At 41.0% G+C, this 288,358-nt stretch overlaps 1 protein-coding gene across 1 annotated transcript; it reads right to left on the bottom strand.

Annotated features, from left to right (window-relative positions):
- Positions 1-173,069: 173,069 nt before the first annotated feature.
- Positions 173,070-284,206, bottom strand: wdr11 (WD repeat domain 11). The gene is made up of 29 exons (XM_072557461.1): positions 284,019-284,206; positions 270,793-270,904; positions 265,114-265,267; positions 259,666-259,839; positions 256,362-256,545; positions 253,986-254,151; positions 253,186-253,300; positions 250,263-250,461; positions 244,715-244,824; positions 241,274-241,450; positions 239,639-239,723; positions 231,314-231,420; positions 223,991-224,066; positions 223,346-223,454; positions 213,693-213,817; positions 213,101-213,248; positions 212,357-212,463; positions 211,929-212,043; positions 211,508-211,679; positions 202,855-202,963; positions 202,494-202,556; positions 201,983-202,048; positions 196,846-197,011; positions 191,371-191,466; positions 190,381-190,546; positions 184,709-184,806; positions 180,191-180,336; positions 176,096-176,175; positions 173,070-174,132 (listed from the first exon to the last, which is right to left on the bottom strand). The coding sequence occupies exons 1-29, from the start codon at positions 284,099-284,101 to the stop codon at positions 173,975-173,977; spliced, it is 3,666 nt and encodes a 1,221-aa protein (XP_072413562.1). The 5' UTR covers positions 284,102-284,206; the 3' UTR covers positions 173,070-173,974.
- Positions 284,207-288,358: the final 4,152 nt, after the last annotated feature.

Below are 288,358 nucleotides of genomic sequence, written 5' to 3'. Positions count from 1 at the left end.
CAAAATAGCGCCGATTCATGGTGACAAACGAACGTTTTTCACTCTATTTTGTTGCATTCTTACTGTAAATACACACAACAATCAATCATTCATTCTTTCAAATTCCTCTTTTCACTCTGAGGTTGGAGTAACACAAGTTTGAAGCTATAAAAAGCTGGAATTTAGAAAAAAAAAGATTTAAAATTCAATATATATTTGACAATGAGTAATGGAGAACAAACCCAATCTTCTGAGTTAGAAAGTAAATGGTTTTATCTTTAAAATTCATTCAGTTCAAAGCATAAACATCATTAATAAGGAAAGCCTTTCCTGAATTCTACAATTTAAACACATAGAATAAGTTATGGAGACAGGTGGAATTTAAAATGAACATAAACATATGCTCCTTTGGTGGTCCTGAGGTGGAATGACCAATGCAAGCTTATAGTTTTTTTGAAGACTACCTCTTCTAAGTTGTAACTCATCCTTCTCTTTGAATGAATGCTGTAGAATTTGAAGTTCCTTTTATTTTTTGCAACTGAGATAGGGCTCAGACTTGAACAAGGTCAGAACAAGGTCTTGTTATTCCATCCTGCTGTTTGTTGCTGCCCTCAATAACAAATAGACAAGATGATAATGTGAGGTTGTGGTTATGTGACCACAGGCTAATGCATTGGAGGCAATCCATAATAACAAAAGAATTTTCATCTCACAGTGTTAAATTTCACAAGATGCTAGTAAAACAAATGGGGAGTCTTCTGTTCAGCCCCTACATGACGAATTTCAGTAGGCCTCCTTTGTTTCTTGCCATTCCTGAAGACAAGAGGAATATTACTTATCATGAATTTCAACTATTTTAAAGCAAATCAGTACTTCACAATGATTTTTAGTCATCTATTTTGTAATTCCCTTTTGATTTTGGCCAGCTTGTTACTCAGGTGATTCCCACAGCCATTTTAAAATACATGCCCTGGTTCATTTAAAGATGGCTACTTCAAATGAACATCCAAGGTATTACATCAGTCAATGGAATTAAACATTAATGCACTATATTTTACAACTTCATGGCAATCCTCCTAATGGCAGACATTTTAAGGAGTAATTCATGACTCTCAAAAAATTACATCTCAGTAAAGAGGGAAGATTCTAAGAGATGAGCTAACTATGGCTATCCAAGGAAGTTAAGGAGAGTATTAAGTTGAAATAAAAAGTGATAAGACAAAAGTGGTAGCCCCAAAGACTGGGATAAATTCAGAATCCTGCAAGGAAAGACGAGTAAATAAAGATAGAGAAAATAAACTATGAAGGCAAACTAGCAAGAAATGTAAAAACTGACAGTAAGAGCTTCTTTGAATATATAAAAAGGAAGAGAGAGGTCAAAGTGAACATAGGCCCCTGGAAAATGATTCTGGCAGTTTGGGGAGCAAGGAAATGGCAGAGGAGCTAAACAGATATTTTGCATCAGTCTTTACAGTGGAAGATACTTTTAATATTCCATTGACACAAAAGAATATGGGAAAGGAATTAAGCAATATCACTCTCATTGAAGAAGTAGTATTAAACAAACTAATGGAGCTAAAGACAGATAGGTCCCTTGGCTCTAATAGCTTGCATCCTAGGATTCTAAAAGAAATAATTACACAGAAAGTGGATACTTTGTTGTAATTTTCCAAAAATCCTTTGATTCTGGAGAAGTTTCAGAGGATTGGAAAACTGCCAATGTGACCCATCCCCACCCCATTCAAAAAAAGGAGGGAGATAAAAAAACAGGGAACTATAGACTGATTGGCCAAACATCTATTATTAAGGAAATAATAGCAAAAAGTTTGGAAAATCATAATCTTATCAAACAAAGTCAGTATAGCTTCCTAAAAGAAAATCGCGTTTGACTAATTTACTAGAGTTTTGCAAGGAAGACTCAACCAGAGTGAATAGAGGGAAATCAGTAGATGTGTTATAATTGAATTTTCAGAAGACATTCAACAAGGTATGTCACAAAAGGTTAAGTCATAAGTCCCACTGTGTTGGAGGGAGTAGAGTGGCATGGATAGAGAATTGGTACATGAAAAGCAAGCAATGGGTTGGGATATGGGGTTCTTTTTCAGTTTGGCAACCTGTGAGCTGTTGGGTTCCACAGGGATTCAGCGATGTGACTGCATGTATCTACAATATATATTAATGACTTGCAGGAAGAAAGTGAAGATGCTGTACCCAAATTTACAGACAACACAAACATAGGTGGACAGGCAAATTGTTTGAGAGATATGCATAGTTTACAGACATAGTTTCTTTAAAAGATGCACAAAATTGCTGATCTCATAAAATGACTAATGCTGATCACATGATTGAACTTCCAGAAGCTTCTGAGCGCCCCTGCATTTTATTGCCACTGCAGCTTCAGCTGACATGAATGATTTTAGAAACAAACTGTGGGCTTCCAGCTGGGTCTTGGTGAAGGAAAACATCTAAACCCATTCTGCTAAAGTAGACATTAATACTTTGGCAGATACCTTATCATCATGCCATGGAAACTCTGATGGGGGCGGTAAAGCTATACTGTTAGCTTAACAATCTTCCAATCAGCCCACTGAAATAGGCTCAGAGCAACTGAAACGCCTGTCTTTGTCATGCGACCGAAATCTGAGTTTTTTGAATCACCTTAATTACACAATCAAGTAACTTTCCCAATGCAATTGTTCAGCTATAACTTGTCTATAATAGAACGTAGAACGTAGACCGTAGAACAGTACAGCACAGTACAGGCCCCTCAGCCCTTGATGCTGTGCCAACCATTTATCCTACTCTAAGATCAAAATATCTCACTTACCCTTCATTTTACTATCTTCCATGTGCCTATCCAAGAGTCGCTTAAATGTCCCTAATGTATCTGACTCCATTACCACCACTGGCAGTGCCATTCCACAAACCTACCACTCTCTGTGTATAGAAACTACCTCTGACATCTCCCCTAAACCTTCTTCCAATCAGCTTAAAATTATGCCCCTTCGTGATAGCCATTCCTGCGCTGGGAAAAAGTCTCTGGCTATCCACTCTATCTTAGATTTAGATACTTATAGTGTGGAAGCAGGCCCTTCAGCCCAACAAATCCACACTGACCCTCCGAAGAGCAACCCACCCAGACCCATTCCCCTACATTTACCCTTTCACCTAACACTACGGGCAATTTAGCATGGCCAATTCACCTGACCTGCACACCTTTGGACCGTGCGAGGAAACCAGAGCACCCGGAGGAAACCCACGCAGACACTGGGAGAACGTGCAAACTCCACACAGGCAGTTGCCTGAGGCGGGAATTTAACCCAGGTCTCTGGCACTATGAGGCAGCAGTGCTAACCACTGTGCCACCTTGCTACCCCCTTTTCTTTAAAACTGCACCCCAAGCCCATTCAACAGACCCCTCTCACCTCAGTCTTTTTTTATGCCTTTGAACATCTTGTACACCTTTATCAAGTCACCTCTCATCCTTCTTTTCTTCGTTGAGAAAAGCCTTAGCTCCCTCAACCTTTCATTATAAGTCATTCTCTCCAGTCCAGGCAGTATCATAGTAAATCTCTGCTGCATCCTCTCTAGAGCTTCCACATCTTCCTATTATGTTGCGACCATAACTGAATGCATTATTCTAAGTGTGGTCTAACCAGAGCTTTATACAGCTGTAGCAAAACCTCATGGCTCTTAAAATCAATTCCCCTGCAAATGAAAGCAAACACACCATATACCTTCTTACCAACCCTATCAACTTGGTAGCAACTTTGAGGGATGTATGGACGTGGACGCCAAGATCCCTCTGTTACTCCACGCTGCCAAGAATTCTGCCTTTAACCCTGTAATCTGCATTCAAATTCGACCTTCCAAAATGAATCACTTCACACTTTTCCAGGTTGAACTCCATCCGCCACTTATTAGCCCAGCTCTGCATCCTGTCAATGTCCCGTTGCAACCTACAACACCCTCCACACTATCCACAACTTCACCAACCTTCATGTCATTGGCAAACTTACTAACCCATCCTTTCACTTCCTCATCTAGGTCATCTATAACAATTACAAGGAGCAGAGGTCCCAGAACTGATCCCTGTGGAATACCACTGACCATTGAGCTCCGGGCTGAATACATTCCATCTACTACTCTGTCTTCTATGGGCCAGCCAATTCTGTATCTAGACAGCCAAATTTCTCTGCATCCCATGCCTCCTTAGATTCTGAATGAGCCTACTGTGGGGAACCTTATCAAAGGCCTTGCTAAAATCCATGTACACCACATCTACTGCTCTACCTTCATCAATATGGTTTGTCACATTCTCAAAGAATTCAGTAAGGCTTGTGAGGCCACACAAAGCCATGCTGACTATCTCTAATCCAGCCGAGCTTTTCCAAATACTTATAAATCCTGTCTCTCAGGATTACAGACTAACTGGTCTGTAATTCCCAGGGTTATCCCTATTCCCTTTCTTGAACAAGGGAATAACATTTGCCACCCTCCAATCATCTGGCACTCCTCCAGTGGACAGTGAGGATGCAAAGATCATCGCCAAAGGCACAGCAATCTCTTCCCTCACTTCCTGTAGTAACCTTGGGTGTATCCCATCTGGCCCAAGGGCCTTGTCTATCCTCAGGTTATTCAAGATTTCCTGCACATCCTCCTTTTTAACATCAACCTGTTCGAGCGTATCAGTCTGCTTCATGCTGTCCTCACAAATGACAGGGTCCCTCTGGTTTTCTTCTGCTTATTTTTTAATAGTGTGTGACTTGCACAAATCGAGAAAACTTTGGGAAGTTAGGGTAATAGTTGTTCTCATCTGTCTTTCAAAAGGCATGGTGGGTGGCACGGTGGTACAGTGGTTAGCAGTGCTGCCTCACAGCACCAGAGACCCAGGTTCAATTCCCGCCTCAGGTGAGACTGTCTATGTGGAGTTTGCACATTCTCCCTGTGTTTGCGTGGGTTTGCTCCAGTTTCCTCCCATGTTCCAAAAATGTGCAGGTCAGATGAATTGGCCATGCTAAATTGCCCGTAGTGTTAGGTGAATGGGTTGTGGGTCGGTGTGGACTTGAAGGGCCTGTTTCCACACTGTAAGTTATCTATCTATCTAAAACCCTGGGATGGAAATCACCCGGTCCTGTGCATTCATTGTGTTTCACTCTCATTACTGTTACTTTTCATTTGTTAATTTTGGTGATTCTCTATTCTCTATTTAATATTATTTCTTGGATGCTTGGAATGCTGATATTCTCTAATGTGGAAGGTGAGTAGTTATTCAACGTGTTTTCCATCTCCTTATTTTCATTTGTTTTAATAATGTGATCAGGGCCATACCCTTTTTCTAATGTCACTGTTAAATTGCTTTGTTGAGCTTGACATGCCTTAAATGTTTCTTTTCTTATTCCATTTCATAGTTTGACTTACTGTTTTGTCACTCTTTGTTATTCTTTGTGCATGTCTCTCTTGATAAGATCTGAGCTTTTTTTTTGACATATGCTATTTTATTTTAGATATCTATTGCTTCTTACCTCTTTAGTTTCTTGGGGCTGGTTTTTATTGGCAAGTTCTCAGACATATGATGGGTTTCAGCATTACATATTTTAAAAAGATGAACACCATATGTTTATCTTCAGTCTTTTTATCTGTTTTGACCATTTACTATAAGCTGACTCTTATTGCATCGAAGACATCCTTACATAAATTTAGAATCTGCAGTTATCATTTTGCCCCTTAAAACATTATGTTCAACTGTATCATATTATGATTATGAACGATAAAGGTTCTCTCAACAACAGCTCTAATTCCATGCAATTTTGTTTTTGCTCGCATGTTTTTATATAGAACCTTACTGAATGCTGTTTTCATGCAAAAAATATCTATCGATATTCCTTACCTACCACATCAGTGCAATCCTCAAAAAATTCAATTGGGTTAATATGAATTACCCATTAGAACTTAATGCTGACTCTCCTTGATTAGGTTACATTTGTCCAAGTGTTTTGAGCACTCTGTCCTTAATACCAGGTCCTGGGATAAATTCATTCATCATTTCATTTCTGATATGTCAACAAATATGGCAATGGGAAGTGGTGAGAAATATAATGTAGTTAAATCGGGTTTTATGTGTCTTTCACAGTCATTAAACTTTTATTTACTTTTATATGCCTGTTGCAGAAGACCATTCTGTTGAATCCCCATCTTCGAGTGAGGTACCCAAGCTGGACTCCCACAGTGCTTCAGTGAATGCCAAGTTTTTTATTGACTGTTCCCATAAACAATTTCACTACTGCAATGTTGTCATCCAAGGCTTGATTTGATCATAAAGAACTTGGAAGTTAGATGCCAAATATCCATATGTTTGATATAGAGAAACAGAAGGAGAAAATCCAGTTGTAAATAGTTAAAGAAGCATTGGAGAAATTCTAACTCACTTTAATTCCTGGGGGAATTTAAGTGGACTCGATACAAGCCAAGAAGTAAATCACATGATGAGGTCAGTGCAAAACTGGGTCTGTTTAGACCAGCGGCTGTCATTTTCATTTCAGGCCATTGACTCCAGACTGAATCTGGCATCATTTACATCACTGCACTGACCAAGATCACAAACATACACCCATAGAAGTGGTCCATAACAAGGCACGGGATGAAGAGAAGCGTTTTCTTGGAAAGGCCTGTGATTGCCAGGATAGGCAGATGTCTGGAGTAGGGGAAGCTCAAGGTGATTTCATGAAATCATTGGAGAAAGGGTGAAAAAGAAAAGGAGACAGCCTTAGAGGTCCACACAGTGTGAGGTTTTATCCTCTGGAGACAGAAAAGGGGTTGGCACAAAGGGAAAATAATTGGGCAAGTTGGCCCTGAAGAGATACCTTCTTGCCACCTTACCAAATGAGTTCTGTGTGAGAAGGACCATGGACAACCTTCTCAATCTGCCATCCATTAAAGCTTTAATTACTGGCCACTTAAAAGCCTCAACACACCTCGCAGTGAGGCATGAAAAGTGTCCACTTTCCCAACTGGGAAACCATGGTGATCTATGTGATGATGAGCCCCTAATTGCCCCAATCTGGGTGAGATACTTGGATGAGGCAAGAGGATAGCCCCTGAAAGCCTGATTCCTGTCTCTCTACCCCCCCAATCCTGTGAGAAGGATACAAGAAGTACTTCCCATCTTGTCACTGGATCTCCTGAGGTGTAGGCCTCGGCTTGTGAAATTTAGGACCCAGAAGCTGCTGGCCTTTGATTTGCCAGCAGCTTCTGGCAACCTTACCTGTATCCATTCCTGTGATTCACTGAGAAATGTATGCACGCCTACCTTTTGGAACTTACTTAGCTTGGACAAATTTTGTGCGTTGGTTGATACCTAACATACTTGCCCTCACAGTTTGTTTGTTAAAGATGGCCACTTTACCCACGGACGGCCAACTGTTTCTTATTTTATCGCACCTTGTTTTCACTGTTTTGTCTTTGTCTCCTAAAGGGGGTGCCTTTGTGGCAGAGTAAACCTGAAGAGTGTCAGTTGAGTGATTTTCACAGGACTGTGGTTCCACAAGCTGAGAGATGACAATGCTGAAACTCCATGAGGTTAGTTGTACATTTTAGTTGTGTTAAACCAAACCAGCGCCTCCCTTAACAGTTCTCATGGTCTGCTACCCTTACCCTCCTGGTTCCACAGTTGAAGTGCTCCCTTATTATATTTGAAAAGAGTAGCTCAACCTGCAAGGTCACCAGAGACAATGGGAGAGCATGGCACCAAATTTATTGTAAGCAACACCAGAGAAGATTCACTAGTGATGTGGCAACAGTCTTAGTTTGCTCTTCCTGTTTGTCTCACTTCCAGTAACATTACATTCATTTGCTGACTGTTGACTTAGCTCAGTTGACTTAATAAGAAGCAGCAACAAGTTGTAACTGAAAAAGTGGGAAATAAACAAGCTAAAGCAACTGCAGAAAAATCTATGAGAAGCTTGGGGCTTAGAAAATAATAATTCTCCAACAATCAGCATTCATGCACAATTTCTTCTCTGCAGGTAAAGAAGGGAACTTCAAGGCTATATGGTGAATCTTACAGGCCACTGAGGCAACTTGTTCTGGCTAAAATGTCAGTGGGAAGCCCACCCAATGATGAGTGGCTACCCCAAAGACAATTACAGCTGATTAGCCAGTGATGGACTGGAAGTCCTATTTCAGCCAGCTGCCAGCCAATTAGTGACCAGCAGCCCTCCAGTAACTGACAGCAATACCAGGAGCGATGGCCACTGCCAGTACAACATTTGGAGCTTGAAGAGGTGAGCTGTGCTAGATCTTGGAATTGTACAAGAGTCAGAAGTCTCAATGGAACAATACTGCCTGGCCCCAGCAAGGGGTTTCAGGGGGAGGTGTTGGGGTAGGAATGTGGAGAGGAACCTGGGGTGAGGGATGCAGAAGGTAACAGCTTGTGACAGATTCTCCAGTGGACCCAGAGGATCTTCTCCCTCTGCTGTTTAAATCCTGGTGGTGGCAAATTGGGGCCTTAAGTTGCCATTAATTGCCCACTTAGTGGCTGCAATTGACTGACTGATGGGTGAGTCACCTGGTGTTACCCCTGCCATTGGTAAAACAGGGTGCAGGGCTAGGCAGATAGGGACTGGATTTAGTATGTCCTCTACCTTTCAAGCCCACTAACCCCATGAAGAGAAGGATTACACTTTATGTGCAGGAAGAGGTTTGATGAGAGATGGATAACCTTTCATTGTCCTGACATAATTTCTTCTATTGATCTACATCTAGCAGCAATGTTTTCTGAATCATATGCAAACTTGTACTGCATCATACCAGCCAGCAAGTGCCAGAATTTTCAGTTAGCATGGATGCATTCCCATCGGGCAATCAGTAACAGATCGCAAGTAGACGACTAGGAGCCAGACACACCCAATAAACCACCAGAGGCTTAGAAAAGGGGATCAAATGCCTGCTTATTATAGACTGCTGGGAATCAGAAACAGACTGCCAATAATTCAATGTTCTTCCCTGGAATATTAAGACGGGTTTCTACTAAAATAAAATTGGAGGAGCAACAAGCTTATTTTCTTCGCTCTGAAGTGCAGGTGGCAACTGCTTTCCACTTACCACAAAAATGTGAAACAATTCTAAATTGTCCCATTTACTGAAGAACACCTTTGTCGACCTTGTATTCCATTTCATTAAAAGGAACAAGGCCGTCAGATTCCAAACTAACAAACTCAGCCATTTGATAAATGAATAGGAACTGATTTAAATGTGGACTATTCCTTGCTGCACACTTTAAAACAATGAATGCTGTGTTATGCTAACTCAAACATGCAATAAAATGCATGCTGTACTAAAGCCATAAAATGGTTATGTTATATCCTAAGATACAGTAAAATAGGAGCTACATAAGTACTTGAGGATACTGTTCTGATAAGTTATAAAATTGGTAAGCACACTGAACGTACAAATGGTGCAATCACCCCAGTAAGCTTCACGAGCTTAATCTTTATATTTATTATTGTTTTGTGGAGATTTTATTAAGTGCATACAATGTGGCCTCCAACACAGGCCATTAACTATACTGCTAAATAAAAAGCACTATGTAACTTTCACCTCATGTTTTTGAATACAATGAAGAATATTATTGTAAATTAGACCTCTTGTGTCAGTCAATCAGAAGACGTTTCAATACATTTTTGTCCATAGCTAACCATGAAACCTTGACTGAGGTCATCTTGGAGCTGCTCATCTGTCTTTTTTGCTCAAGTGCCAATTTGCATTTTGAAGGGTTTTTGCAAGGCGGAATATCTCTTTCATGATTTGAAATTTTTGACATGAATTGACTTCTATTTCCCCACAGTTACTTTTTAATCTACAAACTTGAAAGATGATGGCAATAGTTCAAACTGTTGCAAAGTAAATAATCGCCATGTATATTATTAAAATATTTGTTTATAAGGATGATTTTGTTTGATTTGAACTAAAAGAGATATACTTTTACAAATGTATCTAATTATGGGTCGTTGACATAAAGACTGACCTAATTGGAACTGTTCATTATGGTCATGATGTTCCCTGGAAAATGTAATACACACTTGAGCAAGATGCTTCATTTGTCACATGGTCTATTCACTCCCTCTGATTATCATCAGTTAAAGAGAGCAGTCTGGATCAAAAGCTATTCCATTCACTTATCACAATGCTGTCAGACTGCAGTGGTATCTTGTTGACCTATCTTTACATTGTCAGTTGAAACTAATCTCCAGAAGAAAAGGAACTCATCTGGAACACATAAATATTATTGGATATAATCCTTTTAGATTTTAAGATAAGGTATTTCTAGTGGTACTTATTAATGGTTGTTCTTGTTAGTGAGCACAGCAGTTAGTGGGAGCTTTCTTTTCTGTCTATTCTTTTCTGTACAGTGCTGGCGGTTGTTGTAACTGAGAGGCTCAAGAGGCAAGCCAATCTAATCGGTTGTTGATCAGCAAAACTACTGAGTCCATCTGTGACATTGTTAGAATTACAGCAGGTATATTCAGTTCATACTTGCATCATTAAGTGGCTGGATATTTACCCACACGTGATGAGTTGAAATTTTGCCTCTTGACTTTAACGTTACAGGAATCTGAAAGAAAGTGATAAAAAGAAACTGATTCATAAATAGAAGTGAGGGAAAAAAAATCTGGGTTGCATCATGAGTCTGGACACGATCCGTACATCTCTTGGACCTGGGATTAAATCCAGCCCAAAGTGATTGGATCATATTCCTGCTGCCTGAAAGCATCCTAATTAAATTCAAACTTGCTAGTTTTAGCCTAGTTCATCTCAGGCACAAATCCAATCTGGGCTCAGAACTGTCCATGTCAGCACAAAATGTGGATAATTTGGCTGCTCTGCGTGAGAAAGTAATAAGGATGGCTGGTGTGAGGATTGAACCTGCTGCACTGATACAGTGGGAGGGGTTTCTCTGATCTAGTCAGAAACTGCCTTAACTTGCTCTCGATCAGCAAACCAAACGCTTTCATTTGCAGGGGGGACACTTGCAGCACATTGGCAGTGTTGTAAAAGGTCTCAGTTGTTATGCCTGCAGCTCAATCCCCTGGAAGGAATATGAGTGTATCCTGAAATGCTGGGCTGTAGGTATGCATGAAACATAATGAAAAAGCTGTAAGTTTGTGTTAAGATGGAGCCCGAGGAAGTAACAACTATAAAACAGCTTGAGAGACTATATCTTGCAACATGAATGTGGGCAGCAATTGCTGGTACTGATTCCGTTTTTGCAACTCATCTAGATCCATCTTTGGTTTCTTTTACTGTCCTATTGGCACTTCCTTTGGTTTCACATGATCATTCCATTTGTCATTTCATCTTTCCTGCCTTTGGCCCTCCTGCAGATTGTTGTAGAAGCTAACAGTCTGGAAAGGATTAATACAGAAGGCTGCATTAAAATCCATTTTGATGATGGCATGAGGATCTTTGAGAGGGGGAGGGGGTGGGGTGGAAAGGCAGAACAGTTCTGGAATTGGAGGAAGACAGACCAACATCCTGGATTCCCTTGAATTTTTAGGAACAGTGAGCTAAATCCGATGATCTTATTGGCTTGGATTTCATGGGATTTTTGCCATGAGGACAAGCAAAGTTTCTCATGGTATCAGCCCAAATCAGCTCATTAACTACCTACCTTACCTCTACGGCATCCTTCTTGTCTGATTCTAGCTTAGCTTACTCCACATCATTGCTAGAATAACTCACTACTCAGCAGATGGTGGCCCGAAGCCTGGCATCCTCAGTGTCCCTGTGATCTTTAAAAGGCTGTTGTGCACCTAGACAGCATTAGCAATCCTGCATTGTCACTCACCAGTTCAGGAGCCACCAAACTACATTGCTCAGGGCACGCAGCCCTCACTTATATAACCACGACCTCTCACCCTTGTCATTGTTCAACCACCAGGCCACACAGTTTACCTGTCCTCAGCTACTTCTGGCAGAAACACCCTCTCTAAGTCACTGCTGCTCAGTTCCCTTGCCACACCTGGTGACCCACACATGGTCCTTGTCCAGTGGGGAACATCATATACAGGCAATCAATTGGACAATTTCAAATGTGAGCTTTTATGGACAACCAGGAAAAGAGAACACGTACAAAATGAATAAAGGCTACAGTTTGTCCCTACAATGCAAACCAAATGCTGGTATCATGACCAACATATTCTACAATAGTCTGCTACACCAAGCTCTCCTTGACTGGATCAGGGGTTTGGTTTGACTTGATGCAGTTGAGCTCTGTCATGGAAAAGAAAGCTTTGTTCTCCTGAATGTTCTCACCCTTTTCCTCAGAAGCCTACCCTCACTCCCAGTTCCTCAGTTTCCACATATCACCTCATTGCCTGCTCCAGTTGGGCTGAGGATGGCCCACCAGGTTGATATGGCACACTCTGTCTGGTGTATTCAAAAGGAAGATGGACAGGTAGTACAAATCCAACCCAACTGCCCTGTGGCCGAACACTTCAACTCCCACTCCCACTCCACCAAGGACATGCAAGTCCTGGGCCTCCTCCATTGCCACACCCTCACCACTCAACGCCTGGAGGAAGAACGCCTCATCTTCCGCCTCAGAACCCTTCAATCCCAGGGCATCAATGTGGACTTCACCAGTTTCTTCATTTCCCCTCCCAACCCCATCTTATCCCAGATCCAACCTTCCAATTCAGCCCTGCCCTCATGACCTGTCCTTCCTGTCCATCTTTCTTCCCACCTATCCGCTCCACCTTCCTCTCTGACTATCACCATCACACACACCTCTATCGATCGCACTCTCAGCTACCTACCCACCCCCCCCCCCACCCCCCTCCCCCCCCCAGCATTCCCCCCCACCCCCTCCACCTCCCATTTATCTCTCCACCCCCTTGGCTCACAAGCCTCATTCCTGATGAAGGATTCTTGCCCAAAATGTCGATACTCCTGCTCCTCAGATGCTGCCTGACCTGCTGTGCTTTTCCAGCATCATCTCTCTTTCAACCTCTCTTCATAAAAATACCAGGACAAAATGAACCCTGTAAAGCCATAGTGTCAGCACACTACCCCTTTTACTACTGCAAAAGTGGGAAAGTTGGTTGCAATATGAATTGGGATGGGTAGGGAGATGGCATTGTCTTTCCTGTGGTCAATTTTCCTTTTACCCCTCAAGGGGGTGACTCCTGTGCCTTCGTTGAGACCTCTGTGGCTTCCTTTGTGCTTATTTTCTCTCTAATAGATTCTTTAAACTTTTTTGCCTCAATTTCACATAGCAAAGACTTGCACCCTGTCTTTTCCCACTGCAGAAACAGCCTTTCCACAAACCTGACCTCTCCAGACCTTTGGTTTATTCCTGTACCATCATTAAGAATGTGTTACAGCTACTTAAATCCAGAATGAAAGCTTCAATCTCCTGATGTTCCTGAATTATCAAACCGTTTAGTTGTTTCTGAGGAAGAGCTGATTGTTGAGGGATGGATGGGACTGGTTTTGTGCTTAGCTGTTTCAAGGTGTGATTGGGAAGAAGTTTGCCTGTCGCAAATTTCCTTCCACACAGATCTTCAATGTTTCTGAGAAATACTGGAGAGTCATCTCTACTACTTGTTTCTCAAAATCCCTGAGATTAGAAGGGTTAATTGATAGAAAGCATTATATTGAGTTGTGGAACTTGGATAGAGAATGGATTCTGGTCTCCAACTCATTTTAATTCAGCCAAATTCTGACAGAGGAGGGGAAATTTTGCCATCTGATATCATTACAGTTCTGAGATTAATGAAATTGTTCGTTGAAAAGTGTGGTGCTGGAAAAGCACAGCTAGTCAGGCAGCAGCCAAGGAGCAGGAGAATCAACGTGTTGGGCGTAAGCCCTTCATCAGGAAGCCTTTCTCATTAATGGCGAGGGGCTTAAGCCTGAAACATAGATTCTCCTGCTCCTCAGATGCTGTTTGACCTGCTGTGTTTTTCCAGCGCCACACATTTTGACTCTGACCTCCAGAATCTGCAGTCCTCACTTTCTCCCAATTAACTTGTTACTTTTTTTGGGAATGTGTCATTAATTTAAGGTGAAGTGGTGGAGGTCATGTGAACTGTTCTGAACTGCCTGAAAGCAAATGTGGATGATTTGATTGTTAGAGATCAAAGCAAGATCCAGATTATTTTATTGGGAAAAAGGTGCAAGAGGTTCAAACTTGTTGAGAATGTCAGGTTGTGAACAGTTGTGCTTTAAATTGTCCATTAAGTTTCAAGATGGATGAGAGTCAGGTTCTGAAGAATAGCTAGGCAGTATTTCTATCTGGATCCAAGGCCCCTGTGATTAATGTTGCCATGGTGATGGACTTGAAGCTGGAAAGCTGCAGAAGAAGCCATTGTGAATTGGGGATATAGCCTTTCCCAAAATATCACTGAATATCACCAACAGAATAGACTACTTGAGTCAGGCGGAGAGAGAGAGAGAGAAAACGAGACAGTGCACAACTAGAAGCCTCAAAATCTTGATATTCCGTAGTGCAGGAATGCAGGAGGGAGCTTGTGTTTAGGTTGAAAATATCAAATTTGTGAGGAAGCTGGAAGATTTGTCTAGCTTTAGCTGGAGGAAGAACTTTGACTTCTCTGGGTGTACTGCTTGTTGAAAACTGGACCAACGAAACCTAGAAACAATGTACACCAGAAATTTGTCTACTTCTATTGAAGGTGATAATTATTCAAAAAGAAGGATAAGAACTCAATCATTACACAGTTGTTGAAGAAAAAAGAAATCATGACGTTTGCTCCAAATTTCATTGGAAGTTGAGGATTGGGCATATTTGTGATCACCTAATAGTTTACACAATCATCATCCTAAGGGTAGCTATCTCGATGCTAACTGAGAATTTCACAATAACTCATAAGGAGAAAGTTAATAATGTTGTCTTGATATAAAAGTAGTTGCTGTTATTAGGTTTTCCACTATCCTCTAGAGGATTGATAACACTCATTGTTTGAAACATTCAGCGATGCAGTTTTAGTTCTTCATTTATCAGTGATTGTTGCTATATTCAAAGTTATGCCTCCTAAATCAAGTTGCTATTAATAAATAATGTTCTTGAGAGGGTTCCACAGTGAAATAAAAACAAACAGAATTCATTTAGCTAATCTATTAATTATTAATCCATGAGCATGTCTGTGTCAGAGCTCCAGTGACTAAACTGTATGGAATATTTGAAGATTTTAACATAATAACATTACAATGTATGTGGAAACCATTACAAAGTAATTGACATTGGGCAATTGGGCATCTTCACAGAATCTGTGCCATCTACTTCTTGGTTAAATGAGCTTTTAACACGGCTGTATAAAGCTAACTCAATCTGTGGTTTAAAGTAAATGAGAGTTAAGAAAGAGATAAAGAAGCCTTTCTGCAGATGCAGGACATACGTACTTTGAAGTCATTGGGCTGAATCTTATATTTTTGGCAATGATAGTTTAGTTGAGCTTTTTGGAGGGTTTTTTGCTGTGAGACCTAGCAAAATCTTTCACTGTATTTTACTCAACTCACCACATCACCTTACCATTCTCAAATGAAATCACCATTGCAGGGGTATCCCAAAACTGACCAGTATCCCTGGCACTGTTGCCATCTTTAACAGAACATTGTGTATCCAGACAAGGACTGCTAGTCCATGGTTCATGACATTTCCCCTGGACATGGCAGCCAAGAGAGATTTGGTATTCTGCTTTGTGGCCTACTGGATGGGGTGGTGCAGATGCAGAATGTCCTCTTCCTGGAGGATTGGCTTTTGAGGCCACAAAACCAGACCATGCCAGCCTGGTCTGGGTTTCCACTTGGGGCAGTTCAGTCTCAGCTGCCTGGAAGAATATCCGGGATTGTACGAAGCAGTTACATAGGAACATACGAACTAGGAGCAGGAGTAGTCCATCTGGCCCTTCGAGTCTGCTCCGCCATTCAATAAGATCATGGCTGATCTCTTCGTGGCCTCAGATCCACCTACCCACCCTCTCACCATAACTTTTAATTCCTTTATTGTTCAAAACAAATCTACCTGAGCTTTAAAAATGTTTACTGAAGTCATGTCAACTGCTTCACTGGGCAGGGAATTCCATAGATTTACAACTCTCTGGGTGAAGAAGTTCCTTTCCAATTCAGTCCTAAATCTGCTTCCTCTAATCTTGAGGCTATGCCCTCTTGTCCTAGCTTCACCTGTCAGTGGAAACATCCTCTCCACTTCCATCTTATCCATTCCCTTCATCATTTTATATGTTTCTATAAGATCCCCCCCCCTCATTCTTCTGAATTCCAATGAATATAATCCCAGTCTACTCAGCCTCTCCTCCTAAACCAACACACTCTCAACTCTGGAATCAGCCAAATGAACCTCCTCTACACCCCCTCTAGTGTCAGTACACCCTTTCTCAAGTAAGGAGACCAAAACTGCACATAATACTCCAGGTTTGGCCTCACCAGCACCTTGTACAGCTGTAACATAACCTCTCTGCTTTTAATCTCAATCTCTTCAGCAATGGAGGACAAAATGGTTAGGGCGGCACAGTGGTTAGGGTGGCACGGTGGCACAGTGGTTAGCACTGCTGCCTCACAGTGCCAGAGACCTGGGTTCAATTCCCGCCTCAGGCGACTGACTGTGAGGAGTTTGCACGTTCTCCCAGTGTCTGTGTGGGTTTCCTCCGGGTGCTCCGGTTTCCTCCCACAGTCCAAAGATGTGCAGGTCAGGTGAATTGGCCATGCTAAATTGCCCGTAGTGTTAGGTAAGGGGTAGATGTAGGGGTATGGGTGGGTTGCGCTTCGGCGGGGCGGTGTGGACTTGTTGGGCCGAAGGGCCTGTTTCCACACTGTAAGTAATCTAATCTAATCTAAAAAAAAATTCCATTTGCCTTCCTAATTACTTGTTGTACCTGCAGACCAACACTCTGTGATTCATGCACAAGCACACCCAGGACCCTCTCCGTGACAGCATGCTTCAACTATTTACCATTCAAGTGATAATCCTTTTTACTATTACTCCCACCAAATAGTATGACTTCACATTTATTAACATTGTATTCCATCTGCCAGACCTTTGCCCACTCGTTTTAAGTATCTATTTTCTTCTGGAAAGTTTCACTGTCCCTCTGAACACTTTGCTCTGCCACTCATCTTACTGTTATCTGCAAACTTTCACACTTTACACGTGGTCCCCAACTCCAAATCGTAACAATATATTGTAAATAATTGTGGTTCCAACACTGATCCCTGAGACACACCACTCGTTACAAATTGCCAACCAGAATAGCACTCATTTATCCCCATTTTTGCTTCCTGTCAGTCAACCAACCCTCTACCCACTTTACCCTTAATACCATGCATCCTTATCTTATGCAGAAACCTCTTCTGTGGCACCTTGTCGAAGGCCTTTCGGAAATCTAGGTGCACCTCATCCACTGGATTCCCGTTTGTCCACCTTGCTTGTAATGTCTTCATAGAATTTCAAAAAGTTTGTTAAGCATGACCTGCCCTTCATGAACCCATGCTGCGTCTGTCCAACAAGACAATTTCTATCTGGGTGCCTTGCTATTTCTTCCTTGATAATAAACTCAAGCATCTTCCCCATGTTAGAAGTTAAGGTAACCTGTCTATAATTCCCCATCTTTTGTCTACCTCTACCTCCCTTTTTAAATAGTGGCATCACATTTGCTGTTTTTCCAATCTACTGGAAATGCCCCAGAATCCAGTGAATTTTAGAAAATTACCACAAGTGCCCTTGCTATTTACATTCCATCAGGGCCAGGAGACTTGTCTATCCTTAGCTCTATTAGCTTGCCCAACACTACCTCTTCCGTAATAATGATTATTTCTAGATCCTCACCTACTCTCTGTCAATTACTGACATGTTATTAGTGTCGTCCACTGTGAAGACACTAAATACCTATTCAATGCCTCGGCCATTTCATCATATCCTATAACTAAATGCCCCTTCTCATCCTCTAAGGGACCAATGTTTACTTTAGCCACTCTTTTTTGTTTAATATATTTATAGAAACTTTTGTGATCTGTCTTTATATTCTGTGCTAATTTTCTCGCATGTTCTATCTTAGTTTTCTTTATAGCTCTTTTTGTGGTTTTCTGTTGACCTTTAAAGTTTTCCCAATCTTCTAGCTTCAAGCTGTTTTTGGCCACTTTTTATGCTCTCTCTGTCAATTTGATGGCCTCCCTTATTTCCTTAGACACCCATGGTAGATTACCCCTTTTCCCACAGTCCTTTCTTTTCACTGGGATATACTTTTGCTGAGCACTTTGAAAAATTGCTTTGAAAGTTCTCCACAGCTCGTCAACTGTCCCACTATAAAATCTTTGTTTTCAGTCTACTTTAGCCAAGCCCTCCCTCACCCTATTGTAGTCTCCCTTGTTTAAGCAGAGGACACTGGTATTGGATTTTATTTTCACACTCTCAATCTATATTCTAAATTCAACCACACTGTGATCGCTCCTTCCAAGACGATCCCTAACTATGAGGTAATTAATTATTCCTGTCTCTTTAGATTAGATTAGATTAGATTAGATTACTTACAGTGTGGAAACAGTCCCTTCGGCCCAACAAGTCCACACCGACCCGCCGAAGCGCAACCCACCCATACCCCTTACCTAACACTACGGGCAATTTAGCATGGCCAATTCACCTGACCTGCACATCTTTGGACTGTGGGAGGAAACGGAGCACCCGGAGGAAACCCACGCAGACACGGGGAGAACGTGCAAACACAGGGCCAGATCTAGGATAGCTATCTAGGATAGTTTGCTCCCTCATCGGTTCTATTGCATACTTTTCAAGAAAACTATCGTGGATACACTCAACGAACTCCTCCTCAAGGCTATGCTGACTGAAGATACATGACTCTAACCCTGCACAGTTTTGCACTTGATCAGGACCCCTCTCCACAAGCACCAAATGTAACAGCTGTGCCACCCACACGCATCTCCCTTCATACCTGCCTCTCTCTCATTCCAACAGGAAAACAGCTCAGAATACAGCCAAAAGAGTCAAGGTGGGTGGTAGGCTGCTCACAATCACCTTCTCATCCTTGATGAGGAGAGGATCCTGACTGTGACCATTCCAATTGAACTGGTATTAGAGACTGTCCTTGTCTTACTGTGCTGGGGCTTTCTGACCAAAGACTACTTCCCTTGACTTGACTGAGGATTGCTGAAAACCAGGCCAAGCTTCCTGCCTCTTTATCTGTGCTAAACAGCACAGAAGGACAGCAATAGAATCAGCTTGGATTCTCTGGCTGAAAGGGCAAAGCAAAGCAATGCAGGTCCAGGATGCTGAGAACACCCAGGTGAGTGAGCGCAATGAGAGCAAGTGAGCAGGCTGGAGGTACAGCCTGGTCCTATCCATGAGCTGGGTGCATGCCCCTGAGTGCACAGTGTCCCTGCTGCAGTATTACAACTGTAGTGGCTGTTGTACACGAAGGTGCAGCATTGAGGTGTGTTGTAAGTAACCAAGGATATGCCTGACTGGTCTTATAGGTTAGCACATGTCTCAAGCCATTGTCCAGTAGCCATGGGTTGCATGGGGTTGCCCATGGGGCCTGCCCTGAGATGTTGATGCCCGGGTATCCAGCACTGAGGCTGTTTGCAGCTAAAGACAAGCTGAAGCCACCAGTTAGCCACTCTGAGTCGACGGTGAGAATTCTCAGTGGATGGCAGTCACATAATAATGAGGTGAGATGTGCAGCCACTAAGGATTGTTAATGAGTAATAATCACCTTTAAGTGTATGCTGTCTAGTGACAATCTCACCTCAGAATCTGCTTAAAAGATGTGGCTCTTGACATTGATCGCGGTCTCGTCAGATTCCTCACACAATTCCACTGCAGTTCTCACTAAGAAGATTCCCCCCCCCCATCATGATATATATGTTTATTACATGACAAAGCATGTACATTGAGTTTAACACTAATCACGACATAGAGAACAGAATAAATGCCCCTGCAAAAATAAACAGCACGGGAAATGGTTAAATATACTACTGTAAGTACTGCCTGTCATTGCTGATGTTGATCCAAGTGTTGTATTCTGTTTTAATAGAACTTCAGGGCACTAAGCAAAGCTATCTGTCACATTTGACTCAGCTAATAAGGCGGTGGGAGTGCAGATTCTTGCACAATCACATACCCCAGGGTCTGATAAGATGAAGGGTCATTCTTCTTCCCGTATGTCAATTGGCCCTGGTTTAATTGAAACTCTTTTTAACTTTGTCTACTGAAGTGAATCAAGTTTAGCAGTTAACAATTTGTTTTTTGTTTGTTGAAAATGTTTATTATTGCTAAGAATTACACTCGTCTGAATGACTCAACAGCCAACTAGGAAGAAAAGTCTCGATACCTTGTGTATTTTTTGGAAGAGTACAAGACTGTGTTTGTTCCAATTTGTTTTACTCAAAGCATCTGTAACCTCATTTTTTCAGAGCTGTGTTATTGTGGGACGTTAATGGAGTTTACTGCTGCGGTAATGTTATTAGCTTTGGAATATTGCACTGATATTATGCTTTCAGAAGCAGGCAACAGACAAGCAGAAACTAGCACATAGGTTTTGACATGAACACGGAGATGTTGTAATTGAATATTGCAGAGGTGCAGAGTTGCATATTACTGAGTGTTTGTTCACCCACCCTTGCACAGAAGCTGTGCTTTCTTCAGACAATGAGATACAAAGCACAGCATAGTTGCCCTGCATGGTGATCTGAATTTGTTCCTTCCAATTTTTCCAAAAGTTGCTAAATATTGTGAACAGAGAATCTTTAGCACTTGCCTAATATTTACAGCAACTCATCCCTTAATGTTGTCAATGTGTTCTTGAAAAATGCAACTTTAAATAACACAATGTTAAGTGAATCACATTTTCCCTTCAAATCCAATGTATGATCTGTAGATAGATTCTTTGAGAGCTTTCCCATCAGAAAAATTACATGAAACCATTTTTGCGTATAGGCTGAAATACATTGCATCATTGACACATGCACTATCTGACTGTTCTGCTCATTGACACTCTCAATGACACATCCTCCACTGACCCTCCCTCTCAGTGGCCCTCTCTCTCGCTGACCAACCCTCTCACTGACCTTCCCTCTCACTAACCTTCCATCTCACTGACCCTCCCTTACTTACTCTCCTTCTCACTGATCCGCCGTCTTACTGACCTTCCCTCACTGATCTGCCTTCTCACTGACCCTCCCTCTCACTGACCCTCCCTCACTGACCCTCCCTCTCACTGACTCTCCCTCTCACTGACCCTCCCTCACTGACCCTCCCTCTCGCTGACCCTTCCTCTTACTGACCCTCCCTTACTTACTCTCCTTCTCAGTGATCCGCCCTCTTACTGACCTTCCCTCACTGATCCGCCTTCTCACTGACTCTCCCTCTTACCGACCCTCCCTCTCACTGACCCTCCCTCTCTCTGACCCTCTCTCTCAGTAATCCGCCTTCTCACTCACCCTCCCTCACTGACCCTCCTTCTTGCTTACCCTCCCTCTCACTGACACTCCCTCATTGACCCACCCTCTCACTGACCCTCCCTCTCACTGACCCTCCTTCTCACTGACCCTCCATCTCACTGACCCTCCCTCTTTGACCCTTCCTCTCACTGACCCTCCTTCATTGACCCTCCCTCTCACTGACCCTCCTTCACACTGACCCTCCTTCTCACTGATCCTCCCTCATTGTCCCTCCCTCTCACTGATCCTCCCTCACAGACCCTCCCTCACTGACCTTCCCTCACTGACTGTCTCGCTCACTGACCCTCCCTCTTTGACCCTTCCTCTCACTGACCCTCCTTCATTGACCCTCCCTCTCACTGACCCTCCTTCACACTGACCCTCCTTCTCACTGATCCTCCCTCATTGTCCCTCCCTCTCACTGACCCTCCCTCACTGACCCTCCCTCACTGACCCACCCTCACTGACCCTCCCTCACTGACCCTCCCTCTCACTGACCCTCACTCTCACTGACCCTCCCTCACTGACCCACCCTCACTGACCCTCCCTCACTGACTGTCTCTCTCACTGACCCTCACTCTCACTGACCCTCCCTCACTGACCCACCCTCACTGACCCTCCCTCACTGACTGTCTCTCTCACTGACCCTCACTCTCACTGACCCTCCCTCACTGACCCACCCTCACTGACCCTCCCTCACTGACTGTCTCTCTCACTGACCCTCACTCTCGCTGACGTTTCTTCACTAACTTTTTCTCTCTTGCTGACCTTCCCTCACTGAACCTCTCTCATTGACCCCCCCCTTTCGCTGACCATTGCTTTCGCTGACCCTCCCACTCTCTGACTCTCCTTCTCAGTGACCATCCCTCACACACTCTCCCTCTCACTGACCCTCCCTCACACACTCTCCCTCTCACTGACCGTTTCTCTTGCTGACTCTCCTTCTCAGTGACCCTCCCTCACACACCCTCCCTCTCACTGACCCTCCCTCACACACCCTCCCTCTCACTGACCCTCCCTCATACACCCTCCCTCTCACAGACCATCCCTCACACACTCTCCCTCTCACTGACCCTCCCTCACACACTCTCCCTCTCACTGACTGTTTCTCTTGCTGACCCTCCCTCTCGCTGATCTTCCCTCTCAGTAGCCCTCCCTGTCGCTGACCCTCCCTCTCACTGACCCTCCCTCATTGACCGTTCCTCTCGCTGACCCTCCCTCTCACTGACCCTCCCTCATTGACCGTTCCTCTCGCTGACCCACCCTTTTGCTGACTTCCATCATTGACCTTCCCTCTCACTGACACTCCCTCACTGACCCTCCCTCTCATTAACCCTCCCACTCACTGACCCTCCCTCACTGACCCTCTCTCTCACTGACCCTCCCTCTCACTGACCCTCTTTCTCACTGACCCTCCCTCATTGACCCTCCCTCTTACGGACCCTCACTCTCACTGACCCTCCTTCTCGCTGACCCTATCTCATTGACCCTCCCTCTCACTAACCCTCCCACTCACTGACCCTCCTTCTCGCTGACCCTCCCTCACTGACTCTCCCTCTTACGAGCCCTCACTCTCACTGACCCTCCCTCTCACTGACCCTTCTTCTTGCTGACCCTCCCTCTCAATGACCCTCCCGGTCACTGACCCTTCCTCTTACGGACCCTCCCTCTCACTGACCCTCCCCCTCACTTACCCTCCCTCACTGACCCTCCCTCTCTCTGACCTTCACTCAGTGACCCTCTTCTCACTGACCCTCCCTCATTGACCCTCCCTCTCTCCAACCATCCCTCTCGCTGACCCTTCCTCTCACTGACCCTCCCTCTCACTGACCCTCCCTCTTGCTGACCCCCCCTCTCGCTGACCCTTCTTCTCACTGACCCTCCCTCTCACTGACCCTCCCTCTTGCTGACCCCCCTCTCGCTGGCCCTTCTTCTCACTGTCCCTCCCTCTCACTGTCCCTCCCTCTCACTGTCCCTCCCTCTCACTGACCATCCCTCTCACTGACCCTCCCTCTCACTGTCCCTCCCTCTCACTGACCATCCCTCTCACTGTCCCTCCCTCTCACTGTCCCTCCCTCTCACTGACCATCCCTCTCACTGACCCTCCCTCTCACTGACCCTCCCTCTCAGTGATCCTCCCTCTTGCTAATCCTATCTCATTGTTACACCCTCTCATCAGCAGTCACATTCATTGATCCTCCTTAATTTAAGCGTTTTGAATTTAAATTTTATGTGCTGATATTATGGATATCGACCTCTATCTAACTGATTATTAGTACAGAATTATTACGATTACACCACCATCTCTCCAGGTGAATTCGAATATGGCCTTCATAAAACACCCAAGACCATTTTTAGCTCTTGTCATTGCTAATTATTCCCTTTCTTCTCATTTTCGTGCAAAGATGTCCAAGAAACTATCCAAATATACATTTTATTAACTAGCACCTATGGGACTGGGAATGTACTGGTTGGTCAAGAGATCCACATAGTCAATGTAAAACACATACTAAGGAATAAGAACAGCATTAGTCACTTAAGTAATAATCCAACTTCATCTTAAATAAACTTACCAGCAGAAAGCCTTCTCTCTCACACCTTCCACTAATCACTTGGACATTGTGGAGATAGCCATCACATTTCAGTATTATCTGATATTTCAGGTATATAATCTTTGCTGGTTTATTCACAGCGCTGGTTCATAAGGCTTTGGTTAAAACAAAGTCTGTGTAGTTCATCAGAGGAACATAAAAGACCTTTTTCTCTCAATTTCTATGATCACTTCCTTTTCTGAGGACTTGAAATGTCACGGCTTTATCTGTGGTGACACATGGAACCAGCAGAATAGGGGCACTGCCACTGGTTCGAAATAGTGTGTGGTTTGCCATTATATGCAGGAACTACCAGACAACCATCGAAAATAGGAGCAGGAGTAGGTATTCAGTTCTTCCAGCCTGCTCACCATTCAGCATAATCATGATGTATATGTTTCAAGTGGGTGAAACGATACTGTTAAAAGTTTTGTTACTCAGTGACAGATCATCACAATTTCCAACAGCTTCGGCCTTGCAGTTTGGTACATTCTGCAATACTAGCCCTGCGCTTTTCTCATGGGGCTCTGGAATTTAAAGGTTACCGTCTCACCTTTGCAGTATTTTATAATTTCCATTGCCAGAATAACCCAATGCACATATGCCTGAAATGGATGCCATGATGTTGAGGGACCTTGCTGTTTGAAGAATTTTCTCATACTGAACCCAGTCTCAACCCCATGTTCAAATTCCTCCATTGCCATCCCCCTCTCCTGAAACTTCCTCCAGCTGTACAATTCTTTCAGAATTCTGTACCTCCAGTCTTTCCTTTGGCATCACCAACTTCCTTCACTTTCACTATTGGCAGCTGTACCTTTTACCATTTAGATCCTAAAATCTTCCTTAAATTTATTTCCCTTTCGACCACTCTCATTTGTTTACGATATTGCTTTGAGCAAACATATGGCTAGTTAAATGTTTTGCTCATCAATTTTTGTCTAGTCACACTGCCTGTGAAGTGATATGGGTGCTTTGACCATATTAAAGGTGCTATTGAGATGCAAGTTTTTGTTGATATAAACCAGAGCCAATTCTGATGAGTCTTCAATTACTGAGACTAGTTTTCTACATAGGGATAAAGAAAATGCCATTTGTAACTCAACATGCATTAACTGATGTGAACAGCTAGTTTGCTACTGACCTACAATATAACTATTGCTGAAGAGCTGAGTTTGATGACTCTCCCTCTCAGTGACCCTCCCTCTTGCTGACCCTCCCTCTCGCTGACCCTTCTTCTCACTGACCCTCCCTCTCACTGACCATCCCTCTCACTGACCCTCCCTCTTGCTGACCCTCCCTCTCGCTGACATTCACTGATTCTTGATTTCTATGTTCAACTGTTTAGCTATTTGCTTATTTTCCTAAAACCATTTTAGTATATCTTAGCCTCTTTTTCTTCCATTTCTAGTCTCTCCTGTTTCATTCACCTTGTAGTATTAAGAGGACAAGGTAGTTAATAATGGTATTTTTGCTCCAGAAACACCTTTACAACTAAACAGATGAATTGCAGATTAATTTGCACAAAAACAAAACACAAACAGGTTGAACAATCAAGCAAAGAATATGAAAAGATATAGCAATTTCTTTTTTATTCACAGAATGTGGGCACACCTGTCCAGACCAGCATTCACTGCCCATCCCTAATTGTCCAGAGGGAATTTGAGAGTCATAGAGTCATAGAGATGTACAGCACGGAAACAGCCCCTTCGGTCCAACTCGTCCATGCCAACCAGATATCCCAACCCAATCTAGTTCCACCTGCCAGCACCTGGCCCATATCCCTCCAAACCCTTCCTATTCATATACTCATCCAGATGCCTTTTAAATGTTGCAATTGACGCTCCAGGGAAACAGCCCCAGCCTATGTAACCTCTCCCTATAGCTCAAATTCTCCAACCCTGGCAACATCCTTGTAACTATTTTCTGAATCCTTTCAAGTTTCACAATATCCTTCCAATTGGAAGGAGACCAGAATTTCACGAAATATTCCAAGCTGTGGCCTAACCAATGTCCAGTACAGCTGCAACATGACCTCCCAACTCCTATACTCAATACTCTGACCAATAAAGGAAAACATACAAAATACCTTCTTCACTATCCTATCTACCTGCGACTCCACTTTCAAGGAGCTATGAACCTGCACTCCACGGTCTTTTTGTTCAGCAACACTCCCTAGGACCTTACCATTAAGGGTATAGGTCCTGCTGAGATTTGCTTTCCCAAAAGGCAATACCTCACATTTATCTAAATTAAACTCCATCTGCCACTTCTCAGTCCATTGGGCCATCTGATCAAGAACCCGTTGTAAACCTGAGGTAACCTTCTTCACTATCCACTACACCTCCAATTTTGGTGTCATCTGCAAATTTACCAACTATACCTCTTATGCTCACACCCAAATCATATTGTCAAACATATTGCTGTGGGTCTGGAGTCACAAGTCAGCCAGATCAGGTAAGGATGGCAGATTTCCTTCCCTGAAAGACATCAGCGAATTAGATGGGTTTCTGCTGACAGTGGTATCATGATCATTGTTAGACTTTTAATTCCAGATTTTTAAAAAGATCACATTCAAATGTCACCAGCTGCCATGGCAGGATTCAACCCAGGTCTCCAGAACATTACCTGGGTCTCTGGAATAATAGTCTAGCCATAATACCACTAAGCCATCACCTCTCCTATACGTAATCTTAAAAATGGGCAAACAAATTCAGCAGGTAATGGCATTGGTGGATGGGATATTAAAAGACAGAATGCTGATTGAAAATAATATTAAAGTTACAAAGCGCCATTCCTACATAGAGGCACTGAAATGCAAAATATTTCATCAGTATAGAAATTCATTAAGGACTCAAACCATGTAAGTAAGGAGGTCACAATTGTTCTTTCTGACCTGTGTCTTATCATGATGAATTTAGTTGAACCTCTGAGTTGGTTGATTGAAATGACCAGTTCTGCGACTGTGCAGGTTCTATAAGATGAGCTCAGAAGTTCATCACTTCCACTTTTGGTTGGTGGCTAGGAGTTGGAAGGTTGCCTGGTGATAATCTTTCCTCTAATTTATTTTCCTTGGCATGAACATAAGTATATAAGAAACAATATCATCAGTAGGCCAATTGGACCCTTAGATCTGTCCCACTATCCAATATGAACATGATTATGGTCTTAGTTTCACTATGAATACTCTTTATAATCCTTGACTCCATTATAGGTCAAAAATCATGGGGATTTCCTTGGTCTTCACTTGATGTCCCCTGAAAGGTAAGACACAGATTGAAACATTAGCAGGGTGGGATTTGATCGTATACCCCTCCACATCTCCTTTTGACTAAATGCAAAACAATGTATTGGAAAGCTCTTGTCTCAGAATCATAAAATAGTGAAACGAGCCTGAAACAATTGAGCTCAATGGTAATATTCAGTCAGAGGCTTGGAAAAGAAGTTGGAATCTGTTTTTGTGCAAACGTACAGACCCTCATTAGAATTCCATGTCCTCAGTGGACTGCAATGTCTCTTTGTTAACTACCAGCACTGTTAGCTGGTAAATGCAAAGCAAATGCAGAAGGTGTTTAGGAACAAATTATTTGATGTGTTCTAAAGGCATCAGTAATCAGGTCAAATGTTGGTCAAATGATGGCCTGGGACACTATTCTGGATCCTGACTAAGTGGCTTCCACCTCATAGCAACATCATCCATTGTGGCAGGTCCTTATTTGGCACTATTCGAACATCCAAAACTTGCTCTATTCATATTTTCAGTGCAACTGTTCTCAATAAAGAAACATGTGACTCAATCAGAGTTGTGGTTTCAGTAAAGAATCTTGATAAACTATTCAAAGTTCTGGTACTCCCCCTAGCTTAGTTGTTGCAGTTAGTTCTCCGTAAGATAGCATGACTATGAGTTTGTTCCTTGCAATCTCAGTTCTTGGCCATTAGGCGACAGCTGATTGTTTTATCTGCATTAGACAGAAACAAATATTGTGGATGACCTTCTATGTGGTAATCACAGACATCAACTATGAAGGAAATCAATCTCTAACAGCTCCATTCTCTCCATTGAAAGGCTGACAAGAGAGAGTTTAAAAATGATAAGGTGAAATAGAACAATTGAAATGTTGACAGTGTAAACATTATGATGTTGACATTTGAAATGACAATGCTTAATGCATCGTACTCATCTTGGGAGTTAGACCGATCTTTACATTTGTTGCTATTTCCTGTTGTATGCATGCATAGATGTTTTTTTTAAAACCTGTGTTTTGTGTGTGCAATATTGTGATGTAGAAACTGACAAGTGTGTGCAGTTCGTCTTCCTTAGATAAATTGTAATGTCTGGGTCAGTGGTTTTTAATCTGTGAATCGCATATTTGCTAACAAAGGCAGGATGCGTTTTGGCACAGTTTTTCTTTATAATTTTAGCACTGCATTGTTTCAATAAATGGCACTTCACCAAACATTTCCACTAGGAAAACATTGCATCTTTCTTGACTGAATAGTAGAAGCGTAGGTAATTTCTTCACCCAGAGAATAGTGGCAATCTGAAACTTCATCTGAAAGGATTGGAGAGGCAGAAAGTCTCATCATGTTAAAAATGACAGATGTGCACTTAAGATGCCATAACTTAAAGGGCTGCAGGTAAGAGTTGGATGTTGGAATTAACATCCTGTCAAGCTCTTTCTTGACAGGACACTTCTACAGTGCAGATTTTTGTGTTGTTTTAAGAATTGTCTCATCCAAATTAAGATAGACAATAAGATTGAAGGCAGTGTACATAATACCTTTAAACAAAACTGTAAATTTTAGGTCATAGAGACACACAGCACAGAAGCACACCCTTCAGCCCAATTTGTCTATGTCGACCCGATACCCTTACATAACCTAGTCCCATTTGCCAGCACTTGGCCCATTTTTCTCTAAACCTTTCCTATTCATATATCCATCGTCCAGATTCCTTCTAAATGTTGTATTGTACCAGCCTTTGCTTCTCAAGTTGTTAAACTTCCTTGAGATGAGGGGAAGAGTTTTAATGAAGTACCTGGGATGGAGGAAAGACACAACAACATATTTCAGTGGAAGTAGGTGATCCAATGTATTCTGTATTTAGCCTGGTGTTGCACTGAAGAGTTGAGTATATATTGTGCACAACGATTTCAAAGCTATGCTTCAATCTTTACATTGGTAACATCCACTGACATAAGAAGGTCAGATTTTCAAAATGGGCTTCACACTTTAATCTTTAAAATAAGGCAAATGTTCTCCTTAACACTGGAGTGAAATTGGGTTCTATATTATTCATGCTTTGTTGAGCCATTTACAGCATGTTGCTTTTATAAAATTCTGGCAAGCATTTGTATCAATGTGCTGGAAACACTTTCAGATTGCTTCATGAATACTTATTACTGGCGTGAAGCAATGATTTCAATGCCAATTAAAGTGGATAAATCAATGCCTTAAGGCAGTGGAAGGTACAGTAAATTGATATGGCTGCTGATGCACTGATAGAAAATAAAATGTATCTTTTTGTGTTCTTTACGCTTCACCAATTTTTCACTAAAGACATTTATAAAAAGATAAGCCCTGGAAATTGTTGTCCACATTATCAATAAATGACAATGCTTAGTAAAATTCCAAAGTCTCCTTTTTTTGATAAATGTTTAACCCATTCAACTATCTTAACTGGGTTAGACGTTTAGACATTTAAACTTGTTCATATTTTAATAGAGTGAAGTGCTCTGATTTTCAAACAGCCCATGCCTGTGTTAATTGTGGCATAATTGCAGCATTATAGCTTTACTCCATTCCCTTAACTAAACCTCTAGAGATGCAATAGGAGAGTGACATTAAGTTGCAACTGTTTAGATGTCAGCCCAAGCCAGGATGCTCTTCAGATAAACATATTTTTGGAGAAGAATTGTTCAACAGTCATCAGTGACAAACTCATTAATCTGACATCTCAACCAGGAGCATCCACAGTTCACCAGAGCAGTTTTGTTGATTAACCTGCCAGCACAGTTCAATAATGTGACCTTAAAGGATATACTTTTCACTGCAATGGCAGAAGCGTTGACCTTTCCTGCTCAGTGTCACATCACTCTGCAAGATACTATCTCAGTATGTAGGGGGTTCCTCGTCTCTCCAGTCGTTTCAAGCTTGATTTTCATACGATGTCACTGGGACAGGCAAGTCCAGCACTTATTGTCCATGTAATTGCCCTTGAGCAGGTGATGTTGAGCCATCTTCTTGAACAGTCAGGATGATGAGTGACTTTGAGGGGAATTTGTATGAGGTGATGTTGCCTTTATCCTTCTAAGTGGCAGAGATGGCAGATTTGAAAGATCCTGTCCAAGGAATCTTGACCATTTGCTCCATCTTGTAGATGGTACACATTGCTGCTACAATGCATCAGTGACAGAAGAAGCGATTGTTTTAGGAGGTGGATAGCAAATTGAGCAGGCATCTTTGTCTTGGATAATGCTGGAGCTTTTTAAGTGTTGCTGGATTTACACCAGGCAAGTGAAGAGCTTTCCATCATATTTTGGATTTGTCCCTTAATGGTGGACAAGCTTGAATCAGGAGGCTAGTTACTCGTGACAGAGTTCCCAGCCTCTGACCTGCTCTTGAATTTGTATAGTTGGTCCAGTTCAGCTTCTGGTCAATGGGAACTCCCAGGATATGACTACTAGGGGATTCAATTATGGTAATGCCATTGGATGTCAAGGGGCTATAGTTGCATTTTCTCTTGTTGGAATGATCATTGCCTAGCACTTGTGAAGCACAAATGTTACCTGTCACTTATCAGGCCAAGCCTGAAGTTTGTCCACATCATCATAGAATCATCATGGAATCCCTACAGTGTGGAAACAGGCCCTTTGGCACAACAGGTCCACACTGACCCTCCGAAGAATATCTCACCCAGAGTCATTCCCCTACCCTATTACTCTACATTTGCCACTGACTAATGCACCTAACCTAAACATCCCTGAACTCCATAGGCAGTTTATCACGGCCAGTTCACCTGTACCTGCACATCTTTTGAGGGAGGAAAAGAGAGTACCCGGAGGAAACCCTCGCAGACACGGAGAGATTGTGCAAACTCCACACAGACAGTTGCCTGAGTCTGGATTCAAACCCAGGTCCCTGGTACTGTGAGGCAGCAGTGCTAACCACCGAGCCACCATGCCACCCTAATCTCATCCATGCAGGCACAGAAATGGCTCATGAAATTCAATGTGAGCAAATGCGAGGTTTTGCACTTTGGAGAAAAGAATACAAGCATGGACTATTTTCTAAACGGTGAGAAAATTCATAAAGCCAAAGTACAAAGGGATCCGGGAGTGCTAGATGAGGATACTCTAAAGTTGACTTGCAGGTTGAGTCAGTAGTTAAGAAAGCAAATGTAATGTTGTCATTTATCTCAAGAGGGTTGGAATGTAAAAGCAGCGATGTGCTACTGAGACTTTATAAAGTCTGGTTAGGCCCCATTTGGAGTACTGGGTCCAGTTTTGGGCACCACACCTCAGGAAGGACACAAGGTTTGTGAAGGTTTGTAGCTCAGGTTGAGGTTTAGGGTGTAGGTTTGCTCACTGAGCTGGAGGTTTGATATCCAGACGTATCATTACCTGGCTGGGTAACATCATCAGTGGCAACCTCCAAGTGAAGTGAAGCTATTGTCTCCTGCTTTCGATTTATATCTTTCTCTTGGATGGGGTTCCTGGGGTTTGTGGTGATGTCATTTCCTGTTCATTTTCTGAGGGGTTGATAGATGGCATCTAGATTTATGTGCTTGTTTATGGCATTGTGGTTGGAGTGCCAGGCCTCTAGGAATTCTCTGGCATGTCTTTGCTTAGCCTGTCCAGGAAGGACATACTGGCACTGGAGCGTGTCCAGCAGAGATTCACACGGATGATCCCTGGAATGGTAGGTCTAACATATGATGAACAGTTGAGGATCCTGGGATTGTATTCATTAGAGTTTAGAAGGTTGAAGGGTGATCTAATAGAAATTTACAAGATAGTGCATGGCTAAGAAAAGGTGGATGCTGGGAATTTGGTTCCATCAGGCGGGGATACTAGGACCCGTGGACACAGCCTTAGAATTAGAGGGGGTCAATTTTAAATGGAAATGGCGGCATTTCTTCAGCCAGAGAGTGGTGGGCCTGTGGAATTACCATGGAGCACAGTGGAGGCCAGAATGTTAAATGTCTTCAAGGCAGAGATTGATAAATTCTTAATCTTGCAAGGAGGTAAGGGATATGGGAAGAGTGTGGGCAAGTGGCTTTGAAATGCCCATCAGCCATGATTGAATGGTGGAGTGGACTTGATGGGCTGAATGGCTTTACTTCTACTCCTAGGCCTTATGGTCTTATGATGGAGGGAAAGTTATTGCTGACATGAGTGGAAATGGTTTGGCTGTGGACACTAAGCTTAGGGGCAACTAATGTGCTGTCCTGGGACTGAGATAATTGGCTTGCAATACTTCCCTGATAATTGAGAGGAGATAGTTAAGTTGCAATTGACTAGAATACACATGTCCTGCTTTTCTTAAAAAGGATATATCTGAGCAATTTTGCAATGATTTTTTTCAATGATTTATCCATTCCCTTTTGAAGACCGCTATTGAGCTTTTGGGTGGATGTCAGTGTTTTAGCTAGAACAGCCCAGGTTGGAGTGTCATTAGGTCTTTCCAGGTTGTCAGCATTACTGCTGAGATGGTGTCAGGACATTGCTGCATTGCTGAATAGCTTTTTTCTCCGATATCATATGGAGTGATTTGAATTGCCTTTGGAGTATTTTCTGTGAAATTGAGGACCTCAGGAAGAGACTGAGATAGATCACCCACTCACAGCTTCTCATTGAGGATAGCTGGAGATACTCTTTCCTTGTATTTTGCACTGAGGTGCTGAGGATGAGGCAAACTATGGAGTCTCCTCTTCCATTTAGTTGCTTAATTGTCCATCATTGTTTACAACTGAATGCACAAGGACCACAGAGCTTTAATCCAGTCTGTGGAATGTGGACTGCTTAGTTCTGCAAGTTTGTTCTGCTGTTTAGCATGCAAGTGATCCTGCATTTTAACTTTTTAGATATGCCCTATCCAGTTCCTGGCAGCAGAAGCAACACGTATCACTAACAGCATGAAAGCTGCTATTCACGTTGGAAACCTTGAAATCTTGATTTTTAAGCTCTCCGAAGTAACATCAATGTCTCGTTGTGATGCTGGTCATGGCAGAGATGAAAAGTCCTAAGAGGATCGAGTCTGCACTCTGCTTTGGAGAAAGAGATACGTCCTTGCAAAGATTTTATTAAGATTTGGTTTGGAGACTGTTACAAAAGCAGTTGATGTCTTTAGGTGTGAAACACCCACTTAACTAAAAACAATGTTTTCCTGCAGTTTTCAAAATAATGCAATTTGATGATAGTTTGGTTGTAAATAAGTCCCATAGTAGGTTTTTGCAATAGAGGTAAAAGGAAATAACTTCTTAACTTGTATACATAATAAGCTATACGCTCTCTATTTGCTCAGTTTACTAAATTATATTCTGGGTAAAAACAACTATTCTGTCTAAACATTCTGCAGCAGGATCTAACTTTTTGCAACCAAAACCAATGTTGAATCTATTTCTGATATCTGTTTATGCTAACCATCTGTCAAATATAGTTGAAGATAATATTTATTTGGGAGATTATTGTTTATTTACATTCAGAATTCCATCATTTCTCATCTGCCTTCTCTGTATTTATTAAGTTAATTGTCTCATTTACCATATGCTTTTTATAAGTTAGCCATGCAGAGTGGCCCACAATTGATACTGTCCTTACCTTCAGTAAGCCCTTTCCCTATTATCCGCATTGGCTTCTCAAATTTAAGAAAACCCAGCAGGAGAAAGACTGTTTCTCTGCCTCAGGGTGAAAAATAGTTGTGGGGCCTTACTAAAGCTTCACGTTCAGCCCTTTTTTCAGGACTGCAGTCTGTGAATCTTGTCAAAGTGATATACTAGATGTGTCTGTTAGGCAGGTCAAATTTCATTTGGGAAAAAAAGTAATGAAAACTATTTTCATTCACAATATGGAGCAGCCAGGCCTGAAGCATGAATTAATGAACCATAGAGTTTATTAAGTCAAGGCAGGAAGCATGTCAGACTGAATGAAAACCATACAGAGTGAGCAAGACGACCCTCACTTCTCAGTGGGCGCTGTGCTTGACTAGATGTGAGATATACATGAAGGACAAGAAAGTCAAAGAAAAATCACTGTGTAAACTTTAATTGTGCTCAAGCACCCTCAGACCATTTAAAACAAGCTTTGGATATGAATGTTAAGTGATTAACATGTCATGTTAACTTACACATACAATGTGGAGAATATCAGATGGCTGAGATGTTTTTACAGTCGACTGTCTTTCAGAGACAGCATTCGACGAACATCAACACACACGTCACCTGACCGCTGTAAATGTGGTACATGTTTAAACAAACCCCAAATATTATATATGAGTTTGTATGGCCGTTCAATTCTCTTTCTGCCGCTACCATTGTAGTCAGTCACATTCATTTCTCATTTTACAATGGGTTTCAATTAATGATCCACATTTAATTTTTTTTAAAAATCTTGTAACAAGAAGTGATTTTACAGAATTATGAATGTTGACCTGGACTATAATGCCTGACACAGAGCAAGAAAATTAATTGCCTGCCTTCCTATTCTTGTTTATGCTGCTGTTGTATAAGTATTAATGTGTAACAATGTTAGTTATGGAATTACTATGTGACAACAAGTACAATTAGAATTTGATTTATAATGTTGTTTCAAAGTTTTTCATTTGCAGAAGGCAGGACTCCATTGTGAGGTGTGCTATAGTTGTGAGGTGCATTGTTACTTTATCATTTAATGGCTATTTGAACTGAAATTAAAGTATTCTTCATATGTTCTTAGATTCCTGGTGTGAGTGCTATTGGGTGCATAACGTTGTATTGTAAGAATGCCAAGGAAGGGCACATGCAATCACATTAAAGTTAAATTGCGATAAGTTCTTGATTAGCGAGCACGAATCTTACATTTGAAGTGCCTACAGATAGTAAGATGCCAGGCCAAATAAAATTCTTATCTGAGTATATAACTTCTGCCTCATTTGGTTTATACCAGATTCTCTTTATATAGGTTTCAATCCTCATAAAATAATTTGCATTTTGTTGCTCAATCGCCTGGTGTTCATCTGCCATCTGTCAGTCATTTCTCACATTCACACCCTTTTGGATAAGATCAACATTTATATCATGAAGTTGATGATTTAGACTCATGCAAAGCATAATCTTCTGTTTCATTATTGATTCATTAGATTAGATTCCCTACAGTGTGGAAACAGGCCCTTCGGCCCAACAAGTCCACACCAACCCTCCAAAGAGTGACCCACCCAGAACCATTTCCTTCTGACTACTGCACTTAACACTATGGGCAATTTAACATGGCCAATTCACCTAACCTGCACATCTTTGGATTGTGAGAGGAAACCCACGCAGACACAGGGAGTATGTGCAAACTCCAAACAGACAGTCGCCCAAGACTGGAATCAAACCCGGGTCCCTGGTGCAGTGAGGCAGCAATGCTAACCACTGAGGGTGTAAATTGCATGGCCAGCAATTTTTACCCTTGAGAAGGTGGTGGTCAGCTGCCTTCTTGAACCACTGCAGTCCACGTGCTGTAGATAGACCCATAAGACCGTTAGGAGGAAGTTCCAGGTTTTTGACCCAGTAACTGTGATGGAACCAGTCATATATTTCTATCTATCATATAATCAGTGTAAATTGTCAGAGGTAGAAATATGTAACTTACATTTGTCATTCATTTCATAAGTGATCAAGAAAATAGTTCTGAGCTCCTCACAATGGTGACCTAATAATACCACTTCTTCACAAATTAGTCATGCCTTGATTAAGATTTGGCTGGACTTGATCTTGGCAAAGGGTGTCAAGCGTGGATTGCCCTTTGTTAAATAAACCTGTTTCAAAGTGTTTGCGATCTGTCCAACAGCTGGTTTCCTATTCTAGCGCACAAAGGTGCCTGTTATCAGATTTGAACAGTGTGAAAATGAGCTTCATGGAACAATTACTAAATGAGGTAATGTGAATTATAGTAAGTTGACAAGTAGGGACACCAAAAGAACTTCTGGCAATTCAAACACTTCAAAATTGATCCGCAGTGAAGTTATTCATACTCAAGCTTTTTGGAAAGGCAAATCAGAGCAGGACTTATACACTTAACGGTAAGGTCCTGGGGAGTGTTGCTGAACAAAGAGACCTTGGAGTTCAGGTTCATAGTTCCTTGAAAGTGGAGTCGCAGTTAGATAGGATAGTGAAGAAGGCATTTGGTTTGCTTGCCTTTATTGGTCAGTGCATTGAGCATAAGAGTTGGGAGGTCATATTGCAGCTGTACGGGATATTATTTAGACCACTATTGGAATACCGCATGTAATTCTGGTCTCCCTGCTATAGGAAGAACGCTGTGAAATTGAAAGGGATGAGAAAAAATTTACAAGAATATTGCCAGAGTTGGAGGGTTTGAGCTATAGGAGAGACTCAACAGGCTGGGGCCATTTTCCTTGAAGTGTCAGAAGCTGAGAGGTGACCTTATGGGGGTTTATAAAATAATGGATAGGGTAAATAGACATGGTCTTTTCCCTGGGGTAGGAGAGTCTAAACCTGGAGACTGAAGGTTTAGGGTGAGAGGGGAAAGATGTAAAAGGGGCAACCTTTTTATGCAGAGGGTGCTACGTGTATGGAATGAGCTGCCAGAGGAAGTGGTGGAGGCTGGTACAACGATGGCATTTAAAAGGCATCTGCATGGGTATATGGATAGGAAGGGTTTTGATGGATATGAGCCAAATGCTGGCAAATGGGACTAGATTTATTTAGGATATCTGGTCAGCATAGACAACTTGGACCAAAGGGTCTGTTTCTGTGCTGTTCATCTCTATGATTCTATTAACCCAATGATGAAGTAGCTTTTGGGGGTGAGGGTGTGAACTTTCTGTTATATCTCTTTTAAATCCCAATACATTTTCCGGGGGCAGATTTCCAGGTGGACAGCAGAATCATTGAGAAATTTGGCTCAAATGTGAAACTGAAAGAACTGTTGTCACCATAGTATTTGTTTTAGGTCAGTTTCTGGTTAATAGTAACCCCTAAGTTTTGATAACAGGGGATTAAACAATAGTAATGTTATTGATTGTCAAAGTGAGATGGTTAGATTCTCCAATTCTGTAAATGGCGTTTGCTTGGCATTTGTGTGTGCCAATGTTCCTGGCCACTTATCAGTCTAAGTCTGAATGCTGTTCAAATTCTTTCCTGCATATGGACACAAATTACTTGGTTATCTGAGGAATGGTGAATGGAGTGAATTGTTAGTGATCATCCCTCGTCTGACCTTATAACGGAGAATCAACGTTGTTGGAACAGCTGAAGATGATTGAGCCTCGGACATTAAGCCATTCAATAAGGGGCATAATCGTGTTGGGTAGTGTCCCTATTTCTGAATTAGGATGTCCAGGTTCAAATTCCACCTGCTCCCGAGGAGTGTAATCACATCTCTAAGCAGAATGAGTAGGAAAATATCTAAGCCATACCATAGCTAGGTCTCATGTATTGCAGTGGCAATGTCCTTACCTCTTAGCTGGGAGGCTCAGGATCATGTCCCACCTGCTCCGGATCGGGGCAAGATCTGTCATAAGACAGGTGTCTGTCATTACATCTCTGCGTATGTCAATGAAAACTATCTAACCCATACTATGCCTGTGATTTAGGTGTCTCTCTATATCTTCAGTTTATGCCACCTTTTCCTGCAAGAAGTGTCAATGACTGTGCAAAGTGTTTGAATATGGTGGCTGTCATGGTAGAATAAGTACCCAAAGCTGTGAGATCTAGTGGGAAACTTGCAGTAACATGTGAGTGAGCAGTGAAGCTATGAATGCTTGATAGAAATTGATGGTAAGTTAGAGATTGAACTGTGAATTAAGCAGCAAAGCTATTGCTGTAGATAGTGGAGTGTAGTATTTGAAGGTGCATTCTCTGAGCTTAATCACTTATGTGAAGTCATTAAATTTCTTTGGGCATTACAACCAGATCATCAGGATTCCAATGTGCTCCTATAACCTTCTCAGAGTTTGTCTCAAGCATTTTCCAGTTCCCTTGTGGATAGGGAACTTCTCATTTCATGCAACCTCTTCTACCAAGTCCTCCAGTGCTGCGTAGGATAGCCTTGGACCCTGCACTTTCCAATGTTATGCCAGACAAAAAAAAATCACCTGTGCTATAAATTCTAGTAGCTGCTTCAGCCCCAAAGAAATCCCTTTTAAGAGCTGCAGGTTTGATTTAAGTGAAGTAATTTAGCTTAAATCCATAGTGTCCTTCGCAATTTTGCATCCTGGGATTTTACAGTACTCTGTACATTCAGAGCTGACCTCATGTGTGATCGTATAAAAGCAAAGGCAGTATGATGTTTGCTTACTGCTTGAAGGACTGTGTGCACATCAACTGTACATCTTGATCCCTCTTCATACTTTTGGTCTTATTCAATAGTTCTGCTATAGAGACAAGATGGATGAAGTCAAGGCACATAACAACTGTAAGTGCTAGACAAAGCTCAAGGGTTGAGTTGCCTACCCCTTGTCCTTATGTTCTGCTTAGTTCGACTTATAATGTCAATGCTTTAAGTCTCAGTGGAGGAGTATATACCTAGTGTGACCTTGCTAAATATTATTGCAAATTATTTACACTTGTTGTCATGCCTACCAAAACTGTTGTTTAAACGTATTTTGTGAATGAGTTCTTTTTTTGCTACATTGTGTGAACACAATACAGAATTAGTGCAATTCTCAGTCATTTGGGTCTCTTTATATTTTGTTCAATTGAGCAAAAGAGAAACAAAAATTGAAGAATCAGCATGTCAAACTTTAGATTCTATGAGGTTATGATTGACACGAGTAACATGCCTTGGCATGGCTGTGTGCTGTTATTAAACCTCATGGCATGGTTAATGCTTTGTGGATCTGCTCGACTGCTAACTTTGGCTTTGCTCACTAAGATACACATTCATCATCAGGAAAGCTAATTCTTTGTGCTTATTTTTCCTTGAAAAGGTGAAAAAGCTGAAACCATGATAAAATAGCCCACAGTTTGCTGAACAAATTTAGTATGTGAATGACCCATAGCATTACTAATGCACAAAGTAACCAGCAACCTCTGGAGAGAAACATTATCCCATTCATTGTAAATCATCACAAACTGCTGGACAATTGTTAGCTTTGCAACTTACATTTAACCTCTCCGTGAGTTTCATGAAGATATTGCATTTGCATATTAATTGTCCGTTAAACCACTATCAAGTTTAAAGTCCAGTAGTTAGTACATAAGTATCCTTTTAACAGAGTGATCCTTGTTCATGTCTGGCAATCAGATTCTGATCCAGAAAGTCAATAACGAAGAGTCGGATTGTTAATTATGCATTTAGTGAATTGTTGTTAGAGATTTTTAAACCATAAAATTTTAAATTTTTGCATATTTTTCTTACTGATTGTGTCTCCCTTTGATCCAATCTTTATTTTTGTCTCTTACTCTCTTTAAGTGCGGTTAACTTGACATTGATTTCACCCATTCTAATCCACCTTCCTTTTCTTTTCCTAAACAACCCCCTGCATTAAGTAAACTGGATATATGATGATATGAAGGCTCAAACAGTCATGGACTTTCTTCAGCTTAAGATGGACATGATCTTATCAATTATCTGACATAAAGAAGCAACCTTCTTTAGCAACCAGTAAACCAAAAGCGAAGCATGACTTGTGAATCAGCTGCTCTTTCTGCTGGTATCTGTTTGATATAAACTTCAGCAATGGATTTCATATTAAAACTAGGAATAGAAAATCGCATCCTTTTAATATGTTTAGTCGCTGGTCCTCTTTATAGGTCTTGTGTCCAGAAATTCGGTTAAAAAAAGTCCACAGATTCATAATCCTGACAGTGAAATTCCTCCTCATCTATCTTAAATGGATGTTCCCTTAACCTGAGGTTATGCCTCTAGTCCTAGACTCTACATCCCTAAGAATCTTCTATGTATTAATAACCTTTTTTCTCATTTATCTATGTTTCAATGAGTATAGGCCCAATCCACTCAACCTCTCTTCATAAGCCAATCCCTCCACGCCTTGTGAACCTTCTCTGGACTGCCCTCAATGCAGTATGTCTATCCTTAGATAAGGAACCCAAAACTGTTCATGATAATCCAATTGTGGTCTGATAAGTGTCTTGGATAGTTTTAGCAAAACCTCCTTACATTTTTACTCCATACCTTGGAAATAAAGACCAATATTCCATGTTTATTCCCATTTACACACTAAACTTGACTGCTAGCATTTTATGATTCACCGGACTTACAATACTCTCTGTAGCTTTCCGCAGTCTTTCTCCATTTAAATAATATTCTTTGACTATAAGGACAGCCACCAATACAATTGAGTAATAAAGCACATGTGGGGACATGGCTAGATGAAACCACAGAGTTTAAGTGGTAATAAACTATCAATGAGTTTGTGATGGCGAGAATGAGAATCTTAAAGTCGAGTTGCTGGAGCATCAGGATGAGTGGAGATCAGCATGGAGAGGGCTGATCAGTCTATGCTTTGTGCACTCAGACTAAGGCCATAGGTTATTGAATTAATTCTAATTTGTGGAACCTGTTTAGTAGAGATCACTGAACTGAAACCTGGCTAGAGTTTGCATTAGAGCTTGGTAATAGAAGGTGAGATATAAAGGCAGAGGTGGACAATGTGCCAAAATCACTGCATTTTAACTCATGGCATATGCTTAGTATTTTAAAAGGCACCATCTCATTTAAAATGTTTTTGGCTAATATAATATGTTTGTTTAATAGAGAACTCCACAGGGTAAATTGTAGAAATGACTTATTTTCTCAGTTTTGCTTGATATTATTGTATGAAAATGGTGTGCTTCAATTTTTGGATATAGTTATTCCATAAAAAAAGTTTGTCAGACATGTCTTCTCAGGGAGAGAATACGCCTTTATCTTCTCAATATTTTAATATGAAATGTGTTAAGAGTCTGGCAACAATTTTTCTTTTTCTTAAAGCTGAGTTAATGGTTTACATTCTGTATTCATGGCTGTCATCTCTATAACAATCGTTTTCATAATGGTATCTCTCCTACATTTGCAATATAATGATTATTCAGTCAATGTTTGCTGTTTAATGTTTGGACATTGAATATTTTTACATAAGATGTTTGCTTCTGAAAGGATTAATGCTGAAGACAGCATTAATCTCTATTCCACACAATGAAGAATTTGGTGAAGAAAGCAGCTCTAGGTCTTGAAGGAGACAGCCCTACTATCTGAGAATTCTCACACACTTGATTGTAACGGATCTCATACTTCTTTCGAAAAACTTTCACGAGATGTGGGTGTTTCTGGCAAGGCTGGCCTTCATTGTCCCATCCTTAACTGCCCTTTAATTGAATGTCTTGCTCAGCTATTTCATAGGGCAGTTCAGAGTCAACCACATTATTATGGGTCTGAAGTTACATGTAGACCATCCTGGGCAAGACCAGTAGACTTTTTTCCCTAAAGGGCATTAGTGTACCACAACCATTACTGCGACTACCTTTTCACTTGAATTTAAATTCCACCAGCTGCTATGTTGGGATTTGAAACTGAGAACATTAACCAGAGTGTCAGAATTACTAGGCTATTGGCATTATCAACACTCCATAATCTCCCTTTACCTGACTGAACTGGTTGCTATTATGTCATAGACTACATCTTGTTTAAGACAAGAACTTTTCTCATTTGATTACCAATGGCATTGTCTACTACACTGGACAAAGTAGGCTGTGTAGATCAGAGGACCATGGTGGCACCAAATGTACCTTATGGTGCCCAAGACTAAAGCTAGCTCATATAACATGATGGACAGTGGTGAGGATCCATTACACACAATAACTGTCTTCAAAGAAAACATTTTTTTCCCCAAAATATCTCTCCTTCCTTCTGTAACTGAGCTATACAAGTGATGTGGAACCACCAGGTAAAACTTATTATTAGGAGTTAAAATGTTTCCTATCAATGCATTTTAACAGAAGCTATTTGGTAGCAATCATCAATGGGAAACTCTATCCTCTTCTCCATCCTAACCTGGGGACATAGAAAACGAGTTGTAATTCCTTCAGTGCTATTCACCTAGATCAGCAGACACAACATAAATTAGGAATCCAACATAGGTCATTCCTTGTTTCTCTGCTACAACAGATATTTACAAACTGAAACAAATATATTTACCCTATTCAGAAAATCAAACCTTGAATTTCATCCCTGAGAGCTTCAGAATTGATGGAAACAAATTGCATGGGTGTTATTGGACAGAGGATATCCTGTCACTCATTTTCCACCAACTTCAGCTCAATTCCACCACCCAACTGCTTCCACCTCCCAAATCCACACTAAGAACACTGGTTACGCTTAGCTAGTGAATTTGTACTTAATTTTCACACAGATGTATAAAATTGCTCAATAGTAAAACATTTGAGTTCTTTGTGTCTTTTGAACATTTATTATGCCAGAGTGACAATGCGAACAGATACCCAGCTTTATTGAGTGTATACAAAACTGGTGCATTTGTTAGCAGCCCATAAAATGTGAATTTATACCTACCCTTTTTCTTGGCGTTATTAGTCCAACGGTCATCCTTATGATTTTCACGGCAGTGCCAGATATTATCCCTTGTCAGCTATGTCAGCAGCACTTTGCCACAGCTGGTCAAAATCTTCACATATTACATTGTTATTACCTAAACTTTATTGAGAAACTTGGCAAATTATATTTTCTAATCCTTCAAACACACTGCTCACTTGTCAAGCTTCAGATTTACACTGAATTCTATCATACACATTTCTACAATCGAAGTTCTGCAGGTTTCAATATAGATTGTTACCATATAGAAATACAGAATTAAACAGAATTGTTGACTGTCACCCTATTGTCACTTTTACTTTTCCGACAATTTGTTTTTCTTTTATTAAATACAGTTTTTGTTTGAGGTGCTGCTGGTGGTGGTTCACTTCCCTTCTGTTTGACAGGCCTGTCTGTTTTCTTTCAAAAGCCATCATCAAAGCTGTACAGAACTCCTGTATTTTATCTGAAAAAGCAATATTGATGTGGTTTCTTGAAAAATGTCTTTTCTGACTGATCCAACGGAAATTTTACAAGCAAATAAATAAAAGATGGCAGATGATCTTTATGCTACACAACATTATCCACATTGATTAAACTTTTTAGGAAGCCTGAAAACGTAGAGAAGGTACAGAGACAAGTGCAGGAGAATGCATTCCAGATACAATTTTTGATAGTTGCTATGTACTGTGATGATCAGAGCCTGAATTGACAATCTAGCAAATGAATAAATAACTCCCAAATAAGGAAGGAAAAAAAATATCTTTTGTTTGATTCTGTAAAAGGAACCATAATTTCTTCTTTTTTATTTTTTCCCCATTAAAAGTGATAATCACAGTCTTCATTGATAGATTCTTGTTTATGTCTTTTCTTTCGTACCGTGAGATATTAGGCTACAAATCCCAACTGCACTTGTATCAAATTCTTTTAATTCCATTCTAACTGCAGTGTTAATCAATTTAAAATTAACAGTTAAAGTCTATGCATATGGTTAAAGAATGTAATTTCTATGTTTTTTTTCAATGATTCAGTATTCAGTCCATTATTATTGATCTCCTATGTATGAAGCACTTATTTTTGGCTATTAGCAATACATTGTGGAAGTCAGGATCACCAATTAAAATTGAAACAATTATTATGGAAAAAGGCACATTTTATATTGTATTGGTGCAAGAGGATGCCTTGAAAATTGAAATAAAGCACCTTGCAGATACTCAGTTGCAAGAATTCCATTATTTTAAACTGTGCTACAAGGTATACAAAATGCAAATGTACATTTCATTCCAAATTAACTTAAGTATAACCAGGTACTTTAATTTAAACCAGAATAAACTAGCAATAAGAAAAACAAATAATTGTGCTGTACCTTCAGTTTGTTTATTGTGTTTGTTAAAACTTTCCCCAAGTTGGCATCTTGTCCCTGTGAATAAGAATTGTTTACTCATTTATGCAAAATAGATGGCGTATCTGGAAGAAGCTGTGACAAATGTACGTGTATTCAGTGAAGTGAAAAACAAAATTGTTACGATTTAAACAAGCACCTTATCACCTCTTTAGCAAATGGAGGATCACGACATAGCTGAATGAGTTGCAGTATCAGGCTGAAAAGTTTTCATGAAAGTCACAAAAAGCAATTATTTTCTCTCTGTATTTTTAAAACTTGCTGTTTATTGCTTCTGAAAGCAAATTAAATCAATTATCTTTGAATGTTATTATGTGTGACACGTTGTTCATCTTTATTCCAGTTGTTCTGATACCTTTGTCATCTTTATGGGGCTAATTAAGAAGTTATTGGTGCATGTAATGCAGTTGTGTACTGAGCGGAGGTGAGCCACAGTGTTTGGCACAGATGCCTGTTGTTCTCCCGTACACAGTATGGCATAGTGCAGTGTGGAAACTCTAAGCGTGCAGGAGCCTAATTAAGGTCTCAAAAAGCATGTAAATACAGTCATTCTGTGGTCTGAAAGTCTGAACAGCATTGCTGGAGATCAGTGTCCATTTAAAATAAGTAGGACTTATTTGGCCCATCTTGCAATGTCTGTTGCCTCAGGGAAAACTTGTTTTAAAGTTGGATCATGCAATACATTTGACCTATATTAGGATCAACAACAACCATACACACTTCTTATTAGTTTATTCGTTTGTTTTCATAAAGAAGCTGTTGACGTCGTCTTGCTTTTTCTCTCTATTGTTTGTAAGGCTTCCCTCAACCTATGTCACATTGCTGTTGGACATCTGATTTTTCTTCTTCCTTGTCTGTTTTTACCCTCAACTTTGCCTTCCAGGATAGCCACAGGGTTTTTGTTTGCAATGATTATCTTTCTCTCTCCAATTGTACTTAAGAACTATTTGGATTCCTGAATTCTACGCTTGATCTAACACACTCACTTGTCTTTCTGTCTATTCAACTGATTCTGAGCATCCTCAGCTACAACCATATTTCACAAGCTGTTAGTCTCCTCTCATTCTCTTTCTCAGAGCCCAACTTTCACATTCACAGAGAATGCAACTTCCACACTAGTTTCTACACTGAAACTTTTTTTCACCTTTAGGCTGATGCTTTTGAACTTTAAGTTGCTATACAAATCACTGGCCACACCTCTGGTCTACTAATTTAACCTGGATTTCATTCTTAGATGCAAATTTGGTATTTATCATCGGGCCAAATTACTTGAAATTGTCCACTCCCTCTATTCTGATGCTTTCAATTAAGACTTGTCTATTGCCATTTGGAGGCACATTGTTGGCTTTTGGCTTTTGTATCATTTCAACAGTCTCTGTCCCTTGATTCCAGGATGACATCTACTCCACAGATGTGTCTTTCTGCCCTGGATCTTAATTTAACTGAACAGGCTGATTCTTAATCTGGAGATCTTTGACACATGAGGCAGGATGTCTTATGACTTGGTGTGATCTGGAATGCAGGATATGCTTCCTTTTCTTTCTTCCTCTTCAACTGTGCTGCTCATTACAAAGGCATTTGGGCTGAAAGCACGATGTAGCTTGATGGATGAGTATGACCATTGTGAACAATTAGGAGCATGCTCCTCCCAGTCACTTAAATTATTTCTACTGCAATTTAGGAAATACTTCAGAGTGTCTTCAAGATGCCACATTTATGTTCATTCCAAAAGACTTGCTGACCTGATTCAATGTGGCACACAGGACCTCTAGAACCATAGAATAGAGCTTCCTAGAGTGGAAGTTCTCACCCCAAGCTCTGAAACAGCAATGGCTGTCATGGAACATTGACAAAGTTGTAACAGCTGTACATTTAGGGCAGCATGGTGGCACAGTGGTTAGCACTACTGCCTCACAGCGCCAGAGACCCGGGTTCAATTCTCGCCTCAGGCGACTGTCTGTGTGGAGTTTGCGCGTTCTCCCCGTGTCTGCGTGGGTTTCCTCCGGGTGCTCCGGTTTCCTCCCACAGTCCAAAGATGTGCAGGTCAGGTGAATTGGCCATGCTAAATTGCCCGTAGTGTTAGGTAAGGGGTAGATGTAGAGGTATGGGTGGGTTGCGCTTCGGTGGGTTGGTGTGGACTTGTTGGACCGAAGGGCCTGTTTCCACACTGTAAGTAATCTAATCTAATCTAATTTGTTCTAATAAGCCACTACTCTCACAGTTCTCACTAAGTGGTCACAATAATTTACAAGCCTCAAAATGGGGAAAGGTTTGGGAGACCCTGCAGTAAATGGCAGACCCTGAAGTAAATAGCAGAAAGCTTGCTGTAGAGAAAAAGGCCATTGGCCCATAATTTCTGTGCTGGCAGAATTTGTAAGTCCCACGCCCATTTCTAAAAGATTCCATTTTCATCAGTAGGGTAAAGGGAACAGAGTCTATCTCATGCTTGAGGGAAATCCAAACCCAGTTGGACTACTTGAACTCCTTCAGTTCTATATTGATGTTACTTCAGATTGTATATCTACATTTTTAAATAGGTGTGTGAATTAATAATCCTGTAACTCAGAGGCACAAGTGTTACTGTTGAGCCTGGAGATTAGACACCAGCCACACTATGGGTTTGAGTTTCCTGTAGTAGTTCACGCGCAAGCTTAGCACAACCTACTGAACTAGTGTATACATTTGGGGACTTTTACTATAAATGAGTGATTGCCAGAACTATTTGCATTCATAGATTCAACGGTCTTTTATATTGGTTGAAGATTCAATTGACCTGGTTCAGCCGGAAAGCTGACCGTGTCCCCAAATCAGAATTCTGAGAATCCCTGACTGCCCAATTCAGGAAGTCTTGTCAAATTATCGTCATTTCTCAGGGGCACAGAGGCACATGTTAAAAGCATTGTCAAATCACAAAACTTTTAATTTACCCGAAATCAAATCCTGACTTAATGTACAGCAATCATAACATTAAAAGTTCCAGCATTTTTTAAAAGTCATTTTCAGTCAATTAAGTCAATTAAGACGGACGATCACACACTCTCGTCTCCAAGTCCATGATACACACACGTATTATTCATTAAGTATGATTAGTTGTATTGTTGAGGTTGCAAGTCAACAACCATTGAGACTGAGTGTCAGGGTGGCTTGTAATCAAGAGTAGACTTTTAGTCAGTGTACGTTAAAACTTTTTTTATATTTCAAAAATATACTTTATTCATAAAATTATTTTGATATCTTTACAATTGGTGATGCCGTACATACGTATACATTCCATTTCTTTACATACTGAGATCGGAATTAATCATTCGTATACACAGGTCTGTAGGTTTACCATCCACATATTTAGCTGAGGCTTCAGCGGAGCCCATTTACTGTGTGGGCCCCCTGTTCTTCTTTGGCAGCAGACATTATACGGTGGTTTTCCCCGTAGCTGCCCCAAGCTTCAACACGTGCCTCAACACGTAGTCCTGGACCTTGGAATGTGCCAGTCTGTAACACTCAGTCAGGGTCAGCTCCTTCAGCTGGAAGATCAACAGGTTTTGGACAGACCAAAGAGCGTCTTTGACCGAGTTGATGATCCTCCAGGCACAGTGTGCGTCCCGGGGAACAGGCCGTAGAGCATGGAGTTCCGCATCACAGAACTGCTTGGGACGAACCTTGACAAACACCACTGCATTCTTCTCCAGACTTCCTTTGCGTAGGCACATTCCAGAAGGAGGTGTAATTTCATCCTGACCAGATAAGTGTAAATTATTTACTCTCCGTTTCCTTTCTTTACAGATCTGATTATCCTCGAACAGCTTCAAAGTCCTCTTAGTGACACGCAGTGGATATAGAAACGTGGTGCCTGCTATATCCTTTTCTTTTGATTAAAGACAGTGAGGGGCACTACAGGAAAAATAATGTGAAATAAGGAGAAAAAAATGGATGTAAGAAAATTACTGCTGCACCAATGACATGTTTAATGCTAATGAGGATGGCAATGAGTAAATCAGCCATTTTTACTGTACAAGTCACACTGACACCATGTGATCAACAGTTTTAGATTAAAATTCCATCTTGCAGCTCTTGCTTATTTAAATGTTGTATAGTTCAAAAAGAATAAATTTTACTCATTTAATAAAACTATATTCATTATTTGTCATAGTGCAATTTTAGTAATGAACCATTCATTATTCACATGCTCTGAACAAAGCCAAAGTCTTTCCATTTATCACAGAGGCCTAATAGTGTTAAGAATTTACTACAGCTGAGTCCCTTAAATGAATCCCAGATCTGAACCTAATCCTGATCCAGTCAGAGAATTCCAATGCATCAAATCACTTCCTGTTCATGTACTTTATATCTAAATAGATTCTGCTAAAGTTTGAGTCATTAAATTGACTAAGTGACCAAGATTATAAATAGGTATCAAAGGAAAACGATACAGACTACTCAAATTCAAAATCAGTTAGACCTTACTGCCTGATGTTAAAGTAACATTTCCTGGCAAACAGTTATTCAGCAATCAGGATTCAGTGATGATTGTTCAAAAATCATTTTGCTGTTTTGAAGAGCCCTGGCTTGTTGAATGTTTTCACATTTTGGTTTTGCAATCAGTTAGTTCTAACAAGCTGAATCCTAAAATTAAACAGGAATGCTGGACATGTACAGAGAGTTAGTCAACACTAACGCAAGTTCTGACTAATCTACTGCTGCTGGTTTAGTCAGCCAATGGCATGGCTATTTTAAATCCCTCAGAAAGCTTAGAGAGGTAAATGGTGATAAAGCATGACTGGTTAATTGTCATTTTGATTAGCTTTTACAGATGAATAGATAGTAGAAATTTACGTAACTTGAGTAATCCACTTGACTACCGATGAATGAATAATCTGTTTTCAATAAAAATTAAATTAATTTAGCAAAATTATCCACATTAGCAATTCACAATGAGACAGTCAGAGGTTCCTTTACAAATTGAAATAGACAGGAAATGGATTACCTTGCTTTTCTTTTTCAGAGCTCTGCTGCCATACAAATAGTGTAAGTGACATTTTCAATAAGAATTAGGCAGCAGCCATTACCAGCCACTTTCCATAATTATATCAATTCTTTCATGCTCCACTGCACTTTTGGAACTTCCCTATCTCTCAGGACAGCTGCAAAGTCTCGGCTCAGAGCTTCGAAGCACACCGCCTGTGAAACATGAGAGGCAAAGTCAAGCTGCCAAGGACTAAGTCTTGGAGTTGCTGCCAGGAGTAACTTGCTGCAGGAACACAATTCTATGAGAAGAGAGTAAGGAGTCTTCATTACTTGACTGTCACATTGTTACGTTGTAAGATGCACAGCAGATTGAGGGAATCTCCAAGGTTTCCTCAACAGCAATGGCAACGCCCAGACCTTGAATGGCAAAATCATGAAGGGTACACAGACCATAACTAAACATGACAGGTGATTTGCAACACATTGCTAAACCATCTCCGCCAACTGGCCTCAACTATGATAATTTGCCTTTACTATCCTAATGACAAAGTTAACAAAAAAAACTTTCACTGAACACCAAATAAAAGAGCATAAAGTCTAATTGTGAGAAATCAAATATTAGTTTCAAGGTAGGAATGTCTTATCAACCACAGAGGGCTGTTAGCTCTAAGTGTCTGCCTATGTCAGTCAGTCTCAAATCTATCTACTACTAGATTCTCTTGAGCGAGTCTGCCACATGTCACTATTGCTCGGTCTTCTTCTGCAGCATCATCATTTGCCACCTTCAGAATCTCCTTTGGACTCCCCTTCTTGTCTGAGGAGACATGGCTGGTTCATCTCCCCCTCTGATAAGTTGTCACCTTGTCATTGAGCTGGGGTTGTACAGAAAGGAATAAACAATCACCATCCTGGAGACACATGATCCAGTGGGTACAGGAGTGCTACACCTGAGTAGTCGAAGAAACCAAAGTGCATCATCACAAGATTAATTGCCTGTTCCGTGATAGCTCTAGTGGATGTATGGGTTGCATTGTATCATAGTTCAGCATCAGTCTGGGATGGTGCAATGGGGCCTTTAGCTATGCCTGCAGGGGGTTCCCTTTGTTGTCATTTGTCAGCCTTGGAGACATTGTGGGAAGCAAATATTTGTAACATCTAAGAGTTGTATGGAATGTAAGCATCAAGGATCTAGGAATTGTTGTCTGTGGTTAAGGAGGGAGTGCCATGCAGATTTACCAGACTGAATCTTGGAGTGGCAAGACTGATGTACGAAAAGAGACTGTCAGTTAGGCTCATACATAGAACATAGAACATAGAACAATACAGCACAGAACAGGCCCTTCGGCCCACGATGTTGTGCCGAACTTCTATCCTAGATTAAGCACCCATCCATGTACCTATCCAAATGCCGCTTAAAGGTCGCCAATGAATCTGACTCTACCACTCCCACGGGCAGCGCATTCCATGCCCCCACCACTCTCTGGGTGAAGAACCCACCCCTGACATCTCCCCTATACCTTCCACCCTTCACCTTAAATTTATGTCCCCTTGTAACACTCTGTTGTACCCGGGGAAAAAGTTTCTGACTGTCTACTCTATCTATTCCTCTGATCATCTTATAAACCTCTATCAAGTCACCCCTCATCCTTCGCCGTTCCAACGAGAAAAGGCCGAGAACTCTCAACCTATCCTCGTATGACCTACTCTCCATTCCAGGCAACATCCTGGTAAATCTTCTCTGCACCCTCTCCAAAGCTTCCACATCTTTCCTAAAGTGAGGCGACCAGAACTGCACACAGTACTCCAAATGTGGCCTAACCAAAGTCCTGTACAGCTGCAACATCACCTCACGACTCTTGAATTCAATCCCTCTGCTAATGAACGATAATACTCCATAGGCCTTCTTACAAACTCTATCCACCTGAGTGGCAACCTTCAAAGATCTATGTACATAGACCCCAAGATCCCTCTGTTCCTCCACCTGACCAAGAACCCTACCATTAACCCTGTATTCCGCATTCTTATTTGTTCTTCCAAAATGGACAACTTCACACTTGGCAGGGTTGAACTCCATCTGCCACTCCTCAGCCCAGCTCGGCATCATATCTAAGTCCCTCTGCAGCCGACAACAGCCCTCCTCACTGTCCACAACTCCACCTATCTTTGTATCATCTGCAAATTTACTGACCCACCCTTCGACTCCCTCATCTAAGTCATTAATAAAAATTACAAACAGCAGAGGGCCCAGAACTGATCCCTGCGGAACTCCACTTGTAACTGGACTCCATGCTGAATATTTACCATCTACCACCACTCTCTGACTTCGACCGGTTAGCCAGTTTTCTATCCAATTGGCCAAATTTCCCTCTATCCCATGCCTCCTGACTTTCCGCATAAGCCTACCATGGGGAACCTTATCAAATGCCTTACTAAAATCCATGTACACTACATCCACTGCTCTACCCTCATCCACATGCTTGGTCACCTCCTCGAAGAATTCAATAAGACTTGTAAGGCAAGACCTACCCTTCACAAATCCGTGCTGGCTGTCCCTAATCAAGCAGTGCCGTTCCAGATACTCGTAAATCCTATCCCTCAGTACCCTTTCCATTACTTTGCCTACCACAGAAGTAAGACTAACTGGCCTGTAATTCCCGGGGTTATCCCTATTCCCTTTTTTGAACAGGGGCACAACATTCGCTACTCTCCAGTCCCCTGGTACCACCCCCGTTGCCAGTGAAGACGAGAAGATCATTGCCAACGGTACTGCAATTTCCTCTCTTGCTTCCCACATAATCCTAGGATATATCCCGTCAGGCCCGGGGGACTTGTCTATCCTCAAGTTGTTCAAAATGTCCAACACATCTTCCTTCCTAACAGATATCTCTTCTAGCTTATCAGTCCGTTTCACACTCTCCTCTTCAACAATACAGTCCCTCTCGTTCGTAAATACTGAAGAGAAGTACTTGTTCAAGACCTCTCCTATCTCTTCCGACTCAATACACAGTCTCCCACCACTGTCCTTGATCGGACCTACCCTCGTTCTCGTCATTCTCAGGTTTCTCACATACGCATAGAATGCCTTGGGGTTATCCTTGATCCTATCCGCCAGGGATTTTTCATGCCCTCTCTTAGCTCTCCTAATCCCTTTCTTCAGGTCCCTTCTGGCTATCCTGTATCCCTCCACTGCTCTGTCTGAACCTTGTTTCCTCAACCTTATGTAAGCCTCCTTCTTCCTCTTTACTAGACATTCAACCTCCCTCGTCAACCAAGGCTCCCTCACACGACCATTTCTTTCCTGCCTGATCGGTACATACATATCAAGGACACGTCGTATCTGCTCCTTGAAAAAGTCCCACATTTCCACCACATCCTTCCCTGACAGCCTATGCTCCCAACGTATGCTCCTCAAATCCTGTCTTACAGCATCGTAATTTCCCTTCCCCCAATTGTAAAAACTTCCTTGTTGTGTGCACCTATCCCTCTCCATAACCAAGGTGAAAGTGACAGAATTGTGGTCGCCATCACCAAAATGTTCACCCACTAACAAGCCCACCACTTGTCCCGGTTCGTTACCGAGTACCAAATCCAATATGGCCTCCCCTCTGGTTGGACAATCTACATACTGCGTTAGAAAAGCTTCCTGGACACACTGCACAAACACCGCCCCATCCAATCTACTTGATCTAAAGAGCTTCCAATCAATATTTGGGAAGTTGAAGTCGCCCATGACTACGACCCTGTGGCTTCTGCACCTTTCCAAAATCTGTTTCCCAATCTGTTTCTCCACATCTTTGCTGCTATTGGGGGGCCTATAATAAACACCCAACAAGGTGACTGCACCTTTCCTATTTCTGACTTCAGCCCATACTACCTCCAGAGGCAGATCTCCCTCAAACTTCCTTTCTGCAGCCGTTATACCATTTCTAATTAGCAATGCCACCCCCCCTCCTTTTTTACCACCCTCCCTAATCTTACTGAAACATCTGTAACCAGGAACCTCCAACAGCCATTCCTGTCCCTCATCTATCCATGTTTCCGTGATGGCTACAACATCGTAGTCCCAGGTACCGATCCATGCCTTAAGTTCACCCACCTTATTTCTGATACTCCTTGCATTGAAGTATACGCACTTGAGCCCATCTCTGTGTCCGTAAGTAGTCCCTGTCAGTGCTACCTTCTCCACAGCCTCCCTACAGTCTTGGACATCCTGACACACAGCTAGCTTACTTGCTGGACTACAAGTCCGGATCCCATCCCCCTGCCAAATTAGTTTAAACCCCCCCGAAGAGTGCTAGCAAACCTACCCCCCAGGATATTGGTGCCCTTCTGGTTCAGGTGCAACCCGTCCTGTTTATACAGGTCCCACCTTCCCCAGAATGCAGTCCAATTGTCCAAATATCTGAAGCCCTCCCTCCTACACCATCCTTGCAGCCACGTGTTCAACTGCACTCTCTCCCTATTCTTTGCCTCTCTGTCACGTGGCACCGGCAACAACCCAGAGATGACGACTCTGTCTGTCCTAGCTTTTAGCTTCCAGCCTAACTCCTTGAGCTCTTGAATGACCTCCCCGCCCCTCTTCCTACCTATGTCGTTGGTGCCAATGTGTACCACGACTTCTGGCTGCACACCCTCCCCCTTAAGGATTCTGAAGACACGGTCCGAGACGTCTCGGACCCTAGCACCCGGGAGGCAACAAACCATCCGAGAGTCTCGCCCATGTCCACAGAACCGCCTGTCCGTCCCTCTAACTAGAGAGTCCCCTATAACTAGCGCTCTCTTCTTCTCCCCCTTTCCCTTCTGAATCTCAGAGCCACAGACCCCTTCACTGCAGCTTACACCTGCAAGGCTGTCCCCCCCAACAGTTTCCAAAGCTGCATACTTATTTTTTAGGGGAACGACTACAGGGGAACCCTGCACTGCCTGTTTCTTCCCCTTCCCACCTCTAACTGTTACCCAGCTACCTCTGTTCTCTGGCGTAACTATGTCCCTGTAGCTTCTATCGATCACCCTCTCAGCCTCTCTAATAATCCTCAGCTCATCCAGTTCCAGTTCCAGTTCCCTAACTCGTTCGGTGAGGATCAGGATCTGACTGCATTTCCTGCACACGAAGTCGGCAGGAGTATCGGTGGTCACCCCTACCTCAAACATCCTGCAGGAGGAACATTCCACCGCCTGTGCTGCCATGACTGTACACTGTCTCCAAAAACAAGAACACTGAGTCAATAACCTGTGGACTTTAAAGTTAGGTTAGAGGAGGAGGGTGGAATTTAGAAGAATGAGGGGAGGATCTCACAGAAACTTACAAAATCCAAACAGGATGAATCAGAATATGTACAGCAACGACATTCCCGATTACCAAGAAGTCCAGAATCAGGGAGCACAGTCTAAGGATACTGGGTAAGCTGTTAAGGATTGAGATGAGGAGAACATTCTTCACCCAGCGAGTGGGGAGCCTGTGGAATTCTCTGCCACAGAAATTGGTTGAGGCCAAAACAATTAATTTTTCAAGAGGGAATTGGATATGGTTCTGATGGCGAAAGGAATCAAAGGGTATGGGGAACAGCAGGAGCAGGGTACTCAGTAGATGATCAGCCATGATGATATTGAATAGCAAAACAGGATTGAAGGAAAGAAAAGTCCACTCCTGCTCCTATTTCATTATGTTCTTGTGGTCACAAATGAGTTGAACATTGAGGGACTGAAATCTCTCTCTGTTCAGGAACCTTCCTGAATTTTGTCATGGAGATGTGAGTGCCACATTCATCCAACCAATAGCCCCTTGTACCTGAGAGAGCACATCAATGGAGGCTAATCCAGCATCTCAGGCAGTTTGGCTCTCATGGTCAAGGATAAACTGCATTGTTTTTCTGTAAAGGGCGTTGGTAAACTAATAAATGCACATGTGGGTGATGGAGATGTGACACAAGTCCTCAGTGCTGTTTGAAAGGAATCTGTGGTGAGAAAGTTTAATTCCACTGTGATCTGCAGTGCCACATCCACTGCACTTCAGCTACACAGCTGTACACCACCCTGAAAGAGGTGGAAGGTGTAGATAATACATCTCCAGTCATGTAAAGATAAAATTGGTACTCCCTCATTTGGAGGTAGTTGCCACATCCTTTAGGACTCCCACTCTGAGTTGCACTGGCACTGAAGACCCAATGCTGCCTGATACTCCACAGCTGGATCCCCCTGAACCTTGGGTCTCTGGCGTTGTTAGCACTGCATTTACTTCATCTTCTCCTCATCCTTCTCCATGGGAATACCAAAGACACAGTTACTGGATTTAGCTGGCCAAATATTTTGCATTGAGGGAAGGACCTGTGAACAAGAAGCAGGAAAGAGATGTTTGGTTTTGACTTGAGAATTTGACCATGTCAATGGGTCATTGTCAGGCTGCTCCTGTTATAAGTACAATCCCACCTTGCAGCCACCTCAACACGGTGAGGCCCATTCTGCAGGATACATTTGAGATTATCTTCTTCCTCATTTCGATATGTGCAATGAATCTATAGCTTTGACCATTTCATCCATGGGGCACATGATTTATACTAATTCTCGGTGACCTGCACTATCCCCAATAACAATTTTTCCTGAGCTTCCCCAAGCTCACATACATCCGGGTCATGATGCCCAGCCTTAGCTTTGCACAGCATCTTATTCAATTCACCTGTTCCTTCTCTAACCAGTACAACTCATGACCCCATTGTTTTGCCCACTCTGGACATGCAGTTCCCATACTTACATATACCCCCTGCCCAATGACTGTGACTGACCCTCTGCCTCCCAACCTTTTTGGCTATCTTGCTTCGATATTCTGTTGGGCTATTGTCTGTATCTCTAACATTGTTAGTGATAAACAACAACAGATTGCAAGACTAGTTATGTAAGACTCCCCTCAGGAGCTGGGTGGACCAGACAGGCAGTTTGTACTCTTATGATGTAAAGTTTTTAGTAAAGAAATGCCTTAGTTACGAACAACCCTAGCTTCTGAAGAAGAAAGTTTTTACTGGAGCTCAGTGGAAGATGTTTTCTCTGCCAAGTACAGGCCTCATATATAACATTTTTGCCTAAAGTTTGCTTCCGTAAACATAATTCCAGCTGGGTGGGGCATCAATGAATATCGTGACGTGCTAATGAATGTAGATGAGATTTCCAGCTATCACCAAAGGCTGACTGAGCTGAAAATTTCCAAAACCTAATCTAAAATGTTAATTGATGTCCAGATTCTGAATGTTGGTCTCCCGCTCCATTATGCATCCCATCAGAGTTTTCTAAATGCTCCACTTTCTAAGTGCCTGGAAGATTCCACTCCAGGAATGACCTGTTGAATTGAATTGCTTTCCTGAGGAGGTCAAGGTGGATGGAGCTGTACAATTTGAAATGGCAACTTCTTTAATATCAGGTTTTGATAAATAGGGTCGTTGAGATGTTAAGGATTACAATCTGCACATTGAAGGATGGGAAGCCACTTGTGTAGTTGAGAGTTTCGCTTTAGGAACTCCAAATGCAATCCAAAATCAATGGCACTGCAACCCTTGGGGAAGCCTGCAACCTCTTTTAAATAAATACTTCCATCTTGCTGTTGCATGGCTGTCATGGTGAATGTTACCAGCCCACTCGTCTCACTGTGAATTGCATCTGTAACCTGATGAACACCTGACAGTACTATAACTTGACTGATTTTGCAAGATTGAAAACATGAAATGGTCCTGGATCATAAAGGTTTGAGGATGTTATGATGCTGGTTTGAATAGAATAGAACTGAATTAGTTTTACTGTCATATGTACTCACATCAGTACAGTGAAAAGTTGACATGTTGCCACTTAAGGTACCACCTTAGGTACCAAGGTACCTAGGTGCAGATTCTTCAGTACAAATGCTTAGGAAAAAATATTGAAAATAATCCAGTAATAAATTAGAGAAAATAAAGAAATGAGGATTCTGAATAACAGCCATTCTGACTCAGATCTCACCAGGAGTCAAGTCCGCACTGAGGCCGAGAGTCTGTGATAGCTTTCACCTCGGACATTGCAGTGTCCCCAGAGGATGGGAGGTAAAAGAAAATGCGAAAAAATAAGAGATAAAAAAGAAACGGTTAGAGCAGATGAGCTCTAGTTCCAGAGTCCTACTGCATCACCATCTTGGACTCTAAAACTAGACTCTTGTCTAGTTTACTAAACAATTCAGATCCCGGACTGAAATCTGGTTCAATCATACTTTGTTTTAGTTTTAGTAAGGTGATCTCTCACAGAAACATAAGCACACAGGGTTACAGATTTTGAATTAACAATCAATTAAAAGATTATTAGCCCTAATAAATTATATAATAGAATAACCATACAGTTCATATATAACAAATACAAAAACTCTTAAATATGCATGTAAAAATATAAGCCTATTAATCCCAAAATGTTACTTCACAAATTCCAAAAAAAAACTCTCTCGTACATTATGCAAGAATACCTCTTGTACATTACTCACACCAGAGAAAAAAAATCTTTTCCTAATATCCCGATGGACTCAAGATAACTAGGACTTGAATTTCTAGACCAAGCTTTCATACAGCTGAGCTTAAACATGCTCAGATTCAAGTAACTTCTGTCCTAGATCTTATCCTAACATTTCTGATTTGGGAGCATCACTAGCTCCTTGTTCTAAGGTAACCTATTATACTACATTCTTCTCTTCGTAAGAGCACTGCTCAATACAACCATCTCCATCTAAGGTCACAGAACTGAATAAAACAAAGCAAAACTAAAAACCAATTCTCTCCCTCTAAGCTATGGATATTTCCCCTCAGCTTAAAATAAAACCTGAAACCAAGACTTTTCTCACAGACCTTAAAGTTTCATGGTCTACCTTGCGAAGTTGTAAAACATCCTAAGGTAAACAAAAACCCATGAGTAGCTCTTACACACTGTTTAAAAATAAATCACCATGTCTACATAAATACTTACAAGATAGTCATTAACTTCAGACACACAAAAAATCATGTATAACTGACTGAGTTGCTGCCTGTACTTTTTATACAGCGTTAGGAACAACTTGGGCTACATCCTTCCTAAGCATTGTCTAAACTTCCTCTGTTCCATTTATGTAGTTACTCATGTTCTTTCTCCATGGTTGCAAGAAGTAACCCCAGTTGATCTGTTGAAAATACAAAATTCATTTTGTGTTTCCTTTACATCATATTAAAAATATATTTTTTGCAAAATATAGATATGCTTAAACTGAAGCAGAATACACAACTTTCAGTTGGGAAAAGGCAGAAGTTTTCTGACAGTAGCCCTTGAGAAATTCCTCCTTAGGCTTTCACATGCTTTCGGTTAATTTAGAAATGTAGAAACTAGGAGCAAGACTAGGCCATTCAGCCCATTGAGCCTGCTCCACCATTCATTATGATCATGGCTGATACGCCAACTCAGTAGCCTATTCCTGCTTTTGCCCAGATTCTTTGATTCGGTAAGACCCAAATGCTACATCTAACTCCTTAAACTCATACAATGCTTTAGCCTTGAATGGTTTCTGCAGTAGTGAATTCCACAGACTCACCATTCTGTGGGTGAAAAATTTCTCCTCATCTTGGTCTTAAATGGTTTAGAATTGAATTGAATTTATTGTCACGTGTACCGAGGCACAGTGAAAAGCTTTGTCTTGTGAGCAATACAGGCAGATCACAGAGTTAAGTAGCAAAGATAGTAAATAATAGGTAAACAGCAGCAAAAACAAAAACATAGGTACAGGTGAATGTTAAGACTTTGTGAGTCCATTCAGTATTCTAACAACAGTGATGGAAAAGATCTAAAAGCTCTAAAAGTTGAAGTTCTAAATTGGAGACATTGATGGTATTAGGCAAGAACATTCAAAAGCTGACTGGGGCAGATGTTCGCAGGTAAAGGGACGGCTGGAAAATGTCAAGCCTTCAGAAATGAGATAACGAGAATCTAGAGACAGTATATTCCTGTTAGGGTGAAAGGGAAGGCTGGTAGGTGTAGGGAAAGCTGGATGACTCAAGAAATTGCAGTTTTGGTTAAGGAAAAGAAGGAAGCATATGTAAGGTACAGGCAGGAGAGATTGAGTGAATCCTCAAAAGAGTATAAAGGAAGTAGGAGTATAATTAAGAGGGAAATCAGGAGGGCAAAAAGGGGACATGAGATAGCTTTGGCAAATAGACTTAAGGAGAATCCAAAGAGTTTTTACAAATACATTAAGGACAAAAGGGTAACTAGGGAGAGAATAGGGCCCCTCGAACATCAGCAAGGCGGCCTTTGTGAGGAGCCGCAGAAAATGGGGGAGCGTCGCTCCGAAAGCTAGTGTGCTTCCAATTAAACCTGTTGGACTATAACCTGGTGTTGTGTGATTTTTAACTTTGTACACCCCAGTCCAACACCGGCATCTCGAAATCATTGAAACGGGTAAAGGTGGATAGATCTCCAGGACCTGATCAGGTGTACCCTAGAACTCTGTGGGAAGCTAGGGAATTGATTGCTGGGCCTCTTGCTGAGATATTTGGATCATTGATAGTCACAGGTGAGGTGCCGGAAGACTGGAGGTTGTACTTACGTGGTGCCGCTGTTTAAGAATGGTGGTAAGGACAAGCCAGGGAACTATAGACCAGTGAGCCTGATGTTGGGGGTGGGCAAGTTGTTGGAAGGAATCCTGAGGGACAGAACGTACATGTATTTGGAAAGGCAATGACTGATTAGGGAGAGTCAACATGGCTTTGTGCGTGGGTAATCATGTCTCACAAACTTGATTGAGTATTTTGAGGAAGTAAAGAGGATTGATGAAGACGGGTGGTCGATGTGATCTATTTGAACTTCAGTAAGGCATTTGACAAGGTTCCCCATAGGAGGTTGATTAGCAAGGTTAGATCTCATGGAATATAGGGAGAACTGGCCATTTGGACACAGAACTGGCTCAAAGGTAGAAGACCGAGGGTGGTGGTGGAGGGTTGTTTTTCAGACTGGAGGCCTGTGACCAGTGGAGTGCCACAAGGATCGGTGCTGGGTCCTCTACCTTTTGTCATTTACATAAATGATTTGGATGCGAGCATAAGAGGTATAGTTAGTAAGTTTGCAGATGACACCAAAATTGGAGGTATTGTGGACAGCGAAGAGAGTTACCTCCGAGTACAACAGGATCTTGATCAGATGGGCCAATGAGCTAAGAAGTGGCAGATGGAGTTTAATTCACATAAATGCGAGGTGCTGCATTTTGGGAAAGCAAATCTTAGCAGGACTTATACACTTAATGGTAAAGTCCTTGGGAGTGTTGCTGAACAAAGAGACCTTGGAGTGCAGGTTCATAGCTCCTTGAAAGTGGAGTCGCAGGTAGATAGGATAGTGAAGAAGGCCTTTGGTATGCTTTCCTTTATTGGTCAAAGTATTGAGTACAGGAGTTGGGAGGTCATGTTGCAGCTGTACAGGACATTGGTTAGGTCACTGTTGGAATATTGCGTGCAATTCTGGTCTCCTTCCTATCGGAAGGATGTTGTGAAACTTGGAAGGTTTCAGAAAAGATTTACAAGGATGTTGCCAGGGTTGGAGGATTTGAGTTCTAGGGAGAGGCTGAACGGGCTGAGTTTGTTTTCCCTGGAGTGTTGGAGGCTGAGGGGTGACATTATAGAGGTTTACAAAATTATGAGGGGCATTGATAGGGTAAATAGGCAAAGTCTTTTCCCTGGTGTCAGGGAGTCCAGGGTAAATAGGCAAAGTCTTTTCCCTGGTGTCAGGGAGTCCAGAACTAGAGGCCATAGGTTTAGGCTGAGAGGGGAAAGATTTAAAAGATACCTAAGGGGCAACGTTTTCACACAGAGGGTGGTACGTGTGTGGAATGAGCTGCCAGAGGAAGTATTGGAGGCTGGTACAATTGCAACATTTAAGAGGCATTTGGATGGGTGTATGAATAGCAAGGTTTGGAGGGACATGGGCTGGGTGCTGGAAGATGGGACTAGATTTGGTTGGGATATCTGGTCGGCATGGACGGGTTGGACTGAAGGGTCTGTTTCCATGCTGTACATCTCTATGACTCTATGAGTAGGATAGAAACTGTTGCGAAACCGGCTGGTGCGTGTGTTCAGGCTTCTTTACCTTCTCCCTGATGGTAAAGGTTGTAGAAAAACATTGCCAGGGTAGGATAGATCTTTAAGACTGCTGGCGGCCTTTCCTTGACAGTGGGCCTGGTAGATGGATGCTCTAGTTGGGAGGTTGGCCTTTGTGATTGTCCGGGCTGAGTTCACCACTCTCTGTAATCATCTCCCATCTTGGATGGTACAGTTGCCATACCAGGTAGAGATACATCCAGGCAGAATGCTCTCGATGGCACACCTATGAAAGTTGGCAAATGTATTCAATGCCATGCCAAATTTCCTCAGCTGCCTGAGAAAGAAGAGATGTTGTTGGGCCTTTGTAACCAGTGCATCCACATTAAGAGTCCAAGGAAGCTTGTTTTTGATGACCACACCCAGGAGCTTGACACTTTCCAGTCATTCCACCTCTGTGCTGTGAATGTGTAGGGGGGCATGAGTAACATTCCACCGAAAGTCAATAATGAGTTCCTTGGTTTTGCTGGCATTGAGAGCTATGTTGTTCTCAGTGCACCATTTTTCCAGGTTTTCCACCTTCCCTCTGCAGTCTGTTTCGTCGCCATCTGAGATTCGACCGACTATGGTGTTGTCATCAGCAAACTTGTAAATGGCATTAGTCTGGTATCTTTAGACTGTTTTCTCTGCTTCTGGACTCCCCCACCATCAGGAGTATCCTTCCTGCATCTAACATGTCTCACCCTGTTAGAATTTTACAGGTTTCAATGAGATCTCCCTCATTCTTCTAAACCCCAGTGAATACAATCTTGACTGATTAAATGTCTCCTCATACATCAGTCCTGCCCTCCAAGGAATCAATTTGGTCACTCTTTGCTGCACTCCCTCTGGAGCAAGGACATCCTTCCTCAGAGAGGAAGATCAAACCTGACGCAATATTCCAGGTGTGCTCTTACCGAGGCCCTGTATAAATGCAGCAATCTATCCCTGCTCCTGTATTTTATTCCACCCATACAAGTGAAGTAGTCTTATCCGTACCTTTGTGATCCTATTAGGGATCATTAAAGTTTTAAAAATTAATCCGAACACCCAGTAATTAACTGACAGAGCTACATTGCAAGATTTCACATTTTTAAAAATGACAAACTTCATTGGACAAAAGTAATTAAATAAAACACCTCTACTACATTAACAATATATTGTGAAGACATATGCAATTTTTTTCAGCTCTACTTGTTCCTTCCCCTCAGAATTGCCTTTGCTTATGAAATCTTGAAGTGTGACTCACTTCTTTAGTTACCAACCCAAAGCATGTCACAGCCCTCAGAAATCACTTTGATTCCTTTTCAGTGCTGCAGCTATTTTTCAGGATAAGATTTTATGAAATTACATCCAATAGCTTTATGGACACATGAATTTCCTGTACACAGCTCACGATGGTGGATGCCTTAGCACTTTGTTTGGGTATCGACAGATACCCATAAGGACTGTTACCAACTTTTATAGATACACCATAGAAAGCATTCTGTCTGGATGCATCATGGCTTGGTACAGCAACTGCTCTACCCAGGACCATAAGAAACTACAGAAAGTTACGAACATAACCCAGACCATTATGCAAGCCAACCTTCCATCCATTGACTCCATCTACATTTCTTGATGCCTCAGAAAGGCAGCCAACATCATCAAAGACCCCTCCTACCCTGATTATAATCTCTCCCAATCTCTTCCATCAGCCAGAAGATACAAAAAGCTTAAACACACATACCAACAGCTTCTTCCCTGCTTATAAATGGACCTCTCACATTTCAAATCTAATAATGATCTTGCTTCCTTTGCGGCTTCTTTGCAGCTTAACTTTGTATTCCTCGCTCTGTTCAATCACCCTATGATCTCTGTACGTTATGATGTGCTTGTACAGCAAGCAAAATAAAACTTTTCACAATACTTAGGTGCATGTGACAACAATAAACAAATCACATCAAATTGTCTTTTCACATTTAACTGTGCAGAGTGTTTTCAGCAATATGGCTCTATGAGAACAGTGTAGCTCTCTTCTATTGACAGCAGGTTACAGCACATTTTCTGGCTGATTTTCCTACCTGAAATCCAAACACAGATAGAATCCCACTCTTATTTCACAAAATGAAAGATGAAGTTAGTGCTTCCTCCACTTCAAGTGCAAGGTTAGTTGACTATCACCTCCTGTGGTGCTTTCATTCTAGTGAGGTAAAGGGTATATTAAAATAAAGCTGCACTTCCTCTGTCTGTTCCCTAAGATGAGCTGCTTGCTTCTGTCAACAAATATACAAAGACAAATTAAACAAAGGAACCTTCTAACCAAGAATCCAGTCTGAATCACTATGGCAACCTAATATGCTTTAGATTGTTTAAAGAGAATTAAAAATGAATTATTATACCCTCAACACCACTGTTTGATTTTGTAAACCGTATTAACAATTTCTATCTTTAATTAAGCATGACAATCATCTTCCCCAGAATTTCTTTTAGATTTTTTTACAGGCATAACAATAGACACCTTTTTTCTATGAAGAAGTCCAACACTTGTTTAAGCCTTTAGTATTGCTGAATAAAGTCATATTTTGTCAAAACTTTTCAATTTGAACTCATCAGGACAAATTAACTAGAATATCGATAAAGGTGAAAATCAACATCTATACTGTATGAGACTGCAAATAGAATTGACAAATGGACTCTGATTGGTGGAGGTCCTGAGGAAGGGTCACTGAACCTGAAATATTAACTCTGATCTCTTTTCACAGATGCTGCCAGACCTGCTGAGTTTTTCCAGCAACTTCTGTTTTTGTTTCTAATTGGTGAAGTGTTGTTGGACAATGCAGCAATTAATAATGATTGACTGTTAACTGTCAGGCTTTGTTCAAATGAGGCTGATTGATTCTGTTTGGTCAGGGCAATGAATAACTGGCACATATTTTGTTAAGTTGAAACAGGTGCACAGTGTGTACAAGCACTTTCTGTTTGTAAAGAACAGAGCCCTGTGAATTTATAGATGTAAACAGGTATTGCTAAAGGTGCAGTCATCAACTGAAGCACTATAGTGTCATAAACAGATCAAGTTAACAAATGTACAAAGTTTACATCTTTATGTCCAAGCACAACATAAGGCACAATGTAAAGCAGTAACCCTATTACCAATCTGTCCAAGTTCATCTCTCATAAATGCCTGTAAAATCATGGGATTGTATCTCATTTTCACCCCATGAAAACATTTAGAGAAGCAGAAACTTGCTCATACAGTCTTGATGAGATTCAATATTTAAAACGCATCTGGATGGGTACACAAATAGGAAGGGTTTAGAGGGATATGGGCCAAGTGCTAGCAAATGGGACTAGATTAGATTGGGATATCTGGTCGGTGTGGACGAGAAGGGTCTGTTTGCGTGCTGTACATCTCCATGACTCTATGACTCTAATAATGTGCTGACCAGAGCCTGATTGCTCTTGAATGATTAACTTTATGGGGATGTATGTTTTCAAAGCTGCTCCTCAGTTTCTGCTGGTCTTCCAGATTACATGAAAATATGGTGAAAATAACATTCACTGTCCCAGTTTTAAGACACAAGTAATTCTCTGCATGTGGAACAATTTCAACTCTATTCTTCACACACAACAGCAGGATCTGTAAACTGATAGTTTGCGTTTATCAGATTGTCTTTTTATACTTAAAACTGGTAAACAAACATTAAAGACTTTTATATTGATAACAATCTGAAATACAGAATCAGTTTAAAATAATTTCCCTATCTTCATCTCTAGTTAGATAATACTTGTCATTTTTAGAGCAATTGGAATATCCAACAAAGAGCATCACTGACTGAATATTAATCTTTGCCTTTCTGGACAATTTCCAAGAAAATGGGGTCATGCTGTCCCAGGAATAGTTTCGTAGGTTGTTTGGTCTCCTCGGTGCACTCATCTGATTGGAAAACGAGAGACAATAATTAATCAGCAGTGAAATGCTGGAAAGGGCAGGAACAGCACTCCTAAATCTACAAAGATTATTACATTTTGCAGGACAAAGCTTTTGAAGTAGGACGCGGTAAACTTACAAAAGCTTTGGACTTGTAAAGTACATTCAATAGCTTTATTATTGTATTAACATCCAAAATAGCTGCACTCTCTTTGCCAGCATAACCAAACCATCCCTACCCTGGCTTTAGGACCAGTGACACTCTGAAGTGCCAATTACTGAGTTAGACAAGAAGGAGAGATATGTCCTTTTGGAGGCTAGGAGTTCCCCTGGGGCTGGTGGAAGCACAGCCTTAAGATCCATTCCCCCACTTTAACCCTTTCTCCTGGCCTCTCTAATTCAGCTGTTAACCTCTTTGTTAGAGTGTTCCAGCCAGGCTCATCCAAAGCCCAGACTTACCTCAGAGCCTGGGTTCCATGACTCTTCTTCAGTGACTAGCTCTCAATTCAGCAATGATCACCATCAAATGCTGGCACTGCTGGGACTACAGAGATACCAGCCAGTCTCTAGGTGGGACTGACTTCCTCATAATAGAAGTCCCATTCTGAATCAATGAAGGCTGTTCCCAATGTAATACATTCTGAGGTGTCTGGTTTCTGGTTTCTGGTTTCTGGGCTCTCACCTGTCTTAGGGAACGTATTTCCATGTAAAATTCATCACTAGGATAACTTGATCTACATAAAATTTGGAAACAACTTTAACCTTGAAGCTGGTGAGAACTGAACAGTTTACTCTCCTCAGCCACGTTTCATGTGAATGAACGATTTAACTTCTTTTCCAGATTGTCATGGGAAACAATGATTTGTTTGCAAAAAGAAATCATTATTTTGTTCCTGAATTTTGGATGAAATTTTAAGATCTTTGTCCTGCAGTGCCACTTATTTGATGAAAACATTTTGTGGCATTTTCACAAATAAGTAAGAACTATATTTTCTTTACTGCATATACTTACATTTACAGAGATGCAGAAGAAATAACTCAAGAGAAGAGTCTTTAGGACACCTTTGGTAATAGGATGGGAAATGTCAAAGCAGATGATTTGAGGGTAAAACAATCAAGTGGACAGAGGAACAATGAATTAGGTATGATTATCAGAGTTGAAGTAATTAAGCAGATGAGCAAGAAACAGTAGAGAAGGATGTCATTGATCAGAGTGAGGTGAAATCTTGCTAAGAATAAGGAAAATCCTTATTTTCTGGAACATAAGGAGTGAGTGGAGCTTGAAGAGATTGAGGTCTTGGAAATGAAAGCTGGGTTCATGTTTCTGTTGATCTCTTAACAAAGTTACAGTGGCCAATCAAGTAAACTCGAGCAAATTCTCAACTATAACTGCAATTTTGTAGAATGATGACACAAACAAGTGAAGAAGGCAGTCTAATACTATTTTCAAGACATTCACTGGCAGCATAGCTGCTGGTATCAGACCTCAATTTGAAGAGTGTATGGAAATGTCTGGTGGTATACAAAAGGCAGGTAATAGTTGATACCATCTGATTTACCTGGTATGACGTCCTTGCCTCACATGTGAAATCCTCAAGGAAATAATTGAAAACCAATCCTAAGTCTTAAGTTTAATAATAGGAAGGGGGTGAGTTTTGGTCTGATGTCTGTTTCACGTTTCATTGATGTTTGTGGTGAAGTAAATCAGATGATGTGTAGATTAGTGTCTAACCCTGAACCTGCCCTGCTCCATTTCTGCCAAGTTTTGTGGGTTAGAGTCATAACTTGCACTGGAACGATGGAACATTCCTTACAAAGTGACAACACTTCTGGCCTTTTAATTCCATTTTAAAAGGACGAGAAAGAATAATTTAAACTGAATGAATTTAAAAGAATGGTATAAAGAAAATACTAGGAAATCATAAATGGTCTCACTATATCTTCATTTGAATGAAATTTGCTGTCTGAAAGCTTTTATGCTTCCCTTGCTAAAGGTTAGCTGATATTTTGATCCCTGCTTATCACAGAGGCTGGTAGGTATCTTTGCTTTACATGCACCTAAGAAAAGTAATGTGTAAAATAGTGATTCATTCTGGTGTCATTATGTAGCATGTCTGAATTTTGTATCAACTACTGGCACCGAAATATGCAAATCTCAATGACAGTATTAGAAATGATAACTACAGGGCTTTCTGATTCTGGCATTTTACTGAAAAAGATAAAGGTTTGCATCTTTGAGTCTTCAGTCACCCCAGCCCATCCCAGTAATTTTAAAATTGAGATGTTGCCAATTTGACTATAAAGGCTCATCTTTTCCACAGGAAGCCAACAGTGAAGCTGTTTGCAGAAAATATCAATTGTGTTGAATGTCTCAAAGATTTGTCCTCCCAGAGGCAGAAATTTAAAGTAAGGAGTGTTCTAGTTGTATAGACTCAGTAATTCCTGACTTGAGGGCTTTGGGTATATGTTCGATGTTTGCTTGTCACGCAGATCCCTGATTAGGCAAAACTCTTTTTTTTCTGAGGATGGAAGTGAGGTAGCACACACAATGAAAGCAATGTGTGTGTGTGTGTATGTCTGTTTATGAGTATGTGTGTGCATGTCTGTTGGTGAGTGTGTGTGTGTCTGTGAGTCTGTTTTTGTGTGTGTGTCTGAGTATATGTGTGCGTGCATGCCTGTGTGTGTGTATGTCTGTGTGTGTGTCTGTGTATGTGTATGTCTGTTTGTGTGTGTGTGTTGTGTGTGCATGTGTCTGTTTGTAAGTGTGTGTGTGAGTCTGTGTGTGTGTGCGTGCATGCATTTGTGTGCGTTTGTGTGTAACCCACCTGTGTGTGTGTCTGTTTGTGCGTGTCTGTGTGTGTGTATGTCTGTTTGTGAGTCTGTTTGTGAGTGTGTGTGTGTGTGTGCATCTGTTTGTGAGCGTGTGTGTGTGTGTGAGTGTGAGTTTGAATGTGTCTGTTCATGTCTGTGCATGTGTCTGTTTGTAAGTGTGTGTGTGTGTGTGTGTGAGAGAGAGAGAGAGAGAGAGAGAGACTGTGTAAAATGGCAAAGATCCAGAACAGATTGAGTAGCTCAAAACTGAGAGGCATGGATAGGATGAATGTACTCAGTTTTTTTTCCCAGCGTTGGGGAATCGAGGACTAGGGGGCATCTGTTTAAGGTTAGCAGGGAAAGAATAAAAGGGAGTCTCAGGGGCAACTTTTTTACAGAGGGTGGATATGCAAATGGAATGAGCTGCCAGTGGATACTCTAACAACATTTGAAAGGCATTTGGGCAAATACATAGATGGGAAAGGATTAGAAGGATATGGGCCAAGTGCAGGGAAATGGGGTCAGCGTGGACGAACATTTTGGTTGGTATGGACCAGTTTGGGCCAGAGGGCCTGTCTCCATGTTGTAGGACTATATGATTCTATGAGCATCCATGAAGTGCTTTGGACTATCAGCAGCAGAATTGTATTCCAACTTCACTTATGACCTAATGACCCAGCATATCCCCCACTCTACAAGCATGGGATCAGCACTGGTTCAATAATGAGTATAGAAAAGGTGCACCATCTAAAAACGAGGTGCTAATAAGTTGAAAATATAGCATAGGACCAGTGCAAGCTAAACAGTGGAAGCAGCATGTTATGCTTTGAAAAGCTCTCCCAGACTGGACTGGACAGCTGGATGGGGTGGATAGCGAGTGAATGTGTGAAATTGGTGGGTGAAGTGAGTAGTTTTGTACAGTGGGTGAGTGATAGTTGGGAGGGTGGGTAGTCAGTTTGAGAGGATGGTCAGAGAGGTAGTTTTATTGGGAATGTGGTCGTGTGGTCAGGGATAGTTAGATCTGTCCTGGGAGTAGTCTGGGTCTGGTTGAGAACAGAGGTAACTATAAGGCTGTACATTAAGTTGGGGAAGTCTTAAAGTCAGACATGGTCATGTCTTATTCAGATGCTGGTCAGGTGTTTAGGAATAGTGGAACTGTTGGTAGTTAAGTTAGGACAAGGGTATTGGGTCAGGTCAGGTAAATAGTAGGTCTGACTAGGGGCAATCTGGTCCAATCATGGGGGTAGTTAGGTTGGAGTAGTAGTTTAGGTTTGGTTAGGGAGGTAGTCTGGTTGTTGGGGTGCAGTAGCCTCTGGTCAAAGTGTCGTCAGGTCAGGTTGAAGTCATCAGATGTGGTTAGGAGAACTCTGGTTAGGTCAGGAGGTAGTAGGATAGGACCTGTGGGGTAATTCGGAAGTCAGGGGTTAGTCAGGTCACGGAGTGAATTGGTTGTTTGGAGAGGTAGTCAGGTGGTCAGGTGGTAGGCGGATTAGGGGAAGTTAAGACATCTGTATGGACAGTTAAGTGGTCAAGAGGGGAGACCGATGATTGGGATGGGCAAGTTAGGAGAGTTTAGGGGATTATCAGATCTGGTTGGGGACTAGTTGGGTTATCTATGGTATTGTAAGTAAGTATGTTGCAGGGTAGTCAGAAAACTGGGGTGAGGGTGTTAGCAGGATGGTAGTTGGTCAAGGATATTGGATTTATCCAGATAATAGAGTAGTTTTTAATTTATAGCTGTGTAATCACCTAACTGACAAGGTACTTTATGCAGATCCATTCCAAGTCTACGACTTAATCTTAGAATTTGAGATGCCATTGATTGGAAAGTTTGGAAACCTTTTTTGCCACCGAGCCAGAGAAAACCCACTCACACTCGGGTCTACTGGGAGTATGTATGTAAAGATATGCACCAGATTTTAGAGTCAGTTTCTTTACAGAATCCTTCCAGAACACTGCATGTACTTTTCACCAGATTCAATGTGATCTTCATAAATAGGAAATGGACTCTTATGGTAACTCTAGTCAGAACGGTTCTGTTTTGTGTGTTTTATGATTTTAAAAATATTTTAAAAGATGCCAACACTTCGGTTGTTCACTTTTTTTTAAAGAAACCAAAAATGCCTAAATTTAAGTCATAAGTATATATCATCAAAATCCTGCATTTCAAGACTTATTATTACAGTTTTTTTCAAGTATGAAAATTAATAGGTTTCTGACAAAGCCACCACCCAAGTAGTCAATGTGCTAGCTTGAATTTTCTGGCTTTGTGGAAAGGACACCGTTGTTTGACACACAATTCTCAGATACTGTACATAGTCAGCCCTTGCACAAAAACAAATGACCAGGTTATATTCAATTACCAGAAATTAAATGAAAAATATTTAGTTCTGAGGCACAAAATTGGTTCCAGGCCTGGGAAACCTGACTGCCTGTGGTTTAAAATAGGAGACTGTAAAATGAATACTGTAGCTCCTGCTGCTGACCAGAAAGTTGCTGGGGACAGTTGTGCCTATGTGTCTGACACGCTTTCAGCCATTGGCTCATGCACAAGTGTTCCTAACAGCTTTGCAGTTAGTGGCAGGAGTTCAGAACATGGAGACTGCAGCAAGTTTATTTTGTTACAGCATTAAGTCTACACACAATGTCAAATTTCCACAGACCCTTGTCATTGAATCTGCATTGGTCCCTGTGCCAGATGCCTGCCAAGGAAAGAATTGCACTCCGTCTTTTCCCATAAGTTCCATTGCTGAGATGCCCACAGGCCTGTCCTTCCCCAGTTATACACACCGGGCAACAATGGCAGACATTGTGCACATTACCATAGGTTTTTTTGTGCAAGAGAATAAACTGTTTCTATTTATGTTCCATCTTAATGCAGAAAGTTCCTATGACTCCAGTTAGCTTGGTTGATAGATTATGTCACTTCCTATCTAAGAGTCGTAGCTTCAACCCCACACTGGGTAAGGGAATTTGAAATGTGATTTTTACCAAAAAAGGTGTCTTACACTAAGTATTGCAATCATTCCTCATCTGAGGTCATTGGAAGCTGGGAATCTCAATTACTGAACTTTGCTGATTGAGTATTTTCATAATTTTCTCAATTATTAGAAATATGTTTCACGTTTGGGACAATTGATACATGATACAAGAGCATGCACTCTCCACCCCCGAGGCTCCCAGCCTCATTCCTGATGAAGGGCTGTTGCCCGAAACATCAATTTTCCTGCTCCTCGGATGCTGCCTGACCTGCTGTGCTTTTCCAGCACCACACTCTCGACTCTAATTTCCAGCATCTGCAGTCCTCAGTTTCATCTATAAGAACACGCAGTTGACTGAGAAGTTTGTAGGCCTAAAAAATGGTTTCTGTCCAGTCAACTTGTTCACTTTAATTGAAGAAGCTGACTCGGACACAGAGAGAGAGAGAGAGAGACAACTGCACATGTGCAGGAAGAGTTACCCTTAGTGTTGTGACTCAGACAAACACAGTGTAAATTGAAGGCAAGCAGCCTTATTATAATATTTAAATTATAAATGCACTTCCCATGAGCAGGTCACCTTCCTCCCCCTGACTTAGAATTCCCTCTCCTGAGTGGGTTCAGCTCCTACTGCAGATTTTAGATATTTTAATCGCTGAGGTGAAACGAACCCACCATTTTCATCAACTGCAAATGAGCTCAGTGTTTCTGACTGCACAGCTATTTATTCAAACATGTTTGAAACCTTTTTGCATTTCATCTGCTGCCACAAGGGACTGCAGGGGTCTTTACAAAATGATCAGTCATTTGAATTTTTATAATTTACCAGCTCGAGCAGTCTAAAAGAAGCCTCACATTTACTAACCACTCACCAGTGGTGGTTCATACTTTCAATATGAAAGTCATTGCTAGAGAGACTCCAGAGACCACAGTCTCTATGTTCTTTAGCAACGTCTGAATATGTTGCCAAACAGATTATTACTGTTTTGTTTTCGCTGCTGCCAAACATCAAAGATGTCTGCTAGGCATTCCAAATAATAGTTTTCTTTGTGATGAAATTTAACTCTGGGAAAGGGACCGAGGAATTGAAATTGTTTAGAAGGAGGAAGGTCATAAATGGTTTTAAAAATATTTTCCCATTGCTCTATAAGCCTTCCTGAACATCCTTCCTACCACCTCACCAATGCACCCACCACACCTCCACATACCACCCCTGATCTGCCCCACCAGAATTCCAAACTGGATTTTCAGTTCCTGGGTGTGTAGAGGAATGGGGTTAATTGCAGGTTGGATTTGAAAATTCACTTCCTGGAGTGGGACACTGGAAATTGCAGTCTTGAGGGCAATGTTAAATTTTCAAAGGACCTGGAATGGGGAGGGAACTTTAGCTCTTTGAGCATATTGTTAAGGGGCTTGTCTGGAGCAGAATGGGATTCTCCACATATTGATCTTAACAGCATAGTAAACTTTCAGATGCAACTGTTGGGGGCACTGCGGAGCAAAAGAAAGTTTATTTCTATCAGTGTCTTTTTTAAATGAAACTTGAAGGGTCACCCAGCACCAGGTCAAGCACTGTAGCTCGATTTGTTGTCCAAGTCCACTTTGTATGGTTTTTATCTGCCTGGTCCTTTCATAAGTTGGTTACTGTCCCCTGGGAACATAGCTGCCATCTTTTTTTTCCATTGGTGCCACTTGGGCAACATCAACATCCAGAATATGCTCAGTCCTGTGACATGTGACAATTCCATTTCCTACACAATCCATTTACATTTCAAAACAGTATTGCAAGAGTGACACTCTTCATCTTGTGTGGGGATTTCTCCAAGATCCAGGTTCCCAACTCCAGCCCACCGTAAATATACCTCAGTTCTCTGTCTGTGGTGACTAACTCTGCACGTTGCTATTGTTAGTGTTTTGTTGCATTGCTATGAAAGACATTGTGCCACTTGCGTAGTACATCATTCAGCCGACTAGCAAAATTTCATTAAAGGAATTAAGATGCGGGTGCAGGCTGCAAACTTCAGATCAGTACCACCACTGAGGACAAGTCTTCGGAAAACTGGACATCCTCTGAGTGAGGTAGATGGTACTCGTGGTCTTTTCTCAATGTCACATGTTATGAAAGGGCTCTAATGCTGGCGTATTGTGTGTGCTGCATAACCTTCCCAACTCGCCAGATTATTGTTGTTATCATTGATCATCCCTGAGAAGGTGGTTGGGAGCTGTCTTTTGAACTACTGCTGTTCATTTAGGTAGGTCCACAATGCCATCAAAGAGTCAGTTCCAGAATTTCGATGCAGTGACAGTGAAGGAACAGTGAAATATTTCCAAGTTATGATGGTGAATGACTTGGAGAGGAACTTGCAGGTGGTGTTGTTCCTATGTATCTGCTGCCTTGTCATGGTAATGTGTGTTCGGATGGTGCTGTTTAAGGAATTTTGGTGAATTTCTGCAGTGCATCTTGTAGATAGTAAACGCTGCTATTACTGAGTGTCGGTGGTGGAAGGAGTGGATGTTTGCGTATGTGGTGCCAATCAAGAAGGCTGCTTTGTCCAGGATGGTATCAAGCTTCTTGAGTGTTGTTGGATCTGCACTCACCCAGTGAAGTGGAGCGTATTCCATCACACCTCTTACTTGTGCCTTGTAGATAGTGGACAGACTTTTGGGAGTCAGGAGTGAGTTATTTGCTGCAATATTCTTAGCCTCTGGCCTGCTCCTGTCAACACTATAATTATGTGGTGAGTCCAGTTCAGTTTGTTTCAAATATTCTGGAGATCAGAACCAGGAGTCACAGTATCAGGATATGAGGTAAACTATTTAGGAATGACATGAAGAGAAATATCTCTACTAGAGAATGGTGAGCCTGTGAAATTCATGACCACAGAAAGCAGTCAAGGACAAAACATTGTCTGAATTCAAGAAGGAGTTGGACATAGCACTTGGAGCTATAGGGATCAAAGTATTTGGAGGATAACCTGGAACAGATTATTGAGTTGGATGATCAGCTATGATCATAGTGAATGGTACAGCAGGCTCAAAGGGCCAAATGGCCTACTCCTTCCCTCATTTTCTACGTTTTTATGTTTCTGGTCAGATAACCTCCAGGATGTTGATGGAGGGAAATTCAAAGATGGTGATGCTAGTGAATGCCAAGTCATGATAGTTATATTCTCTCTTGTTGGAGATAGTTATTGCTTGGCATTTGTGTGACATGAATGTTACTTGCTACTTGTCGACACAAACCTGGACATTGTTTAGATTTGCTTTATTTGGATATAGACTGCTTGAGTCTCTGAGCAGTCACAAACATTGCTAAACTTAGTGGAATATTCAGCAAATATCCCCACTTCTGGTCTTATGATGGAGGGAAGGGCTTTGGTGAAGCAGATGAAGATGGTTGGGCCTACGACACTATTCTGAGGAACTCCTGAAAAGATCTCTTAGAGCTGGCATGACTGACTGACAACAAGCATCACCATCTTCCTATGTACCAGGTTTGATTCTAACCAGTAGTCAGATCAACCCTGTCCCTCCCTAGATTCCCATTGATTAGTTTTCCTTTGATGCCACACTCAGTCCAATATGGACTTTAAATAAAAGGTGTTCTCATGTCTCTTCTGGAATTTTTTGTCCATATTTGAATCAAGGAAGTCAAGAGCTGAGTGGTCCTGGCAGAACCTAAATTGGACGTCACTGAGCAGGCTATTGCTGCGCAGATGCTGTTTGATAGCACAGTTGATGACATCTCCCATCATTTTGCTGGTGATCGAGAGTAGATTGATGGGGCAGTAAATAGGTGGGTTGAATTTGTCCTTCTTTTTGTGTACAGGACATTGGGTAAATGTCAGTGTTGTAACTGTACTGGAACAGCTTGGCTAGGGTTGCAGCTATTTGTGGAGCACAAGTCTTCAGTTCTATTGCTGGTGGGTTGTCAGGGCCCATAGCCTTTGCAGGAACCAGTGCTTTCAGCTGTTCCTTGATACTATGTTCGGTGAATTAAATTGGCTGGAGGCTGGCATCTGTGATTCTGGGACCTCTGGAAGAGGATGAGATGGATCATCCACTCAGCACTTCTGGCTGGAAAGTCTTACAAGTGCTTTATTTTTTCAACAAATGTGCGAGGCTCATTCGTCATTAAGAATGGGGATATTTGCAAAGCCTCCTCCCAGTGAGTTGTTTAATTGTCCACCACCATTCATGACCAGATGGCAAGATTGCAGAACTTAGATCTGATCCACACTTTCTGTTTTTATGATGGTCAGTTTGCTGAGCAAACTGTGGAGGGATTGGTTCATTAAAACGTCACAAGAGGCTGGTGCTCCATTTGTACATGTACTAATACATGAAAACAACATTAGTACAGGTAAGCTCCATCTGTTCCCTTTCATTATTTTACCTCAATATTAGGAGAAGCGCTAAATGAATATTTTTTGTCTGTAATTCACACTGGAAAAAGTCAATGTTATTGAGGAGAATACAAAACTGAAATACAGGCTACTAGACTAAGCTACTAGACTAGGTGGGATTGAGGTTCTCCAAGAGGAGGTATCAGCAATTCTGAAAAGTGCAAAAATATAAGTCCCCTGGAATGGATGGGATTTATCCTAGGATTCTGTGGGAAGCCAGGGAGGAGATTGCAGAGCCTTAGGCTTTGATCTTTATATCGTCATTGTCTACAGGAATAGTACCAGAAGACTGGAGGATAGCAAATGTTGTCCCCTTGTTCAAGCAGGGGAGTAGAGACAACCCTGGTAATTATGTACCAGTGAGCCTTACCTTGGTTATGGGGAAAGTGTTGGAAAAGGTTATAAGAGATAGGATTCATAATCATCTGGAAAGGAATAAATTGATTAGGAATAGTCAACATGGTTTTGTGAAGAGTAGGTCATGCCTCACAAACCTTACTGAGTTCTTTGAGAAGATGACCAAACAGGTGGATGAGGGTAAAGCACTTGATGTGGTGTATATGGATTTCAGTAAGGCATTTGATAAGGTCCCCCACGGTAGGCTATTGAGGGTGATTTGGCTGTTTGGATCAGAAATTGACTTGCTGAAAGAAGACAGAGGGTGGTGGTTGATGGGAAATGTTCAACCTGGAGTTCAGTTACTAGTGGTGTACCACAAGAATCTGTTTGGGGTCCACTGCTGTTTGTTATTTTTATAAATGACCTGGATGAGGGCATAGAAGGATGGGTTAGTTAGTAAATTTGCAGATGACACTAAGGTCGATGAAGTTGTGGACAGTGCTGAAGATATTGCATGTTACAGAGTGACATAAATAAGCTGCAGAGCTGGGCTGAGAGGAGGCAAATGGTGTTTAATGTGGAAAAGTGTGAGGTGATTCACTTTGGAATAAAGAGTACTGGGCTAATGGTAAGATTCTTGGCACTGTAGATGAGCAGAGAGATCTCAGTGTCCATGGACATAGATCCCTGAAAATTGCCACCCAGGTTGATAGAGTTATTAAGAAGGCATATAGTGTGTTAGCTTTTATTGGTAGAGGGATTGAGTTTCAGAGCCATGAGGTTATGCTGCAGCTATACAAAACTCTGATGCGGTTACACTTGGAGTATTGCGTATAGTTTTGATCACCGCATTATATGAATGATGTGGAAGCTTTGGAAAGGGTTCAGAGGAGATTTGCTAGGATGTAGCCTGTTATTGAGGGAAGGTCTTATAAAGAAAGGCTGAGGGACTTGAGTCTGTTTTCATTTGAGAGAAAAAGGCTGAGAAGTGACTTAACTGAGACTTATAAGATAATCAGAGAGTTAGATAGGGTGGACAGTGAGAGCATTTTTCCTCGGATGATGCTAGCTAGCACAAGGACTCATAGTTTTAAATTGAGGGGTGAAAGATTTTGGACAGATGTCAGAGTGATTTTCTTTACTTAGGGCAATAGGACTGTGGAATACCCTGCCTGCAACAGTAGACATGCCAACTTTAAGGACATTTAATTGGCCATTGACTAAACATATGGATTAAAATGGAATAGTGTGGGATAGATAGGCTTCAGACTGGTTCCACAGATTGGCACAACATTGAGGGCCGAACGGCCTGTACTGCGTTGTCATGTTCTATGTTTTATGTTAAGAATGGCAGACTGCCTTTAAGAGGAGCAGTTTGGCTGCACTTAGAAATGAGTAAAAACTGCTTGGCGCAGGAGATCGGTGAGGCAGCTAGCAGGACGTACACCATTCAGACTGACATTACCATTAGGTCAAACATGAGGCACCACTAAATTTACATTTTGCCTAACTCAATGGCAATAGGCAGTCTGCCATCCAGAATCCTCACACTCTAAAACTAGCCATAACCAGCTTTTAGTGTGACCACCAGTTATAGCTTAATTTATAGTTTAAACTGTTACACAGAGTGAAACATTTCCCCTGTTAAATTTTAGTAAAAAGATGGGGTTACCAGTGCAGTAGTAGGAGGTTCCACAAATCATGGTGTATAAATTAACCTGGCATTTAAGATGGCCCCATTTTTACAGCCCAAACATGCTTTGCATATACACAGCCTATAAGCCCATAGCTAAATTGCCGATAGTTTTATGGGATGTGTAGGTTCAGTGGATTAGTCATGGGAAATACAGGGATGTAGACATAGAGTAGGAGGTGTGTCTGGGTGGGATGCTCTTTGGCAGGTCAGTATGGACTCAATGGGCCAAATGTCCTGCTTCCACACTCTAGGGATTCTATGAAATCATGTAGGCACTCACAGAATGAGCAGTCATCAATTCAAAGTTACATTAAGCCACCACTAAACTGCCGATAGAATTACCAACAGGGAGGATTTCTCAGCTGCCCAGTGTGGCTACAGTGCCCATTTCTGTCATGTGATTATAAATTTGTTAGCCACTTAAGAAGTGAAAACTTATGAAAACTCACCGAATGATGAGCCATTGTTGATATTCTCAATGATGAATGGCGTCCAGAAAAACAGTTATCTAGATTGATATATTTACAAAGACACAAGGTCACTGGCCCTTTCCTTGAGACAGTGGGAGAAAGAATATAACTCTCATGTTATCTGTGCTGGTTAAGCTATTAAAAATGATACATCCCAGTCACAAGCAAAGTTCAGTTTTGACATTTCCCCTTTATTGGTAATAAACTTCTTCCGCTGTTTGTTGCAATTATTTGTAGATAATGCTATTTTTAACTGAAGTCTTTCTATTTCTCAGCTTTTAAGAGCATGTTTTATCTCTTTATATGAAAATTAACCACACTTTTGTGAAGCAATCAAGGAAGTCATTTCGACCTAACCCAACTCATGGAAAGCTGATGTGATGAGATTGACCATGATCCTTTACATAATGCTGGGACTGAGTTGGATGATGAGCTACAATCAAACAAATTGGCAGGGCAGGTTTGAAGGGCCAAATGGCCTACTCCTGCTCCTGTTTTTTATGCTTCTATGCTATTTTCCCAAGAGTGCGAGGTGATTCTGTTTGCCCCACTTGCCCAGCAGGATCTTTGCATGAAGATTATTCACAATATAGAAGAAGCTGTAAAAGGTAAAATCCTGTTATATCTCAACTTTTGATGAGGGGTGCTGCTGGCGCATAATTATACCCTTCCTGTTCCTTCTGAGGCCATTTTGTGTCTGCCTTGCAAAGCCCTTTAGCTTCTATTGCCTTTGCCCTCAGAAATGAGCTGAAAAATATTTACATCCCACTGTGTTTATTGTTGTATCAATCATGTTTTTTGTTTATTTTTCATTTCAAGAACACTCATAAAAAAATCAAAAGTGTACTTGCAGCTCAACTTCAGAATTGGTTGGCTGACAGAAGGCCTACTCCTGGTTGTAGATGGAAAGCATTCTGCCTGGTGGTCAGTGTTGAGTGGTGTCCCACAGGGCTCTATTCTTGGGCCTCTGCTCTTCGTAGTTTTTATAAATGACTTGGATGAGGAGGTTGAGGGGTGGGTTAGTAAATTTGCAGATGACACAAAGGTTAGAGGTGCCATTGATAGTATCAAGGGCTGTTGCGGGCTGCAGTGTGACATTGACAGGATGCAGAGCTGGGCTGAGAAATGGCAAATGGAGTTCAACCTGGATAAGTGCGAAGTGATGCATTTTGGAAGGTCAAACTTGAATGCTGAATATAGGATTAGAGACAGGATTCTTGGCAGTGTGGAGGAACAGAGGGATTTTGGTGTTCAAGTGCATCGATCCCTCAAAGTTGCCATCCAAGTGGATAGGGTTGTAAAGAAAGCATATGACGTTTTGGCTTTCATTAACAGGAGGATCGAGTTTAAGAGCTGCGAGGTTTTGCTACAGCTCTACGAGTCCTTGATGAGACCACACTTGGAATATTGTGTCCAGTTCTGATTGCCCTACTATAGGAAAGATACAGAGGCTTTGGAAAGGGTGCAAAGAAGGTTTACCAGGATGCTGCCTGGACTGGAGGAAAGGCTGACTAAGCTTGGACCTTTCTCTCTGGAGAGAAGGAGGAAGAGAGGTGACCTGATCGAAGGTTTACCAGGATGATGCCTGAACCGGAGGGCTTGCCTTATGAAGAGAGGTTGACTAAGCTCGGACTTTTCTCTTGGTAGGTGACCTGATCGAGGTATACATGATAATGAGAGGCATGGATAGAATCAATAGCCAGAGACTTCCAGGACAGGATTGATTGGCACAAGGGGTCATAGTTTTAAGATATTAGGAGAAAGGTATAGATGGGGCGTCAGAGGGAGGTTCTTTATGCTGTGAACGCATGGAATGCGTTGCCAGCGGTGGTGGTGGAAGCAGAGTTATTAGGAGATCTAAGCGATTGCTGGACATGCACATGCAGTGAATTGAGGGGTGCGTAGGTTAAGTTATTTTATTTTATGTTAGGATTAATCCTCGGCAAAACATCGTGGGCCAAAGGGCCTGTTCTGTGCTGTACTTTTCTATATTCTATATTCTAACTTGTCGGTTATCTGCTTTAGAGAGAAAAACAAAATGACCATTCACCCAGCTTCTACTTTGTAGTTGAGGTTCACATTGAACTAAGGTTGATCTAAAATTAACCTGAATGTTCCCTGCATAGACAAGGTCTTTTTCCTTGGGTGGGGGAATCCAGAACTAGGTTTAAGGTGAGGGGAAAGATTTAAAAGAGACCCAAGGGGCAACTTTTTCACACAGAGGGGGGTGCGTGTATGGAATGAGCTGCCAGAGGAAGTGGTGGAGGCTGGTACAATTACAGCATTTAAAAGGCATCTGGATGGGTATATGAACAGGAAGGGTTTGGAGGGATGTGGGCCAACTGGTGGAATATGGGACTAGAGTAGTTTAGGATATCTGGTCAGAACAAATGAGTTGGACTGAGAGGTCTGTTTCTGTGTAGTACATCTTAATGACTCCATACCTTGAATTCTCAGGCTGTGTTGAAGGTTGGTGAGGATTTGAATCAGAATATTATATTCACTTGATTTCAGTAAGCCTTTCTAGGCTTTCTTGCAAAGTTATATACTATTCATTTTCTAGATGAAGTAAGAGGGTAGATCATATTACATGCTGCTGTATTTCAACTTTCTTGGATAGACATCAGTGTTTTCAATCATTTTGATAACTGGTAGCTGTATCCACCCCAATAAGATGAACAACTGTCATTCTGAATGGCGTTGATCTTAATTCATACATGTTGTAAAGATTCTGAGACCACGCAAAACGATTGTCAAACCGAGGCAAACCTGATTTCCCTGGTGCTTTTGCTGATAGATTCAAACCGAACGCTTATCCTTGGCAGCTGTATTTGTCAGAAAGTTTCAATGCACCTCAGAAAAGAACATATTCTGCCTGAGGAACTTCAAAGGGAAACCGGAGATGAGATGGGCACAGTCCATCATTCTGCACCACCCGTCTCTCTCTCTAATTAATTTAACATCTTACACCCGCAGTGCTTATTTCTTGCTTCACCTTTCAAGACTGTCACTCATGAAAATGTGATTTGAGACATCAGACTTCAGAAGCGTCATTTGTCCACGATATCTCACATCTATAACGTAAAATATTGTGACTGGGAATGTTGAAATATAAGACATGGTGTGGAGGTGCCAATGTTGGGGTGGACAAAGTTAAAAATCACACACACCAGGTTATAGTCCCAACAACTCGTTCTCCTGTAGTGCAGTTGTATTGTCCTTACCTCTGGGCCAGAAGATTCAGGTTCAAGTCCCACCTGCTCCAAAAGTGTGTTATAAAATCCCTGTGCAGGTTGATTAAAAATTTTTTTAAAATCCCAGTGACTAAATATGCATGAAGTGAAGACAGCAAAAACTGTCAATCGGAAACATTGTAAGAAAATTAAGCAGTCAAAAAGCACAATAGCTTTCAAAGACACAATCAACAAGAACCATAGAACTGACCAATGAAAATATGATTGAATCCCTCAAGGAATGTTCATCTTACCAGTTCAAGGAGCTTAAGAAAGCTCGGCTACCTTCTCGCATAGGAGCTGAAGAAGGATGTGAAAACAAGCAGCAACACAGAAAAATTGAAAATAGGTCAGCATTGTTAACTAAATATAATGCAAGCAATCTAAAATGCCAGAATAAATTCCAAGCTTTCAGTCATTTCTAAAACAAGTCAAGCAAAGTCACTCTCCATGGTTGGAAGTTGGAGTTAAAAATGCAGCAAGTTATTACTTGCATTGCTATGACATGTTTCTGGGTCTAACCAGATAAAATGAAAGGCACTGGAGTCCTACCATCATCTGTATAATGTCGAGTGTACCATTGGAAATATGCAGTCAAAGTAGTGTAGGTATGTTCAATCCACCTGTTCAGGTAGCTAATGCTATATTGGGGTAGATAGCACTTAAACCCAGACATTCTGGCCCAGAGGAGGGGATATTACCACTTGGCTACCAAGCACTCTTAATTGAAAGTTGACCTCCCCAACATCATGACAGCATTTGAACCTACCTTACCAGCCATTAACCAGGATCTGAGGAGGCCTAGCCGAGTGACATTAGCTAAGTGCCACCACATCCCCCTATCAAAGTAGCAGACCCTGATCATTAAATGCTGGCACAGTTCCTGGTTAAAATCCTTGGGTTTTCCAATTGCCTGCTCCATGCAGTGTTAACCAAGGCATTACTCTTAAATCTTTTCCATAGACAAACAATGTAATAAAGGCATAGAAGTGATCAAATTTAAATTCAGTTGCCTTTTACTGTTAGAGATCTCTTTACCAATGCTTTCCACTGAAAACCTGACCCTTTCAAAGATTTTGAGATGATGGGCCTTCAGTCTCCCAGTTGAATGAAAGACTACAACTCCTGGCATACACTAGTCTAACTTCATGCAAACAATCTGTACATTATAAACCCAAAAGTACAATTATAGTTGCTTTCCTGCTTGTTTAGTAATAGCCATCATATTTTGGATGTGGGAATACCATTGGGAGCAAGATTCACCATTCAGTGAACTGTTTTCACACTTCTCCACTCACTCCTCCTGCTTTAGTATGGAAAAATCCAGAAAATACATTATCAAGGTCAGTGAACACTTGGTAAGCAATTGTGACATTTTTTTGAAACGCGTAAAACTTCAAAACAAAATAAAGCAGATGATTGGAATTTTACCTGAGGTAACTTTGACACGACCAGACCAGGAATATCCTCACAGGACGACATGAACTATGAGATTTTTATAGCTCATCTGGTCCTCTTCCATTTTATTTTTAGCTCCAATTTAAAAATAACCAGCAGCAAAGTTTTAGACTTAAATTTGATGAATGTTAGTTTATTACTCAATGATTGCTACATATGACAAAATAAGAAAAGGATAGTTATCAGATAAAATATTGACATAAGGCTCAAAAGTATATAAGAAAAACTAATAGAATGTTATTATCTATCTCAAAGAGAATTGAATGCAAAAGTAGGGAAGTTAATATTCAGTTATAAAGGACAGGTTCTGGGGTACTGTGCACAGTATTGGTAATCATATTTAAGGATTGATGTAAATTCACTGGACGAAAGTGCATGCTGCAGATGCTGGAGATCTGAGTTAAGATTAGGGTGGTGCTGGAAAAGCACAGCAGGTCAGGCAGCATCCGAGGAGCAGGAAAATTGACGTTTCGGGCTTCCTGATGAAGGGCTATTGCCCGAAACATCAATTTTCCTGCTCCTCGGATACTGTCTGACCCGTTGTGCTTTTCTAGCACCACTCTAATCATAAATTCCCTGAAGGCAGTTCAGAGAAGATTAACTTGACTAATGCCTAGAATGAGTGAGTTGAGTTCTGAGGAAAGGTAGGAGAGACCACACTTATATCCATTGGGGTTTGGAAGAGTAAGAGGTAATCTATTTGAAAAATAGGAGATTCTGAGCAGTGTCGAAAGGATAGATGTGGAGAGAATGTTAACACGATGAGAAGAATCAAGAACAAGAGATCACTGCTTAAGAATTAGGTGTTGCTCATTTAGAACAGAGATGACCAACCTTTTTCCCTCAGAGGGTGGTGAGATTTTGGAATTATGTTCCTGAAATGGTGGTGGAAGTAGAATTCCTTGATTACTTTTAAAGCAGAGGTAAACAGAATCTTATTAAGCGAGGGGGTGAAAGGTTATTGGGGTAGAAAGAAAGGTGGATTTGAAGTTAAAATCAGATCAGCCATAATCTTATCGATTCATGGAACAGAATTGAGAGGCTGAATGACCGTCTCTTGCTCCCTGTCCATATGTTGGGTAAAAGTTACTTATAAAGATGCAAGTAAGATCAGTTAAGTATTGTTACAGACCTGTTAATTGCTTTAGGATTTTGTTTTCTGAAACTGAACTGATTGGAAAACTTGAAGTCAAGTTCAGAAAGGTGTGACGGCTCCTGTGGTTGAATGGCTGGAGGTTGTTTAAACAGGTGGTATGGTAGGCTTTGAGAAAAACAGAAGTTTCTTGACCTTCACCAGTTTGTGGTTAGGCACTTACAAATTGCCTGGACTTGTTCCCATGAACTGTATTAAATTTCTGCAACATTTTCCCCTGAGCTCTCTTTCGATTAGAAATCTCTTCCTGATGTTGTCTCAGAATCCTTCTTGGTGTTCTGTTTTAAAATGGTGTCTTCTACTGTAGTGATTGGAACCAGGTGGAGTTCATTGACTATGAGATTCTTGATTGGTAAAAACATACAACACAGAACAGTACAACACAGTACAGGCCCTTTGGTCCTCGATGTTGTGCAGATCTTTTATCCTACTCTAAGAACAAACTAACCTATGTAGCCTTCATTTTATTATTATCCACGTGCCTATCTAAGAGTCACTTAAATGTCCTTAATGTTTGAATCTACTACCATTGCTGGCAGTGCATTCCATGCACCCACCACTCTTTTAGTAAAGAACTAACCTCTCACATCTCCCATAAACCTTCCTCCAATCACCTTAAGATTATGCCCCCTTGTGATAGCTACTTCCACTATGGGAAAAAGTCTCTGGTTATCCACTCTAAAATGCCTCTCATCATCTTGTATACCTCGATCAAGTCACCTCTCATCCTTTTTCACTCCAGTGAGAAAAGCTGTAGCTCCTTCAACCTTTCCTCATAAGACATGTCCTCCAGTCCAGATGACATCCTGGTAAATCTCCTCTGCACCCTCTCTAGAGTTTCCACATCCTTACTATAATGAGGTGACCAGAACTGAACACAATATTCCAAGTCTAATCTAACCAGATCTCTGTAGAGCTGTAGCATAACCCTTGCGGTGCTTAAACTCAAGCCCCTGCTAATGAAAGTTAACACACCATATGCCTTCTTAACAACCCTATCAACTTGGGTGGCAACTTTGAGGGATCTATAGATATAGATCCCAAGATCCCTCTGTTCCTTCACATTACCAAGAATCTTGCCTTTAACCCTGTACTCTGCATTCAATTGACCTTCCAGAGTGAATCACTTCACACTTTTCCAGGTTGAACTCCATCCGAAACTTCTTAGCCTAGCTCTGCATCCCGTCAATGTCCCATTGCAACCTACAACAGCCCTCCACACTATCCATAACTTCACCAACCTTCGTGTCATTGGCAAACTTACTAACCTACCCTTCCACTTCTTCATCCAACTCATTTATAAAAATCACAAACAGCAGAAGTCCCAGAACAGATCCTTGCGGAACACCACTGGTCACTGAGCTCCAGGCTGAATACTTTCTGACTACTACCACCTCTATCTTCTATGGGCCAGCAAATTCTATATCCAGACAAATTTCTCTGTATCCTATGCTTCCTTACTTTCTGAATGAGCCTACCACGGGGAACCTTATCAAACCTTGATAAAATCCAAATACGCCATATCCATTGCTCTCCCTTCATCAATATGTTTTCTCACATCCTCAAATAATTTAATAAAATTTGTGAGGCATAACCTGCCGCTCACAAAGCCATACTGACCATCTTTAATCAAACTATGTTTTTCCAAATAATCATAAATCCTGTCTCTCAGAATCCTCTCCAATAATTTGCCCACCACCAACGTAAGACTAACTGATCTGTAATTCCCAGGGTTATCCCTATTCCCTTTCTTGAACAAAGGAATAACATTTGCCACCCTCCAATCATCTGGCATTACACCGGTGGACAGTGTGGATGCAAAGATCATTGCCAAAGGCACAGCAATCTCTTCCCTCGCTTCCTTTAGTAGCCTTGGGTATATCCCATCTGGCCCAAGGGACTTGTCGATCCTCAGGTTATTAAAAATTTCCTGCACATCCTCCTTCTTACTATCAACCTGTTTGAGTGTATCAGACTGTTTCACACTGTCCTCACAAACGTCAATATCCCTCTCACTAGTGAATACTGAAGCAGAGTATTCATTAAGGACCTCCCCTTCATCCTCCGACTCCAGGCATAAGTTCCCTCCACTATCCCTGATAATGGCCATAACCTCATTCTGACCATCCTCTTGTTTCTTACATAAGTGTAGAACGCCTTGGAGGTTTTCTTAATCCAATCTGCCAAGTTTTTTTTCATGCCCCCTTCTAGCTCTTCTATGTCCATTCTTCGGTTCCTTTCTGGCTACCTTGTAACCCTCTGGAGCCCTGTCTGACCCCTGCTTCCTCTCCCTTATGTCAGCTTCCTTCTTCCTCTTGACTAGGTGTTCTACAACTCTTGCCATCCAAGGTTCCTTCACCCTACTATCCCTTCCTTGCCTCAGACAAACCTATCCAGCACTCATAGCAAGAGCTCCCCAAACAACCTCTACATTTCCCTGAGAATATCTGTTCCCAAATATGCTGCACAGTTAAGCTGGGCCAATTAGGGAGCCCTGGCCAACAAACCTAAACAGGAGAGTCAGAGAGTCTCCGAACTACCAAGACTGACTCTGAGCTGGCTGGCTACAGCCAGTGTACTGTGAACACTCAAATAAAAGATGACTTGGTGATAGGACACCAGTCTCTGTGCAGTTATTTCAGTGACAATGGGAGAAAACAGTACATGCCTGAAGAACGTTCACTTGCAACAGTCATCTTATAGTTGGGGTAAGCATTTCTGGCATCATGTTGTTATTTAGGAAGCTTGACTCACTCAATCCTGCCATCAAAGTACGGGCCGACTATGTGGAAACAACGTGATATCTTTTTCAGGCAAATGACATTGGGGCGGATGAAAAGCAATGAGTAATCCTTCTGACTGTTTGTGGACCCACAGCATTTTCAGTTATTAGGTGCTTAACTTTTCCAGATATAACAACCTTCCAACAGTTGACAGATTTGGTTAACCAATATTACGACCCCAAACCTCCTCCAATTCTAAGACACTATCAATTTTCTTTGTTTGAGAATCCGGGAAATCCATATCAGCTGGAGTCAGCTATTACGAGGGGGCATAGCTTTAAATTAAGGGGTGGTAGGTATAGGACAGATGTTAGGGGTAGATTCTTTATTCAGCGAGTCGTGAGTTCATGGAATGCCCTGCCAGTAGCAGTGGTGGACTCTCCCTCTTTATGGGCATTTAAACGGGCATTGGATAGGCATATGAGGGATAGTGGGCTAGTGTAGGTTAGGTGGGCTTGGATCGGCGCAACATCGAGGGCCAAAGGGCCTGTACTGCGCTGTATTTTTCTATGTTTTATGTTCTATGTTCTATATTTTCGACAAGGTTGAGACAACTGGCAGAGGCATGTGATTTTGGGTTAACTTTGAATGAGATGCTGAGAGACCATACGTGGGATCAATGACATAACTGGATCTGGGTGGGAGAGGATGAATCGGAAGCAGGAACGTTGATGCCGGCCAAATGTTTCCTCTGGGCGAGAGAGAGAGTTTACTTCAGGTGACAAAGTTTGGTGCCAGAACTATGGGAATGGCCTGCATGGGCACAAGGTGAGGTCAACGCGAGATCAGGTCCTATGACTTCCACAGTTCAGGTCGGTGAGGTGGTCCTGAACAAACATGTGGATCACCCGAAAGCTGTTACCTCGCAAACAGGCAGGAGCAAAACGGACCTGGCCCCTCAGAACAGCCAGAAGGCCTGTCAGAAGCCATGGGTTCTTCCCCTCCATCTAGTGTCGAGGAAACCTCAGAGTCTTAGATAGATGCAGTCTCAATACCACTGCCGCTGGAATAAAAGGAGGAAACTCTCCCGAGATGCTCCAAACACAAGAGACAGGTATGGTCCAGTACACACTGCCTTGTTTGAGTCCAGTCAGAGGAGCCGGACCTGGAGCGAAAATGTCCCAGGAGAAACTACCAGAGAAAGACCCCGTACGTAAGAAAGAAGGGATGTTATGGTTGGAACCAGGTGGACTTCATTGACTATGAGATCCTTGATTGCAGTTGTTAACCAGGCTATTCAGGGAGCTGTGGCTGACAGAGGACTGTCTCCAAGCTGGCTGGTCACAGCCACTGTCCTGTGCACATGTCAATAAAAAGTGACTGGTTGACAGGACACCGGCCTCTGTGCACTTATTTCATCTCCAGATCAAACATGAATACAGCTATCTTAAAAGTTGATGAAGTACTCTTCTACAAAACAGTCATTTATGTTGGAATTCACTGCAGACATCCTTCAAATCTCATGATTTTTGTTCAGCAGCCTTGAAGTTACACAGAAATAAAAGATCCATGGGACTAAGTCTTATATTTTTTGGCTATGTGCAGGTTGCATTGAGCTTTTTTGGAGGGATCCTGCAGTGGGGCCTGGTGAGATTTCTTATCCCACCTTACAAAGCATACTTCATTAACTGCCTACCTGCCCATATGGTGTCTCTCATGTCTGATTCTGTGCCCATCATACCACGCACTGTTCTCAGAACAACATACCGGGCATCCCATGAAAGACCAGCATCCCTTGCACCAATGCCTTTGGCATGGCCACTGTACCTAGACAAGCATTGGCAAACTGGCCCTCCCCTCACTGGCACCCCAGCTGTGATGCCATGCTGTCCATGACATGGCAGTTGGCATGACTGACATTCTCACACATACAATGCCATTTTCTCACCGTGGTCATCATTTAACTCACTTAACCTCTCTTTACATACAGCCTGCCTGAAGATCCTCTCTGAGTCGCTGCTACTCTTTCCCCAGTGCCCAACACCACCCACAACTTTCCATTGTTCAGTAGGGAATATCAAACACAGGCAAATATTTGGACAAGTTCAAACATGAGCTTTTGCTGACAGCTAACAAAGGAGAATACAATGGAAATGAATACAGGCTGCACTTACTTGGAACATGGAAACATAGCACAAATCTAGGCAACATCGTGGGATCTTTTGCACCATCTCTAAAGACTCCACATCCTTCTTATAGTGTGGTGACCAGAACTATACACAATGCTCCAAATGTGGCCTATCCAACGTTTAATACAGCTGCCCGTGACTTGCCAACTTGTTTTCTCAGTGCCCCAACTGTTGAAGGTAAGCATGTTGTTTGCCTTCTTCACTACCGTATGCATTTGTGTTGCCTCTTTCAGGAAGCTATGGACTTACACCACTAATCCTTCTGCATCCCTCACTGCTCCTAAGGCTCCTGCCATTTACTGTACACTTTCTTCTTGCATCTATGATTTGGAGATGCCGGTGTTGGACTTGGGTGTACAAAGTCAAAAATCACACAACACCAGGTTATAGTCCAACAGGTTTAATTGGAAGCACACTAGCTTTCGGAGCGACGCTCCTTCATCAGGTGATTGTCACCTGATGAAGGAGCTTCGCTCCAAAAGCTAGTGTGCTTCCAATTAAACCTGTTGGACTATAACCTGGTGTTGTGTGATTTTTAACTTCTTGCATCTAACCTTCCAAAATGTCTCACTTCGCACTTGCCCAGATTAAACTCCACCTGCCATTTCTCCACCATCTTTCCCATTGTAAACCAAGGGCTGCCATCTTGATCTTGACAATTCACGATGGGTCTTCTGCATCTAGCTAGCACCTACTGGAACTGGGTGTCAATCAGGTCCAGCCTGCTTTGTAGGTGCCAATGCTGAGCTGTGTCATCCACAAGGAGGGCTTCCTCCAGTTCAATGTCCTTCTCCGTCTTCTGAGATGACTGTTCCCTTTCCCCTGACATCTTAGTAATTATCACATCACCTTGTTGCCTGCTCCAAATGTGCAGAGCACAGTGCACCAGGATGGTACAGCATACTCTGTCTAGATGATCTGGAGGGTAGTGTTCCCTCTACAGTGTGTTCAGCACTCCAAGGTTCAGCAAATGGTAATTGGGTCATTGCATTGGAAGTTCTGGTTCTGGAAGTCACTGCTGTCCATGGCTCTCAGACGCCTGCACAGCTGGGAAGAAAATTTGAGGAAAAGCATTTCCGTGCACCACCCCCCCCCACCACCCCACCACCACCACCCAACCCCAAGTCACTGCATGCTGTGGGACTTGATCTCAGGAGCCCAACCTTTCCCCACATCCACTTCAGCCCTGGACACCAACTTGGTGAAGGTGCCACACAAGTTGAGGACCAAAAGGAAGTGCTTGCTGTGCTCCAATCCTCTTCCGATCCCAAACCTACATCAACTATTCCATTTTCCATTGCATTCATCAAAGTCCAACATCATAAAAATATGACTCATGATGCTGTGATATTCCCATCATCCCACAGTGCCCTTGGAGGTTTCACAAATGATGGGGTGTTTTTGCCCAGCCTTCACCTCCTGTTAAGTTATTGTTGCTCATTCCTGCATCACTGAATGGCAATGTTAGTTTAGCCAGCATCAATGGCATGGTGTAATCAGTTTTTGAGCAACACTTGAAGTTTATCACATTCCAGGCTCCCTTTTACCTCACTTTACCCTGATAGCCCATTTCCATCCAGTCCCCCAATATCGAGACACACCACATTGAACATTGCCTCTAAACTGTCCTTCCTGCCCCCAAGCCCGGACATTACACATTAATGATGCCCACCCTGCTCGTCTTTGCTCCCCTTGTCGAAGCCATTGTAATGTTCACTGCCAATAACAGTCTACCTTGCCTTCTGATGCTGCTGCTTTTACAGGAAAGATCAGATCCAGAGTGAGGCATAGCCAGAGAGTGTATATATCTTAGGGATTTTGGAACAGCATGGGAATTCAATACAGAGGGCAAAAGATGCTGTTTGCTTGATTTATTTTTGGTTCATTGTTGATAAGGCCTTTTCAACAGAATAAATGAAGCCCAGGATTGGGTATCCAGCATAAATCAAGAAGTGACTTCGCAGGAAAACTGTAAGCCATTGGTTTGGTAATAGCTCCTAATTTGACTATTATAAGTTACTTTCTGATTAATGGTAAATAGCAGAATTATTTCGCATTCATAAAGCTAAAAGACCAACAGGAAGTTTACAATAAAAAGTGAAGAACTAAGTACAAAGACTAGACATGCAGGGTCAGATGAAATTTTGTAACTACATAATGTGGAAGTTGGTAGACCTCATTGCTGTTCATAGTGATCACTGCTGTAGGAAGTGTTGGTTGTTTGAGGAGCTCCAGCTCAGAGCTGATAAAGACAGGGAAGGGGAAGAGTTACTTGGATGCTGTGTTTCAGGAAGCAGTTATACCCCTCGGATTTGGTCAGTGGTCGGTGGTCAGTGGGGTGTGATAACAGGTGAGGCAGATAGAGGGACCCAGGAGGTAGTGCTGAAAGAGCCTCAGCCCTTGAGTATAAAAGATAAGAGCATAAAAGATACCCCTGATGTTGAGACAGGCTCCGCTGAACATCTTGTCTGGTTCTGCCACATATCTCAACAGAAGCTATGTTGCTCACACCCCTATAAGATTCCGTCCATTGTGTTTGTCCAAGTGTTAATCTAAATCTAAATACCTTCCTTTGTGGATGATCATATATCAACCTGTCTGCCTTTATAGCTGAAGTGCATCAATGATGGGCAGTAATATGCCTCTTGGGAACTATCTTTTAAATTGTTGTGTCCTTTTAAATGTGTCAGTTTAGCCTTGTTTATAAAATATATGTCACAATTACATGGTGTGATGATACTTGTTTCTCCTATTTCAGCATTTTGTAAGCAATTTTATTTATTTACGTAACTATGACTTATAAAATGAATACATTTCCTCTTTATTTATCTTTTGTGGTGGAAGAAAAATGCTTTGGCTAAGTGTTTGTGGCACCTTCCCACTGTTTTTCCAGTGGTTTTAGATTTAGAGATTGTGTTTCAGACATTTTGAGCTTCTGCAGCCGTTTTCAATCTATGGTCATTTACAGACTCCAGGAGGAGGACACAAAATATTTAAGTGCTTTGAGAAGTCCTGCTTCTTATCATGAAGCCCGGACCTGGTGTACTGAATCTGTGACCTGAGCTCAGCATGAATTCCATACAAAGGTCTGGGAGCTCCACCTGCAGTGGGGTCCAAAGTTGACCATAGTGAGGGACACATCTTCATGTGGCAGCTGAAATAATGACCCACTAGAGATGTGGCCCAATCAAAATAATTTCCATAATCACTGATTTAATATATTTTAAATCATGTACAATGCCATGTGCAATGTAAGACACATCAATGGGCTATCATGTTTTGGAAATTGCATGATTGTGATGCACCATATTGTGGGTTTACTGGATTTTCATATTTTATAGCAGAAAACCCTTGGGGTTTTCCACTCAGGAGCAGGCATTGCTCTGAGTGCCTCACATATGCCTGATAGTTATTGTAAAACATGCTTGAATTTACTCCATTCAACTCCTCAAGCTTGCTCTATGATTCAGTAAGATCATGGCTGATCCAATAGTCATCTCAAACCTGCATTCCTGCCTCAAACAAAAGATAGCCTTATCAAGAATCTGCCTGCTGACCTCACTACAGTAGATCTAATTGTGTCTAGACATAATATATTAGAAGCAATTTTCTCTTGTGAAAATACAAAATACTACAGTTAAGAAAATACCTTTTTAAAAAAGCTTCATGAGATTGCCTGACCTAATTATAGTTGAATTCTTGAGTCAACTGAACTTGCATTTGCTTAGCAATGATAGCAATTCATTCTTTAAGGATTCATGGTCCCAATTTAGTAAAGTGATATAATATATTTAATACAGTGAATAAAATCACGCTTCTGATAAAACAGTGCATCCTTACAATAAAAAGCGCCTAAGGAAAATTCATCCATAATGTCAAAAAAAAGCTGAGATTTCTTTACACTTTAGATGTCATGATACCTGCGCATTTTTCTTTGCTAATCAATCTTATAAACAAAATTTTTAAAAGGCAATTATTTATTATTGTTTTCTTGCTTTTGTGAAGAAACTGAAGACTGGTATATTGTTGGCAATCAACAACTGAATGTTGCCACTACTAGCCTCTAAATGACTTCAAGATCTGCAATTTTGGAATAATTACATCATGAATTCTCAAATGAACACTGTAGATTATACACACCTCAGCTCAGTACACTGTAAAGATCCCCTTATTATAAAATACCATGGGCTAGAGCTTCCACAAGGCTATCCTGTGCATTTATTGCAAGGTAATTTGCTTAAGATTGACATTGCCTATGGAAATATAAGCTCAAGTTACATTCAACACAAATCAAGTTAGTCCGAATACTTTGCTTGTTCATGAAATATTACACTAGGAGCAGGGCCTACCCAGAAAACATGTTACTCCAGCTCAAATCAATCACCACTGGAGGTTTTTGCGAATTGGGAGCATTTGCCAGGTGTTTGAGGGGGCTTTAAAACTTAAGCTGGATGTTTTGAGCGCAGAGGCACCAAGAAGAATGTTTTACAACATTTTGAAGACTTGGTTTTTTAAGCTTACCAGAAACTGATCACTGTACCACTGAATTGTGAAGAAATTGTTGTACATAATAAAAGCAAAATACGGCAGGAGCTGAAGATCTGAAATACAAATGGAAAGTGACAATAAGACTCAGCAGGTCTGGCAGCAGCAATGGAGAAAGAAACAAAGTTAATGTTTTGAGTCCAAAATGATCTTCTTTTCTGATATAAAGTCATATTGGACTAGAAGTGTTAACTGTGTAAATAGTTCTGCTTATCTTTTAAAAGTTACTTTCAGTTATTTAAAATCAGGTTACTTACTCTTGGTGGATTTTCACTGGGACCAAGCATGCTTCTTTGTGAGATAAGCCCATTTTTAACTGTAGTAATAAATGCACACCATGAAACTATTATTAAATATATGAAGTTGATTTTAAGTAAGGTATTTAAAATTATATTTTCAAACTCTACTTGATGGTACAAGTTCATAGTGAGTTTTGCATTTACAATAAGCAAGTGAGTCTAAGTAGAAACTTGAGAGGAAAAGGACTTTTCAGATTGAGTATAATTTTGGATGCAGTTGGTTCCTGGGCCACTGAATGCACAAACTTTTGAACTTTTAACACCTTCAGGAGGATGTCAGAGAATGACCTGCACATATGAATTATGAAAGGAAATTGTGAAATTACAATATAGTTGAAACAAAGACCAATTTTATCTTAATATTGATGGCAAAACACATCTGAAAAAGTGAGAAGAAGTCAAATCTACTAACAAAAGTTAAAGTTGCTATAAATGATCTTTTATGCTTCAGTATGAAAGGATAATAAGATTAGCTATGGATCAGTTCCATTAACCACAATATAGTTTACCATACGTAGAACAGATGTTTTACATTTACAGACTTTAGAATAAAGACAGCTGATAATTTATTAACTTACAGCTAACTAACAGGAAACAAGGGACTATTGCAAATTTATGTTATAAACTTTTTATAAAACAATCATATAAAGAAATACTTTGACATTGTTTGTATAGCAACTGGTATTTTGGTGAGTCACTGTTTCTTGGTAATGATGGAAATATCAGCTAAATAAATCTAATTCTAGACCAAAGTCATAAAACATCAAGGGTTTTGAACATACAGAATCAGGTCAATATAAGTAGATAAACATGATGGGGAAGAAGTATATGTCAAAAAGCATTAGTGAACATGAAAGTGTGAGTTTATGGTGGTTATCACTCTTTTAATAAGACTCCCTTTGATTAGCACAAATTACTTAGGCGACGCTCCTATGCTTGCTAAAATGATAATATTGAAGCCAGTGACTGTAGTATGTACTTTCAAAATTCGGTTGATAACTGGTTCTGAGTGTGCATCAGAAGAGAAAAACCTGAAAATGTACAGTAGGCCAGTCACAAACGTAAACAGAAAGATAGAACCAGACATTTTGGGAGTGGGGTGAAATCTTTTATCATAAAGTATTTTGTTTTATAAGACTAAATCAATGGAATACTTGTTGCTTCAAATGATCCTACGTTCCTAATAAGTAAATGACCTGAAGCCAAAGATTAGGAGTAAAAGTGAGAGTAAATGGAGTTCTGAGGCCACAATTCAGCGAAATGTACTTTGTTATCCAGGGACCAAAGTAAAGGACAGCTCTGAGACCATTTTTGCAGTCATACTTCATTTACATCTGTAATCCAATACCATTGGCAGTGGAAATTCAATAGCACAAGTGTGGAACAAAGATGTCAAAACAGTTATGCTGCCTGGAGAAATGGAAGGAGATTAAAGGTTCCCTCCAGAATTCCAGAGGGCCTGATTTTTTACCCTTCCATAATAGTCATGTCATATTGGTATGAAAGCCAGAGCCAATGGTGATATTCATATTTATAATATCATCATGAGACATTACCCTGGACTCAAATGCTCAAATTTGAGGATTTAAATGGAATAGTACATAATGAGGTTTCAAAGAATGTAATACTTTTATCTCTTTTATGCTGGTATTTGATGTGGTACAGATGCAAAGCCTTCTATAAGTTCTACATGTGCTGTCCAGTTGTGCATCATTTCATCACTCTTGACCTCATTAGCTTTACACTTTGCAGTAGCAGATGAGAATGTGTCCCTTATGTATCATCTTTGCACCTGTATCATATTATTCCCAGTCAAATGTGTACAAGAGCACTTTCAACATAATTTAATTCCTTTTTAAAAGCCTTAATGTTAATGTCAATGATTTCTTTGGATATATTTTATACTTTACATAAGAGGTAAAGAAAATGGACGATCAAATCTTAACTTCCATCATCTGATCATTATGCCTGAGACCTCTCATGAAATTAGAGGGCAAATGGTGAACTAAAATAATCACCTGACCGCAGATTGAGGCAAGTCAGGTGACCCAAGTGAAATAAGTAAAACCATCTGCACTGAAAGTAACATTTTATCTAAAGACATCAGGAAACTGAGTCAACGTGAAGGAATTTACACCTCCTGTTTTAATTCAGACTTCGATGATAATTTCACATGTTGGGAAATGTAAGGCTCACTGGCAACTCAGTCAGTTTGGAAAGACAATAGAGCCAAGTTTGGGAGCAATAACAAGCAGGTACAGGAATGAGAATCAATTTCCATTTCATTTAACCCCTTCTTGGCCAGTGTGACAAATATTTACAGTCATAGAGTCATTGAGATGTACAGCACAGAAACAGACCCTTCGGTCCAACTCGCCCATGCTGATCAGATATCCCAACCTGATCAAGTCCCATTTGCCAGCACTTGGCCCATATCTCTCTAAGCCCCTCCTATTCATGTACCCACTCAAGTGCCTTTTAAATGCTGTAATTGTACCAGCCTCCACCACTTCCTCTGGTAGCTCATTCTATTCACCCTCTGTGTGAAAAAGTTGCCCCTTAGGTCCCTTTTAAATCTTTCCCCCTCGCCCTAAACAAATATTTTTTATCTCTTTCTTAGTACGTATTCATCACATGTCAACTAAACTTAATTAACCACATCAAAAAATAAAGGATGGCAAATTACTGAAGGTTTCTTGAGCGAAAAGAAGTAAAGATTTTTTAACTTATTAAATCTGAGAAAAATAGAAAACCTATAATCAAACCAATGTACACAAACATGGGGAATAACATTTTAAAGAAGAGGTGGGGATTCAGAGAGACAGGTGAGAACCCTGATGTTTTAGAGTCCCTGAGTTAGCAGAATGAACCCAGCAGTACAGCTCTGACCCTGTTTCCTCACCAGAGGTGACATTCACAAATACTTTGATTTCTCAGCAAACAGTGGATTTCTCAAGTTGCTCTTTACTGATCTCTGAGGTTGCGAGAGAGAGGCAGACAGAGAGCCAGTGAATGGAACCTTATCGAGGCCTGAGTCATGTGAGTTTTGCTGGGATTTATTGTATGGGAATTGTATGGGAAGTCCAGTGAGACCAATCTGAATGTTGGGAGCATCTCGTTCTATCTTTTATGCCTTTGCCAAATAGCAAAGCATGTTTTATACCAAATAACAACAAGCCATCAATTCAGGGGGATTTAACTTGTTGACTGCCTCATTAACAGCAAAACCTGACTCATTAATACAAAGGAACCTCAACTGCCCCAATATCAATTGTCCGAATTTCAGATTATCCAAACTAGATCTCAAGGTCCCGCAAAAACGTGACATCAAAGAGGTAAGTGAATTCGGATTACCTGTACCGAAGAAGATGTGAAAACGAGAGCAAAAACAAAGAAACACAAGCAGCTCAAGCATCAGTGACTGGATTTTTTTATGTATGAGTTAGTTACACAGACCTTTGCAAACGTCACTTTACCGGGCCGTTCATGAAAACAATGGCGGAAAACGTAAATGCATGCGGGAGGCTGTGCTTCTGTCTTTCTATCGTGACACTGAGCTCAGCAGAAACTGACAAATGTTCTTGTGATTGTAGGATTGTGATTGTGAATGTTCTTGTTTAATACTGGGATTTCATATATTTATGTGATCGCAAGGGTTTAGTCCAACTCAGTTTAACCTGCAATTTGCAAAATGCAAAGGTTAGTTTGTTTAAATAGCAGATTCATCAAAATTAAAGATGTAAACAAACTCTCTGGTAGAGCACAGCATTAGATCAGTATGGCTTCCCTTGTTTAAGGTCAAATCGATTGCCCAAATAATCAATTATCTAAATGAAATATGGCCCACCCTCATCTCATCTCATTCGGATAATCAAGATTCCTCTGTATTCAGCTTTCCAGCTCATGTTGAGTCACTTGGTAGTGTGCTTAAAAATGTGTTGCTGGAAAAGCGCAGCAGGTCAGGCAGCATCAAAGGAGAAGGAGAATCGACGTTTTGGGCATAAGCCCTTCTTCAGGAATGAGGAGGGTGTGCCAAGCAGGCTAAGATAAAAGGGAGGGAGGAGGGACTTGGGGGAGGGGCGTTGGGAATGCGATAGGTGGAAGGAGGTTAAGGTGAGGGTGATAGGCCGGAGAGGGGGTGGGGACGGAGTGTGGCCAAGTGGTCTAAAGTGCTGATTCAAATTCCAGTCACTACGAAGGCCTGGGCTTGAATCCCACTGTTGCCAGTTTTATCGGCATGTGCTGTGTTTAAGTCCAACACAACAAAGTGAGTTTCCTTCTTGGGAATTGGTTTAGTTCAGTTGGCTGGATCATTGGTTTACAGAGTAGTGTGATGCTATCAGTGTGGGTTTAATTCCCATCACCAGTTTGAGGTTACCGTGAAGGACTCTCCACCTCAACTTCTTCCCTCACCTGAGGTCTAGTGGGCCTCAGGTTAAATCCCCATTAGCCGATTCCACTATGGTCTGGTAAGGCCATGGTGACACAACAAATATTCCAGCTCATGCTGAGAATTTTCAACCAAAATTCAGAGCAGGAATCTGTTGCCTTCAGCTTGCTGGTTGCACCAAAGCTCCTGTACATTGCACACCAGGTACCAACATCTCATGAACACTGGCCACCCATGGACCCCATGTCCATGGACATTGGCATCCAACATCGGCCAGCCTTTAACAACTTACATGGCACATCTTCAATCCACTTAGAGTGTGCATCTACACTTTGATGCTACACCTCGGGCTGCACCTGCAGATAGAGTTGTAACACTGCTGGAAGGACAATGTTCACTTAGGAGCTGGACCTGGCTGCATCTCCAGGCACTTGGTGGTCTCTGTCATAGTGACGACTCATTCTGAGCCTACCTGCTCACAGCATCCCTGACTTTCGATTGCTTTGCCTTCCCTTTGTGTGCTTTGCTCCCTCAGCCAGAGCTAACAGGCTGATATTACTTATTTCTTGCCTTGCTTTAAATCACAGGCACCAAGGCAGGAAGCTTGTCATGGTGGTCAGAAGCCCTCAGTCATGTCAAAGGGGATAGCCTTTGCTCAGGGGTCCTAGCATCTGATCCCAGTCCAAGGGCTTGGACACTGTCAGTGGGCTGCTCAGGGCTGTCTGAGTCAGAACCCTCACCAGGTAAGGGGTGACGAGTCAAATGCTGATCAGTCCCCCACCTGCCTCGACCCTTTCTGCCCTATTAACCATTGCTTTCCTCCTGTAATGAGAAAGAGGCAGGAATTAAGAGAGATGTAGTTGGGTGGCATTGCCGTGACTTTTGGTACAGGTGAGAAGCTGTCCCAAGTGAGTGAGTGTGTGAGTAAGCAGTACGCAGGGCTGGCAGGGTTAGCGGTGTTGGGGGCTGTGTGGGGAACAGTGAGAGTGGTACAGCAGGAAGGGAGGTGGGAGGATTGGGTGGGAGGTGAATGCAGATACAGAGATGGAGTGAGTGGTAGGTATTGGAGAGACAAGACTACAATGACCCCAGGTGGCAACCTCAGACCAGTCTGGAGGGTCTGGTGCTGTGGCTCGCTCTGCTGGTCCTGAAGGAAGAAGACATTCCATGTCTACACTCCACTTGCCAAGATCTCCATGTCCCTTCTTGCAAAGTAGGATGAAAATTTCCCCCGTCTGCCACGTCTGGGGCAAAGTTCAGGAACCATGCAGGGCAGCTCCAAATCAACAGAAGTCGTCTGGGTACACAATGGCCTTTCAAAGATAGTGCTAAGGCAATACATACTGGTCTTTCAGTGGATATCTATGAGTGATAAGTTATTTTAGGACTGATACATGATAAAATGGAGATAGTGTTGGATGGACATTCCTTGTGTGAGGGACTCAAAAGGTAGGTAATTCACAGAATCATCACAGAATCCCTACAGTGTGTAAATAGGTGATTTGGCCCATCCAAGTCCACTCTGACCCTCTGAAGAGTATCTTACTAGAACCAACACACCCTCCTATCCTTTCCCAGTAACTCTGCATTTCCCATGGCTAACCTGCACATCCTTGGTTACAATGGGCAATTTAGCATGGCCAGTCCACCTAACCTGCACATCTTTGGATTGTGGGAGACAATCAGAGTGCCCCGAGAAAACCCAGGCAGTCATGGGGAGAATTGCAAACTCCACATAGACTGTGACCCGAGGGTCCCTGACACTGTGAGGCAGCAGTGCTAACCACTGAGCCACTGTGTTGTCTGGTAATTAGTCAGTCACATTTGACAGGATACAGCAAGGAACCTCGATTGGCTTCATGGCAAGAGTCCCTCCAAAAACGCAACATAACTCACACTTAAGCCAAAAAAAAATAAGATTCAGCCCAGTATCATTAAATCTTTGCTGATAAATCTGTTTTTCATTGTCTGTGCTCTGTTGCTCAGAAATAACTGTTGGTAAAGATCCATTTGTGTATTCCTGAGTCTGTTCATTGTTTTTGCAAGATGAATACTTTACAGAAAACCTTTAATCCCAACGTATAACTTCCAAAAAAGGTGAGAACCAACTGCGAAATACAAATTTGAGTTTCAGTCCCCTTTCATTGCAACCTTAATTTCAGCTCAGATGGATTCTTGTTTACTAATGGCTTCACAAATTTTTTAAGACAGTATTTTTTAAAAGTTATTTTTAGACCATGAATGGTTCCAGATATTAAAATCAAATGAAATTGACTATTGATAGTTTATGTTTGCCATTATCATAATGAAAGTACAAACCAACCATATTTCAAAAGCTGTATTTAAGCTACAGGGAAAAAGAAAGAAACATACATTCATAACAGATAGATCTGGAAACCTCACTTCCTGTTTCACTCAACCTCTTGAAAATAACACACAGAGAAAAAACAAATTTGGGAATTAAACGTTCGCTGAGAACTGAAAGATATCTAGAAATTTCATCACTGCTGAGGATATCAGTCAAAAATTAAACAGCTGTGATCTCAGGTTAAAAATCTAACAACTCAAGGACTGTAAGAACTTTCAAACTGGATAGCTTTTATTACACCTGCTGAGTTTTTCTAGCAATTTCTGTTCTTGTAGCTTTTATTAGGCCCATTTGTACTGTGCAGTCACTCCTTTTCAAAGCTGTTGTATGGTGCCCTTGTGTGTACTGGAAGCTGCATTTATTAATAGATACAGCCCAGTTTTTTGCAGAGAGAAAAGAAAATGAGCTCATTGTTGCACTTGACAGATTCACATACTGAGGAAGGAGCATTTTAAGCAGAACTATCTACTCAACTCTCTGGGCTGAGGTACAATCTTCTCAATGGTAACCTCACTACCTTTAAAAATTACTTGGACGAACACTTCTCATGTCATAACATTCACGTCTATGGGCCTGGTGCCTGGAAAGTGGGACTATTGTTGGTAGTATTCTATTATTGGTGGTGGAAAAGGCCGAAGGGCTGTTTCTGTACTCTGTGATTCTCTGATCATATGGTAGTGCTGTCTATTTTATACAAAGTAATGTTGGAAATCATGCTGGGACCATTGTTCTGTCCGCTGTCATTAAACTAGGGTCATAGAGATAGTAGGGGTGAGTGTTCACGTTTGAGAAGATGTGCTGAGTTAAACAGACAAGCCAAGGCAAGGTAGCAATGAAGTAATAAAGGAAATGGTGATCAGAGCATGGCAGTAAGATGGAGAACACACCAAACCAAAGACCGCACAAGCTGATATGGCTAGAGTTTACAAATGTAGTAAAAGGACAGAACTAAGGCCTCTGTATCTGAATGTGCACAGCATTCATAACACAATAACACAGATGGAAGTGAATGTTATGAAATGGTAGCCATTACAGAGACCTGGCTTCAGGGTGACAAAGACTGGAATCTGAATATCGAGGGTTACCAGCTATTGAGGAAGAATGGAGAGGAGCACACCATGCAAAATGTCTATCCTTCATAGGTTTTTTGCTGTTTCCTCCTGTAATGTGCTACATTGTGAGATTGAAGAAACATAATGTGCAAGGCTATGAGAAAAAAGCAAGAGATTGGCACGAGGCGTTGGTGATCATGTAATGATACGATAAGTTGTGTAGCCTCTGCTGCGCAGTAGCACTTCTATTATTCTGGTCTTATCTAATAAAAAGCTCGGAAAAGATGGAAAGGCAACTCTGTTAATTATGGCCAACATGGTACAATGTAGAGAGATCTTTATTTTAGAAATGAAGATGGAGAATCAGTCAACAAATAGTCAAGATAAGAAGGTGCTTTTGAAAGTGTAGTGCCCACTAATTGTAATCTCACTGTAGGATACGGTATATCGGAAGAAATAATGAGGGTTTATGAGAAAGGTACTACATCAACCATGATTGATTTTAATCTACATTTAGATTAGATGAATCAAGTTAGCAAAGAAAGGCTAGATAATGAAGTCATATAGTCTTACAGAACTGTTTCTTAGAGCAGCATGTTTTAGATCTACACAGACAGCAAGCTGCACTAGATATTGTATTCTAACAGATGAAAGGCTTAACAGACAATCAATTTTTCAATGTATATTTTCAGTTACATCTCACTGTAAATTTTTTGCTATAAATTCTGTGTTACGATTGAGCCCTCCACTATCACCTGATGAAGGAGCATCGCTCCGAAAGCTAGTGTGCTTCCAATTAAACCTGTTGGACTATAACCTGGTGTTGTGTGATTTTTAACTAGATATTGTAATGTACAATAAGACAGGATTTATGAATGATTCACAGTACAGGTACATCTAGGTAGCAGTGCTCATTATATAGGGTCAAAGAGTTGTGGAGATGTACAGTACAGAAACAGACCCTTCAGCTCAATCGTCCATGCTGACGAGGTATTTGAAATTAATCTAGTCCCATTTGCCAGCACTTGGCTCATAACCCTCTAAACCCTTCCCCTATTCGTATACCATCCAGATGCCTTTTAAATGTTGTAATTGTACCAGCCTCCACCACTGCCTCTGGCAGCTCATTCCACACATTCACCACCCTCTGCATGAAAAGGTTGCTCCTTAGATCTCTTTTATATCCTTCCCCTCTCACCCTAAACCCATGCCCTCTAGTTCTGGGCTCCCCCATCCCAAGGAAAAGACCTTGTCTATTTATCCTCTCCATGTCCCTCATGATTTTATAAACCTCTATAACGTCACCCCTCAGCTTCTGATGCTCCAGGGAAAACAACCCAGCCGTTTCAGCCTCTCCCTATAGCTCAAACTCTCCAACCCTGGCAACATCCTTGTAAATGTTTTCTGAACCCTTTCAAGTTTCACAACATCTTTCCTGCACAAACTATTCCAAAAGTGGTCTAACCAATGTCCTATATAGCCCCAACATGAGCTCCAACTCCTATACTCAATGCTTTGACCAATAAATGAAGGCACTCTAAACACCTTCTTCACTGATTGAATATTGTGTTAAATTTGAGGGAGAACTGTGAGTCTAAAACCAGTGTTTTAAATTTAAATAAGGACAATTATGAGGTATGAAGACAAAGTTAGAAAAAGTAAACTGAGAAATCAGATTACGAGAAAGAGTAGAGATACAGTGGCAGATGTTCCAGGAGATACATCAGAATACTGAGAAAAAGTACATTCCAGAGAGAGAGAAAGATTCCAAGATAGGGCATATCTTCAATGGCTGACTAAGAAAGTTACAAATTATACCAAATTAAGAATATGCATTAAATTATATAAAAATAATTGGCAATCAGAAGACTGACAGAATATAAACTACTGAAATGAATGACTAAAAAATGATCAAGGAGTGAGAAATTTGAATATGAGAGAAAGCTAGCTAATAATTTGAAAACAGGTAATCAGAGTTCCTGTAGATATTTAGAAGAGGAAAGGAAAGTGATTGTTAATCCTGAGTCAGGAAAATGAACGTTGGAAATTAAAGAATTGCCAGATTGCCAACAGATATTTTGCATCGGTCTTCTCTTAGACGAAACAAGTAACATCCCAGAACAAATGGTGAATTAGGTGGTGAAAGTAAGGGGAGGAAATTAAAGTGTTATATACACCAGGAAAATGTACTGAAAACATTATTAGAACATATAATTCCAGCAGTCAGATAGCATTGCAGCAATCTTGATAGCGTCGTAACAGACTGACAGGCTCACTGCACTCCAGTTGAAGGACCAAGAAATGAATCTCTTCGATGAGACTATTTGGAGAGTTTATTGAGCCAATGGATAGGTAGGATTGGGCAGGTGTGGAAGATTATCAAAGACAACTGAATTATCTTCATTTTGATGAAAATGAAGACTATGAACTCCTTGGCTTTATTGTTACAGTGAAGGTGCAGGGGAGGAGTTTAAGGAGGTAGCTAATCGTGAAGAAGAGACATTAGGTTATCTGTGGAGAAACCAACTATAGCAGATTTCTTTTTCTGAAGAGTGTGACTCTGTGCAACTGCATGTGGTTCATCCAGCACTGTAACAGATGGCCACACTGAGAGATAATGATTTGAACCTATCATGCAACAGGATGAAGATGAAAATTTGGATGGAGGAGAATCCAAGACTGAACACGATGAAGCATTTGTTGGGGATGTGAGTATCAGAAATGCATGTGCAAGAATAATTCCATAAATCCACAGTTTCTGGTGCATACAAGACCATAGTTAGAAGCTGAAATACAGTTGTAATTGGTATGAAATTTATTTGGGGAGGGCATAGAAGAAAGCAGAATGACAAACAAATAGAAAAATGTAGATGGGGAGGGATAAATTGTTGGTGATCGCATGCCAGTGATCATGAATGAGGGAATACAAATATAGAATTAGAGGGGAGACATGAGTTCTATGAAAATGTAGGAATGCAATTATCATTTACCAATATCCATCTTTGTATTGCATTGAAAATGTAGTAAAACAAATAATAAAATAAAATATATGTTAATGTTATTATTGTGATCAGCTGAATAATTCAACATAATTTTTGACTCAGACTAAAAATTAGGTTAAAGATGTCAAGCTGTGGACTTAAAACATTCATGTGGCAAAAGCAAATCTATATTTAACATTGAGACATTAAATGAATACAGATTGAATCATGCCACGTTATAGCTAAGATAACAAAAATGTAATTTGTCAGACCCACAATAAAAATGTGGCAGAGCTGAATTGCTGCTGTGCCACTAATAAGTTGCGAACTGTCTTTGGATTAACACATTAGAGTTCAATATGAGCTTGACATGGTTCCAGCTGTGATGTGTTAGTCATTGACTTGCCTACAGGATAATGTGGTGGCATGCAGGTCCTTGGACTTCAAGGCTACACTGTGTTAAGAAAAGCAAGGCAGAGAAGTAAATTCTTGTCAGCACTTAAAGAAAAGGCGGTTCGATAAAAAGCTGACAAGTAATTACTTCTATATTTTATGCTGATTTGAACCTTGAACTAATGGTATGTGTTTCCGCTCCTGTAACCCAATGGGTGAGCTGCTCGCTAACATGTCACAGCTGTAGCTGAGGTAAACTAAAAAGCTGATTAACCCCCTGAGGATTGAGATATGCTGTTAGTCACCACATACAAACATCAACTTTTAACAGTTTGTTCTGGAAAAAAAAGTGTCAAAACTAGGAATGAATCCTCCATGCATTTTTCTTTGATCATATCAACTGTTTCAGATATTTGAAATGATAGATAACAAGAAAATATTTGTATAAAGAGGCAGAGAATACTAAGCAGCCAAAATGACTGCTCACGGGGTATTTTACTTGTATTTCCGCCATGGTTGTGATCATATTCAATGGAAAGTTTAAAATAGATAATTAGAGTGATAATACTGAAGTTTCTTCAGATGCAACTGAAGAATAAATTGTCAGTTTATGTACAGCAACAACTGTTCAGGAGAGTTAGTAAAGGATTGTTAGCATTGTAACTCCACTGACAGGACTCAAGACTGATAGTGCTCGAATTTAATTTAGAGTCTCAGTCCAGCTGCACTCAAACATATTATCTGCAGCATCTGCAGTTCCTGAGCATCTGACCAAGTGTCCTGTGATAACAGGATGGCCTATTACAGAAGAAAACAAATCACTTTGGGAATCTATCTTGACAAAATAACGCATTTCCTGTTGTTTGAAACAAAGTAGCATTTATGATTGGGTGGAAAGGTAGCTCAGGTACAGATGCTGCTGTCTGGAATGCATATAACTTGTGAGAAGGCTTAGAGGCTGGAAATCCTGAGTCTAAATACAATTAGAAAAACTAGTGAGCAGAAAAGATTTCATGAGAAATGGGCATATAGCTTATCATTTCAGGAAAACATCTTACATTTCCTCCACACCATGGCATCTTGAGCAAAAGCAAAATTCTGCATCTTGATTACATTACCAGAAGTACTGCAAACTGTGTGTGAAGAACTGTTTCCTGAATTTGGCACTTCACCAGCTTTAAACTGTGGCCCCTTGTTCTAGTGTTTTGGATTGTTTTGAACTGCTCCAGGTTTACCTTAATGATAAAACGTAATACTTTCATCTCTTAATTACTTTCTATTCATCGGCCACCACCTTTGCTCCAAAATTTCGCTGGCCTTTGATCCCAGAGATAACCCTACCCTGACTGGTATACTCTTCGGTATCACTTATCTTCTCCCTAAAACAGAGGAAAACAGCAGACAGAGAAAAGGAGCAGCAAGGCAAGAAAAAACAGGAGTCTTCAGGGAGAAGGAATTTAAAAATAAATCAAGAAAAGAGAAGACGAGTCAATTAGCCAGAGAAAGAATTGCAGTAAAAGAAAGATCACAAAAATAATTAAGAATAAACTTATTGTTGCACTCATAGTGAGCAATCCAGCATCTGTTCCACACTGAACACAAGGTTCGATTTGATGTTTTGAATAGTTTGTATTTTGTCTCCAAATCTCCTTAAACATCTGAGTTTTGAGTTTGGAAATTACAAACAATATTTCCCAAAGATGCACTTTGATACAGTCCATCTGTAACTCCTAATCCACTTCCAATATTCCAGGGGAGCTAAATTGAATGTATGATCAACCTCAGCCTATTAACTGTAACGGAGGCAATATACAAACATCATGCTACATATTGATTGCAATAACTTCAGCATCTATCCAACACAAATCAAAAAGTAAATAGTTAACAAGGTGAGTATTGCTCTTATAGATAGTGAGTCTAGAGAATTAACAAAGGAAAGCAAGAAGATGAAAGATGTACTGAACAGGTATGCTGACTTAGTCGTCACCATTTCATAGGGCAGTTAGGATTTTACCACATTAAGTGGATTTGGAGTCACATGTGGCTCTGAAGTTACCTCAACTGTTTACAATTTACATAAATGTAAGATGGTGGGTTGGAAGGTATCATTGCCAAATTTGCTGACAACACAAAAATAGCTAGGTAAATAAACTGTGAAGAGGGCATGAGGCTACAGAAACATATAGATGGGTTATGTGAGTGAACAAATATGTGGCAAAATGAGGACAATGAGGAAAGATTGCCTGTTTTGGCAGAAAGAATTTAAAAAGGCACATTATCTAAATGATGAGAAATTACAGAGCTTTGAGATGTAGAGGGATTCGAGTGTCCTTTTATCATAAGAGATTATTATGAGGGTTGAGCAAATAATGGGGAAAACCCAAGAGAATACAATTTATCATGAGAGGAACTGAACACATAATCAGGGAAGTTATTCTTCAGAAATACAGGGTTCTGGTGAGACTATATCCTGATAGTATTGGTCACATATTTTTAAAAATTATGTAAATGCATTGGAAGTGGTTTCAAGAAGGTTTACAAGACTAATACCTGGAATAAGTGAATTGGTTGATAAGGAAGGGTTAGATAGGCTAGGTTTGTACCACTGGATTTTAGCAGAGTAAGAGATGGCTTAGTTGAAACTTATAAGATCCTGAAGTGTCTTGACAGGGTAGATGAGGAGAGGGAGTTTCCTCTTCGAGAATTTAGAACCAGGAGTCACTGTTTAAAAATCAGGAGTCACCCATTTAAAACAGAGATGAGGCAAAAACATTTCCCTCAGTTGTGTGGAATTCTTTTCTAAAGAAGATGTTGGATGCTGGGTCCTTGACTATTTTTGAGGCTGAGGAAGATAAATTCTTGCTAAGCAAAGGGATCAAGGTCTATCAGGGTGGGTGGAAATGTGGTTTGAGGTTAAAATCAGATGGGCCATGATCTTATTGAATGGCTTGAGTGGCTGAATGGATCACTTGCACTTTTTATTTTTGGAACATTTCACAAGAGGATGATACACTGGCAATTATTCTCCCCTTTGGCATTCCTGGTGGGAAATCTTATTCATTGGAATTGTAAACTGGAAACATGGGCACACTCTGATGTGATTTCTGACCATTAAATGAAATAATTGGAAAATCATTGCAGCAAATAATTGAAAGCACAAGGCTGGTCCATTCCCATTTAAATCATATGTCAAGAGATTTGTCTATAGTTCCATCATAGAAAAATCAGAATGAATCATCAGCAGCATCTGCAAATCGATAGATAAAACGAATATTATGCAGGAGATTCGGAAGAGGCAACCCATCTGTACCTTGATAGTTGTTCTCATAAGGTTGTTGCGGAGGTGGAGAAGGGTGTCTGTTGATAAATCAACCACTCAAAAAAATTGAGAGGATTTTTCAATATTTCCAACTGAATGGAGAACAGATTGCACCAGGAGATTCACAAGAAATGCATTACTGCTGCCTTTTACTCACTTCAAACACAATCAGCAAAGCCAGGTTTTATAACTAAAACAATATTCCTGAATGTGTTGTAGACTTCAGATTAATCTGCCCTTTAACTGCCAGCTCCACATTTTGAGACAAATAGCAAGCGTGGAGGCCAGTTTCCGAGACAAGTTCCAATTCAGTTGAAATAAGGCCATCAATATTGAATCACTATTATAATATGAAACAGGTGCTGACAGTAGTCTGCTATTGCCCATACGCAGTGCGTATTAAATAGCACATACCTGAGAATAAGTCACAAGAGTATCACTTGATGAACAGGTTTAGTTGATGTCAAGAAACCATTCAAATACGATTATAGTTAAGTCTTAAATTTGAAAAAGGAGGAGGGAAGTGTGGGGAACAATGGATAGAACATAAGGATTTACCTGAAAAGATTGATGATTATGTTAGAAAACAATTTAAGTTGAATAAAATAGAAGTTAGTATCATCTTCCATTTCCTCAAATGATACTCCCACCACATAAGGGCATAGCTGAAAAGATTTAACAATGTTTGGACACCAAGATACATATTTTGTTTATCATATTGCTGCAGATTGTTGACCAGTTTTGAATAAATTCCTAGGTTTCTTGCTCTTCCTGGAAACATCCTATTATCTCATCCAATTTTGCCCCTTTGTGAATCATTTTCCTGCAGGTCTACTAGGAAATAACTTGCAGTAGACTTTGACATAAAAAGGATTATATGCGCAGGAGAAAGTTATTTAATGTATGGCGTAAATGTTTTGGGAACATTCCAAGGAGCCTGTCTGCTTGTGATCATTTGCAGGAACTGAAATGTTGGAATTGGATCATGTTTTACGTTGCTGCAGCTGTTATCGAAACAATATTTCTACTCAGCAAAATAAATTTGAACAAAAATTTGGAGTGAATTTCCCAAGTTATTTCTGAAATGAAAGAGACCTTAGGCTTGCTCTTTAAGTGTTTAATTGTCCCCGTGTGTCTCATTTATTGTCAGCAGGCTTGCTGTTCTGACTGATAGAAAGTCTGTGCGGTAAATTGCACAGCTCATTTAGAAAATAATGGAAAAGCGACCCCAATTTATGAAATTCCACTGCAACGTTTCTCCACATGGTGGAGACCAATTGCACCCATTACATGAATGAATTTCAGGATATACCACAGCCACTTATTAAAATAACTTGGTAGTGATTATAACACACTCAGCTAGATGGAACTCATAGGATGAGTTCCCTGATTGGGGCTGTTAATCTGTTCCAGTCAGGGAGCCCTGGCTGACAGGAATGTCAGAAATCCTGTTCCCTCTGAGCGCTGGCTCTAAGGGAGCTGGATCAGTGTAAGGACGCTCCACATGTAAATAAAGGGTGACTTGGTGACGGGTAACCAGCCTCTGTGGAGTTATTTAATCTTAAATAATTGGAATTATTTTAAATCAAACTGTACTCTATTGAAAATAATGTTTGGCATCTGTATAAGTTTGTACTGTCATATTATGTTGTCGTGTTTCTTGTCAAATTTCTCAGAGGTCATTTTTGTGTCAGAAGTGGGAAATAAGCTCTGAAATACAAATCATTTAAAAAGTACTAAAGAGAAGAAATCTAAAGGATTTTAAAATGTGGTAGATCAAATGTATTGGTTGGTTAGCCATGTTTCTAACAAGGATGCTTAAGGATCTTCAATTCAATGACAGAATATTTTAAAACCATTTTGCAAGAGCTTCTTTCAGCAACAATTCAACAAAATCATAACCAACTCTTCAAATCCTATTTTTCAGCTAACGTCTCTGGTTGCTTTATCACTGTTCCTGGGATGTTCCATTCCACTACAAAGATAAGCAACCATAAATGCCGGACTAGTCATTTCCCAGAAGTTAGCATGACCCTGGGAATCCTGAATATTTATACCAGATCTTTACAAAGTTGTATGATGTGAGGTCAAACAAGGCCAACAAAGCTGACTGCTGATCACCAGCTATTTTGATCCCTTGACTGACAAATAAATTGTTATTCATGTAAAATCATTTAGAGTAAGTATTGAGGAAAAAAGAACTGAATGGTCTGTACCTTTAATATATGCCAATAAGAGGTCATGCTATTAAAGCAGACTTGCGTCAGATGGCAAAGGAGCCAACATTAGGCTCTAACCTATTTGGCTTAAACCATCTGTTGCTGACCTGTGTCCCCTTGGTAGCACTGGTGAGAGTGACCACCATAAGGTCCTTTTGAAGACAATGTTTTATGCCTCAAAATCAAGTTCAGTGAGAAAAGTCCACTTTAGATCTCATCAAAGTCTCAGTCTAAGGCAGATCAACAAATAGCCTCAAAGGATAACCAGGGAACTAAGCTGTATGGAGGAACCCTTTAAATAGATGAAGAGCTCTTCCTGCCTATCATCATCATCGGTGTTCCCTTGCAGACTAAGATGACTCTCTTCCACTCTCTGGGTGAGACTGTAGGTAACCGTACAGATCAATGCAGCTACTACAGGCTCTGTTACACTTGGGGCAGGTGGTGGTCACGGGAAGGTGTGGGTGTAGCAACCTGCTTCTTTTTCTGTTTCTCCTGTGTCCATTTTTTTCCCAATAGCAAATCTCAATGTGCTCAATGCCTTCCCAGAAGCTCCTCCTTCACTTTGGATTTCCAGGTGTTGGTGGGAATGCCGCGCTTTGTCAGTGAGGTCTTGATGGTATCCCTGAAGCATTTGTTCTGTCCACCTGGGGCTGGCTTGCCGTTTCGGAGCAGGGAATGGAGCACTTGCCTGGGGAGTCTCTTGCTGCTCATGTGGATGATGTGCCCAGTCCATCATAACCAAAGAGGTCAGTGCCATGGTGCTGTAGATGTTGGCCTGGTCAAGGACATTGGTGTTAGCGTGTCTTTATTCCCAGCGGATTTGCAGGATCTTGTGGAGGTAATGCTGGTGGTACTACTCCAGCATCTTGAGGTGTCCACTGTAGTCCATGCCTCAGAGCCATATAGGAGGGTTGGAACCACCACAGCTCTGTAAACCATGATCTTGGTGTTGGATCTGATGTTGTTGTCCTCGAACATCCTTTTCCTCAGGCAAGCATAGTCTGCACTAGCACACTGGAGACAGTGCTGGATCTCTTCATCAATTGGTGTTTTGGCTGACAGGACACTCTGGAGATACTGAAAATGCTCAACGTTCTCCAAGCTCTCCTGTGAATTTCCTGCCTGTGTATCATGTGTAGCTGGATGAGTTTATTCTGTGACAATGCAGGTGTTAAGGCAGACCGATATCACAAAGTGAAGTTATATATTTAAATAATTATTTAACATGCATCTGCATGTCCCCTGGATGCTTACATAGTGCCTGATCAATATGACAGAAAACCCAGTCAAAGTACAGAATGAGCACACATGTGGTGTATAACATATCTGATGCTATTACCGTTTTGGATCTGGCACCAGCCAATTTCTAAGCCAATGTTTCCACAAGAAGGCAAGAGAAATTCACTATACACTAAATGCTCATTTATGAAATAGAAACAGCTGTTTAGATTACACAGCACATCCATTCAATAGCTGCCTAAATACTTTGGGTCATTATATTTTCTGTCACATAATTCATCAATTCAATCGTACTTTGGAAAGAAAGAAGAAACAAAAATGTTAATGAAAGACATTCAACATTCTTCATGACGATTACAAATCTTGCTGCTTACCAGCCATCCTGCAGATCTTCAATCTTAAACTTCCTGATTAATTGGAATGAACATGGATGGCTGTGGTTGGAGAGGTTGAAACATATTTGATTTATAGCAACAACTAATGTATCACACATCAGCCGAATACTTTTGTGTTCAATACAGAAGCGCAGATATAATTGATGTAGCCTTCGTTATTGTGAAAGCTATACAGAATACAATTCTATGTTCTCTTCTGGGTAAACTGGTTTCCAATTATGTGTGCAACTGAATAAAAACTAATAATGCTATCAATTGATGGTGCGAGATAAACTGATCAATAGGCGATGGTTGGATACACAAATATTGGTTGACAGTTATAACTTTTCAATGGATTTTTGCAATATGTTTTCAATGCTGCAAAGTTCTGCTGTTAAAAAGTTATTTTGGAGAAAATAAAAGCACTTCTTTTGTGAACTAATTAGTGCTTTATCCTTACTAGTTTAATTTACTGCATCCATCAGTAAGGTTCATATTACTGAACCACCTCATAAACCACTTATTACAGAGCGAGCACAAATGTTGTAAATTATTAATTGTCACTTGGAAAGTAACAGCCAAAGACTGCTTTCCCAAATTGACTATCAATATTCCAATTGTCCTCCAGTTTATCTATTTTCCAGTTATATTAGTTAAGAATGATGAGCAATTTAGTGTTAGGTACTTATGACATAGGAGCAGGACTAGGTCATTCAGCCTGAGGAGCTTATATCAGCATTTAATACGATCATGTCTGATTAAACACTTCAATGTGTTTTACCTACACTATCCCCTTACACCAGGGGTAATCCGAAATCTAACATTTTCAACTTTAACACACATAGACCAAGCTTTCACAGACCCTCTGGATTAGAGAATTCTAAAAACTCACAGCCTTCTGAGTAAAATACATTCTCCTCATCTCGGTCCTAAGTGGAAGCCCCTTTTTTTTTTAAATGTGTGTCTCCTGGTTCTATATTCCGAAATCAGAGAATGTACTTACCTGCACTACACTGTCTATCCCTTTAAATATTTTGTCGGTATCAATAAGATCACCTCTCATTCTCTGACACTTTAGAGAATACAGACCTAGGTTGCCAATCTCTATGTAAGACAGACTTACCATCTCAGGAAGAAATCTGATGACCCTTTATTGTACTTCCTCCATGACAACAACATCCTTTCTGAGGTAAAGAGACCAAAACAGCGCAGTCTTTCAATGTAGTCTAATCTAGTAAATTCTATACAACTGAAGAAAGACTTCACAACTACTATGCTCAAATTTTCTTGCAATGAAGCTAACATTCCATTAGCCTTCCTAATAGTTTGCTGCACCTGTATATTAGCCTTCTGTGACTTATTGATAAGAATACCTAAGTCCCTCTGCACATCTCCACTCTCCACCTTATTATCATTTAAGAAATATGCTGCATATCTGTTCCTCCTAACAAAATGGATGAACTCACAAAAGCATTGATCAAAAGCTTTCACAAAACCTAAGTATATTACGACATTGACTCCCTTTATCAATTTTGTTACTAACATCCTCAAAAAACTCCAAGTTCAGCAAACACAATTCCCCATTTACAAATCCATACTGATTCTACTCACTTAGGTCACTATTACCAAATCTCCATCCATCACATCCTTTATAAAAGATTCTAGCATTTTCCCTACTCCTGATGTAAGGCTAACAGATCCCTTCTTAAGCAATGGAGTGACACCTGCTAGCTTCCAATCTACAGAAAACATTATAGAATCAACAAAACGTTTGGAAGATGGTCACCGATGAAAATCATTCTTTTTCCTCAGAAGAGCTTTATTCAATCCACTAGTGGGCAGACAATCACCCAATCAGCAAGAGAGGCAAACATTTCTGAAGCAAGGGCTGCATTGAAAACTACATGGCTTTTTTCATTCACTCATTATTCATTATCCAGCATTCATTGCCTGTTCCTAGTTGTCCTTGAGAAGGTGGTAGTGAGCTGCCTTCCTGAACTGCTACAGTCCATGTGCTGTAGGTTGACCCACAATGCCCTTAGGGAGGGAATTCCAGGATTTTGACCCAGCAGCAGTGAAAGAATAGCAATATATTCCCAAGTCAGGATGGTGAGCGGCTTCGAGGGGAACTTGCAGGTGCTGGTGTTCCCATATATCTGCTGCTCTTGTCCATCAAATGAAACTAGTCACAGGCTTGAAAGCTCCTCTCAAATGATCTTTGGTGAATTTCTACAGTGCATCTTGTAGATGGTAAACACTGCTGCTACTTAGCATCAGCGGTGGTGGGAGTCGATGCGTATGTGCGCCATGCCAACCAACTAGGCTGCTTTACCCTTGATCATGTCAAGCTCCTTAAGTGTTGATGGAGTTGCACCCATCCAGGCAAGTGGTGAGCATTCCATCATACTCCTGACTTGTGCTATATAAATAGTGGACAGACTTTATGGAGTCAGGAGGTGAATTATTTGTTACGGTTCTGGCTGAAGATTGTTGCAAGTGCTTCAGCTTTACATTTTGCACTGATGTGCTAGGTTATTCCATCATTGAGGATGGGGATATTTTGGAGACTCCTCCTCCAATGAATAGTTTGATTGTCCACCACTAATCACAACTGGATGTGGCAGGACCACAAAGTTTAGATCTCATCCATTGGTTGTAGAATCATTTAGCTCTAATTGTCACTGGCTGCTTGAACTGTTTTGCATGCAAACTGCCCAGATTTACAACTTCTCCGGGCTAATACCTCTTTTTTTAGGTATACCTGGTGTTGCTTCTGGCATCCTGTACTTTTATTGAACCATGGTTTACCCTCTGGCTTGATGGTAATAGTTGAGCGGTATACACTGGGCTGTGAGGTTACAGATTGTGGTCAAATACAGATCTGCTGCTGTTGATGGCCTGCAGCACCTCACGGATGCCCAGTCTCGAGTTGCTCAATCTGTTTGAAGTCTGTTCCATTTAGTATGGTGACAGTGTCATATAATGGAAGGTATTTTTTCAATGTAAAGGCAGAATTCATGTGCAGGGGTCACTGTTACCAATACTGTCATGGACAGATGCATCTGTAGCTGGCAGATCAGTAAGGATGAGGTTAAGGATGTTTATCCCTCTTGTTCTCCTCCCCACCTGCCACAACCTAGTCCAGCAGTTATGTCCTTTCGGACTCGACCAGCTCGATCATCAGTGCTGCTGCCAAATTCTCTTGGTGGTGGACGCTAAAATTCCCACCCAGAGTACATTTTGTCCCTTTGCTACTCTCAGTGCTTCCTCCAAGTGTTGTTCAACATGAAGGAGTACAGAGTCATTAGCTGAGGCAGGATAGAAAGTGGTAATCAGCAGGAGGTTTCCTTGTCCATGCTTAACCTGGGGCTGAGGTCAGGAATCGATGTTGAAGATTCCCAGATTCCTGACTGTTTACTACTGTACGTCCACATCTACCAGTGGGGAAGGACATATCCAGGGATGGTGATGATGGCTCCTGGGAATATTTTCTGTAAGGTTTGATTCTGTGAGTATGACTATGTCAGGCTGTTGCTTGAGTAGTCTGTAAGACTACTCTCCCAATGTTGGCACTACCCCTCAGATGGTAGTAAGAGGAACATTGCACAATCGACAGGGCTGGTTTTACTGTTGTGGTTTTCAGTGCCTAGGTCAATGCCAGGTGGTCTGTCATTTCTTTGTTGAGACTTTGTAGCAATTGATACAACTGGGTGGCTCAGTAGGCTATTTCAGAGGGCAATTAAGAACCAACCATATTGCTGTGGGTCTGGAGTTACATGTAGGCCAAGTCAGGTGAGGATGGGAAATTCTTTTCTCTGAAGGACATTAGTGAGCCAGAACACACTGAACGTTATGAAATTTACTTGTGAAATTCTAATAGAAGCCAAGTATTGCTGTCACTGGAGATCTGCAATTAAAAACAGAAAATATTGGAGAAACTCAGCAGGTCTGGCAGCATCTGTGGAGAGAGAAAAACAGTTAAAGATTCAAGCCCAATATGACTTTTCTTTTGAATTAGAAAGGACTGGGAAAGGATGATTTTTATGCTGTTGACAAAGAGGAAGGAGAGATAAGTGGAACAGATGGTGAGAGTGCACAGAGCAAAACAGGAAGGGAGTTAATAATGGAAAAAAGACATATACAGTACGTCAAACATCGGTGTTAATAATAGATGTTAGCAGCAGAAAATATTAATAAATATCATTAACAGCTATATAAGGTGGTAAGATTATGTCCACATTAAATGTGCTGGTTCTTATTTTTTTAGATCTATGCTATCTCATTTCACTGTTACACTTTTACCTTAAGCATTTACTTCAGTTGGAGGCAATAATCTTTGCTGATGGGGCAACAAGAAGTGCCACACTCTAGGGTACACGTAATGCACAGTTCCAGAGTTGAATTTATCATTCATCACAAAGTGGTGCTGGGCAAGAAACTGCAGATTTTAATTCCACAGTAGCCTTGGAGTTCGAGTGGCAAATAATAAGTGTAGCCTTGATCTTGAGACTGTTGGTCCCTCATAAAAAAGCAAAGAGAGTGCAAAATAAAGTGTTGGGGATAAAATGAAGGAAAACACAAAGGGTTATTTTTAAATATATATCATACAAGAGAATAATCAGTGAATGAATAGTGCTCATCAGGGATCATAGAGGCAATCTGTGTTGGAACCCATTGAACCCATGGAAAAGGATATAGGGATACTCAGCATGGATTGTTAAGGGAAGGTTGGATTTGACAAAGCCAATCGATTTCTTTTGGGGATGTCATCAGGTGTGTTGATCAGGATTTGATGTGGTCTACACAGAATTTAGCAAAGCTTTTGATAAGGTCCGTCATGACAGACTGGTCAAGAATGTAAGAGCCCTTTGGATCCAAGACAAAATGAGGCATTTTATCCAAAATTTGGCAGAGAAGCATTAAGCAGAAGGTGTTGGTGGGGGAATGTTTGTGTGAGTGGAAGACTCTGATACAGTGTGCAATTCTGGTAGGAAGGATTGGATTGCACTAGAAATAATACAGAGGAGATTAGCCAAGATGCTGCCTGAGCTGGAGGGTGCATGATATGAGGAAAGATTGGAAAGGCTGGGGTCGTTTTCCTTGGAATAGTGAAGATTGAGTGAGGATCTAGTAGAGGTGTATAAGATTGTGAGAGGCATAGGTGGAGTGGATAGGAAACCACTTTTTCCCTTAATAGGGGAGACCAATAACTGGAAGAGACATGGATTTAAGATAAGAGATACAGAGTAGTTCAAAATCAATCCAACCCATTGTTAGAAAGTTGAAATATGATTAGAAAAAGTATATTTAGCATTCAGCCTGAATTAGGTCAAGGACTAGGTTTGTACTGTTAATTGTGTTTTCCTGGACATTTTTCTAAAAAGGATGAGGGGAATGATCTGTGTTAGAGGGTGGAAGCTAGCCTGAGCAGGGACCCCTCCCCCAACCCCCTTCCAAGGCGAGTGGTGCCTTCTGCTACTGGGGCAGAACAACGGAAAAGAAAACCAAATCAAATAACCATATTATAAAACTGTTTCGGCTTTACACTTAACCATGGTAATTAATGTGCTTCCTGAAGTGACAAGTTTAAATAATGTGTGGAAGTAATGGATGAATTTCAGTATTTTAGTGTGGAACATATTGAGTAGGCTCATGTACCCTCTCTGATGGTGAGTTGGGTGGCAGGGGTCATTTAACTGGGCAAAGGTTGGCAGGTGGGATAATTGTCACTTTTCTGCATCATCCTGATTATGTGTAATATCAGGGAGAGTGTTACTGCTCTGCTGCTAATTGATGACCTTAAGTGGCTAATTGATGCCAACTCAGGGTCCTATCTTACCACTGCTGGCACTAACTCAGTGGTGAGCAGGGATTTGCCATGTTGGAGCATGACAGGCAAATCCTGGAACCTTACAGATTCAATAAACTTTGTCTATTTTGGCCTTTAAATTGAGCCAGGTTTACTTTAATAATCATTTTGCAACATTCCCACTGCTGCATCCTGATTTCTAAATTACCTTTGAGTTCCTTACTGTAGACGTACCTCACAGCACCTGCTCACCGTGGTAGTGAACTTCTCACTGAGTTGTGAGTGCTTAGTTTGCTTCTAGCTTTCTCAACATGCAATTGTAATTTTTAAAGGATGTTCCCTTGCTCAATAAGGCTTCCAACTTTATTCACAAAGCCTCCAATGTCTGTTCGTTCTCAAGGCTGACCTTAGGCGCTAGACTGCTCCGAAGGCAACCAGCACCTGAAGCAATTTGCAACTGCCAGGTGAAACTAATGTTTCCGCTCTGTGTAACTTCTAACTCCCACTTATTTCTGTGCTTCTGTTACCAGGTCTTAGTATGAAGGGACTTGAAGGGTGTTTGAAGAGAGTTGGAGGATAAGAATAGGGAGGTCATACTGGAACCATACAAGGTGCTGGTGATCGCACATCTAGAGACTGCATGCAGTTTTGGTCCCCTGAAGGAAAGATATCATTTCACTGGAGGCAGTTCAGAGAAGGGTCACAAGGATAATCCCTGGTATGGAGTGATTGTCTTAAGAGCTAAGGTTAATGGGGCAGCATGATGGCTCAGTGGTTAGCACTGCTGCCTCACAGTGCCAGGGACCCCAGGTTCGATTCCAGCCTCGGGCTGTGTAGTGTTTGCACATTCTCCTTGTCTCTGCGTGGGTTTCCTACAGGTGCTCCAGTTTCCTCCCACAATCCAAAGATGCGCAGGTTAGATGAATTGGCCATGCTAAATTGCCCATAACGTTCAGCGATGTGTAGGTCAGATTTAATAGTCAAGGGTAAATATAGAATAATAGTTTAGGGGAATGGGTCTGAGTGGGTTACTCTTCGGAGTATTGGTGTGGACTTGTTGGGCTGAAGGGCCTGATTCCACACTGTAGGGATTCTATGATTCTATTAAACAGGTTGGCACTCTATACACTACAGGTTAGAAGAATGAGAGGTGATCTCATTGAAACACATAGAATTCTTAAGGGGCTTCAGAGGGTAAATACTGAGAAGATGTTTCCCCTTATGGGAGAGAATAGGACCAGACAACAAAGCCTGGGAATAAAAGGGCGCCAGTAGAAGACTGAGATGAAGAGGAATTTCTTTTCTCGGGGGTTGAGATTCTTTGGAATTCCTTGACACAGAGAGCTGTGGGGTAGAATCTTTGTATATATTTAAGGCTGAGGTAGATAGATTCTTGATCAGACAGAAGATCATGGGTAATGGGGAAAGGTAAAGAAAGCAGATATAAGTAATGTCAGATCAGCCATGATCCTAGTGAATGGTGTAATTCCTGTTCCTATTTCTTATGGTTTTAAGTTTGAAGTGTTTCCTCCCTTGTCTGTTAAATCTTACCCTGAATTGCTCTTCTGCAGGCTCTGGGAATGTTGAGTTCCCTCAATTGCTGATCATCTGCACTGGCAGCTCTTAAAGCTGTATCTGGAAAAGTCTTCTTAGTTCCCTGGAATCCACACTGCTGCTCACCATGTTACATCACATTAACGTCACTGTTGATCCTTGCCCCGCAGCTGCTATACCGTGACCCCACTCCTAGGATCTGAGTGTGAGACTGGCAGCCAGGAAGCTGAGGGGTGGGGAGAAGTGAGACTGCAAAATGGAGAGAGAAGGGGCTGTGGGGAAGGGGGGGGGGGTGCAGGAGAGGGACTGCTGTCACTCACTTTGCTCCTCCAACGCTGGATCTCACTTGTGATTATCGCTCATGGTTTCAGATAGTGCCTTTTACTATCATAAAATATCCCAGAATTTTTCAAAACAGCCAGTGCTCAATTAAGCTACCAAATTCCCTACATCGCAACCATAAGTAGCTTAATTGTGTATAGCAAACGTCAAAAAACAAAATGAGATGAAGACCTGCTGTGACATTAAATTCAGAATTAATATGAGTAAGAACTCTGGACAGCTCCCCTTCATTTCTTTAGGACAATGCCATGGTACCTTTTTCACCCATCCAAGAGTGGACAGGACCTTGGGGTGACATCTCAGCCAAAAGAGAGCACTGCATTCCATCGACCCTGCATTGGAATAACAGCCAGGCCCTTGTACTAAATTCCTAGAGTGCAACTTGAACCCCTAGAATCTTATAATCCAGGGGGGAGTGTGCTACTAACAGAACTAACGTTATTATTACTTATAAAAGCTAACAGGGAGTCATAGAGATGTACAGGGAGTCATAGGGAGGTACAGCACGGAAGCAGACCCTTCAGTCCAACTTATCCATGCCGACCAGATATCGTAACCTAATTTAGTCCCATTTGCCAGCACTTGGCCCATATCCCTCTAAACTCTTCCTATTGATATACCCATCCAGATGCCTTTTAAATGCTGTAATTGTACCAGCCTCCACCACTTCCTCTGGCAGCTCATTTCATTCACCCACCACCCTCTGCATGAAAAAATTGCTCCTTAGGTCCCTTTTATATCTTTCCCCTCTCACCCTGAACCTATGCCCTCGAGTTCTCGACTCCCCACCTCAGGGAAGAGACCTTGTCTATTTACCATACTCATGCCCCTCATGATTTTATAAACCTCTATAAGGTCACCCTCAGCAGCTGAACGCTCCAGGAGAAACAGCCCCAGCCTATTCAGCCTCTCCCTATAGCTCAACTCGTCCAACCCTGGCAACATCCTTGTAAATCTTTTCTGAACTCTTTCAAGTTTCACAGCATCCTTCCAATAGGAAGGAAATCAGAATTGCACACAATATTCCAAACAGTGTCTGAACAGCCGCAAAATGACCTCCCGACTCCTATACTCAATACTCTGACCAATAAAGTATATCAAATACCTTCTTCACTATCCTATCTACCTGTGACTCTATTTTCAAGGAGCTATGAACCTGCACTCCAAGGTTTCTTTGTTCAGCAACACTCCCTTGGACCTTACCATTAAGTGTATAAGTCCTGCTCTGATTTGTTTTTCCAAAATGCAGCACCTCACAATTATCTAAATTAAACTCTATCTGCCAGTTCTCAGCCCATTGGCCCAACTGATCAAGATCTCGTTGTAATCTGAGGTAACCTTCTTCACTGTCCACTGCACCTCCAATTTTGGTGTCATCTTCATACTTACTAACTATATCTCCTATATTTATATCCAAATCATTTTATAAATGATGAAAAATAGTGGACCCAGCATCGATCCTTGTGGTACTCCAATAGTCACAGGCCTCTGTCTGAAAAGCAATCCTCCACCACCACCCTCTGTCTTCTAACTTCGAGCCAGTCGGCATCTCCCTGTATTCCATGAGATCTAACCTTGCTAACCAGTCTCCCAATAGGAACCTTATTGAACGCCTTACTGAAGTCCATACAGATTATGTATACCAATCTGCCCTCATCAATCTTCTTCATTACTTCTTCAAAAAACTGAATCAAGATTGTGAGACATGATTTCCCACGCACAAAGCCATGTTGAGTATCCCTCATCAGTCCTTGCTTTTCCAAATACATTAAATCCTGTCCTTCAGGATTCCTTCCAACAACCTGCCCACCACCAATATCAGGCTCACTGGTCTATAGTTCCCTGACTTTTACTTACCACCATTCTTAAATAGTGGCACCACATTAGCCAACCTCCCAGTCTTCTGGCACCTCATCTGTGACTATCGATGATACAATTATCTCAGCAAGGAGCCCAGCAATCACTTCTGTAGCTTCCCACAGAGTTCTAGGGTACACCTGATCAGGTCCTAGGGTCCACCTTTATGCTTTTCAAGGCATGCAGCACTTCCTCCTCTGTAATATGGACATTCTATCTCAGATTTCCTGATGGCCAGATAGCCATTTCTGCAGCATAGATGGGAGGAGTGAAAGGGACCTGCAGAATCCACAGTGAGAGAATTTCCTGGGAAATTGGGCAATTCCCCTACGTCTGGCATCCTTTGAAAATATCCATTTCAATTAGAAAGGTTCCACTGTAGTTAAATAAATGGTAACTCAGAAAAAGTCATTGAAAACCTAACTCTTGAGTGACTATTAAACTGCCCATCCAAATTAATACACAAACACACATACCACCAGCTTCACCACCCCCCCTGCAGCACTCTACATTCTGCTCTCCACCCAGGACCGGATGACACCAGCCTCCTGCCAGAGACTCAACTTCCCTTCAACTCTCTGTTGGATCTAACAACCCATCTCCACTCTGCCACTCTCTCCCTCAGGATCTAAAAGCCCCTCACTAGGGCCCAAAAACACTCTCACCCCATCAGACCCAAGAGCCCTTCCAAGAGACCTTGGCGTGCAGGTTCATAGCTCCTTGAAAATAGAGTCACTGGTAGATAGGATAGTGAAGAAGGTATTTGGTATATTTTATTGGTCAGAGTATTGAATATAGGAGTCAGGAGGTCATTTTGCGGCTGTTCAGACTTTGTTTGGAATATTGTGTGTAATTCTGATCTCCTTCCTATTGGAAGCCCTTCCAGGCCCAACAACCTCTACCTACCCTGATCCCAATCTACCCTAAACAGTCCATCATTTACCTGGTGGTACTGTACCTGCTTGGCACCCTATACTACCTACCAGGCACCCTAGCACTCAGCATCCTGTGCCAGGTACCTAATCTCACATGTAATTTAAGTAGTTACCTCTCACAGGGGCTGTGAAAGTGTCTGCCTGTGATCCTCGACATTTAAATCACAAAATAAGGCAACTACATGCTGTGAGAAAGGGCGTGTGCTTTGACTTCACCTGACTACCCTGCAACATGAGGGATTGGTCAGATTTAAAGTACTCTCTGCATTTCTGAAACACCTTGATTTGAATCTGCCGTGTGATATGCAGAGCTCTTTCCTCCATGTGTAAAATGAAGCACAATGGCATCTCTGAGTGCGATTACCACTCCTTGGAAAATCGACCCTATCACAGTCAACCTCTTGTATGTTGGTATGTAATTCACTATCTTACCAAGAATGCAAAGTGGCTGCTTCTTGTTTGGTTAGCCTTGAGCGCTAAATATGCCTCCAGGGATGAGAGATGATCTCTGTACAGATTCCAGCAACTGCAGTAATTTGCTCCTGATAAACTCATGCCTACACAGAAAATACTTCAGCAACATGCACAGGAATAGGTGGGTGTCTGGCAATTTATTGCAGACTTTATTACATGGCTAGGTACCTTTTTGTTCGTTATTGGCATTAAGTTGTGGTTATTAATTTTAATTTGCAGGGTGAAATTATTTTCTGAGATCCACCTAATCCCATAAGAGCATCTGTGATGCAGTACAATGAAACACTATATGTGGATCAGTAAAACCACCCAGGTATTTTGTCTGAGAATTTTTTTTTTTGCTACTCTCCTCATACCAATTTACAATCTGTTAAACATGAGAACAACATTATATAGTCCCCCTACAAATTCCAATTTCTTGATACCTCGGCATCACAGAAATTACAGTAATTATCAACTACCTAGCCTCTGCAGGTACTGGTGGTGTGTAAGATTTAATTTACTGTAGGTTAGATCACATACAAGCCTCAGGGACGTCTTCCTATTGTTCCACGGTGCATGAGTCATGAAGGATTTAGCTCAGCATTCAGCTTGTATCGTAAGTGCAGAGTTTTTTTTGGTGGACAACAAAGAAACTTGTGTGGAGCTTCATTCAAAAACAGGATTGACTAGCACCAGCTGAGGTCAATCTTGTCAGTTAGCATTTAGTCATCTATGAATAAGACATGTTCATTCAAAGTCATGCTGCCATATTTCCATCTGCCTGCCACACACATTGATCACTTTTTGACTGGAATTTATAGTGTGATTTATCACGGGCATGACATAAGGTTCATAAAAGTACATTGTCATACAAGGAGGCCCTCAATATAATTCTAGCGCTGCTTCAAAAATTGAATATATTTGAAGAGACATTTAAGTAGAACAAAAACCATATTATAAACAGTTTACTTCACATCTCTGGTTGCAGCTTGAATGCCCTACCTAATCTCATAGCTTGCTTGGCATGTAATTTGAATAGACTGCAAAGCCAAGTCTTACCTCTGTAAGTATACTGTTGGAGCCCAGGTAGGAAATTACCAGTAAGAAGCAAAATACATAAACGCCATGAAAAAAACAATATTTTTAGAAAAGTCATGAGATATTTCATTATTTCTGAGATGACAAAGATTTTCAGCATGCTAGCCTTGTAAGACAGAAGTTCAATTATTTAGGATGGTTGACGTTCAACAGTATTATGGCAGTCGGATTAAAATTTCTCTTCAAACAATAAAATTCTAAATAATTCTGTTATATTTTTGAAGCTGTGACTGAATGTTGCTAAAATAAAATGACTTCAGTCTCCATGGCCATGCTGATTTAGCATGGCCAATTCATCTGACCTGCACATGTTTAGACTGTGGATCCAATTTAAAACTGGAATAGAAATATTTTGTAGTTGAAAGGTTAATAAAGTTAGGAAAAGCCAGACAAATTCACATAGATGAAAACTACAAAGAGGGTTATAAGTTAAAAGATAGAATTTGACAGAAGGCTGTAATGACAATAAAACAGTAATCAATAGCTGTGTTAGTTGTAATAGGCACCTAGTATTACAGCTGAAGGATAATGATGGGAAGCTTGCAATGGAGAGTGAGATAATGATCAAGAGTTAAATGATTATTTTTCATCACTTCCCACAGTGAATATAGATATTGACATTGTAGAAACAACTAAAGGTACATAGAGAATGACTAGTGGAAATTGTAATTCCAAGTTGATGCTACATAAATGATTTCAATCTGCCAATAATTGGGACCATAATAATTATCACAACTCTTGTGGGAGTAATGTACTTCAAATCACCCCCATTATTCCACATCTCATCACATATGTTAAATATGATCAAATCAATCTCTGAGTAGGTTAATGTCTGACTGTGACCCCTCTCTGAGTTAAACAAAATGCACAGGATAGTCATAAATGAACAAGCAAACAAAAACTTATCTATCAGAAAAAACATATCCTCTAGCCTGTAGCAAAACATATTATTGATTATTAATAAGAAAACATAAAATATACCCTCTTTAAATCCAAACATTCACACATATGTGAAACTAGACAAATGAGACAAACAAATTTGAGGAAGATTGTGAGTGAAAAATTTAAGTAAGAAAGAATAAATTCAGTAGATCAGAATCCAAATGAAAAAGGATGGAATGAAGGGAATTTTTTCATAGCTTATTTTAATTTTTGGCGATAATACTGCATTGTCATTCACAGGAGAAATTCTCAAACTGGTATCTAGTCAGCTGACCTAGGTCTTGGCTTAATTCAGTCGTTCATACGTTTTCACAAAACTTTTCTGTTGTTTCTTTTGACAAAGATAGTGGAGAGAGAAACAGAAAGGGCACAAACTTGCATGTTGGCAGGCTTTTGGAGGTTTGAGTCCCATTGATCTATCTGTGTGAGCTCTGTGTCAAATTACCAGTTACAACCAATCCACAAGACGTTGCTGGGCAGTTACTTTTTATTTACCAAAGGCACACGATGCCAGTGTATCAGACAATATATCCAGTGAATAAAAACCACACAATTATACTTTCCTATCATGTTGCAATCCAAACTTTTATTTTCCAATCTATTTCCCAAATAAAAGATGTAGTCTGCATCTTTTTCCTCAAATCTGGATAGGATCTATAAAAAGTTATACACATTTTTAAACATTAAATATCTCCTTACTGGACCTTAAACTATGGTAGAATTTTACTCACCAGAATCTTCTTCTACATTTGAGACCTTTTTCTTTTAAACTGCAGACTTCAAAGCCAGAATTCTTTATTTTTCTCTTGCCTCCCTTCTCTTTCCCATTATAATTCAAGATGCAGCCTCTCAAATTCTCTCTCTTCATCTTTCTCTTCTTTCTGAAGTTCAATTTCAATTTTTTTTAAAGTCCCAATTCCCTTTTAAGCTTTTAATTTCCTTTCAGGTTTCAAGCAGTTTTAACTGTAATAGAATTTTCACTAATTCAAACAACTCACCACTCAGTGTACCATGCTTTTTGTGTTTGCAGCAGTCCCAAATGCTGGGAAACTATGTTGCAGGAAATCCACATCCAATTCCATGGACTTAGATGTCACTAAGTCTTGTAAATCAGTCCAGGATATTTCATCTATCTGCAGCATAGTTTTCAGTACACTCAATGTCATCTTATGTTGTATTATATTATGTGACAGTAAAGTTAATTCAATTCAATGTTACAGTATGAAAAACCTGATATGTGTCCTTTTATTGTTCGTCAATTAGTCTTTTTGCAGCAGAGAGCGGCAGGAGCTGGGCAGAAGTGAAGCCGGAGCACAAAGTCGGTCGGGAAGGTAAGTGATTGTTATTCGAGTGGGTGTGTTCTAGACCCAGCTCCTACAAAGTAGGGCCTCCCTCCCACCCTCCCTCCTCCTCTAACCTAAATTAAAGGTCCACAGACTTGCCCCAGAAAGAGGGTCCAAGGAAGTTCCTGTGGATTGAAGAGTGAGGCTTTAGCTCAGGAGTCTTTGACAAGGAGGTTGAGTGAAGTGATTATGCCACAGTTGAAGAGGGTGAAGACATGACTGCCAAGCTGGTTCAGTGTGCTACGTGCTTGATGTGGGAGGTCAACGACTCCGGTGTGTCTGGTTTGTATAAGTGTGGAAAGTGTGTGCACGTTCAGCTACTGACAGAGCATACTGCAGCCCTGATGAAAGAACTCGAGGACCTTAGGCTCATTCGAGAGAACGAGATCTTTCTGGACAAGACCTTCAGCGAGGTTATTATACCAATCATACCAGAAGAGAGCAGAAGAGAACAGACAATGAGGAAGGCAGAGAGGAGACAGGTGCAAGAGACCCCGGGGGAAGTACCTGTCAGGAACAAGTTGAATCTTTTGGAAACACTAGAGGCAGATGACCCTGCCAGTCCGCGAGGCGGCCAGATCTGTCAATCAAACGTTGGCGTGGAGACAGAGTGGAAGAGTCGGACATCGCACAGAGCCGTGGTAATAGGGGACTCCATAGTGAGAGGAACTGACCGGGCTTTTTGTGGCAGCAGGTGGGACTTAAGGATGGTGTGTTGCCTTCCTGGCACCAGGGTTAAAGATATCACAGAGAGTGCAGGAAATCCTCAAGGACGAAGGTGAAAAGCCAGAGGTGGTGGTACATGTCGGCACAAATGATGTCGGGAAGAAGAGGAGGAACATACTACAGCGGGACTTCGGAGAACTAGGAAGAAGGCTGAAAAGCAGGGCGTCCAAGGTGGTTATCTCCGGTTTGCTTCCAGTTCCTCGGGCTGGTGAGGCCAGAAACAGGGAGATAATGGACTTGAACGTGTGGCTGGGGAACTGGTGCAGGAAGCAAGGATTTAAATTCTTGGATCACTGGGGTATGTTTTGTGGTAAGCATAAATTCTACAAGAGAGACGGTTTGCACCTTAATAGGTTAGGGACCAGCATTCTGGCAGGCAGATTTGCTACTGCAACACAGCTACATTTAAAGTAAGTAGTGGGGGGGGGGGGGGGGGGGGGAGGGGGTGAAGAGACGAACTGGATGTTTAAGAAGGAAATTGGAGGGAAAGTTAGAACAAGGGAAGTCAAGAAAGACAACTGTATCAATGAGGCAGAAAACTCAAAACAGGATCATGCTGTAAGGTTGAGTGAAATAGGAGTTGATGGGAAGGGTGAGGGCAGTAACAAATTAAAAATACTATACATGAATGCACGAAGCATTAGAAATAAGATGGCTGAGCTTGAGGCTCTTTTGGAAATTGGCAGATACGATATTGTGGGGATAACTGAGACGTGGCTTCAAGTGGACAGAGCCTGGGAAATGAATATTCAAGGCTATACGTGCTATCGTAAGGACAGACTGATGGGCAGAGGGGGTGGGGTGGCCATGTTGGTAAGGGATGATATTCAGTCCCTTGCACGGGGGGGGACCTAGAATCAGGGGATGTAGAGTCAGTATGGATAGAGCTGAGAAATTCTAAGGGTAAAAAGACCCGCTTGGGAGTTATCTACAGGCCCCCAAACAGTAGTCTGGATGTCGGATGTAAGTTGAATCAGGAGCTGAAATTGGCCTGTCGCGAAGATGTTATTACAGTTGTTATGGGGGATTTCAACATGCAGGTAGATTGGGAGAATCAGGGTGGTATTGGACTGCAAGAAAGAGACTTTGTGGAGTGCCTTCGAGATGGTTTCATAGAACAGCTGGTGCTGGAGCCTACCAGGGAGAAGGCAATTCTGGATCTGGTATTGTGCAATGAACCAGAATTGATCAGGGACCTCGAAGTGAAGGAGCCATTGGGAAGTAGTGACATAATACAGTAAGCTTCAATCTGCAATTTGAGAGGGAGAGGATACAATCGGAAGTGACAATATTTCTGTTGAATAAAGGGAACTATGGAGCTATGAGGGAGGAGCTGGCCAAAGTTCAATGGTGCAACACCTTAGCAGGGATGACAGTGGAGGAACAATGGCAGATATTTCTGTGTATAATGCAGAAGATGCAGGATCAGTTCATTCCAAAAAGGAAGAAAGATCCTAGGAGGAGACATGAGTGGTTGTGGCTGAGGCTGATGAGGGAAGTTAAGAAACATATAAAGTTTAAAGAGAAAAAGTATAACATAGCAAAGATAAGTGGGAAAACGGGGACTGGGAAGCTTTTAAAGAACAACAGAGGATTACCAAGAAGGAAATACACAGAGAAAAAATGAGGTACGACGGTAAACTGGCCAAAAATATAAAGGAGGATAGTAAAAGCTTTTTAGGTATGTGAAAGGCAAAAAAATGGTTAAGACAAAAATTGGGCCCTTGAAGACAGAAACAGGGGAATATATTACGGGGAACAAAGAAATGGCAGAAGAATTGAATTGGTACTTCAGATCTGTGTTCACTGGGGAAGACACAAGCAATCTGCCTGAGGTAACAGTGGCTGAAGGACCTGAACTTTAGGGAATTTATATTTGCCAGGAATTGGTGTTGGAGAGACTGTTAGGTCTGAAGGTTGATAAGTCCCCGGGGCCTGATGGTCTACATCCCAGGGTACTGAAGGAGGTGGCTCGAGAAATCGTGGATGCGTTGGTAATTATTTTCCAGAGTTCGATAGATTCGGGATCAGTTCCTGCGGATTGGAGGGTGGCTAATGTTGTACCACTTTTTAAGAAAGGAGCGAGAGAGAAAGCAGGAAATTATAGACTCAGTGGTCTGACCTCAATGATAAGAAAGATGCTGGAGTCTATTATAAAGGATGAAATTACGACACATCTGGATAGTAGTAACAGGATAGGTCAGAGTCAGTATGGATTTATGAAGGGGAAATCATGCTTGACTAATCTTCTGGAATTTTCTGAGGATGTAACTCTGAAGATGGACGAGGGAGATCCAGTAGATGTAGTGTACCTGAACTTGCAGAAAGCTTTTGATAAAGTCCCACATAGGAGGTTAGTGAGCAAGATTAGGGCGCATAGTATTGGGGGCAAAATACTAACTTGGATTAAAAGTTGGTTGGCTGACAGGAAACAAAGAGTAGTGAAAAACGGCTCCATTTCGGAATGGCAGGCAATGATCAGTGGGGTACCGCAGGGATCAGTGCTGGGACTTCAGCTTTTTACAATATATATTAATGATATAGAAGATGGTATTAGTAATAACATTAGCAAATTTGCTGATGATACTAAGCAGATGGCAGGGTGAAATGTGAGGAGGATAGTAGGAGATTACAGGGTAACCTGGACAGGTTAGGTGAGTGGTCAGATGCATGGCAGATGCAGTTTAATGTGGATAAATGTATGGTTATCCACTTTGGTGGCAAGAACAGGAAAGCAGATTACTACCTAAATGGAATCAATTTAGGTAAAGGGGCAGCACAAAGAGATCTGGGTGTTCTTGTACACCAGTCAATGAAGGTAAGCATGCAGGTACAGCAGGTAGTGAAGAAGGCTAATAGCATGTTGGCCTTCATAACAAGAGGGATTGAGTATAGAAGCAAAGAGGTTCTTCTGCAGCTGTACAGGGCCCTGGCGAGACCACACCTGGAGTATTGTGTGCAGTTCTGGTCTCCAAATTTGAGGAAAGACATTCTGGCTATTGAGGGAGTGCAGCGTAGGTTCATGAGGTCAATTCCTGGAATGGCAGGACTACCTTATGCTGAAAGACTGGAGCAACTGGACTTGTATACCCTTGAGTTTAGAAGACTGAGAGGGGATCTGATTGAGACATATAAGATTTTTAAAGGATTGGACACTCTGGAGGCAGGAAACATGTTTCCGCTGATGGGTGAGTGCCAAACCAGAGGACACAGCTTAAAAATACGGGGTAGACCATTTAGGACAGAGATGAGGAGAAACCTCTTCACCCAGAGAGTGGTGGCTGTGTGGAATGCTCTTCCTCAGAGGGCAATGGAGGCCCAGTCTCTGGATTCATTTAAGAAAGAGTTGGATAGAGCTCTCAAGGATAGTGGAATCAAGGGTTATGGAGATAAGGCAGGAACAGGATATTGACTAAGGATGATCAGCCATGATCATAATAAATGGTGGTGCAGGCTCGAAGGGCAGAATGGCCTACTCCTGCACCTATGGTCTATTGTCTATTGTCTTTCTCCATGTCCAATCGCAGGTTGCTCATCTTCAAGATCCCACACAGAGCCCCCAAACACTTGTCACAACTCTGGTAGGAATTATGAATAAGAAATCAAACTTTCACAAGTCAGCATAAATGCAAAATATGGCCAAATTTAATCTCAAAGATGATTAATGCCTTACTTTGACCACTGTCTGAGATTAAAGAAACTCTCGCCAGATTTCATCAATGATAAAGCAAACAAAACCTTGTTTATTATTTCAATAGCATCCTCTAACCGACATAACATTATTAATGAATAATAAATTAAATCCAAGCACACAGATTCATTCATACACAGGATGGAACATCAGAAAAAGACATATCGTAGGTGAAAGTTGTCAGCAAAAAGATGCAAATTCTGATCTGAGTCCAGGTCAAAAGACATGGATTGAAGCACATTTCTCACAATTCGTTTTGGTGTCTGATGATGATATGACATTGTTTACAAAGGTAATTCTTATTTTAGTGTCTGATTATTTTGACCTAGGTCTTAGCTTGAGTTGGCAGTTCTTCCTTTTTGCAAAATCTTTTGAGTGCTGTTTCTTTTCCATTCAGAGAGTGTGTTATTTCATTTGCTGGAGGGTTTTTGGAAGATAGATTCCCAGTTCTTTTTCCTCAGTTCCGTGACAAACAGCCAGTTACAAGTGATTCACAACCTGTTGCTAGGCAGCTACATTTTTTTTTACAAGGACTCTTGGTGTCCCCATGTATCACAAAAGTATCAAATCCAGTTTCGGCAAAAGAACACCTCACAGTTCGGCTTTCCTTGTGAGTTGTAAAAATAAACTACTTATAATCAAAACTTACATTTCCAGTCTATTTTCCAAATAAAGTGTGTGTACTCCTTACTTAGGTCATGCTCAAATATCCTATAGCAGGCAAAACTGTGTCGCAGGACTAATTGGTGGCAGAACTGAAAATAGTAATAAATGATGAATAAATGATAATTTAATTTAGATTAATTTCAGATTACTGTTTCAGATTCAGATTATAATGAAGAACTGATGAGCTCAGTTTCTAAAAGTGTGGTGCTGGAAAAGCACAGCTAGTCAGGCAGCATCCGAGGGGCAGGAGAGTCAACGTTTCAAGCATAAGCTCTTCATCAGGAATGTCTCGTAGAGGGAGGAGGAGAACTTCTTCAAGGGGGGGCATCTTTGGAAGAGGTTTCGTAGTAAGGTTATAATCAACCGGGAGAAAGTGAGGACTGCAGATGCTGGAGACCAGAGTCAAAAGGTGAGGTGCTGGAAAAGCACAGCAGGTCAGGCAGCATCCTAGGGGCAGGTGCATAAACTGAATTCATTTCTGATGAAGAGCTTATGCTCAAAATGTGGACTTTCCTGCTCATCGAGTGTGGTGTGACTGGCTATGCTTTTTCAGCACCACATTTTTTTGATTAGCTCAGTTAGCGAGCGAGTGAGCACACAGATCAGATTAAGGCTGTGACAGACTCAGGCCTGTCTCCTTACCCTACCCATAACAAAACAAAATCATAGCATTTTGCAGTGGAAATGCTTTCTATGGATTTCCAATGAACATTTTACAATGTACCGGTTATGGTATAGAAAGTAGTCCATGAAATTAAAAGAAATCTGGCCAGACAGGTGCTTGAAAATGAGAAGACCATTTTTAGAAGTCTCAGAAAGGGAAGTTGTGTTGAGCAACATTCTTTATGATCTGCATTGATAAGTCTTATATTTTATACATAATCCTGGACTTTGAAGTTAAGATAATAATATTTAAAACAAACCAAGGTCTGGCAGCATCGGTGGAGAGAATTAGATTAACATTTTATGTCTGGAATGACTCAATGCTACTAGACCTGGTGAGTTTCACCATCATTCTCCAAAGTTTGCAGTATTTGGGCTTTTATTCAAGAAAATAATATCTATATTTGAGTATAGAATTGGAAGGTCTTGCAAATTGTGATGAAGATAAGTCAGAATAGCAAAAGGTCATGTAGGCATGCAGAATGGGTAAATAATGGGCATTTTAATGTAGGGATAAAGCACTATTGCATGCAAGTTAAAATATTTATTTTTCAAATATTTCTCCACTTATAACAGTTATTTTAGTTCCCTCTTATGCCAATTTTTCTGTCTGGCACTCATTAATCAATTTTCTTCTGACCCATGACCATCTGCGCAACTTCTGTTAAATCCTCTAACTCTATAACTCTCCATAGACTCTGCAGTGGCCTTTTGTTCATCCCAAACCTTACTCACTTAATTTGTCTGTTGTGCTTTCAGCTGTCAAGGCCTGGCGCTCTGGCACCATCTCCTTAAACCTCTCCTCTTTTCTGTATCCTGCCAATAAGACACTCTTTAAAACCTACCTGTAATAATATCACCTTAAGTGGAGAAGAATCCAAACTGCTTTTATTGATAGTGCTTTCTAAGAGTCTTGGGATTGATTACTGTATTAAAGGTGCAAATAGATGCAAGATGTTATATTACAAGCTATAGTTGCAGTTTCAATGCAGCTTCGTTGGACCAAAAACATTGTTTCTGTTGATTGCTCTGAGCCTCCTAATTGCTGTATTTTCATTTGTGTGCCTCTGTGTGTCCGTAGCCTGGAACAACACAGTTTGTTACCATAGCAACACATAGGCACACGGTGATTGTGATATGAGACATTAACATGGTGTTTCTCTGAATCATGATGACCAAGATATTAAAGAAAAGAACTAACAAAATTACCATCACAATTTGGAAGACAAAGCCCATTCCTGCAGCTTTAGCACTTTGCATTTTGTTGTACAGGTGAAAAACAAAACCCAGGAACTGAAGATTGCCAATGAGACAGAAAAGCATTGATGATTACAATAGCAGGTTTAGATGACACAGTTTCTTAAATGTACCTGTATGTTATAGACCTGGATAGCAAGTACAGGGGCCTGACAGGAGGGCAGCAGCAAGAGATTTGCTGTTTTTAAAAAAATATCTGAAGGTGTAATTTTTCTTTCGCTTTATGCTGGGTATCATTTTCACTGCTATTCTTAGCAGTTTATGCTCAGGAGCCTTGTTTACCAAGTTTTCAGTTGCTGTCCTCACAGGAATCTCTCTGCTGCAGGAATCTTTGACACAAATAGAGGACAGGTCCCTCCCCTGTCACTTTTCTTCCTTCATGTCCAACGCCAAATGATGATGGCCACTCAGGATCATCTGCAGCCTTTAAAAGCTGTAGTTTGACGCAGTGTTTTATTTCTGTCATCTTTCGAGCAGGTTAAATGCCCATTACATATTGAGAATGAGATTGATCTTAAGGAATGTCACAAGATCCGTCACCTGTCTGTCACCACGTTCCTGTGAACTGATCAGGGAATGGTAGATATTTGGTTTAAATAAAATATTAGATTAGATTACTTACAGTGTGGAAACAGGCCCTTCGGCCCAACAAGTCCACACCGCCCCGCCGAAGCGCAACCCACCCATACCCCTACATCTACCCCTTACCTAACACTACGGGCAATTTAGCATGGCCAATTCACCTGATAGGCACATCTTTGGACTGTGGGAGGAAACCGGAGCACCCGGAGGAAACCCACGCAGACACGGGGAGAATGTGCAAACTCCACACAGTCAGTCGCCTGAGGCAGGAATTGAACCCAGGTCTCTGGCGCTGTGAGGCAGCAGTGCTAACCACCGTGCCTGCCCATATATGGCAGAGTAACTGGCCATTCAGCCAAACCAGTCTGTGCTTCAGTTAAGCCTCCTGTCATTTCTCCTCATCTAAATCTGCTATCGTAATCACCAATTCCTTTCTCGCTCTCTGGCATTCTTCAGTTCCTGTGTTTTGCTTTTTACTTGTCCGTCAAAATACTAATTGTTAAAGCTGGACCAAGCTTCCACAGAATCTGCAGAAATGAGCTTTTTTTTAAACAAAATTAAAATGGCAATGTTATGATTTCTTCTCTTTAACATCTTAGTCACTATGATTCAGAGAAACACCACGTCAGTATCCCATGTTGTAATAGCCAATGTGCAACAAGTGGGTAACAAACACTGGCATTGTCACTGACACTCACAAAAAGAAAAATACGTACAATGGACTCAACTACAGTCTCTCTGTAGTAATAGTAGATTGGAATAATTAACCCAGCTTCTGATGAGACAAAAATTGTTCACAATTCTACACGTATTGACTCATGGTCAGAGATCATAAAAATGGTTGATTTGTGAAATGAAAGAATTCAATGGATTTTCCTCTAAAGTTGGTCTTGGGGCTGAGGAGATAGCCTTTATTGTGTATTTGGTTGTACTCCAAGCAGTTTGAGTTGTTAATGTAACACCTCGTTGGGGTGATAGTGAATTGGCAGCCCATTTTACACCTCCTCCAATGTTTTTATTTTCAATGCAAATATAAAACGAACAATTCACCATCATCCATTTTATAACGTCGCACAAAGTCAACGTTACTCACTTTGTGTCCAAAGTAGCAGTGTTGTATTCCTTAGGAATGAGAACATATACTGTCAATTTAAAGTCATGCTGCAGTTCTAGAATCAACGATGCAAGAATGTAATGTTAAGACAGGGAAATATAACTGTTCTTTTATTTATCTTGTTCAGATTTTCGCCTGTTGACTCAAGGTCAGAATGTCACAACTTCTATCAGGAAACCCTTTTTTTTATTATGGCAAATAAGAATGGAGTTTGTGGTAGTTTTGAGTTCCATGATTCTGTTGCCTGTTTCAGTGAAACAATGGACTTTTAAAACAGAGTAGTCTCATTTGTGCCTCTATTCTTATAGTGTTGTAGAAAGATGAGTTTTTGATCATTGGACAATGCGAACAGAAGCACTCTGAGGTCCCTCATGCACAAACCAAATGCTGAATCTTCCCATGTTTTGGTGGTGTCAATTTCATGGCGTTTCCTGGTATGTTTCCATTGGTGAGTCTTGTCCAGTTTCCGGGTAATTCTCTGCTGCTCACTTCATTAACTATACCTCCAGCCTCCAGGGCGCCACTCTCGCACAATCTTGCTCTCAGTAGCAGTGTAAGAGTACATCGTTCACAATTCACATCACAGGTGCCACATGTAACCCCCGGCTATCCACCAATTCAAACTCTGCCAGCCTGGTCTGAAGTAGTCACCAGGGTCAGTACAGTGACCCTTTTTTGGAGAATGCACAGCAATCCTATGGCATGGTCAATTACTTTCTCTGCTCCACTGGGGTAAGTGCCCTATCTCTCCTGTCATATCTAATACCCATTCAACTCTGCCACTACACCCACCTCCCACCAAGACTCATGCTACTGTATGCAGAATCTTCCAACAGTCTCCGTCACACACCATCCTCCCCAAATTACCATCCCTGCTTGCTCTCTGGACTTTTTACTCACTCACTCGGAATACCTTGTCACCCTTCCTGCCAGATGATCAACCAGTCCACGGACTAAACACAGTCCCCGTGGACTGGACTGAGGACCACACATGGCCATTTAGTTGAGGCACATACAGTGGGTTTGCCACATCAGCTGCCTCCACATGCTACCATTGTGACATTGGCATAGCACAATGCCTTACATCAACATGCCCCTTGACTGTACATTGCTTGCAAACATGACAATCCCCACTTGGCTTTCCACCTGCACATTAAATGCAAAGTGAGGCAAAGCAGAGAGGCTGGCACATTGCTGATGCCAGCCTCCCTGGATGGAGGCAGTTGGCTGTCGCTGCCCATACTGTGTACCCTGAGATGTTGGGGAATGTTGGTCCACATGGAGGAGATGCCAAGTCTTCACTTGACCTTAAGTCTAGTTTCTCACCTACTGGGAGAATATCAACCTGCATAAAAATAAACTGAGGTTAACTAATAATAATAACAATAATAATTGCATACAAATCGAGCACTCACTACTTACCCGCAAAATTCTCAACTAACCCATAAAACCTTAAGAAGACAATTGAACTATATTACCTTGGCTTTGGGATTCCATTTTTTTGATTCTCACTGGACGCTCTCAACTTTCTGGCCATTGTACACATAGTTTTCTCATAACTGAGAACATTTTGAACCCATTATATGACAGAGCTTTATATTACATGAGGACACATGAAAGTTTGAAGGAAAATTAGAAAAACGCAAAGCATTCCTACTTTGCACATTAAGGATACCTGAGCACTTATCAGATATGGCTTAGGGTGGGGACAGAGAAGTGATCTTGTTTCATTACCTTGATATTGGGTCTTGATTTCTGTTCAAAGCAAAAAAAAAACCCACACCGAATGAATCAGAATGCACTGTGTCCAACTCTGTATGAGACAGCAGGTGTAGTGACAATTTAGGGTAAATTGTACCACAGACTGATTTCTACTGAGAATGAAATTGATATTATCAATGACAATTTTTCAGATCATTATGAGAAAATGATGGAATCAAGATTCAAGCCCAGCATAATTTTTTTTATAGGTTAGTTTAAGAATAAAAGTGCCTTTAGCAATCTTCAGATCGCTCAAATCAATTTATAGCCAATAAGGTACTTTTGAAGTATGGTCACTGTTGGAAAATATGAAACACAGTCACCAATTTGCACAGAATAGGCTCTCTTAGAAAACAAGTGACACTGGCTAGTTGATCAGATTTGTTTTGTAATTCTGGGTTATATATTGATGAGTTTACTGACTGCTGATGTCTTTGAAATTTTGAGCTGAATCTTATGTTTTTGTGGCTAAAACCGTGTTGCACTGAGCTTTTGAAGGGCTTGTCATCACAGGGCCTATGGGGTTTTCTTACCACATCCCACTAAATTTGCCTTAATTACCTACTGTGTTGCTGCAGTGTGTGTCACATCCAATTTCCGCTCCAACTCATGACATGCCATTCCCAAAACAACTCAACACTTCTAACATGGCATACAGGGGGATATATCTGTGTTAGAGACAAAAGAACTGCAGATACTGGAATCCAAAGTAGACAGACAGGAGGTTGGAAGAACACAGCAAGTCTCCTGATGCTGCCTGGCTTGCTGTGTTCTTCCAGCTTCTGGCCTGTCCACAGGTGGAAATCTGTGAGCAGGGATCTGGAGGTTCTGCTGGTGGTGTGGTCATGGGACTTCCTCCTCCCTCAGGGTCAAAGATGGAGACCACAACATGAAGCCCTCGTCTGAGGAAGCCATCCAGGTTAAAACAGTCTCTCCCACTCTGCACAAGGCACTGAAGGAAGAAGGTCAATGATCTTCTGCACTCCATCAGTTTAAGATTTACTATCTTCTCTGCAGTCCCATTTACTCTCAGCTACTCCATCCATTTTCCCGAAGGGTTATGCTCTAAAACACTCACTACAGCTTCTAACATCTTCCCTCATTTGTTGTCCCCACCCCAGCTCTAACACCTCTAATACTGCAAGCCCTCAATGCTGCCTACTTACTTGCTCAGATTACCTACCCACCTATAACAAAGGTAATGTCTATGCCAGCCACTTAATCTCCCTCAATACCATCCTCCCTCTCATTCCAGGAGGAAAACAGCCCACAACAGGGCAATGTTGAGGTTGTACAGGACATTGGCAAGGCCACTTTTGCAGTACTGTGTACCGTTCGGGTCACCATGTTGTAGGAAGGATATTATTAAATTGGAGAGGGTTCAGAAAAAAATTACCAGGATGTTTCTAGGAATGGAGGATTTGAGCTATAAGGATAGGCTGGATAGGCTAGGACTTTTTTCACGGGAGCATAGGAGGTTGAGGGGTGATCTTATAGAGGTTTATAAAATCATGAGGGGCATAAATAAGGTGAATAGCAAAGGTGCTTTCTCTAGGGTGTACAGTTCAAAACTCAGGCACATATTTTTAGGGTGAGAAGACGAAGATTTAAAAAGTGCTTGAGAGGCAACTTGTTCACACACACGGTGGTTCATACATGGAATGGAATGCCAGAGGAAATGGTAGACACAGGTACAGTTGCAATATTTACAAGACATTTGGAAGGTACAGGAATAGGAAAGGTTTAGAGAGATATGGGCAAAACACAGGCAAGTGGAAGCAGTTTAGTTTGGGAAATATAGTCAGCATGGACGAGTTGGACTGAAGGGTTTGTTTCCCTGCTGCATAGATTCTAGTTTTAGGTTTAAATTTAGATTTTATTATCACGTGTACAGAAGTACAGGAGTACAGTGAAAAGTGCAAAATGTGGCCACAAAGGTACTTAGGTACAAAAATTTAGGAACAATGTAAAAAAAGAAACAAAGTTTAAAAAGTTAATAACTACCTTCATAGAATAAGTAGAAAGTAAATAAATAAGGTAATAGTTGACATTAAAGTCCTTCTTAATACAAACGAGAAAAACAAAGGAATAAAGTTAAAAGTTCAACAGTCATTGATGAATCCTTCATTTAGCTCGTTTTCTGCAAGACCCCAGCTGCCTGTTCCAACACAGATACCATGGGAACATCCTAACTGCTCGCACTACCCACATTGGGTTACGACACCATCGCTGCAACTGATGCTGAGTCATTGATAAACTTAAGATGGATGGTAGCTGCCAGACTTTCAACTCCTTATCTGATATCTGGAGAGACCCTGACTCTGGGCACCTCAAGCTGGGCCTGAAGTGGTATCGGAGGCTGCCCTTGACTTACTGTGGCTGCACTCCCTGACCAAAGACTATCTCCCGGGACTTGACTGAGATCTGCTGACATCTTTGAGAAGGTTCCTGGTTTCATGTCCGTGCTATAAGGCATGGTGAGACAGCAGTAAAGTAAGCCTGGTGTCTCAGGCTGAGGGCCTAGTGGAGGGGGCAATAATGTAGAAAATGTAAGGCCTGGCAAGGGTACTGTGAGCATCAAAGAGAGTGAGCACTCTAACTAACGAGAAGAGCCCAGAGATACTGCCTGGCCTAATCCATGAGCATGCCTCTGAATACCCACTGGCCTTGCTGCAGCATTAATATGTAATCTGTCATAGAATTGTAGCAATCCAATAGAATGGAAGCAGGCCATTTAACTCATTAAGTCCACATTGACCCTCCAAAGAACATCTCACTCAGACCTACCCTACAATCCTGCAATTCTAAGGTTAATCCATCTAATCTACACATCTTTGGAGGAAACTTTAATACCCAAGGGAAACCCCCGCCGATATGGGAAGAATGTGCAAACTCCACACAGACAGTCACCCGAGGCTAGAATTGAACCTGGGTCCATGGCACTGTGAGGCAGCAGCACTAACCACTGAGCCATTGTGCCACCCCATCGGTTCAGGAGCACCCTGTAAGTGGATTGGAGATATTTCATGAGGGTTCTTAACGGCTGGCATATATCCAATGTCAATGTCCATGGTTGTGTGGCATGTGAGACCAGTACCCATGAATCTTGCCATGAAATGTTGATGCCAGTGTCTGGCATGAAGGTCATTTGTAGCAAGCAGTGGGCAGAATCTGCTGAGTAATCGCTTTGGTTTCCTTGGTGGGTTTTCCTGATGTTCATTGCGTTTGGTACGTTTGCTAAGGTGGGAGGCTGAATAATAAATGGGTGAGTTGCAACATTAACAAGGCTTTTAGCAACCAAAAATCACTGTCAATTGGCAACTTGCCGCTGCCTGGTGAGAATCTCACCATGTTGCTTGTTAAAAGCATAAAACATGGTGCACGTTGCTCCAAACATCAAGATGAACTTCACCAGACTTGCTGCCCAGTTCTGCCACACACCTTGCCCTCAGATCCTAATAAGATTCAGCCCTGAGGTATAATTTTAACATCACACTGCATCTGTATGGGGAAAATGGGCTACTTAACATGTTGCACTAATCAGAAGCACTGATTTGAAGAGAAATTTACAGATTGTCATCGCTGCTGTATTTTTCTGGATCTTACATCGAGTGTAAAATTTGAAGCTATGCTGGCCTGATGTCACAGGTGTGATTGTGCATGTACAGATGGAGCACAGTGGCCATTTTCTGAGTTGGGAACAGGCATTCCCTGATAACAGTTTATATATTAGGTAGTGTTGCATGAAATAAAAGGAGAAACAGTTAATAGGAGGAAAAAGCATACCACAACCAGAATTTAAAAGTATCTACATTTTGCATGAGAAGCTAACGTTTATTCAAAACTGAACATTTGTTTTCAAGAGGACAATCAAAATTCATGAGATTATTATCAAGGAAAAAAAATTACTATTATTACCCCTAATCTTATCAACATGTATTTTTCTGCTCCAGAATGTAATGGGTCATGTAGATAGGAATTCTGAGACATTTGCCTTGATTTTAGATGAACTTGAATGTTGGCAGTTGCTATTAAAAGAGTAGAATTTTCCAACTACAGAGTAAATTCTAATTCAGTGGTGAAGTTCACCAAGATTATAGGGGATAAAGCAATGAATAGCAACTGAAATGATACAAACGATAGTTATCAATAGAGGTTCTGATGTCAAATGGATAGCATTTGCATGTTCTGACCCGTACATTATCAACATGGTTCTGTCACTGTCAACAACTTTTGATTTGAATAAATGGCACCATTTAAAACTGATCTGAAAGTCATAATTTTGTGAAACGAAGAAATTTTAACCATTTACCAAATAAATAGTCGATCCTCTTTAAACAAATACTAAGATGAATGGGAAGAAAGTGGAATCCAAAAGAGAGAGCTTCAGGCACAGATGCAAAACTTAAAGAAATCAATAGTTAAAGGTGTTGAAAGTCATTCAGAAAAGAAATGTGCGAGCTAAGGTAGGAATGATTACTGACAGCCCATGTCTTTGTCTCGAGTGCATACCATGAGAGATTGCTGATATTTGACACACATTTTGAGTTAATCTTAAATATTTCAGCAAAACTGGAACAAAGAGCTCAATGTATTTAAGAAGGAATTAAAAACATTTCATTTTGGACAAGGGCCACTGATTTTTATAGCTTGCTTTAACTTACTCCTTCATTAGGTTGCTATTTCTGTAAAAAACATAACTTCAAGTCAAAGCTTGGCCTCACACAGGATATTTGTTACAGAATCTTGCATTTAATGCAGAAATTGAGTCCAGACATGATAGAGTTCAATCAATCAAAGAAAATGACATTTTTATGTTGTTATTTGGAGTAAACTGCATGTGGACAAAATGGACATCTTTGTTGCATATGTCTAATTTATTCACAATAATATGTTTACTTTAAAGCAATGAAATATATAGTACTAATGCAGGCATAGTCGATATATTTCTACAATCTGAACTGTTTCACAGAATTATTCAGGAGAGAAATTAATAAAATAGGATTTGGAAGTAGCAGCATCCGATATTTTTGTATGCACTGGTTGTTCGTTGCTTCATCAAACAATGTTTGGAGGAAAAATAATTCAGGAACCATCTCGTTCCTCTCACCAGCTCTTACAGGAGCTTTCAACAGAATTAATTCCTTTCGAAAAAACAAATTGTGTTGTGAACATAAGTTGATGTGATTAGCGTTATCTTGATCTCATGAGTACTTTGTTTATAATCAATTCTCACCCACATTTGCGCCTTATGTTTATATCTTATGCCATTATTGAGTAGGGTATTTTATATACTGCCCATGTAAAAACACCCTTACTTAATAAACCGGATATAATTATGATTATTACTTGTTCATTAACAATGTTATAATTGTCATTCACCACTCATGGATCACTTTGGCCTCTATTAACCAGCAGGACACTGATATAAATGAAGTTAATTGTGTGAATTGAAGCAAACACTCCTACTAATTTTGTCACATATTGTAATATATCTTGGAAGTCCAGTTTTCTCTTGACAATTATAACATCAGCTAAATTGCCAGCAGGATGAGATTACTACCTGATAATTATGGTATAAAAGATAATGTTCAACAGAAATTGTTGTTTGCTTCTTGTTGCAAGTTGTAGAGTGACTTAAACAGGGACAAAGGACCATACTTTCACTAAATGAGGGATCCTCTGTGTATTTTTAAAACTGGCAGGCAGGAGCCAAAAGTCCTGTCTCCATTTTGGACAGATTCCATTTTAGCAGTTTCAGCAGAAAAGAGTGGGGCAGGTCTCAACACAGTAAACGTGAACTCAGCAAGATCATTTGGACTCAATGCTGAATTTAAACAGAATCCACTCTCATAGAAACAAAGTCTTTATCCTGTGCTGTAGGCAAGGTAAAAATAATGGGTAAAAGCTTGAGAAGATTAGTTAGGGTATGCAGAATTGTCAAGATGTCAAGTTAAATCCCATGCCCCTTAAAAAGTTGAAAGCAACCTGCCCACGCCAGTGAGAATTGAAAACAAAATCTGTTCTGGCAATTATAACAGTTATTTGTTGGCACTAACCCAAGGACTATAATTATATCATTACTAATGGTTGGCTACTTTCCACAACTTACAAATACCATGCTTGGAGAATTGCAAGTTCACAGTTTGATTGACAGCTCAAAAAATTTATTGAAGGATTAGCTGTCTTTGATGCAGGGCTACGAATACAAGTCTGTTTGCTCAGGTAAAGGATTAAGTACTTGAGGGGATTTTGGACTTTTCAATGGGCATTCATAAGTTTTAAAAATCATAATGAAAGCCACAATGGGTAGATATTTATTTCATTTCATCTCAACATGGCTCCTGAAGTCTGCCCATGGCGGACACTGATGAGCTGGCATAGAGGGTATTAGGCCAAAAGGTGATGTGTCAGGAGGCATGGGTGGACATGAGTTGGCATAATTTTAGCATGAGACTATAAGGAGCCATATGAATTTTGAATGCAATGAGTTGGCATTGATGTTGTTTGGAATCTGAAAGGGTGGCTGAGATGGAGGGATAGGAAGGCTAGCAGACAATAGACAATAGGTGCAGGAGTAGGCCATTCTGCCCTTCGAGCCTGCACCACCATTCATAATGATCATGGCTGATCATCCTTAATCAGTATCCTGTTCCTGCCTTATCTCCATAACCCTTGATTCCACTATCCTTGAGAGCTCTATCCAACTCTTTCTTAAATGAATCCAGAGACTGGGCTTCTACTGCCCTCTGGGGAAGAGCATTCCACACAGCCACCACTCTCTGGGTGAAGAAGGTTCTCCTCATCTCTGTCCTAATGGTCTGCCCCATATTTTTAAGCTGTGTCCTCTGGTTCGGCACACACCTATCAGCGGAAACATGTTTCCTGCCTCCAGAGTGTCCAATCCTTTAAAAGTCTTATATGTCTCAATCAGATCCCCTCTCAGTCTTCTAAACTCAAGGGTATACAAGCCCAGTCGCTCCAGTCTTTCAGCGTAAGAGAGTCCCGCCATTCCAGGAATTGACCTCGTGAACCTACGCTGCATTCCCTCAATAGCCAGAATGTCTTTCCTCAAATTTGGAGACCCAGAACTGCACACAATACTCCAGGTGTGGTCTCACCAGGGCCCTGTACAGCTGCAGAAGCACCTCTTTGCTTCTATACTCAATCCCTCTTGTCATGAAGGTAAAAACAATGACTGCAGATGCTGAAAACCAAATACTGGATTAGTGGTGCTGGAAGAGCACAGCAGTTCAGGCAGCATCCAACGAGCAGCGAAATCGACGTTTCGGGCAAAAGCCCTTCATCAGGAATAAAGGTAGTGAGCCTGAAGTGTGGAGAGATAAGCTAGAGGAGGGTGGGGGTGGGGAGACTCTCTCCCCACCCCCACCCTCCTCTAGCTTATCTCTCCACGCTTCAGGCTCACTGCCTTTATTCCTGATGAAGGGCTTTTGCTCGAAACGTCGATTTCACTGCTCGTTGGATGCTGCCTGAACTGCTGTGCTCTTCCAGCACCACTAATCCAGTCCCTCTTTTATGAAGGCCAGCATGCTATTAGCCTTCTTCACTACCTGCTGTACTTGCATGCTTACCTTCATTGGCTGGTGTACAAGAACACCCAGATCTCTTTGTACTGCCCCTTTACCTAAATTGATGCCATTTAGCTGGTAATCTGCCTTCCTGTTCTTGCCACCAAAGTGGATAACCATACATTTATTCACATTAAACTGCGTCTGACCACTCACCTAACCTGTCCAGGTCACCCTGTAATCTCCTAACATCCTCCTCACATTTCACCCTGCCACCCAGCTTAGTATCATCAGCAAATTTGCTAATGTTATTACTAATACCATCTTCTATATCATTAATATATATTGTAAAAAGCTGAAGTCCCAGCACTGATCCCTGCGGTACCCACTGGCCACTGCCTGCCATTCCGAAATGGGGCCGTTTATCACTACTCTTTGTTTCCTATTAGCCAACCAACTTTCAATCCAAGTTAGTATTTTGCCCCCAATACCATGTGCCCTAATTTTACTCACTAACCTCCTATGTGGGACTTTATCAAAAGCATTCTGAAAGTCCAGGTACACTACATCTACTGGATCTCCCTCGTCCATCTTCAGAGTTACATCCTCAAAAAACTCCACAAGATTAGTCAAGCATGATTTCCCCTTCATAAATCCATGCTGACTCTGACCTATCCTATTACTACTATCCAGATGTGTCGTAATTTCATCCTTTATAATTGACTCCAGCATCTTTCCCACCACTGAGGTCAGACCACTGAGTCTATAATTTCCTGCTTTCTCTCTCGCTCCTTTCTTAAAAAGTGGTACAACATTAGCCACCCTCCAATCCGCAGGAACTGATCCCAAATCTATCGAACTCTGGAAAATAATCACCAACGCATCCACGATTTCTCGAGCCACCTCCTTCAGTACCCTGGGATGTAGACCATCAGGCCCCGGGGACTTATCAACCTTCAGACCTAACAGTCTCTCCAACACCAATTCCTGGCAAATATAAATTCCCTAAAGTTCAGGTCCTTCAGCCACTGTTACCTCAGGGAGATTGCTTGTGTCTTCCCCAGTGAACACAGATCTGAAGTACCAATTCAATTCTTCTGCCATTTCTTTGTTCCCCGTAATATATTCCCCTGTTTCTGTCTTCAAGGGCCCAATTTTTGTCTTAACCATTTTTTTGCCTTTCACATACCTAAAAAGCTTTTACTATCCTCCTTTATATTTTTGGCCAGTTTACCTTCGTACCTCATTTTTTTTCTCTGCGTATTTCCTTCTTAGTAATCCTCTGTTGTTCTTTAAAAGCTTCCCAGTCCTCCGTTTTCCCACTTATCTTTGCTATGTTATACTTTTTCTCTTTAAAGTTTATATGTTTCTTAACTTTCTTCGTCAGCCATGGCCACCCATGCTTCCTCCTAGGATCTTTTTTCTTTTTTAGAATGAACTGATTCTGCATCTTCTGCATTATACACAGAAATATCTGCCATTGTTCCTCCACTGTCATCCTTGCTAAGGTATTGCACCATTGAACTTTGGCCAGCTCCTCCCTCATAGCTCCATAGTTCCCTTTATTCAACAGAAATATTGTCACTTCCAATTGTACCCTCTCCCTCTCAAATTGCAGATTGAAGCTTATTGTATTATGGTCACTACTTCCCAATGGCTCCTTCACTTCGAGGTCTCTGATCAATTCTGGTTTGTTGCACAATACCAGATCCAGAATTGCCTTCTCCCTGGTAGGCTCCAGCACCAGCAGGGTTTCTAGTATTTAACATATCATCTGGGACAAAGACCCAGTGGCATCTGGACCTTTTCAGTCATTTTTTCAAGGCAGGTATATTGAGGCGGGAGATTTCCCAAATCAAGTTACTCATCTCAGCAGCAACAGATTCACCCCACAGAAACGATCAGTACAAAGAGAAACTCTGAAAGTAGCCAGCATGCCAGGCAGTGTCTAAGGAGAGATAAATGGAATTTTACAGGGAGGGAAGTTTTTTTTCCCAGGCAAGAGGAGACAGGCTTGTCTTGTGCATGGAAATAAACCCACTACAGGTGACACTAGATCATGATCTTGACATCCTCCTGCTCTCTTTTAGGTTTCACCCAGTTGTGTTCAGAAGGGAACTGGAAACTCATGTACAGCTGTAAGTAATTCCACTAGTTAAAGGTAATTATGGGACGTTTTAACCAAGGTCCTGGTTTTATAAGCTAGTGGTCCTTTACCCAGCGGTTGTCAGCAACTTGCGAACTTGGAAAACGTGAGGACTGCAGACACTGGAGATCAGAGTCAAGAGTGTGGTGCTGGAAAAGCACAGCAGGTCAGGCAGCATCCCAGGAGCAGGAGGAGCAACATTTTGAGCATTGGGGGTGTGGGGATGGAGGGGGGGGGGGCACAGCAAGTTAGCAACTTACTAACGTCAACCAAGTGGGTGCTTCTTTGGTGAAGCTGACAAGATGGGAAGCCATGGGTTCAGTAAAGCTGAAGAGCTCCAGCCATTGCTAGGTAAGAGGGTATTACTCACAGTACTCTTTCCCAAACAACTGTTTGTATTTGAAAGGCTTTTGTGAACTTCTTGGCAAACACAGCAACTGTTTAGCACTTCACTTACCTTCCATTGCACTTCCCTGATGTCAGCCTTAAGCACAGCATGGCAAAAGCTAATGGAATTGTCCTTTATCTCTTTAATAATTTCTACTCCAGCATGAGCACAGATCCTGCCTGCTCATCAGTCACATATTCTCCACAGGGCCGAGGAGGTGAATACACTGATAATGTTCGAAGGAGGTGAGATCCCCAACACACAGACTAGAGAAGATCAGCCCTTTTGACACATGAGCTGCATTGTCTCAGGAGACCCAGCCTTCCTCAGAGCAGGTCATTGCTGATATCTGCAGACTGCATGAACAAGACTTCCTTCCAAATGGACCAGTTGGACGTACGTCACTGCTGGCTGTCAAAGTTCCTGTTACTGGAGAGCCATCCTGACACCCACATGGATGCATCTCCCTGGGATTGTGTTCACTCTTCAGCTGGAGGAGAATGCAAAGGCTTATGACAGTCAGAAAGGTATTTGGTAACTAGGAGGGAAGGTGATTCTGAGGAACGTGTATGAAACCTTAATAGACAGAGGGTGTGTGTAGCTGGTAGCTGGTCAGATGGAGCTATCTGGAGAGGGAGGAATGAATTCTGTTTCTGATCCTGGGAGTTATCATTGACAAGAAGCTGAACTCCACTGGCTATATTAATACCTTGATTGCAAGAGTGGATCAGAGGTTAGCAAGTAACTCCCGAAGCCTGATCACCATCTACAAAGCACAAATCAGGATTGTAATGGAATAGTCTCTACTTGCCTGAACAAATATGGCTCTGACAAGACTCAAGATGCTCAACACAAGTCAGGACAAAGCAGTGGCTCAGTGGTTAGCACTGCTGCCTCACAGCACTAGGGACCCAGGTTCGATTCCAGCCTTGGGTGTCTGTGTGGAGTTTGTGCATTCTTCCTGTGTCTGCGGGTGTTTCCTTCAAGTGTCCTGGTTTCCTCCCACAGTCTAAAGATACGCAAGTCAGTTGAATTGGCCATTCTAAATTGCCCATAGTGTTAGGTGCATTAGTCAGAGGGAAATGGGTCTGGGTGGGTTACTCTTCGAAGGGTCAGTGTGGACCTGTTGGGCTGAAGGGCCTGTTTCCACACTGTAGGGAATCCAATTGATCAGTCCCCAGATCTACAGCTTAAACAGTCAGTTCCTTAACTACTGATGCACAGTGGCAGCAGTATGGACCATCTACAAGATGCAACGCACCAAGGTTCCTTTGGCAACACCTTACAAACTCAACACCTCTACTACTTAGACAACAGAAAGTAACAGATTCATGGGAGAACACCCAGTGTAAGGTCTCTACTCAGCCACTCAATATTCTGACTTGGACCTATATCACTATTTGCTCAGTGTCGCTGGGTTAAAATCTTGGAACTCTCTTCCTTACATTAGTGGGGGGGGGGGGGGGGGGGGGGGGGGGTTTACCTAGCCCATGTAAATTGCTGCAGTTAAGGGCAGTTATGGATGGATGTAAACGTTGGCCTTGCTTGTGACGTCCTCATCACATAAGATTATGTTAGAAATAGAACTGCAGGGTATGTTGTTCTGAGCAATCCTAGGAAGGTAAAGGCCTGGAGACGCAGTATATGAGGTTTGGCACATGTAATAGTTATGCTGTTCACCTTTCACACTCACAGGAGATCCTGGGTCCACTTGTTCACATTTCCAGGTTAGAGGTTAGATTCCTGCTGACTTACTTGGCCATTTTCAGAGTTGCCCGCTTGGTTGAAGAGATTGTCCTGTCATTGTGAACTCTCACTTCACTGCAGCTCCTCAGATTAAAGAACAGGATCTTCCTGTAAGTGACAGTGAGATCCCGGGAGCAGCCTTCCCCGGTCTCCTCCGTTTCCTGGAGTTTGTTGAAGCCTCAGATATTCCATTTTCATTTCCCAATAGGATCTGAGCCACTGAAGGATTCAATAGGATCCCCAGGCACTGGAGGAATCAATAGGATCCCCGTCCACTGGAGGATTCAACAGGATCCCCAGGCACTGGAGGATTCAATATGATCCCTAGGCACTGGGGGATTCAATAGGATTGTAGCCACTGGAGGAATCAATAGGATCCCCAAGGCACTGGAGGATTCAATATGATTCCGAGGCACTGGAGGAATCAATAGGATCCCCATCCATTCATGTCTTGCTGTGTTGGCAGAAAGTAAGTTCTTTCCTCCTCTCTCTCCACACATGCTGCCTAATCTGTTAAGTATTTCTAGCATTTCCTGTATCTATTCCAGATTTACAGCATCTGCAATATTTAAGTCAGTACTTTCCATCCATTTAAGTGTTAACAAATTAATTTAAAAATGCAAGAAACTAAAAAAGGTATTTCAACTCTTATTGCTCAATAAGCAGAGATAAAAGCAACTTGCAATAAAAACAAACTCATTATAAAATAATTGGGGCCAGTTCAATGTACACTCTCTGATATAAAGGCTGATGGAGAAGCATTCAAAACAGGTCTTGTCAGGTAATGCAGCTACGGTGTTTCTCACTCAACGTGAGAACCTCATTGTTATGGAGTTGCAACAAGAACTAAAGCTGCTTCTAAGTAACCAGCTGCATAAAACTGAAGGAATAATTTGTGTAACCTCACTTTTGCATGGGTCAAGTTAACAATGGTGAATTTTCCACCTTTAAGCTACTGGTGGAAAGCCCCGCCTGGTGGACTGTGCATTGGAAAACCAGGAGCACGCTGTGCAGGCATTTCCAATGGGTTAAATACATGTTTGATATATGTTAGCTTGTGACAGGCAAGGTTCCCCATGAGTGGAATAAAGTCACTAAATTACACCTACATCCTGGCTTTCTCATTTTTGACATTATTAAAAAGGCAACCAATTTGACATACAATACTGTTATTCACCTTAAACAGGCTCTGTACTGTCTGCTGGTCCAGGACCATTTTTGGATTAAGGTAGTGCAATGGGAATTCAAGCAGAGATTGATTTGTCAAGAAAAAGAAATGCATTGCAGTTCACTATACACTGGCATTTGCTGCCCCCTACTGGAAAACATTCTATTAACAACCTCCTCAACCATAAGTAACATGTAATTGGTAATCATAAGTGCTAATTATTAATAAGCAAACAGTGGTTTTATGCATTTAATTTTTGCATTATCACACTAAAAAATCATAACCCTCCTTTGCATATCAACTTGCGACTGTTGTATTGACAAAACTAATACGAACCTATATTTAAAAAGTATTCTTGTCCCTTACTCTGTACCTAATAGCATTGGAATATTTAAAAAATCTATTGGGAAATAAAGCCATTTTCAATAACACCACTTTTTTTTTGTTTGTATTGTTTTCTCTGCAAATACTGAATAGAACTGATTTAGAACATTTGTGTGTACTTATATGATTTTTATGAATAAATATTATTTTTGAAATGAATAACTAATTTTCTGACACCACAAAATTGGAAGTGTTCCTGTAGAGTCAGAAGTTACCATTATCAACATCATGATGCTCCACATTTACATTAACACAGTTTAATGACAACAATAATGGACTTAGGATGAATCATTGTTCAAGGATTTGTGAAACAACTAATTATGGTATCTGTTGAGAAAATCCATAGCCACAGAATCAGTTTGATGCAATCAAAGAAGTTGGTAAAAAGGTAAAACACTGTATGAATTGTTCAAACTGTTCAAAATTGCCTTTAGTTGAAACTCCAAACGGTTTATCACCTTTATTAAGTAGCATTAGTTTTAACCAGGTATAGAACAAAGGTTTATTGCAATTATGTCATATATGTGCTCTGCTTGAGACCTCAATTTACACACACAGGTAACAGTAAACACTTCAAAGTGAACCAGTGAAAGTCTTTGGGATTGGCAAATTAGTTAGAATAGGTGTTAGCAAATTGCAAACATATAACGCGCATTAAGGAATGGATCTTAGAGAAGCCTGGATACACGACATACAAGTTGAAAGACATTGCCAAATAAATATAAATAAATCCAGGTGGAGGAAGCTGGTAGGAGAGGCAAAGGAACCCCTGGCAAGGGGCCTCCCTGCTGTGTCAGTGATTCCTAAGAGGAAGCAGACTGGCAGAAAAAAGATTTTTGGCAACCACAAAAGGGACTCCGGCAACAGGGTGATGTCAAATGCAATATAATTGGGTGGGACATGCTGTGGTAGCCTGATGTGTGTGAGCATTTTTCCTTGAAACTTGGAGTAATTTTTATGTTACTTCTTTAAATACCCACAGATACATGAAAAATAGTTGCTGAAAAGAAATTTCCAAGTCTGTACAACCTCCTTCTTTGTATTTAATTTTCCATAAGGAAATGTGGCCCTCATGTATAATTCAAGCATATGTTTTGATGGTTACAAGGACATTGAGTTCACCCAAAAATCTGTATTACAGAGATATGTTTAGTTCAGGAATCATCCCAACACTCACTGAAAGCCAATCACTGTTTGAGTGTCACTGAGCCAAACTACAGCTTTATTTAAAATGTATTTATAGTTTAAAGGCACTATCTGTCTACAGCATGTACTTTTGTCTAAGATCTTAGATACCTGTTCAAACATCGAGAAGAACCTCAGTGAAATTTAACTAAGTGATCAAACTAGTTTAAAAGGCAGGCAAGGCACTGATGCAGTTGTTTCAAAAGGGTGCTAGATATTTAAGTTAAAGTCAGTCAAGACAATACAAGTTATTGTAAATTTTGAGTTTCACTGCATTACTGCACCTCCTCATTTAGTGTCATCTGTAAAACAGAATATCCAAGTCATTAACATTTATGATAGAAGGCCTCGGTATCCTGATAAACATCATATTGTGACCTGGCCATCAGAAAACAAACACATTGTCCACACTCCCTGCACCCTGCACCTCAAACAACTTTCAACCCACGCAAAAGTATTGCAGATGCTGGAAATCTGAGATAAAAACAGTAGGTGCTGCAGAAATTCAGCATCCATGGAGAGAGAAACAGATTTCTATTTCTCGAGTGTGGTATGACTCTACTTTGAACTCTAACCCAAACTCTAAGTTCTGCAACATCTCCATCTGCTTATTTGATTCTCACAAGGTAAAAACTGTCAAATCCCAGAGATATCTTAAATCTTGCTATTTTCTCCATCACTACGTTTCTAACTTGAAACAATTTGAATACGTTTTGCCTCCTGACCAAAAGGAGAAACACATCGAGATGCTCAATCTTCTTTGAAAACATGTAATTACGTTGAGGTTAACATACAATGTTTGCATCTCAGGGACTGGTCCTAATAAATCTAACAGCTGTCTTTGATAATTTTATAAACATCAGTTGACTGAAATGAAAGCTTGCAAAGCATAAGATATGTATTGTTTTTGTGTCCTCTTCCCTGACTTGGATGAATGCGTGAAGCTAGTGCTGTTTCACTAATTAGGATCATAAACAACAGATAATTTTCCTGGATAAGCTCTTTTTCCAATACCTTTCTTGTTAAAATCTGTTAGCAAATGTTGTTATTGGCTATGACTTGTAATAGACTAATCTCCAAAAAATATTGCTCCATGCCAACAACAAAAAAAAAGAATGTTTGTTCAGTAAAATACCAACCATATTTGTTTAAGTTCTCTGATTACAGTTCTACACCACTGACGTCCCATGCCTGTTTAGGTTACATAGAAAGCAAAACAAAGACATTGTACTGTGCAGGAATTTAAAACAAAACATATTATGAGTGCAGGTAAAATAGACAAAGATCCTTTAAGATATCTTATATCTGCAGCAGTAAATATAACCCAATGGCTTTGCCTGTCTCCTTAGTGGTTCCACATCCAAGGAAGCAGTATCAGAGACAGGCCAGACTGCCCCCAGACTGTCACCCAACCCAGTGACACAGACAAACGCAATATAAACCCTCAGAATGAATATGTATTGATTGGAATTTATAGATCTCAGTTATAATTGGATATAATTTGCCTTGCCTTGAGGGGGTTGACCACACAGAATTAAAAGGTTGTTAGCACAGCTGTTACACAGTAAAATATTTCCACCAGTCCATGTGGGATGCAATACAGTTTGGTGCATAATTGTGTTTGAAAACAGTATCCCCAAATGTTCTAAAATTACTTTTCATTGATGCCAGGGTGCCAATATCATATTCGTTCCTTTCTTTGAAATTTAATAATCACTTTCTCCTAAGGGGACAATGGAAAGGAGCAGATCTGAAGCACGTTCTTAACCATTAGTAGTGAATCTATTTTGGTCAAAAAAAACTGCCAAAGGCAAGAGGTTGGAAGGGAGGACATTAATTACTTTTCATTAAACTGACAAATTGTCAAACATTGATCATAATTTTATAAGTGCTGTCGTAAAACCATTTTGAGAAGCATTGAAGAAGTGACAATAGTCAATTGTGTGCTTTGGGGAAATTAGGTTGTGAAAGCTTTGCATGACCGTTTCAGTGTATCCAATTAAAGACAGTGATCTAACCGTGAGCATTTGGATGTGCGCAGAAATGAAAATCCTGAATGTTTCTGAAATGTTAAAAGTATAAATATAAGATATTTACTGGATCAGTTTGTATTTTGTGTGTGGGTAAATGATATCCACCAGAAGGTTTCAATTAATGAAAACTGTGAATGTTTATGCAGCTGCTTTCAATCCAGTGCACAAGAAAAGTAACACACAAATATTAACTGCTGAGACTACGCATTTCACCACCTGCAAATTATTCCAAAAACTGTTGTGCATCTGAATTTAGAAAAACAAACCTTGTGAAAATAGATCAGAATTGCATTGAGAATCCGACAGAGCAGGTAAATGCTATACAGATATTGTATATCGGTATCTGAAGAAAAGTTAATGATTTCATCTCACACTTCACAAAAACCCCAAAATGGGCAGAAACAAACAAGTTTTATTGCTAGACCAGTGTTTGGAGCTGCACTTAACTGTTTAGGGAAGATCCTGTTCCTCTGCTGCCCTTCCCACACAATTAAAGGGGCATTGAAAGGGAATCTTTCAAAACACCTAATTTCTAGTCAGGATTTTAGTTAATTTCGCTGAAATGATACAGAGCCATTCTTGACTATTTAATAGCATTCACATGCTTGTGTGCAGTCTGTGTAGAGGTAAAAGCTCACAAAGGGACCAGTTAACATCATTTTTTTCTAGAGCATCTACTCTGTTAGTACTAAATGTGCACCAGAGTTTACTTTATGCCTTCTGGTAGAATCAACTGACTGTTCATTTGTTCAAACAGATGATCTGGTCATAAAATGATTTGTCGGGTTCAGAACAGCAAAAGGTACAGGGAATGAGAGTTTCTTTGGGATAAGAGTCTTCCTACGTCCTCATGTTCAGGACATTGTGTCACATGTTATCCATGGGAATACAAAGACTCAGACTTTTTCACTAGTATTGACAGTGAAAGTTGAGCATTCACCAATGCTCCACCTCTGAATGTGACAGCGAGTTCTGGAGTCTGCATTTGTGAAGTTAAACATGGAAGTCTAGACGTAGCTGTTAATGATTTCACAAATCTCTAAAGGATACGTTTATGAAATACCCTCAAACTGTAATTAATTGGAAGTCACTGAAATGACAAGACTTGCAATTTAACATTTAGTCTTTCTGTAAGAAGTCTGAAAAGGTTACATTTTGCTTTGTGGACTTTTGAGCAGAAAAGTAAAAAATGAGGACTGCAGATGCTGGAGATCAGAGCTGAAAAATGTTTTGCTGGAAAAGCGCAGCAGGTCAGGCAGCATCAAAGGAGCAAGAGATTCCTGAAGAAGGGCTTATGCCCGAAACATCGATTCTCCTGCTCCTTTGATGCTGCCTGACCTTTTGAGCAGAATACCAAAACATCCTATTTGCATCTGCTCCATGAACCCATGTAGTGCTGCCAACGTTCAAGGCTTTGATTTAGACAGGATATAATTTGGGGTGAGATCCTTGTTATGGAATGTACTGTCAAAAAATGTGGTGCAAGAAGATTCAACTTTCCAAAAAGAATTAGGTAAATACTTTAAAGGGTCACTTTTTTTGAGGGCTATGGAGTAAAAGCTGATTGTGATCTATCAGACAATTAGTCCTAGAGTCATACAGCACGGAAACAGAACCCTCAGTGCAATCAGTCCATGCTGACCATAAACCCGAACTAAACTAGTCCCACCCACCTGCACTTGGCCCATATCCCTCCAAACATATCCTATTAATGTCCTTATCCAAATGCCTTTGAAATGTTGTAACTGTACCTGCATCCATCACTCCCTCTAGAAGTTCATTCCACACACGGACCACTCTCTACAAAATGTAATAACTATAAGAAATCTAGAAGTAAGCCTGCAATCTCAGGAACAGCTACAAGATCCACACTACTCTCAGTCCACCATTTTAGAATTTCCCAATGGGTTATAGAAAGGAGGTATGCAGGTAGCACATGAATCATGGTCATTTGGGAGTAAGGAAAACTCAAGCCAAAATAAAACAAAACACATTTTTATTGATGTGAACTGCATAAGGATGTGGTTGAAAATTCTTCAAAAGACTGGTACAATGATTTGATTGTGTTTTATCCACGTCAAATCAAATATCAGATAAAATAGATAAAAATAAATAGGAAATATTTTGAGATTTAAGATAAAGAGGTTCTATAATAACTGAGCCTTAAGGCTTGAAGGTATTGGAGTGATGTTGATCAATGCTTTTCATTCACCATCTTCATAACAGTAAACAATATGGTTCTGGATCCATTCAGCAGTCAAAAGGGTTAGATATTTGTGATCAATGCACAGTACAAGTATCAGGATGGAAACTAAACAAAAGCAATGTTAAAAAGTCTCTCACAAAAGCAACCCGAGTGGGCTACGAGGAATGAATACACAGTGAAATGGATGCTATCACTAGTGAGAAATGTCAATACAAAATGCGAGGGGTTCACAGCATGACTAAGATTATCAGTGTACATCAAGTAGCAGTTCTCAATTTTTTCCAGCTTTTTGATGCTTTTCTGACTGCACAAAAGATTTTCACCATAAATCATTCTGCTCTGTTATAAATTTTACCGGTATGTTTTTAGTAATAAAGCAATAGACTGGATTTCATTGGTTTTTCAACTGACATGAGGGTTATATTCCAGAGCTCTCAATGTACCCTTCAACTAACTTCTGACGGTCTGGTCTGCCTTGGGGTCATTTTGCTGCTTTACACATTAATCACATGCCTAACATTTAGTTTATGACCAGAAGATTTATGTTAGCAAGTGGCACTCATTATTAATACAAACATCCAACCTAGGAGGCCATTTGGCCCTTATAAACCTGCTCAGTCGCTCAACCAAATCACAGCTGATTTGTTTGCGTTTTGAATTCCACATTCCCAACCAACCAAGAATCTATCTACCTCTGCTTAAAAAATATTCAATGATCCCGCCTCCACTGCATTCTGAAGCAGAGATTTCAAAAACTGCACATAAATTCACATCATCATTATTAAAAGGGAAGACCCTAATTTTTAAACAGTGCCCTCGAGTTCCAGTCTTAGCCACAAGAATCAACATCTTTTCATGTCAAATCCATTCAGTATCTTACATACTTCAATCAATTCATTCTTCACTTTTCTGAACTCCAGTACAAACAAGCCCAGCCCGTCCAACCTTTCCTCACAAGAAATTCCACTGAATTCAGATATTCATCAAGCAAATGTAATTTGAGTTGCCTCCAATGCATTTGTGTGCATCCTTAAATAAGGAGACCAAATCTTTACACAACATGCTAGACCTACTTTTTGTCATTTACATAAGTGATTTGGATGTGAGCATAAGAGGTACAGTTAGTAAGTTTGCAGATGACACCAAAGTTGGAGGTGCAGTGGACAGCGAAGAGGGTTACCTCTGATTACAACAGGATCTTGACCAGATGGGCCAATGGTCTGAGAAGTGGCAGATGGAGTTTAATTCAGATAAATGCGAGATGCTGCATTTCGGGAAAGCAAATCTTAGCAGGACTTATACGCTTAATGGTAAGGTCCTAGGGAGTGTTGCTGAACAAAGAGACCTTGGAGTGCAGGTTCATAGCTCCTTGAAAGTGGAGTCACAGGTAAATAGGATAGTGAAGGAGATGTTTGTTATGCTTTCCTCTATGGTCGGAGTATTAAGTATAGGGGTTGGGACTGTACAGGACGTTGATTACACCACTATTGGAATATTGTGTACAATTCTGGTCTCCTTCCTATCAGATGGATGTTGTGAAAGTTGAATGAGTTCAGAAAAAACTTACAAGGATATTGCCAGGGTTGGAGGATTTGAGCTATAGGGAGAGGTTGAATAGGCTGGGGCTGTTTTCCCTGGAGCATCAGAGGATATGGGGTGACTTTATAGAGGTTTATAAAATCATGAGGGGCATGGATAGGATAAATAGACAAAGTCTCTTCCCTGGGTTGGGGCAGTCCAGAACGAGAGGGCATAGGTTTAGAATGAGAGGGGAAAGATATAAAAGAGAACTAAGGGGCAACTTTTTCATGCAGAGGGTGGTACGTGTATGGAATGAGCTGCCAGATGATGTGGTGGAGGCTGGTACAATTGCAACATTTAAGAGGCATCTGGATGGGTATATGAATAGGAAGGGTTTGGAGGGATATGGGCCGGGTGCTGGCAGGTGGGACTAGATTGAGTTGGGATATCTGGTCGGCATGGATGGGTTGGACCGAAGGGTCTGTTTCCGTGCAGTACATCTCTGACTCTATGACTGTATGTGGTTTCACCTATGCCCTGTATAAGTGAAGTAAAACATCTCTCTTTAATGTTTAACTCCTCTCATAATATAGTATTGTCTTAGATTTCTTAATAACTTGCTGTTCTTGCAAGTAACCTTGAGTAACCTGTTTTGTTTTTTGTAATTCACTGGTGGAACATGGGCATAAGTGGCTGAGCCAGCATTTATTGCCTGTTCAATACGTACCCTTGACAAGGAGGTGGTGAGCTGCCATTTTGAAATGCTGTTGTCCATATGCTGTAGGTAGACCCACAATACCATTATGGAGGGAATTCCAGGATTTTGACCCAGCGACAGTGAAAGAGTGGTGATATATTTCCAAGTCAGGATGCTGCAGGTGCGGTGGTGTGTCCACGTATCTGCTGCCATTGTTTTTCTAGAAGAAAGTGGTCGTGGGTTTGGAAGGTGCTGTCTAAGGATCAGTTCCAGGACATCTCTGCAGGAGTTCCTTATGGTATTGTCCTAGGCCCAACCATCTTCAGCTGCTTCATCAATGACCTTCCCTCCATTAAAAGGTCAGAAGTGGGAATGTTCGCTAATGATTGCACAATGTTCAGCATCATTCACAACTCCTCAGGTACCGAAGCAGTCCATGATCAAATGTAACAAGACCTGGATAATATTGAGGCTAGAGAGACTAGTGACAATTAACATTTGCACCACACGAATGCCAGACAATGATTATTTCCAATCAAAGATAATTCAGTGGTGTTACCATCACTGAATCCCCTCCTATCAACATCCTGAGAGTTTATCATTGACTAGAAGCTCAGCTATAAATACATTGGCAACAAGAGCAGGTCAGTGGTAATAAATAATATGGTGAATAACTCACCCCCTGACTCTCAAAAGCCTGTCCCCCACTATCTTCAAGGCACAGATCAGGAGTGTGATGGAATAGTCCCCACTTGCCTGGATGGGTGTAGCTCCAACAACACTCAAGAGGCTTGACACCATCCAGGACAAAGCAGCCATTTGATTGGCACCACATCCATCAACATTCACTCCCTCCACCACTAACGCTCAGTAGCAACAGTGTGTTTCATTTACAATTTGAATTGCAGAAATTCAACAAAGATCCTTATACAGTGCCTTCCTAACCCATAACCATTACCATCTAGAAAGACAAGGGCAGCTGATACATGGGAACACAACCACCTGTAAGTTCCCCTCCAAGCCTCCCACTATCCTGACTTGGACATTAAATGCTGGTCAGCCAGCAGCCCACGCCCCACAAGTGAATAAAATCAATTATTTTTGAATGACATAAACCCCTCAATATTCAGGACACAATAAGAGCAATATCTTTGTAATAGCTGACTGATCCTATTTGTTTACTTCTATGGGAGATATCAATATATTTGCTTTGTTATAAAATGCTTCATGCATTCAGACAATTTTAATTTTGTCATTTTGTTATCTTTGTAGCATCTAGTCTCAATTATTGGTCTATTCTCTCTTTCTCTTCCTGCCATTCTCTGTTCTTCATTTTCCATAATATTGTTTTGCTCTCCTGTCTTCACTCAATTGGTTACACCTCCCCAAGCTTGATCCCTCACTCTCATTCGTTAGTTTTGCCTGAAAAGCATCTCAAAGGTGTCCTGGTCAGTCCACCCTTCCTGTCTGCAGACTTTGCTTTCATCCACACAGGTGAGCACTTCAAAGTTCGATCGGTGCATGGGCAGAGGCTCCTGCACTGAAATATTCTGTGTGCTACTTTACCTGCCTCAGTCTTGCTTACACCCTTCTGTCTTTTCCTGCAGTTGGAATCAGGCTGGCCTATCCTAAAAAGGTGCAACTTCCATCTAGAGCAGAGTGTTGAGTTATCTCCGCGCCCCTCCTTGATGTGTCACAATGTCTTCAACTCATTCTCTATTTCAATAATTGGAATTGTTGTAGATTTAAACATTGACTACAGATGTAGTTGCACTGTATTTCTTCCAGGACAGGAACCTCCCTTATTTCACAGTTACAACTCAATGCCGCTTCTAAATCATCTGTGTGCTAATTAGTTAAATATAATTTGTTAATGTGATCTGTCATGTGAAGCTAATAATTATTCTTTACCACATGTTTCCTGCATTTATTAAATGCTGAAATTATTTATAACTGAAAATTATATGTTCTATAATTTAATAGAGTTCAATATCACACAACACCAGGTCCAACAGGTTAATCAGGAAGCACTCGCTTTTGGAGAGGTACTCCTTTATCAGCTACCTGATGAAGGAGCAGTGTTCCGAAAGCGAGTGCTTCATTAAAAAAGGCTCTTATTGTACAGGGGGTAGTGTCCCTACCCCTGAGATGGGAGGCCTGGGCTCAAGTCCTACCTGCTCCAGAGGTGTGTAATAACATCTCTGAACAGGTTCATTAGGAGAAAGAAATATCAACAATCCCTTACACTGATCATTTATCAGACTCCCCTGAGGTCACTCCTGTTTTTTGCTCTGTTTCAAATATACGAAACTGAATACATGTGGGTTCCTCCCAGCAGCTGATGTGGTACACTCTTAATAGGTGACAAAATTATAAAACACATCACTTACCCCACTACAACAAACTCCAATTCTAAGCGAGTTGGATAAACAAGTCTGCTCAAAAATGAAAGAAACATTGTGTCCAAGTCAACTTAGTGCCATCAGCTTAGGCTCAGCAGAGTTCCAGGGATGTGGAGGAGAGGATCGGCCAAACGATTCTGGGTAGGAGTGAAAGGTACAGGGTGGTCATTATGGGGGACGTTAACTTCCCCGTAATTGACTGGAAATGCGATAACTCTAATACATTGGATGGATCCATTTTTGACCAATGTGTACAGGAGGGTTTCCTGACACAGTATGTCGAAGGATCGACAAGAGGGGAGACCACACTGGATCTGGTACTTGATAATGAACCAGGCCAGGTGTTTGATTTAGTGGTAGGTGAGTACTTTGGAGAAAGTGACCATAATTCAGTTACGTTTAGTTTAGCGACAGTAAGAGACAGGTACACGCCACAGGTCAAGATTTATCAATGGGGGAAGGGCAATTATAATGTGATTAGGCAAAACTTGGGTTGTATAGAATGGTGTAGCAAAATGCAGGTGATGGGGACAATCAAAATGTGGAGCTGGTTTCAGGAACAGACATTGCATGCCCTTGATCGGTATGTCCCTGTCAGGCGGGAAGGAAGTGCTAAGGTAAGGGAACCGTGGTTTACTACAGAAATTGCATCTCTTTTTAAGCAGAAGGCGGCGGCTTATGTGATGAAGAGATGAGATGGTTCAGATAAGTCGATGGAGAGTTGCAGATTAGCGAGGAAAAATTTAAAGAGAGAGAGTTAAGAAGAGCAAAGAGAGGACATGAGCAGTCTAGCAAATAGAATAAAGGAGGACCCTAAAGCTTTCTATAGGTATGTGAGGAACAAAAGGATGACTAGAGTAGGAGTAGGGCCAGTCAAAGACAGAAAGTGGGAAGTTGTGTGTGGACCCTGTGCAGATTAGAGAGTTGCTAAATGAATATTTCTCATTGGTTTTCACTCAGGAAAGGGAGAATATTGGAGAGGAGAATATTAGACTAGAAAGGATAAAAGGTTAATAAGGAAGAGGTATTATCAATTCTAGAAGGAGTGAAAGTAGGCAAGTCTCCTGGGCCAAATGGAATTTATCCAAGGATTCTCAGGGAAGCTAGGGAGGTGGTGTTGGAGCCTTTGGCTTTGATCTTTGAGTCATCATTGTCTGCAGGTTTAGTACCAGATGCCTAGAGGATTGAAAATGTTGTGCCCTTGTTCAAGAAAGGTAGTAGAGATGACCCAGGTAATTATAGACCAGTGAGCCTTATGTCTGTGGTAGTAGTAGTTTTGGAAAGGATTATGAGAGATAGGATTTATAATCATCTAGCAAGCAATAATTTGATTGTAGGTAGTCAACATGGTTTCGTCAAGGGCAGGTCATGTCTCACAAACCTCATTGAGGTTTTTGAGAAAGTGACCAAGCATGTGGATGAGGGTAGGGCAGTTGACGTGGTGTACATGGACTTCAGTAATGCCTTTGATAAGGTTCCACATGATAGGTTGTTGGAGAAAATGCAGAGGCATGGGATTGAGGGTGACTTAGCAGTTTGGATTAGAAACTGGCTTTCTGTAAGAAGGTAGCTAGTGGTGGTTGATGGAAAATATTCAGCCTGGAGTCCGAGTTACTAGTGGTGTGCCACAAGGGTCTGTTTTGGGACCACTGCTGTTTGTCATTTTTATAAATGACTTAGACACAGCCATAGGTGATGGGTTAGCAAGTTTACAAAGGACACTAAAGTCGGTGGAGCAGTGGACAGTGTGGAAGGATGTTGCAGGTAACAGGGGGACTTGGATAAACTGCAAAATTGGGCTGAGAGGTGGCAAATGGAGTTCAATGCAGCTAAATGTGAGGTGATTCTCTTTAGGAAGAATAAAAGGAACGCCAAATACTGGGTCAATGAAAAGATTCTTGGTAGTGTGGATGTGCAGAAAGATCTTGGAGTCCATGTACATGGATCCCTGAAAGTTGCCACCCAGGTGGATTGTGCTGTTAAGAAGGCATACGGCGTGTTAGGTTTCATTGGGAGAGGGATTGAGTTCCAGAGCCGAAATATCATGCTGCAACTATACAAAACACTGGTGTGGCCACACTTGGAATATTGTAAACAGTTCTGGTCACCCCCCATTACAGGAAGGATATGGAAGCACTGGAAAAGGTGCAGAGGAGATTTACCAGGATGTTGCTTGGTCTGGAGGGAAAGGTCTTATGAGAAAAGGCTGAGGGACTTGGGTCTGTTCTCATTGGAGAGAAGAAGGCTCAGAGGGGATTTGATAGAGACATACAAGATGATCAGAGGATTAGACAGGGTAGACAGTGAATGTCTTTTTCCTGGGATGATGACGTCAGCTTGTACGAGGGGGCACAGCTGCAAATTGAGGGGTGATCGATTTAAGACAGATGTCAGAGGCAGGTTCTTTACTCAGAGAGTGGTATAGGCATCGAATGCCCTGCCTACCAATATACCTGTAGTTAACTCAGCCACATTAGGGAGATTTAGACAATCCTTAGATAAGCACAAGGATGATGAATGAATATTGTAGGGTATGGGCTTAGATTATTTCACATGTCAGTGCAACACTGAGGGCTGAAGGGCGTGTTCTACACTATATTGTTCTATGTTTTATGCAGTAATCAGTGATCAGGGTAATAAAAAAGGGTAGTGTTTTATCAGGCAGTCCGTATGCAAAAGGGTTAATTGACACCTGAGATGACCTCCTCCCATCAGGATATAAAGTCCTATTCTAAAATAAGAACTACCGCAGTTAGGCGGTAGTGTGGGGTAAAGGAAAAAAAAATAAAGTCCTATTCTCAGGAAAACCTAACAGGTGTCCTAACCAGGTCTGCATCTTGCTCTGTATTTGTTACCAACACTGTGAGAGAATATTTTAGTAGCAGTAATACAAACTTACTCTTAAAGGCTTCATAAGAGACAATCATGGTATCTCAAATGTAATGTAACTACCTGTTAAGTAATATGTAATAAACGTATTCTGTTTAATGAAGACCAAAGCTAAGCGTCCTGCCTAAGACTCTGTGTGGGCATCCTTTCCCACATGGTATCAATGGCTTAAACCAATATTCACCCGAATGAAGCCAATCTACCCAAGAATCCCAGCTGGTTCACATGGGTGACCACCACATATTAGAGGCTGGCAATTTCCAGGGTTGGTAATGTGGCAGCTCTGAGGTCAGATCTGGAAGATTAATGAAAAATTAATTAATAGAGAGTAATTAAGAGTACCAGCCCCACAAATAAAGTATTAAGTAACAAAGTGTGCAATGAATAATAAAAAGAGGAAAAAAGAAAGTGGGAGGTGAATGTCAGAGAAGAACTTAAGGCTCATAAGTGGAAAAGCATATTTGCAACTTTATCCAGAATTCATGCATGCTCAAAAACGGGGAATTATTTATCTTTAATCGGTTCCATCAAAAAGGCAGATAACTGGCAAATTTTGAGATTTCAAATAGTGCCAATAATGGTAATAAGAAATGTTGCCAATAATTGATATGAAATGTGATAAATGTATCAATACATGGTTTATTTTCCTTTGATGGATATAGTCTTCACTGAAAAGTGGCAAGCCTTTGCAACCACAAGGTGTGATGACATTCAAAATTTCAGGGAAAAGATTTTGCAAGTGAAAACATTGAAAATATTTCAAAAATAGAAATACAAACAATGCTAGTGAGTCACAAATCCAAATTACTTCATGTCAGATTAAGATGGGCAGCTTTCAGAATTCTAAAATTTAGAATGATGGTTAAACCGTTTTACTGTCATCGCACAGAGATTTCATTGAATCTCATGAGAAACAATTAAAACACAAACAGTGCTATGAAGAATGTAATTTAGAAAAAGCAAAGCCCACTGTTTTTCCACTAAGTTTGCAGCTACTCCTGCTCTCACCTTGCTATTGATCTTTTTCAGGTTGGAAATCCTTTGACTTCCGCCCAGTCCTTTGTCATTCCTGATCTATTTTCTTGGGCAACTACCCTTCAATTAATTTCGTCGAAGACAGTATAAAACACAAAATTAACAGGCAATCTGATAGAACTCTTCAAAATTATGAAGGTGATAAATAGCATGAATAGGTTTAACAATAATGGCATATGCCAGCTCCTTGTGCGACAAACACACTGCACACGTACGCAACAAATAGCGATGGAAGAAACTGCATGGGGGCTAGTCTTCAATTCAGTTCGAAGGAATACTGTCGCTCATCAGGTGACAGTACCATCAGTCATGGCCACAGTCTGCACATGGTGTGGGAGTCTGGCTACAGTCAGTGGTCGCACTGTCTGGAGATCTGTCCCAGTACAGCCTGGGAGTGAGCACTGTCAGGGACCTGTCCCAATGCAGTCTGGGGAGTGAGCATTGTCAGGGCCCTGTCCCAGTACAGTCTGGGAGCAAACATTGTCAGGGCCCTGTCCCAGTACAGTCTGGGGATTGAGCATTGTCAAGGACCTGTCCCAGTACAGTCTGGGGAGTGAGAACAGTGAGGGACCCTGTCCCAGTACAGTCTGGGGAGTGAGCATTGTCGGGGACCTGTCCCAGTACAGTCTGGAGAGCGAGCATTGTCAGGGACCTGTCCCAGTACAGTCTGTGTGTGACCATTGTCAGGGACCTGTCCCACTACAGTCTGGGGATTGAGCATTGTCAAGGACCTGTCCCAGTACAGTCTGGGGAGTGAGAACAGTGAGGGACCCTGTCCCAGTACAGTCTGGGGAGTGAGCATTGTCAGGGACCTGTCCCAGTACAGTCTGGAGAGCGAGCATTGTCAGGGACCTGTCCCAGTACAGTCTGTGTGTGACCATTGTCAGGGACCTGTCCCACTACAGTCTGGGGATTGAGCATTGTCAAGGACCTGTCCCAGTACAGTCTGGGGAGTGAGAACAGTGAGGGACCCTGTCCCAGTACAGTCTGGGGAGTGAGCATTGTCAGGGACCTGTCCCAGTACAGTCTGGAGAGCGAGCATTGTCAGGGACCTGTCCCAGTACAGTCTGTGTGTGACCATTGTCAGGGACCTGTCCCAGTACAGTCTGGGGAGCGAACATTGTCAGTGTTCTATCCCAGTATAGTCTGGGAGTGAGCATTGTCAGGGTCCTGTCCGAGTACAGTCTGGGAGTGAGCATTGTCAGGGATCTGTCCGAGTACAGTCTGGAGAGTGAGCATTGTCAGGGATCTGTCCCAGTACAGTCTGGGAATGAGCATTGTCAGGGACCTGTCCCAGTACAGTCTGGGAATGAGCATTGTCAGGGACCTGTCCCAGTACAGTCTGGGAATGAGCATTGTCAGGGACCTGTCCCAGTACAGTCTGGGAGTGAGCATTGTCAGGGTCCTGTCCGAGTACAGTCTGGGAGTGAGCATTGTCAGGGACCTGTCCGAGTACAGTCTGGGGAGTGAGCATTGTCAGGGACCAGTCCCAGTACAGTCTGGGGAGCGAACATTGTCAGTGTTCTATCCCAGTATAGTCTGGGAGTGAGCATTGTCAGGGTCCTGTCCGAGTACAGTCTGGGAGTGAGCATTCTCAGGGATCTGTCCCAGTACAGTCTGGGAGTGAGCACTGTCAGGGACCTGCCCCAGTACAGTCTGTGTGTGACCATTGTCAGGGACCAGTCCCACTACAGTCTGGGGAGCGAACATTGTCAGGGTTCTATCCCAGTATAGTCTGGGAGTGAGCATTGTCAGGGAACAGTCCCAATACAGTCTGGGAATGAGCATTCTCAGGGACCTGTCCCAGTACAGTCTGGGAGCGAGCACTGTCAGGGACCTGTCCCAGTACAGTCTGGGAGCGAGCACTGTCAGGGACCTGCCCCAGTACAGTCTGTGTGTGACCATTGTCAGGGACCAGTCCCACTACAGTCTGGGGAGCGAACATTGTCAGGGTTCTATCCCAGTATAGTCTGGGAGTGAGCATTGTCAGGGAACAGTCCCAATACAGTCTGGGAATGAGCATTCTCAGGGACCTGTCCCAGTACAGTCTGTGAGTGAGCATTGTCAGGGATCTGTCCCAGTACAGTCTGGGGAGTGAGCATTGTCAGGGATCTGTCCCAGCACAGTCTGGGAGCAAATATTGTCAGGGATCTGTCCCAGTACACAGTCTGGGGAGCGAGCATTGTCAGGGATCTGTCCCAGCACAGTCTGTGTGTTACCATTGTCAGGGACCTGTCCCAGTACAGTCTCGGGAGTGAGCATTGTCAGGGACCTGTCCCAATACAGTCTGGGGTTTGAGCATTGACAGGGATCTGTCCCAGTACTGTCTGGAAGTGAGCAGTGAGAGACCTGTCCCAGTACAGTCTGGGGAGTCAGCATTGTCAGGGACCTGTCCCAATACAGTCTGGGGTTTGAGCATTGACAGGGATCTGTCCCAGTACTGTCTGGAAGTGAGCATTGACAGCAACCTGTCCCAGTACAGTCTGGGGAGTGAGTGTTGTCAGGGTTCTGTCCCAGTACAGTCTGGGGAGAGAGCGTTGTCAGGGACCTGTCCCAGCACAGTCTGGGGAGCGAAAATTGTCAGGGTTCTATCCCAGTATAGTCTGGGAGTGAGCATTATCTGGGAACTGTCCCAGTACAGTCTGGGAATGAGCATTCTCAGGGCCCTGTCCCAGTACAGTCTGGGAGTGAGCATTCTCAGGGACCTGTCCCAGTACAGTCTGGGAGTGAGCATTGTCAGGGACCTGTCCCAGTACAGTCTGGGAGTGAGCATTGTCAGGGACCAGTCCCAGTACAGTCTGGGAGCAAACATTGTCAGAGATCTGTCCCAGTACAGTCTGGGGAGTGAGCATTGTCAGGGATCTGTCCCAGCACAGTCTGGGAGCAAACATTGTCAGAGATCTGTCCCAGTACACAGTCTGGGGAGTGAGCATTGTCAGGGACCTCTCCCAGTACAGTCTGGGAGTGAGCATTGTCAGGGACCTGTCCCAATACAGTCTGGGGAGTGAGTGTTGTCAGGGATCTATCCCAGTACAGTCTGGGGAGTGACCATTGTCAGGGACCTGTCCCAGTACAGTCTGGGGAGCGAACATTGTCAGGGTTCTATCCCAGTATAGTCTGGGAGTGAGCATTGTCAGGGTCCTGTCCGAGTACAGTCTGGGAGTGAGCATTGTCAGGGATCTGTCCCAGTACAGTCTGGAGAGTGAGCATTGTCAGGGATCTGTCCCAGTACAGTCTGGGAGTGAGCATTGTCAGGGACCTGTCCCAGTACAGTCTGGGAGTGAGCATTGTCAGGGACCTGTCCCAGTACAGTCTGGGGTGTGAGCACTATCAGGGACATGGCCCAGTAGCAGCTGTCAGGTGGATTCACATGTCCTCAGTCAGTAACGGCTCGGCCAGTGTTAAGGCTCTGGGCAGATATGTCTAGGGGCTGTTCATCAAAGTCAGTCCAACGTCTAGGTGAATACAGTTCTGTATGAGTGTGAGAGAGGGTGCAAGGAGGACTCTTGGAATAAGGGGAGATTCACTGTCAAAAGGGGTGGGTGAATGAAGGTTGGTGGGGGAGAAGCAGAGGATTTTGTGGAGGTGGGAACAAGGATGGTGATGGGAGAGAGCTCAAGGTGCTATGCAGTATAGATAATCGGGCACAATAGGCTATGGGAGGTGGGAATTTGACATAATCATGGCTTCCACAGGTTAAGCATAGAAGAGCAGAGTGGGCATCGTTATGACATGATGTCTGTGTTTGGCAGCACAGAGGATGGTTGTAATCAAAGTTCAATGTGGTGCATCTCTACATTTGGACTGTCAGGATAGTGGGAGGTAAAAATGCACATGGAATTTGTGGGTGTGCCTAGTGATCATTCAGAGCCCACTGCTGACAGTATCCACCATGAGCTGTGGCCCCTGCCATCCTTTGGTTGTGCAATGTAATTAAGAAATGGCTCAGACAATATCCAGGCTGGGCAGGGCACTTCCTTTAGGTGAAATCATGGATTCATGTATCCTGGACTTTAGGACATCTTTTATGGACCAGGCCAGACCGCTCAAAACATTTCAGGAAAGTAGCCACACACTAACTTTGCGAGTTGTTTTAAGCAGGTGTATAGTGGATGTTCCTAGTTTTAAACAAAACAGAATTTATTTGCAAGATTACTGAATGAAACATAAACAGAAAATAGAATATTGAATAACTTAACATCTCCGAAAACCCAACAGATCATCCCAAAATACTAATGCTACTCCAAATCCTTGTAACAATCCCCACAAACACTCCTTTGGTAAAATCAAACACAGGATCTGAAGGATAAAAGTCAGTGAGTGAGAGAGAGAGAGAGAGAGAGAGAGAATCAGCCTGGACCAGTTTCTTTGAGTCCAGCAGCTTTTCCACACTACTGCTACAAACCAAATCAAATCTAAATCTCATTGTAAAGTTTGTTGTATTGCGATGTTAATATAAGTCGTTAGAAAAGTTTAAAGATGTGATAAACTGATTACTCTAGATGGCAACGTAAGATTCTTTAAGCCCAGAAATCTGCACTGAGCAATTATGTATCTATGTGGGTCAATGTTTCTTAATTTTGTAAAAATCAGCTTGCTGATTATATCCACTGAGCGGACAAGGTCCTACTGAATCTGTGGTCAAAGATCTGGTGTAGTGTGAGAATAAAGACACCACCTTTTGGTGAAAAATTATCAAATCAATGAGATTCTAAATCAAAGAGATTCTAAATCACATTTTAAAATGATGGTCAAGGAATTTGCATCCTAAATATTAAGCTTGAATCTCAAACTTGCATCCAAGTGGAACAGTGGGGGTAAAATCAATCTTTGCAAGGAAATGTGGAGTACACTTCCTTACAAAGCACTCAAACAATTTCATTTTGTGACATAATCCAAAAAATGTTGGCTAATCTGGAATATCACATTTTCTGCAATTTGCTTGGGATTTCCTATATTTTGAAATAGTTTTATCTTTAATGAAATTTGAAAAGTTCGTACTAGCAATCACCATTAAGAGTTTGACACCATGGTACAAACATCTGGCATGGTTACTATACCTCACCTGTGAATCAGTCTGCAAACGGTAAAACAATGTATAACTGCCCAGTGTCGATTAATGGAAAGTATAGGGCAGGGATTCCCAAGGTGGGAGCCTGTACACCAGCTGAAACTTTGAGGGTGTAAGCTCTGAGCGTGTTTTAACAGTCCCCTACTCTCACAGCCACCCCCAACACCCTATGTGAGATTTCTTACAGATCACAATTTTTAAACTTCAAATTAGGATCACGGTCAGAAAGGTTTGGAAAGATCTGCTGCAGGGTGTGAGCAATCAAAAGAAATTAGAAAAAACAATTCCATGAGCTGAAGTGGTGTTCTCTGCACAGTTTGTGCTGTGAATGCATATAGCACAATAAATTATGAGAGAATAAAAGAAACACTGAACAACTTCCATGTAGCTCACCTGTCATTGGTTAAGATGGTCACCCAGCCCAACATTCTCCATAAACATATTTTGAATTACTTAACCAATCAAAAAAATTAGGTCTGATCATTACTGTGTGGGAAATGGGGATTTAACAAACTAGCTGAAAAATCACATTATTGTTGAAGATCTTTACTTCAGCTGTACAGTTTCTAACTTTCTGATCCCACATTTTAACCAGTTTACCAAATGCTCAGCAGCATTATCAGAAGCTTATCCTGGAAGTGTAGTCAGAATCATTATGGCTCATTGGTTTACTTTATAGAGTGCTAACACTGATTCAATCAGACACATTGCCTTGCTCTGTCTCTGTGGCCCACAAATTCATTTACTTGAAGTGCCCATCCAATTTCTTTCTGCAATCTTGCAGTTCCAGATCATAACTAATGACTGAATAAAATGTTGTCCTTCCATTCCCCCTCACACATGGATCTGTTACATATAATTAAGAAGCATGCTGAAAAGCACAACAATGGATAATGGTCACAAAATGCAAACGGCAATCACAATATACTGAGAGTGCTGTGACTTTTATTTTCAACATATCTTTACATTTTCTATCTCTTCTGCTCTCAAACTCAATTACTGTTTTGCGGCATTTCACCTTGTTTCAGACAAGGCAAGATTAAACTCTTTCAGTAAGATATTAGATGGTGGCTCAAAATAAATCACACTAACATTTCACTAAGTATACAGCATACAACAAGGATGGCATTAGTACAGCAATCAATCCTGACAGAGATAATAACGATGTCATAGTTAGACTGACATATGCCCTGACAGTAACTTCCGAATTATATGATGAGCAAATTACAGAAAAGCTGAGGTTCAAGCCTGAAGTAACTGAGTGAAATCATTCAGGGTTTACCAAAATACACGAGTTAATTTTCAAGGGGTATTGTGATGATAATTAAATATGTTTACTCTGGTTCCTTGCTTTTAATGCTGCCTTGGTTAAATTCTTTACAGACATGTGAAATTGGTGATAGTGAACACAGTATTCCAATAAACCTCCAATAGATTATATAGCAATTTATGGTGAAATCCAAGATTTACTTGGGAACATATTGATCAATTGCCCCTGCTGCACTACAAACCAGTTACCACAAAGAACAGAAAGGTCTACTCACAGAGACATTATTTTTGGTTCAATAAGCACAGTATTGAAGAAGTCAGGAGATTTCAAGCAAATCCTGTGATCTTGATGAAATATTTTGTTGAGCAGATGATTTTTGAAAAGCAGGCCAGTAATGATTTAGCATAGATTGTCTCCCAAATGCATAAGTGTCATCTCAGTTCAGTTTTTAATTAAACAGCTTGGAGGAAAAGTCAATAATGAAGTGTGGAAAAAAAGTCAATGACAACATACCAAGCACAACAATGCATTTGCATTGAGACCATTGTTTACTTGGTATTATGTCATTGCAATTCATTCTTTACATATGGCAGAATTGACAAGAGTTCATTTGGAACAAAAGGTTCAGTGTTGTCAACCTTTCCATTTGTCAGACTGGTTCAAATTTAAAGATTCATTTCCTATTGATGGGGTGCAGTGAATAGAATTAGGGTTGCTGGCCCTACCTGCTGCTGGTAAAATGCCACAGGCAGCAGAACAAGTCCATAATGAGCCACCTACAAAGTCATAGAGGTGCACAGCATGGAAACAGATTGCAGATGATGCCAAAATTGGTGGTGTAGTGGACAATGAAGAAGGTTACCTCAGACGACAATGGGATCTTGATCAGATGGGCTAATAGGTGAGGAGTGGCAGATGGAATTTAATTTAGATAAATGCGAGGTGCTGCATTTTGGAAAGGCAAATCATTGCAGGACTTATACACTTAATGGTAAGGTCCTGGGGAGTGTTGCTGAACAAGGACACCTTGGAATCTAGGTTCATAGCTCCTTGAAAGTAGAGTTGCAGTTAGATAGGATAGTGAAGAACACATTTGGTATGCTTTCCTTTATTAGTCAGAGCATTGAGTATAGGAGTTGGGAGGTCATGTTGCAGCTGTACAGCACATTGGTTAGGCTACTTTTGGAAATTTACAAGGATATTGCCAGGATTGGAAGGTTTGAGTTAGAGGGAGAGGCTGAATAGGCTCGGGCTGTTTTTCTTGGAGCATCAGAGGTTATGGGGTGACCTTATAGAGGTTTATAAAATCATGAGGGGCATGGATAGGGTAAATAGACAAGGTCTTTTCCCCTGGGATGGGCGAGTCCAGGACTAGAGGGTATAGGATCAGGGTGAAAGAGGAAAGATACTAAAGGGAGCCAAGGGGCAACATTTTCACACAGAGGGTGGTGCATGTATGGAATGAGCTGCCTGAGGAAGTGGAGGAGGCTGGTACAATTACAGCATTTAAAAAGGGGTCCAATTTTGTTGTCTGGGCAGAAGGGCTGTCCTCCACAACTGGAAAAACACCACTGAGACAGAAAGATAATGAAAACTCCAACCTCCAATTATATATCACCTGACCCCATTCAGTGTGTACACTCAGGGATATTTGTACAATTAAACTCCTTGTGTGCAATGTAGCAGCCACACCTATGTGTGTTCCACATATATTTGCCAATTAAAGTACCATTGTCAATGATCGTTTTGATAGATTTTTCCAGTCAATTTGCTCAGACATCCTATGACACACTGCTGGAGCAGGTTGGACATGAACCTAGGGCTCCCAGCTACTCCCACCACATGGTTCTCTCAATGATTCGTCTAAAACTAAAAGAAAAGTCACATGTTCACCCTTATTATCACTTAACAAGGCAGTAAAGGGAAAGAACATGTGACAATGTATCATTGATTAAAATAAATTGCTAAAGGACAAACACTTTGACCTGAAAAAGAATAGGTAAAACAGTACAAAGGTGTTAGCGATTGAAAACTGCTGTACTTTACATTTCACTCATGATGGAGCAGATACAGTGAGATAGGTGCATATACTGACCAAGGACATGATATGTATTACCTAAATAAATGTCAACATTGTTTAAAATGGGCATAAAGAGAGGTTTATAATGTGCCAGCAAAGGAAGATACAGCAAATTGCAAATTAAGAGGGTAGGGGCGTTAGTCTTCCCTCATAGATGAGACTTGCATTATAGGTTTAGTGTAACACTGATGGCAGCTGTACTATTGGAGGATTGAGCTTTTAGATTTTAAAACAAAGTCCCATCTGTCTTCTTAGATGGACATAAGATTTCAAGTCATTTTCCAAACTGTGCACACGCGCGCACACACACAGATTCCCTACTAATGCATCACATTGCTGTTTGTGGGATCTTCTCATGTGCATCCTGGCTGCCACATTTACCTGCATTGTAATTTGAGACTCAGAAGTAATGTATTGGCTGTGCAAATGCTTTGTGATATTCACGTTTACAAAAGTGCTTTTACTAGTCAATTTTATTCCTCTCCAGTAAAAATAGAGAATCAAAATGGGCACCTCGGGATACTTGTGTGGGACATAAATTGCACAAGACGGGAGGGATCGTGCAGTTTCACATTAAATAGGTGTCCTGGTCTTTCCCATTTGTAGGAATGACCTGTAACAGCAACAAAAAGGAAAATATTTAAACCGTTTATGATCTGTATTAATGTATATCATGTATAACATAGGAGTGGATAGACTATCTGTAGACAAAGTTGAACACAATTAATTAATCAACACTGCAGACTAAAAGTATTTTATTCAATGTTGAGTACAATATGGGGTAATGTTAATATAATTTCCCAGCATCCTCCTTCCCTCACTATCTTATCTTGAGATGAGATGTTCAAGGTGTGTCCTGGTCAATGTCACCTATATCACACTGTTTTAGAACAGTTTTCTCATACCTGACTGTTTCATCCACCACCATCCCACTCTCCTGCTTATTTCATTTCTGTGATACTGTCACCGTCTGCTTCTGTGTCCACCCCGTTTGAATGTGCAATCTTCACATCGTAGCTCTGTTTCATGTCTTTAGTACATTTTAGAATCAGCATTTTATTGCAAACTAAACACTTAATTATATACAAGAGATACTTTATACCTCATTTTATAAATTGCTTATACACATTTCACATTTGAATAAATCTAGTTTTTCAAGCAACAAACAAAAATTATTTGTATATCCTTAAACAATATGACTTAAGTGCAATTCTGATCACATAGGCTGTTCACATCTCTTGTCTAATTACAGAAATGAACTTCTGCATCTAACACAAGTCCTGACAATTACTGGACAATTTCCTTCTCTGTGGTTGTCCATGGGGTGCTTAAAAATAATACAGCCAAGGTAATATTAGACAGAGGAATTTATCCAAATTTTTCATTAATGTGAGAATCATACGCAAAGAAAGGCAAATCTGTATCAAAAGTCTACACATGCCAGAAAGCATTACGGTGAGATATTATTGTTGTAAGTTTGTTTTTTTGCTGATTTTCACTGTGAAGTAACAACTGGAATGTATTTTGGTCAGACTGCACAACTGGAGACAGCAACACAATATTCAAAGTGCTCTACTTTAGTTACCAACTGGTTCAATTAATCTTCGAAATTATGGAGGGCCAATTTAATTTCAAGGTAACAGTCATGAGATTGGTTTATCTTCTTTGTTGTGCTGCAAGTCCTTAAGGAGTTCAGCTCCAGCATCGCCTGCTTTTGTGGCAAACAGAATTGCCCCTTCCTGTAAATTCAGCATCTTTAAGTACCTTGCATAATCTGCATATACAGCGTTGCAAAGTTTCTGTGAACTCTTATTAAGGAAAACATTTTTAAAGCACCATCAGTATTGTGCAACACTTTTTTAGCATGGATCATCAGACATGCATTCAAGATATTATTGTAAAAATAACTATGGTGAGGAAATATTTTCTGTAGACACATTTAAATCAATACGATAATTATGAACCTATTCTATGTTTTTCTTTAAGCAGGAGTATGTAAAGATATAACCAAGTTGTGGCACTCAAAATGTTGTGATTTGGGAATCAGTTTTAAAGTTCTCAATTCACATGTAGTAATCCAATCAGCACACTACAATGTGCTATATTTTGGGCAACTCTACAAACACATTACTAAATAACCCTTTTCAGTTTAACAGTAGTTTACTGTTTACTACTTTTCATTTTATTGAATACAGAAGGAAGCTAAATATACCCGTAATGGATCTGCAACTGGGAACATTTAATCCCAATTTATCGTCTTGGCCTTTATTTCCTTCCTTTAAAAATAATAGATTGCCTAAGTATGTTATTGCCTTTCTCTGATTGGTTACTTTGGTACAGGATATCAAGCTCCAGTGACCCTTACAAATAGAACCTTCTTCCACATTAAAATGAATGCAGTTCAAAACTCACTTTTATGTAACAGGGTAAATTTGCAATACTTGGGTTTCCAGATTTATAAACAAGACATACAACAATATATTATGAGGAACAGCGTGAAGCAATTATATTCAAATCATTTTGGAACTTCACTGTGAACAAAGCCAAGTTACATGAAAGGTAGCACCTAGGAACTTAAATAAAATTAGTGGATAAGGGTGAATCTGTAACTCCAGTACAAGTTATGGGCCTTGAACATGAGTCTCCTTATGACTTGGTGCAAATTGGGCACTTAAACTTTGAGAAATATGATGGGATACGTAGATACAATACATTGTTTGAAAAATAGCAACATGCTGTAATGGGGTATGTATGCAAAGGCTGAGGTTAAACTTTTGCACTCGCCCAAACCTAAAACAAGAACACAACAAAATATACCTCACTTAGATGTAACCAATTTAAATATAACACTTTTACATTTTTGGGGATCAAATATTCTAAATAAAACTCAATGCTAATTTATTAAACATGGAAAAATCTTTATGAAAAGAAAGTTTGTGAGATAACTCACAGTAAAAATGTATTCCCACATTAACACATGTATACAGACCAACTGGTGAAAGAGTTTAAGTAAAGCCTTGGTTTTGATTTGGTTGCTTGGTGTGGAACCTATACCAGGTTTGATACAACTGCAAAGCAGAAAAGGCTTCTCTGACTAAATGCACATTGGATAAACATACAATGAATACTTTCTGAAAAAAGTATACATTTTATGCTTAGATTACGCATTTCATCTAGAGATTGCTTGCTTGAACCACCTCTGAAGAGATTGAAGGATTGAGTAAAACACAAAAATATCCAATTCAGATTATGCAATCATGAAAATAGAAGCAAGGCAGTGGCACTCAATACCCATTACAATAAAATAGACTGTTTATGATCACAAGTGACCCAAGTGAAAAAGTTGATTAATCAAAGAATATCTACAGCAGACCTGGATCTGTAATAAACAATAAAACACCGGAGAAACAAGAGATAATCCTGAAAGGAATCATCCGAGGAAACCTAACAGAATTATATAAAATAGCAAATGTTACCAAAAAGGTACATGTAATTTTAATATATAGGCAAGTCAAAACTGATGAAAATTCACGCAAAGCAGATTTTCTGTGCAGGAAATATGATGAAAAGTCTTGAAATTATTTAATATTTTGAACATTATAAGTGACTTTTCATTTGGTGATCAAGTTGGAATGAAGTCATTCTCAGTTTGCATCTTTGGTCATAAAAGACACAAACGGGTGAAGGTGTCACCATTACAACAATGAAAATATGATTTTGTGACAGAAATATTAATTTTGAACCATTCAACCTAAAAAGGATATTTGTACTTTCATTTATTTCTATAACCCCATAGTTAAGACAAGCTTCCAAGAAGAGTGCAGCTCGGTCAAAATATCGCATGCTGAAACGTAGAGGAACAATGTACATGTTTATATTTCTGGTAAATATAGCTTCTATGTTAAAATAGAAAGAATACTGAAATATTAAAAAATATAAAGAATTAATATTTAAAAATCCATTTTATAAAATCACAATTCAAAAAATCTAGTTGTAGCTCATCGATGTGCATAATCTCCTCTCTCACAAAAGCTTAAATTTTGACTCTACTAACATTCAGGAGTTTATTAAGAAGTTTCTTTCACAAAATAGACTCACGAGTTGATAGGATAGTGAAGGCGGCATTTGGTTTCCTTTATTGGTCAGAGTATTAAGTATAGGAGTTGGGAGGTCATGTTGCGGCTGTACAGGACATTGGTTAGGTCACTTTTGGAATATTGCATGCAATTCTGGTCTCCTTCCTATCGGAAGGAAGTTGCAGAACTTGAAAGGGTTCAGAAAAGATTTATAAAGGATGTTGCCAGGGTTGGCGAATTTGAGCAAAAGGGGGAGGTTGATTAGGCTGGGGCTGTTTTGCCAGGAGCTTCGGAGTTGAGGTGTGATCTGATCAAGGTTTATAAAATCATGAGGGGCATGGATAGGATAAGTCGACAATGTCTTTTCCCTGGGGTGGGGGAGTCCAGAACTAGAGGGCATAGGTTCAGGGTGAGAGGGGAAAGATATAAAAGAGACCTAAGGGGCAACTTTTTCACGCAGAATGTGGTACATGTGTGGAATGAGCTGCCAGAGGAAGTGGTGGAGGCTGGTACAATTGGAACACTTCAAAGGCATCTGGATGAGTATATGGATAGGAAGGGTTTAGAGGGATGTGGGCAGACTGCTGGCAAATGGGACTAGATTGGGTAGTGTGGTCACACAGATGACAAGCAACATGAATTCGACTGGGACACTACTATTATAGGACAAGCCAAACAGAGAACAGCCAGGGAATTCCTAGAGGCATGGCACTCATCCACAGATTCTATCAACGAACACATCGACCTGGACCCAATATACCCGCCACTACAGCAGACAGCTGGAACTGACAACCGGAAGCGGCAGAGACAAACCACTATAAATGACGGAGGAAACATCACAGAAGCGCTTCACAGGAGGCTCCCAAGCACTGAGGATGTCACCTAAACAGGGGACAAAACGTTTGCAACACAAATTCCCAGCTCGGCGAACAGAACCACAACAAGTGCAAATTTGCACAGGTCAGGCTCTGGTAATGCCTCAGAAGAGGCTTACACAGGAAATGCCTTCAAAGCCCTCCTGATCATGGCCATAAGCAATATCAGTTACATCAAGTTTAATTATTATTTTTGGATCAAGTTTTGTTTAAAATTTGTTCATCCACGGGATGTGGACATCACTGGCTAGGCCACCAACTAGTGACCATCTCTAACTGCTCTCAAGAAGATAATGGTGAGACATCTTCTTCAACTGCTGCAATCCATGGAAGTGGGTACACTCAGCATTGCTAGAAAGAGATTGGGCACACCGGTGTTGTTAGAAAGCGATTGGGCACACCCGGTATTGTTAGGGAGTAGGTATACCCGGTGTTGTTAGAAAGCGACTGGGTACACCCGGTGTTGTTAGGAAAGGAGTGGGTATACCCGACGTGGTGAGGAAAGGAGTGGGTATACCCGGTGTTGTTAGGAAAGGAGTGGGTACACCTGATGTGGTTAGGAAAGGAGTGGGTATAACGGTGTTGTTAGGAAAGGAGTGGGTATACCCGATGTTGTTAGGAAGGGAGTGGGAATACCCGGTGTTGTTAGGAAAGGAGTGGGTATACCCAGTGTTGTTAGTACAAGACTGGGTACACCTGATGTGGTTAGGAAAGGAGTGAGTACACCCGGTATTGTTAGGAAAGGACTGGGTATACCCGGTGATGTTAGGAAGGAGTGGGAATACCCAATGTGGTGAGGAAAGGAGTGGGTATACCCGGTGTTGTTAGGAAAGGAGTGGGTATACCCGATGTGGTTAGGAAAGGAGTGGGTACACTCTGTGTTGTTAGGAAGGGAGTGGGTATACCCAGTGTTGTTAGGAAAGGAATGGGTACACCCGATGTGGTTAGGAAAGGAGTGGGTATATCCGATGTGGTTAGGAAAGGAGTGGGTATATCCGGTGTGGTTAGGAAGGGAGTGGGAATACCCGATGTGGTTAGGAAGGGAGTGGGTGCCACCGATGTGGTTAAGAATGGATGGGTACACCCGGTGTTGTTAGGGAGTGGGTAAACCTGGCATAGTTAGGAAGGGAGTGGGTACACCCGGTGTTGTTAGGAAAGGAGTGGGTATACTCGATGTGGTTAGGAAAGGAGTGGGTACACCCGTTGTTGTTAGGAAGGGAGTTCCAGGATTTTGACCCAGGAACAGTGAAGGAACAATGACATCATCCCACGTCAACACTTCAACAACTATTCAATCTCCTTTAACGTTCTCTAGTCCAAGGAGATTAAAATACTTAGAGTCATAGAGATATACAGCATGGAGACAGACCCTTCGGTCCAACTCGTCTATGCTGAGCAGATATCCTAAATTAATCTAGTTCCATTTGCCAGTACTTGGCCCATCTCTCTCAAAACCCTCCCTATTCTTATACCCATCCAGATGCCTTTTCAATGTTATAATTGTATTAGCCTCCACCACTTCCTCTGGCAGCTCATTCCATACATGTACCACTTCTGCATGAAAAAATTGCCCCTGAGGTCCCATTTAAATTTTCCCCTCTGACCCTAGTTCTAATTTAGATAACTGTAAGGTTCTACATTTTTGGGAAAGACAAATCAGAGCAGGACTTATATACTTAATAGTAAGGTCCTGGAGAGTGATGCTGTACAAAGAGACCTTGGAGTGCAGGTTCTTGGTTCCTTCAAAGTGGCCTCTTAGGTAAATAGCATACTGAAGGAGGTGTTTGATATGCTTTCCTTTATTGGTCAGAGCATTGAATATAGGTGTTGGGAGGTCATGTTGCAGCTGTGCAGGACATTGGTTAAGTCATTTTTGGCTTGCTAACCACAAGGAACCTTGTTGAACACCTTACTGAAGTCCATAATGATCATATCCACCACTCTGTCCTCATCAATCGTCTTCGTTACTTCTTTAAAAAACTCAATCAAGTCAGTGAGACATGATTTCCCACGCACAAAGCTGACTATCCCTAATCAGTCCTAGCCTTTCCAAATACTTGTACATCCCGTCTCTCAGGATTCCCTACAACAACTTGCCCACCACCGACGTCAGGCTCACCGGTTATAGTTTCCTGGCTTGTCCTTATCACTTTTTAAAAATAGTAGCACCACATTAGCCAACCTCCAGTCTTCCGGCACCTCACCTGTGGCTATCGATGATACAAATATCTCAGCAAGGGGCCCAGCAATCACTTCCCTAGCTTCCCACAGTGTTCTAGGATACATCTGATCAGGTTCTGGGGATTTATCCACTTTTACGTGTTTAGGACATCCAGCACCACCCCCTCTGTAATATGGAGATTTTTAAAGATGTCACTATCTATTTATCCACATTCTATATCTTCCATTTCCTTCTCCATCGTAATCACTGATGCAAAATACTTGTTTAGTATCTCTCCCATCTCCTGTGGTTCCACACATAGGCTGCCTTGCTGATCTTTGAGGGACCCTATATTCTCCCTAGTTATCCTTTTGTCCTTAACGTATTTATAGAATCCCTTTAGATCCCATAATCCTATTTGTCAAAGCTATCTCATGTCCCCTTTCTGCCCTCCTGACTTCCTGCTTAAGTATACTTCTACTGCCTTTACACTCCAAGGATTCACTCGATCTCTGCTGTCTATATCTGACATGTGCTGCCTTCTTTTAATCACTTAAAACAAAAGCAGATATGAATCCATAAACTGTTCACAATAACTAAAATTATATTCATCTGAATTTATAGTTTAAATTCTGTTCTTAGAAACCCAAGCACCTTGTCCGTGTACAACTCCTTGATCAATCAGTTTTCTCAATAAATACACATGCACACAATCAAATTTGTTTTGATGAAAGTTACATTTCTTACCTGTATAGCATTTCTGCAACTTTGCTAAAGCAGCCCAGTGAAAGGAGGACTAAGATAGCCTTTGATTTCTGGTTTACCTGAGGTGAACACAGATGATCTACCCAGCGTTTCAGTACTTCTGCACACTCTTCAGTGTTCAGCCGGACCTTTATTAAAGACATAGAATGAATAGTAAAACTTTTCCGGTATGTATCTGAGTATCTTGACAAAAGGATGCACGTTACATTGAAAATAACTTGTATTTGTAAAGTCACGTTATCTTACCAAACCATAGCGTTTACTCTCAATAGAGATGACAAGTGATTGCTCAGCTTGAGGGTCACAATGCCCAAGGTGAGGGGAGAGGTTGAGAAGGAAATTACTTCATGATAGTCTCAGCCAGTGTGGGAAATTAACTTCCTGGCCAACTTAGCTAACCAATCTGTAAATTGTATTTAGATAGTGCCCTTCACACAAAAGCATTTCACAGGAGCAACCTAAAGCAATAGTTGACACTAAGTCACAAATATTAGACCAGATAGTGGACAGATTTCAAAAGGATGAGAAATTAAAATCTCATCGTTGGACTGGGCGACGATGTAGATTAGTGGGCACGGGGCGATAGGTGAGCAGGGTTTGGTGTAAGAACATGAATAGCAGAGATTTGGATGACCTGAAGTTTATGTAGAATATGATGTGGAGAGGTGGAATGCAGTTAGCAAGATGGGGCCAGCACATAGTTCTGAAAAACATCGACATTCTGGGGAGTCGAACCCTGCTCTGCCTGATGTTGACTCGGGGCCTGCGACTTGCTCTGTCACATAGTAAAGATCCTGGTGTCTCTTGAATAACTGAGAATGTGACCTGCAGAAGAATGCGGGAGGCCAGCCCAAAGTTAGTTGCAATAGTCAAGCCTGCAGGTGCACTTGAGCATGCAGGAGCAGTGTTGCAGAATGTTATGAAGTGTGGTGGAAAAGGTGGTTTCAGTAATATTATGATATTTAGACAGAAATTCATCTTGAGGTCAAATATGATAAAATTTCAAATAGTCTGCTCAGGTTCAGACCAGAGTAAGGGATGGAGTCTATAGCTAGGGAACAGAGTATGCTGAAGGCCATAGCTTTGACCTTCTCAATGTTTAACTCAAGATGATGACATGGCATTTACATGAATGTGGTATTTAAAAGGTTAGACAATTTTACTAAGATATGAAATTTTGGCAGATGTGAATAAAACTGAATTTATACTTAAATAGAAAATAGAATTATTTACTTACGAATAAATCAGTATTTGCAATCTGCAATAAATTCTCAGTAGTTTTCATATTGTTAAATGATTATATTTATTAAAATAATTAATATAAATAGTAATAGTAAATACACAATTATGCTTTAAAATCTGACTTTTCAAATATTAGCATGTATAGACTTAATATTTTCAAGAAAGATTTAAAGGGCCAAACATATATTTTAAAATTAATTCAAATAGTGAGATTGCTGGAGGGAGAATCCACATTAACATTCATATGGGGATTTTATATAAGCAAGCTGATATGCTAGTGTGTGAAGTATGTTAATTACAGGAAATTAATATGAAGTGCATTGTGCTGCAGTTTTCCATACAAGTTCAGGATTAGATTGCCCATTTTCCTAAAATACAAGTCATTTTCTTCATTGATTATGGCATTCAGTACTTCTCTAGACTAACTGACCAGAATAATATATAATCTTGGTCAACATATAATGCATTTAAATTTATAATAATAACAATTTTTCCACTAGCCATCATACAAGCACCAATATGAAAAAGCAGTGTTGAGAGTGTGTTGCTGGAAAAGCAGCATCCGAGGAGCAGGAAAATCGACGTTTCAGGCATAAGCCCTTCCATCAAGAATGCAGACCTCACTGACTCCAATATGAAAAAGCAGCCTTTCCACATTGACAGAATAAGCATTTGAAAATTGCATTTCAGATTTGTATAAATGTGTAACAAGCTTAATGACACTCTAATCTTAGGCAGGGCAATTTTGCTGCTTGCATACAAACATGCCCTGAAATAATTAAAAGCGCTAATAAATCTAACAGAGTGTATTTTGTTCAGTCACTGGATTCTGAATAGAACTTTAATCAAAACAAGTACCAAACAACTTTTAATCAGACATGATCAAATGCTGAAACAGACTTGATGGGCCGAACTGCCTAATTCTGCACCTGTAGCTTATGGTTTTGAAATCAGTACATTATTCAAAGCATCTGGTTTGTTCGAGTAATAAAATAAAGACAGACTTTAGTCACAAACAAAATACTGCAGCCTTGTGGAAAATATGAAAATACTGGAAATGCTCAGCTGGTCATGCTGCATCTGGTGAAGAGAGAAAAACAGATTTTGGCATAAGGTCATCAACCTGAAACGTTAACATGGATTCTGTCTTCAACAAGGTTGCCTGGCCTGCTGCGTTTTCATAACATTTCCTGTCTTTTTGTGTTGGATCGCCAGTGACACTGAGCTGACCAACAATAGTATTGAATATCTTTAATTAGATTTAGCGTTGGCTTTTATCATCAACTGCACTCGAACATAAGAATACAAGAGTAGAGTGAAAAATGTGCAGCGTCGTGATTCGCTGGTGCCACCTTAGCTACAAAACAATTATTAAAAAAAACCACCAGAAGCAAGAGAAAAAGAGCCGAATGGGAAGCAAAAAAAGAGCTTAAAGAAACAAAAACATCTAGATCTTAAAGTGCATGGCATGAAGACTCAGTCAGCTTGTGAGTCTCAATTGTTGGCCATGTGAAGCTGTGCTCTTGCTCTGCTGCGATTTCCATTGCCACCTCAAATAGAACGATTTAAATCGAAACCGTACAATCACATCTTGAGGAAGTGATTAAGCTCAGTTGACTAGACAGCTAATATGTGGAATATTAGCAGCATTGAGCAGCATTGTTTCTGTCCTGGCAAAGTAGACTTAATACCTATTTTCCTACCCTGCATCTGAGAATGAATGGTAATGCAAATCCACTGGACACAAAAGAAGTTGCCAAGCAAAAGAGTTCAGTGTGAAGCATCAGCAAACAATGAGCCACCCTTAGAATGGAGCAGAATCTTACCCATGAACAGAGCACTTCAATTATTAGAACTAAAAAGAAAAATATGGAAAAAGATAATGGTGTCAGCATCTGCAAGTGAAAAGATTGGAATGGAAGATTTGCACATGAAAGAAAAGTTACATAAAACAGAAGTTACATAAGGATTCAATCAGGGCCACCAGTTAGAATAAGCAAGCAAAGTCAAGTTTTGAGGTGATCAAGGCAAGGTCTAAGGTTTAGCAGGGAAATAAATGTGGAGGATAGGTGCTGTTTTTGAGATGGATGGAAGTAAATTTAATGAAGAAGCAGATATGAAGAATGAAGCTGAGCTTGCCATTTGGGGTCTGCAACATGCAACTTTATTTAAGGTGGCACTGGAAGGTTGAAGTGGTCAACATCATGGCATCTAGGCCTTTGTTAAGGAATTCTAAAAACGGCTTCAGTTTTGTTGATATTAAAATTGAAGAAATGATTGAAATCTGAAATATGTGAAATATTCAAACAACATTTGAACAATATCGCAACTTATCTTAGCTTGAAGGAGGATATAAATAGATAATGCAGCATATCATCAGCAGAGAAGTACAAAGTGATATATTTCATTAGAAAGAACCAGCACAGGCACCACAAAATAAAGGATGGCATTCTGAAGGGGCAATAACAAGAGATTAACCTGGAGATATACGTTACCGACAACCAAAGGGCAGGGCAGGTTAAGAAAGCAGTTAATAAGCCATATGAGATACTGTTTTATTACGAATAGAAGTACAGAGAACCAAAGCAAGTAAGTTATATTGGAACTTAATAAAACACTGGTTAAGCTTCTACTGAAGTAATGTGTCACTTCAGGGTTGCTCTTTAGGAAGAATGCAAAGCCATTAGGGTGCAGAAAACATTTATAAGAATGGTTCCAGGGATGAGGGAGTCTCAGTTACATGGATAGGTTAGAGAAGCTGGGCTGTTCTCCATCTAGAAGAGAAGCTGCAATAAAATTTGGCAGATGCGTTCAACATCATGAGGGGTTGAATAGATACTGAGAAACTGCTCCTGTTGGGGGTAGAGTCAAGAACCAGAGGACATCAATTTGTGGTGAATGGCAAAACAGCCAAAGGCGTCATAACGAACAAGCGACTGATATAATAAACAGTTAGGTCTGGAATGCAGTGCCTAAGTGTGGGGTGGAAGCAGACTCAATTGTCACTTTCAAAAAGGAACTGGATAATTATCTAAAGAGAAAGAATTTGATGGGCTGCAGTGAATAAACAGGCAAGGCACTTTAAATAACGGGGTGTCTATATATAAAAACAACCGGGTAACAGCATGGTCAAACTGGTGAAGCGACGGTCAGCGATATCGCATGCAACAGAGGGGTCAAGGAAGTTGAGGAGGAACAGAAAATGTATTGTATAAGTATTTGTTTTGCTGTATCCCAAATGAATAATAAATTATGTACCTTTGCAAGCCACGCAGCTCGATTCCATTCTCCATAGGTCTGCAAATATCGACAAGCATCTGCAGCTTTATCAATCAGGCAAAGCAGCTGGACTCCTTCTGCAAGGATTACCAGAACAGAAATACTCAGGGCACTGAAAACCCTCAAATCAGGTCAACATCATTAATTCATGAGAAAGTCTTTACAGATATGAACAATTAAAATAGATTCCCTCAAAACACTTTTAAAAAGTTACATTCAGGTCCAAAAATAAAAATTGCTGGAAAAGCTCAGCATGTCTGGCAGCTTCTGTGGAGAGACATCAGAATTTATGTTCCAGGTCAAGTGACCCTTCCTGAGAACTCTAACATCAGACCTGACGGTTCAAGATGAGCCCAATGTTTTAAGCAAAACAAAATTTAAAAATTACCTAGACCTTTCCCAGCCATGACAACAAGCAACAGTATTTATATTAATTCTGTTAACTGTCAATTACTTCACGCCAACAGCATTCTAAAAGATTAGAATTCTTTTAAAATCAAGAAATACACGATGTTTACTTTTATTGGAGGCTTTCCATTGTGCAATGCCCTGTAGAAAGCATTTGAATAGATTTGTGCACCAACTCACGCAATTCAGAAAGGACATTAAAGCCATGGAGGGTGCATGACCTAGATTCACCATGATAAGAAGATGAAGAACTACCGTAAATCCAGACCTCCAGGAGAGACTAAAAGTTAACATTTTAGGTTAATTTTAGGATGGCCTCTGGTTCATTTTAGGCCTTTCATCAGAACTGGGAAAAGTTTGAGATGTAATGGATTTAAAGCATGTAAAAGGAGTTGGAAAAAACAAAAACAAAGGTGCATGATAGTCAGAAGACAGGCAAGAATAAATGGTAAAAGTATAAATAACGCAGGGCCAAATGGAATGATGATGGTCGCAAGTTTTGAGAAGATTTGTAGCTCAGGATGAGGTTCTGGATGCAGGTTTGCTCACTGAGCTGGAGAGTTCATTTTCAGATGTTTCGTCACCATACTAGGTAACATCATCAGTGAGCCTCCAGACAAAGCACTGCTGATGATTCCTGCTTTCTATTTATATGTTTAGGTTTCTTTGGGTCGGTGATATCATTTCCTGCTCTTTTTCTCGGGGCGTGTTACCTGGTGTGGTGATGAAATGTCTGAAAATGAACCTTTCAGCTCAGCGAGCAAACCTACATCCGGAATGATGATGGGATAAGAAATAAAAGGTGTCTGGAGGAGGTGTGAAAAGTTATGAGTTATGAAAAGCTCCCAACTGAAAGCAAATTAAGAGGAATACAGAACAAACCAAAAAACCAGAAAAAAGAGAAACAAAATAGGAATGGTGGTTAATATCTGAAATTAATGAATTCAATGTGGAGCATGGAAGGGTCTGTAGTACTAATCAAAAAGTGAGATGTTGCAGCTTGAGCTTAAACTGAACTTCACCGGAACCTTGCAAGAGGCCAGGAACACAGACTCTCGGGTGGACAACCTAACAGACCAGGGTCTGCAAGCTTGGGGTGCAATATATGTGATCTGAATAGACATGTTCCACAAAGCAGTCTATCTGTATTTGGTCATCCCATCATTGGGGAGGTTGCTATATGAATAGAAAAGAAACTACATCAAACTGAAAAAACTCTTGAGTAAATTGTTGTTTCATTAAGGAGTCATCTTTGGGGACCTGTAGAGTTAGAACGGAGGAAATAATTGTACAGGAAGCGCAGAGGGAAGGGGTAGGCTATTGGGGTTACTGACGAGTGGACCTAGTATCACGGAGGGAATGGAATGTTGAAAACTGAAGGAAAGACTATTTTAAATTTTCAGCATCTGCAGTACTTCGTTTCTCTGCAAGGACAAGTGACTGAGATATTTAGATTATTTTCAAAGAAGCCAAAGTAAGTTACTCCAAAAACATAACAAAATATATATTGATGGCTTCAAATGATGCAACAGCAGTGAAGAGGTTTCTTCTCAAAGTTTAAGCACGATTGATTTGTGATTAGTAGGAAATACAGGAAGCTAATGCAAGTGGAGGGTGAGGGTGGGGGATGGTGAGTCTAGGTAGCGTAACAGGTCAATGCACAAAGGTGACCTTGGGTGTAAAAAGATTCGATGACTGGAGACGTCTCTTTTCTGCTAGCCCCAAAAACCCTAAACATGTTCTTTGATAGGATTTCAGTTGAAATGTTTAATGCATTACAATGCAAGTGTAAAACTTTTGTTTTCAACAATGCTGTTACATGCAATGTTATAATGGCAAATTCCAAACAAAACACATGCACAGAACTGATCTAGCCATTAAGTTCCCTAAGTTCCAAAGTTTCAGATTCATTCAGTTCAAATATTTCTCCTTCTTCCAACCCCACTAGCCCTTCTCATGCAGACACAGCTGAAAAAAAGCAGTAGTTCGCTTAATCATTTCCTTAGATAACATTTTAGCACATCTAATTGCTTTTTCAGCTCCCCTGAACACTTATTACATAATTCATGATTATCTAGAATATTATTGGTTCTAACATCAGATACATCCCTTTAGCATACTGCTCGATTCAATTTATCTACACAATTCTATTTTTTAATGCCCACCCTCCTCATTAAATAATAACTTTTACTTGTACTCTGGAATTCTCACATTTGGAGATCTCTCAACGTTGATTCTTTTTTGGTGTTTTTGCAAAGTTTTCTGCCTTAATTTGAGCCACATCGGAGTGATTGCAACAAAGTCAGTGAGGTGGATCTCAGAGAATGAGTTCCCTGAAATCCCAATCAGGGAGCCCTGGCTGACAGATTATAAAAAGGAATGTCAGAGATTCTGTTCACATCTGAAAGCTGGATCTAAGGAGGCCATACCAACATAAAGTACTGTGCACGTATAATTAAATGGTCACCTAATTCTAATGGAGGTTGACACCTGCACAGCTGTATCAGTGATTACAGAAACAGTCTTTAACAAAGTTCGCTCTGGAATCCAATCCTGAAGTTTGTGGAAGACCTTGGATAGACTGAGAACATATACTGGAGAACCTTTACAGATTAAGGATACAACTTCAGATCCAGTCTCTTATGAGAAGCTGCTGGTTCAGTTACCACTGACTGGAGTAAAAGGTGTGAGCCCAAGCTTGTTGGGGTGAATTTGGGTAAAAAAGATTGACCTTGATTGGCTTAACATTTTACGATTAGAAAATGGCTGAGTGAAGTCCTAATTAAATACTTATAAGTTTTTCAGGAAGGTCCAGGGAATATTAATAGAGCCAAGGCCACCTTGCATATTGACCAAAAAGCAATTCCACAATAGTGCAAAGCCTGCCCACTGCCATTTTCCTTACATGCAAAAATAAAGACAGAAATCAGGAGGCTGGAAAGGGAAGGAACAGTCCAGTTTGTGAAATGGGCAGCACCGCTCGTACCGGTTATGAAGCCCGACAGATCGGTTCATCTTTGTGAGCATTTCAAAAAAAATGGTCAACCACTTCTCACAGCTGGATAAGTATCCAATCCCTTGCATAGACCAGTTATACATAATTTGGGGGGCATCAGGAACGCCAATGCCAGATACAGCCTCCTCTAAGCAAGAGAGACTGTTTAATTCAGGGGATGACGTTTAATGCCAAAACTTGGAAATAGCCCTGCATGGGTAAGAGGCATGGTTGGCATGAGGTCAGGACCCGTGACATGCAAAAATCAGGTAGATGAGGCGGTCTTGAACAAGCACGTGGACCATATGAAAGCTGCAACCTCACAAACGGTGAGGGAGCAAAACGTGCCCAGCTCCTCAACAGTCTTCCCAACTCTTCCAGAACATATGAATTCGCCCCCCGACTGCCGCTGCCTCTTTTCCATCACCCACTGCCCGGACTCACCTGACGTGCCCATTTACCACCAGGCAGTGGGGATCCCCAGTGGAGCTCTCTCCATGTGGGGTCCTCCCCCTTTCTCTCAGGGATCTGGGGTGGAGGGTGCTGCATACAGCAGTGCCCTGCAATCGCAGATTGCGGTGGCTCCCGGACTCCCAGCACAACTGCTTGTTCTGTGGTGCTGTGGAGTCCGTGGACCATGTATATATTGGGTGTGGGCATTTGCACTCCTTTTTTGATTTTCTTAAAAACCTTACCCTCTGTTTTTGGTTGCACTTCAGTCCCACACTCCTGATCTTTGGGTACCTGCTGCGGAGGGGAGAGGGTAGATCAAAGACCTCCTTGTGGGTCTGCTCCTGGACCTGGCCAAACTGGCCATAAACGAGTCCAGGCTGTAGGCCGTGGAGGGGGTTGTTAGGGCCAATTGCCTGCCCCTTTTCCGTGGTTATGTCAGAGCCTGGATGTCTCTGGAGAAGGAGCATGTGGCGTCCACCAACACCATCGAGCTGTTGAGGGTGGAGGTGGGCACTGCAGGGAATGGAATGTTTTATTTCCTCTCCAACTCTATTTTGATTTAATCCCTGCCCTCCCCTTCACTTTTTGATCACACCGCATTACTGTCTGTGAAGGGTACTGCTTGTCACTGGCCACTTGGGTGTTCCCCTTCTTCCTAGTGGTGGAATATAAATAAAGATTTACGCACTTGCTGTTCTTCAGTGTGTCTGACACCTGCACACACAGAACATAGGTGCTGGGGAGAAACGAGCACTACTGCTGTTAGGTGGTAGTGTGGGGAAAGGGGAAAAAAAAGGAAGAAAAAATATTTAACAAAAATAAACAGGAGTGTCAAAGGTTTGGGGTTTACTCTGAGATCCAGCTCTGAGGAAACTAGAACAGTGTCAAGTCCTGTGCACATGGTAAACAAGGGTGACTTGGTGACAGGATACTTGCTTCTGTGGAGTTATTTCACACATCTCCTTGTTGAGGTTCTCCTCTTTCCAGTGCAGGATATTTTACTGACTTTTTTTTTTACCTTTTTCCATTTAACATTGAGTCTTTGGCAATAATACAAGCCAGAAACTAATGGGGCACTTTGAAGTGTGATGGATGACATAATGTTGTTTTATTTTCGATTAGAGAACAAGAAAGAAATGACATTGGCGGAAGCTCCAAAATTGTAACAGTTGGCAAAGAGATGTAGAGGTGCACTCTACTTGCCAAATCTGTTCCTGTCATTTATTTGGAGAAGAATGGTACCGAATATATTGAAAGCTCTCACTCAGTAGACAGGTGCTTGGCTTTGATATGAAAAACAGAACATTTGAAGTTTTGTTTTGAGAGAAAGTAAATTAAAATCATTCTTTGGGACTAAAATGATGAAAGAGCTTTTTCGTAAGTTGCGATTATCAATTTCAATTGTGCAGTTGTGAAATCTGAATCAAATGGTCACATGGAGAAAGTTATGACCATCTCTCGAGTAAAATCCATTGGTTGAGGTTTTACTATTTAATTTAAATTAGTAAACGTTTTGACTGACCGCTGAATACAACAGAAAGTTAGCCAAGCCCCATCTACCTATGAAAATATTTTCACTACTCATAAGGGCATGGCGGGCATCTATGAGGATTCCCAGACTTTAACTGTTTTTGGAGTTCAACCTTTTTGTATTGACCTATTGGTCAGGCGTTGCATTCCATTCAAATCTCCACAGTGAAAGCAAACATCATTAATAGTAATCTGGAGACTACCACGTATGAAAAGTACGTAAACAAAGTTTATGTAACTGAATGTGCACAACAACGTGTCTCACCTGCTAGCTTTCCATTCGCTATCATGTTAGTCGCCACCAGTTTAATGGTGCTCTGGGAAGGACCTGATGAGGTAATGGTTGTAACAAGACAAGCTTTCAGCGAGTCACAATAATAGCTGGGATTCTCGGCACTTGTTTCAAGTAAGAGTTGCACTGCCCTGTCCGTCTGTCAAACAAACGATGATATCATGAGGTAAGTCAGCATAATTCTTCATGTGAAAACTTTCTTTATTTGCCAATACAAGTATTTCCTCTTCTGTATAGGAGTCATCTTAACAGCAGGAATGCTAACTTTAATAGAATTGAATGTTTGAAATTAGCTTAAAATCTGTATTATTTGACATAGTTTGAGTTTACAACTTATTTTCCAATGACAATGCTGCTGGCTCACATCAATCAAACAACTTAAAACAAAGAAATATTATATATTAAGGAACTGAACATTTCACGCACTGACTATAGTTTACAGCTCTTTGATTCATGTACATCAAGTGTTCAAAATCTTGTAAATATTATGCATCTCCTGCAAATGTCACACTTGGTTTCTGAAAAACATTTTCATTGCCACATTTTATTAATTACACCTCCACTGTGATAAAACTGCGAGACCGCCACATGACTGTCAGCAATACCAAGGACTCTCCCAGTACCCAGTATTACTATTCGAGAAAAGGCTGGAAAGTAATATTCTGGAGTAACACTCCCTCTAATCTGCACACACCAATCAGTGCGCTAACTCATCCATTTCCAGTTTCTCCAGCTACTGCCATGCACGGACCTTGGAGCTTCACGCAGCAGCTGAAGAAATTAGAGGGAACACATTTCAAGAGCAAATTCCTACATATTTTATTGTGATTACACAAGTAGTTTCCTTAAATTCATACATTAATGCTCTCTGACTAGCAACAGAAGTTAGACATTTGCCAGTTTATTACAAAGAATAAACTAGCATTGCAGCCTCGATGGTCAAGAAAGGTGCAGTTTTCTTACCTGGCCTAGTAAGAGCAACTGGTCAGCACATTTCCTTGTGTGATCATATGTTGTTCTTTTAGCCTCTTGCAGGTTAACCCGGTCAATCTGGGATCTCTACAAATAAAATTTATTTTAAAAGAAGTTGCACAAAGATGAAAAATTACCATAATAAAACCATTTTTTCAAGAACATGTAATACTGCTTTAGAAAATGATTTTTCGAAGCAAGGTAGTCTCAGAACAGAAAATATCTTGATTATTATTTAGGTGCATAAAATTAAATGAAAATTATCAAATAATTTTATCACACAGGATGTTCCTGGATTGTCTTGCTGCACCCCATTGTAATTTAGCTACGCCATAAACAGATTGTTTCATTCATAACATTCCCTTTAAACTTCCACAGAAAACCTTCGCAATGCCTTTTAAAAATATTCCTTGTGCTCTGGTTGATTGAGCCTGCCATAAATATCTGGGAGATCAAATTTGAAAAATTTACCAAAGCTCATCTTTAGCATGACGAAAAATTCCCAGAAGAAGGTGATTATTAACCCCAGAATCTGCAGCATTTCTCAACTGTGTTAATTTGAACCTTCAAATATCATGGGTCCCCGAAACCAATTTAAGCAGAAAAAAATATTAAGAAGTAACAAAAGCAAAAATTTCAAAAAAAATCAACACTCCATGCTGCAATTTTAAAATAAACTGCTAATGCCACATTTCAATACACTACAAGTTTCTATTTTGAAACAAGAAATGATCATAATACAGGTGCACTGCTTTGGGGGTTAGTGTTCTAAATTGCAACAATTGCAAAGTCCCATCATTTGTAATATTAAATAACATTAGTCTGAAAGCCATTTAGCCAAGTTAATTCTGAACATTTCACTATTGTACTAATTGTAGACAGTGTGTGAATCATTTGATTTTGATGCACAGAACTCAGAAATGATCAATCATGACAATATAATTCCTACAATCTACACAATGGGGCACTGCAACCACTTGTTCAATGAGAGATATATTTTAATTTATCACAATGAATCATTTTCATCACTAGGTGACTGGGTTACAGTTTTCAGTTACATACTCAATTCTTCAAGCATCTTACCACATTCTCCCCATTTTACTTTCATTCCAAGTCTTGAACACCTTTTATTTTGAAAGCAAATTGTATAAACTATGTTTAAAATTACCTTTCTTTTAAATATTTGAAAAGCCTTATTAATCCTACTATTAATTCTAGAGAAAGTCCATAATGGTTAAACAGAATGAAGTCAAGAATAAAACAAATAGATGGACACATTGGAATAGACATAAGAGAATTTCAGAACAGGTTTAGGCTATTCATAACTTCATCTGTTTTGTCACCATGATCAATTTGTCACTGAACTCTATCCACTTGTCTTTAAGGATCAAAATCAGGCAAGGTGGGTATAAGTTTGGATCTCTTCTGAAGAAAGCTATATCAATCATTAATTTTAAAACTGAGATCAATAGGATTTTAGATAGCCAGAAGCATCAGGGTGAGTTAAGTTGTAGATTAGCTTGATCACCTTGAATGGCATAATAGCCCCAAGGGGGTAAGTGAACTCTCTTCTTATGGATAGCAGATTTACTTTCCGAAAGGACACTAATGAATCAGATTGTATTTATAATCAATGGTGGCTGAAATTTGAATTCCAGGTTTTATTGATGGAATTGAAATACTATGAACTGCCATGGTTGAATGTGAATCCATAACCCCTCAGCACTATGAAAGAAACAGGGAACTTCATATTAGTTAATCTAACATTAGGAAGGTGCTAGAACCTACTCTTAAGTAAGCCATAACAATGCACAGAGTAATTGGAACAAGTCAACATGGTTTAACAAAATGGGAATTCTGCTTGAGAAATTAAATGCTTTTTGAAGAACTAAAGTAGCTGAAGTAAACCAATAGATGTAACTGTTATTAAATTAGTGAGACTGAAAATTGATAAATCAATTGTATTTAATGATCTACATTCCAGAGTGTTAAGTAGACATGGATGTAGAGATAGTAGATGTGTTGGCATTCATCTTCCAAAATTCAATAGGTTCTGAAACAGTTTCTGCAGATTGGAAGGTTGCAAAGGTAACCCTACTGGTTAAGAAATGAGAGAGAGAAAATGGAGAGCTACAGACTCATTAACCTGATAGCAATAGTAGGGACAATCTAGAGAATCTATTAAAAAGGACGTAATAATTGGACAATTAGAAAATAATGATAGGATTTGGTAGAGTCAACATGAAAATGGAAATAATTTTGACAAACCTGTTGGAAGGTTTTTGAGGATATTACTAGCAGAATAGATAAGGGAGAAAACCGGTGGATGTGGTGGCATTTGGATTTTCAAAAGACTTCAGTAACCTCCCACAGGCTGTTAGTAGGTGAACACGTGACTTGGTATGAATTTAAGAACTGGTTAACAGACAGAAAATAAAGAGTCAGAATAAATGGATCATTCTCAGGCTGCAGGCTGTGACAAGAGGAATACCAGGAGAATCAGTGCTTAAGCCCCAGCTGTTTACGATCCATGTCAAAAGAAGACTCAAATGTAAAATTTCCAGGTTTGCTGATTGCACAAAACAGGAGAAGAATGTGAGGAGGATGCAAAGAGGCTTCAAGAAGATTTAGATGGATTTGAGTAGGGTCAAGATGGTAGATGGAATATAACATGAAAAATGTGAACTTATCTACTTTGGTAGGAGAAACAGAAATGCAGAGTATTTAAATGCAGAAAGATTGGAAAGTGTTCAGTATCCTTGTAAGAATATACACTCAGCTAAATGCAGGTACAGCAAGCAATTAAGGTGGCTTTTTTTGCAAGAGAATTGCAATAAAGAAATCCTGTTGCAATTGTATAAGACCATAAGACCATAAGACATAGGAGTGGAAGTAAGGCCATTCGGCCCATCGAGTCCACTCCGCCATTCAATCATGGCTGATGCGCATTTCAGCTCCACTTGCCAGCGTTCTCCCCGTAGCCCTTAATTCCTCTAGACAACAAGAACCTATCAGTCTCGGCCTTGAAGACATTTAGCGTCCCGGCTTCCACTGCACTCCGTGGCAATGAATTCCACAGGCCCACCACTCTCTGGCTGAAGAAATGTCTCCGCATTTCCGTTCTGAAATGACCCCCTCTAATTCTAAGGCTGTGTCCACGGGTCCTAGTCTCCTCGCCTAACGGAAACAATTTTCTAGCATCCACCTTTTCAAAGCCATGTATTATTTTGTACGTCTCTATTAGATCTCCCCTTAATCTTCTAAACTCCAACGAATACAATCCCAGTATCCTCAGCCGTTCCTCATATGCTAGACCTGTCATTCCAGGGATCATCCGTGTGAATCTCCGCTGGACACGTTCCAGTGCCAGTATGTCCTTCCTGAGGTGTGGGGACCAAAACTGGACACAGTACTCCAAATGGGGCCTAACCAGAGCTTTATAAAGTCTTAGTAGTACATCTCTGCTTTTATATTCCAACCCTCTTGAGATAAGAGACAACATTGCATTCGCTTTCTTAATCACAGACTCAACCTGCATGTTTACCTTTAGAGAATCCTCGACTAGCACTCCCAGATCCCTTTGTGCTTTGGCTTTATTAAGTTTCTCACCATTTAGAAAGTAGTCCATTCCTATATTCTTTTTGCCAAAGTGCAAGACCTCGCACTTGCTCACGTTAAATTCCATCAGCCATTTCCTGGACCACTCTCCCAACCTGTCTAGATCCTTCTGTAGCCTCCCCACTTCCTCAGTACTACCTGCCTGTCTACCTAACTTTGTATCATCGGCAAATTTCGCTAGAATGCCCCCGGTTCCCTCATCCAAATCATTAATATATAATGCGAACAGCTGTGGCCCCAGCACCGAACCCTGCGGGACACCGCTCGTCACCGGCTGCCATTCTGAAAAAGAACCTTTTATCCCAACTCTCTGCCTTCTGTTAGATAGCCAATCCTCAATCCATCCCAGCAGCTCACCTCGAACACCATGGGCCCTCACCTTGCTCAGCAGTCTCCCGTGTGGCACCTTATCAAAGGCCTTTTGAAAGTCCAGATAGACCACATCCACTGGGTTCCCCTGGTCTAACCTACTTGTTACCTCTTCAAAAAATTCCAACAGGTTTGTCAGGCATGACCTCCCTTTACTAAATCCATGTTGACTTGTTCTAATCAGACTCTGCTCTTCCAAGAATTTAGAAACCTCATCCTTAATGATGGATTCTAGAATTTTACCAACAACCGAGGTTAAGCTGATTGGCCTATAATTTTCCATCTTTTGCCTTGATCCTTTCTTGAACAAGGGGGTTACTACAGCCATCTTCCAATCATCCGGGACCTTTCCTGACTCCAGTGACTCTTGAAAGATCTCAACCAATGCCTCTGCTATTTCCTCAGCAACCTCTCTCAGAACTCTAGGGTGTATCCCATCGGGGCCAGGAGATTTATCAATTTTAAGACTTTTTATAGAGCTTTGATGAGGCCACATCTGAAGGATTATGTCCAGTTTTGGTCCCCTCACATGAAGAATGCACTAACCATTAAGGGATTGCCACAGAGATTCATCCTGATCCATGGAATGGCAGGATTGTCCAATGAGGAGAGACTAAGGAAACTAAGTATATATTCTGTAGTGCTTAAAAGATAGAATGGAAACCTCATCAAAACATAGACAACTCTGACAGAGTGAGACAAGATAGTTGCAGGAAACAGGTTTCCCCCTGGTCAATGGTATTTAGAATACAGTCTCAGGACATGAGATAGGGCACTTAGCTCTCAGATGAAGAGAAATTTCTTTATTTAGAAAGTGGTGATCTTTGGAATTCTACAAAGAGCCGTGGAGCTTTATATTCATGAAAGTGAGTAATAGATTTCTAAAAAGAAAAGATATTAGGGGTCATGGGAAATTTACAGGAAAATGACAGACATTTAGGTAGAGATAAAAGTTCAGCCATGATGGTGGCACAGCAGGCTTGATGAGTCAAAGGACCATCTTCTGTTCCTATTTCCAATGTTTTCTATTTCTCTTTTACCTTCTTCCACAGCTGCTAGTGACTTTGATCAAATCCACAAAAAGCTTTTGGTACTGTTAGCACTCAGGCTCTCTCCTGCTATCTCAATAAGCTTTTGTAAGAAATGGGAAATGCCCACATGAACAGTCAGCTACAGAAAGGGGGAACATGGACAGAGGTCCAGGTAATAAAATATGTTAAGAAACATCTGTAACATGACGAACTTCAGGAATGGTGTCTCGCAGGTTACTCATGTGACACAGGAAAGAGAAAATACTATCCTACCTGAAACAGTTAGCTACAATTTGTATTACCTGGAAGTAGGAAGAAGAGGCTCTTGTGGTACAGTGAAAGTGTCCACACCTCTGAGCTAGAAGGTGGGACTAGAAGGTTTAAGCCCTACCTTCTCCAGAAGTGTACCATGACAACTCTGACCAGACTGAATTAAAAATAATCTCACCTGGAAGTAGGAATTCTCACAGAGTATGTCATAGCAAATATCCAAAGGACTAGCTTGGTTCTCTTGAACGACATTGGGTGGGATTAGCTCCTTTCCTTTTGAAAAGCTGTACAAATAATGAGCTGCAACAGTCCAGAATTGCAGTTCTGACTCATCACCAAAAAGTCTAAAAGAGAGAAAAAAAGTAGAGTTCACTGGGATTGTATCAACAGAAGATTGTAACAAAGGAGACATTTTGAATAGCTTTATTAAATGTAGATTAAACAGGAGTAACAAAAATCTCTTCCTTCAGTAAAAATAATTCTTCAAAGAAGGAAAAGGTAAGGGAACAACACTACTTCCTCAAACAAGTAGGTCACATGTTCACAAGTTAAATTTGTTTTAATGATTATTACGGGGCAGCACACCGGCTCAGTGGTTAGCACTGCTGTCTCAGCGCCAGGGACAAGGGTTCGATTCCGGCCTCGGGCGACTGTCTGTCTGGAGTTTGCACATTCTCCGTGTCTGCATGGGTTTCCTCTGGGTAGAAAGTGAGGACTGTAGATGCTGGAGATCAGAGCTGAAAATGTGTTGCTGGAAAAGCGTAGCAGGTCAGGCAGCATCCAAGGAACAGGAGAATCAACGTTTCGGGCATCAGCCCTTCTTTTTCCTGAAGAAGGGCTGATGCCCGAAACGTCGATTCTCCTGTTCCTTGGATGCTGCCTGACCTGCTGCGCTTTTCCAGCAACACATTTTCAGCTTTTTCCTCCAGGTACTCCAGTTTCCTCCCACAGTCCAAAGATGTGTGGGTTGGGTGAATTGGTCATGCTAAATTGCCCATAGAGTTAAGTGCATTAGTCAGAGGGAATGGGTCTGGGTGGATTGCTCTTCGGAGGGTCAGTGTGGACTGGTTGGGCCTGTTTCCACACTGTAGGGAATCTAATCTAACCATTACATATGACACTTCCATCTTACAGGGTCTGAAAGAACTCACCAACTACTTCTCAAGGGCAACCACGGATGGGCAATTAATGCTCGTCAACCAGTGACGCCCATGACCCATGAGCGAATAAAAAAAAATGTGTCCAGGCCAAGGTGTCAAGACACCACCAGAAATATGCTTTTTCTGTTCCTGTGCATGGTCAATTTCACCATTCAAATAGGAAATTTATTCTCTACTTCAGAGTTACCTTTGCCAAAAATGAAACCATGAACCTGATTTTCCTTCAGCATATTCGGCCACTTCCCTTGGTCGGCCATGCATTTGAAGTGGGGAATACTACAGCCTGTAGGCACTTTGCAATAGTTTAAAAGCATTGCTGGAAATGCACAGGAGCCTTTAAATGAAACAGTTTGGAGCCATATGTTTCGCATTGGAATGGGTGAATTAGCACTCAGTATTAAGTGCATTGATCTGCACGTTATTGGACTTTGCTCACAGAAGGGAACAGGTGCTTAAGACAGAATCTGGGGCAATGCTGTGCATCAGTTTATTATTAAGGAGTGAGATAGTCCTTCTCAAAACAAGGACTACTGGTTAATTCATACGCGATTTTCACAACGTATTGCATGTTTAACCAAACAGGTTTCATTACTTCATAGATTTAACAATTCTCCTTTCACAATATAGATGTTGCTTCTTTATCTTCACCTGCAAAGCTTCCAAATGTATTGGTGAGAATGATGGTCCCACTGGGTGTGCAACAAGGACCCAGTTCACAGCACCACAGGCAGTGTCTGATGTATGAGGAAGCAGGAGAAAGATTGGCAAAGCAATAGTGACAGTGAATTCAATAATTAGGAGAACAGACATGCATTTCTATGGCTGCAAACGTAATTCCAGGACTGCACGGTGATTCACTTATGCCATGGTCAAAGATGTCACTGAGCAGCTGCACAGCACTGAGGGGGAGGGTGAACAAACAGTGATGGCAGTTTTATGGGTACCAACAACAAAGGCAGGAAGAAGGATGAGGTCAGGCACACAGAGTTTAAGGAGGCAGGAAAGAAACGAGCAAGCTTGACTTAAAGACCTACTGATTACTCCTAATGATATGTGCAGGGCAAATTGAAAAGACACTGAGAAAAGCATATGGTATCTCCCCTCGACTGCACATATTAAAGTAAAGTTAAAAAAAGAAATTATGATAAATCTGTGGAAAATATGGGTTCAGCCTCAATTGGTGTAACGCACCCAGTCCCTGGCACCATACTTTAGGAAAGATGCTTAAGGAAGGTATCAAAGAAGGTGCAGAAATATTCACAAGATGAGAAACTTTAGCTACATAAATGGTTTAGAGAAGTGCAGATTTAGCAGGAGATTTGACAGAGTCTTCAAAATCATGATGAGTCAGGATAGAGTAGACAGGGAGAAACTGTTTCCATTGTTGGAAAGGTTGAAAACCAGAATACACCAATTCAGTAAAAGGAAAAACAACATCATGAGGAACAACATTTTGAAGCCATGAGTAGTTAGACTCTGGGGATGCACTGCTGAGATGCTCATGAAAGTAAAAAATATTGGATAATTTTCTGAAGAGAAAATTTGCAGGGTTACAGACAATGTAGTAGAGTGCAATTAGTCAGTTACTTTTATACAGTGGCATTGACATGACAAGTCAATGGCCTTCTGTGCTGCAACCATTTCTACAATAACTCTGCCTGGGGAGAGGAGAGTATGGAATGCTTTATTATGCTTTAAGAACCTGCAATAAAACAGGTTAAGACAACCAAGCAAAATACTGTGGATAAAAGCCAAAAGAATTGCAGATGCTGTAAATCAGAAGCAAAAACAGAAGTTGCTGGAAAAGCTCAGCAGGTCTGACAGGATCTGTGAAGAGAAATCAGAGCTAACATTTCAGGTCTGGTGACCCTTCCTCAGAATGTTTTTGTTTCTGAAAATACTGTGGATGCTGGAAGTGTGAAATGAAGAGCACAAAATGTTGGAAACTTTTAGCAGATTTCTTTGACGAGTTGATGAACAGTTCTGATGAAAGGTCACTGACCTGAACTATTAACTCTGTTTCTCTCTCCCAGCTAACAAGCTGAAAGTTTCCAGATGTAGAATACAAAATACTGTTCATCACCAGCAACATGCATCATGTTAAGTATGCAAAACAATATATGATGATTGTTTAACTAAATTCTATAGAGAAGCCGCATGTATTGTACTTGGGATCTGTGAAGTTTCTGTAAAACTTCACTGGGGCCTCAGAAGCTAAAAGGTTCAGAAGCCCTGTCTTATTACGCCTTAGAGAATGGTGGATGCTGAATCATTACTCAGCAGAGGGGAGAATGGCAAGCAGAAGAGAAAATTAGGAGGTCTTGAAGGGAAAACAGTCATAAGGTCAAGAAACTATGGGAGGCAAGTTCAGATATTGCAGACATAACAGTATTCCAGTGGAGGGTTTTTGATCCTGGGATATAGGTGAGTGTTTGGTCTCCAAGTAGGGGGAGATGTTGTAACATCTGCACGTTTGAAAGAGTGCTGTGTCTGTTGGTGCCAGCTTAAATTGTATAAACAGGCGCTTGTAGTTTAAGCTGATTGGTTGCACAGCTGAAGGTGAAGGATCAATGGCTGTAGTGGGAGTTTTGTACCTTGTGATGTGCATGTAAAGGCACTGGTAGGGAAGACAATAAAATGTCCATATTGCCTGAAACCCTGATTCTTTAAGTGCTGATGGACCACTGTAGAGAAGGATAACAACATCAGATGGATCAATTGGCAATCAGCACAGTTATGAACATTGCAAAAATTAAAATATTGTCCCTCCACAGTGATGAGATTATGTCCAAATTAAAGACATGCAACATGATGATAAACTATCTCCTGCCTTCTGTGACTCCATTTGGAATCATGAAGCAAAGCCAACAGGTTCAAACTCCGTTCCAGGACATGAGCATTAATCCAAGTTGAAACTGCAGGAGTGGTACAATGGCAATACCGTTCTGGATTGGTGATGCTTAAACCAAGGTACCATTAGCCTGTTATAGTGCATTGGGCAGGTTCCACTATACAGTACCAAAGAAAGGGGGCATTTCTCCTGATTAACCAATACCATGCAAAAGGAAAATTGAACATTCATTTCATCATTACTGAACACAAAATTAATAAAGCTGGAAAAAGGGTAACAAAACACTAGGGCTCATTTCTAAATGGACAAAAATGAAAAGAGATGAAGATTTATTAAGTCATTCAATCATAAAATCCCTACAGTGATAGAATCTTACAAAGTCCTATTAAGAGTACAGTGAACGGTCTGGTCATGTTATGAAAAAAGGGATGCAGCACTGGAGCAATTGCATAAAGCTTCACAAGAATTCCAAATTAGAGAAGTGCCAGAGAGAAAGAAAGAATGTGTTGGCCCATTTGATTCAAAACTAGAGGTCATTATTAAAACAATGTCACAAATAAATGCAGTAAGGCCAGGCTTCACATATGTTCACAACTTCAGAGATGTCAGAAGATAGGCTGATGAGCTCAGACACAGCAATGATGTGGAACTCAGATTGAGTTCCCCATCCTACCAGTACCCTTTAAATTCGCACATTTTTTTGAAGGTGGGTACGGTCTAATTGACTGATCTGACAGGAGATTTTTGCTGCAAAACAAAATTCCTGCGAACAGTCAAGACTTCAACACTTCAACAGTCAACACTTCAAAATTTACAAATAAGATCGGATCTTCCAACAAAATAGCTCTCACACCCACCAAATTTCGGACTCGAAGGCCACACAAAATCTGAGGCACTAATATGGGGTCCAATGGGGAAAACGTTTGGGAAGCACTGACATGGGGAATTCAGGGAGAACTTTATTTCCTAGAGATGAATAACACTAATGCATGCAAGAGGAATCTATACAGACATGACGGAGAAAGCAATAGAGGATTATTCTGATAAAGTTAGATAAAGAGGTAACGGGGTAGTGGATTAGTATGTAACACTGGAATAGACCAGTTGCACCACTTGGACGTGTTTCTGTGCTGTTCTCAAATTCTATTCAAAGTCAAGGCGCAGGAGGAATAATAACAAGTTGTGGTCATGGTCAGCTGAGGTGCAATTGATGATCTTGACCAGTGCAGTTTTGTATGTATACAGGTTCTTTGGTGGGCAGAGCTGAAGGTGGCAGAAATCTAATGTCGCTTCGTCTTACTTACCTTGCTACAAGTGAGCATCTTTGCAGTAATTGGAACTCTGGATCTAGAAGAAGACACTGAATGTCACTGTGAAGGAAACAGTCAGCATTAATAAACATATATTACACAAGCATTTATAATTAGACTGTAGTAAGACACGCACACGTACTATCGCAAAAGACAAGGACAGATGGTGCATGACATCATCACCTAAACGTACATTATAAGTCGCTCAGCCCTAGGAAATAGGTCATAAATGTTGTTGCTAGATTTAAATTGGAACTACCAGGACAACTGTACCACAGGAGTACCTGCACCACACAGGACCCTATCAGTTCAAGAAAGTCATTTTTTTCTACCATGTTCTCAAGGGCAATTATATTTGGTCAGCCCATATCAAATAAAAGGAAAATACAAAAGGATGGAACTTCTGATGTATCAATACACACTAAGGATCACATTTTTAACAACACAGATGCACCATTTCATTTATGTTTCATGATTTTACTTTAAAAGTAAAGTTCCAACTTACTTTGATATTGAGTTCAACTGCTCTACCATAAGTAGTTTTACCTCTTCACTTTCTGAATAACGGCTGCAGAAAATAGAAAGGGTAAACATTTACCATTCAACACGATTACTACCTCTTTAGCAACAAGCAACAGCTGAACATTACTTTTATACAAAATTTAAATTTATGCAGGGAGAAATCACCACATCTTATTGACTTTAACAATAGGATTCTATATATTCAGTGAAAATTCTTAGTCATCACTAGTATGAATGCTAACAGTAATGTTCAGTGCTGCACATGCAAAGCACAACAGCAATGTCACATAAGATATTGATGTTCCAGTTTTCAAATGAAAAGGTTACTATTAGTGTGTACTTACACATTCATAATATCCAGGGAATGTTGTCCATTCCATGGCTGGTGCAACAGGAAAGCTTTCAATGCAAGACAAGATCTGGGAAGGAGGAGGTAAGGGCACCAAAGTAGATCTATGAAAAAAATTGCAAACACAGTAACTTATTTAATTCACGTTACAAACATCTCAAAATTCTCATTCAAACACAACCTTAATTAGTTGCAAAGCCCATACCCACCTAAGTATTACCTGTGAAAGTTTTGCTGGGAATTATGTCAAGTAAGGAAGACAACAGGAACCAAGTCCTGGTTGGAAGAGCAGCTTGTCACTGTGAAATATGAGAAAGAAAGCATGCAACTTCTAAAACTAACTCTAACAATCTGAGGCAGTACCAACACTGAGCAAAGGAAAGGGTAAGGCAAACATGTACACAGAAGTGATTCTGGTATAGAAAATACATGTGAAATAAAGAAATAATATCTATAAAGTGGAAATTTCAGCATGTAGTAATGGAAAAATGTGTACTCTCTTGAGCGCATTGGAAAAACAGCAAGTGACAAGTCTCAGCCAGAAGACCAAGAGTTGAGGTTTAGTAAGAATGCCTTTTGATTAAAAACATTATTTAATCAGATTTTAAAAGGATTGAATGCATATATAAAAATGGCTGCTCAAAGCATAAAGTGCAAGAAGAATGAAAGAAGTATGAGAGGAAATAGGTTGGAAATAGACAAAAAAATTACATCTCAAACCAAAGAAGTTTACCATTGAAATCATAAATTTCTAGTATGTTAAAAAATTAAAAATCTATATTTTCATGAGGAACTTTACAATACTCAAACAATACAAAAACATCTTGCAAATGCTCAAACTTCATTCATGTACCACCTGAGTCAGAGGGGAGAAAGAGAGGGTTTCTTTAATGTACTGGGAAGGTTGATAAAATCTGCAGTATAAACCTATTTCTCCCTTTTAGTGGAAGCAACTGCTTCTATCTAAACCTGAGAAAAATGAACAGAAAGATAATGGAAAATGTTTTGCTGTGGTGGTAGCGTTCCATCAGTAGATGGAGTTAAGGCTGCAGATAAGAAAAATGGATAACGTAATATGATGAGAACTAACACTCATCGGACTGCCAAACACGGGTAAAAATGGACTGCTATTTGTCTTCATAGTAATTATGGTCAAGAGCACATTATTTGCAAACAAAAGTAACAAAATTGCACTAGCGCTTTGACATTTACCAAGGATAAAAGATGGTAATTTAGTTGCTTAGTCAAAAATGTCAAGGAATAATTTATGATTGTGGACATTGCAATAACTATCAAATAAAAACCATATTTGTAAGTACATGGAAGCATGACTTTCTTTTATTCATTCTTCAGATGAAGGCGTGACTATTATGCTAGTATTAATTAACCAACCCTACAAAATTAGATTTGATTGAGTCAAAGCAAGTTGATAATGTGCAACTAACACCACTCAGGTTCAGTGTTTATATTTTGAGTACTGGCTTAGGGGAAAGTAAGTACAGATGCATTTTAAAAAATGTAGCATTAACACAATGTTCCGTTAGCTAATGTCAGAAATTTACAGCACCTTAAGACCAAGTTTTGACATCAGCTCAACTACATTCAATGCAAATCTCTGGCACTTTATATACCATATCTGCTTGAGTAATAGTTGACCCCCTATTTTTGGCCAAATAATCTGGAATTTTCCATATATCTCATGTAAAAGTCAACCCTAGTTCTTCACAGATCATAAATCAATGTTTATGAGTCAATGGGCTGGCTGTCACATCCCGCTCCAGCTTTCCAATCGGCTGGCTGTTCCGTTTCACCCCCCCACCCCCGGTCTTCCAGTCTGCTGGCTATTCTGCTCCGGTTTTCAGAATTCTCACAAGCGTTTATTTTTCTTTTTTGTTTAGAGGTCAGTTGGGCTTCTGCTAATGATACAGTATGAATTTTTACAGACATAAATTTCAGCCCCTCAAAAGTAATAGCCATGTAATAGCCGACCCCATAAATGTAAGCTTAAAAAGCAATCAAAAAATTTGACTATTACTCATGTATATATGGCAATAAATGAATCAGTGATTTACACACATCTTTGTCCTCATTTTTAAAAACAAGGTACTTACTAACTTTTCAACTATTTACATGAGAAGGGCACTCCAACTAACAAATGAAGAAAGGAAACAATGAAATCAATGCAATAATATTAGGAGCTCACTATGAGACCTGAAATAGTGTTGTTTTGCAGCAGAGGTAACATACATGTAACATTGATCCACAATCAATTAATAATAATATAGATGGATCAGGAGTACTAGGGGACGGGTTCAGGAGAGTGCAATCTGAAGAATACAGTGGTGTGCAGTTGAGGAAAGAAGAGTGAACTTTCAGGACATGTGCAGTTTTAGATTAGATTAGATTACTTACAGCGTGGAAACAGGCCCTTCGGCCCAACAAGTCCACACCGCCCCGCCGAAGCGTAACCCAACCATACCCCTACATCTACATCTACCCCTTACCTAACACTACGGGCAATTTAGCATGGCCAATTCACCTGACCTGCACATCTTTGGACTGTGGGAGGAAACCGGAGCACCCGGAGGAAACCCACGCAGACACAGGGAGAATGTGCAAACTCCACACAGTCAGTCGCCTGAGGCGGGAATTGAACCCGGGTCTCTGGCGCTGCGAGGCAGCAGTGCTAACCACTGTGCCACCGTGCCGCCCACAATTGAGGCAATCCACAATAGAACAGCTTTTTTAAGGAGTTCCAAACACAGATCTTCAAAAGTGAAGAATTGGAATCTCTTGTAAAGTTTAAATGAGATTTGATGACCCATAGAAGCATGGTGGCTCAGTGGTTAGCACTGCTGCCTCACAGTGCAAGGGACCTGGGTTCGATTCCATTCTCAGGCAACCGTGTGTGTCGAGTTTGCACACATTCTCCGTGTGTCTGTTTTTCCAACAGGTGCTCTGGTTTCCTCCCACAGTCCAAAGATGTGCAAGTTAGGTGGATTGGCAAAGTTAAACTGCCCATTGTACAGGGATGTGTAGGTTGGGTGCATCAGTCATAGGAAGTGTAGGGTTATGGGGAAAGGGTGGGGAGATCGGTCTGGGTGGGATGCTGTTCAGAGGGTTGGTATGGACTTGTTAGGCCAAATGGCTTGTTTCTACATTTGTAGGAATTCTATGAAAAAACTTTGCTTTGAAAAGAGCCATTATGAAACTTAAAGAGTTCCTTGGGAGATTTTGTGGGCCTCGAGATTTTGGAAAGGGTATATCATCTTCTCGAGGAATAAGTAGATCAGGTAGCTCTATATAGTAGAGGAAGGGAATATGGGCAGGATCTTATTCTAGACATTTCATGAAGAGGAAACAGCAAATGATAAGCCATTCGTCAGACAAAGCAGTCGGTTTTGATGTCAAGTCACTCGGGACCAATGTACTGAGTCCAGAGGTTTGTATTAATATCAAATGTTTGAAAGTTGACTTCTCCTTTCCCAAAGGAACTGCAATGATCTTCTACTGATTTGCCTACAGTCAGCATCATTCCAGTTGTAGGCCTCCTACTTCAAACGAAGAAACAGAGCTACTATGGGAACACCAGTGTAACCAATCATTATAAAGGTCTTTAGAACATAGTCATAGAGATGTACAGCATAGAAACAGAACCTTCGGTCCAACTCTCCCATGCCAAACAGATATGCTAACCTAATCTAGCCCCACTTGCCAGCATTCGACCCATATCCCTCTCAACCCTTGCTATTCACATACAATTACAGCATTTATAAGTCATCTGGATGGATATCAGCCTCCACCACTTCCTCTGGCAGCTCATTCCATACTACCACCACCCTTTGCGTGGAAAAGTTGTCCCTTAGGTCTCTTTTATATCTTTCCCCTCACCCTAAACTTATGCCCTCTAGGTCTGGACTCCTCCCATCCAAAGGAAAATACTGTGTCTGTTTACCCTATCCATGCCCCTTATGATTTTATAAACCTCTATAAGGTCACCCCTCAGTCTCCGGTGCTCGAAGGAAAACAACCCCAGCCTATTCAGCCTCTCCCTATAGCTCAAATCCTCCAACCCTGACAAAGCTTTTCTGTATATCTTTGTAAATATTTTCTGAACCCTTTCAAGTTTCACAACATTCTTCCAATGGGAAGGAGACCAGAATTGCATGCAATATTTCAAACATGGTCTAACCAATGTTCTGTACAGCCACAACATGACCTCTCAACTCCTGTACTCAATACTCTGACCAATAAAGGAAAGCATACCAAACGCCTTCTTCACGATCCTATCTACCTGCGACTCTACTTTCAAGGAGCTAAGAACCTGCACACCACGGTCTCTTTGCTCAGGAACACTCCCTAGGACCTTACCATTAAGTGTGTAAGTCTGGCTCTGATTTGCTTTTCCAAAATGCAGCACCTCGCATTTATCTAAATTAAACTCCATCTGCCACTCCTCAACCCATTGGCCCATCTGATCAAGATCACGTTGTAATCCAAGGTAACCTTCTTCACTGTCCACAACAGCTCCAATTTTGGTGTCATCTGCAAACTAAATAACTACACCTCCTACGTTCACATCCCAATCGTTTATATAAATGACAAAAATCAACGGACCGAGCACCAATCCTTGAGGCACTCCACTGGTCACTGGTTTACTGTCTGGAAAGCAACCGTCCACCATCTGTCTTCTGTCTTCTACCATCAAGCCAGTTCTGTATCCAAATGGCTAGTTCTCCCTATATTCTGTGAGATTTAACCTTGCTAACCAGTCTCCCATGAGGAACCTTGTCAGAACACCTCACTGAAGTCCATATAGATCACATCCACCACTCTGCCCTCATCAATCCTCCTTCTTACGACTTCAAAAAAACTCAATCAAGTTTATGAGACATTCTCTCCCACGCATAAAGCCATACTAACTATCCCTAATCTATCCCTTTCCAAATACATGTACATCCCGGCCCTCAGGATTCCTTCCAACAACTTGCCAATCACCATTGTCAGGCTCACCGGTCTATAGTTCCCTGGTTTTTCCTTACCGCCTTTCTTAAATAGTGGCACCATGTTAGCCAACCTCCAGTCTTCTAACACCTCACCTGTGACTATTGATGATACAAATATCTCAGCAAGGGGCCCAGCAATCACTTCCCACAAAGTTCTAAGGTACACCTAATCAGATCCTGGGGAATTATCCATTTTTATGTGTTTCAAGACATCCAGCACTTCCTCCTCTGTAATATGGACGTTTTTCGAGATGTCACCATCTATTTCCTTACAGTCTATATCTTCCATGTCCTTTTCTACAGTAAGCACTGATGCAAAATACTCATTTAGTATCTCCCTCATCTCCTGTGGCTCTACACATAGGTTGCCTTGCTGATCTTTGAGGGGCCCTATTCTCTCCATAGTTATCCTTTTCTCCATAATGTATTTATAAAAACTTTGGATTCTCCTTAATGCTATTTGCCAAAGCTATCCCATGTCCCCTTTCTGCCCTCCTGATTTCCCTCTTAATTATACTCCTACTGCCTTTATATTCTAAGGATTCACTCGATCTCTCCTGCCTGTACCTGACATATGCTTCCTTCTTTTCCTTAACCAAAACTGTAATTTTTCTCGAGTCATCCAGCTTTCCCTACACTTACCAACCTTTTCTTTCACCCTAACAGGAATACACTGTCTCTGGATTCTCGTTATCTCATTTTCCAGCCATCCCTTTATCTGCAAACATCTTTTGAAAGTTCTTGCCTAATACCGTCAAAATTAGCCTTCTTCCAATTTAGAACTTCAACTTTTAAATCTGGTCTATCCCTTTCCATCACTATTTTAAATCTAATAGAATTATGGTCGCTGGCCCCAAAGTGTTCCCCCACTAACACCTCAGTCACCTGCCCTGCATTATTTCCCAACAATAGGTCCATTTTTGCACCTTCTCTAGTAGGTACATCCGCATATTGAATCAGAAAATTTTCTTGTACACACATAGCAAATTTCTTCCCATCTAAAGCCTTAACACTATGGCAGTCCTAGTCTAGGTTTGGAAAGTTAAAATCCCCTACCATATCGGCCCTATTATTCTTACAGATAACTGAAATCTCCTTAGAAATTTGTTTCTCAATTTCCCTTTTATTAAAGGGTTTCCACAAGCAGCCCTTTAAACAGCTCGTTTTTAATCCAAAATGGGAGTCAGCTAGCTCAGTTGGTTTGTGAGACACAGAGATGCCAACACAGTGGGTTTTTATTAACATACAGACTGAGCTCACCACGAAGGCCCAGCTTCTCAATCTCACCCCTTGCCTAACGTGTAGTGACCCTCAGGTTAAACTTACCACCAGTTATCCCTCTCAAATCTCCTGGGACTATGGCAACTTTAACATTCCTTCTTTCAACCTAAACCCTGGCTTCAATACGTCAATGACACTTTTGTCGTAAGGCAACATTATAGCAAAGAACATCATAGTTTCCAACAATATGTTAACAGTCAACATTCAAATATTAATTTTACCATGGAGACAGAACAATAACTTTCTGTACTGTTTGTGAGTGTCATAATGGCACCAATGTATCAAGTCTAATGTGAGTATGGTCATATTACGGACAGCTGAAGTAACAGTCTTTCGAAAATGTCTTCACTCTCTAACCAGTTTCCAATGCCCTTATTAAAAAAGCTTACTCCATCAACGAAGAAACACATCTATAATAAGGTCATTGGTATAGTATGTCTGCCCTTCCATTCAATGGCTTCCCTTCACGTAAAATCATTGTATGCCTACTAGTTAACCACGACTTGCACAGAAACAAGTATGTCTCTCTGGAATAGCATTCCATCTTACACAGATTAGTACATAGACTCAAATTAGCCAACACAGAAGTCTAACAAATGTCACCTAAGAAGGTCTACTCCAACCTTCATAGCCACAAAAACAAGAAAACATTAAAATTGACCAGCAATCTACAGATTACAGACTCATTCACACTGGGGAAACAGGCTGCTGACTGAACATTGAACTCGAGGCACATCAAACCTGGATGTGTGTCAATTCTGTGAAGGCAAATTTGTTTTTAAAAATGGTCAGGAAGTCATTTGAACAGTGGCCTGAGTGCACTAATTTCAATCAAGCCTGTTACTGAAGTCAGATGCCTGTGAGACCCCTGTAGTGTTAATGGATGGAATATTTATATCAATAAGTTTACAACTCCACAGAATGCCATTCATTAAGTTTTGACTACAAGAGCAGACAGGTCAGGGTCTTAGTTCAGCAGAACCAGGAGTTCAGTTCAGAAGGGAGAAAATTTTTACCCATCAAGAGAAACAAGCCTCAGTTCAAGGGTTCCAATCAGCATCGCCAAAACGATTTCATTTTGGGAAGTTTCCAAGCAAGGAAAATTTGATTATAAACCTTCAAGTAGTTAGAATTGAAAATGTTTAGGACATCACAATTGTGAAAGGTTTATGCAAAAAGAGGCAGAGATAAACTATAATGTCTTCACAATGCAATGAAAAAGACTGGGAGGAGTCAGTTAGAATCAATAGAAGAGTGGAATTTCTCTCCAATTTAGTATCTGTAAAAACATAGCTTGTGGAACAGATTTTTCTGTTTTGCCTTTTTAAAATTTGATTGGAAAATTTGCATTCTGCAGTTGAAAAACATCTGCAGCCTTATCTGAACACATTCCAGTGCCTAACTACCATTGTAAAAAATTGTAAAATTTAAACATATGATTTAACAAGTTAGGCTTCCTTCTTCCTCAGAAGTTACAGATGAAGACGCATTGGAAATGTAGAGTCCACAAATGGAAAAGATATGAATAAGAGTTTTAGTAGCAATGGCATTGAGAAAGGACACAGAGGCAGAAGTGGTAAAGGTGATATAGCTTTCAAACCTTGCTCAAATTGGACCTGAATAGGCACTCAGGGTAACAGGCAGGAACAGATGCCAAGTTGCAGAGATTCTGATCCATGCTAAATACAGCAACTTCAGTTGAACTATACAAAGTTCTGGATTAACAAAGTTAAGTTGTATAGATACAACTTGTCTGTACAAAGTTCTGTAGTCTGATATTCAACAGCGTAACAAGAGTTTGTGGAATCAGGAGTGGTGAATATGATAGATGTGATGGCACGCATATGGAAGTTGATTTTACAATTAATGGCAATAATGGGCAATAAGTTGATACTGAATATAAGGGAGTCAACGATGAAATGAGACCACACTCCTTATGTCCTATCCTAAAAATTATAGATATGAGAAGTATAGGGAAAGATAAACTTGGCAAACGAAGAATGTTGCTTGTGATTTGGGCTTCGTGCTCTGCATGCAAAGCAAAACTCATGGGCCTCAAACAGCTCGAGATGACTAAGATGAGTATGGAGATGGATAACAATAATGTTCAGAACCTGAGGAAGGAAAATATGAAATTGTCGTTCACCATTTATCAGAAATTATATTTTTCTAATTGTACAATTTCCATTTACTGATTGAGCTTTCCACTAAATTCAACAAAACCTTTAGAACAAACTGTCACATGTATATATAAACCAAATGAAATTCAATCCTTTTAAAAGAAACATCTCAGCAATATTTGATCAGATCTTATGACAGCTACACACAGCACAGTAACAACTTATAGACACATATTCACACCTGTTAAGTTTTGTTCATCGATTCTGTAACTTGTTGATTTCATTGCAACTTCCAGGACCCGGATACAGCCATCATCTGATGCTAGAACCACTTTGTCAGAACTGCACCAATCGATATCAAGAATCTTGTAGTTGATATTTCGGCCAGTCCTTATGCTGCTGACCATCTGAACCTTAAAACAGAATATTCTAAATTAATTAATTATACATTTTTAAATGCAGTTAGTTATTTAATTACTTTTTACCCACAATATGTGTTTGATCAAATCAATAACGCAACAATGTGAAAAAATTAGAGATGCTTAACATAATGGCAGAACATAAAACATGGTGAGTTAGAACTTAAATGGCACAATATACGCTTAAATCATAAGATACACCTTTTAAGAAGAACGGGCGAGATTAATCTACAGCTTTATTACCTCCGTGGTCTCCCAGACTTCTGCGCCATCATTAAACATGATCAGCAGCTTTAGGTTTCCCTTTCCAGGAGCAAAGCGGATCTTCTTTACACATCCGCGATGAGTGGGAATTCCTCTGTTAAACAAACACAGCAATAAATGGAATCCTTTCCAATTCTAATGCAGACTAAGAAATTCAATAATGAGCTCATCATCTCATCTTTTTCTGAGTAGAAGGTCAACACATAGAACGACAATGATGTAGATGGGACTCATATCCAAATAGCTTGTGCCTCAAGCCAATTAAAAACTCCAAAAGAAAACTTTCAAACCTATGCTACAGAATATCAAAAATCTCAAACATTAAAATGCCAGAACACCAGATCACCTTAGGATAGTCAAAACAGTTCATTACCAAATGCAACGTTCCAGAGTTTTTAAGATTTTACCTTGAAACTCGAGCTTTTAAATCCCAGAAGTTCACATTCCCATCAACATCGCCTAGTATTAGGTAGTCTGCTTTCCAAGCAAGGGATGTAATGGTGCCCATGCTTCCCTGCAATTTGTTTGAGAGCCATTTCAACACATTAAATGGAAAACTAAAACATATTACAGCAGCATTTTGGTACACATATCTCAAACACACAATAAAAGTTAAACCATGATTTCTACTTGTTTAAATACGTTTACAGAATCCAGAGTAAATTTTGTGGAAATCAAGCGTAATATGCTGACCACATTACATCAGCACTTAATTGTGATTTTAGGTTAAAGACAGCTTTACTTAAACATACATGTGCAGTATATCTTAAAATTAAAATTAACTTTGTTTTTAACTGAAAGGATTTCTTTTGCTTCACACATATATTTTATTCCTTAGATAAGCACTTATACTATGGATATGCTCAAAGCCTCTGATAGAGACCAATACATCTTAGTCAGTTAAGATCATTGGGATTGTTACCAAAGTTACATTCAAAGACACCCTCTAAATCAATCAACAACTTCAAATTATCTACACACTGCTATTAATAACAGCAAAAAATGCCACATATACTGTATTTACACCAGGTGGTTAATTGTCACTTCCACTCATGGGTCATTTGGTAGGTTGTAGAATTTGACTGCACTTCAGCTGGTATGCAAAACAAATTCATTAGTTCACAGCAGGAACTGTCCTTCATTGTACTTACATCTGGAGGAATTCTGGCCCCGTCCTTCACCAAGTTTCCTTCTACAGTGAGATGGAAGACCTGTCCATCGTTGTCAGTGAATATAAAGTGCTCACGTGCAGAAATGTTATGGCTAATTTCAGCTTTACTTTCTGCTTCCTGCAGCAAACTGGAAAAGTAAAATACCAGATTTATTCAATTCATAATCAATACGTCTTGGGCTGTTCTTTCACATTGATATTTGATGCATTAAGTTAATTGATTTAAATGTCAAATCACTTAAAAAGGTACACATCATTCCTTATATATATGAAGAAAACTGATAAACCAGAATCAAAGGGAATTCAAAACTATTCTAATCACTTTTCATTTCTTTACCCAGCAAGATATCACTCTGCCACAAGAACAGCTTGCAAACATACTTACACGGAGAGGAGTTTTGTTCCAAACATTCACTAGTGTTGTGCACTTATATTGAATAGGCCCAGGTATGCTGGCAAAGCAGTGTCATTTTCTAGCTTTTATCTGCTGTCCACTACAAACCATACCAGCAGAGCCTTGGAATAACAAACCAACCAATGTCAGCAGTGCCCAGTCATCCTCTCTAAGTTACCTGATCATAGGTGACTCAATGTTACTGGCTTCTGCATCAGAGCCAACAGTCTGTCTGGCCATGGCTTCTCGGACTGCTAACTGTTTCTTACGCAGACTCCTCAGATTGTGAGTAGGAGACCATTCCTGTAGATAAAGAAGTACAGTGAATTTTACGGTGTTCCATTTGTCAAAAACCATCAGATTTTTCGCGCATAATATTTGCAACCAAGCCTATCAAATGACAGGAAGCAGTCTTGCATCCTTTATCATATCTGACATCACTGTCCAGTATCACACTGTTCCACAAAGTAGCCACACAAGTCTTGGTGGATGTTCTAAAACCCAGACAGAAATTTGGTGATGTTAAGTGCTTCAATTACTAGTTGATGAGGTTGAATGCATGGGTCACCAAGATCAGAATTTACAAAATTAGCCATAAAATCAGTGTGAACCCTACTATACATTTATTTGGTGAAATTTCTTATCATTTACAATGCCATAATCAATACTGAAACCATGCTGAGAGTCAGCTTGATTAGCTCAGCTGGCTGGATGGCTGGTTCATGTTGCAGAGTGGCGTGAAGAACATGGGTTCAGTGAAGAATTCTCCTTTTCAATCTCTCCCCTTGCCTGAGGCCAGTTGTTTCTCACTAATGAGAGCAGCCCTATGGCGGCCTGGTATGACTATGGTGAGATAATCACAATTCTTGCTCAGTGCCTGTTACATCAATTTTGCACAAATAAATTAAAAGCTTTTGCAACAATTCATCATATATGGCCATGTATATATGCAGTTTGACAAAGATAAATAGGGAAAAATCAGTTTTAGCTGATCCCTGTGATATCCCAGCTAAGGAAAAAAATACTTATGAGCAAATGTCAGCATTCTTTTTTGTTTCTTCCAACAATATGTTGCTTCCTCACCAATCCACCAATGTATACTTCTACAAATATCATCACTACCAAGTCTTTTATTATTATTCATGGAATGTGAGCCATACTGGTTAAGCTAGTGGGCATTTAGCATCCATCCTTAATTGCCCTACTGCTGAGATACTTTAGAAGGAAGTTAAGAGTCAACCATATTACCATGGGTCTGGAATCAAACGGAAGCCAGATGAGGTAAGAAGGATAAGTTCCTTCCCTAAAGGACATTAATGGATCAGAATTTGTTTTATTTTAAATAACAACCGACAGCGGTTACATGGTAACCATTAAGCCAGGCTTTACTTCCAGATTTTTGTTAACTTCAAATTTCACTGTCGTAATAACAGTTAGTTCTACAATAACTGCTTCTCCGATGCAAACTGCCTTTAACATGACTGAAGAATTTAGATTGTCATCTGTAGAACATGAACTTTCCTTACCTGTATTATCACAATTAGATTAAACGGTGCAGCCATTGCACAATTTTCTTATAACGCGAGATCACACAAGAACTGTACTATCAAGTTATATCAGAACGGACTGTAGAATTCAAACTCATGACCCCGAACAGGAGTCTGGAGTTCTAGTTGATTAGACCAGCAATATTATCGCTACACCTATTCCGCAGAAGTGTCACTGGGCCCAAAATGTTAACTTTGCTTTCTCTCCACAAAATACTGCCAAACCTGCTGAGTATTTCCAACGATTTTCAGCACTGGCAGTTTTTTGTTTCAATTTAGGTGTGACTTCTGTTTCATTTTTACAATTCTCATCCTTTTCTTCTTACTCTCAAGGTTTCATTGAAACAGCACATTCATTGTTGCTCGTAGTCTTTTTGGGGTTCCAGATCCTTCTTCACAGCCAATTTTGAATGTTATATTTTGAAAAAGTTTGTGAGAAGATTTATAGCTCGGGTGCTCGTTGTTGTGGTTCTGTTCGCCGAGCTGGGAATTTGTGTTGAAGACGTTTCGTCCCCTGTCTAGGTGACATCCTCAGTGCTTGGGAGCCTCCTGTGAAGCGCTTCTGTGATCTTTCCTCCACTATTTATAGTTGATACAATCAACAGATTCAATCAATAAGCACATCGACCTGGACCCAATATACCAACCACTGCAACGGACAGCTGGAACTGACAACCGGAAGTGGCAGATTCAAACCACTACAAATGGCGGAGGAAAGATCACAGAAGCGCTTCACAGGAGGCTCCCAAGCACAGAGGATGTCACCTAGACAGGGAACGAAACGTCTGCAACACAAATTCCCAGCCTGGCAAACAGAACCACAATATTTTGAAAAAAAAATGTTTTAACTCCAGCAAGCTATCAGAACAAACTCTCAAAGAATTGACAGTAGTAGCTGGGAGTGAACTCATCCTCAAACAGGTACAATTTCACAGGAATAGGAAATTCTCCAAAAATCCAAAATGTCCATGCATATAGAGGGTTTTAAATCATTTCCTGATGGCTTACCTACCAATGGAATGGTTTAGAAGCCTCCCCATACTTCCCAGTGCATTTCCTCTGTAGACATGCAAGAAAGCTTGTTAATCTTATGTGATAGGGAGAGTGGGAAGTGACTGCTATTTCTGAGTATTCTCGAGGGAGTTTTCAGATGTGATAACCAATCATAAGTGAGATTCTTAATGTAAAATATAACATATGTTACTACATTTTACGTCTGCAGCTCAATTCTACTCTGTTGTAGGCCACTTTGAAGAAGAAAGTGTATAAAAATTTGTTTCACCAGCTCGTAAACCTTCATTGCATTGCACAATTGTTAAACATTTGAGTTTAGCAGCGATACAAGCGATCCCCTTCTCTATTTCAAAGGTGAATACAATGGAGCCTGTCCTGCCCATTATAAGCAATATCATAGCAAGCCAACTTGTACATAATCATAGAAAATTCTGAACAAACATAGTTTTGCCAGAGAAGATAGGTTAATATTTTTCCTAGCATTGGCCAGAGTAGAACCGAAAGGCTTTGTGTAATTGCCAGTTTACTTTTTACTTGTAAAATGCTGAAACGCCTATTTCCAGAATTTGCTGTTTTTCCTTCTTACACTTTACAAACAAGCTTTGTAATATTTTCTACAAATCCACTGGACAAATGTTTTTGAGAGTCTGTCTCAATACATTCGTGCTCCTGCATAATGTTTCATTGGTCACTTAAGGGTGCACTCTAATTTCACTGAAGTGTAGAGAAGATTCCACTCGGAGAGAAAGTATGTGAATTACTGTGAGAATTTATTTTCTAACTAATGATCCTAAGCGTGCATCCCAGGAGATAATGGAATGTTTCTTGCTAATAGATAGCCATTGTCACCTTGTTAGCTCTTACAGTTTTAATATGCATTCCAAATTTGGATCAGCTAATGCTTACTTCCCTGTTCTTATTTTAATTGGGTCAATTTTTTTGTCTCCATTTACATTATAACATTTTTGGCATCTTCTCAGCAATTCTGAATATTATTTTCCATTTTGAAAAAGAATGTGTGGGAGGTGTCTCACTTTATCTGCTGCAGCAAATTTCAGTTCCAATGTGGGCTGAATTGTTTCGCTTATATTTTTCCTCATTGCAAATGATGCAAAGTCTCCTTTGGAATCAGTCATTGTTTGCTGAATGCAGCTCCTCTGATCAAATGAATTCAATTTGCATGGAATGAATTCTTAAACAGGTTTTCATGTTGTCTTCTGTCTCACCCAAATGGATCTGATGTCTTTGAATTAATTACAGTAAATCTTTAAATGTAGGTTCACTACAGCATTGTTAATAAAGTAGAAATGACATATCCATTTAACCTTGCCCATTTCGCTTTAACATATTTTCCACAAATTTTCTTCTCTGCATTACTTCTCAAATGACTTCTCCACCAGCACTTCTACTCTGATCCTGTCATCCAAGGGGTACATGGTGGAGGCCAAGGAGGAATAGTGGCACTAATCTTGCCCAGGGTAACACTTACAGAGTGAAAACATGCTGCAAAGTGCAAATCTCATGGGCTGAGAGTGAGTTTTTGTTTTTTTCATTTGTGGGATGGAGACATTGCTGGCTGGGCCAGCATTTAGTGCCCGACTCTAATTACCCCTTTAACTGATAGCTTGCTAGGCTTATTTCAGGGGATAGTTTTAATATTGTGGAAGAGGGAGTGTGAGAAAGAGGCATTGTGACAGAAGGTACTGACTGAGAAGGGAATAAGTGAGAGGAAGTGAGAGCGCACGAAGGAGAAGAGTGCAAGCAAAAGAGAAAGGTAAACAGGAGGTGCAAAAGGGTGAGTATCTTAGCCTCTGTCATCCAGGTCCTATGATTTTATCAGGAGAAATATGGTAGAATTGCATGAGAAGTCCAGCAAGGCCTGTTTTGAAGTAAGGAGCAACACTCTGCACCTTTTAAGCACATTCCGGAATGGAGGTGAAATTCCTGCTAGAGACTGAGCCTGCACTGAGCTGGGTGGCAACCGTGACCTCCACTGTCAGCCCTGGGGCAAAGAGAACACACCATCTCCATACCATTCCCTCCAGATCCCTTCCTGTATAGCAAGGTTTCAACTTTCCCTTGTTTGCTATGTCTGGGGCAAATGTGCAGGTCAGCTCGAGACTGAAATGCTTATCTGGGTGCACAACAGGCTTTTAAAGTTGGTTTTGGCACCAAGGATGTTGGTCAATGCAGTGATACCTCAGCAGTGGCAAGTTCATCTGGGACAGCGGGTGGTAAGTTGAAACTAGAATTTGTCAACAGGGGAGACAGAAAAGAGTGGGTGGTTAACAGGGTGAGCTTAGTAAGATATAGCGACAGATCCAGCTGGGTTTTGTGACACGGAGTTGAAAAGATGAAGAGCTCATGCTCCAAATATCATCTCCCCTGCTCCTCAGATGCTGCCTGACCAGTTGTGCTTTTCTAGCACCACACTTTTCGACACTGATCTCTAGTATCTGCAGTCCTCACTTAGAGTCATAGAGATGTACAGCACGGAAACAGACCCTTCGGTCCAACACATCCATGGTGACAGTATCCCAACCCAATCTAGTCCCACCTGCCAGCACCCGGCCCATATCCCTCCAAACCCTTCCTATTCATATGCCCATCTAGATGCCTCTTAAATGTTGCACTTGTACCAGCCTCCACCACTTCCTCTGGCAGCTCATTCCATACATGTGCCACCCTGTGTGTGAAAATGTTACCCCTTAGGTCTCTTTTATATCTTTCCCCTATCACCCTAAACCTATGCCCTCTAGTTCTGGACTCCCCAACCCCAGGGAAAAGACTTTGTCTATTTACCCTATCCATGCCCCTCATAATTTTGTAAACCTCTGTAAGGTCACCCTTCAGCCTCCGATGCTTTAGGGAAAACAGCCCCAGCCTGTTCAGCCTCTCCACAGCTCAAATCCCCCAACCCTGGCAACATCCTTGTAAATCTTTTCTGAACCCTTTCAAGTTTCACAACATGTTTCCAATAGAACAGAGAACAGAATTGCACACAACATTCCAAAAGTGGCCTAACCAATGTCCTGTACAGCCACAACATGACCTCCCAACTCCAGTACTCAATACTCTTGACCAATAAAAGAAAGCATACCAAACGCCTTCTTCACTATCCTATCTACCTGCGACTCCACTTTCAAGGAGCTATGAACCTGCACCCCAAGGTCTCTTTGTTCAGCAACACTCCTTCCCATTAAGTGTATAAGTCCTGCTAAGATTTGCTTTCCCAAAATGCAGCACCTCCCATTTATCTGAATTAAACTCCATTTGCCACTTCTCAGCCCATTGGCCCATCTGGTCAAGATCCTGTTGTAATCTGAGGTATCTGTCTTCGCTGTCCACTACACCTCCAATTTTGGTGTCATCTGCAAACTTATTAACTGTACTTATGCTCATATTCAAATCATTTACGTAAATGACAAAAGGTAGAGGACCCAGCACCGATCCTTGTGGCACTCCATTGGTCACAGGCCTCCAGTCCGGAAAAACACCCTCAACCACCACCAAATGGCTGTATCCAAATGGCTAGTTCTCTCTGTATTCCGTGCTAATCAGTCTCCTTATCAAATGCCTTACTGAAGTCCATATAGATCACATCTATTGTTCTGCCCTAATCAATCCTCTTTGTTAATTCTTCAAAAAACTCAATCAAGTTTGTGAGACATGATTTCCCATGCACAAAGCCATGTTGACTATCCCTCATCAGTCCTTGCGTTTCCAAATACATGTACATCGTGTCCCTCAGGATTCCCTCCAACAACTTGCCCACCACCAACGTCAGGCTCACCGGTCTATAGTTCCCTGGCTTGTTCTTACCACCCTTCTTAAACAGTGGCAGCACATTAGCCAACCTCCAGTCTTCCGGCACCTCACCTGTGACTATCGATGATACAAATATCTCAGCAAGAGGCCCAGCAATCACTTCTCTAACTTCCCGCAGAGTTCTAGGGTACACCTGATCAGGTCCTCAGGGTTTATCCACCTTTACGTGTTCCAAGACATCCAGCACTTCCTCCTCTGTAATATGGACATTTTGCAAGGTGTCACCATCTATCTCCCTACAGTCTATACCTTCCATATCCTTTTCCACAGTAAACACTGATGCAGAATACTCGTTTAGTAGCCCCCCCCATTTTCTGTGTCTCCACACAAAGGCCGCCTTGCTGATCTTTGAGGGGCCCTATTCTTCCCTAGTTACCCTTTGTCCTTAAGGTATTTTTAGAAACTCTTTGGATTCTCCTTAATTCTATTTGCCAAAGCTATCTCATGTCACTGTTTTTGCCCTCCTGATTTCCCTCTTAAGTATACTCCTACTTCCTTTATACTCTTCTAAGGATTCACTCGATCTATCCTGTCTACACCTTACATATGCTTCCTTCTTTTTCTTAACCAAGCCCTCAATTTCTTTAGTCATCCAGCATTCCCTATACCTACCAGCCTTTCCTTTCAACCTGACAGGAATATACTTTCTCTGGATTCTTGTTATCTCATTTCTGAAGGCTTCCCATTTTCCAGCCGTCCCTTTACCTGCGAACATCTGCTCCCTATCAGCTTTCGAAAGTTCTTGCCTAATACCGTCTCCAATTTAGAACTTCAACTTTTCAATCTGGTCTATCCTTTTCCATCATTATTTTAAATCTGATAGAATTATGATCACTGGCCCCAAAGTGCTCCCCTCACTGACACCTCAGTCACCTGCTCTGCCTTATTTCCCAAGAGTAGGTCAAGTTTTGCACCTTCTCTAGTAGGTACATCCACATACTGAATCAAAAATATTCTTGTACATTTCTCCCTTTGTGGCCTGAAACCCTCCAAAAACTGGATGACTCTTGACCAAAAACAAAACAAAAAAGATTCAACCCAAAAACAGAAATTGCTGGAAAAATTCAGTAGGTCTGGCAGCATCAGTGGAGAGAAATCAAGAGTTAACGTTTCAGGTCAAGTGACCCTTCTTTAGAACTGGGAGAAAGTGAGGACTGCAGATGCTGGAGATCAGAGCTGATGCCCGAAACATCGATTCTCCTGTTCCTTGGATGCTGCCTGACCTGCTGCGCTTTTCCAGCAACACATTTTCAGCTTCTTTAGAACTGGCCCAGCAATGTCTGTTTTTGATTGTGATTTACAGCAACTGCAGTTGTTTTTTTGGTTTTTAGATTCAGCCCAATAAGTGTCAGACAGGCGGACTGGGAGAGGGAGAGAGAGAGTGTGCCAGGGAGAGATGGAGAAGGAAAAAGAAAGAGTTAGAAGTAGGGAGGAATACACACCTCCCTTCCTCTTCCTCCTGACCACAAACCTATCAACAAAGCAGCCTATTGGGGGGGGGGGGGGGGGGGGGGGCAAGCTCAGGATGAAAGTCAATCCACTTCTGAGGTTATTGAAGCTTCTCGAACAATTAATAGGATAGAGAGTATGGAATGGGTCAAGAATCAAACTTCAGGCATGGCAATCAGGGAGACATATGAGAAGGGAGACAATCAATGCAGGACTGAGGATGTAGTACTTAAATACAGAGAGTATACAAAACTAGGTAAGTGAGCTTGTAGCACAGAATTAAATTGGCAAGTCCAATTTGTGGTTGTCAGAGAGACATGGCTGGAAGGGGATCAGACCCGGGAACTAAATACCCATTGATACACACCCTATCAAAATGACTGGCAGATGAGCAGAGGGGGCAGGATTCCCTTGTCAGTAGAAGAATCCAGCAGCATACAGAAATTTTGGTCACAGAAATTTGAGGGTGCATACATGAGGATCAGTGGTCGGCAGAACATCGTGGGCTGAAGGGCCTGGTCTGTGCTGTACTGTTCTATGTTCTATACCAGAGCTTCAAGAGAGTCAGTGGGCAGAGGTGAGAGTGTAGTGCCCATCGATAAGGAGGCGGCGATGGCAAAGCTGAATGCTCCAAAGCTGGATAAATCATCTGCACTGGATAGACGACACCCCAGAGTTCTGAAGGAGGTAGCTGAGGAGATTGTAGAAGCATTGATGGTGGTCTTTCAGGAATCACTGGGGTCAGGAAAGTTACCAGAGAACTGGAAAATGGCTAATTAACATCCCTGTTTAAGAAGGGAGGACAGCGGAAGACAGGATACTATACGCCAATTAGTAAGATTATCGATCATTGTTAATATTTTAGAGACCATTATTAAGGGTGAGACTGTAGAGTACTTGGAAGTGCATGGTAAAAAAGGGCTGAGTAATGTGGCTCTGTCAAGGGGAGGTTACGCCTGACAAATCTGCGAAAGTTTTTGAGTGGCATTGAGCAGCTTAGACAAATGAGAGCAGTGGGCATCAACTACTTGGATCATTGAAATTTACTGAATATTGACAGGCGTGGATAGTGGAGAAGAGACTAAGGTCCAAGGGCACAGCCTCAGAGACAAGGCACAATCCTTAAGAACTAAGATGAGGAGGAATTTCTTCAGCTGAGGGTGTTGGCTTTGTGGAACTCATTGCCACATAAGGCTGTGGAGACCAAGTCTCTGAGTGTATTTAAGACAGAGATAGACAGGTACGATTGGTAACGGCATGCAGGATTATGGGGAGAAGGTGGGGTTGAGAAATATATTAGTCATGATTGAATGGTGGAGACGACTGAAGGGCTCAGTGGCCTAATTCTACTCGTATATTTTATGGTCTTATGGTTATGGATTTCTTCCTGTAGTGTAATTCTGCAGACTGTCAGTTACACTCCAGTATCTTATCCAAGTGGCATTATTATATTGACAGAGCCACAGGCCCTATCAACTGGATAGGGCATCATTGGTAAGCCTGATGCCATCTGATCTAATAAATAAATATTGCCACTAGAGGGTGTTAGACAGCAATCAGGAACATAACTACATACTAATGTTCTCCTTCCTATCCCAGGAGTGTAATTGCTACAGCTTACTGTCATTTCTGCTGAAATCTGCTAACTCAGCACTAATAACAAAGTGAACCAGGGACCTTTCTGGTCTGCAAAATTAAATGACTCCCTTGACTGTTTCTTAGCAATCAGAACATTTACACTGAAGTTTAAAAAGGTAAAAATCTTATAGTTAATCCTCAGGGGGAGCAATAATATGGAGTTAAAATCTTAATAAAGTGCTCTGAGCTCCCACATATCACTTCCTTAACAATAATTAGCTTACTGAAATGTTATCTTTGGTAAGCTATTTTACATCTATTGAAATGTATTGAAACTGCAGTAATACAGACACAATCATGCAAGCAGCACAATTTACTAAGTTTTTATATTGCAGTAGGTAAATGGGATCCATACCAATGCTGTTACTGCAGGGAAGTTTTTTGTCATTTCCCGAAGGAGAGTGCAGGTTCTAATGTCCCACAGTTCTAAAGGTTTGTCTTTGAACACGACAGCCAAGAATTGCCTAAATAAAACAAACATGTTTCAGGTTGGATTGACAAAGTCTGTTTTCTGAGACATTTATCATGCATACTGCAATCATTAGTGAATGTATAAAATCAGTAATTGCTTTTGCAAAATCTATTTAATCATTTTATAATTTGATGCTGACAGCACACTTGCTTAATGTTTATCTAATCATGTCAATAAATCTGGTGCTCCGCCCTTCAATTGTTTCATCAACATACGATTAATAACAAAAGAATCGAGCTACACAAAGTACAATCATTAGCCCTTATTGCAAGACTACATGCCTAGGAGTAAACATGCACTAGACTCTGATACACTAATTAGCATGGTGGCTTTTAAACGATTCAGCTATCAATAGGTTTTGCCAACATTTCCTAGGTTAAGCACCTTTACCTCAATATATCCGATACCGCATTGTGAAGAGAATAGCAGTGGAGCAAAAGAACAGTTTTTAATTGAATTAAAAACAGAGGGTACGCAAGTTCAAGGTTAAGTGGATAAGAAAGTATCCTGGAACAAAGCCATCCTTACTTCAAATGGGATATTTTAATCATTTCTATTGGCGATTCGTCATTGCCTCGTTCACCTCTAAATGCAATGCTTCTTCCTAGGAGTAAAGTTTGTTTTTACAAAGAATCAGAAAATTAAAACTACATATAATAGACAAAACCTGAAGTAATTAATCTGCCAATTAGCTTACAAATAAACTATTATATATGTGATCAACAGTAATGGAATCAAAAAGCATTTCAGTGATCTGGTAGGATATTACAGATTAGCACCAGTTATGAAATGACAGCTCAGCTAATGTACTTGAATGGCAGTCAAATTGGAAAGGCAGCCTTTCCAATGAGGATTTTTAATTTCATATTTCAAATACATGACACTCTACTGATTATACTCATGATAGATACATAAATTTTACATTACTGCTCCTCCAATTTCTAATAACAGATTTAGCATACAAGAGAGAAAAGTAAACTCTAGCAGTAACCATTCAAATTTCTCATACAAAAATTTCAAGGAAGTTTTTCCACTTATTTAAAGTTTCTTCAAAATCTCTCTTTGAGCTTGGTGCACCAAGTTCCAACTTACATTTGTTCCCTAATATGGGGTAGTGGTGCTGTCCATCATCCTCCCTCATGCAGGGGCCATTACAACAGCAGTTAGTGGAGTGTACTGTAGAGTCATGGGTCAACGAGTTATACAGCACTGAAACTGACCCTTCTGTTAACTTGGCCACGCCAACCAGACATCTCAATCTGACCTAGTCCCATTTGCCAGTATTTGGCTCAAATCCCTTTAACCCTTTCCTATTTGTATACCCATCCAGATGCCTTTTAAATGTTACAATTGCACCAGTCTCTACCACTTCTTCTGGGGGGGATCCTCGTTCCATATACGCATCACCCTCTCAGTGAAAAGGTTACCCCTCAGGTCCATTTTAAATCTCTCCCCTATCACCTTAAATCTATGCTTTCAAGTTTTAGATTCCCCCACCCTTGGACAAAGACATTGGCTTTTCACCCTACCCATGCTCATCAGGGTTTCTAGCTCAGTACTTTCTCACGCAACTGGCCAATTGTTCATTTAAAAAGCACGCCTTCCACTTTTAACTTATTAGCTTCTTCACATTGCTTTCTACTTAACATTTCCATCCATGTCAAATTTATATTAATGAATCCTTATATTTGGAAGAATTCTCTACGACAGTCAGTGGTCCAAAAAATACCCAATTCACAGTATAGGAAAATCCTATAGCACTGACAGCTCCACAGAAAGTAAAAATCATTGAAAACCACAGCTTCCAAGAGAGTACTGTATTGAAGTTTCTGTGTAAAGTTGTCAAGCTAAAAACGCAATGCTACATCCTCAAAAATAAGAGAGCTGAACTTTGGTACCAGATAGCAAGGTGTTTATTGCACTGTTCTCCCAATGACCAGAGACCAGAACCAGGGGTCACAGTTTAAGGATGCAGGTAGACCATTTATTACTGAGTTGTGGAGAAGTTTCTTCACCCAGAGAGTGGGGAGCCTGTGGAGTTCCATGCCACAGAAAGTAGTTGAGGCCAAAACTTTGAATGTTTTTAAGTTAGATATAATTCATACAACTAAAGGAATAAAAAGATATGGAAGAAAGCAGGAACAGAGTACCGAGATGGAGGATTAGCCATGATCACATTGAATGGTGGAGTTGGATCAAAGGGCCGAATAACTTACTCCTGCACCTGTTATATATGTTTCTATGTGCTTCTCTGGAATCAGTAGTGTAACCTCTTTCAACTTAGTGTTACAACCAAGTTCAAATCTGCTGCTACCAGTGGTGCTATTAATATAAATGCAACAAACCTGTGCCCAAATTAGTCAGAAAGAATTTATATTAATATATTTTCCCTATTATTAGTGTTTAAAAAAGCAGTTTAGGGAAAGTCTAAGGCACCCTAATCATCGAAATATTGACGCTTCGATTATGTTATGGGATCAGAGTATGTCTTAACTTAAACCCATGATGAACTTCAAATATTGTGCTGCAGAACAATTTCTGTCAGAAGTATTAATTTTGGTTTATGAATCCTTAACTGCCATCCAGAACAGCTGAACATAGAACATGGCCACAGTTTGCAGCAAACTTTGCATAGAAGAGGATGTGAAATAATAGAGTTGTGTCAAGTAAATTAGAATGCAACATAATTAAATTTAAAACATCTCATTAATACTCTGGGCTAAAGAGTAACTATTTTAGAAATGTGATTTTTGAGTAAAAGCAAAACAATCTTTTTTGGAATATGAATGACGTTTTACAAATTAGAAAACCTCCCATTTTCAATCCAAATACAGAAAAAACCCATCAAGTTATAATAGCTCTATAAATCTGGAAACACTTTATAAACACTTCACAGGCAGTATGAATGATGCAATACAACAAAGCTTAATAGATCTCTATTATATTAGCCTACTGGAATTCCATTAAACTATATCTCCAACACAGTAATGCATGGAGAAGACAAGTCAGATTACTTCAAATATATTAATTTAACACAATTTTATCTCTTCTGTGGTTTTCTGCACATTAAACTCAAAAACTCATTTACAGAGTCATCGAATTATACAGCTCAGAAACAGATCCTTCATCCATGACGACCAGACATCCTAAACTGACCTCAGTCCCATTTGTCAGCATTTGGCCCATACTCCTCTAAATCAGTCCTATTCAAGTACCCAGCCAGATGCCTTTCAAATGTTATAATTGCATCCACCTCCTCTGGCAGGTCGTTCCAAAACTCGCAACACCTTCTGCATGAAAGAGTTCCTCTCAGGTCCCTTTTAAATCTTTTCCCCTCTCACCTTAAACCTATACCCTCTAATTTTGGAACTCCCTACCCTGGGGAAAATACCTTGGCTATTCACCCGAACCATGGCTCTCACAATTGTATAACCTTCTATAATGTCATCCCTCAGACATTACAATGAAAAAAAAATACTTTTATGCCTGAAAGATAAACAAACCTACAGTATGCATTTTCTTGCAACATGTTAGTATTGCATGGTTAACAAGTTTGTGGATGACACCAAAATTGATGGCATAGGACAGTGCAGGTTATCTAAGATTATAAAGTGATCTTGAAGGATTGGGTTAATGGACTGAGGATTGGCAGACTGAGTTCAATTTGGGTAAATGTTGGCACGACACTGACTACAGAGAGAGGTTGGAAGCTGAAGAGCAGGAGGAGTAGATTACTGTTCTCAGGTTTGCTACCGGTGCCATGGTGGAAAAAGAGGAGGGTGTGTAGCATTGTTAATCAGAGTGCGCATCACAGCTACAGGAATGAAGGCTGATGAGAAAGATTTGTCTACTCAGTCAGTATGGGTGGAACAGTTAGGAACAGTAAGAGAGCAGCCAACTCATTGGGGCTTTTCTACAGACCCCTAATAGCAGTAGGGAAATCGAAAAACTCATAGGCCGGCAGATTTTGGAAAAATGCAGACGTAGCAGGGCTGTTGTTATGGGGTGAAAGGAAATTATGGCGCTATCAGACAGGAGTCGGGAAGTACAGATTGGGAGCAATTGTTCCATAGAAAGGGCACAACAGACATGTGGAAACTGTTTAAGGAGCAGTTGTTGAGAGCAATGCATAAATTTGTTCCTCCGAGACAGGCAAGAATGGGTGAGATTAAGGAGTCTTGGATGACAAGAACAGAGGAGCTTCTCGCCAAAGGTAAGGAGGCAGCTTACATAAGGTGGAGGAAGCAAGGATCTAGCATAGCTTTAGAGGACTACGGGCTTACTAGAAAGGAGTTCAAAAATGGACTGAGGAGAACCAGGAGGGGGCACGAAAAAGGCTTGGCAGGAAGGATTAGGGAGAACCCAAAGGCATTTCCCTCATGTGTGAGGAATAAGAGAATGATCAGGGAGAAGATAGGGCTGGTCAGGGATAACGTAGAGAACTTGTGCGTGGAGTCTGAGCAGATTGTGGAAGCTCTAAATGAGTTTTTTGCTTTGGTTTTCATTAAGGAAAGGGACCTTGTTGTGAATAAAAACTTTAAGGAGCCGGGAAACAGGCTTGAACAGATTGGAGGAAGTTGATGTGTTGGAAATTTTGGCAAACATTACTAAGTCTCCAGGGCCAGACCAGATTTATCCTAGGTTGCTCCAGGAAATGAGAAAGGAGGTTGCTAAGCCGCTGACAAAGACCTTTGCTTCCTCATTCTCCACGGGAGTCATACCGGAGGATTGAACGGAGGCGAATGTTGTTCCTCTTTTCAAGAGGGTAATAGGGAAGGTTTTAGAAAGAATTCTAAGGGATAGGATTTATGACTATTTGGAAAAGCACAGCGTGATTAAAAGCATTCAGCATGGCTTTGTGAGGGGCAGGTCATGTCTCACAAATCTGATTGAGTTCTTTGAGGAGGTGACGGGACAGGTTGATGAAAGTTGGGCAGTGGGTGTGGGGTATATGGACTTCAGCAAGGCATTTGACAAGGTTCCCCATGGTAGGCTCATTTATAAAGTCAGGAGGTATGGGATACAGGGAGATTTGGCTCTCTGGATTCAGAATTGGTTGGCTGACAGAAGGCAGAGAGTGGTTGTAGATGGAAAGTATTCTGCTGGAGGTCAGTGTTGAGTGGTGTCCCACAGGGCTCTATTCTTGGGCCTCTGCTCTTTGTACTTTGTATAAATGACTTGGATGAGGAGGTTGAGAGGTGGGTTAGTAAATTTGCCAATGACACAAAGGTTGGAGGTGCCGTTGATAGTATCGAGGGCTGTTGCAGACTGCAGTGTGACATTGACAGGATACAGAGCTGGGCTGAGAAACGGCAGATGGAGTTCAACCTGGATAAATGTGAAGTGATGTATTTTGTAAGGTCAAATTTGAATGCTGATTATAGGATTAAAGACAGGTTTCTTGGCAGTGTGGAGGAACAGCGGGATCTTGGTGTTCAAGTGCATAGATCCCTTGAAGTTGCCTCCCAAGTGGGGGAGATAAGGTTGTTAAGAAAGCATATTGTGTTTTGGCTTTCATTAACACGGGGATCAAGTTTAAGAGCTGCAAAGTTTTGCAGCTCTACAAAACCGTGGTGAGACCACACTTGGAACATTGTGTCCAGTTCTGGTCACCCTGTTATAGGAAAGATGCGGAGGCTTTGGAGAGGATGCTGTCTGAACTGGATGGCTTGTCTTACCAGGAGAGGTTGACTAAGCTCGGACTTTTCTCTCTGGAGAGGAGGAGGAGGAGAGGTGACCTGATCGAGGTGTACAAGGTAATGAGAGGCACGGATAGAGTCGACAGCCAGAAACATTTCTCCATGGCAGGATTGACTGCCAAGAGGGGTCATGGTTTTAAGGTGTTAGGAGGAAGGTATAGAGGAGATGTCAGAGATAGGTTATTTACATAGAGAGTTGTGAGCACATGGAATGCGTTGCCAGTGGTGGTGATGGAAGCAGTCATTCGAGACATTTAAGCAAATGTTGGACACGCACATGGACAGCAGTGAATTGAGGGTGTGTAGGTTAGATTATTTTCTTTTAGATTAGGATTAATCCTCGGCACAACATCATGTTCTGTGCTGTACTTTTCTATGTTCTATGTTCTAAATAAGGGCAGGACTTATACAATTAAAAGTAGGGCCTTGGGTAATATAGAACAGACAGACCTAGTGTTTCAGGTACATAATTCTTTGAAATTTGCACCACATATAGATAGGGTAATTAAGAAGGCGTTTAGCACTCTTGCCTTCAGTACTCAGACCTTTGAGTATACGAGGTGGGACACCATGTTGAGGTTGTACAGGACATTGGTGAGACCTCTTCTGGAATACTGTAGCCAGTTCTGGTCACCCTGTTATAGGAAGGATATTATTAAACTGGCAAGGGTTCAGAAGTGATTTACCAGGATGTTGCCAGGAATGGTGGGTTTAGACTGGAAAGGCTGGAACCTTTTTCAGTGGAGCATACGAGGCTGATGGGTGACATCACAGAGGTTTATAAAATCATGAGGGGTATAGATAAGGTGAATGGCAGATGCGGGGAATTTTAAGATTAGGGGGCATATTTTTAAGGTCTGAGGAAAAGTATTTAAAAAAAATACATTGCTTTACACAGAAAGTGGTTCATGTGTGGATTGAACTTCCAAAGAAAGCGGTGGATATGGGTAGCATTACAATGTTTAAAAAAACATTTGGATAAGTGCATGAATAAGAAATGTTTGGAGGGATATGGGCCAAGCACAGGCAGGTGGGGATTAGTTTAGTTTGGGATTATGGTTGGATCAAAGGGTTTGTTTTTATATTGTATGACTCCAGGATTCTATGTAATCTCTGGCATGACTGAACAAAGCAAACTGTAAAAAAAATAATTTCAGCTCTTCAATTCTGTAGACCATGCACAACTACAAAAATGATCTGGAATTGAATATAACTTAAACAAATAAATATTTGTGTAAATCTAACTGTAGACATCATTCTTTGAACATCAACATCAAATCTTTTGGAAACTTCAATCAATGACGTTTCTGATAGTAAATTAAGGCCATTGAAGCATGTAGGTCTAGCACAGCTGAAGGGTGGGATGATAACTGGAATCAAACAGATGGCAACAGGGTAACAGAAAGCAGACAGCAAGAAGGGGGAAAGAGTAGGAAAGAACAAAAGGATGGACAGATGACAGGATGCACAAGGGAAACAGGAAATTCAGAGGGGAAGAGGAGAATATTGAGGACATGAGAGATGCTATAGAGGGATGTTGGAGGGGGAGGTAAGAGACAGGGAGAGAGAAAGACAGAGGGTGGAGAGAATGAGAATGAGACAGAAAGAAGCAAACAGAGTGAGAGAGACATGTGCACCAAGTGGAGAAAGTGCCTGTACGCCTCCATAATCTTGTCATACATCAAGGAACCACAGATACTTAATTTCAGACTGCAGACAGCTACATCCTGACGTAATTAAATTTAAATTCATACTAATAATCCCCTTCCTTTACACTTGTCAGGAGCCATCAGGCTCTGACTACGAACAAGATAATGATAAATTATCTGAGCAAGGAAGGTTTTGTGAATAGACAGACTAGACTATAAACATGAGAGTTAATCCAAATTACTCGAGAGAAACTTCAACCAACTTTGCCTAAAATTCATAACACAAGGGCAAAAAGCTGTAAAGCTTAGCTTGCACTTATAAGGAACTGATCAATAAACTGCATGTTAAGAAATGGCATTTCTACACAAGATCCTTCAATGCTGTACACTGAAGAACCGTGAAGCTTGTCGAGACTGTACATGGTTCCATAAGCAAACATTCACTCATCAACAAATCTCAGGCTTGCATGGTATAAGGAATCAAGATATTTTATACTCCTAACCTGTTGGTAGATCAACCAGCTGCAGCTCATTCCGCACTAGACCGAGGTTGTTTGGCGTTGAAGTGGCAAAGGAAAGAAAGCTGGCCAGGCTTGCCCATTCAATGCCCCTATTGATAAAAGAATAACAAACACTTAAACTGTTACCTTGAACCTGGTCTTGATTCTGACCAGAAAGTAGCATGAGAAGTACAATAATGAGCTTGGCTGTACTTCTGATACTGAAGTTAGTAGCTCATTACATCAAGCTTCTACTGTGCGACATGGATTTTGCAGTAACAATTGGCATTTACATAGTGCTTTGAAAATGACAAAACATTCCTTGGCACTTAACAGGAGCATTGTCAAATGAGGCAATTGTACTGCGTAATGCAGTTGCAATATCCAGCTAATTTCCTTTAGTGCTAAAAGCCAAAGAGCAGCTTACACGTACACTTTACAACCAACAAGAGAGTAAATTACAAGGTTTTGTAATGTTAGCGAAATTGTCAGTGTTTGTTATAATTACTGTGAAACTGACTGCTATAACTAAAGCATGCTGTTAGTGATTCCATGCTCCTCCACACGATGTTTTGGCTCAAAAATTATCTTTAAAAAAAAAATCACTGCTCTGATAGGAGCACTTTTTACACACTGAATATTGCTGTTAAAAAAAATATCTAAAAATTATATCTTTGTTAATATCTAATTGAGTTTTTGATTGCGTTTTATGTCTTAACTTATGAACAACCTCTCTGGCCCTTATTCTGGTGCAATATCAATTCTTTCCATGATAAAAAATATCAATAAGTTAATATAACATTTTTAAATTGTTACTTCAGCTTCATATACATCTGCCTCAATCTTTAAATTGCTCTTAGATTTTTAAAAGTGAAGAGAAGAAGCATGCTTTCAACACTGAAGCAGAGTAGAAGAAAAAACAGTTAATTAAAGGCTGTTGGGATAACTAGGAGAGAAATCAAACATCTCTAAATGAACAAATTATTTATTTCTATGCTTTCTCACAGGAAATATCCTCAAAGAAGGCCAGAGGTTAGCAGGTTCAGACCCCAAACTGTTCATGAGCAACATTATACAAAACCAGCTAATCACTTCAAATCTACTTTAACAGATTTAGATCAATTTTTTTCCAGTATCAATGGCTTAATAGACTGCATTCACCTAATCAATGCCTAATCGTATGTTATAAATCTTGATGAGGTTCCCCTTAATCTTAACTTTACTGGAGAGTGCAGGAGGGCATGCCAGGAGCAGCACTGGGCATACCTAAAAATGAGGTGTAAGAACAATGACTGAGAAATAAGAGGAGGGTGATCACTTTGGTGATGGGGTTGTGCTATAGGTTCCCCAATTGTCAGCGGGAAATTGAGGAGCTCTAAGAATAACAGGGTAGTAATAGTCAGGGATTTAACTTTCCAAACACATACTGGGACTGTTAAGGGTTTGGATGGGGAGGAATTTGTTAAGTGTGTTCAAGGAATCTTTCTCAATCAATATGTAGATAGATGGCCCTACAACAAAAGGAACAACATTCAACCTCTTCTTGGAAAATAAGACAGGGCATGTCACTGAGGTGTTAGTGGGAGGGGCATTTCTATTAGTGACCATAATTCTATTAGCATTAAAAAGAGTTACGGAAAAAGATAGGCCTGGTCCGCAAGTTAAAGGTTTAAATTGGGGCAAGGCCAATTTAGACGGTATTAGGTAGGAACTTTTGAAAGTTGATTTGGGGAGGCTATTCACAGGTAAAGGGACATCTGGCAAGTGGGAGACTGTCAAAAGCAAAATAAGAGTTCAGGACAAACATGCTCCTGTTAATATGAAGGGCAAGGCTGGCAGGAGTAGGGAACATTGGATGACTATAGATATTGAGGCTCTGGTCAAAAAAGAAAAAGAGGTGACATATGTCAGGTATAGACAGCTGGGATCAAGTGAACCCATTGAGGAGTATAGGGGGGTGCAGGTGTCGTCATCGTCATCATCACCATCATCGGCAGTCCCTTGCAGACAAGGATGACTCTCTTCCAGTTTCATAGTGAGTCCATAGGTGGCTTAACAGACCAATATGGCTACCACATCGTTACACTTGGGACAGCTGGTGGTCACAGGAATGGATGGGTGAGGCATTGGTGTGACAACGTGCTCTTTTCTCCGTTTTCGCCTGGCTTCTGCTTTTTCCCCGATGGCGAGTCCCAAGGTGCTCGATGCCTTCTCAGATGGTCCGCCTGAACTTTGGATGGTCTTGGACCAGTGATTTCCAGTGGCTGTGGGAATGCCACACTTCACCAGTGAGGACTTGAGGGTATCACTGAAGCACTTTCCCTAGGGCGCGCCTGCCATTTGAGAGCTGGGAGTCAAGCACCTGCTTGGGGAGTCTCATGCAGACTGCATGCCCAGCCCATTACAGCGGATGAAGGACGGTCAGTGCCTCGATGCTGCGGACGTAGGCGTGAGTCTTTCTTCCCAGCGGATTTGCAGGATCTTGAACAGGCAGTGTTGGCTTCAGATGTCCACTAAAGAAGTACACTTAAGAGGGAAATTAGGAGGACAAAATGGGAACATGAGATAGCTTTGGCAGATGTGATAAAGGAAAATCCCAGGAGATTCTACAAATACATTAAGGGCAAAAGAGTAACTAAGGAGAGAATAGCGGCCCTTAAAGATCAATGAGGCCATTTATGTATGCAACCACAGGAGATGAGTGAGATCCTAAACGAATATTTTGCATCAGTATTTACCATGGAGAAAGACATGGAAGTTAGGGAAATAAACTGTGATGTCCCGAATAATGTTGGCATTACAGAAAAAGTGGTGCTTCAACTCTTAAGATACATAAAGATGGATGAATCCCCAGGACCTGATCAAATGTATCCCAGGATAATGTGGGAAGCTGAGAAGAAATTGTGCAGGGTCCCTAGTAGAGATATTTGTATCATTGACAGCCATGAATGAGGTGTTAGAAGACTGAAGGGTGGATAATGTTGTGCCTTTATTTCAGAAAGGCTGCAATGAAAAGCCAGACTGATGAGTCTAATGTCAGTGGTGGGTAAGCTGTCAGAGGGGAGTTGGAGAGACAGCATTAACATGCATTTGGAAAGGCAAGGTCTGATTGAGGATAGTCAGCATGACTTTGTGCATGGAAAATCATGTCTCGCTAACTTGATTGAATTTTTTTGAAGAGGTGACCAAGGAGACAGGTGAAGGCAGACATTGTTTACGTGGACTTTAGTAAGGCCTTTGACAAATCTCTGCATGGTAGACTGGTTAGTAAGGTTAGATCACATGGGATCAAGGGACACCTAACCAATTGGATACAAAAGTGGCTTGATGGTAGGAAACAGTGTGTGGTGGAAGAGGCAGCATCCCAGAGTGGAGCATCTACAACAACATCCACTTGGTCCGGGATGGTGATCCATTAATCCCAGAGCGCTGGTCTGTCAAGTGGCTTTCTCTCCCTCGATCAGGAAAAGGTGTTCGTTAGACAGAATCACAAGTATCTGCTTGGACTCGGTGATCTTTCGGATTCGTGAAGCACTTTGTCACCCGGAGGTGCTCAGGTCTGGCTCTGTGCAAGCAGGGGCTGGATGTGGTTCCTTCAGCGTATGCTGATGACGTGCTCCTCATGTTCACAGACCAAACTGACCTATGGAGGGTGCACGAGTGCCTGCTCTGTGGCATCCTCTGCAACAATCAACAGGAGCAAGTGTTCAGGATTTCTGGTCGGTCAGTGGCAGATGGATCCCATGCCAGAGAAGCTGTGGTGCTTCACGTGGAGTGCCACTCCCCTTGTCTCCCTGGGAACCCACCTTTACCCTGCTGAGGAATCCTGGCAGGGGAACTGGCACAAGTTGGAAACCAAGGTGACCACTCACCTAACAAGCTGGATAGAACTGCTCCAAATAATGTCTCACAGGGCACGAGTGCTGAGGATAAACCATGGTGGTCGCCATGTTGTGGTACTGGCTGGGTTCTTTGGTCACTCTCCTTTACTTTGTCTCAACCATCCAGAAAAAGATCGCTGAGATTTTCTGGGACAAGAGGCAGCACTGGGTCACTGCTGTGGTTCTGAGTCTCCAGCTTGAGGAGGGTGGTCAGGTGTGGTGTGCCTTCACAGACAGGTAGTGACTTACCACCTTCAGAGCCTGCAATGATACCTTTACGTCGAGCATCCTCCAAGGTCGTGCACTCTGAAGACGTTTTTCTTCTGTCAGGCACACTCACTCCGTTCCATGCAGTGGTCTGGCCTCAGGTCTTCTTCCAGGAATTGCCTGTCTTTTAGTTGGACCTGATCAGAATCTGTGATACAGTCAGCTCGCGCCAGAGTGCTCCCCCATGGGAATGACAGCTCTCAGCAAGGAACATGCAGTTTGCATTGGCCAAGGGATGCAGGGCTGATCTGAGTCAGGGATATGCTGGATGATGTTGGCACAGTTGGCTGCAATGGTGTCAATCAACCTCTGGTTCATGACCCGAGCCATGCAGAGCCTGGCAAACAATGCACTTGGCCCAAATACATTGTATACACTCGAGGGGGCTCAGGCATATGGTGGACTTCGAACAAACTGGCCCCATCTTTCTGGAATTTGACGTCAGTCCCACGTTGCAAACCATCCCCTGTGGTGAGGTGCCCAACAGTCAGCCATCTCAGGGATATCCTCCCAGTGCCCTTCTGAACAGCACGGAAGAGTTACACGTATGGGTTGATGCTGCACACTCTCCAATGCCACACTTTTGTCCCCCACCTAGACATACTTGGCAAGGCATTTTGTCTTCCAGCAGCAGAAATCCCCTGTGGAGGGCTGTCTATGAAGAGGTCCTCCACTATTAAATCAGGGATCTGAGATAGAGAGTGATGCATTTAGTGTTCCTGTGTAACTGGTGACTGAGTAGATTTACAAGGTGCCACAGAACATGGGCATGTTCTGTGGGATGGAGGAAGTGGCCTTTCATATTTATGTTAAGTGTTACCATTTGCAGCCTTTTTTCAGTTATCAAAAGGGGCTGTTGTTGAAATTTTGGTTGCATTTCAGCCCCATCTTCCTGAGGTATGGACATACAGAGCAGGGAAGAGAGGAAAACTCTATGGCTTTGTTCCTGGGCCTCACCAGATGGTCATTAACAGGTCCATGAGAAAGTGCTCATCAGTTCTGAATGACTGCCCCTCTTCCATGCTTACGTCCTCGCTCGGGTGTCCCTGGAGCAGGAGCACACTGGGCACACTGGTACAGTGGAGGCCCTTCATAACCTATTCGGAGCGGTTTGGAGTGCATTATCAGCCTGGATAATAATGTTCTGATTTAGTTCATTTTTTGTTTCTGTAGTACAAGTTTCCACTTGAGTTTTGAGCTTGCATTAGTTTTTGGTTTGATGTGCCAGGAGAATGGCTGTTTTATTTTCCCTTTGTGTCGACTTTGGATCCATTCAAAGAGCCAAGGGCTCTTAGCTTAACCCCGTGTTGCACCCATCCCAGAAGTATTTGATGGGGTTGGTGCAAGGGGAATTTTATTTTCATTTGCAATGGTTAAAGGTACCTTTCCCTCTCCCTTTCAGATCATTGTTGTCTCTGTCTCAGAGACAATCCAGTTTGATTAGATTTCCCTACAATGTGGAAACAGGCTCTTCAGCCCAACCGACCCTCCGAAGAGTAACCCACCCCGACCCATTTCACTCTGACTAATGCACCTAACACTATGGGCAATTTTGCATCTTTGGACTGTGGGAGGAAACCGGAACACCCGGAGGAAACCCACACAGACACGGGGAGAACGTGCAAACTCCACACACAGTCATCTGAGGCTGGAATCGAACCTGGGACCCTGGTGCTGTGAGGCAGCAGTGCTAACCACTGAGCCACCATGCTGCCCATAATGATGGGAATGGAGCTGAGGGAGTTTGATTTTTAGTTTCCTTTGCATTTGACCGAGTCAAAGAATGCTTATTCCACATTTTGATACCTTACTCTCCCTGCCCCAAGAGGGGTTTGTGGGGATAGAATTGAGATAAACCATTTTCTTTTGCTGGTTTATTTGTTTTCTTCCCTCCATCTTCCCCCAGCCCCACTCCAAGAGTCACTAGAACTTTATTTCAATTCAATAGTTGGGGAAACTTTTACCTTTCTGTTTTAAAAGAGTAAAGGGTTGTTGTTCAGACTGGAAGCCTATGACGAGCAATGTGCAAGGATTGGTGCTGGGGGCACCACTGTTCATCACTTTGGATGAGAACAGTAATTTTTCAAAATTATTCCTTCACAGGATGTGAGCTTTACTTGCTAGACCAGCATATATTGTCCAGAGGGCAGTTAAGATTCAACCACATCATTGTGGGTCTGGAGGCTAGGAATATTGCAGTGAGTACTCACTTCCTGACTCCCCAAAACCTGTCACAATCCTTAAGGGCACATGAGGAGTGTGATGGAATACTCCCCACTTGCCTGGATGACTGCAGCTCCACCAACATTCAAACCAACTTGGCACACCCAGGACAGAGCAGCTCGCTTGAGTGGCACCACATCCACAAGCATCCATCCCTACACCACCGATGCTCGGTCATGGCAGTGCGTACTATCTATAAAATGTACTGCAGAAATGCATATTAGACTGTACTTTTCAAACCTACAATCACTTCCACTGAAGAGGCCAGAAAACCTATTCGGGGAATTACCATGCAGAATTCTGGGACAGCAGCCAAATGAAACTGTCCAGTCCAAGCCAAGAATCCAAGTGGCCAACACTGGAGTGGGTCACCATTGAAACCCCATTTTTTTTTACACTAATTACTGTATTCGAAATTCAAAAGCACTGAAGGCACTTTGACAGATATAAAAGTGTGGTTGGTAGTGATGGGTATGTATGCGTTGGAAGGGGGGGGTGAGTGGGAAAGAGTGGGAGGGTGAGGGGAGGGAGGAAGGGCGGGGTCAAGATGAAAGGTCAGGGGAGGAAGGGCAGGCACGAGGGAGAGGAAGGGCAGGCACGGGGGGAGTGGAAGGGCAGGCACGGGGGGGAGGAAGGGCAGGCACGGGGGGGAGGAAGGGCAGGCACGGGGGGAGGAAGGGCAGGCACGGGGGGAGGAAGGGCAGGCACGGGGGGAGGAAGGGCAGGCACGGGGGGGAGGAAGGGCAGGCACGGGGGGAGGAAGGGCAGGCACGGGGGGAGGAAGGGCAGGCACGGGGGGAGGAAGGGCAGGCACGGAGGGGAGGAAGGGCAGGCACGGGGGGGAGGAAGGGCAGGCACGGGGGGGAGGAAGGGCAGGCACGGGGGGGAGGAAGGGCAGGCACTGGGGAAGTGGAAGGGCAGGCACGGGGGGAGGAAGGGCAGGCACGGGGGGAGGAAGGGCAGGCACGGGGTAAGTGGAAGGGCAGGCACGGGGGGAGGAAGGGCAGGCACGGGGGGAGGAAGGGCAGGCACGGGGGGAGGAAGGGCAGGCACTGGGGAAGTGGAAGGGCAGGCGCGGGGTCGTGGAAGGGCAGGCGCGGGGTCGTGGAAGGGCAGGCGCGGGGTCGTGGAAGGGCAGGCGCGGGGTCGTGGAAGGGCAGGCGCGGGGTCGTGGAAGGGCAGGCGCGGGGTCGTGGAAGGGCAGGCCCGGGGGAAGTGGAAGGGCAGGCCCGGGGGAAGTGGAAGGGCAGGCACGGGGGAAGTGGAAGGGCAGGCCCGGGGGAAGTGGAAGGGCAGGCCCGGGGGAAGTGGAAGGGCAGGCACGGGGGAAGTGGAAGGGCAGGCACGGGGGAAGTGGAAGGGCAGGCACGGGGGAAGTGGAAGGGCAGGCCCGGGGGAAGTGGAAGGGCAGGCACGGGGGAAGTGGAAGGGCAGGCACGGGGGAAGTGGAAGGGCAGGCACGGGGGAAGTGGAAGGGCAGGCACGGGGGAAGTGGAAGGGCAGGCCCGGTGGGGGGGGGGGGAGGAAGGGCAGGCACGGGGGCTGGAAGGGCAAGCCCGGGGGAAGTGGAAGGGCAGGCCCGGGGGAAGTGGAAGGGCAGGCACTGGGGAAGTGGAAGGGCAGGCTGTGGTTAAGGATTGGCGGCGTGATATGGAGTTAGTTGGGGCAATTTGGAAAACAGATGTTACATTTTTTTTGATCGCAATTCATTGCTGCAGTATTTTATTTGCAGTCAGGCACAAAACTAGACAGATGTTTCTTGGAAAAGCTAGTAATGCAAAACAATGTCGAAGCTTCAAGGCATAAAAATGGGGTCATCTTTTAAACATGGGAAGTCAAGCTTGCTTTTTTATGCTAACCATGTTTATTTGTACTGATGCCAATTATAGCATTTGCTTTTTTTTAAACACTCCTTCAGAAAACTCAATGCAAGGAATTTGCAGATTAAAAATCTTACTTGACTTCGCAGGAATGTATACTTAATTCCTTGTGTATCAATCCACTAGTAAGATGATAAACCAACACAGATCCGTTGCTTGTACCTGAAATATATATTATTTCACCAAATTATGAACGTGTTTTTTATGCAGCTGTTAATTAAAGAAGAATTCGAATGATATTAATTTAAAATAAAAATTCTTGTCAATTAACTGATCAGAGGTAAAATGATGGGGCATGTAACTCAAATTATCAGTCAGTGATATCCACTGAAGGTCAATAGTTCATTATAATCATATGCACTGTGATTAAATTCAATTCTGTAAGGTTGCACTACTAAGCCAGACGATCTCATCAATGACTTGGCAAGTTTATCTGGTATCTAGATGAGCCATATCATATTAAACCTTGGACCTTCTCAGGTAATAACTTCCAATTTGATATCCAGTCTCTGTTACATTTATTGATCTTAATTGGAACAGTACAGAAGCGCTATAATTGGCTTCAGATCTCCCTTGGTTAGTATTGAATTCCCGCTGCTGTTTGCCACATAGCAACCCCTGCCATAAGTTTGCATGGGTATAGCATTAGCATGATTATCTTGACAGTTCCATGTCTTGCAGATATTCTCTGTCAACATGTGAATAATGGTCTGAAGCAAGCAACCACAGGGTGACAACAATTAACAAGCAGCCAAGGCCTTTAAAAAAGTCGGATAAATGAGCCACATTATAGTTTAGCAATTGAAGGTTCCAAGGTATGAAGATATTAAGAATAAATTATCGTACAATGTAAGTCTAACCAGCTTACAGTGCAACTTGTTCGTCACTTCATTGTATTAATGAGTTTGAGATGAATATTGTATGTATGCAGCAGGCAGTTCAAACATGCATTTTAAAAACACAATTATACAAAGTACTTTCACCAAATCAACATCTTTTCAAAAAAATGTTCTTAATCACACTTAACTGGTAACTTCAGTTCCTCCAAGAACACATCTTAATGACATTTCAAATAGAACTTTCTCACGTAACAAACGCAAAAGTTCATTCTTAAGATTAATCTAAAGATACATGTGATATTAGCAATAATCATCAAAGCAAGATCACTTTTGTATAATAAGCAAGACCACAAGGAGGACATCTTGGCTCAACATAATTACAATGAAATGGAAAAATTTCATGAAATAATGAAAATTTATCCAATCTTTGTTTTTACACAGCCACAGGAGTTAGGTTTATTAGATTAGATTAGATTATTTACAGTGTGGAAACAGGCCCTTCGACCCAACAAGTCCACACCAACCCGCCGAAGTGCAACCCACCCATTTCCCTACCTTTACCCATTTACCTAACACTACTGGCAATTTAGCATGGCCAATTCATCTGACCTGCACATCTTTGGACTGAGGGAGGAAACCCACGTAGACACGGGGAGAACGTGCAAACTCCACACAGTCAGTCGCCTGAGTCGGGAATTGAACTCTGGCGCTGTGAGGCAGCAGTGCTAACTGCTGTGCCACAGTGCCGCCCACAAGTTAGGTTTATGAAAAACAGAAAATTATGGATTCCTCTAAATGGACCCATTATCTTTTATTTGAAAAGAAATTGCTAAGTAATCTAATTAACATAGTAAAACCCACAGACGTACTCACCAACAGCCAACAAAGGTTGATAGTTCTTAATGTTCTTGGTAGTAAGTGGTGGACACATTCGAATGACAAAAGGTGGCAGTGGGAGACCTGACAACAAGCCAGTCAGCAGGAACTTCAGTTGAACCTCTTGTTGGTACGGAAGACTAGATTGGTCTTCACCTAAGGCCATACTTTGCCCTATTTAAGAGACAAACTGGAATAATAAAACACGTGCTACATCAAAGCAAGTCATCTAATCCTGCACAAGGTGACTCAACAGGACTGAAGATTATCAGCAGAAATGTAGACTGAGATAATCAAATGAACCGCAACCAGTTTGATCTTGAAAAGATCACACTCCAAGAGTTCAGGAATCGTGAGTGAGCTCTCAAGGTTTATTCATATTATTCCCACTTCTTTATCTGAGTGGTACAATTGCAGACTGTCTGAAAACAAGTGAGCAAGTTTGAGGACACACATTCTGTAGTGCATTGCAAGACAAGTGTGCAAGTATAAAGCTATCTAAATGTAATTGGCACAATGGTAACAAATCAGTTGAGACCCAAAGCTGTTATTATCTGCAGAAAGCAATTGGCCAGGAGTGAACAAAGAATGCAAGGTAAGCCAAAGTCTCTTCTGTTTCACGTTCATCCCCAACTGGTTAAAGCTAAAGCACATGAAAAGGTATATTGACCATCGATTGGGAAAGGGAAAGATGTGATGGAGTAATTGGCCATTTCTTACTTAATGTTTTTAAACGGTTACACTGCAGGTATATGAATCATTCTGTTACGCCTAAAAAAAACTATCAGAGTGTGCTATTGAATGTAGTAGTTAGGAAGCATGGCATTGTTAATTTATACAAGCATGCAGAGTATTTGCTATTTACTTAATGTCATTTAAGTTTGGAGCTACAAAGATCTACACAGCTACAGCACAAACTCGAATTTACTTATTTTAAAAGGTAGTTAGAGAAGAGTATAGTTTACACTTTATGATATAAAGAAAGCCTTAATGATCTTTAGTATCACATTTGGTGCATTGTTCTCTCTAGTTAACAAAAGATGAGCTAAAAAATGATGACAGATTAATAAATCACAAATTAAATGAATTTAGAGGAGATTTTTCTTTAATCAATCACAATCATTGAATCTAAAATGAATTATGTGCGCAATTACTGGCATTTTAGTCAATCACTTTGTCAAATGGCTGAAAGTATAAATTTGGCATACAACTGCACTGTATTATATCATGTGGTTTACCTCAGTGTCATTATGAATGTAAAGGTAAAGGTCTTACTAAACTTTAAGACTGCTCTCCCATTACAGAAAGAGGACTGGTGGTGGTTTAATCTGAGGGGACAGGTTGAGAAGGAGAGTTCTTTACAGTAACTCAGCCTGTGCAGGAATTGAACCAATGTTGTTGGCATCACTCTGCATCACAAACCAGCTGTCTACCTAATTGAGCTAACTTCACAATTCTGGCTACAATTCAATTATAGTAGCAATGTGGCATCAGAAACAGTGGCATCAGATAAATATGGCGAAGTCACATGCAGGTAAAATGAACAACAAGGAAAGGCTATTGAAACTAGGGATCTTCACATAGGAAAATGGCAGATCAGTAATGTATTCAAGATTCTAAGGGAAGTAAACAAACTGAATCAAATGTAGCATTTTCTTACAGTCACTGGCTACACATCAACAGGTTATAGATTAGGTTCAGCAAAAGTGGAACAAAGAGATGTAATTAATTACACAAGATGCGTGGAACAGAATATGCAGAGAGAATCTCAGAGACAAATAGTAAGCCAACTGGGAACAGGATAAATATTTTAGGTTAGGCAGCAATGCATATTACTCTTGGAAGTAACAGTGCAAAGTCACTTCCACACGTATTTTAAGGAGATGCTCATTCTGCCCAACATCTCATAACACAAAAGTATAAACCAGTTGTGTAACAACACTTATAATTTGAATGGAATACTCCTGTCCTTCTCATGGTATTTTGTGAACCTTTCCAAAGGTAGACTGAGCAAACATTTGGTGAGATGAGACCAGATATGAATCATTAAGCTGCTTTATTTCACAGCAAGTAAACACACAATGAAACAGTACGATCAGATTCCTTTTTTTTCAATCAAGTCAAATGCTTTTGAACAGCATACAAAGTATTGAAAATATAATGCTTTGCCACATCACTGGTTTGCCTTGCTCGACCTGAACAGAATTACCTCTTAAGTATTCCATTTCATTTTAATCTTATTTTCTTTAATAGGCAATTGGTAGCACAGAATTTGAGTATTGCTGGAAAAAAAAACACATTTTTGGTGAAACTTTTTGTCTTGCACTCATCAGTACAATTCACAAGAACAGCAATGTAAAGCAAATAGCTGTTAAATGAGATAAGAGGATGGTGCTACTTCATTGGAGAGTGGACTCTGATGACTGACAGTTAAAGGTGAAGGTAACTTCTTAAAGATAACTCTCCTTCAAAACCTTTCTATGGGAGGTAGTTAAAAAACCTGAGTTCCAGCAATTTTTGATACCATAGGAGGAGGGACAACTGGTTGTCACCTACACAATCTGCACAAAACCTTTTGAAATGATCGATAAGTTCATTAAATTGCATTTTAAAGTAGAAGTGGAGGAGGCAGCTAATTTCAGTATATATCTCAATATTACAATAAAAATATTGGAGGTGGCCTTGAATCATTTACTCTCACATTTCTGGACTCAATTACCAACTGCTGTGCCAAGGGAAATTTCGCACACGTAGCTCCAGAAAAGGTTAGAGATTAGCAGAAGCATCAAACTGTCAAGTACATGGCCAACATGAAAACTGAAGTTACTTGCTGGAATATTTACAATCAATAACCTTTTCTTTCCCATTTGAATGTAGACACATTAAACAGAACAAGTCGTAGTAATGACATGCTCAAGAAAGAAAGAATGATAGGAAGAGCTGACATTTCGAGTCTAACTGACCCTTTGTCACTTTGACAAAGGGTCAGTTAGACTTGAAACGTCAGCTATTTTCTCTCCTTACAGATGCTGCCAGACCTGCTGAGATTTTCCAGCATTTTCTCTTTTTGTTTTCAGATTCCAGCATCCGCAGTAATTTGCTTTTATCCAGCGGTTTCAGTAAAATGGATTCTTATATTATGCTTTCAATTTGGAGGAACAGGAAAGTATTTTATACTAAAGACAGTCAGTCTCCTGACAACATTCTTCCCACCTTTCATCACCACGTACATGAACACAACATATTTACACGTGTGGTTGAGCAGTTTTGAGGGATTGCCAGGGTTTAACAGGTACACTTTGTCAAATGATATTTAATATACTCCCACTCTTGAGTTTATAGCAAATCCAAATCAGCCTCCGTGTGTGCGCGCACGCGCATGTGTGTGCTCATGTGTACATGCTGAGATGAAAGCAGACTAGAAGTTTACCACGTTACCTATCATGTTATCCAAGGAGAGATCTGGAAGTTTCTTTTGTTGGGTACTCATTGGAATTCCACAAAATGAAACTGGACAATACAAAGGAGACACGGTAGAACCTGAGTAACTGTTAAAAAGAGAAAACAGCAACAAATAAGTCAAGCAAATAATAAAGCAAAAAACACGAAGCATAGTAAATGTCAACATTTTCAGACATCACACATTTGTCACATTCAGGGGGAAAAATGAAAATGTGCGAGTCAACTGAACAAATTCTTTTTCAAAAAATATATGAGGGGAGAGAAGCTGACTACACACAACCCCTTGAACCTGCTTCACCATTCAATTCAATCATAGTCTGATCCTGCCTGCTGTCCAGAGCATTTGATTCCCAAAGGACCAAAAATCTCTCTTTCACTCAGTTTCCAATAATGCAATACTTGGCGAGAGACAATACCTCACTAGCCACTGAGTGAAGGAACGTCTCCTTATTTAAAATCCAAAGGACGTGACCTTTGTATAAGAAGACTACCCTCTGATTTTCTAAACTCCAGGGAATGTAGGATAAATTTACACAGCCTGATACTCACCTCTCATTCAGGAACCAATCTAGCAAATCTTTGCTTTACTGCCTGCAATGCAAGCTTGTTTCTTAAATATCAATACCAAAATTACACACTGTATTGTGAGTGTGATCTCATCAAAGTCTTGCACGGGGCGGCACGGTGGCTCAGTGGTTAGCACTGCTGCCTCACAGAACCAGAGTCCCAGGTTCAATTCCAGCCTCGGGTGACTGTCTGTGTGGAGTTTGCACATTCTCCCAGTGTCTGCGTGGGTTTCCTCCCGCAGTCCAAAGATGTACAGGTCAGGTGAATTGGCCATGCTAAATTGCCCATAGTGTTAGGTGCATTAATCAGAGGGAAATGGGTCTGGGTGGGTTACTCTTCGGAGGGTCGGTGTGAACTGGTTGGGCCGAAGGGCCTGTTTCCACACTGTAGGGAATCTAACTATTTTTTAAAAATCTAAAATTGTACAAAGTTTCTGAATTCTTGAACTCCAATCATAATGATGGCCAAAGTACCATTTCTCTTCCTATAAAATTGTCATTTTGTCCTCAAACATTGTACATTGAAATGATTGTTTTTATTAACGCATTTAATCCTCAAAGCATTCCATATTCAAAAACAAACTTGAAGTGCAATTAAATCAAAAAGACAATTTGGTTTCAAATTTAGTCAAGGGAAGAAAGTTAGCCAGAAAACCAGGAGAAATGCCTGCACTTTGTTGAATAGTGCAATAGGACTTTCACCTTCTGCCCTGAATGTCAGACAAAGACATACTTCGCAATTTCACCTCATTAAAGGGACATCATTCCAACAATGCAGAACTCTATCAGTAATTACTGGGGGATTCTTCCCATGTACTCATGAACCAGAAGGTAGGGGACATGGGAATGCGACAAAAGAGAATCAACAAATTATAAATTAGGGAGATATTTTGTAGTTGAATACTTTTTTCACCTCTATGACAGATTCAAATTATGTCTAGATTTATTAGATAAGTCTGCATTTTATGATGGCTGTAATGGGCCTGCATGAAGGATTTTCTACACGTCCACCTCTCCCGACTGTACAATGTTCAGTGTTAATAAGCAACATTTGCTGTGCAGCACATATCCTTGGGTCAGTCTGCCAAAACTACAAAGGCAGTGCAGTACAACTCCGGAGGACAGAGAATCTGGACTATACAGGAACAAATCAGCTGAGCAGAATGTTAGCAGATATTCATCATGACTTGAACCAAATTTACAACACCCACAGCAATAAAACACCAATACAACAACAGCCTTAGAGAAGCAAAGAGAATAATTCACCTTTTTTCTCCAGATTGGCATTAAAGTGCATTGTTGACACTAAATTGATGAGAGGGAGCCACACACTATTTCTAAAAAATGTTATCTACCTTGCTTCTGGTACAAGTAAAAACATTCTATTCCAAACATTACATTTTATTATGAATTAGTCATGAAAAAAAAATTAATTTGAAAATATATCAATGTTCCAGAACTATTTAAATGCTCAATATGACCTTTGCATTTTCAGATGGTTTTCTTTCCAGCATTTATAACCTGAGCATTACTGCCATCAATCACAAAGACAATCTGTTGAGAGTAAATTGCTCAATTATCAAATTTGTAGAATTGATGTCACTGTACTCATCAGTTTGAGCACGTAGTCTATAACTCAAAACATGCAAGTTAAATTAGAGCATTATTAGAAGTGGCTATTGAAGCACAGTCAATCAAAATATTTAAGAGGGAATTAGACAAACATTATGAAAATTATTGATGGCTTCAGGGCAACTGACAGGAAATGAAATGTGAATCTAACACTGATTGACACATGAGGCCAAATTGCATTGCAATCAAATTGTACAATACTGAATGGGTGAGAAATTAATTTGTAATTTTGTAATGATTAATATTTATTCATTGAATCATCAATAGCCACAGGTGAGGGGCCAGAAGACTAGAGGTGGCTAATGTAGTGCCACTATTTAAGAAAGCTGGTAAGGAAAAGCCAGGGTACTATCGACCAGTGAGCCTGACATTAGGCACATTGTTGGAGGGAATCCTAAGGGACAGGATTTACATGTCTTTGGAAAGGTAAGGACTGATTAGAGATAGTCAACATGGGAAATCATGTCTCACTAGCTTTATTGAGCTTTTGGAAGAAGTAACAAAGAGAATTGATGAGGGCAGAGTGGTGGATGTGATCTATATGAACTTCAGTAAGGTGTTCGACAAGGTTCCTCATGGTAGACTGATTAGCAAGGTTAGATCACATGGAGTACAGGAAGAACGAGCCATTTGGATACAGAATTAGCTTGAAGGTAGAAGACAGAGTTGCTTTTCAGGATGTAGGTTTGCTCGCTGAGCTGGAAGGTTAGTTTTTAGATGTTTCGTCACCATACTAGGTAACATCATCAGTGAACCTCCGAAGCACTGGTGGTGCAGCCCGCTTTCTATTTATATGTTTGAGTTTCTTAGGGTTGGTGATGTCATTTCCTGTAGTGACATCATTTCCTATGGCAATGCCATTTCCTGTTCTTTTTCTCAGGGGTGGTAAATGGGATCCAAGTCAATGTATTTGTTGATAGAGTTCCGGTTGGAATGCCATGCTTCTAGGAATTCTCGTGCACGTCTCGGTTTGGCTTGTCCTAGGACGGATGTGTTGCCCCAATCGAAGTGGTGTCCTTCCTCATCCATATGTATGGGATACTAGTGAGAATGGGTCATGTCGTTTTGTGGCTAGTTGATGTTCATGTATCCTGGTGGCTAAATTTCTGCCTGTTTGTTCAATTTAGTGTGTTACAGTCCTTGCAAGGTATTTTGAAGATAACGTTAGTTTTGCTTGTTGTCTGTATAGGGTCTTTCTAGTTCATTAGCTGCTGTTTTAGTGTGTTGGTAGCCCACAAATAATGCCAAAGGGTCGGAGTAGAGTGGCAGTCGTTTCCGAGATGTCTTTGATGTAAGGGAGAGTGGCTAGGGTTTTTGGATGTGTTTTGTCTGTTTATTGCTCAGAAATCAGCGGACTATGTTCATTGGGTATCTGTTCATTTGAATAAACTGTATAGGTGATTTTCCTCTGGTCTACGTAGTTCCTCTGTGCTGCAGTTTGTGGTGGGCTCGTTGAAATAATGTGCTGATGCAGCTTCGTTTGTGGATGTTGGGATGATTGCTTCTGTAGTTCAATACTTAGTCCGTATGTGTTGTTTTTCTGTAGAAACCGTTTGAAATCAAAAGAGAAAATGCTGGAAAATCTCAGCAGGTCTGGCAGCATTTGTAAGGAGAGAAAAGAGCTGATGTTTCGAGTCTAACTGACCTTTTGTCAAAGCTTTAAAAAAAAAGGGAGAAATAGGGAGGTATTTATACTAGGCTGAGAGAAGGTGTGTCATGTCTCCAGAAGCAAAGGTAGCAATAAAGAGGTGATAATGACAGTGCATAGAGAGATCTCTCTCTAGTATAAATACTTCCCTATTTCTCTTTTTTTAGCTTTGACAAAGGGTCAGTTAGACTCCAAACGTCAGCTCTTTTCTCTCCTTACAGATGCTGCCAGACCTGCTGAGATTTTCCAGCATTTTCTCTTTTAGTTTCAGATTCCAGCATCCGCAGAAATTTGCTTTTATTATTTGAAGCCCGTTTGAAGTTCCCCATTGGCTGATCGTTCTACTGTGACATCTAGGGAGCCAGTTTGTTGTTGTTTTGCCTCCTCTTTAGTGAATTTTATGCCAGTAAGGGTAGTATTGATGTTCTTGAAGGTTTCCTCTAATTTGTTTCATTTAGTGATGATAGAAGTGTCATCCACGTAGCAGACCCAAAGTTTGGGTTGGAAGATTGGCAGAGCTGTTTGTTTGAGTCTCTGCATTACTGCCTCTGCTAAGAACCCTGATATCAGAGATCCCATGGGTGTTCCGTAGGGTTTGGCTGTAGGTTTTGTTGTTCAAGGTGAAGTGGGTGGTAAGACATAGGTTCACTAGCTTGACGATACAGTCCTTGCTGATGAAGCTGGTGTACGTGTCTTTGGTTCTTCTAATATTGTAGTCAACATTTCCTTGGCCAGGTTGATGTTGATGGATGTGAACAGGGCTGTTATGTCAAAGGAGACCATTATTTCATCATCTTCTATCTTGGTGTCTTTGACGGTCTTCAAGAGGGACTGCATTTTGGAAAGATAAATCAGGGCAGGACTTATACACTCAATGGTAAGGTCAAGAGAGGCCTTGGGGTGCATACTTCATAGTTCCATCCAAGTGTAGTCACAAGTAGACAGGATAGTGAAGGAGGCGTTTGGTATGCTTGCCTTTATTAGTCAGTGCATTGAGTATAAGAGTTAGAGGTCACGTTGCGGCTGTACAGGATAGTGGCTAGGCCACTTTTGGAATATTGTGTCCAATACTGGTCTCCTTCCTATCGGAAGGATGTTGTGAAACTTGAAAGAGTGCAGAAAAGATTTACAAGGATGTTGCCAGGGTTGGAGCACTTGAACTATAGAGTGAGGCTGAATAGGCTGAAACCATTTTCCCAGGAGCGTCAGAGGCTGAGGGGTGACTTTATAGATGTTTGTAAAATCATGAGGAGCATGGATAGGGGGAAATAGACAAGGTATTTTTCCCAGGGTGGGGGAAACTAGAGGACATAGGTTTAAGGTGAAAGAGATAAGATTTAAAAAGGGACCCAATGGGCAACTTTTTCACGCAGAGGGTGATGGGTGTATGGAATGAGCTGCGAGAGGAAGTGGTGGAGGCTGGTAAAATGACAACATTTAAAAGGCATCTGGATGGGTATAAGAATAGGAAGGGTTTCGAGGGATATGAGCTAAATGCTGGCAAACGGGACTAGATTTATCTAGGATATCTGGTTGGTGTGGATGAGTTGGACCAAAGAGTCTGTTTCGTGCTCTCTGTATGACTGAGTACATAACCATTCAATTTATTTACATGCTAAATTTATTAAGTTTGGATGCTGTTGGCTATATTTCTCGAGGAAAGAGTGGACAAAAATACCTGCAATACGGCTTCGGCCCCAGTAAGTTTGTTTTCAACTCCCAAAACATGACTCTGCCATCACTGACAATTAAAGCAGCAGAATTTTCATTAACAGGACAGCACACCATGTTAAAAGGGCGAACTGTCTTAGTGACTCTGATTGCATCACATTGACAACGTAGATCATACATCAGCTCCTGGACGGGCTGATCCGGATCTGAAACCATAAAGAAAAATGTTATTTCAAATGAAAGAAAATCCTCTGTCAACACAATTATTATTCCAACAGTATGCAATTTGTCTCCTCGCTCTAAAATTATGACATAATTTGGATTGTAGTGAGGATGCAGGTACATAAACGAGATTAAACATAATAAATGCAAGTTACAGATTTCAAGTCGATTAACATCAAGGCCACTTTAAGTGCAGCCAGCTGGTCTACCCCTTTGTCCTTTCACATCTACGAAATAGTTCAGTTTCTCCTTTATTATTGCCATTCAGAATAGTTCCAATGTGATGTTCAGCAGTAATCATTCATTCTTTATCTCCTCAAATCCTTGTATAATTTATGTCTGTTATATTCCCCATAACAGCTCTGTTCCATGACACAATTTTTTCAAGCCTCTCTTAATAACCGTAAACTATTATTTGCAGTATCGTTCAAAAGAATCTTCATGATACCTTTCCCATGTTGTGTCATTCCTGTGCAAAACAAAACACAATGTTCCATCCGCACCCATCAATGTGGTGTGCAATTTTTTTTAATCCTTTGCATTCAGTGCTCCTATACAAATAACTTCTATTTGCTTTTTTATAGCCTTTTGCAGCTATTGCAACAACAAGTTGAATTTATATTGTTCCTTTAATGTAGAAAGATATCCCAAGACAGCTCTGAAAATACAATAAAATGTCACCTTCACTAAGATCTATCTACACACTTAATGATAAGGTCTTGGGGAGCATTGCTGAACAAAGAGACTTTGGAGTGCAGGTTCATAGCTCCTTGAAAGTAGAGTCGCAGGTAGATAGGATAGTGAAGGTGACGTTTGGTATGCTTTCCTTTATTGGTCAGAGCATTGAGTATAGGAGTTGGGAGGTCATGTTGCCGCTGTCCAGGACATTGGTGAGGCCACTTTTGGAATACTGCATGCAATTCTGGTCTCCTTCCTATCGGAATGATGTTGTGAAACTTGACAGAATTCAGAAAAGATTTACAAGGATGTTGCCAAGGTTGGAGGATTTGAGGGATAGGCAGAGGCTTTTATCCCCAGAACATTGAAGGTGGAGGGTGACCTTACAGAGGTTTATAAAATCTGGAGAGGCATGGATAGGATAAATAGAAAAAGGTCTTTTCCCTAGGTTGGGGTGTCCAGAACTAGACAGCATAGGTTTAGGTTGAGAGGGGAAATATATAAAACAGACCTAAGGGGCAACATTTTCACATGTAGGGTGGTGAGTGTACAATATGAGCTGCCAGAGGAAGTGGTGGAGGCTGGTACAATTACAGCACTTTAAAGGCATCTGCATGGGTATATGAATAGGAAGGGCTTGGAGGGATATGGGCCAGGTGCTTACAGGTGGGACTAGATTGGGTTAGGATATCTGGTCGGCTGGGACGAGTTGGACCAAAGGATCTCTTTCCATGCTGTACATCTCTACGACTCTACTGCACCTGCAGGCATTTTCCCTCCTCTGCCTATGTAATCTCCTGAATCTGGGTTGAGAAAAGCTTAGGGGACCTGTCATTTCACTCATTTGCTAAGTATACTACTTACACTGAACTGCATGTGTTACTTATCTATTAATTCTGCTAAGTATCCCATGCAAATTCTGTGATCTCATGAATTCATCTTCACAGATCATGACCCATAATTTCATATCAGAAAACATCCATTTGCTCCCAAATACAAGATAATCTTATTCAGCTTTGACCCGTGTGTGCTTATAAAACTTCTTCATTATTTAACCCACTTTGAGAATCAGGGGGCACTAACTGATTTAAGTTTATTTGCTTTAAAAATGAAAGTAAACGAGGCTTAGTTTAATTTGGGACAATTACAACATTTAAAAGGCATTTTGATGGGTATATGAATAGGAAGGGTTTGGAGGGATATGGGCCGGGTGCTGGCAGGTGGGACGAGATTGGGCTGGGATATCCAGTCAGCGTGGACGGGTTGGACCGAAGGGTCTGCTTCCATGCTGTACATCTCTATGACTCTATATGTACAATTTGAAATTGTAGCATAATGAAAACTGATATTTTTTAAAATTCATTTTGTTTCACATGTTTATGCAGAGAATTATGTATTGTGTATCAGAAGATGATCTTAAGATTCACATTGAGTACAATGTTTTACAAGAGACTTTTTTATTGATAGTATTAAACATATACGAGGAAATTATTGAAAGGGAGTGATCTAATTAAGAGCTTTAGAGAAGTCAATAATCTATCCAAATCCACCCCTGAAAATGGAATATTGGAAAGACTCAGGAGCCCTCATTGCAGCAGGCAGAGGTGTAAGAAAATCCGAAAAAGTGAGGCAGCAAGATGTGAAGAAAACAAAAGAGAAAGAAAGAAAAATAAAACTGTTTACTCATGCCATCCCTCTTTCCTGATCTGTATAGGTACTCCCAACATGATACACTTGCATAGTTTTACTTTGTAGTTTGTGTTATAATTATTTTTTACCACCCTGTTCAGCCATGTTATGACACATCTTCAAGGCAGATTAGGCTTGAACCTATAGCTTTTGGCCAGAGACTGGGGCGCCTCCACTGCACCATAAGCGTTCCTCTAAATTAGTGTATTATATAGTGTCGTAAATTCTGATTAAGATCAATATACCCACCATATTGATAGTGATATTAATCAGGATTAACTACAGCAGAAATAATCTGCAATTGGTTACTTAGTTACTTTTTGATTGGCACACGTGCTCACCCTGTTCTTCACTGGAAAGGGCCAATGAACTTGAATTTGATCGGCGGATCCTTAGCGTAATACACCCATTTTCATGAAGACAGAATAAAGCATCCCGCTGGCGGCAAGGAATGACCTAGGAGAGAGAAACAGTAAACAGTTTGAAAACATCTGTTTCTCTAAGTAGTGATGAAAATAAGTATGAAAATACAGTAACTCGGTGTGTGCTAAAATTTCATGAAAACTGTGTGCATCAACTGAAAATATTACAATGATAACTTTCAGTAATCTGATGCTCAACAACAAAACCAAAAATAGTGATTTCATTGACATCACATATTTGCCATCTTCCCTACTGGAGTGTACATTAACAGAAAACAGCCAGATGGTATTATTACAGGTGCTCACATTATACCTACTAAAACTGTGATTACACTGGCAGGGTGCCTTGAATAAATTCAGACATATTCTCAAAGGCCACAAAGTTCAACTCAATCTCAAAAAGGCAATAACAAATTTAACCGTACTCGATCTTTCATATTCTAATAATATTGCCACCATACAGTCATCAGGTTCTCACTGCAGTCTGGATTTTTAATTACATAAGGGAGGATTCAGAAACTGAACATATGTATTACCATCCAGAAGTAGAACTGTGTTTCTATCCATTAGGTTTCAATACAAAGTGTACTCTCAACTCCAGCTTAATTCTTAATATCATAAAAAAATCTAACTCTCCAATTTTAACAGTTAAATCATTCTGTAGTTATTCTGAATGCAATATTGTCAGTGCAACACAGCCTCTTGGTAGAGTTAAATACCTGAAGAAATGGAGCTCCTGTTCGTTCAATAGCAACTATGCCAACTGTTTGGTTTACTTCCAAATCAAGGATCAGGATTTCTCTGGGATACAGCAGCAACATGTGGTTCCTCTTAGATGGTAGATAGGATAACTGCAGGCAGTCATTCAAAGTTACAGACTCGGCACTGAAATAAATCAAGTTAATAACATTGCATGACAATGTACATTTTGTATTAGTTACTGTAATTCATTATGCTGTAAAGTAAAACATGGTGCATTTTACTCAAATAACCATCTACCTTGCAATCAGTAGCATCTCTTAATGATATGTAGTATTCCAAATGAGGCTGCAAAACCCAAGTGTCATGAACTGGACCAGCTATGGTGATAATTCAGTTCAATATTGAAGAACTACATTGTTAGAAGTGCTGCCTTTCAGTTGAAATAGTGAAATATGGCTCTGTCTTTCCTCTCTTATGGATAAAAAGATCCAAAGACACTATTCAATGGAAAGCAAGGAAGCTTTCTTGAAAAGATTTACCTCAGAACTCCCATCACTAAAATAGTTTTATAATCATTTACCTCACTGCTGTTTCTGGAGCAAACTGGCTGTAACTTTTACTTGCGTTACAACTGAAACATGACTTCAAAGGTTCCGTCATCGAAAACTGTGCCTGTTTTATTTTTGATTAAACCAGATATGAGCACCACTGGCTAGTATCTGTTGCCCAACCCTAATACGTGGAGTCTTTAATAATGGTTGAACTTAAATAATAAGCCCAAATATCAAACAAACGACCCCTCATAACAGCAAGAAAGAAATGATAGTTTCAATTTATTTTAATTTCCTATCGTAAGTGTGTACGTTTGCTCGCTGAGCCTAAAGGTTTGTTTTCAGACGTTTCATCGCCATATTAGGTAACATCATCAGTGAGAGTCTCCGGTGAAGTGCTGGTGGTATGTCCTGCCTCTCTATTTATAGATCTTGATTTGTTAAGATGGGTGATATCATTCCAGTTCTTTTTTTTCTCCAAGTGAAGGTAGGTAGGGTCTAACAGCATATGAAACAACAACACGCACGAGATTTGTTAGAGGTATGGCATTCTAATCAGAACTTTGGTAAGAAAACATGTGGTTTGCTGAAATGCTTGACAGAATACCTGGTACGTTAACTGATGTAACGTTTATATTGATGGGTTATGAAAAAGCAGATCAGGAATCACTAGTTTAGCTTTCTGTTCAATTCAGAAGAACCAGTAGAACAGTTTTCACCCTAGCAAAAAGATTTTAAGATTGCTGTGAGAGTTTCTCTAGAAGGTTTCAAGCTGTTAGAACTGAAAAACAAAACAAAAATCAAACAAGTCTTTACAACTGGAAAAAATGTCATAAAACTGTCTCAGTAGCTGGAAGGAGTTAGTCGAGTCAGAAATTAAAGGAGATGAGACAAGAGCGATATTTCTCCAAGATTGTAGGGGTATACTGCACATGCTTACACCAAAATAGCCCATGTCAGCTCATACAAAATGGCCGACAAACAAGACGGGGCTGCCTGCTAAGCCTGTCCCAGCACTGAAACACTAAATGGCTAAGAAGAGATAAACAAGACAATCAGGCGAAAGTGAGTACTGCAGATGCTGGAGATTAGAATCAAGAACGCAGTGCTGGAAAAACAAAGCAGGTCAGGCAGCATTCGAGGAGCCGGAAAGTTGAGGTTTCAGGCAAAAGCCCTTCATCTTGCCCGAAACTTCGATTTTCCTGCTCCTCGGATGCTGCCTGACCTGCTGTGCACCACACTCTTGAAACAAGACAAACAGCCTATTCCAACCTATAGACTGTAGTGTCTGTTAAACACTAGAAGATCATGGGAACCTGGGACTGTCCATAGAAATGCTCATCATTGATTGTGTCTCTCATAGGATTGGGTAGACTGAGTAAGAGGCAAGGACACAGTGACCATGCTGTATGTGATCACTATAACTTGAAATAGGTAAAAATACTGTATTTTACTGTAAAATCAGTGTGTCGTTGACCCCTCTTCAGGCTTAATACACGCCTTCTTCACTATCCTATCTACCCGAAACTCAACTTCTAATTGAGTACTTTTTTCTTCCCCTTTCTAATCTTCAACACATGAATTTTTTAAAGCCATATTGTAGATTGTCCACATAGTTAATCATAATTAAATATTAAACTTAAAAATGAAACGGAAAGATAGTTAATTTTGTCAATGTTAAGTTCATCAATAAAAGTGATGTCAGGGCTGGGAAATAACATTTAAAACATTAGTTCATGGGCAAGGAGGGAAATTTACAACAAAGAAATGTTCTCTGAACTACAGGGTAAAATGTAAATAGAGCATATAAAATAAAACATTTCATCTTAAAATAGAACTTACTTGGGCTTTTCATTAGTGATGAGGATTTTCACTTTGTTCAAGGCTTTCTTGGCACTAGTGGCTGCTGGTTTTGCATGGGCCGGACTGGAGTGTGGACTTGATATATATACCTTCTTTCCTGAACTGCTGGGAGCTTTGGATGGTGAAAAATCAGAGACAAACACTATTCCTTCACTGGTCAGCACTACAAAGAGAAGACATCACAGAATTTGTTACAGTGGAAAAAGAAATCTTTGGAAAGCTTTTTGTTTAAACAAAATACTAAATGATTAAAAATACGTGTTCAATAACAATTATACTTTCCCTTGAATTTTACTAAAAGTAGTTCACTTTCTAGGCAGCTAGGATATCAGCATAAAAGTGACTCGGCATTCTCCCAGTTAATTTCTCTTCTCAGTAGAGAAACACTTCATCTTCACTCATTCCTTCCTACCAATAGATGAACTCAGCATGTGTTAAAAATGTAGCAGTTGTCTTGTGTGCTATTGCTTATAGCACAACGATTTGGAACTCCAAACACAGTGGGCCATCTTCACAGCAAGATGTTCAAGACTGAACACAGCCCTTAAAAGAAGAATGTTCCAATATTCTGACATACAGCCTACAAGCAAAAAAGGCTTGCAATAAAAAGCTTGCAACACAGATTCTTAAATCAATTTGAAAACAGTGGCTAGAAAGTGTTATTTGCTAAAAGATCAGACTTGGACGTCAGCAATGCCTCAGGTGATAACACACTCACTTTTGAATCTGAATGTTGTTGGTTCGTAGCCCTTTCCAGAAGCATAAGCCTGTAATCTAACCTGACCTTTCAGTGCAGCACTGCAGTAGGTGCTTCTTTCAAACAAACTGTTAAACTGAAACCTCATCGACCTTCCTCAGTGAACGTAAAAGACCCAATGACACTGCTTGAAGCAGAGACATTCTCCTTGATGTCCTTTCCAACTGACATCACAAGAACAATTCATCTGGTTTGTTGCTGATCTGTGTGCTCGTTCTGTGTACATTGTCTCATATGCCTTTCTTTATTAATTGGATGTGGGTAATTTTGGCAAGGTCAATATTTATCGTGCATCCCTAATTGCTCTTGCAAAAGTGGAGATAAGGCACTTCCTTGAATACAACCAGGTATTTCAGATGTTACATATTGGCCAGGTGAAGAAAGGATGGCAGAAAGGCTTTAATGAAGCTGATAGGTTTTATAATAATCTGCCCACCATAATTGATATCACCATTTCCTTTTGTATTTTACTTGGTGAGTTGGAATTAAATGTCCTAGCCTCCAGAGTGAGATTTGAACTCATGTTTCTATAACATTAGTCCAGAGCCCTCAATTGCTATTCCAGTAACATAGCCACTATGCTCTTGTACCCTACATTGTTTGCCTATATGACAATGGTGACTCTCCAAACTGTCATTGTCTGCAGCGCTTGGAACATCCTGAGTTTGAGAAAAGCACAAAATAACACACGTGTTTCTTTTTTCTTTCCATAGTGTTACCACTGGAAAATTTCTTCTACAAAAAGATGATCTGCCAGTACATTTGCTCTTATAGCCTGAGCCTAAATATACCATAAAACAACTCAAGACTGCCATTCTAATCGTAGGATAATGGAATAGACGGCAGCAACTAGCAACCCAGTTTGGACCACTACCAAGACTTTCAATATTCCGCAGTTATTTTCTTTTTCTAGTCCATTTAAGACGGCAATTCAGTTTATATGCGTCACTCGATCAACTGCACTTCCTTTGCTCAGTGCAGTAATATACTGAGAGTGAAAGTAAATCTTCAATTTCTACAACGTCATTCATGAGAACTGGACATTCTAAACCACTTTACAGCCAATGATGTGGCTTTGAAGTTTAATCATTGCTACAATGTAGGAAACATGCACTTGGAACAACTCAGTTAATCAATCCATTGTATTTCCCTAACAGCCTTTGCCTCCAATTTATCTGGGCCATATCCAAATATCTTATTTCACTACAGCTTTTACCCTGTTCTTTTCTATAATTAATCGAGCTTTACAACACTATGACCACTATTCACGAGATACTCCCCAACCCTGACATTCTGATCTTCAACTGGTTTATACCTCAGGACTAAATCAAGCAAAATCATTGTTAAGCAGGAAATATACTAAATTAAAACATTTCTTCTGAACACTTCGACAAGCAGGTGTAGATTGCCATCTGCACTGTGAGAATCAGTGAATTTTGAAAAACATACATCCTGGCTGGGTCTGTAACTGAACTCAACCAGAAGGCTCTATGCACAGCTTCGTAGCTTTGAGTGCTTTGGGACTCAGCAAGTGCATCCACATTCTCATAAAGTAAAAAGAGTATGCAGCTAGCTTAGAAAAGGTTCAAAGACGAATGTCTTGACTAATCTCATCATATACAATTTCTGAAGCAGAAATTGCTAAAGTACTGCATAAATTAATGTTTGTAATATTTGAGTTACTTTGTTAGTATGCTGATTTCGAAATAAATGGACTTATGTAGGAGGTGTATGAATAATTGAACAAGTTCCTTTTAACAGTTAAATCATTCAAGAAATAGATGCTTTTGAATTTTGAAGGTGTTGAGGGATATAGGTAGAAAGTGGGAATATAGCATTGAGACAGATATCAACCATGATATATTGAATAGCGGACAGATTTGAAGGGCCAAATGGCCTATTGCTGCTCCTAGTTTCTGTGCTTCCATATAAATGTACTCAAAGATAGCAGAAAATAAGTACATGTGTATAGGGCTCATTTCTGAATGGGTCAGCACAAGATCTAAGGTGCAACACTGGCTTCCACCACACATCCCAATCTATATCTAGTTTCACAGTCGCCAGTATAGCACAGGTCAGTCTTGAGGCAGTAGAAAAGTAGATTGTCTAAATTTTCAGCAGCTCTAAGAAAATAACTTCCAAATCTTGTGCAGTTGAAAAACTAAAAATAGATATGTTTCATTACATAGTCAAATATTTGCAACACCCAAATTGTTCAGTATATTGAATAATCTGGAGACAAACAGTTTCTAAATTATGTTTGAAGAATTATAGAAAAATGTTTCTTCTTGTAAAACCTCAAGATATTCTCTATAATCTCCCAAGGTTTAAAATTATACGACTGCTAAATTGTAGAAGATTATGTTTCATACTTGTTTTGTTTTTACAGAAATCATTGCAATCAGAGACAGGAGCTTCTTCTACCACAACAGCAAATCAGGTTTTAACCTTGCTACGCCAATCAAATTGTATGCTGCTGCATACACCAGGTTAACATTTTTCATTTAGAAAGAAGAATCAACTTACAAGCAATATTTGATAGCTCAAAGGGATCAAATGAAAAGGAAAGTATGTTTTCTGCATAACTTTTCTTCCACAATTTTGTGCCAGTATCCGCATTCCAAAGTACAATGTAGTTTGGTGGATGTACTGCTAAGAGAAGGTCTCGAGAGGCATCCTGATTCCACAACCACTCCATGTCTGTTAGCAAAAAGGAGATAACAATTATCAATAACAATATTTTCTTTAGGACTGAGCACAGGGACAAAGGTGAATTTTAAACACTATACTACATGATAATTTAATCACAAAATTTGAAAAATCAAAGATAATCGAGGTTGAACTATTTACCACACCATCACCTTTAAACCTCGTTTTCACTGCATATCAGCCTTAGTAGCAAATATACCTCCCTGTTGGTTGAAAAAGATACTGTGAGAGATACGATTGAGGATGCTATTTTAACCAATGTGAGGTCAAGGGGTTAATGGCTGAATTCCTGCAAACCAACTGTTCCCTTTCTATCCAACCCAAAAAATACGTAAATTTTTTTTAAAAAATGCTATGACATATTGCTGGGAAATTAAAAGCAAAGAGCAGGTGAATGTTGCAGAATTATAAACATTTCAATGCTATTCAGGATTGAACTAGTACTTTACCTAAGATGTTTAGTCTGAATCATTCTACAAAGAGCTTCTTTCTAGTCTTCAAGTAGCAACTCTCAAAGTACAAACATGATTGAGAATGTAAAATCCCAATACACTGCACTGGAGCAAATAACAGGAAGGTTGCGTTCACACTGGAACAGTTTCCACAGATTTTCATTTACTATCTTATTCCCAAGCTCAGAATATTATCATTAACAAATGCTGCACCAAACCAAGTGTTTTCAGTTGAATGTCACAGCAAAGATCTATCAATCAGTTCTGGCACTCAACTTTATGGCTTGTCACAATTCTGATCTACTAAAACTCTGTCACACGTTTATTATTTCATTATGTACACACACTTCATTGTGCACTGAAAAAGATAAAAAAAATGTATTAGTCTCGTAAGTTCTTCCAAAGAGTCAACGTTTATTGACTAAAACCATAATTCATGCAGTTCAATTGTCACTAACAGAAGTATTTAAGCTCAACACAGCACTATAACACAAAACCAACATAGTACTCTCCAAATTACTAAAATAATAAACAGATTTATCATTACTCCAGAAAGCCAGAGACAACTAGAATTTGGGGTTAGAATATAGTAAGGCTGTTGATGGATCAAACATGGAGAATACTGGAGAAACTCCGTGGGTTTGGCAACATTTATGCAAGGAGAAACGGGTTAACATTTTGAGTCAGTAAGATTCTTCTTCAGTTCTGACGAAGTTCTAAGGTGTCCAGAATCTGGATGATGGTTTCAGTTTCAGATGGGCTAGTTTAGGTAGGTTTATGAAGGCAAAGATGCATGGTCTTTGCAAGACAGAGGATATGGTATGGAATTGTTGAATAGAATGCCTGATTCTAGCAGATACATTTGTTGAGGGAATTGGAAGTGAGCAGATAGCACTAGTGGGAAGTTTGGAACAAGCACACAAACAATTACATAGCAGTCTTTACTCTGCTTTGGTAGCTGTTGATGTGGCTGATCCAGGCAAGAAGCAACTCAATGCCAACTCCAAAATGAAGATGGTGGAAGACTACGTGATGACATATTCCAAATGTTGTAGCCTGATTATTCCATGTAGAATACCTTACATATTAAATGGAAAATGTGACCTTGAACAATCCTATGCATCTGTCGACAGTAGAAATCACAATAAATTTGTTAACACTCAATCTTCCTCCGAACAGATTTATACTCTTCAATTTAGAAGAGTCCATTTCCTAAATGCTTTTCCAACACTACTCTGACTTGGAATTCCTGAACACCTGCTCCCCTCTCATTGGCTTAATCTTGTCTTCAATGGTCTTGATCCATCACTGACTCAATAGTGAAGTTCCAACTCCCTCTGAACTTCCCATGGCTTCTCTCAGCCCTAATTGCTGCTGAGATCCATCACGTCAGCTCTTCTGCTAGTCATGTCCTGATTCTCTGCATCACTACCACTTCAGTAATTCCTCTGAATCCCTGATTACCCTTCTCTTTTGGGATCTATACGGAATTCCCTAACTGTTAGTGTCACACCATTAACACTCTCAATGACCCAATTTCAGTACCCATTAAATGTTTAATAAAGAATGAAAACAGTCCTAGAACAGAGCATGCATGGCTGGAAATGCAGTTGCACAACATATTTGTTCATGAGATATGGGCATCGCTGGGGAGGCCAACATTTATTGCCCCATCCCTAATTGCCTAAAGTACAGTCAAGAGTCAACCACATTGCTGTGGGTTTGGAGTCACATATAGGCCTGACCAAGTAAGGACATTAGCGAACTGGATGCTTATGACAATCAACAGTGGTGATCGCTGTTAGACTAGCTATTTATTCCAGGTATTTTTGTATTTGAATTTAAATTTCACCATCTGCCATGGTCGGACCTAGTTCATGAACAATAGCCTGGGATTCTCAATTGCTAGGCCAGTGACATTACCACCATGTTACTGCCTGCCCTTGGTTCACCCACAAAACCACACCAGAGAATCCAGTAAGTTAGATTCTCACATTTTTAAAGATACATTTTAAAAATTGAAAACAAAAGGTGTTCAACTGATTCAGCATACAATCTGACTTGTGGTATTTGAATTGAATTCAATCAAGTTACAACCAATGCCTAATTAAATATTAACCTGAATGAAAAACCCTCACTTTTGGGGATACGAAGAAGAATCATTCGATTCAAAAAGTTACCCTCTCCACAGATGTTGCCAGACCTGTTAAATTTCTTCAGCACTTCTGTTATTATTTCAAATCTCCAGCATCCGTAACATCCTGCTTGCATTTACGAAAGAGCCTCACAGCTACTTGAGAAATTTAAAATCTCATTGTTTAAGAATGGACTAAAGCCTACAAACTAAGGTTTGTAGACATCTTTCTAATATAAGACAAAGAAAACATTAGTTAATTCTAAAATAAACCTTTCTATTATGTTGGTTCTTCATCCAACATAAAGATCCTAGCTGTCTCAAATTCTCAAGGGACAAAAAGCCACAGCACAAGATGCTTATCAACCTCACAAACCACTTTATTTGGAACAGGACCTTAGACTTGTAGCAAGATCACATGGTGACACAGCAACGTTTGTTGCCCACTTTTTGAAATTGCAGCAGTAGCTATTCTGAGATAGACCATCTGAAACCCATTAAACCTGCTATAAGACAACCATGGAACCAAGTCTCATTAAAGCATCACCCCTGTTCTTGCTGATCTGCACGTTTCCCCTCTAACAGTACCTCAAATTTAATATTCTTATTTTCGTTTTCAATTACTTGCATGCCACCTCCCCCCCCACCCCCCCCCCGCCCCCCCCAACAAAATCTCTACTAGCTATGTAAGCTTTAGAAACCTCAGAATTCCTCCACTTCTGGCCTCCTTAATTTTAAGTGTCCCATTACTGGCAGCCATGCTTTCAAATGCCTTGGTCACATAAGTTCTGAAATGTCTACCCTCAACCTCTCTACTGCCCCCTTTCTTCTCTTAGAATACACTTTAAAGCTGATCTCTGTGACTGATTATCTGTCCTGATAACTCCTTGTGCGGCTCAGTATAATGATATTTGTATTAATAGCACGCTGGTTAAGCACTAAAATATTTTGTTACATTAAAAGTGATACATAAATACAAGATGTAGTTGACAACAATATGAAGCGAGTCCAGTCAAAGGATGGCTTTCCCTTTGACTCCAAATTAACGTCATTTTCAAGAATTCCTTGGTGTCATTCTGTTAAGAGAAGCTACGTTCACCTCTCCTTTGGCATCCAGCTTGGCTTTCATTCTGGATCAAGAGTGTCATGAAATCTGGAGCCAAATGACTCAACAGAAGCAGAACCTGGCATTAGAGTCATACAGCACCGAAACAGGCCCTTTGGTCAAACCAGTCCACGCCGACCATGTTCCCAAATTAAACTAGTCCAAAGTGCCCACGTTTGGCCCATATCCTTCCAAATCTTTCCTATTTTTGGACCTATCCACATGTCTTTTAAATATTGTAACTATACCTGCATCCGCCACTTTCTCTGGCAGTTCATTCCAACCACAAACCATTCTCTGTTTAAAAAAGCCGATTAGCCACTGCCCTTTTACTGCCAAGGACGCTTTGCCACCGCCCATTGGCCGCTGAGGATGATTTGCCACCGCAAGTGTTTGTAACTCATTTTTATATATAAACCAAAAAATGATATTTATTTCACTTTTTTTTAAAATCAGTATGTACTATGTAGTTGTATAAATAAAGGGGACTGAGAAATATGAAAGAACACGTGGGAGGGAAAACAATCACTACATATATATATTTCCGGTAGCGAATAGTCTCCAGAGGTCAAACGACCCCAGTGGAGAAACGCTCGTGCCGAACCGGCAGTGGCTAATTGGCGGTGGCAAATGTGCTGTGACGAATCGTCACCAACCCCAGAGTTTCACAAGAATGTAGCCATAGTGTTATAGAAGAACTACCTGTAACAATGAGTGGCTCAAGAAGACAGGTCACCAGACTCTCTCCAGGACAATGATGGATAGGCAATAAACAGCGGTACCCACGTCCCATGAATGAATTGTAAAAGGTAGGTAACTATATTTCAGTACCTTAGCTAGAAGGGAGCAGAACCGTTGGGAGTGCGAGTTTTCTATACGAAAGCGAATTGTTGACACAGAGCAAACATAATTGTTCCAGACAGATGAAGCGAGTTAAATTGGATGTATGCTGGCATTTAATGGTTATATCTTTGATAAAATCCAGAACAGGATTCTCTACACAACTTTTGTGGCTGTAAGTATCAGCAAATACTTTGGCTTTGTCTCTTGCAAAAGCATGGTCAGTTCTATCATAAGTGAAGGTGGGGATGTTAACAAAATATTCTATCTGCCAAGATTTGCCTGTTACAATAAAACTAGAGAACTATTAACCTTTTCAAATATCATATAAGTAGGTTACTTGTACACCCAGCTGAAAGTGAGAATATGGGAGTTCAAAAACAAATTAAAAGGCTTTGCCATTCCATTTTATCAAAGTAAGGCATTCTAGTACTATTAAACTTTGACAGATCAGCCATCAGGTAAATTACTCTGACAAAGAAATACTGAGAATTAGCAAAAGGGCTGTAAGTAGATGGTTTGCTGTGGCAGAGACTATAAATTTGCACTTTTGAAGAAAGCTGTGAAGATCAGTATGTCAGAAGGGCTTGAGCACTTTTAAAATCTTATATTGAACAATTAAAAATGTTGCCTCAGCAGAGTATAATCTACTGCTACAGTATCATTGTGTGGTATTTATGTAAACTTCAGTAGACTTGCAGCGCTCCAGTTTTTATTACAACTTAATCTCTTACCTTGAATGGGTTTGGTGTACTCCTGAATCTCGCAACGAGCTGCTCCAGTAGCAACATCCCAAACTATGATTTTTCCTACAATGTCTGCTGATGCCAGACGCAGGGAATAGGGAGAGCCAATACTATGGTGGTAGTTTTCTTTGGCCCATTTTACCTATGCAAATTAAAGCAGACTCTGAAATTAGACATAAAAGTGCTCACAATAAACAGTGTCAAACAGCACTTTCTTTATTTACTCATTCATGGGATATGTGTGAATTGGCGTAGCCTGCATTTACTGTCCATCACTTATTGCCCGCAAGGTGGTGGTGATCAGCTCCCTTCTTGAACCACTGCAATTCAGGGGTGAAGGAGCATGGAATGGCCTAGCGGTGGGGGGTGGGGGGGGAATATTCCCAAGTTAGAGTGGTGTGAGGCTTACAGTCTAACTTCCAGCTGGGGTGCTCCCGTGCATGTGCTGCCCTTGCCATTCTAGGTGGCAGGGGTCATGGGCTTGGAAGGTATTGTCAAAGGACCGGTGGGTGAGATGCTCCAGTGCATCTTGTACATGATAGACACTGCGAGTGCTCTACATCGGTGAAGTGAGTGAATGTTGAAAGTGGCAGATGGGGTGAAAATCAAACAGACTGCTTTGTTCTGGATTGGGCAAGACAACAGCTCACTACCATCTTCTCATGGGGCAAATAGGGATGGGTATTAAATGCTGGCCCAGCCCAAAACACCCACTTCACCTGAGTAAAATTACAATTATTCAGCTCCCGTGTAGCAGTTAATGAAGATTACAGTGTTGGATTAATTATAAAGAATAGGACAGCTACGCAAGACAAATGTATGTTCAAGTGCATTAATTACAATCCCATCACATTTTCTCCATTAGTCCTCCTTCACTTGTTTCGTGAAAATGTTGCCCACCGAGCTGACACTTATCCAGACCAGATCTTGCAGATCAAAAAACATTCCTCTCAATTTGGACTCAAATAATATATGGCATCCTATGATCATTTCTACAAAGTAACTGGACTGATAACGTTCATATTTAAAGCATTCTTTACTACCTTAACATAGTGAAGAATCCTGAAGAATTTACATGTAAGCCCCTAAAATTAACTGGTCATGGGTAAGTAAGTAGCAAGAGCACAGCAGTTCAGGCAGCATCCAAGTAGCTTCGAAATCAATGTTTCGGGCAAAAGCCCTTCATCAGGAATAAAGGCAGTGAGCCTGAAGCGTGGAGAGATAAGCTAGAGGAGGATGGGGGTGGGGAGAAAGTAGCATAGAGTACAATGGGTGAGTGGGGGAGGGGATGAAGGTGATAGGTCAAGGAGGAGAGGGTGGAGTGGATAGGTGGAAAAGAAGATAGGCAGGTAGGACAAGTCCGGACAAGTCAAGGGGACAGTTACTGAGCTGGAAGCTTAGAACTAGGGTGAGGTGGGGGAAGGGGAAATGAGGAAACTGTTGAAGTCCACATTGATGCCCTGGGGTTGAAGTGTTCAGAGGCGGAAGATGAGGCGTTCTTCCTCCAGGCGTCTTGTGGTGAGGGAGCGTCGGTGAAGGAGGCCCAGGACCTCCATGTCCTCGGCAGAGTGGGAGGGGGAGTTGAAATGTTGGGCCACGGGGCGGTGTGGTTGATTGGTGCGGGTGTCTCGGAGATGTTCCCTAAAGCCCTCTGCTAGGAGACATCCAGTCTCCCCAATGTAGAGGAAACCGCATCGGCAGCAACGGATACAATAAATGATATTAGTGGATGTGCAAGTAAAACTTTGATAGATGTGGACAAAGTTTTACTTGCACATCCACTAATATCATTTATTGCATCCGTTGCTCCCGATGCGGTCTCCTCTACATTGGGGAGACTGGGCGCCTCCTAGCAGAGCGCTTTAGGGAACATCTCCGGGACACCCGCACCAATCAACCACACCGTCCCGTGGCCCAACATTTCAACTCCCCCTCCAACTCTGCCGAGGACATGGAGGTCCTGGGCCTCCTTCACCGACGCTCCCTCACCACCAGACGCCTGGAGGAAGAACGCCTCATCTTCCGCCTCGGAACACTTCAACCCCAGGGCATCAATGTGGACTTCAACAGTTTCCTCATTTCCCCTTCCCCCACCTCACCCTAGTTCTAAACTTCCAGCTCAGTAACTGTCCCCTTGACTTGTCTGGACTTGTCCTACCTGCCTATCTTCTTTTCCACCTATCCACTCCACCCTCTCCTCCTTGACCTATCACCTTCATCCCCTTCCCCACTCACCCACTGTACTCTATGCTACTTTCTCCCCACCCCCACCCTCCTCTAGCTTATCTCTCCACGCTTCAGGCTCACTGCCTTTATTCCTGATGAAGGGCTTTTACCCGAAACGTCGATTTCGAAACTACTTGGATGCTGCCTGAACTGCTGTGCTCTTCCAACACCACTAATCCAGAATCTGGTTTCCAGCATCTGCAGTCATTGTTTTTACCTAAGTAAATAGCAAGTCAGCCTAAGCCTTAATAATGATCAAAAAGAATCAGGAAATTAGTCATCTTAATGTCTGAAAGATCTATCCATTTGTGACAAATTTCACAATGACATATCAAAGAGAACTTCCTCAGTAATTCTACTTAGCTGATTTTCCCTGCTCTCCCCAGTCACAAAGTGCATAGACCACAAATTACTAACTGCTAACTCTATCTACAATCTTTAATCACATTTGGACACTGCAGATCACTTGAAAAAGTAACTGGAGAACATTTTGACCTTTAACAATCTTACTCATTAATGGGATCACCAACATTCATCGGGCATTCCTCCTCATATATGAGTTTCCTACTGATTCAATGTTCACTTTACTTTCTTGCAAAGTACTCACTTTCCGCAAACTTTCAATTTAAATCGATAGCTCAGAGGATAAAAGAGTTGCAGAAGTACAAGCAAACAATTTTGCTCATTTGTCACATCCGTCAGTAACTTATACATTTTTTTCAACCCATGCGAATTATGCTCAGAACACACATAATTAAAGAGTACAAAATCAATCAAACCTATTAATTACTAGCTTTGCTTGAATGACAAGCATGCTGCAAAATATAACCACTTCTTGACATGCATAATTAAAATCTGATTAGTAGTTGATGAATATTGACTGGTAATTTTTCAAAACCACATTAACTGCTTTCAGGGAGGTGCCAAGAACTAAAACGTAGGCAAAATACAACAAAATGCTGGCAATCTGAAATGGAAACAGAAAATATTAAAATCACTCAGTAGCCAGGTGCAATCTTAGACAAAACAAAAATGCAGGGCAAATATGTCAAAGCATCAACAGAAATATTGCCCATACTTTGCTCTCTCCAAAGTTGCTGCCTGACTCACTCACATTTCCAGCATTTTCCATCAAATACTAATTCCAAGATTACCTCCAGAAAGCAAAGATAAAATAAACATAAAATAGCAGTGACAGATTCATACCTGCCAATTATATTAACTCATAACTTGTGAAAATTAAAGCACTTGCAGGAATATCAAAGCTTGGATTCTGTGGTCAGAGACAAAAAACAGCTCCAACCATGCCTTGGAATTCCACTTCCCACAGGCTCTCTGTGGCCTTTGCAATGGATTTGGGGTTATTAAAAGTCAAAATTAGCATGACACCCTCTACAGGGATCTAAGAAAAGGGGAAGCAATTGTACATCACCTTATTCAATCGAATTGTAAAATAATTACTAAGACATGCAGTTTCTTAAACCATAAACTGTAAGATTGAATATTTAATTCAATGTAAAATTATCCAAGGACAATATGGCTTTAATATTGCCAAAAAAAATTAAAATCTGAAGGAACGAGATTCCACACTTACAAAACTAAATTTTTAAGTGTCAGAGTAATTATTTCGAAGGAATTAAGAAGTACGACTCCACCAAGAATTTGTTCAGACTTAAATGGAGAAGCCCTAACTTTTATGGATATCTTTAGTGCGCATCCATCATGTAGGTAACACAATTTTATGTGTTTGCACTCTAATCTTGCAGACTATTCCATTTCAGATAATAATCCATTTTCCTCTTGAATGCCTCAGTTACACCTGCCTCGATTACATTGCAGATCCTAATCTCTCACTGCAACAAAACAGTCCTCTTGTCCCAACTGCTTCTTTTGACATCTAACTTGACTTGCAACCTCTTGTTCTCAATCCTTCCATCAATGGGAACAATCTCATTATCAACTCTTCCCAGAGTTCACCTGACTTGAATACTACTATTAAATCTCCTCTCAACTTTCTTTCCCCAAAGAAGAAAACTTCAACATTTCCACCCTCTCTACACCCCTGGAATGATACTTGTGAATCTTTTCTGGACGCTCTATAAAGCTTTCACATCCTTCTGAAGTATGGTGCTCAGAACTGGACACAATACTCCAGTTAAGGAGGACCAGTATTTAATTGAAGTTCAACAGAACTTCCTTGACTATGAAGTTGAAATGTTTTGCCTTGAACTCATCAGGATGAAAACGCAAGAAATCAACTTTAGAAAGGGCGCAACACTTTAAAAAGCATGAGAAGAGGAAGATGATTGGTTGGACTAAGGTTGTCATGTAGATACAGCTACAACTCTCAACTTTCTTAGATAACTGATTAAATTTAAAATGGGCAAGTTTGATTCGTCAGCTTTTATCATGTGATGCAGCAAGGATTGGCTGTTTCCAGAGCCAATCATCACTGAAATAGGTGCAAATGCATCTGGTCATTGGATTATTTCTTAGCACAGTAAGGATTATGTATTAAATGTAACTCAATAGCAGAATCAGATCCACTGTATGATACTAAGTTCTGAATTTCGCAAGCACAAGCTGGTTGAGCACACAGTCAGCATACTGTTCTGAAGAACAGCCACTGAACTTGAAATGTTAACTCATTTTTTTCTCCACAGCTTCTGCCAGAATTGCTGAGTTTCTCCACCAATTTCTGTTTTTGTTTAAGATTTCCAGCATTTGCAATTTTTTGTTTTATTTAAAGGGCATTTGACAGAGTCCACCAATCATTGGTATGTACAGCCTGCATACCTGACATCACACTGAAACTGGAACTCACATATCACATTACTCATTTGTGCAAAACAGAACATGTTTTGAGTTTGGCAGCTGCATCCTATTACAGACAATCCTACTCACACTTAGAGCAAAGTAGCAGCGAGAGACAATTCAGACATCTTCCTCTTCCAAAATTATGGAAGTCTTGGCAGCTTTATGCCCTTACTTTTATATGCTGCTATTTATAAAGCAAAGGATACTGTATGGTTTATTAATCATGTTCACAACCTGCCCTCACACATTCAAGATTTATGTACATGTATTTTTAGCAATGTATCACGAGTAAAATTGAAAGTTTTTTTCTAAATTCTAAAACAGAAAAGTGCTGACTAATTAATTGTTATAGGAGGAGTGTGATTTAAAAGTCTTTTTATATGTGAAATAAATTGCCAATTGTTTTGTTTTAACATTTGCTAAACAGTAGGATCCATTTCAGTGAATGTAATTATTAGCATAAATATGTATAATATCTTGGCTTACGTACTTCAAGTTTAGCGAACAGTCTCTCTAAAAGATCATGTTTTAATTGGGAAGAAAGGTGAAGGACTGAAGTTATCATTGATAACAGATAAGCAATATAATTACAAGTTAGTACAAACAGTGAACAATAATGATTACCTTCACAACATTTGCTTTGTGTCTTTCGAGAACTTGAATTGTTTGTGACGTGCGTGGATCAATGATCAATACGAGTGAGTGACAACTGTGGGCAATTAAACCTTGCCAACCCCTGAAAACATATAGATACATTTAATTACTTATAGACAGAAAACAATGCAGAATATAAAACATTATCATTAAAATGCTCCACCAATTCAAGAATGAAACTTTCTTCAAAATTAAACCTCCAAATCAAACAATGTTAATTATTTAAGTGTAACATTTACCTATACATAAAAGACATCAATACCCAGATTCAACTACAAATGTAAAAAATGTTGTCCTTCTGGTTTCTTAATCAGATTGTAAATTACACAATATAAATTAGGGATGTGCATGAAGATCCACCATCATCGTATTGATTGAGCAGGGCCATCTGGCCCACTCTATTCCTTGCTCTGCGTTCTTGCTCTCCTGCTCTAATTTTTCATCTTCTATGTTGAGTTGCAGATGCTAGTCTCATCAAAAATAAAATGGCAAATAAAACAAGTAGGGCTTTATTAAATTTAAACTGCACAGTTCACATGAAAAATTTCTTTCAAAGTGGTATTTTCTTCTTGATTTGTTCATGTTACTCAAGCTCAGAGCTATACAGTCTTGGGCAGAATAATGGCTGGGCACTGTCAGTGTAGGGCACAAATACACTGCATTCTAAGAGACATATACAACCATAGAGTGTGGCTTGCAGACAGCAGCATTTTCTTATATGGCCACCAAATTCTCTAAGAGCACTAACCATGAATTTATGGAAGTGTGAGCTCTGCTCATGAACAGTAAACTTTGAACACTTTCCTGAGCATTACAAACATCTCGACTTAACGTTATAGGATGTCCAGTAAGTTCAAAACAAGTCTAAAGATAACTTTAAACTCAGGTTGACACTGCACTGAAATTAGGCCTCAGATGTTGATTCCAAGCAAGGTGGCCTCCAGCAACAGCATCTCTCCCAGCTGCCTTCTAGACAGAATAGGAACTGATAGAACACAGCAAGAGGAAAACTCTTCATTGCAATATGAAGGAGACTGCATCACCACCTTTAACCAGCAGTGCCAATCCAGAATTCATCTTTCGTGGTGCTGTAGGCAGCCAATGAAAACCGACACTTCATTTATCCACTAACTGGAGCTCACAGTCTGAAACAGGTGCTGCTGACTGAAACCCACTCTTGGCACCGTCAAGCATCTTAAATGCAAAGGGTTCTCAGCAAAAATTACTGTAGAGTTCCAAGCATTGTTTAGATTGATCACTGGGGTTTGGCCTATCCTCATAGAAAATTACTCAAAAAGATGAGAAAATAAATCTCTCAATTATGTAGATGTCTAATTCTGATCACACTTCAGCAAAATTAATTATTACCATAGCAGCACAAGAGAATGCTAGAACTCGTGTGTGAAAACCATTGAAATTCTTTGTTAAAGGGCAAATCAATTCTGGCACCATCTACTCACATGAGAAAATGTAATTGCTAGACTTACAGGTTAAAGCTAGGTTAGCATTTCAATATAAAGATAGCTAATAGGTTTGTTGCAATGCAGTTTACTAAAACATGAACATGAAAAAGAAAATTTCTGTCTTCTGACTACAGAGCCTGACATTAGAAATTGAATTTAACTTACTTAAAGATTAATTTTTAAGATCAGAGTGCCACGACACTACATTTAAGCAATAAGCTCCCTGCGTTAAAAGCACTAAAATTGGGAAACCAATTAAAAGTCTTTGGAAAGACATTTTAAAAAGAATGTCCCACAAATAAAAAATTGTTTAGAAGGCTAATAAAATAACCAGTGATTCAGTATTTACTGTTTGCAAGAACAACAGACAATGGAAAGGCACATTATGCTTTTGACCAAATTTTCCTCTGAAAAAAACGAGGGCAATGCCATTCTGTTATTTACATGTAAATGGCACACCAACTTCAGGCAAGGGGAAAGTGCATATTTAAATGTGAACACACCAAAATTCTCTTCATCTCCACCATTAGCTTCGTGTTACACTGACAAGCATTCAATATCCTGATTCTACAAACTATACCAGCCATTGATGTTCAGGGTCAACAACCAGCAGTGTTGATTCCATGACAAATGTTAGGAACTGCTAATCAAGTTCTCTGGACATTGAAAATATACAATATAAATGGAAAATAAGTTGGCTGAATTGGTTTTGGAGAAATTTAAAACTTACTGCTCTAACTTCTTCTCTGCCTCTTTCTCTCAAACATTTCAAATCTGACCATCTCAAAACTTTATTTCCTCCTCTTTATTCCTCTTCCTGTATCTGATTTGATGTGAAATTCACCCACAGCTCTTCTGCTATTATTTTCTCAATTCTTATATCTCACTAATTGTGGACATATACTGTTGACTGAGCGAATGCTCTGTTTCACTAGTTACATTATCAGCTTACACTTAGAGGAGCGGAAGGCCAGCACTTCCTTTGAACGACAGGGTTCAGGGCCAATGAAACAAATTACAAGCATGGTTAGGTGTCCTGCTCCAAACAAATTTGGACCAATAAACCATACTCATCAACTTGAAATTAATGCTGAGCCATTACATTTTCACATTTCAATTACAATTAAAAGTAAATTGCTGTATCATCTTCAATGTCAATTACCAGCCTCATTAAAAGTAAAGGTCAATACTCCCAACAGTAATAATCTGCAACATTAAACTCGAGTAATTAACTCACTGTTTTAAACAACATATTTTTATCAAACATAAATAAATCTTTTGTAGATTTAGCATGCAATAGACACTTAAAATATATGATAAAACTAACAAGTCTTTGCTAAATTCAATATACAATGACCTCTCTACTAAATGTTCATACATCTGTCCTTTCTCCAGAGGACACACATCCTTGGTACAGTAACCTTTAAATTTAATCTACTCAATTGCATGCTGTGCTTTATTATTTAATAGGTTGCTTACTGTACATTACCTTTCAAAATAGCTGAAAATTTCAATTATTCAAACATCAGAAAAAATTCATACCATATGGTCTTTTTTGACCATTTGTAATATTGAACTCAGGTCCTTGGGGCGGGGGGGGGAAGAAGTGAATTCCTAACCTTGCGACAAGGCACAGCAAAAGATCTGTCCAGAGGAATGGTTTAGATCAGTAACAGACATTGTGGTATACGATATAAGTTATGAAAAAGACCCTTATAATTTGAGTTGCATTTACACTCATTTGCATGATGGGAGCATATCGTATGACCTATAATCTAGTAAGATAAAGCAGAATTATTTATAACTTGCATTAAAAAACAAAATATCATGTTAAATGTTTAGACGCACAGCCAGATTTCCATCAGATCCATCCCTTCCTCTACAACACATTAGTTCTCTGAAATACATAACAGGATGGTATAGGGGGGGCAACACGGTGGCTCAGTGGTTAGTATTGCTGCCTCACAGCGCCAGGGACCCGGGTTCGATTCCCACCTCTCTGTGTGGAGCTTGCACATTCTCCCCGTGTCTGTGTGGGTTTCCTCCAGGTGCTCCGGTTTCCTCTGACAATCCAAAGATGGGCAGGTCAGGTGAATTGACCAGGATAAATTGCCCATAGTGTTACGTGCATTAGTCAGGGGTAAATATAGGTTAAGGGAATGTATCTGGTGGGTTAGTCTTCAGAGGGTCGGTATGGACTTGTTGGGCCGAAGGGCCTGTTTCCATACTGTAGGGAATCTAATCTAATCTAATCATATCAGCTAAAAAGCATTAAACTGTTAGCTCTAAAATGAGTTTAGGGTCAATTTCAGCACGAACATACCAAAACCATTCAAAAACGAGATAAATTCTAATTCCATTCCCCAAAATGCAAAGAGCTGCTACGGAAAATACAACTTGCATTCCAGTGACTGTTGGGAATTTGAGACAAACTAGTAGGCCAATTAAAACAAAAACTCACTTTGACATAGCGTCGTTAATGCATAAATTAATGTTCTTAAAATCCAGAAATCATATGCAACTCATCTATATCCTTGATCATTTCAGGGTTATCATTGGCATTCATCCTTAAATAACTAAAAAAACCTTCTATTCCATTACTGCAGAAAGTAATGACCAATATAAGAGAAAAGTCATGCAAAACGAGTGTTAGTATTCCATCCCATTTGGTTTGCCCATGTCTTTCAAACTACCATTTAATTTGTTTTGTGTACACACCATGCTCATTTCAATGTGTTACACTTTTAATTCTTTTATGCAGCTACTGTTTTCCACAGGACAACTTGTGAGGTGCCAGTCTGCTACATGTACATGCACATGCTTTACAGGGATAAGTGAATGCCAAACAGGCTGCTGGTTCTGTGTTCTTCCAACTCTGGCCTCTCGCATTCGTGACTCCTTTTGATCTACCAGTGGCGACAAAACCTTAAACTCCAAAATTCCCTTCCTTAATCCAATGGCTTTAGTGTCTCCCTCTCTTTCTTTAAGATGATCCTTAAGCCCATCCTTTTTAAGCAAGCGTTTTATTCACCCCTCTTAATGAGGCCTTTGAAAATTTAACTCCAATTATTTTTTCCCATTCTGGATGTAGGTTTGCTCGTTGACCTAGAAGGTTCGTTCTCACTGGTATCCTTACATACAGATGAGGAAGGACACCACTTCGACTGAGACAAGACACGCATCCTAGGAAAAGCCAAACAGAGACACGCACGAGAATTCCTAGAAGCATGGCATTCCAACCGGAACTCTACCAACAAGCACATTGACTTGGACCCCATTTACCACCCTCGGAGAAAAAGAACAGGAAATGACATCACTGCAGAAAATAAAATCACCAACTCAAGGAAACCTAAACAAATAAATAGAAAGCGTGCTATGCCAGTGCTTCAGCCAGAGGATCATTGATGATGTTAGTTAGTATGGTGATGAAACATCTGAAAACGAATCTTCCAGCTGAGCGAGCAAACCTACATCCAGAACCTCAAACTGAGCTGCAAATCTTCTCAAACTTTTTTCCCATTCTTGGAAGATGGGCACAATGAAGCAGAGCAGTATTTATTGCCCTTTCCTAGACACCCTTCAGAAGTTATGCAGAGGCATTCTTTTTGAACCACAATAATCCATGTCTCCTCACAATAACTCCAGTCAGAAAGGGATTTCCAGGATTTTTAACTCGTGTGATGGAGAAACAGCAATAACATGTCCACATCAGGAAGTTTTTAATTTAAGCATGGCCCTTGAAGTCTTGGCAAGTTGCTGCAGCACTAGTCCCATCATACACTACTGCCATGGTTCACTACTGATGAATGAAAAGTGTCAAACAAAGAGTCAGTTTTGCTCTGGAAGACATCATGGTACTTGACTGTATTCTATCACAATCCTAACGTGGGCCACATTGGGTTGGGATAATCAGGAAGTGAGCCATTCAGCATAGAATACCAAAGTTCTGATCTTTGATCGTGCCTGTTACATTTATGTGGCTGATCATGTTGAATTTCTGACTTATGGTAATGCCAACCATTTCCCCTCTCCTCTGACCCTAGGATGATGATAGCGAAGGAAACAGCAATAGGAATAGCAGCAAATGTCAAAGGGGCTGGGTGTTCATATTTAGGCTCCTTACTGTTGGAAATTATTGTTGCTGGCCACTTTTATGGTACATATTAGAACCCAAGGTTGCATGTTGTTCAAGTCATGCTGGATTGGATAAGCAGTTAGAAGAGTTAGGTTAAGGATACTATGGTCAAGCTGGATTTATCCTGTTGTTTTGCAGAAAGGACACATCTAGACAACTTTGCACGCTACAACACAAATGCCAATGTTGCAACTGTACTGCAACAACCTAGTTGGGAATACAGTTCATTCTGGAGCTCAACTCTTTAGCACAACATCAGAAATGTTGACAGATCCACAGGCATTCTGAAGAATCATATCAGACTCAAACTATTAACTGTTTCTCTCTCCACAGTTGCTGCCAAATCTACTAGTTTTCTCCAGCATAATCTGTGTATGCTTCAGATACCCAATATCTGCAATATTTAAACAAATTAAGGAAAACTCTTCAATTGCTGTTGGATTCGTAGCCACATACCCAGCACTGAGTGTCTTGTTTCTTTAACTGCCTTTAGATGACATAGCTAACAGAGTTGGTTTGCAAATTGATACTTCTAGTAAAGTTGGATCTCTAACTTAAAATTCAGAATTAAGCCCATGAAAACTAAAAGGTCACCCCTGAGGAAATCACTGAAACAGTCCTTGAAAAGAAAATTTATTTTGAACCATGTAACAGATGGGATTTATAGCTGCTATTGCTCAGATTCCATAGTCACTAATGGATGCCCAGTTCAGAGCTGCTACATCTCTTCTTAATCGAGCCCACTTGTGCAGTTGGTAGTGCAGCATAACACAATCCTTTCACATGTAGATAGGACCTATGTTCTACAAAGACAGTAAAGTGGTCACTCCTATCAAAACAGTCAATGAGATGCAGCTGTGACAGGCAAGACAGGATCAAGTTGGTTGTTTTTTCATTGGCTGTCTAGCCACCTCCTGCAAGATTCGTCTGATATCGATGCTCCTCAGAATTCTTGTGTGATTCCTTGACGTGATGTGATGTTCGCACAGAGGGTGGTGAGTGGATGGAATGAGCTGCCAGAGGAAGTGGTGGAGGTTGGTACAATTACAACATTTAAAAGGTATCTGGATGGGTACATCAATGGGAAGGATTGAGAGGGATATGGGCCAAATGCTGACAAATGGGACTAGGTCAGATTGGATGTCAGTTGGTATGGCCGGGTTGGACCAGAAGGTCTGTTTCCATGCTGTATGACTCTATGGCTCAGCCAGTTCTCTTAGTGATACTGTTAATATGCTTCTACTATTTTATGATAAGGTCAAAAATCACACAATATTAGGTTATAGTCCAACAGGTTTATTTGGAAACACAAGGTCTTGGAGTCTCACTCCTTCAGGTGTTGTGAGATTTTTGACCTTGTCCAACCCAGTCCAACACCGGCACCTCCACTCACATTTTGTGATAGGGACTAAATACACACTGTACCTTTGGAATCCTCAATGCTTTCTACAAGTGGTGTCCAACCTGAAGGAACGGTAATCTATCAGTGATGGAAATGTGGTAGATAACAATCACCAGGAGGTTTCTCTGCCCATATTCACTCTAAAACAGTGAGACTACATGAGGTCAGAACCACTGTTTCCCAATGATTCAACAGTATACCGCTTAGTTTGGTGGATCTGGGAAAGAACAATAATAAAGGAATCAGAGAATTTAATTATGATTACATAAGAGTGACTCTTCCAAGTATAGTACAATGTCATAAATGTTAATCAAAAAGGTTTTACAGGTCATCTAGGCTAAGTGTGCCTTCATTCCTTCCAACTTTTTGGTTATTTCACACTTAAGTTGCCAGTCCAGATTTGTTCTTATTCATTGCAGTAATTTGAAATAATTGAATGGCTTGCTAGACCACTCCAGATCGCAGCTGGGATTGGAGTGTCATCTGGTTAGACCAGGTAAGGTAAATCACTCAAAACTAACATGCAGGTATTGCTAACAAACAGAAAGAAGGAAATGGCATGTTAGTCCTTATCATAAGAGGATTTGAGTACAGGAGTAAAGATGTCTTGCTCTGATGCATCTAGCCCTGATGAGATTATACCTGCAGTATTGTATACAGTTGTGAACTCCTTATCCAATGAAGGAACAATTGCCATAAGACAGAGATAATGAAGATTCACCAGAATGACACCTGGGTGGCATGAATAAGCATAGCTCAAGGAGATTGAATCTACATTCATTAGAGTTTTGAAGAATGAAAGAAGACCTGATTGAACCATATAAAATTCTTCAACAGAATATACAGTTGAAGCTCGATCATCCAAACGAGATGGGCAGGGAATTTCTTTGTTGAGATAATTGATCATTTGGATAACCGGAAACAAGCAGTAACGTATGAGTGCCTGTTATAGTAACGTCATAGTGCCGTTTAACTGATAACTGAATGCTGAGTTGCCTCATGCCATATTTACGGGACCTTGAGATCTTGTTTGGATAATCTGAAATTCAGATAATCGACGTTTGAATAATTGACATTCTACTGTATGCAGGAAGGAAATCCCTGTGGGCAGGTGGAGTGCAGAAGAACCAGCCACAATCTCAGAGTAAGAGGACTGAAATGAGGAACCGTTCCTTCACTCAGCAGGTGGGGAACCTTTGGAGCTCTCGAACCAGAGGTCTGTGGAGGTTCAGTCATTGAGTATATTCAAGACAGGGATCAATAGATTTTTTGATATTAAATATATCAGGCATATGAGGATATCATGGGAAAAAATCAAACTGAGGCAGATCAGCCATGATTTAATGGAATAGCCTGCTCTTTTATACAATGTTTCTAAAAGATACTGGTTACTTTTCCTGATACCTGCTCTTCATTCCGATTTATTTATTCAATTTCAAACCAAATCCATCTCTTTGAAGCACTGATTTCTTTACATTACAACAGTCCTAAAAAGATAAAAGCAAATTGTCAATGGAATGCTTCTAAAATTTTGCCACAATTCTAAAATGGTATTACTGAATACATCAGATCCCAGAGTGAAACCTGGTTTGATTTCTCACAGTAGTGCAAAGAACAGAGTACTTGCCTGGTTTGAAGCCTAAACAAAGCCTGGCAGTCAATCATCAATGCTCAATGACAATGCCTCTCCTACAGTATAAACATCGGGTTTTCCCTTTATTGACATTCTTGGTAAGTGCCCTGATAAGTTCAAGATAAAAAGCATTGACAAAAATGTGCCTTTCTTTGAAATATTTATCTGAATTTGGATATTAGACTCTCACTCCTCACCTACACTGTCCTCAATGGTCCGAATCTTTTCCTTCACATATTCATTCAATTTCCTTTAAAAGTTATTATTGAATCTGTTCCCATGACTCTTTTAAATAATACATTTGAGATCATAGAACTTTGACCATGACAGACAAAAATTCTGAAATTGGCAAAAAAAAACTCATTTCAAATCAGTGTTCTCTCTGATCTACATCAGATGCAGTCTCTCCTTATTTTTCTATCAAAGTGACTTATGATTTTCAATTTCTATCCAATTTCCTCAAATCAGTGCTCCAAGGAGGGTAGCTTCAGCTTCTCCATATAGCTGAAACCTCTACCCCTACCCCCCACACCCCCCCCACCCCCCCCCCCCCACCCCACCAGCACTATTCTCCTAGATCGCTTCAGCATCCTCTCCAAGGCTTTAGAACCCAAACTCAAAAGACTGACACCCAATCTCAAAACCATATTTTTCTCAGCATCAACCAATCTTTGCAAAAAACCTTTCACTCCATAATCATTTTTCACTGGTCGTGTGTCTTCCCACACATCAAACTTAATTCATACCAGCTCGGTATAAAGAATTTGACAGATTTAATTGGCAAATTAAACACAATAAAAAGATGTGCATGTGAATTTTAAGAGCACAGTAAATTTCTTCAGGCCGCTGATCTAAAAATATTCTGAGACAGATGTGTTTTCTTTTGTAAATCTAATATATTCTGACAGCTGAATTACGTATGCAAGTTTCACAAAACAGCTAGTCAGTTTTGCACCTCATTGACCAGAACAAAGGTTTATAAGTGCACACAAACAAGCATTTCCTCATCTTGAAAGTACACCCTAACATTAGTGTCTTCTTAAAAGGTCGAATTAAATCCTTAACAGAAATAACCAAAAGTTGCCTTTAAGTGTCAGTCACAATTCAGTTTGTCGTATTCTCACCTGAGTGTCAGAATGTTCAAGTCCTACTTCAGGGCTAGAGCACCAGCCTGATATTGAGGGAATGCTGCATTTCCCAGATGGAATGCCTACTCAGGTGGATGTAAAAAAATCCCATGGCACTAATTCAAAGAGGAGCAAGGGAGATAGCCCCAGCAGCATGACCAATATTTATCACTTAATCAATATTACAAAAAAAAAGCTTTCATAGAATCTCTGTATAGAATCCCTACTGTGTGGAAACCAGCCCTTCGACCCAACAAGTCCACACTGACCCTCTGAAGAGGAACCCACCCAGACCCATTCCCCTACTCTAATATCCTACATTTATCCCTGACTAATGCACCTAACCTAGACATCCCTAAACACTATGGGCAGTAACCAGAACACCCCAAGGAAACCCACGCATACACGGGGAGAATGCGCAAACTCCACACAGACAGACAGTCGCCGAGGCTGGAATCGAACCCGGGTTCCTGGTGCTGTGAGGCACCACTGAGCCACCGTGCTGCCCTACATTCAGTGTGAGCATTGCTGGCTGGTCAGCACCACTTTGCTATTTGTGGAAGTTCATTTTTTTAAATCATTCACAGGCTGTGAGGACCACTGGCTCAGCCAGCATTTTGTACATCCTCCTAGTTGCCCTGGAGAAGGTTGTGCTGAGCTGCCTTCTTAAAGCTGCAGTCCATAGGGAAAGGAATGGTGCTGTTAGGAAGGACGATCCAGGATTTTGATCAAGAGACACTGGAGAAACAGCACTATAGTTCCAGATCAGAATGATGTGGAAATTGGGGTGGTTATGTCGCTCTAGATGGCAGAGGTTGTGGATTGAAAAGGTGCTGCTATATAAGCCTTGGCAAGTTGCTGCAGTGCACCTTGTGAATGCTGTACACTTCTGCCTGTAGCTGGTGCTGTAGACTGGATGTTGAAGATAGCAAACAGAATACCAATCAACCAGACTGCTTGGTCAAACATGACGTTGAATTTTTCAAATACTCTTGGGGCCGCACATAGCCAGACAAGTTGGTAAGGAGAATTCCATTGCACTCCTGACTTGCGCCTTTTAAGACAGTAAACACACTTTGAAAAAATAAGTTGTTACAGAATTCCTTGTTCATTAATTGCTGTTGTAGTCATAAGTTTATACAATTATCCAGCTCAGCTTCTGGTCAATGGTACGTCCCAGGATATGGATAGTAGGAGATACAGGGATGGTTGGATTGGCTTTTGTCGGAGGTAACCACTGCTTGGCCTTTAAGTGGCAAGTAATATTCATGTCATACATCACTATAAGACTGGATATTGTCCATTTCTTGCTGCATATGGCCACATTCTGCCTCATATTTCTGACAGGTGATGTACACTGTGCAAATGTCAGCAATATGCCCACTTATGACCTTATGATAGATGTAATATAGTGCTTGAAGAACCTTTGTGGTGATCTCCTAGAACAGAGATGAATGACCTCCAATTGACACAACCATCTTCCTTTGCACTAAGAATGACCAGCACCAGAGAGCTTTTTCCGGATTCCCAAAGACTCAGTTTTACTAGGGATCCTCAATTCCATGCTTGGTCAAACACTGCCTTGACGTTAAGGAGAGTACTCTCACCTCATCTCTGGAGTTCAGCTCTTTTGTCCATGTTTAGACCAAGGCTGTAATTAGATCACATCAAATGATTCTGGTGGCATGTAAACTGAGTATCAGTGAGAAGCTTATTGCTGATAAGTGCTGCTTGGTAGCACTGTCAACAACTACTTCAAATCACTTTGATGACAGTTCAGAGTAGACTGATGAGTTAGTAATTTGCAGTTTGGTTTTGTCTTGCTTTTTGTGTACAGGATACATTTGGGCAATTTTTCACATAGGCAGGTAAATGGCAAAGTTGTAGCTGTAGTGATAATTCTGGGCCATACATCTTCAGTAGTATGGCTGCAATACTGAATTGAATTGGCTCAAAACTGGAATTTGTGACGCTGGAGAGTTCATACCGAAATGGATATTCACTCAGTATTTCTGGCTAAATGTGACTGCAAATGTTTCAGCATTATCTTCTGTACGATGTGTCAGGCTATCATCATTGATGACAGGGATATTTCTGGAGATTCTTCAACCTGTTTGTTGCTTTTGCTGTGCATGATTTGGCTACCGCATTTCCTGCATTACAACAGTGACTACACTTCAAAAGAACTTAGTTAGCCGTGATGATTTGAGATGTGCAGCAGGCAAAAATAAACAACAAAATGTCTTTCAAGGATAAGCATTTCACTCTCAATATTCTCCCGTTATCTTATAATTTATTTCAATTAATTACTAAAAAAAAATCAATGTGTGCCTTTGGTCTAAGGTAGCCAAATTGAATTTTAAGTTTAAAGTTTAACGTGCTTTGGAAAGGTAAACTCAACAATCACTTACAATATAACATAAAATGGGATATATTTTAAATAACAGCCAGATTGAGCTGTTAATCTGATAATTAACAAACCTACTACCACAAAGGAGCTGAGTATGGGCAGGTTCAGTCAATTTACACGAACTTAGCAAAACATGATGTATATAACCCTCGGTATTGTGCATGGGGTCAATCTGATGTGTACTGACAGAGCTCGGTCTGGACTGCTCCAAGTGCTGTGAAGGGGTCAGTAAGTTTTTGGCGACCACAGCTTGTTCTATACAACCCTAAATGTTGTGCAAGATCAGTCAGTTTGCATAACACGGCTCATTCTGTACAAGTAAGTGTTGTGGAGAGGGTCAGTACATGTCTGCACAGACACAGCTCAGTCTGTCAGTCAGTTTAAACAAACACAGCTCAGATTGTGCAGCCTTGGTTGTGTGAGAGGTCAGTCAGTCAGTTTACAGGAAAACCACTGACTGAGAATGTGGTGGAGGCTGGTACAATTGCAACATTTAAGAGGCATCTGGACAGGTATATGAATAGGAAGGGTTTGGAGGGATATGGGCCAGGTGCTGGCAGTTGGGACTAGATTGGGTTGGAATATCTGGTTGGAATGGACGGGTTGGACCGAAGGGTCTGTTTCCATGCTGTACATCTCTATGACTCTATGATGGTGTCAGGTGCCAGAAGGCACGTTCTACCCTCCATCTCCCTCCCTCCCTCCACCTCCCCCTCTCCCTCTCCCTCTCTCTCTCCCTCCCCTTCACTCCTCCCCCTCCCTCTCTCTCCCTCCCCCTCTCCCTCTCCCTCTCTCTCCCTCCCCCTCTCCCTCTCCCTCCCCTTCACTCCTCCCCCTCCCTCTCTCTCCCTCTCCCTCCCTCTCTCCCTCTCCCTCCCCCTCTCCCTCTCCCTCCCTCTCCCTCCCCCTCTCCCTCTCCCTCTCTCTCCCTCCCCCTCTCCCTCTCCCTCCCCTTCACTCCTCCCCCTCCCTCTCTCTCCCTCCCCCTCTCCCTCTCCCTCTCCTTCACTCCTCCCTCTCACTCACCAGTCCACTGCCCCTCTGTTCTGGCCACTCAGTGTTCCCGTTAAAGTCCTGGCGGAGAGTTTGATGTTTACTGTGTACTGCATCGTGTTTTCTCAAAATGTATAAATTAGCCTCAGTCAGCAGCAACAAGTCTCCGCTTCCTCACGGTGAGCACAGCTTCCGGGATGCCATGTAAACAGGAAGTGATCCGTCCGGAACATCTCCGTGTTCGTCTGGACCTCGGTTCCCCCGTCCCTCAAACCCCGGCCCCAGGTTCCGGCCTCCAACGTCTTGCCCTGCTATACCACCATTGGCCAGGGAGGAGAGAGGAAACTTGAAAACCCCATTTCAAAATTTTAGAAGATTTTAAAACCACATGTTGTAATTTATGTGCTGTACCTGCAAACCAATGCTTTGCAATTCATGTACTAGGACACACAGATCCCTCTAAGTCTTAAGAATTCTGTAATCTCTCACTATTTAAATAATTTGCTTACTTTTTAAAGTCTTCACTCCAAAATGGATCAGCCTGTGTTGATCATGGATAATCCAGGGTTTAGTTACTTGATGCCTGAATGGGGAAAGTGACATTAAAAAGTACAGACCTGACCTCTCAAAAATGACAACTTGTATTTATATAGTACCTTTCACATCATAAAACATCCCAAGGCTCATTGCGCTTTGTCTGATGATCATTATACCTGTAAAAATATGTTCAGATTGCCATGTGTACTCAATTACAAGAGTACAGTGACAAGTCTACAAAGTCACCATTCTCCGACACCAGCTTAAAAATACAAAATACAAAACCAGAATTAAAAATAAAGAAATGAAAGAAACAGAACCAGAAGAAAATTTTAAAAGTCTAGATCTTCACATCCTTATGCAAGAGAATAGGAAAAAGTCCAGATTTCAAAGTGTTACCTTTCAATACTATATTACCATGTCTTAGTTTCTTATGAAAATTAAAATTAGCGTAACAGCATCGAGGAAAGATACCCTGCTGAAGGCAATTCATTTAGCACATTGTTATTAAATGCTTTATGATGCTGTGAGAAACAAAGCTCACACACTTCAATAATTGCAGTCCGAGACAAAATTTGAATCAGTAGTGTCCTTTATTTTACTCTTGCAAGAGGGTGTGATGTCCATTGTCTACAAGGCAAGGTACGCACACACTAAATTCAATTAATACACAATATTTATATAATTTGGTTTCTTTTTTTTCATTGCTCCTCCCCTGTTTACATCTTTCCCTTCCCTCAGACCGGCACCCATTACTCCTGTTTATCTCTTGCCTTACCCTGCCTTGTCTGTGACAAAATGCTTATTTCTGGCCTCACAAGGCCGTTTGACCTCATCCCGCTGTGGGTCATTGTTAGGTATATTCTTTCTTCATCATTATCTACTCCCTCCATCTGTACCTTCCCCTACCATACTGATCCTTATGACCCTTTTAATTGGGGTTTGTTCCCGTGTTTCTGTAAAAGTGGGAAACAGATGTTTATACCTACTGTTTGTACAGGCGTATCTAGCTTAACTTCCTCCCCTCACAGTACCTTTCTATTCGTCTGTAATATCTACCATTGTTTTGCAGTCACGTTTCAGTCTTGCATACAATTTTAGCTAATACAAAAACAATTATGTATTTCCTCCACATAGTTTCCATACTTGTTGACTCAGCCCTTGGCTGAAACAATTACACACTGGTGTGAGTTCATTTACTTTGTATAAGTAATTATAATTGCAGAAGTAACACTAACTTTACCTATATCCCACAATTTCCCCTTTTTCTTTAATTACCATTTGTTATCTTCTGCAATTTTTCTTTTAAGCATCGCCCCCGAAATTCACAAGCATCATTCCAGAGATTTCATCGATCTTGGTCTCACTCATCCCATCATTATTTAGTAGATAAAGTTCCTCTGCGTGATTCCCTTTTAGGGGCATCTGTTTCATTAAGGCTGTCTCAATCAGTCTTTGGGTGAGCCCTTGTATACAGGATATGATACAACAGCCAATGGCCACCAATACCCTGACTACTACTATCAGGGAAGTAAGGATAGAAACCACCACCCCCTTCTATTTTCCAAACCATGACTCAAGCTATCCCGTGAGAGATGTGTCTACTCCTGGATTCTCAGCCAGTTCCTCTGCTAAGGTAGTCAATCCCCTTAAGGCCCGAGTAATTGGACCATCAGGTGCAGTATTATTAGGAATAAAGGTACAACAGCTTCCTCCTAACATCACACACACACACACACACACACACACACCCTTTTTCTGCTAAAATCATGTCAAGGGCCATTCTGTTTTCCCATGCCTTCCTACTTGTCGCATCAAGCTGTTCTGATATTCCTTTAACTGCATCTCTTTATAATTTATAAATCGCTGTTGATTATAGAAAATGTAATTTATCCAATCTACATTTTTATTAATTGTTACCCACAAAAGAGAGCTGACTCAAAGCCTGCTGCAATCTGGTTACGAGCCTTGAATTCATCAGGTACTCCCCGAGGGACTCCTACCGAATCGAGATAAATCCTGTCATCGAAAGAAGTGTCTAACAGTAATCTCTTACCCCTTCCATTTTTCCCTACTATCTTTTCCTTCTCAAATGCCAGGGTAAATGGAATTGCCAATTGTACAATTGCACATATCCCTCTCCAATCTGGAGGTAGCGTGGGTCTCAATATTTTGCCTCCACAGTACCACCACAGATCCGCTCGGGGAACCTTTAGTACTGAGTAGTTCCCTCCCTTCTCCGTTTCGGTGACATTCCTAATCTCTGTACATAATTTCAGCTCCCCCAAATCTCTCGACCGACTTGTACCTTGTCTACGCACACACAATGTGTGATTTCCAACTGCGGCGGAAAATGTGGGGGGGGGGGATTTTTGCATCTTTCTTCTCCAAGGGAGAGAACATCAGAGATAGGGAGGTACAATTCCTATCATTCCATGCAGTCTCATCCTGATACAGGGCTATCATACATTTCATGCCCTTCCTGTATCCCTTCCACCCAAGCGGAAAGGGAACCACCTGGGCCACTGACCTACTGGAGACACATACACAGCAATTGCTTTTGTTCAGACTTTTCACAGTACACTTTGCCCATTCAACCCAGGCATTTGCATCCCTGTACCCAATTTCTATTTCAATGGTCTGTTTCAAGTCCTTTACCTCTATAATTTTTACTACTTTAGGATCATCGGGAGGGGTGAAAGGTTGTATCTTATTGTCCAGTAGTTCTACCCATTTCTGTACCAAATGTTTCATTTAATTGTATCTCATAGGTTTCCCCCCCCCCTCCCCCCCCCCAGAATTGCTTCGTGCCATGTGGTTTTCTTTATTGTTAGATATATTGGGTTACACTTTTTATCGGGACAATCTCAAGCTGTTTGGAAGGGGGCCCAGTGTACTGTGACGAGACCATTATACCAAGTACCATCCCCAAGGCCAGCCCCATAGGACTTAAGATGTATCTCAGAGCTGCGGTACTGTCTCTGATTATCTACATTCCCACAATTTACTAAGCTGCATGCATCAGCGTCTATTACTTGTGGATTATCAGACTCAGGAACCGTTAATAATACTTATGAAAATGATATTTGACAAAATCCCAATACTGAGAGGGCTAGCATCATAACTCTAAGCATTCCCAGTATTCTAAACATCATGCTGAAGCACAAAAAGACTTAATATACAATCCTACAGAAATAATCCCGCGCTCGCATCGCCACTGTATAATCAGTTACTCAAAGTCTCTTTAGTCTGAGTTTCAGTGGGTCTTGCGCTGATTCAGCTGTCCAGACTTCTTCCTCCACGGGAGGGTCCACTGGCCCTTTGATCCGAGTGTAGTGAGTCCAGCCTTTCTCCGCCGTCCTTATTGCCATTTCGGTCAAAAGAGCCTGGTACGGCCCTTCCCAGTCCGGCTACAATTTAGTCTCTATCCATAATTTTACTAAGACCCAATCACCCAGCCAGATGGGATGAACGGTGAATTCAAGGGATGGAGTCTGTGCCAATAAACCCTGTTTCCTGAGGAAAGACAAAGAGGAGGACAAGCCCAGTATATACTTCTTTAAAAACAAATCTTTAGTTTTGGGAATTGGCAATTCTCCATTCGTTCCCAGGTAAGGTAATCCAAATAAGATTTCATAGGGGGATAGTCCCAAATCATTCCTTGGAGCTGCTCGTACTCACAAGAGAGCTATAGGTAAACATTTGATCCAAGGGAGTCTGGTTTCTATTATCAATTTAGAGAGCTGTCGTTTAAGTGTTTGGTTCATTCTCTCAACCTTTCCCGATGATGGCGGGTGCCATGGAGTATGGAACTCCCAGGAAATTCTCAACCCTTT

Source organism: Chiloscyllium punctatum, chromosome 38, assembly GCF_047496795.1.
Source record: "Chiloscyllium punctatum isolate Juve2018m chromosome 38, sChiPun1.3, whole genome shotgun sequence".
In the NCBI taxonomy this organism is placed as follows: Eukaryota; Metazoa; Chordata; class Chondrichthyes; order Orectolobiformes; family Hemiscylliidae; genus Chiloscyllium; species Chiloscyllium punctatum.
This window is presented reverse-complemented; position numbering and strand designations above follow the sequence as displayed.

Excerpts from the sequence above, each read along its gene's own strand:
- wdr11 (XM_072557461.1), bottom strand. The coding sequence starts at position 284,101 with ATGCAGTACACAGTAAACATCAAACTCTCCGCCAGGACTTTAACGGGA. Across the intron at positions 256,546-259,665 it reads TGAGCTATCAAATATTGCTT|TGCTGACCAGTGAAGGAATA; the intron begins GTAAGTTGATTC and ends TTCTCTTTGTAG. Across the intron at positions 223,455-223,990 it reads ATTAAAATATCCCATTTGAA|GCAATTCTTGGCTGTCGTGT; the intron begins GTAAGGATGGCT and ends TGTTTTATTTAG.